The sequence below is a fragment of the Pieris brassicae genome, chromosome 11 (assembly GCF_905147105.1).
Source record: "Pieris brassicae chromosome 11, ilPieBrab1.1, whole genome shotgun sequence".
Classification (NCBI taxonomy): Eukaryota; Metazoa; Arthropoda; class Insecta; order Lepidoptera; family Pieridae; genus Pieris; species Pieris brassicae.
In genome coordinates this window covers 1,663,827-1,901,654 of record NC_059675.1, presented here as the reverse complement: position 1 = coordinate 1,901,654, position 237,828 = coordinate 1,663,827, and the positions used below count along the sequence as shown (strand labels likewise).

The 237,828-nt window shown below is 33.1% G+C and overlaps 11 protein-coding genes across 15 annotated transcripts; 6 read left to right on the top strand and 5 right to left on the bottom strand.

The window, feature by feature from the left end:
• Positions 1-45,354: 45,354 nt before the first annotated feature.
• Positions 45,355-46,735, bottom strand: LOC123716323 (forkhead box protein D3-like). The gene has a single exon (XM_045672010.1). It carries the CDS (start codon positions 46,707-46,709, stop codon positions 45,816-45,818), a length of 894 nt encoding a protein of 297 aa, XP_045527966.1. The 5' UTR covers positions 46,710-46,735; the 3' UTR covers positions 45,355-45,815.
• Positions 46,736-51,338: 4,603 nt separating this feature from the next.
• Positions 51,339-131,443, top strand: LOC123716319 (putative phosphatidate phosphatase). The gene is made up of 6 exons (XM_045672004.1): positions 51,339-51,650; positions 82,865-83,016; positions 99,675-99,872; positions 128,940-129,101; positions 129,626-129,802; positions 129,960-131,443. Exons 1-6 carry the CDS (start codon positions 51,539-51,541, stop codon positions 130,068-130,070), a joined length of 912 nt encoding a protein of 303 aa, XP_045527960.1. The 5' UTR covers positions 51,339-51,538; the 3' UTR covers positions 130,071-131,443.
• Positions 131,444-132,195: 752 nt separating this feature from the next.
• LOC123716194 (putative phosphatidate phosphatase) lies at positions 132,196-138,601 on the bottom strand. Of its 2 annotated transcripts, none has more exons than XM_045671805.1 (6): positions 138,338-138,601; positions 137,188-137,339; positions 136,037-136,234; positions 134,721-134,882; positions 133,721-133,897; positions 132,196-132,320 (listed from the first exon to the last, which is right to left on the bottom strand). In XM_045671805.1, exons 1-6 carry the CDS (start codon positions 138,408-138,410, stop codon positions 132,234-132,236), a joined length of 849 nt encoding a protein of 282 aa, XP_045527761.1. In that variant the 5' UTR covers positions 138,411-138,601; the 3' UTR covers positions 132,196-132,233. The 2 variants fall into 2 exon arrangements, with proteins under 2 accessions (XP_045527761.1, XP_045527762.1); XM_045671806.1 differs by lacking the exon at positions 132,196-132,320 and adding an exon at positions 133,036-133,062.
• A 283-nt stretch (positions 138,602-138,884) lies between these two features.
• LOC123716612 (putative phosphatidate phosphatase) lies at positions 138,885-145,258 on the top strand. The gene is made up of 6 exons (XM_045672444.1): positions 138,885-139,110; positions 140,475-140,626; positions 141,000-141,197; positions 143,620-143,775; positions 144,102-144,278; positions 145,114-145,258. Exons 1-6 carry the CDS (start codon positions 139,053-139,055, stop codon positions 145,225-145,227), a joined length of 855 nt encoding a protein of 284 aa, XP_045528400.1. The 5' UTR covers positions 138,885-139,052; the 3' UTR covers positions 145,228-145,258.
• Positions 145,259-152,533: 7,275 nt separating this feature from the next.
• Positions 152,534-159,804, top strand: LOC123716550 (putative phosphatidate phosphatase). Its single transcript, XM_045672348.1, has 6 exons — positions 152,534-152,664; positions 156,117-156,268; positions 156,878-157,066; positions 157,632-157,802; positions 158,267-158,443; positions 159,102-159,804. The coding sequence occupies exons 1-6, from the start codon at positions 152,562-152,564 to the stop codon at positions 159,198-159,200; spliced, it is 891 nt and encodes a 296-aa protein (XP_045528304.1). The 5' UTR covers positions 152,534-152,561; the 3' UTR covers positions 159,201-159,804.
• A 1,360-nt stretch (positions 159,805-161,164) lies between these two features.
• Positions 161,165-202,694, top strand: LOC123715924 (hillarin). 4 transcript variants are annotated; one of them, XM_045671297.1, is made up of 15 exons: positions 161,165-161,222; positions 168,806-169,024; positions 172,881-173,070; positions 178,394-178,584; positions 195,409-195,525; positions 195,639-195,838; positions 196,194-196,416; positions 196,647-196,873; positions 197,549-197,767; positions 198,587-198,795; positions 199,370-199,500; positions 199,927-200,070; positions 200,583-200,696; positions 201,100-201,277; positions 201,927-202,694. In XM_045671297.1, the coding sequence occupies exons 2-15, from the start codon at positions 168,875-168,877 to the stop codon at positions 202,061-202,063; spliced, it is 2,430 nt and encodes an 809-aa protein (XP_045527253.1). In that variant the 5' UTR covers positions 161,165-161,222; positions 168,806-168,874; the 3' UTR covers positions 202,064-202,694. The 4 variants fall into 4 exon arrangements, with proteins under 4 accessions (XP_045527253.1, XP_045527252.1, XP_045527254.1 ...); XM_045671296.1 differs by having other exon boundaries at positions 161,165-161,268; XM_045671298.1 differs by having other exon boundaries at positions 161,171-161,268; positions 168,722-169,024.
• On the bottom strand, positions 190,964-193,127 carry LOC123715926 (probable methylcrotonoyl-CoA carboxylase beta chain, mitochondrial). The gene has a single exon (XM_045671301.1). It carries the CDS (start codon positions 193,054-193,056, stop codon positions 191,383-191,385), a length of 1,674 nt encoding a protein of 557 aa, XP_045527257.1. The 5' UTR covers positions 193,057-193,127; the 3' UTR covers positions 190,964-191,382.
• On the bottom strand, positions 202,392-210,159 carry LOC123715925 (dystrophin-like). Its single transcript, XM_045671300.1, has 11 exons — positions 210,009-210,159; positions 209,796-209,932; positions 209,517-209,718; positions 209,062-209,293; positions 208,627-208,788; positions 208,307-208,438; positions 207,709-207,950; positions 207,024-207,150; positions 206,303-206,570; positions 205,392-205,586; positions 202,392-204,171 (listed from the first exon to the last, which is right to left on the bottom strand). Exons 1-11 carry the CDS (start codon positions 210,065-210,067, stop codon positions 204,053-204,055), a joined length of 1,875 nt encoding a protein of 624 aa, XP_045527256.1. The 5' UTR covers positions 210,068-210,159; the 3' UTR covers positions 202,392-204,052.
• Positions 210,160-210,611: 452 nt separating this feature from the next.
• Positions 210,612-212,235, top strand: LOC123716335 (inactive selenide, water dikinase-like protein). The gene has a single exon (XM_045672024.1). It carries the CDS (start codon positions 210,704-210,706, stop codon positions 211,907-211,909), a length of 1,206 nt encoding a protein of 401 aa, XP_045527980.1. The 5' UTR covers positions 210,612-210,703; the 3' UTR covers positions 211,910-212,235.
• A 627-nt stretch (positions 212,236-212,862) lies between these two features.
• On the bottom strand, positions 212,863-213,983 carry LOC123716336 (DET1- and DDB1-associated protein 1). The gene is made up of 4 exons (XM_045672025.1): positions 213,819-213,983; positions 213,587-213,725; positions 213,418-213,479; positions 212,863-213,104 (listed from the first exon to the last, which is right to left on the bottom strand). The coding sequence occupies exons 1-4, from the start codon at positions 213,819-213,821 to the stop codon at positions 213,000-213,002; spliced, it is 309 nt and encodes a 102-aa protein (XP_045527981.1). The 5' UTR covers positions 213,822-213,983; the 3' UTR covers positions 212,863-212,999.
• A 734-nt stretch (positions 213,984-214,717) lies between these two features.
• On the top strand, positions 214,718-226,502 carry LOC123716452. Its single transcript, XM_045672216.1, has 14 exons — positions 214,718-214,977; positions 215,088-215,255; positions 215,621-215,956; positions 216,621-216,774; positions 217,320-217,477; positions 217,965-218,088; positions 219,563-219,684; positions 220,000-220,114; positions 220,972-221,154; positions 222,832-223,081; positions 223,755-223,973; positions 224,449-224,588; positions 225,061-225,276; positions 226,140-226,502. Exons 1-14 carry the CDS (start codon positions 214,718-214,720, stop codon positions 226,500-226,502), a joined length of 2,808 nt encoding a protein of 935 aa, XP_045528172.1.
• Positions 226,503-237,828: the final 11,326 nt, after the last annotated feature.

Sequence of the window (237,828 nt, the reverse complement as noted above, 5' to 3'; positions counted from 1 at the left end):
ATCACAGATGGTCAAGAGGAGAGCGCAGTCTGATTCTTACAAGCCTTTTGTTTATTTCAAGTGGAGCGAACTTAATACGTTTATTCGTTTATTGCTGTTTTATTAGATTTTAAACATTTAAAATTCTGATATGAAAATCATTGTGCAGCAATCTGGTTCATGATACAACGATGATTGTTAATATATTACATGTAATTTATATCCTCGCCTTTTTTTCCGAAAGGGTATGCAGATATCAAGGTCACGAAACCTTCACCATGCATGCTCGTCGACATGCCGCTTCTCATTATCCGTTCTGGCCAAACCATCTAAGCTTTCCCTGTCGTCACTACGTATTCTTTTAACACACTGCTTACATATCTAACAATTACGTCTTGTAAAATCTATGAATCTAATAAAATAATGATTTTTTTCTAACCTAATTATTCAACTGTATTTCTCGATCAAATTGCCTTTACAGCGTGACAACTGTTTTTATTTTATTCGTGTATAAAATACATTCAACAGTTCCCAATTTTTTTTTTGTATATATCAGTTATATATCTACATTAGTCTGTTGAAATAAATTATTATTATATATAATAAATTAAACTAATACAAAATAATAACAAATTAACTAATAGGACATTCAGAAGCGGTGTTGGCATTCTTAAAGAAAAAAGTATTTTTATTACTATAGTGGTAATATAAAATATATATAACTCCACGATGGTTTAATTAATAGACGACTAGACAAGATTTTTTTATTTATGGCCTGTGTACTAGACTAGTGTTATAATGGAATAAATAACAAAAAATATTAAAATAATTAACGCAGGCTTTTGTTTTTAGTTTAATAAAAGGGTCTTTAAAAAAAAATCACAATAAATGTATAGGTAAAAGACAAAACGCACTAGCCCCACACTAAGAGTTCCTGTATCGGGGACTGAAACTCTTCCATTTAACGTATTAATATTTTAGATACTTTACTCAAAAAGTTCTGCATACAATACAGAACACTTAAAATCTTATACTTAAACAACTGTTGCACAAGAAGAATACTTTCCAACAGGTTAAGAAGGTATTTGAGATTGTTAGTGAATGTATAAAGTTGTGAATTATTGATTCAATTTTTTTAACAAAGGGGATAAAGATGAAAGGAGCATTAGGGTGAAAGGATTTCTTTCCGTGCGTTTCAGGATAGTTCATAATATGTAGGTTTGCCATTAAGTACCTACAGTTGTCTAACCGTTAGAAGTTTCGTTTCACATTACAAGTTAAATTAATAATGTTGTGAAAAAAATATGAATACAAATATTAAAAATTTCTAAATCAACTGCATCATAAGCACATCCCACATACACCATCTCGTACATACCCTCACTTTAACACCATCACATAGCACATCCGAATTGGTAATTACGTGTTGAATATTTTTTATTGATAATTTCCTTTCGTAAATTCACCTTTTCGTATATATTATGTAATCCATCTTTGGTTATATGGATAGTATGTTTGATTTTGTTTTGTATCTAATATATTTTATAAATAAATGAAGTTCATAATATGATGTGTTTGCAGTGCCTACATTACTCAACTTTAAACAATACTGCAATAAATCTATTTTATAATTTCTCTATGTCTTTATATTTTTTTCTTTACCGGTAGGTGTGCAGCCATCTGTGCCTGACACATGCTGTCGACTTTCTCTGGTATAAGGGATGACGATTTACTCACAATATTTGTTCACCATAACATTACCAAGAAGTCTATAAATGCCGTGACTTGGACGGACTAAACTAATACTGCAAAACTATTCCACTTAGGGTATTCCAGAAAGACCGTACTAATTATTAAAAGCCCGGCAACGTACTTGCGAGCCCTCTAGCAATTAGAGTGTCTATGGGCGGCGGTAGATCACTAAACTTCAGATTAGCCTCCTGCCCGTTTGCAAATAAAATATATATTATACACCTTATTATATGACTTGTGAACAAACTTGGCCTAGAGGTTTGAGGACGATGGAGGAGGATGAGGACACTCATCCCTGGATTCGTCAGATTTAACCTGACTTTTCTGTCTATATGCACATTAAACACTCGCTCATACAAAGGAAACCGGCATGCCAAAAGGGCATCAAGAAGTCGGCAGCATGCGTCTGGCTCAGTAAGCTCATCATCTACTTGCCAAGTGATCACGTTACACGCAGAAAGCTAAAACCCATACGGATGGTTGCAATGTCACTGTTTCAAAATTCTGTATTAAAAACACAATGTAATGCTTCGAATTATACATTTACTGCCAGTTCTCAAATCAAGGGCGTAGAACAGAAGAGAAGAACTGTCAATAAACTCTCCGCCACTCTTTTTAATCGCCATTTTTTTTATTTTACACAAAGTTTGTGTTGTTGCAACCATTACACCAAATTCAACATGACATGAAGTAATTAATAATAATAAAATAAATTAAAAAACAAAGATTTGTCCCCTATCAGCAGGAGGCATGGTGAAATAGGAGCAAGCACTTACATTCTCATTTATTTATTAAAGTATTATCTTTAATAAGAGTAGACCTGCAAATATTTCATTTCGATTTTAAATCCCATGGATTATGTGAATATGGAAGAATTAAATAAATTGTCTGTCCACATGCCCACTATTGTAATAATGGAAACCAATAACTAGCAAATATCGCCTAATACCATAATTTATTGTTTGTGGTGACATCGAAATATGCAAACGTTTAACGCCACACAGAATACACAACACAGTGGGGTTTTTAACATTTAATTTAAAAAGAAAATTTGTTTAAAGTTTGATGGCTGAGTTAAATCATTTATATCAATTAGGACTATTAAAAAGGCAAATGTGCCTTTTTAAAATCAAAATTACAAGTTAAAAATATTATAAAAATGAGTAGTTGCCCCTTTTAAAAGGAAAAAAAAACTCCATATGTACTCTTTTAAAATAGTTTTTATAATACAGTTCACATTAGTTTTGTAATTATATTTAAAGAAAATTTAGACATAGAATAAAAAAGCAACTCTTAGTGCCTCAAATGTCTACTTATAATATGTTTAAATTGTTTTATGATGTAATTTAAAAAAAATCTTATGTAGATATGCACTTCTCCCTGTCAGTTTATTTAATTTTATTTGTCCTTACAGTGGTTGCCTAGAAGAGATTGCTCGATAAGGCCGCCCGTTACTTTCGTTATCATTGAATTATTCTAATTCTACTGATTTTTTGCAGCGAAGTTTTTAATAAATAAAGTACTTAAATCTAGGAGTCGCATATATTTTCTACTAGCACTTCTAACTCTGAGCAAAATGTTGATAAGAACTGTTGCTATAATGGAATGTAATTCATATCAACATTGTAATACAAAAACTTTTTAATTGACATCCCTTACTTAAGGGCAAAAAACGTAATTCTTACTTAGAAAAGATACGCTTAGTCCTACTGTTATAAATTGTTCTGTAGTTAAACCACCCTAAACGTAAGGGCGTGATGCTGAATGATAAGAGATTATTAACTATAGCTGATGATTCATACAAATTAAATGTGAGTTTATATGGGGTTTTAAAATTTAAGGCAATTCCTTTCATTTGAACTTATTTTATGAACACAACTTTAAGTTACACACGAGATAAACGAATGTCAAAAACGATGAGGATTTTGCCATGTGTGGGTTAAGGAATTCAAAGTCTTTTAATCTTTCTAAACTGATTTGTTGTCTATGTAAATAAACGCAGAAAAGAAATCGCAAATTACACGCAGATCTGTGGCCCATTTTTATCTTTAAATAACTTCTTTATTAAACATTTAATTGTTTGTCAGGTTCATTTAAATACGGTGAAAAAAGTATACGATCTAAGGTTGAAAAATCAACTCTCTACTTGCTCATAATACAATAGGTATAGTAAAAATATTTATATAAAAACGTAAGCGATACGGAGGCGTACTTAGAACTAATTTGCATCTCAAACATGAGTTAAGTTGATTGACATGTTTATAAAGTTGGCATAAATTTCGTGCTTCGTTTTAACACGTTTAGTAAAAAGCAACATCAAACATTTTTTATCTACATTTGCAATTTTCCGTCTATTCTTTATCCTACCCACCACGTCACAGTTGGGATAATTTGAGGTTAAGTTAGCATTCTACAAAGAGAACCCGCTACACCTCCAGCAACCGTTTTATAAAAAATTAATAACGCCTTAGTATTCTGTCTTAGCAATAAGTGTAACAATCATATTCAATGAGTAATTGGTGGTTATATCTCGTCACAAAGTCACGAACAACAGTGTGGATGTAAAGTTAACCTATAAACTAAGACCTAGTAGAGCACATAATCTCGCCAGCGTGACATCAGTATCCTAATCCTATTACGAACACTTGTCCTATGCAAGTGTTTAATGAATCAGATTAGAAAGGATTCGATTCCTGTGATAGTATTTAAGGGGCACTAAAATTGTGCTTTGGGAGACATTTATACATTATTCTTTGAGATTTTTTCTATAGTATGCAATACACCAGTTCCGTGCCATGCTAGTTCTAATATAATTTTCTCCCATCAATTTATGTATAAGCTGGATTTTTATTGAACACAATTTTTTTTGTCTTTTTTTAGAGTTGCCAAAAATATCTTTTCCCTTTTTAACCCATAAAGTATGTTTTATCTTAATATGTCTTAATAATGCTGTATATAAAAATGTCTTTTTACTTTCTCATCTTTAATGTATCGTTAATATTTTATTCCTGTTTAGTTTTTGTTTTAATAACTGTGTATTACATGTATTTTGCACTACTTGCCTGTCTTATTTAATACATTTCTTTTTTCTTTACTCACAGTGGTTGCCTGGAAGAGATCGCTCGTAAGCGATAAGGCCGCCAGTTGCCCTACTTTTGATCTAATTATGTTAATTTTTATTTTTATTTTGTAGTGTAACGAAGAGAGTGTAAATTAATAAATAAATAAAAACTTATGAAATCGTTTTTATCAAAAATATATTCATATTAATTACTTTGAATTAAATTAAGCACAATTTTAGTGCCCGGTGTCATACCAGTTGGAAATGCCCACCCGCAAGTTCATACTTACTACTACTAAATTATACACCATTTAAAATCCAACCTTATTCCCGCTGCACAGAGTCTCAAACCAATTAAACGATTCCAAACTGCCGACAGATGGCGCGTTAGAGGATAATACTAGTCATAACGTCTGATCGAGGATGCTTTATGAGCAATAAAATATTTGTTTGTTTTACAGTCGATGACTTACGCCATCAAATTGTTTAATATATTAATTTAATCTATTTATATTGAAGATATAAATAGGATAAAATAATTACTACAAATCTTTGCTGCTCTTTAATAATCTCGGCATCTCCTCGCTCTATAAGTACAATTAGCTAATTAACTGATTATCAATCGATTGACTTGACTTAATCAATTGATTAAACGATGAGGTGCTCTAGTTCCCGTCTAGTTGCCTAGAAAGAAAATATAATTTCTTCAACATTTGAAGAATAATGTATTAGACGAAAAAATATATTATTGTAGTGAAACTTCTTAATCGGTTTTAGAAAAAAAAGTAACCGTCATATTTATCGGTTACGCGTCACATTCTTCCGTTACGCACCATCTTTTTCTTGTCCCTATCACGTTTGATTCGAAGAGATTCGAAGCCATTCATAACAAAAATATATAATAACGATAACAATGATAGTAATAATTCTATTACAATTAATGACATTCTGCAATAATTGTAGTACTAATAAGGTAAAATGAAATAATTGTATTATTTGTATTCATGTCTATGATAATAAAAGCCTTTTGTTAAACTTTATTTAACCAATTTCTGTAAAGTTGCATATAGTAGATCATTTTTCGAAAAATAAGGTCATAAAGAAGTTTCACTTCTTACGTGTTAGTACACGCACACATTTTTATTATTTTATATTAAGTGATACCGCCACGGACACTCTATGACAGGGGCCTCGCGAGTGCGTTGCTGTCCTTTTCAGAATTTGTACAGCGTAGAGATGCCCTTTTTGTCAGATGATCGGCACATATTTTAAATCTATGTCATATCGATGTTCTTAAAATATAAATTAATCTATATTTTTGATGAATGTAGATTACCAACCCATTCATATTACACAAGCATTTATATTTATACGGGTCGAAATTGGCAACACTATGTAAATGTCAAATCGAAATATAATAAAATTCTACGTAGGAATGTGGCTTCAAAAATCTAGTAAAGTAGTTTAATACCATTTGATCAAACACATGTTGTATAAATATTTACGTTGAGGGTTAAGCGAGCGATTATGAGATTTTTATTGTGAGAAAATTCATCGTAATAACCTTTTAAGAGTCTACAACTGTTCGCGTTTAAACAAAGGATATTGTTTTTAATTATTTGAGATTATCTATCTATAGTGATTCCATATTTAAAAGGTTCAGGTCTATACATAGACAATAAGCTTTGTTGTAATTTATAGAACTAATAATGAATATTACCCACTTATGCATTTATTTAATTCGTAGTTCCACAGCTTATACATTTTATATATATCAAAAAACGATTATTCTAAAGATATAGCCAAAGATGGAATACATAATACAAAAAGGCAGACGGACAGACATAACATTAATTACACACAAAATAATAATCAAAAACGATTAATAAAAAAACAATTACGGAGAGAAAAAAGGTACATTTTAAGTGTGTAATGTGTGTGCGCTGTGGTGATAACTGGCCGTTTTTTTAACGTCAGGAAATGCTTTTACGCTTATCACTGCCGTATTTTACTCCAGCAGAGATTATGTGGGACTCAGACTTAATAAACACAAGCGACTCAAACCTGACGGATGCCTTCATCTCACCAAAGGGCGGAGACAGGTAACAGCTGAGCCCTATCCTTACCCACGCAAAACGCGATATGCCTTACCGTATCATCTATACAGTCACAATGATGACGAGCGGGTATCGCCTCTCTTCCAACGTTTCGATGTAGGTAACTTTCGAAGCATCTATGGCCAGAGAGAACCTGAACGACCCGATAGGAAAGCTATCCCCACCGTCGGTCCACCCAGTGTTTCAAAAAGGGACGAATAAGATCAACGGTTTATAAACCAAACCGACATTCATTTAACTCATCCCTCCATTCTTTCAAAATTAAGCAGCAATACTCCTTCTTCCAGACCTTGACTACCTCCAGAGGTGGGTCAAAACCACCACTCCTGGCTTCAGCTCTTCTCCAAAAAATGTTTCCCAAAGCCAAAGCTTCCAAGTGCCAAGGCATAACAGGATATTGTACAGTATGCCCTCGCAATTCTAATGGCAACTTGTGCCTGCCTGTGACTGCCTCAACTATAGCTTTGTTGTAAAATGTCAACTTATCGGACACCCATAAAGAGCCTTCGCACGTACTACACCAGCATAAAGGAGCCTACAGCCCCCGCCTGGCCGATATTTGGCATTATATGACCCAAAGCCATTGCAGTTGAATCAAGCTTGCCAGCTGCAAAATGAGCTTTGAAAGTCCAACGGGCGTCAGGAACTAACCCGAGGTATTAAAAAGTCAACTTTACTGCCATATGAACATCATCCACAATTATTTCAACGCCTCTATGTGGTGACCTCCAAAGCCACTCGAAGACCAAGTCGTCGTATACGAGTCATTACTTGTTGCACTCCTGCAGTAGCTGACAAACTCGCCTCCTGATAATTACTTCCCTTGGCCGTCACAAGTGTATCGTCAGCATAACATATTAAGCTTTCTCCTGGAATCAGTCTACCTCGAAGGACTGCATCAAATCCAATGTCCCTGGCTCAGCATTTTGCTGTGGAACAAACGTGAATGACAGGGCTGGCCTTTCTGCCCACAATAGTTTGCGCGTCAGACGCATACAAAATAGTATAAAAAATAAAGGTTCAAACATTATAATTAAGTCTGTCTAATTGAACAAAGATACAAATTAATCTCAGCGGAATAAAGAGACTAAAGTATATTTTAGCTAATACGATGTTGACTAGTAGTTTAGTACTTAAGAGAACTTATTTCAATTGGTTGCATGTACCAACTGTATTATGATGTAATTAACTTTTATTAAATGTTATTTTATCCTTTGACCTATATATAGTTAATAAGTGTGTTTGTATTTTTTCTAAAGCTAATTTTTTTTAAATCCTCATCGTCTATATTTATTGACCATGAGATGTTCCTTTAATCACGGAAATAGGTAGAAACCACGTGGTCGTCAATTCGAAGCCAGCTTCTTGAATGGCAGCCATCACAATTCGGGACTTGTGCGCCTTATCCTGTTAAAACAACTCAAATTTAGCAAGTTTGCCAAGCCGTGCGTATGTATAACCCCACCTACATACAAATTCCAGTAATGGTGGATCAATGATTAAGGTATTCAATCATTACCAACCCTTGTCTGTTCTAGAAAAAAAGCCCAAGATTCTGTCGGATAAAAGCCAGCTTTAAATTTCTTGGAAAATTGGAAATGACGGACTTATTATTGACCAGGTCAATAATTATTGTTCGGTTTTCGAGTCATAATGGTGAATTCATAATTCAATTAAAATAAGGAAGGAAACACAAATAAATCAAGATCTTGCAACAAACCCAAACAGCTTTGTGTAATATCCAGTCTCGTCTGTTTATGTGCGACCGAAACCATTCTGGGCACACAGCGCACTGACACTTTTTCTATACACACAACCAGAGTATAATATTATTGTTAACACTAATAAACACTATATAATTATTCATTTCTTCTGCTATAAAATAAACAGTTACACGGCGATCCGCCAAGACAATGTTTTTACATTTATAATCATTTGTTCAGGCGCTACCAACTACTATTTAAGGTGTCTCGTGCAAGCGTCGTTGTTAGTGGAAGTTCTTCCTCACTTGAACTCAGCATATTAACGCGTAACCGTAGAATGTTTAAACCGCTAATTAGAGCATTGTTGACCTGGTTTGGGCTTCAGCGTGTGGCTCTCATCCCTGTGGTCGTAGGTTTGATCCCCGGCTGTGCACCAAGAGTCTTTATTTCTAAGCAAATGTTGAAATGAGCACGAATGGTGAAGGGTGAACATCGTGTTCGTAAAACTTGCTGAGTGTCTTGCCCGTTCTCCTCAGAACAAGGCCTCCTAGTAGTTTTGCGAACGGATGGCGAAGTCTTGCTCTTTCGCAAATTTTCTAAACGTTTTTGCCATTCAAAGGCATGCGCTAAGACGAATCTAAACTGAATAAACATGTTTTGTTTTGATTGAAAGCGGCTTGCCTTAGACCCAAAAAGTCAACGGCGTGTGTCAGGCATAGTAGGCCGATCTCCTACTTGCCTATTAGATTGCCAAATGATCAAGAAACAGATTCAGACATCTGTGGCACAGACCTAATTAGGGTTGTAGCGCCACTGTTTTGTTTTTATTAACACAAAAAGGTACCGTGACAAACGACTAACACGAGTCTGGCTTAGTCAATTAATTAATTTTCCTTTTTGTAAGATGGAATTGTTTTCAAAACAAGTAATGTTACACATGTAGAATCGTGTATGAATAAATATAATTTATTGTCATTTCAACTCTAAAGGGGTATTTTTTTCATACGTAGGTGATGTGGTGTGTGAGGTGAGTAGGTTGGGTTTAAACTACATCAACATTGTATATAAATACGTAATATATCGCTGTTGGAAGTTACAAAGTTCGGAAAGTTGATAACAAACTTCGACGTCAAGGCAGAATACAAAATACCATCTGTACCACCTCATCGTCTGTCGTTTCACATCTGAGCGTTTCTTAAGGAAGCTTTTTCCGCGCACCACCACTATGTGGAACCAGCTGCGCACTGAAGTATCTCCGCACCAATTGGACATAGGGTCCTTTAAGAATAGAGCGTACCAATTCCTAAAATACCGGCACCGCGCTTGGGAGCCTTCTGGCAGTCTGTGACATAACTACCATCAGGTAAGCCTCCTTCCCGTTTGCCTCCTGTAACATATAACAACAAGTATTTTGTGGCTATAGAATTAAGTTCTTTCACAAGCTTCAAATATGTCACTTAGTATTTTAACTTGCCGACGGAAGGACACATCTTAAGTATAGATTTAATGAATAGTAATAATTACTGAGACGCTCATTCACACGTAAATAAATGTTGGAATATTTTTTTTTATATTTTATAAATACATATTTATTATATTAAGTTTTATTGAACTTTAACAACTTTTTTTGGACATATAAACTATATATGTGTGTTTTGTTTAAGTTTGTAAATAGAAAGGCAATTTATTAAATATTTGTGCGCCTTGAATAAATATATATTGAATTATATATTTTTTGGTTGGGATTTATATTCATTCTATAAAATATTTCGATTGTTAAGGGCTTCAATTATATAATTATAATAATTTACCTAATCAGTTTGAGGTGGAAATATAACTTTGATTTTTCTAAATTTACTGTCGTCAATGTTTTTTTAATATTATTTTTTCTATGTGATTATAGTCTATTATGAATCATAAAAATAAAATTTGACACTCCACCACCTGTAGTATTTTTTCTAAAGTTATTGTGATGTATATAACCAGGTAAAATGAGTATTTTTGCTTGTTCTTCACTTTTGACTCAAGTTTCTGCAGTAACAATAATCTGAATCACATTTCTAAATGAGTTCAGGATACAGTTAAATTCATCAAACTTTCCTTGTCCAACAATTTAAGAGTAAGAATTATACTGAACTTTTTGTGGAACATATTTCTTTATATGTGTTTGTAAGTTGTCAATTGTACTTGGTAGTCAATTGTATTACATTTTCTACTATAATACATATTATCTGTATCTCTATGAACTTGGCCCTTCTTGCTAGATCTCTCCCGCGGTGATAGGCTGTATTGGGAGATGTGGAAGGACCAACGGGTCTATTATTGGTTGCTAATCGAAGCTGTATGGATCCTGGTATTGAGAGGAAGTTTAGAGTTTAATTAACTTTAGTTGGTAATAACGTTCTTGGATGGCTGTCTTTTTACGTGTTCCTCTTTCTGGCTACTAGCATGCGTTAACTCTGATAAGATTCTTTTATTTACGTGGTTTCCAGAAAATTGGGGATCATGAGGACTGGCGCTGGTTAACTTTCAATGCTATAAGTTTGTCGTATCTTATAAAAGCAGTATAGCCTGCCACCTTTTCTTTCTGTAACTGGGCTTGGAGTTCCTTCCGCGTGTTAAGGACTTCAATCCGATAATCCTCCTGAATGTAGAACTGAATATTTTCTAGACAAAACTTGTTTTATGTAATATAAAATTTTGTCATAAAAAATCCTATTTTCCCCTATTTAAACGTGCATTTATTGTAATTAAATAGAAATGTTTCGCATACAGGAAGCAACTAAGGCCTAAACTAAATCTTTTAAGAAAAGAGGGTACGAATTCTTAAAAACCCGACAAGGCACTCCCAAGCCCTCTGGCATTAAGACTATCTATAGCGGCGGTAAACGTCAGGTTAGAAGGTTAGGTATTTATTTCAATTACAGGCATTAAAGATACATATCAGAATGAGCCTAGTGGACTGAAGTTGGGAGGGCTGATGGCAACGTGTATCTCGTTCGTATATACATATTTAGTTTCTCATGTAAATATTTTTTTTTGTAATGAGAAAAAAGTTGTTTAAACAATAGAACCTCCTGCATGTTTCCATCTCTCCTACAAAAAAAAGAAGTATATAATACAAAAAGTTAGTTGTGACATTATAGTTAAACAACTATTAGTAAGTGCATTTTAATTCAATAAACAGAAATGTAATAATATTACTTTGGTATTCCACATTATTTTAACTATTTTTGACATTTTTATAAGTAGGCAGAGAGAAGTTATACATATAAATAAACATTTGAATATATTTTATTGCGTATTTGGAAGACACGGATTTTTTACATGATAATCATCACAATTTTTTTTAACAGCTACAGTGATTGCTTTATTCTTTGTATTTTTTCATACACTGTTCCTGTATCCACCATCAGCAAAATAAATATATCCTGACAGACCAAACAAAAGGTATATATTTAAAAAAAAGTAAAGACAAACTAGTACAAAGTACCTCCTCGCATGACACCTATAAAACATCTCAAATTAAGCATAAAATAGAAAAAGGACGTAAACCTCTCAAGGCGGCCTCAAGTTCCAAGTCCCTCGCGTCAAAGTTCACCGAGCACCTACTTTCATTTGCAAATGGGAGCGCAATTCCGAGCTAGCCCTTTGACTCAGCCGTGTATCAAATTCATAATAATTTGAGGAACAATTAACATCCCCTTTCATCTCTACACCTTTGTGGTTCAAGCCCATTGCGTCCTATTTGGCTTTGAGCGTTTAATAGAGAGTAACCTCAAAGAAAAATGTACTTACCAACAATTACACCTACGTATGTAACTATAAGGCACTTGCTTGAGCTGAGTCAGACGGCTGTGATGGGAGTTGTCGATAAACGTGCTACGGCGTAGCAGTACTACGTAGCATTGTGGTACCGTACTAAATGTTCGTCCTTTTCTATTTTATAAGAAGAAAAGTTTGTTTATTTCAGAATCTTTATTTGGGAAGAACTAAACCAGCTGTAAATTCTTTTCCCGAGAGCATTCTTTTCTCTTCAATTTGCATGCACTTTATCATTTACATAAGTTAAATCTTATTTATATTTCTTAAATATTTATACCCCTTTATACTTCTAAAAATCGTGAACCAGTTATTTTAATAGCATAGAGGGATAAACAAGCCTACGAGACGCCAAAAAGGGCAAGCATAGCTCATAGACACTCATTTTAGTGGGTACTTACGGTTAAATAATTGGACCAAGTATCTTCCAGGGGGTCTACCATAGTGAGTCCAGAGATAAGTGCTAACAGAGATAAAGCATACAATTTTAGTTGCAAAAGAATAATATAATGTAGAATGTACTTTGTTGTCAAAGTCAAAGTCAAAAATATAGGTAACACAATGTACACTTATGAACGTCAAAAAAAATAAACATACATTATATGCTTCTAATTTTTCATTTACTGCCAGTTCTCAAATCAAGGGAACTCTCCGCCACTCTTTTTAATCGCCAAGTTTTTTTGTATTACACAACGTTTGTAAGGAACTGCAACCATTACACCATGTTCCACATGACATCAGCAGGAGAGGAGGCATGGTGAAATGCCTTCACGAGTATCACGTATGGCCAGCCATCGGCCACGTCGCCATATTTTAGGGAGAGAGACAACCCGACGCATGGACGACGCATATCACACTATAAATTACTATTATCGATAAGGAAAGTGCAAGACGCGGCCCAACACTATTCGTCTCAGGCGGGTGGCTTTTGTGGAGCCTCTCCAATATTCGCTTTGTTACTCGGAAAAATGTTCTCTTGGCCGCATCGCTCATAATACTTCGTCGACTTAAATGTTTTCCTTTATAATAAAAACATCATCATAATATTTATATAAAAGTTTATTTAAATACTAATTATATAGAACTGTATATTTATTTTGATGTAATAATTTTGTCTTTACTTTGGTAGTAATGCATTTGTATCTAATAAAGCATAATATTATGCTCAACTCAGTGTTATCACCATATGTATGTGTATTCCTAATGATTCGAAAATAACGTAAAAATGTTTGCAAGATTACTGCTGGAATTAAAAAAGTGCTAGTTCTATTTAACATTTTTGTTATTAGTACAATAATAATAAGTAGGTTAAGAATATTGTGACAACAAAATTTTCATTTTTAATAACGTTATTGCCCGAATTAATTGTGAATCCCGCTTGTTAAAATCGATTGCTAATTTTCGTTTCTGAAACTTATCCTGAGCCTGTAAATCGTGGTTTTGTGCGAAAAGTGGTATGTCAAAATTCAAAACGTAATAATAATTTCGTCCCTACCTTAAATCTTAACCCTAGAACTTCAAGAAATCAGCAGTATTATCCGTCAGAACAACAATATTATCCGTTGAAAAGCTTTTCGTTTGTTGTTAGAAGTGGCCATAGCCGATGTATAGATAGATAGAACAAAGGGCCAACAAGGTGGCTCCCCCCTCAACATTTGCGCGTGTTCTCAAGATTGTCGGCAATATCGCGATGGCCGGCGGCTCATTTAATCACGCGACGGAATGTACTAGTATACTGGACTCCGAAGGCTCGCAAGATATGGAGATGGAACATTATGACTTTTTTATTTTATGCATAAGGGACAGCCCTAACTAATATATATGGGAATATATGGGAATACCCAGAATACGGCGAAGACGGCGGTATTGACCTTCCTCATTTCACACTAGCAGCGCAGATAGACGTTTAATCCGAATATTGAAAGCTTGATTCGACGCGTCAACATCCGTGACTTACCAAACAGGCCGAAGTTGTGCGTAGATTGCTTGGGCCTTGGCAATGCGTGAAGAATTAAGATTATCTATATTTACACTAGGCAAAACAATAATTTAACTAAGCATTTATTGTCATTCAAAACCAATGAGAAAGAAAATTATAATTCTCATGTATTTTAGAATAAATTTAACATATATACTGTAGAAAATACATTATATATGTAGTGATGTACTTTAATAAATAGTATGGACGTAGGCATTGACTTTTTGATTTTTTAAGCCTAGGAACTTGTAATTTATCAACGGATAGCCGGTCATGGGTAAAGGACCATTCTTAGAGTCGACACGGAACAGTGCAAGCGCGTAGTTGTTCTTTTTAAAAATCTCTCTCCATAATATGCTCGCAGAAGCTGACAAAAGGCGTTGTAGCGTCCACGTTTATTGGAGGAGTCAATAATGTAAGGTCCGGGCTGGGACATGCCGACAGCATACTTGTGTAGCAATAAGCGTTGTCAACGATAATATTGGCGTGTACAAATGCCAAATTGATTCGTATTAGGTTTTCGAATATGAATGAATATTTACTGAGGTATTACCGTTGAAAATGTAAATGACTTAATCTGTGGAGTAAATTTTCACAATAGGTATATAATGTTACATACGAATGCGTACTGATTTTTTTTAATCCTGCGTTAACCTATAATTGTTTTTTTTATCTAGAGACGATTTTTATAATAAAATAATTTAAACACTTAAAAATAACACTACTTTTATTACAACACTATTAAAACGAGTTGATATATCATAGTAATAGTGTATTATGTTTCCGAATTAGAATTGAAAAAAAAAATAGTTCCGGAGTTTCGCGTGTATATAACAGTAAAAACTAAACTATGTTAAAATTTATGTTTTATTCACACCTATATATATAATGAACTTAATACCACAGTATTAAGTATAGGTACGATTAACCAGTAGATAAACGACTCGGGATTGAATGTAAAGATTTTTAAAACTATTGCATGGCTGAATTGTATCCATTGTCCAATATATTTTTACACAAAAGAAATCTTCGGTCACATAAAAAAGTCCTCAAAGCGTTTCATTGACTGTCTTCACGCTTTTAAGAGGCTAATCCGCTGAAAATCGTCACCATTCTCCGGCGAGACAGGACATTAATCCTGCCTTTGGAAGACAAGAGATATCCATCAATTGTCAACATTGGACTGGCGGGGTGCATCCCTACTTGGCTCCCCTAACTCCCCACACCCCACGCACACAGGGGAAGAACATAGATTAAACTAAACTCGAAAGATGCGGTACAATAAATTTTATTTAACATTACAATTCATAAAAATAAATCTACATTTACTTTAGACTTTGTTTTTTAGTTTACACAGTCTCTCCAGGCCTCCCAATTGTCTTGATCTAATGTGGAATTGAAGAAGTTAATCAGTGCTACAGCAGATTCTTTGGCAGAAGACAGTGCCGGAATAACACACAGAAGGTGACAGTAACAAGCTTAGCACGTCAGAAATAAAGCTTCGCTTGTCCATCGTATATGACTTATCTCTTCATTATTAAGAAAATGTTATTAGGGCGAAAACTTCTTACCTATTTTTGTCTTTTAAACGAGCATAATTTGTTCTATTTCGGCATAAACAAGCTAGCTTAAAGTCAATTGTCACTTGTCAAAGTTCGGCAACGGCATGGTTTATACATGCATCTGTCTATTTTATACATCCTGGATTACTTACTATTCTTAATTTTTAATTGTAAGTCACTTATCTATAGCCTATAGTAAAGGTACGAACTAATTGTCTGTAATAAGTTATTTAATATAATTAGTAAACGAATTGTCTACACTACATATTTCATAGATAATTTAGATCACAGTGTAGAAATTCTGCAATGGAAGCATCATCTTTCTTAACAACCAAATTAAAATAATATTTAATGTGGACTTAGGAACTAACTAGTTGGTTATTGTTACCTTGTTTGCTTCGTTACCATGGTAACGCTAATATATCTGGTCTGTGTTGTATAATTTTGTATACAAATATTGGAGGTCAAATCCAAAAGCATTAATTTAGGTAACACAATTACAGTACAGTACTTATAAATATGAAATGCTTCTAATTTTACATTTGCTACAAGTTCACAAATCAAGAGCGTAGAATGGACGAGAAGAAGAAGTGTTTTACACAATGTTTGTACGGTACCATTACACTATGTTCAATTAATAGTTAATTAATAATAAAAAACAAAGATTTTTCCTCTATCAGCAGTAGACATAGTGCAATAGGTGCTTTTACATTATCGTGGGAACAACACGCGGTGAAAGATTTATATCGAAAAACTATTGCTTATCGAAAATACAAATGCATTGTACTTATGTCTATTATTATCACGTTTAACGATAAAAAAATATATGCTCAGAGTTGCTTTTAACATCCGTGAGTAATATTTAAAAAATAAAAATGATCTTTGACCTCCTCACAACATAGGTAGAAGAGAGCTAGTGATTGTCAAAATTTGGCTTCGTAGAACAAAGCGTTATTTACCAAACGGGGTGGGCCTTCCTTTGTACGGCATTACACCACTCTACATAATATTGTGAAAGTTCTAACAATACACTGTTTGCTACGGACCTATTATGAGGCTTTTTGTTTGAAAACGCGACTTGTTTCAATCTTTCAGGCGCCTGTGATTAGTTTTCAAGCCTTTGCTGAGTTTGCGTTTCCGTGCTCCTTAATTACTGAAATTCGTAGTGAAAATTTGTTTTTGTTTAAATTGTGAGTCTTTCTTCACAAATTGTTGGATTTATTTAGAATGCGATGAACCAATAAGGTTATTTTTTTGGTTAATATTGTCGAAATTTTGAATGTGTTTTATTTGTATGGTTCGATACTAGTTCTGAATAATTGTATTAGGTACCACGTGTGAGGGTACCGATCTCATAGTCACCCCAACCTGTTATAATCAATTAAATAACAATAAAGCCGAATAGATTCGGTGTGGTTTAAACCAAATTATGCCGAAATTAATTGGCCGAAAACCCGTTTCGAAATTCAAACACACGTTCGAAAAGCTCGGCTTCGAAATTCAAATGAGGCGGCACGCCCCACCCCCAGCTCCGCCCCGGCGCCATCTTGAAACCTAGCGGGGGTCTGGGGGGCTATTAAATTATTTCATTCCACATCGGGCTGTACTAGCTATCGGATTAAAATAATTGCCAGCGAAAGCGTAAACGGATAATGATTTTTGAGAACAAAATAATATGAAATTCAATTTTAATGTTTCACGTCTTGGAAAATGAAATCACTGAAAACTTTAGCCGTTAGTTAAAGGGGTTTTAATTTTTGTGAGCATTTGCGTGTAGTACGTACAGGATTTTAATCTTTTAACATTTCACTGGCTTATTTAAGACGCATAGATTTTTATTTTTAATGTTACTTTTACTTTAATAAGCCACTATCTATAAATGCAATCTCATTAACTAAACAAAAAACAAAACTAAATAAACGCTTAAACGATATATTTCTGTCATAAAAAGGTCTTTAAAATATATGATACATAAATATGACTTTGAAAACAAGATACGTTCCTCGCAACTCGAAGAAGCGACCTAAAATTTCAAAAACTGGGAACAACTCCGACTTCAGTTGCTAAACTTGCGGCGACGGCTGCGCCGAGGTGACGAAACAGTTTATAGTGGCGAACATTTGCGGTACTTGAGGCATTAATGTAATGTTGCTCTACTAAAATGTTATTTAGAGCTTTAAATAGCATTAATAAAGGCCAATATTGTTTATTTTTTGACTTATTCCATCTATTACTATTTCCAAGTGTGAAAAAGACACTAAATGTAACAAATCTTATGTAAGACCCCTCCCCCCCCCTTTTAAAATTAAAGTGTTAATTGTAAATGTATTGTTGTCCACCCTATAACCTGGACCGCGTTGTAGGAGTATTCTCGCTAAACCGTTTTTTTAACAATTCAAAAACTAAGCACATGAATTAAATAAGTTATGTAGTTAAGTTTTACAATACAATTGCAACAGGTGCAAAGGTACGCTGACCTAATTATGGACTTGACAAATCATCATAAATTTCATACTACAGAAATATAATTTAAGAAATCTACGGTTATCAAGAATTATGACATATAACATTAGATTCAGATACATAAACTAAAAATAAGGGGTTGCTATGACAAACAAGATCATATAATATAGATAGACTTAACTCTCAAATAGCACAGTACACAAAGTAACACTCACTGAGCTATATTTCATTAAAACCGTTAAGGTAAAATTTTCGTTAAAATCCATAAAACAGGCTGTACTTGAATAACTAAACCAGAGACAATGTATACACTAATAAGCTCTATAAAGTGAATTAAATACATAGAGCAACATTCACCTCATAACGCTAGTCAGGTGCGAATTGAACACGATTTAGCCATCAGCGCGACGTCGTCAGTCGCGTGTACCCCCTCCCCTTGTCTCGTCAAATTCAATCGAGCTGCAGCGCCTCCTGGCTCGGGTGCACTGGGGCAGATCGCTGATATTAAGTTCGAGTGACTTCATATCAAATAATAACTTTGTTAAGTTTAATATTACGTATACAAATTGTTCACAGATCATTTATATATATGAAAATAATTACTTTAATTATATGTTATGACTTGTTAATTGCACATACTGGAAGAGATCGCTGAAAGCGATAAGGCCGCCAGTTGCTGTACAATAGAAAATACATATTAAAATATTGTAAAGGATTTAAAAGTTATACAGAGTTAAAGAAAAATATATTTTTATATGAATTTTAATGTATAGAAGACTCATAAAATATATTAAATATTACTTAATACTGTTTACGAACAATGGTAAGTAAGCCTTTCCGTAAATAAAATACGCTTTCATTTATAAAAATTAACTGTTGTGTTGGAGCTTTACAGCAATAACTGGTTGACTATATAGAGGAAATGTATTTTTGTTAACGCGTAATCAGGTAATAAAATGTATTTCGTTCAGTGTATTACTAAAATAGTTAATTGTATTTTCCACACGATCGTTATAATTATTGACATATTCTGTGATATTCTTCTATATATTAATAAAAGACATTCCCATTTATAAAAGTCTATAAAATATGTATAAGTTTAAAATCCTTAACACATATATATATATATGTATTTTAAATGTTTAGATTTACGTCTGGGTTGAGTAACAACGAACTAACTACGAAATGAACTACGAAACCTTTTATCGGTGTTAAGCAATTGACATCGTTTTTTTTTAAAACTTTTTTCGTGATGTTAATAAAGTTTTATAATATTAATTAAACTAGATATACTAAAGATATAACCTATAGTTATGGTTCATGGAGATATAGAACGCTAAAACCTCATGTATAATGCAGACAAGCGGACAAATCACTTAGTGAAACCGATTGGGGGTTATGCGACCATTGTATCTAAACGTATATCTATGTACAAATCATTACATAGGACCACTGTTTGTTTATTATTGAGATTATATGATACATGTATACCAAAACTACTGAATCGATGTGCATGATACTCCCAGTTATTACCTATCATCCAATAAATATAAGATGAAATCATATGCATTAATTTTAACGTAGCTGATACGATCTATAAGTACTGGGAAGACCTCAAATTACGTTGGGTAAGTGTCAAGTATTCCCCGATAAAGAAAAATATCGAAAAGCAGACAAATAGAACCGTTATGCTATGCTATAAAAAATCTATATTAGAATTTTCTTTAAATATATTTCACTGTATTCAAATGATTTGCAAATATTTATATTGTTACTTAACACAAAATTTATTTTATTAATTAATTTAATTTTTTTTATATTGAAAGTCAACCAAATGTGTTGCCGGTAATCTGATATTAAAGAAAGACTATAACAACATCTTTTTCTTTTGTGGGCATAAGACGCACTGTTAAGAAATTACTAGTATAAACTAAAATTGGAACTGCATTATTTTCTGTAAAGATTATGTTCTCTAAATTAAATTTATTTCAGAATATACTGTAGAACTGCATTGCTGTAATGCATTAAATATGGCCTCACTAAATATAAATAAATAAATCAGCTTCGCAAATATATTTGTTTTTAAATACATTATGTATTGTCTTTTGTTAAAATAGCTTTTACACATTAAGAAAAACACTTCTTGAACGGATTAAAGCTATGTATCATTATTAAAAACTTATAATTATTTACATAATTCACCGTGACCACGCACGCTGAAAAGCACGCGAAAAGTCGGAATTTTTTTAAAATTTAGTATTATGTAAATAACTATAAGTTTTAAAAATAATACATAGCTTTAATCCGTTCAAAAAGTGTTTTTCTTACATTATTTATTGTTTAAACAAAATTTTCCAAACATCTACCAAATTTCCAAACAAAAAACGTTAAAGTTGTCTACGGCATTTATTATTGAAGTTATTCGAACTAACTACGGAATGTATTCAGGAAGAGCGCAATTCACTGAAAACTGAACGATGAAGGCTCTGCATCATTAATTCGATTGAATGGACCTGCCGTGCTCCCCAGCCGAACATAATTATTTATTCTCCGTTCGATTCCATACAACTAGCATATATACTTAGTCTATAGGGACATAAACACAATTTGTTCCACAAATTTTTTTAATAGACCATATTTTGAGTGTGCTGGACTGAAATGGACTGGACCTACTGGAAATAGATGTATAGACGACAAAACAAAAGATGGACAGATGACATTATAGAACTAGCGGGGAAAAACTGCATGAATGTTGCTTGAGACTTGGAAAAATTTGGTGGAAGTTTTAACCCTAAAAGGGGCCATACAAAAACTAGACCACTAAAAGGAAATGGAACATAAATTTATAAAACTTATACTAACACAACTAATACTAATATTAAGGAATACAAACTAACCACTTGTTGTATGGATTAATTAATAAAGCTTTAATAATAGTAATTTTGAGTCTGCAAATCAGTATTTTCATACACTCTGAATCTGAAATTCACCATTCCAATTGTGAAATGTTATATTTACGTTATTCAATTGTTTAATAACTTTTTCGAGACACACTGGTGACCTTCCAACTCCCGACCCAACATTGGGTTTCCCAAGCCTCTTCACAGGATGTGTTCTTCTTTGGATTCTGCCACTAATATGGTCTATATTTTCTATCTTTTATATGGTCTATCTTTTTCGCACTCTTTTGCTGCTTCAGTTAAGAATAACTTAAAACAAGTATTAATGTCCTAAGCCTTGTATCTTTCTTCTTTATTATAACAACTAGTATGTTTGTCGTTGTCCTGATTTATACATTATGGGCTGTCATGTTTTGGTTTGATTTGATACGTAGATCTTATTTTTTTATCAGTGAAACTTTTTGTGGATATATCTAATGTGTTTATTATATTTTATACTTTATTATTATTGTATATATGTGTCTGTTTTGTTTCCTAAATAAATAAATATAATTACGCTCGGTATCCGAGATTAGAGATTAGTAAGAACGAAAATCGAATTTTAGTTGTTACTAATCAATTCGTACTTTAAACAATAAGTGATATACTTCTAAGTCTGTGCCTTTCGATTCCCAACGATGTTATTTACAAAATGAATAAACTTATAAATTAGCTATTGTATTTAAGACTTAGAGAAATTTATTGAAGACAGTTATCCTGTTATCAATTCGTTCCCTGAGGAAGTACAACGGGGGAGAAAGACAAAACGCTTTTAGGGTCCGTCAAGAAGAGAGCGGACCGATTGCTAAAAGGCCGGCAACACACCCGCGCACTGACACTGAGAGTATCCATGGGAGGCAGTAAAAATTAACATCCGATAAGCCTACTGCTTGTTTAACATTACATAACATTTATTACTAACGAAAAATAAACACAGACACACAAAATAATAATAATAAAAAAAGAAAAATTACAAAAAAAATCTTGAAATAATAGTAAAAGGAATAAGGTACATCTCAAGTGTGTAAAAACAACATAACCCCCCCCCCCCCCCCCCTCTCTACAGACCAGCATTCACAAATATACAATAATCTAGCTCAAATGAATGGTTACTAAAACTATTGGAATCAGTGTTAGTGCATGTTCGCCTTAAGTTCTAAAGAGTGGTTAGTAAACACAACACACAGAGTCTCAATAGAAACTGTAAGTAAGGACACTTTCTTATGTTAAATGTACTTATTAGTAAATTAGAATTAACTTAAATTATTTATTAAACTTATGTTAGGTTAGATCTTAATTTTTCATGTTGTCTCTGTGAAGACTCGTGTATAAAAAACCAAAACTCCTTTTTAGGAATCTCGTACAGATACATTTCAGATTAAGGTTGGTGATTCAATAATTTTTTTAATAAGATTTGATTATGCACTTATTGCATCGTATTTTTTTCCCTTACTAGCTCGCCCGTTGCGTTTCTGATAATTTTTTATGTATTATGCTGTTTATTTTTGTATTAATTTAATGAAGTGTAATTAATAAAACAAAGATTCACTCTTTAGATAATTTAAGTCTCTAAGAGTATGTTTTGTGTGATGACGTTGAAGACGAGTATTTTAAGTTCTGTAAGTACTATATATATATATATAATAATATAATATAATATAAGAGAATTATACGAACGCACTCAATAAAAATTCTTAAAACAATAGCGTTGAAAAAAGCCGTCGTACTTTTTAAAATGGACATTCTTCATTAGAAAAGTGGAGGCGTCCAAGAATGTGAGACCTTTTCTTTCAAACGGATAAAGTCTTAATGAAATACCTTTTTGATGAAGTTCGCAGACGTTTTTTAGCGAGCTTCCTTGTAATATTGATTTTATCAAGATGTCTGTTCATTAAAAAATATTTAAGAATTAATAATGTTAGTGCGAGGCAAATTAAATATTGAAAAATGGATAATAAAACGCGCCAGGTCTAGTCGTTTTTTACCGACATACGGAGAAGCTTCAGAATTAGACAATTTTTTTAACGTTTGTATGCAAATATTACATCCAATACTGTCCCTTATTAAAAACGTAAAAATTGTGCAAGCAATTTATTATAATCAAAAGGCAAGGCAAGGCGCTGAAGCACGCCGGCCTGTAATACCAATTAGTTACGTAAAATATTAAATTATTGTAATTTTATCTATTTTTTTCTGAAATGGACTACTTGGCTTGAAATAAAATAAATAGTGTAAATTTTAAAACCATGTTTCATATACATTTTCGTCCTAAAATGAATTCAAAGTATCAAAAATGGGTATGTTTGGATTTTTTTCTACCGAACGAAGTTATTTAAATCGTGTATCGATCTTTCAAAATGTATACATAAACTACTCAACACCATCATATATTTTACCATTTCCATACTTCAAGAAACGATGACAAAAAATGGAAACAATGTACTTTTTTGGAGTTGTGCGACGGTATATGCCCTTAACATCAGATGAGCTGACTCCCGGTTTTGCATTCCATCGCAATATAGCGTGGAAATGCTGCAAGCGATACTCTACTACAGGGATGAAACTTTTAAATTATTTCAGTGTTTTATTTATTTGACTTTAAGATTAATAGTGTATTAAATATAATTAATTTGTACTTGTTTTAATATAAATTAACGCAAATACGATTATCGTTAAGACCAACAAAATCATAATACCATTTCCATGAGAATTGGCATCCAGTACTCAAAGAATATTCTCAAATAGTGCGCCACTCTACAGAACAGCAATATCCTATGTGCAAACTACAAAACAAAATTGCCTTTACAACTATATTACACACCTTTGTTAAATGAACTCTATCTCAATACGATAGGGCTCAAATTCATTTGTTAATCAAATTTGATTCTTTGTAAAATTGTTTTATATTGATACAATGTTGACAACTTTTGAAAGGGCGTTTAGGCAAATAAAAAACTAATATTGCGAGCCCAGCCACGTGCCTTGGACAATATTCAATATTGAGATGGTGTCATGATAATTGCCATTTAATTTCACGTTAGTGAATGTTGTCGTTTGATCGAAAATCGGAAAGGGATTGTTATTAACTTAGAATATTTTGTCTATTGCAAAGCGAAAATATTATTTATAGTTCAATAATTCACAGGGCCTATAAAGTGGCGTTACTACCTTTTAGGTCTGGGCCTCAGATGTCTGTATCTGTTTCGTGATAGTTTCTTTCTTCTTAGGTCGACTTTTTGGGTTTGCCAGTTTCCTCACGACCTTTTCTCACCGTGCGAGTTACATCCACGGACATAGAGAGAAAGACATTGGCCCCTAGGCCACAAGGCTATGTTAAGAAATATTATTAATCGTATGTATTACAGCGCGTGTTTCAAAATTTCACGTTTCGCTGGTTGAGGTACATTTCAAGGAAATCAAACATAGATTTTTTTAATTGTTTACGAGGGCACATAACTGAGTTCATGGGTTCAATAAAAATAGCGATCTGCCCATGACTACACATTTTTGTAATTCAGTTGAATACAATTAAATATTAAGAAAACACTTTGACGGACTGAAGTTATATATTATTATTATAAACTTATAATAATTTACGTAACGCACGCGAAATACATAGCTTCAATCCGTTTAAAAAGTGTTTTCTTAATGTGTAAAAGCTATGTTAACAAAAGGCAATACAATTAAATATGTTAATTATAGTAAAAGTATTTCAATAACTGCAATGTATACAAATAACTTAATGAACAGTGTAGTTTTTTGACGGTAATTGATTTAAATCATATCACATTAGAAATAAAATATTCCAGCCAGCAACAAATTCATATTATTTTATTAACTTCATGTTATTCTAGATTCGTTACGAAAAGATAATGGTCGTGAGGTTTGAGTTATCTGCTGTGCTAAATTTATGCTAACAGACAACACGTTTTTACATCATTATAGTTTGATAGTAACCAAAGTGATACTTAATATGAAGTGAAACGTATAATTAGTGAATAAATAAAAAATGTGTGCGTGTATGTGTAGTGTACACACGTAAGAAGTAAAACTACTTTATGACCTTAATTTTCGAAAAATTATCTACTATATGCAACTCTATAGCAATTGGTTAAATAAAGTTAAATTAGATAAAGTTTAACAAAAGGCTTTTACTATCATAGACATGAATACCATATAAATACAATTATTTTATTTTACCTTATGACTACTAAGATTATTACGGAGCGCCCAGCAAACCAGGTGCCCACTAAAGTATTTCCGAACTAATTCGACTTCTTAAAAGGGCGACAACGGACTTGCGAGCCTTTTGGCATTGAGAGTGTCCAAGGGCTAGGTAGGGTATCACTTTGCATCAGGTAAGGCTTGAGACGAAGCCAAAGTATAGTGTGTAAGTACTAACGTGCTGTTTATAAATTCAACGCATATAATTCACGCAAGAAAAGAGCGTACCAATTCTTAAAAGGCCGTCAACGCACTTGCGAGCCTTCAGGTAATGTGAGTGTCCATGGGTGGCGATAACAATTACAATCAGGTGAGCCGCCTTCCCCTTTGCCTCCTATTACATAAAAAAATAAAAACGCGCAGCAAAGAATTATATCAGTAACTTTGATTCTCTTTTCGAACAGAGTCTCTTCTCATTTCAAGGTTACTTAATTTGAGACATTCCATCAAAATATTAACGAAACAAATACCTTTAAATGAAACCTTCTAAAGGCCTCCCTGTATTTTCATTTTTCATTCACGCAATATCATTCAGCGGAGGGACAATTATAAATATTTCAATTATAAACCAGACGGATTCCCGTTTTTCATCGTCGTTCACACTATAACACAATGAATTAAACAGGATTTTTATATTGGAAGTTTGTTCGTTGGAAGCCGGGCAATATACAATTTGTTGGGTCAAAATAAAGGCTTATTCGCCTTAGACCCAAAACAGAATTAATTAACCCAAAAATTATCAGGGAAAGATGCAAAACTGTTTGGCAAATATCTACTAAAAAGTTTACACACTTTCAAGGAGTATTTATGGCAATATTTCCGGAGGCGGTAGAAACAGGAGCAATGGCAAAGGCTGAATGTGGTTAGTTTGCCAATGTGTATTACAGTTGAGTCTGTAGGAAAATAACAAAACATTAAGAATGAATATTTTGTTATTTTGTTTATCATACATAAAGGCATTATGATAATACGAATAAAAAATAGGATGTTCCTTATAATAAAACAATATGTATATCGTCATAGATAGATCGCCATACATATATAGAAAATAACAAACGGCTCAAATATCAGTCTTTCCACGAAATCAATTTTGTTCCCTTTGGAGTAGAGACTCTTGAGCCGTGGGTTCACTGGGTGGTCGGGCACGTGATAGATACTACTGGTGACCCCAGAGCTGGTGCTTTCCCTCGCTCAACGAAAAAGTATCTCGATACAGCGAGGAATTGCTTCTTTGTTAAAGGTATGCCGCAGGGACCAAACTTTTTACCAAATTTGTTTTAATTTTACTATTTATTGTATATGTTTCTATATATTATGATTTTCAATTATTGTTACTATCCATGTTAAGAAAATACTGAATATTTGTGTGCTGGAAATTAAGACCTTAAAACCATTATTATAGATAGATTTATTTTTATTATATTAGAATAATGTATGGTTTTTGTAGGGTATGATTAGCTATAAACATTTAAAAGCCAAGCTGTCAGATACAGTTAAAAGTTCAGTACCTATTTTTACTAACAGTTTACATACAAGTGTAGAGTAAAAACTTTAAAATAAAACAACTCGACGTTAGAGTTGTGAACTTTATAAGACGAGAAGTTGCTACACAAAGCTTTTACTGGTCTCTATAAATACACATTTTCATGTACGAATTGAATATAATTCTTATATATAAATATAAACAATGATTTTTATTTAAGGAACTATGAAGTTTAATGCCTGATTAGTTAAAGACAGATTTAAGAAAATACAATAGTCCGAAATTCCACAACCACAACTAAAATATTTTTATCATTATTGCACGAATCATCGATAATTATTAATTATCCTTTATACGTCAATTAGTTTCCGCAACTGTTATTGTGAGCTAATTAAAGTTTTTTTCCAATTATAATCGTTTAATTTATTAATTAATTATTGAAATTTTCTTTAATCTTAGTAAAAATTGCTTCAAAATAAATGAAGACGCGATTTGTGCAAAATATAGGTATCGCAGTATGAACAAGGAACGAAGAAAGGGAATGAATAATTTTCATTATCCAGGAGTTAACTTTCGCTCCATTACGCGGACAACTTAATTCATTTCGACTTTATTCATATTTAATGCTTTGTAAATAAAATTAAAACAATTACATTAAGTGACAAAATGTTATTAATATAAAATTATTATTAATAATTTAAATCGTGCTATTTCTGTCCTTTAAGCAAAGAGGCAAGGAGCATTGCGTCTGAGTGATACATTGATTTTGGTTAGCAGTTATTTGTTAACTGGATACACAAGACCACCCAGTTATATGCCTTAGGAACTAGGCGAAGAAGGCGAAATTTCATTTTTAAGCAACTTGTTGTATATTAAAATTAATTTTAATAAAATGTTCCTAATCATATTTTTAATTTGAGATTCTCTTTATTACGTTCCACTTTTCAAAAAAGCTTCGTGATTCGATATATTACATTTATTACATTATTTATATAATTCAACATCTCGATTTGATTCGATACCCCAACTAGAAGTTCTCTTTTACATTTACATTTTATTCAAGACTTTTTCATTCAATAGCTTTTTTAATTAGTAAAAGCAATATCTAGTGCACTTCAATATCCCGCCTTGAGCTATAGCAGTGTTTGCCTAGTTGTGGTAGTGATTGTAGATTCGATCCTCGACTGGACCAATGGACTTTCTTTCTATGTGCACATTTGACGTTCGCTCGAACGGTAAAGGACATCGTGAGGAAACCGGCTTGCCTTAAACCCAAAAAGTCTGCCTATTTGATTGATCATCATGAAACAGGATCATAAACCCAAAGCCCAGATGTAAAAAGGTGTAGCGCCACTGATTTTTTTGCTTTTGTAAATTCTTCCTTCTTCTATTATTAAGACTTAGAGGGTGTAGTAAGGTCAAATTATGGCGTTACTACAAACAAACTCGAACAAAACCCCTATCTCCATGTAATATCGAGAAGTGCATTGTTTGTTTCAATAAAGGCGTGAATTGATTACGTCAGTCACGTGTCGAGCGAGTGACGATTACACGTATCAATGATCACACGAAATTGATCGCTTATCAAACACTTCGTGTGTTATTGTAATTATTTTATTAGATTCTTGTTATTGGCATGGCTCGGCTTTTTATTTCCTTCAATGGTTTATTAGGAGAATGTATCTGATTTTTGTTATAATGTATAATGAAAATAATAAAAGCGTTAATTTTAATTAAGCACACCCACACATATCTATGTAAAGCATTAGATTTATAATTATTTATTATTGTTTCATATAATTTGTTCGTTAGTCTATGCAAAGACGCTAGTTTTGGCTTGTAATTTAGAAATTCGAAATCAGATTAAGTAAGGACAAAAGTGTTTATTTTTAATTAAAATGACAAACTTTAAATGTATTTTCTTAAAATACATATCGCAAATTGATATAAAACACTTTCAAACCTATTCGTTTCGTTATTTTGTGCTAATTTTCCTATTAAACCAGGCCGTTGACCTGCCTTCTCTGCCTGTCGTGTAGTCGTTTTTTCGTTATATTTTCCTTCGCTGAGCGATTAATCAATTACGTTAAAGGACTACTCAGCTACGAGCTACGGCGTAGCTATATCATTCATTTAAAACTTACACTCACTAATAGTAAAATCACGCTTTGTCTATCCCTATGAGTAGGTATACAGAGAACAAAACTAAAGCGTCACTAATCTCTCTTATCTCGCTAAGTCGCGTCTAAAACGTGTCATCTACTGAAAAGCACTATTTTCATACGTATCTAGGCAACACAGTACGCCCACTTTAAATAGGCGTGTTATATTTTTTTCAATTTTATCACTATCAAACCCACCAAATTTTATATACCACCGACTATGCTAAAGCTCGCCTTGGTGATCTTTTCATAAAGGATCCTAAGCCACACTCGTATCGGAAGACCTCAAGACGATCGAAGACCTAAGATTAGTTCCACATAATGATGCGCGGCCAGAAGTACTCTACACCTAGTAGTTAGCATTTTTTGTGGAATCACGCTGTTGGCCTTAAGAGCCTTTACAGCTCAGCTTGGGCTGTTTTGGCGAGCGTCGAGGGCGTCTCCTGTGAGACTCGGACTTCGGCTTGGGTCGTCGCTTGGTCGATGGCCGAAATACGAAGTAAAGGTCTTTGCCTTCCCCGGTGAAGGCGGTTATATACCTAATCTGATTATGGCTAATCAGCCTTGATGTCATAATTGTATTTATAGTTATGATTTATATAGGCGCTGTAGTTTATTAAAAAGCCTCACACTCTAAGAAAAACACTTTTTGAACGGATTAAAGCTATGTATTATTATAAAAAGTTATAGTTATTTACATAATTCTAAATTTTAATCGACTAAAAGATGACGATACCAACTTCGGGGCAATAAATACAGATAAAACAACTTTCTCTGCAGCTGTGATACTTTTGACATTTAACACCTTTTGTCTTCAGTCACCGTGACCACGCACGCTGAAAAGCACGAGAAATGTCGAAAAAAAAGTAGAATTATGTAAATAATTATAAGTTTTTAATAATAATACATAGCTTAATCCGTTCAAAAAGTGTTTTTCTTAATGTGTAAAAGCTATTTTAACAAAAGACAATACTAAGCCTCACACTTTTTATTCTACTACTTACACGTATACCTACCTATACAATCCCTTTATCCCAGACTAGCTTCTCCAAATGTATAATATTTCGTTCTGCCTTGCGTCATTGCATGTTGGCTGAAGTATAAGCTGTCAGCGTTGGATCCGGTTTATTTGCGCTTATATTGTGTTCCCGATACTTGTGGAGATCATGTCGCCGGTGAGATCTTCACTTCACATCCCTTTGTATACGCAATCTGTATATATATACATAGTAACGAACAGACGCTATCTAAAGCCGAAACTCATAGTTATAGAGTTTCGTTACGTACATACGTTATAAGTACACTTTATACTTTTTATTATATTAGTATAACAGTAGAATGAAAAGTTCGTAACATAGGAAAAATATTTGTTTTAATTTTTATCAATATATTTATAGCGTTTGAGAGCGATACAACGATTATAGCGGTCATAATATTTTTCGATACCATTTTTATAGTTCGACTTGTCTTTAGCCACAAAATAAGCTTCAGTTTCAGTGATTACCTCTTCAAAAAAAGCGGAAAAAGCTCCGCTAATGAAGTTGGATGCGGAAGCAACTTGAAGCATAATTCGAATTGGAATTTGGATGGAATTTGGCATCGTTTTCATTGATTCGTGACACGGTGAATTATCTTAATGAAAGAACACTTTTTCTTTTCAAATATGATCGTTTTAGATTATGACAGCAGTAGAGCCTGTTTGACGACCAAGCTCTTTAGGAGAAGAGGAATCCTCTGGTCGTGCCTACTTAGTGACCAAGCCAAAGACCAAAGTAACCAGTGGCGTTACAACCTTTAAGGTCTGGGCCTTAGATTTATGATCATTTCGGTAAAAACTTTTTCAAATTGTTTTTAACTATTAAAAAAAACTTTAAAAAGATTTAGATTTAAAATGGAACGATTAAAAAATATTTAAAACGAATTAAAAACTAAATCTCGCCCACCTAAAACATTTGTCACTATTTGACGAAGTGATTTGAACCCACTACACTCCTGGGAATGCACAACTGTAAGCCGTTTCGCAAACACATCTCCCTTTATATTTTATTCGTCAAATTTTAGCGAATCGCACCGTAATAAACCCTAAGTGAGCCTAATTATCTTTTGAATACATTCTTTTGTTTGCGTTCTGTATGAATAGAGAAAATAAAAAGGTTGTTTAAGAAACAAGTGTTTAATGCGTCGTATTTTTTAGAAATATACGTCTGCTCTATTCTTGTTTGTTAATTTGAACGTTTTTTTTAAATACCCATACAAAACTTCCAACACATATTTTACGACGCCCATGATAGCGATGCCTGCCATCCGTGCCTGTGATTGTAGGAATATCAACCTCTTAGTGTCCTTCAAAAAAGACCTAACAATTCTTAGGAGATCGGTAACACACTCGCGACCTCTTTAGCATTGAAGGTGTACGACATCACTTAACTAACTATAAAAAAAATAATGTATGCCTTATTGGCATTGTTAAAATAAATATCAATATGAGACTATGGCCAATAGTATCAATTGAATTAGGTAAATCTTCTTACAGTTCGCTCCATTATATACACAAATACGCTAAGATTTACGCTCTAAGAGATCTTATTCTTCGTCCAGAAAATAACTAAGGCAATCTGTTGGTAAACACTTCTAACCGATAGCCTTTTTCATTGTGCCCTTTCGATAAGACGTCAAGGTAGACTCTAGTAGGTGTCACTTTGTTTCCGTCTTAAAACACATTTAAACAAATAAATCAGTGGCGTTAAAAACTTTTTAGGTCTCGACCTCAGATTTTTGTGTGTATTTTATGATCATTTGTGAATCCAATGCGCAAGTAGGTAATCAGCATCGTTTGCCTGACACACGCCGTCGACTGTCTGTCGTGTCTAAGGCAAGCTTTGGTTTCCAGTGACCAGGTGTTCACACAGACAGAATGTCTATGTACACACCTGGGGATCGTACCTACGACCTCAGAGATGAGAGTCACACGCTGAAGCCACTAAACACTGCTCTTTTTCTCTTCAACTCAATTTAGTTATAGTTTGGGTAATAATTCATTTCCTTGACAAATCAGAGACCTCATTCAGTACTTCACGCAAACCTACGATTGAATGTATTTCCCCCGAGCAAACAGAATGACAAATGGCAGCCGGCGGCCACTCATTACAATCTTATTTGTAGTTTTAAGTTTGCAAAGTCAACAGATATGTTTGAACTGCTTTAGGGGCGTTCGAGCTTCAAATTAAAACTTGTGGGAAGATTGACATCGGTTGACAAACACTTTGTTAATCGACAATGTTTGCTACACTTTCACGCTTAACGTGGAGGGATTTTCATTAATTTCTCTTTATATATATATATGTATATATAACAGCTATATAGCTTATAGTTCAGCTAGAGTAGTGAATAACCACTGTTTCCGTCTTCTATATCTCTTTCTAAGACAAGGTTATGAGTTGGAAAGTACAAAAGTTTGTGCCTGCAAGGAACACACATACATGAACCAGCTGCACACATGTAAACAGTACGATTCAAAACATACAAACACAGAATGATCACACCCCGTTTTACACATTTAATATTCAAACGTACCCGCAGTAAAATTAATACAACCGACTTATATTAATAGGAGCTGGCTCAATTTAAGCGCTGCATTTCTTACGAAATTAAGAGACCCAGTGACAATGAACGAATTACTATTCTCACCCCTTAAGCTGTGCATTTAGGCGCAATTTTGAACCTTAACACGTTCGGTTACGGTAGCTTTATTCGCAGCTATAGTTGACAATGAAACTGTTTGATCGCGACATTATCTCGACAATAGTGCCTCGTATTGAATCTCATGGCCTATTTTTGTATGAAGTTTTGAACTCTATGCTGTAAGTGATAAAGGTTAGTTTTCAATGTGACATATGATAATAACACGACGGGAGCTCAAAAATCCGGCCCTCGACTGTGACGCCCCATGAAGTGAGCTATGATCTGTTTCTACACCATGTTACAGATAAACAATGTAAACAACTTGAAAACAGTTTAGCAATTGGCTAAATACGTTTATTTTTCTCGATTGTTATAATTTTTTCATCTGTTAATAGAAAAAAATAAAACAGACTGGTTAGCTAATTTAAATAATTCTAAAGTCAATTAAATTAAAGAAATGTTATTGTTACGCGATAATTCTACATGTCAAAAGAAACGTAAGCGAAAATGACGTAATAATAAAAAATTAAGATTAAAATTTACATTAATTTTAAGTTTAGTTAGAAACTCTATTGAACGCCCAAAACTTCTATTTAAACTACAACACAGATTAGAGTCCATGAATAGGAGTAATGAAATAAATATTTTGCCGGTGGGGCAAATTCGATAACGCCCGGCTGAGCTAACCCCCAATTTGTGCTCGGCTATTTCATAAAACGTCTGAATTGTTTGCGGTAAAGAAGCGTGAATATTTTCCAATGCATGTGATTGGGCGGAAATTTTGCGGTTTTTTAAGTGACACTGGCTTTTATTGCTGTTTTGTAAATTGTCAAAAACGATGACAGATGCAAAAAATAACGAAAGGAACTTCTCACTCCCTTGAGCCTAATCATCAACCAAATGTTGATATTATTACATAACGCTTTTGACTGACTTTTCACTAGTGATCTGCTTGATTGCTTTTTGATACCATAACTTCGATACTTCGCTATATTGTGTACCTCCATCAAAATGACAGTAGACTCTTCCAGGTTCCCTCTTCATGAGCCATGAGATAGTTTACCTTTCATGTGCGGAAAACCTTGCGTGCAATTTCACCTTAAGGCAGTAGAAATACATATATTTAATATAAGAAAACTAACTAAACTTTTATTATTCGGTCGAAAATTAAGATTGAAAATCAGGGTCACATTGTCCGCGTTAAAAAAACTTGGAATGGGCATGAAAAAAGAGAGGACGCACACCAGAAACCTGGGAAGAGATAAAGGAGATGGCGACAAAAGATTGGAAAATAGTAGTGAAGACGAGAAACAAATAGAAAAGTTTGGAGAAGGCCTTCACTCGCTCGGAGGTGGTGTGCTAATATTGAATCCAATAATAACATAAACTTAATGTAATCCTTATTATACGTACTAAAATATAGGCATTAATATGTTTTTTAATGTAATAAAAGAGGAATGGGGAATGTAAAACAATTTTTTTTAATTGAACATGGGAAAAACGGTCAGGAGGCTTATCTGTACACTGACACTGTAAATGTGCGAGTGCGTTGCCGGCCTATTTAGAGTTTAATCGCCCTAAATAGAATTGGAAAAAATTGACTCAAAAAACGCTCAGTTGTGGAACAACGGATGTTGAGGCGATAGAGGCGTTTGATGAAACTCAGCTGCCGGTATTAATCCGAACAAATCCTCTGAACATTCTCCATGGTAAATGTAGAAGACGCACAGTGACCCCACAACATTTGACAAAAACAGTAGTTAGTCAATAACATCTTGTTACGTATATTTTTAGACCAAGTAGACAAAGGGTTATCCCTCTATAAAGTGATATCCTGTAATATTCTAGAATTTTATTTGTACGCTATTTGAAGTATTTATAACAATTTCGTGTTTATAATACGCGAAACATACAAGTCGTATTTTCCTTAAACAAATACATTCCCAAGATCCAATATAACACACAAACGTTTCTGACATATAATTCAAATTGTTTCTAAGTTCCAGAGTTTATTAGATTTGGGTCCTTTTGTTCGGTTTATATTATGTAATTTACATTGCAAAATCGTTAAGGGATGGGGCTGGATTCTAAATAGTTTTATTGCTCGCTGATGTAAGGCGATTTGGATGTTGGAAATTTAAATAGAATTGTTGAAAATGTATTTAAACGTTTTCTGGTTCCTAGTCAATGCTTGGGGGGAAAACTAATAAATTTCCATAGACAGTTTTCTCTTCATGATGATTAAAAAGAATGAGTTCTATCATAAAAGTAGGTACGTTTTCTGTGGCTAATTTTTAAATTATTAATTAGATGACTGTAGCTCACGAACATAGGCTTCACCATCACGTGAATGTCGAGGCTATTCCACTCTTTGACACCACGGGCCCAGTGAGAAGACTGGAGGACAAAACTATTTGAACTAGTGAATTAATGTTAGTGTTAAGTGCTAAACAGTGAGTGAAAATATAGAACATAAGTAACATATAGTCTCTATTAAAGGGGAGACCCCTTTAATAGAGACTGTAGGTAGTGTTATTGTACACTTCCTTATGTTAAATATCCTTTTTAGGTTAAACTTAAATTATTAGTTAAGACTAATTATTTACTAGTATTTAGTTACGCTAGATCGTAATGTTACAAAATGTCTTAATAAAGACACACGTAAAAAAATTGATTAAATTTTCATTTTATATTGATTGTATTATGTTTCTTTAACGAAATGTTAATAAATAAATAATTTATTACGACGGTTTCCAATTGCATCAAAAAAAAATATTACAGCATTATAACTACAATGGCATTCAAAACACAAATTAAACCAAATACGCCTCTCAAACATTAAATACAATTACTCACTTAACAGCGGGGACACTCGAAAACACGACAAAAACATCTCCAACGAATTCAATAAGAATCGTATCGGCTACCCATGTGGTTGAGGGCCATTGTCAACCACTCCACTTCAATACACCCGTCATAATATAGAGATGTTACATTTGTACTTGCATAATTGATATGTAAAAATTATAGGGGCACAGCGGGTGACATCTACGGCAAAGATTAAATTTCTATTATTATAAAATGCCAGTGAGAAGGCATTCATCGTGAGGTACACATTCAATTAAAATCTTAAACAACATCTTCTTAAGCTGTTCTATGCTGTAATAGAAAGTATTATTCTTGTACAACAATAGTTTCATTATAAAATCTTAGTGTTATGTAGAATTTATTACCTAAAGTAGCTTAAAAGTAAGTCAAATGGATGAGACTAGCTGCCCACGACACAGGGAATCCTAGTGTGAGGCCTAGTGCAAAGCACTTTTTTGACTAAATATACTTTTTTTCTTGAAAGAAAACACTTTTTAACCGAATTGAAGCTATGTATTATTATAAACTTATAATTATTTTACATAATTTTAAATTTAAAATTTTCCGACGTTTCGCGTGCTTTACAGCGTACGTAGGTGTGTATTATTACACAGCTATATTAACAAAAGACAATACTTTTATTTCTTTCTTAATTAAGTAATAAATAATTCAGTTCTTAAGTATTAGGTGTAAGCTATTATTCTTCAATTGTATGAAGTAAATTATAAAGTATGACGGAATTCTTTTGATAACAAAGCACCTAAGGAAATTTACGTTCTAAAGTCTTATAAATCGGGTACACAACCAAACAAAAATGTTCGCTAATAAAGTCTATGAGATAGAATTTAAAATGTTAATTTTAACCACGCTCTTTGGAGTGAGAGTCGTAAAACAATATGTATTTTTATACCGAAACGAATAATAATCAAAACACAGAATTGCTAAATCGAAAATATAACAGAATCAGCGTTCATGGTATCAGAATAATAATAATCAGTTCTGCAAAATACATATTCTTTATTGGTATTGTAAAAATTAACCAAAGCGTACAGTGCTTCGCGGTCAATAACGCGTGTGATCGTAAGCAGAGCTTTGTGCTTCTTCAACTTTTACTTAAGCTTATCGAAATGTAACGATCAATGTGAATAATATTTATTTGAATACTTACGTTTGCTTTATAAATAGCAAAGAAAAAAATAGAAATGTTGATCTAGTAATGATCTAAATTACTCATGTTATCAAATCAGCAAGTAGTGTAGTGTGAGTTTCTGTACTTAGACGCCCATTTGGTGCGTTGTGCGTTAAGTACTGACTTATAAAGGCAGCCAAGCTCCTTCCAGAACTTCAGACGTAGCAGAACTTCGCAGGCTTCACGGAGTGACCTCACTGTTGCGAGGATCCCGCATTCAAGGACTACGTGAAACCGCGAGTAGAAAAGTCGAGAACAGGCTGCATACTCTCTGCCACTCCTTTTAATCGTCAAGGATTTTGATTCGCAAGATGATTCCTCCGCCATTACACCTTTAAAATTAATATAATTTATTTATTCATGCTTCGTTACCATATACAAAAACATACATATAAAAAAGCAGGTTACATAAGTAGTTTGGCAATGGGCGGCCTTATCGCTATATATATATATATATATATATATATATAGCGATATATATATAACAGACGATTTCTTCGGCAACTCTACTGGAACAATAAAAAAACGAAACATCTACAGAGGGCAAAGTACAAGAAGTGCATAACAATAACAAAAAAGAACACATAATAACATGTAATACTAACTATAACTAAAATAAAGTAAAATCTAAACAAAAATGATATGAGATTTTTTTTAAATAAAATTAGAGACTGACCTCGTCTGATATCCATTGATAGGGTAATGGAAGCAGGTACTGCACACAGTAAAGGAGGAGTGATAGAATTCAGTTTTATGAGTAGAATTTTCAAGAATTATATTGCCTAAGGAACGCAAATCAAAACTACCGCCAGAGAGGAACTTATAATTTTGCTTTAAGGAACTATCAGTTTTAGGATAAAAAAGAAGATATATAGAGAAGTTGTAAAATGTGAACTCCGAAATATGGTCAAATTTACGAAGTCCATAATATGTTCTCTATGGGCGCATTTTTTAAACTCGCATGTCAAAGGAAAACGTTAAGACGAAATCGGCATTCCTTAAACCAAAAAATCTAATGTCATAAATGCTCTACCTACTTATCTAATAAATATTAAAATTTAGACAAAACGGAAATCAAGGCCAAACCAAGTGTTGTATGGGGTTTGGATTTTCATAGCTCATATCTCACAGGATTTAATTGCATAGTACAAAATATATACGAATATATGTGCGTTCAGCTCATACCACAGCTTTTACCACACTTATAAATTCTATATAATTGTCATTCATATTTATGAACTCTTCGAGAAATCAAGTTAGTTTTTGTTAGCGTCGTAACCCCTCTACCCCTAATTTAGTGTTAGTTATAAGCTCTTATATTAAACCTTTAAAGTCAGTTGTTACCTAGCTTCATAGAAAGAGTTTTAGTTTAACATCTCCATACAAAAACCGCCGCCGAACTTAATTCCGGTTTATGTGATTCTATAATACAATTGAATCACATTTTATTATAGTTCAACTACGACCGCATCACTCCATCTATTGTTAAAAATAAGAATCACAAACGAAAAAGACTATGTTTTATATTGTTCAAAAGTTGTCATTATGTCCATGTAAAAATAAAAACCTTAGTTTTATATCGCGGAGTCCGGACCTACAACGATCATTATTTAAGCCTTGACTTGTTTAAGCTATCACGGGATATGGGAAATATGAGTAATAAGATTATCCATAACATAAAATCACCTGCATCATGAGCATACCCCACATACACACCTTCACATACATACCATCACTTTTAAACCATCACACAACACAGCCAAAATTGGTATTACTTAGTTAAATGATGCTTTATGTAAATATGTATTCAATCTTTGGCTTTTAGTGCAATTGTTTGTTTATATATATATTCTTAGCTGTAGGCTTACGATATAAATAAATATATAAATTGCTAAGAAATATTGTTATTGAAATTTCGTAGAAAATATTTAAAATTTTAAGACCACCCAATTGGACCTTACGTGACGTAATGAAAGTCTTATCGTAAGCCAGGGCTCATCGTTTTTGTACTCGTCAGTTTGTCTGTTTGTTTAATATTACCTCACACGTCGTCGTTTTCTAGATATTTGGAAAACTGATGTAGAAAGGTCTAGATTGAAAATGTCCATTTTGTTTAAAAACTATAAAGTCTAGATTAGAACACTGATGGTTTGATATAACATTTTAGACAGAAATAAAATTACAGAGATAATTCCAGAAATGTGAACACTTTTATTAGAGTATAAATAAGTAAAATAATTTAAATTTCAGTTACCATCTTCTTTTAGGTATCTGTGTGCCCCTTTTTTGGCAAAGGCCTCCTCCAAATCCGGCCATTCCTGCAATTTTTTAAATTTGGTCTATACACCTACTAATTTATCACCCTAGGCAGGGGCACTATCCCTCTTTTTCGTTTGCTGTACCTTGGGCACCAGTTTAGTACATTTTTGATCCAGTTTTCTGTTCCTCTTGCCAATAATAGCAATTAATAAATATAATAATAGCATATTTTCTTTCTTAAACTTTAATTTTATATAATAAATGTGCGAATTATCTCACTTTTTAAGCTTTACTCGCCAAGTTTATCCTAATATAATTGTTTCATACACTGAATACAATAAAGTGTTAATAAATAAATACAATAACACGAAATGGTTTTTTTTTTAAATTCATGAATACATGTACGTGTTTATGATTAACTAATATACGCTATAAGGGTAAATATATTAGGTATAACAATTATATATTTATAATAACAAAAGTTATGTTTTAGATGTTTACATAATAATTGATAAAATTACAAAATTAAATTGTGTCCATAACTCATATCAAAAAATTATAATTTTATCACGTCAAATCAGTTTGTAATTCTAGGAATATTTTTATAATATATTTGTAGCACACCTTTTTACATACGGGTCATACTCAAAGCTCAAAGCTGGCGTTTCAACCTCCTAAGGGTTGTCATTGATAGCTTACCTTTATAGGATTGATAATTCTAAGTATGACTCCCGTATGTTTATTTTGACTAGTAATCATAACAATCAAATATACAGTATTTATAATTTTCTTAACCTACATATTAATAATAAAAATAATGAAGAATTAATAAAAAGAAAATTGAAACAAATTTAAAAAGTTTGGTCCCTATGGCAGTCTTTAACGCTGGCAGCATTTTCTCGCTGTATTGCGATACTTATTCGTAGCGAGGAAACCACCACTTCTGGGGTCACCAGTACCATCTACCAGGCCCTAACTTAAATTTTTAATAAGCGCCAGTGCACTTGAACCCCACGGCCCGAAGGTCTCTACTCCAAAGAGAACAAAATCGAAGTTTGTGGAAAAACTGCGGCCACCCCAGATTTTTTGCTTGTGCACCTCGGGAAGGTGAGACGGGGCAAACGTTCACACAAATAGTATGCCATACCAAAGCCCGTCCAATCTTCCAACCAAACCAAGTGACCAACAAAATCCCATCCGGACGCTTGCCACCGTCTCTAGCGAAGCCAAACATACAATATATTATGTACAGAAGCTTCTTTTAGAGCTAAGTCTGGAATCTTACTGTTAAATATAACACAACCAGCATTTCTCGCGATGTTCTCCGTCACTCTCAGACTTAGTAGGCACTTATAAAGAATCTTTATTGCAGACACCGGATTCGAACAAGCGATTTCAGGGTTTAGCATCCCCTTGTTTAGCCTGGCGGTACAATATTTTAGCTCTAGACTTCAGATCTGTTTACTGTTCATTTGTTTTTTCGAATAGGTAAGCCGGCCTTCTGTAAATTTATATACTTATATTTTCTGATTTCCTAAGATATATAGGGATTTATTCCAATATTAAAATTTGCGTTTTTATTTTAAACAAATATTGCCGCTTCTGAGTTTTCGTAATTACTCAAATGATAATTTGTCTAACATTTAAGATAAAACGGATGTCCCATTTTTCTAAGCTCAAGAATGTTATCAGATATCATAGTTTATTTGAATTTGTTTAGACAACGCTGTGGAGTAATTTATTACTTGGTTTTAGGATTAAGTGTCATTTGGGAATTCTAAATTGGGCACGCGACACCGATAATTCATTCCATTTTATAAATAATTAACTATGAAATTACGTAACTACGAGCAAAGTACCCATAGTGTAGTAATTAATAAATTAAACTACAGCCGTAAAACAATTGAATAACAAATAAACAAAGACACATAGTTACTCTAATATTATTTCTTCTCGTTTACTATATTTCTTAAATAATTATATAGAATCCTTCTTATTTACTGTCAAGATTATATTAGCTCCTTATATTGTCTTTATATTGGCCGAAGAATTTTCTGAATCGTTACATCTTGGCTTTTGTAATATCATGCCAAACACTACAATTATTTTGTGTGGGATTATAGTTATTGACATCTAAGGTCTGGTTACTGATCACCGTTATGAGGTGTAATGTCATATGTTACACGGCGAGCATTCGTGCAGTCAGTACGTTGTACTTACGCACTGATTGCTTTTCTATATTTGTATTTCTTATGTACTTTTGGTTCAATTAAGTTCATGTTCTTCAAAAGCTATCAATGACATCCCACGCGCGAATGGAGCGCAGAGTTCAAGGACAGTTCTTTAGAACACAGCTTAACATGCTCGATGCAAATGCTACATTACACCTCGTAACGTTGATAAAAACCCAGCTTTAGATATTTATTGAAATTACTCACTACAAAGCACAAAATTTGGTTTGAAATATTTTTTTGAATTCTTTTTACTATACAATTCCTTCAGACAAGCTCTTGGTTACGCTGAAATTAATAACATTACTATAGATTATTGCACCTCAATCTGTCTTTTGCTGTCTGCGTCCAAACTCCGTAACTTCCAAAAATGTTCTGAACCCGCCGTTTTCGTATGCAAGTTCTTTCAATATCCGTAGCGCTGATGTTGCAACCTTCTTACTCATTATGGAGAAATTGGTGTTGATATCGCTATTGGTAGTTACAGAGGAAGAATCCTGGTTTTCATTATGATTTATCATATGGCTCGTCTTAGGGCCAGTAAGTATTTAAATTACTTTTTAAATATTCTATGTATCTAATATACTTTGTCTAGGACCGCTATTAACCGACGCCTCATCACCGCCATTTGGTGATGATGGTGCTATAGCTTAGCACAACTTTTTGTACTTTTTGTCCTACAGTTAAAATAATTTATACATTATAATTATACTAAAGATATCGCCAAAGATGGTGGATGGTTTTTAGGTCTGGGCCTCAGATTTCTGCATCTGTTCCATGATCATTTTTCAATCTAAGAGACAAGTAGGTGATCAGCCTTCTGTGCCTGACACAAGCCGTTAACTTTGTAACGACTTTTAACTTTATAAGTCTAAGGCGGCTTGCCTCACGATGTTTTTTCTTCACCGTTCGAGCGAATGTTAAAATGCGCACATAGAAAGATAGTCCATTGGTGCAGGGCTGGGATTTAAAAGAAAAACAGATTTCAATACCTTTATAGAGCATATTGTGTTGACTTTTAAATATATTTTCATTATATAGAGTGCTATTCTACCCGTGCATATAGGTGATCGTTATGATTTATCCTGCACCACGTGAGACAAGTTGTCCCATCGGAGACAGGTATTAAGAGAGTGAACATATACCGGCACAAACATATTTTTTAAAGTAATTCTTAATGTGTGCTTTGGTTGAGTGGGTCTTCTGTCTTTACCAACACGAAACAATCGACTTATAAGCCTTGGCTATTCAACATTGCGATTACAATTTATATAATGAACGCATCATTTCAAATCACATTACAGAACGTTAAACGGAAGTTGATTAAATTTACGAAATGTCTTGGCATTTCGCGTGAGAACGTAAAAAAAACGATGAAACGCGCTACATTTGAGTCTGGTTAGTCTTATCTCTGGTCCAATCATAAAAAGGCGAAATGGCTCTTTCCCTTTGACCAATCCCTGTCAAACAAAACACGACCTTTTTCGACCCTTTCCTTTGTTATCACATCACCTCGACGTCCAGTGTTCCACAACTGAGTGTTTCTTAAAGCAGTTTTTGTCGCGCACCACCACTACGTGGAACCAATTTTGAAAAGGCCGGCCACTCCCTCTGGCATTGAGGGTGGCGGTATATGACGTTGCGGATATGTTCTCTCATAGTATCTATTGAATCTCCTGAAACCTTAAAACAATGTTTCAGTATAATTAATGTCAAATAAAACAAAGAATAAACATTTATCTCGACAATTTGCAGAGGCGATGATTTGTTTGAGTTAGCTAATTTTGTTATTGCACATCGTACAATGTTGCTGAAACTAGGGTTATGTCGTGACATATGTAATAATTCAATAAATCACACATTTACAACAAAGATTTAAGGAGTAGAAAAATATTTTGCAGAGCAACCGCGAAATGAAACGGCTTACAAAGTTAAAGATGGAACAATTTTTTTTACGCAAAGCAAATTTTAGAAAACGATGATATTTTCCTTTGTTAATGAAAAATTTAATATCGACGTATGAAAAAATATGTAACGAAGCTTCACTTCACTTTATTTTACTAATGAAAATCACAATTCCGCTTCTGTGTAAATCATAATTCCGCCAATGTCGCGTTCTAAGTCTAAGACGGTGAGGATAATTTTGATAAATTGAATTTAATCTAAGCAGAGTTACCTAAAACAAAGATGACGATTGTTCTTGGCCTAAGTCTCGCTGACACAACATATGAAACGTCACTTTTAACGTGTTTGAAATTCTAGCATTGATGAACTGTAAACTCCGAGTAATACTTTTTTGTCACGTAATAATTAAGCAAATTTACGATTTAAATGTTTCAATATTATCAATAAAATTATTTCACTATACATCTAAGTATGACAAATTATAGCCCTGACTCGGCGCAAACGCACAAAATAAATGTTTGCTATGTAATCTGTCGAGAAATTACAGTTTATTTTGATTTATCAAAGCCTCGAATCTTGTCATATTACATTGAGTGACGTACCATTTGCCTGTTTGCTTATCTGTTTCTAACGATTATGATAAGTTATGTTTAACTTAACTTCATGATGCATTCATAAAATTATTTACACAGGCATTAGATATAACAAATATATATATAGGATTTTCGTACTCATTATTATATTTCACAACATTTTTTTTGTTTTAGGAATTGCACAATAATAAGTCTGTTAAAATAGGAAATGCAGACCCAATACTTGGGACATAATAGTTCTACTTTAAACATAATAACATATAACATTCAAATTCAGCCGAATTAATTTTGGTGGCGGTTTTTGTAAGGAGATGTTTAAATTAAACTATTTCTATGAAACTGGGTAACAACTGATTTTAATGGTTTAAAATATGACTACCACAAGTTTAGAGGGTAGGGGAGGAATAAAAACTAACTTGCCTAAGAGATAATAAATCTAAATTACTGAGAATCTCAACTCAGATCAAATCAACCAGCCTTGTTCGAACAACATTACTTTATAATCACAAAGCATAAAGAAAACAAAATAAAATGGTCTTCTAACTGTGGTAATGGTAGCTATGGGCTCGCAGAATGATGGTTATTTTGACAACTAAAGTAAAACATATTGTTTCAATACGTCAAGTGAAGCATGGCGAATTATTTGCAGTTCCTTGTAAACCAAAAACTTGGATATTAAGTGCTTGGTCGTCGACCTTGATATGGGAACGGGTAGTAAATGTTGGATCTTTTTTTAATACATCATTATTTATATTATTCATATGTGTATAGTTAAATGAATAAATAAGTTTGGAATTGATTTGATTCCGGCGAAATAGGCCTACTTTCTTAAAGCACCAAGTTAATGCTATTATTTTTAAAATTAATTTCTTTTTCCAGTCCTATCAATATTTTTGAATAAAAACAAACAAATTATAAAGAATTGTTTATTTTATTATGATGAACTTGCACGTTGCATATTTGCAAAACAATGTGTTAATTTAAATCAATACTACTTTTTCAAAATATCACAAAGTTAAATTTAAATTTTATAATAATATATCCTAAGCCTGATTGATAGATATTGGAACAATAGCCTAAAAAATCATCCTCCTTATAGGCTTATAAGTTATTAATTGACAATAATAAAAATGATATTAAAAACGTTAAATTTCCCGTACACTGTTTAAAATCCATTTTGTATTTTGGATGTATTCATAAATAAAAACAATAAAATATTGAAGATTGTATTTATAGTTTATATTTTTTACACCTTAACACTAAGATACATAAGTTACTACAGATAATATACAAGAATTATTTGGCAAAATATGAAATAACTCTATTCACTACTCTAATAAATTTTACAATTATTTACAAGATTTTTACATCTACTTTGTACATAGTGACTAGACATTGTATCGCATCATATAACGTAAAAATATAACAAAATATTCTAAATTAGATTTGTAATAGAATATGTAAATACTTTATTTTAAAACGACTGTAATGACGCATTCCAAATATATTTAAAAAATATAAATTGAATGAAAACGAAATAAATAATTACGAATTAATATTGTTTCAAGTTACTGCGCTACTGAATCGGACGAACTTTAAATTTTTGACATTATGCTACATATATTCTATTTTATTAACATTATTAGTACTTACACCACTTAAAACCGATGCAAAAAATACGTAAATAGATTAAAATACTGGTAACTGCTTTGGTCAATTGCCAATTGTCGGCTGGACATCTTTATAATTGTATATATGACCTTTAACACACAATATTATTTAGTCCAAGTCTTATACTATCGGGACGTTTAAAAGTAATTATTAACGCACCCGTTTTCATACATTCATCTAGCCCAATCGTCCGGCGGGCTAGACCCTAAATGGAGCGGCGAAAATGCACTACGTCGCGGTTCAACGGCCTCGCTGTCTTGCGACCCGATTATTGACTCTATCGAGAAACCATTTCTTGATCTCTTACATCGAGTGTCAGTCATTTCTGGAACCCTCGGTGGCAGCGGGACAGGGCGTAAAGTCGCCGGCGGCGGGCGCGGCAGCGACAGCAACGGCGTCGGCGGCAAATAACATGGCAAGGGCAAAAGCGGAGCGTAAGCCTCCCTTGCCAACATCGCTACGACGGCGTGAGCGTGTTGAAGCGACGGCGCCGGTCTTTTGTACCTCTTTCTACGCCGCAAAAAGCTCCCATTATCGAACATATCCTCAGCCATGGGATCCAACGTCCAGTAGTTCCCTTTCCCCGGATTCCCCGGCTCCCGCGGTATCTTTATGAAACAATCGTTGAGACTTAAGTTGTGCCGAATGGAGTTCTGCCACGCTGGAAATTTTTCCCGGTAATATGGAAACCGCGTCATGATGAATTCACATATACCACTTAATGTTAATTTCTTATGCGGCGATTGGAGTATCGCCATGGTGATCAGCGCTATGTATGAGTAAGGGGGTTTGATTAACTGGGACGAGGACTTCTGTTTTGGTTTCTTTGGTGAGCTCGGTTTGGTATCGATGGGGCTGGACGCGTCGTATCTTTCGGAGTCACTGGACGGTGGCGGGAGTTCTGGCGTGTCCTCGTCGACGGATACGTAGGTGTCATCCTGCTGGTAGTCCTCTCTGTCGTCGCGGAGATAGTGAGGTAGATAGAGTCTAGGTGGTGGACGCAAGTCTAGCGGCAAATCTCCCTCGATTATCATATCGCGGTAGCGGTTGAGATCACAATCTTCCATGCTGTCGTCACATGTCAGAGGTGCGTTGCAGCGCGCGGCGCGTCTGGGACTGCACTGGCGCGAGGTCGTCAGCGGAGGCCGGGCCGAAACTCCGCCCCCCGGGGGGACCCACTCCACGCGTTTACGTTTCAGTAAACACAACAATTGTCGTTATTATTACTGCGGGTCGGAGCTTTGTGCATGAATTTCAGGCCGTTGACTAATAATTATTAGACTTCGTATCGATTCAACTTTGTTGTGGTATTTATTTTCTGTTTGCGGGGGCTTAATGCCAATTTGTTACTGTTGGTGTGAATTTTTAGGGTTAACTCATATACCTCTATTATTTAAACGTTTAAAGGTATAAGGTAAATATATATAAGGTACTTGAATCGTAAAATATTATACATTTAAATGTATGTATTTATGAAATTATATTCGGTACATATACATACGTACAATCATCTTTTACAGAAAAAATAAATCTTAAATGACTTTAGGCAGTCGAATTTATTCAATAAATGTGTATGAAATTATTATTTCAGTACCTTAACCGTGTTCTCTAGTCTACACTACTCTGAACGCTCAATCTCAATTACGCTAACATTAAAAGTAAAAAATAAAAATCTTCATAGAATAAACGTTGAAAACGTTGAATAGAATCGTGAAAACAGTGTAAAGGAAACGTTTACAAAGATATAGCGATCCTTTAATCCAGAGCTAAAGGACTGTCTATTGAAAAAATCTCATAAAGAGAAATTCTTACACACCATTCAGGTATCTTCAAATAAAACGAGCTTAAAAAATATTCTCTGAGCGAATCGTTTCAACAATACGCAGCTCTAGAAACCTTCGTATGTGTTTCCTACCAAAACATTTACCCCTCGGGCGTTGAAGGAAAAGCTATACGTGCGAGAGGGACGCGGCATAGCGAGGATAGAGACGGAATCCGCCCGCAGCCAATAGAGAAGTGTGCATCTTTGGGCGGGGCGCAGCAAAGCTAAAATGTCAGGGCGGGGCATTAGATCCTATTATTGTCTGGCAAGGCAAATAATATTTTGCACAATGTACACATTGGGTACGAGGGGGTGCAGGGTGGTTGCTAATTTATTCTCAACTTCGGTTACGGGTTGTTTTTCAGCTTTGCGAGGTTGTTATTTAAATTGGACGTTGCCTGTTATTTGTATGCGTCTGTAGGCATTGTACTGTAATGAAGGAATTTTGCGTTTGTTTGCCATTGAATTTCACGATCTTTCGCGGCTCGCGGTTTTTTGTCTTATTTTTGGTTACTTTGTATGCTGTTAGCTGTTGAGTTGATATGTAAGTACCTACAAGTGTAGTCTTAGCTAATTACCAAGCTTTCCTTTAATTGTCTAACAACTATCAATGGAATATAATAACAATAAGTGGTAAAATGAAACTTCTTTATGACCTTATTTTTTAATAAATGATCTACTATATGCAACTTTACAGAATTGGTTAAATAAAATTAGATAAAGTTTAACAAAAGGCTTTTATAATCAAAGACATGAATACAAATAATACAATAATTTAATTTTACCTTATTACTTAGTAGTAATAAGGTCTTAGTAGATTATTACAGAATTTTAATTAATTTTAATAGATTTATTACTATCACTGTTATAGTTATTAAATATTTTTGTTATTAATGGCCTCGAATCTCTTCGACAAGAAAAAGATGGTACGTAACGGAAAAATGTGACGCTAATTTTTTTTCCAACGCCAATAAAGGAGTTTTACTTCAATATTTTTGTAACGGTGTCGTAAACTATTTTATTGTATTGAATTTTTAATAAATCAATATAAAAAAAACAATGGCCCTACAACCGTTTAGGTCTGGGCCTCAGTTTTATGTGCCCTTTTGATGCTAATTTGTTTATCTAATAGGCAAGCAGGTGATCAGCCTTTTGCACTTGACGCACTCTGTCGAGTTTTTGGGTCTAAGGCAAGCTGGTTTCCCCACGATGTTTTCCTCATTTCGAGGGAATGTTAAATGCGCACATAGAAAGAAAGTCCATGGGTGCACAGCCGGGGATCAAACCGAGACCTACGACCTAAACAACTAATAATTTTACTCAGATTTAAGATCTGATTGATCCCTGCCAAATTTATTTCGTGTACTGTGAAGAGTTAATTTTACTTACGTTAAAACAAGTCCCATTTGAAAATCCTAAGTTCTCAAAACCATTTAAAAGAACATCTAAGTATGGTTTACAATTTCTTTGAAATCTATATAATAGCAAAACTGTATTTGCGATAATGTTACATCAATATAAAAGGTTACAGTTATCAAATCTAATTTATTATCTAAGTGTTTTTTCATGTCACTCTTTTTTCTTTTAAATAATTATGACGTTTCAAATTATAATTAGAAATAAACGAAGATAATGTTAGTGGAATATTAATTCTAGCTACAGTGTACTAGACTACCTGCCTTCTTGTGGTGCCTCTTTATATATAGCTATATATATAGAGGCACCTGGAGCTTAGCAGTCAGTCTCATGAGCGTCTTGTAAAGCAAATCTTGCGCAGTCATTCACCGTCTTTCCTTATATAATAAATTAATTCTATTTTCGTTACGTAAGTCGTACATAATGTAGACATAATCTTAACACACAGCCATAATTTCAGCCTGCAAATGTTACATTTAAAAACAATACAAATTTATATTCTGTGTGTATGTACAAACTTATAATCAAAGCTCTCCCTCGTCTTTAAAAATCGTTGTTCCTATAAAGTATTGTAAGTAAGTGTATCTCTACCATCCGTATCACCTCCGTTGTTCCACAAATACGTGTTAAGTTAGGTTAGGTTTGCCGCGCACCACCACTATGTGGCCAGCTTCCCACTGAAGTATTTCCGAAACAATTCGACTTAGGGTCCTTCAAGAAAAGAGCGTGCTAATTCTTAAAAGGCTGGCAACGCACTTGCGAGCCTTCTGGCAATGTGAATTGTTGAGCCTCCTGCCCGTTTGTCTCCTATTACATTTAAAAAAACCTCTGGGATGGTTACATACTTTTGAGTGTTAGGGCGTTTTTTTTTCATACAGCCTGGCGCTTACTGCCTTGTTAAATCCTTCGAACAGGCTTTAATAGTTTAGAATAATTTTGGACTTATAACAAATAAAGACCAAAATATAACAAAATATCAAAAACATTCAGTAAACTCTTTTTCCCAACAAAACTAGAGCCCAAACTTCAACTACTTAAGCTTACAAAGGACGGGCTAATCTGAACAAGCTAGCTTATCTACCGTACAGAAATGTTTGCTGCGAGATCCAAGCATCTTTGACGGATTATGAAGCCCACCGTCTTGTTAGCTATTAGATTATGCTTGGAAATATGCAAAACATGTTTGTGTTTATCTCCAATATATGACCTTGTATAGGTTACTTGTATAAATTAATACAAAAGGCGATATGCGATTTAGTATTTTTTTAAGGCCACCACCACTAGATATAAGAAAAATATTAAATTGCTTAACATAGCGTATGGGTTGTTTACATGACTGCTTTGACACACTCCTTGATTAATAACATCTCATAATCATATAAAGCAATCGAATCGTTTTACTGCATAAACAAAGAAAGATAGCGGAAACAATAGCAATGCCGACTTTCTTTGTTTACCATTTACGATGTAGTTTTAATATACGTAGCGCTAATGTGGCGACCATGAGATCGAGCGATACAAAAACTTGTATGGCTTTTGGAAGTTACAGAGTAGATAAAACTCAATGATGTAGATAGTTACTTGGAAAAAACCAGAGACATATATCATATATTATACATTGATTATTTTCTTTATCGGAAATAATAAAACTCATTAAAATTAATTAATAACAATTACTTATCACCTACCCTGAACCTTTTCTGATTAATATACCTTAAATAATATTTACGAATTCAATAAGTTCCATTTAAAGTAAAATAATATCAAAAAGTCTACCGAAATAATATTTAAAATGATTGTTTGATTTGTGTGACGGCAACATCAATTAAATTGTAAAAAATGCCCTCTATCGATGCGTCTTAACACTAACATCTCCTATTAGTAGTTGTAGGTTTAAAATCTCTATCTGTTATAGCGCCCTCTAGTGAAAAATTTTGAATGTACTATAGCTAACCAACTTTTTACTGCTTAACAACTACTAAGAGCTATATTATTTTTAAAACTTACCCCAGATGGCAGTATATAGCTACCGATTTCAAAAAGAAACCATGTTATTATGAAAATTGAATTCAGTTACAATTATATAAATCTTAGGCTACTACTTACCACACATAAAAATTACTTGAAAATTGGTTAGCAGACATAATTTTGAAAAATGTGAACCTGAATATGTATTTTTATAAATTTATATAGTTTTGTTCGACATTCGTCGAATACAATAATTATTTCATTATTATTCATAGACTAATTACTTCCACACATTTAATTTATAAACTCATACGCGCAATAGTTAATAATCTGTATGGTATATATTTAATTAAGTAATGTTTCTGTAATTAATTAGTTCTCAAAGGGCTGATAGCGTAATAGCGAACGAACACTGCGGCTATTAGTTATGCTGCTCGTTTATGACGCTGGTCTCTTGGCTTTTACAGTGTAGCTTCTCGGCTCTCGCTACTCGTTATTAGGCGCTATCGTAGTGCACTGGGCAGTCGATACACGCATGCGCGTGTAATTTGACGTGTTCAAGTTGACGTTTTGATTTCGCGCTTTGAAAACCAGTTTCATTGACGTTTCGTGTGGTTGTGGTGCATCTTAAAGTAAAAGTGTAACTAAATTATAATTATTACGCGTTGTTTAAATAATTTATAAATAAAAATGGAGAGAAATGAACGTAAAACTAATTCGCGTACACATTCAATCACCTTGGATCGTGATTCTAAGTTTTTATTGCGAAAAGTTCTCATGGATTTCGCTGTACTTTTTATCGGTAAGTTTGTTTATATTTTTTTGCTTTAATGAATGCAGCGTCGTATAAGTTAATACGTTTTGAGTTTATCAGAATACGCAAGATGTGTACTTATTTATCAAAATAGTAAAATACTTGCAATTTGAGATAGCCCGTGAATAATGCAGCCCCTATTTTACGTAACATTTTAGTTTTAAATGTCGCGCTATTTTATATAATTTACATTTTCATATGTAATGAGTGCTTATAAGGGTAACTGGAACGGATACTAGTTACAACTTTTGCGATTCATATCATTAACAACGACCTTCAATAGCGTATCAATACATATTTTTATAATTTTTAATACTTCATACTTATCAATGAGTTCTTAAATTTAAACTATAATGAGTAAAACTACAGTGTTATAATTCACATGAAATTAATAATTATTTATTTTTTAAAATTAGTTTTATTCTTTGACCTGCAACTGAATAAAACTAATTATATTTAATACAAGTTAAGTGTATAGTTTGTTGCACTTAAAAGATGTTCAAGTTGTATCACAGCTTATCTGGTTTTATTTAGATATTTATTTAAAATGTAAATGTATTAATTAAACTATAAATATTAGTGAGCTTACTGAATTACAAAATATTTATTATATTATATGTTAAATATGTTTTACTATTATATATAATTTTGGTGTAAAATAAGTTTTTAAAACATATTTTTACATACTGTATTTGCTTTTTATAATATCATGGATACATACACTAAAATTTATCTCTTGAAATAATTTTTGATGCATTAAACTGGTATTGATCTTGAATATGTAGAATGTATCATTATAGTAGCAAAATGTTTACTTTGGTTAAAATTGCTGCAATGAGACATTATTGCATAACCTACATAAACAGAAGTTGTTAAAATTTGTAATTCAGTCTATTAGTATATATTTAGTATAGTTAGTAGATAGTTTATATTCAAGTATTTAAACGGATTGAAGCTATGTATTATTATTATAAACTTATAATAATAATACATAGCTTTGTAAATGTGTAAAAGCTATGTTAACAAAAGACATTACTATTCAAGTATTTTTTATAAAGTTACCTATAGAGGTAGGTACACAGATGAGTAATTGTAAGCTAGTGATTTTTTGGTGTAGGACCTATTCTCTGGTGCTTTTAATCAATCTAGAAAAATGTTTTATCGCTAGAAAGCTACATGATTATGGCACATATCTGATTGAGTACATTTATTGACGTCTTGTATTAGACATTTTAGTTATATTTCTTTATCACTATTCCATATAATAATGAATTATTTATTATTGACTAGACTACTGCAACATGAAAAATAATTTACTTGAGTTAACAAATGAAATGAAATATTAAGTAGTGATTTTTTGTGACCATTTCACCATTCTGGTAAAACAGTCTGAATAGAATTTATTGTTGACTAAGAAAATATAATTAATCTAATAGTATTAAATGTAAATATAAATTTAAAAAAAACATCCAATACAAATATCATTTAAAATCCTAAACCTACATTTATTTTGCCCAGTTCATATTCGTTGTAACATAATGTACTTGAACCAATCAATGCTCTCATTGTACGATGGGAACTTCGACACCGTGTGTGCAACATGCATTAATGCGTCAGTGTAAACTCGGTTAATGCACGATTCGGTTAATTCGATGTTCTGTTGAATTGTAATTAGTGGCCAGCATGAATTAAAAAGCCTCGTCGTGCGTTCGCCGTAGGTCTATGAGGTTCGAGTCAATGGTTCAAAATTAGTTTTTTAAAATCGAATCGTCGTCTTGGCGTCTCCTTGATCGTCTTAAGCCTCCGCACATAACACTGTATTCTCGAGCTGGTACTTGTAATGTGAAGAACTTTACTATAGTAAATGTGGTATGCAAATATTTATGAGTTTTCTGATAAAAACGTGTCTCTAATATGATGATATGACTTAGTGCGTTTTCTTAACTTTCTTATGGTGAGATTCAGGATGAAGATTTCATGCTAAGTCTGTTTACGTACATCAAAAAAGTATTGGATTTTGATATACAAGTAATTCGGCGTTAACTCTCGTTTCTTAATGTCAAAGAGGCAATATTATGCACTAAATATGACTCCCATATGAATAAGAAACACAAATTTGATATCGATACGTCTTTGATAAAGAATTTTTTTGTTTTTTTCAAAATCTTCCAGCCTGCCAAGCATTCAGCTCTCTCAATGCCTTAGGGTGATGTTCACCTGTCAAGGACCCTGAGAGGTCATTCCTTTTCCTTACCCTAACATACACAAAACATAAATTGTCTAACACCTAATTTCTATATGCCAAAATGCTAGTCGTAAATTTCAATGCAACTCATACAGTATGCACATACCTATACGTCTTAAGGAACGCATCTTAAAGCCGACGAAAATTATACAAAACAGAAAAATTACCAAAAGTATATACAATAGAATTCTAAGACTTTCGAATCGTGATACGAAATATATCAGTATATTTACATATTTAAGTATATAGGTTGAATATATTTGAATAATATGAAAGTTAATCAATCTATAAGCTTGCCTATTAGATTGACAAATGATCATAAAACAGATACAGAAAGCTGAGGCGCAGGCCTAAAAAGTTTCGAGATCCAAAAACCCTTAGTATTAAAGTATTCTTAATTGTGCTTCAAAGTTATCACTGCCATCTTTCTGCTTCATTCTACAGACAGCTGATCTGAGACCTACTTGCCTATTAGATTGACTTATGATCATGAAACTGATACAGAAATCTGAAGCCCAGACCTAAAAAGGTTGTAGCGCCACTGATTTATTTCATCTATCGATAATTCTTATATACTATAACAACCGATTCATTCCAAATTGGTTTTGGTTTCTGACTTTTAATTTATCATAATACTGTTATTGTTTTGTTTATTGTTCATAACAGGATTACGCCCGATAAAGGTTCGTTATAGTGAATTAAATTGAAAATTATACCCGATAAGCAATCTAAAGCGTCAGGGCTGAACTGGCGATTGCTATAAATGATTATTCGTTTATTTTCGCAACTACGAACTTCTTCCATTAAAATCTGTTAAATTACCTTTCAGCATTGCCGGATTCGAAGCAGTTATTAAAAGTAAAAAAAAATATTTATCGCTTTTGTAAGTCACCTATGCCCAGGTTTTAGACCTTACACATATTATTTTAGGTTTAATAGTAGACTTAAGATGTATAGAAGGATTGCAGACAGTAAATATACAAACATATTTAGTGGTAACACTAATAATAGTGTTACTACTGAACATTTTCAGCTGAGCTATGTTGAAGTAGCTTCAGCGTGCAACTCTCAACCTGGAGGTCGTAGGTTTGTTCCCGGCTGTGCACCAATAGAATGTACGCATTTAACATTTGCTTGGACAATGCAGGAAAACATCGCGAAGACACCGGCATGCCGTAGACACAAAAAGTCGAGGGCGTGTGTGAGGCACAGGAGGCTGGTCATCTACTTGCCTATTAGATTGACAAATGATCATAAAATAGATACAAAAAGCTGAGGCCCAGGCCTAAAATGTTTCAAGATCCAAAAAACCTCAGTAGTAAAGTATTTTTAATTGTGCTTCGAAGTCATCGCTGCCATCTTTCTGCTTCATTCTACTCTAAGCCGACTTTGCTAATATGAAAATGTGATTTACCGTGAATATATGCCACTATGATTTCGCGTCAAAACATGCTCGTTATCATTTTAATCCCAGGTTGTGGCAGGAGCCCGCAGGATGTGAACGTGAGTGGCAGGTAATTGCCCCACTGTCAAAACATCCGACGAGATTCGCCTGTCAGATTAACCGTATCCGCTAAAGAGTCCTGCTGGGACTTAAAAATGGTAACCCAGAAATAATGACGTTTGATTGACACTGTAGTCTTTTAAATAACCAGCAGCAAATAAATTGAAAAAGTTAAATCAATCTGTATGTTTAGTCTTTAACCTTTCTTGAATATAAAATATTCACAAACAATCTTAAACAACATGTCAACATGTCCTATGCTAAAACGGAACATATACTAGACATAATAGTTTGTATCATGTAGAAATTATTATGTCTAGTATCGTTAATGTCAAATGGTAGAGGGAATCCTAGTGTAAAGTATATTTATAACTAAACATCCTATTTTATGTAATAAACAATATATGTGTTTGTGTCTATCGTTTGTTTCGCTACACAGTTTAAAAGGCCTCGTAAGGGATTGTCTATAAATGATAGTAGCAGTGTGACTGGTTTTATTGATAACATATGTCTGTTATTCTACGCTAGGTTTCACCTCGACGTCCGACGTTCCACGACTGAGCGTTTTTTCAAGGCAATTTTTGCCGCGCACCACCGCTATGTGGAACCAGCTGCCCACTGAAGTATTTCCGAACCAATTCGACTTAGGGTCCTTCAAGAAAAGAGCGTACAAATTCTTAAAAGGCCGGCAACGCACTCGCGAGCCCTCTGGCATTGAGAGTGTCCATGGGCAGCGGTATCACTTAACATCAGGTGAGCCTCCTGCCCGTTTGCCCCCTATTTTATAAAAAAAAAGGTTAGTAGGTAATGCAGGTCCGTTCCACGGCACATTATTATAGTTGCGTTATGGTTTTGTATGCTGAAACGATTCAAATTCAGGAAGGACCATTGACAGTTAGACAGAATTTGCCGTCATTTGTTTATAAAATAAATAAAAACCGTGGCGCTACAACCTCTTCAGGTCCAGATTGAGTAATCTGCCCCTGACCTCTGGATTTCTGAATCATGTTTCGTGACCATTTTTCAATCTTAGGCAAGAAAGTGTTCAACCTGACACACGCCGTGGACTTTTTGGGTCTAAGACATGTCGATTTCCTCACGACTTCACTGTTGGAGACAATGTTAAATGCGCATACAGAAAGATAGTCCATTGGTGCACAGCCGGGGAACCTCAGGGATGAGAGTCGCACGCTGATACCACTAGGCTAACACCGCTTCTACCGCGTCATTTGTTCATACTCGCAGAATAAACGCTCAATTAGATTATAAGTGGCATCTCAATCGCATGACGCCTTATCTTTATTGTAGGAACATGTTGCTTCAACCAATTAGCGGTAAAACTTTTTTAAACATGAATCTTTAACACACTTAAATTACTATTTACGATAAGACTATTATCAGAGTACCAATATGGTTTTAAAATGACGTGATTTTTTTAATTTTCGTCCTACCTAGTATCTGTTATTGCATTGCATTAGGTTTTATTCAATGATATTGAAGCGAAGAAGAAGTTGTTCTGGAAAAATTGAAGAATATTTTTTTTAATTATACGCATATTAATTGTGTGTAAATAGTTCCAATTAGCGAATAAAAGAATGATAAAAAAATAATGTTCGCCTATTAGTGACAATTACAAGGATAATGTTTGCTAAGAATAATTACGTGAATTAATTTGATGTGTAATTAATTAATTAAATAATTTATAATTGTTGCAATATTTGATGGGCTATTCTGTTAATATTATATTATATACTGCCGTATTTCGGTTATAGAATCTGTGCGTTCAACCTGGTTGATTGAACTTGGAAGGTATTTTGTACTGGCCTAATTGCGGCCAAAGTTCTCACGTATCTCACACTTTGTCAATATATGGCTCCTATATCCGTACCACTTAACATCTGGTCCCTTTGATGTGTGCAAATACTTAATGGCGAGATAACTAATCCTTGAGTACAAGTGTTTAATTTGTAGGGCAGTTGTCGCTTGGAGAGTGTTATTGACAATATCGATTTTAAACGTATGTACTTACATATAGACTATTAAATTAAATTATATACATGGTTTCGAAGGTACGTTTAAGTGTCAATAATTTTGTGGTAAAAATAAATTGGCGCTCATTTCATGCCGGCATGGCATGGCATTTCTGCTTGTGTTCTTATGGATGGATATGCAACATAAGTTTTGTTAGTCAATTGTGGTAGACGGTATTTAAATTCTTACACACACCCTTACACACCCACAAACATACTATTTTTGTTTTGTTTTAGTCATAGTCTATCTCTTAGTCTTCGTTCTATCTGAGATGGAAGGCTGGTGACTTGTTACCACTGGACTTCTATATATCTACTAGCTGCCCCCGCGAGCTTCGTTTCACTTTAATGTGGTTTTACTGGGCATACCTTTGAAGTACATACCAACATGGAACATTTTGCTATGCCACCCCAGAGACTGTTCGGTTTTCCGGAGTGAAAACTTTTTAGGTTTTTCTGTGATTTTTTCTCTATATAAACCTCGGAGTTCGAGTCATAAGTTTTTAATTAACAAATAAAAAATTGTGGTTATCAACCACACGAGGTTATTACGAGTTGTATGTTTCATCAAAAAAATTAAAAACAAACAATTTTAACTAAAAAAATAATTTAGGCGTGGACCACACTTTACATTGATGAGAAATAGATGTTGTCCTATCCGCAGACCTAACTGTGGTGCACACAAAAACGGTCGAACCATTTCGGAGGAGTTTAAAATTACAAATAACACCGTGACTCGAGAATTTATATATTAGATTATAGTCTCACAAAGATGGTTAATATCTGCTGCATTTAACCTGCAAAATGCAATATTGTGATGAGAACAATTAAGTTTTTTATTATTATTGTTCTCCTAGAAAACAAACGCAGGAGTGTATTGACTAAAGCACTGTTGAAATATTTAACATACGAGTCCTAATTACTACTGTTAGCGGTAGTTGATTTAGTTCTTAGGGTAGGAAATTAAACACTTCAATGATGACTTAATTCACTATAATTTACTTCACTGATTTTACGTGAACTGTATAACTTTAAACTTGTGCAAAGAAAAGGCCCGTGTGCATGTGTCACAACCTCTTTTATAATCACAACTCCCTCCTCCGACTCGACCATCCCACTTCGGGAAGATGGTCGAGTCAATTCGTAACAACTCGTAAACAACCGAACGAGTCAAATGAATACCAATTGCACATGCGCACTTGTAGCAAGATTCTTAAGAATATGTTTCATAACAATGTTTAGAATTTAATTAAATAAATATTAGAAGCTAACACTACAAATCGTTAATAAGCTATAGCGTGCGTTTACAGTTATTTTCTATATTAAAACTGCGACTCTACGATTACGACTTATCCACTGTCTAGGAGTAACATTTCGTCGTATGAATTTGCAATATTCAGTATTTCGAGATATACCTAAATCACATCGGACAAAGACCATAAATAATGATCGTAAAGAATGAGAAATTACAAATTCTTAAAAAGCCGGCAACGCACTCGCGAGCCCTCTGGCATTGTGAGTGTCCATGGGCGGCGGTATCACTTAACATCAGGTGAGCCTCCTGCCCGTTTGCCCCCTATTTTATAAAAAAAAAAAAATAGAGTCACTGTAATGATAAATGACAAACGTCATGCTCGATTCGATAATACATTCACTTAGATTTGTGTGAGATTGTCCTGTCTTGACAACTTTCAGCTATGGACAGAATATATTTTATTAAAGCAAATTTTTAATTAAGTGGCATTTGACGATGTATATTGATTATGTTTCAGTAAAATCGTGCGTCAGACTTGCAACAGAATTGTTTTTGTTATTTAATTTGAAATGAGAGAGCCATCTCAAATCATATTACTAGATACTGTTCTGTAACTTGTCTATATATAGAGCTCAGTAGTGCGGTTAATAAACGGCTGTGTATGGTAAGGGGAGTGACGACTGTAAGGTCGAAGTATGATCGGATTCGTTTTAAGTAAAAATTAAACTATCGAGTAACAGCGTCTTAAGTACACTTGGTAAACAGACACATCAATTGCCTCATTATGTCGAGAAGAGAAGGAAATACAGAACTTCATCTTTACGTCGTACGTTCGTTTCTGGTGTTTTCGGGTGCACGAATTGCTGTCAGTGTCTCGGAGTGGATTGCGGTACGTAATAGAGAGCTGAAGCGCTGAGGCGCGCCGGTCCGTAATAACAATTCGTTATGTAAAACATTAAATTAATGTAATTTTATAATTTCTTTTTAAATAGATTACTTGGCTTGTGATACAAAATAACGTGTAAATTTTAAAATCATGTTCTATATACATTTTCGTCATAAAATTCAAAGTGTCAAAAATTGGCTATATTTGCGTTTTTTTTTTCTATCGAGTGAAGTTATTTGAATCGTGTATCGACCTTTCAAAATGGATACATTAACAACTCAACTACACCATATATTTTTTCCATTTGCCATACTTCAAGAAACGATGACAAAAAATGGCAAGAAACAATGTACTTTTTTGGAGTTGTGCGACCGCGTAGGCCGTTAATAGCTGTGGTCAGACTATAATAAAAATTATAGAATTTTCCTAGATCTATGCATGTGATTTGAATAAGTAAATTTATATCGCCTTGGGTGTTTCATAATTCGTACATTATCATTCTCTACAATCCTTACAACGAACCAACTCATTACTCGTTCGTGTCTTGAATGACCTGACGAAATTCAACGTGTGACCCTGCCCTTTAAAAACATTTGTGTGTTTTTTCGTGACTGATAAATAAAACACTATACAAGTAATTATGCAATTAACCAATATCCCTAGAACTAATAACACTGATGACAAGTGTTACAGAGTAGGAGGCGAGTGTAATTTCTATAGTTTCTTGTCTTAATGAGCTTTTCGAATATTATGCCTCTGTCTGCCCTTATAATTAAAGCACAACATTATTTTGACAAGTCGCCATTTCAAGAGCTTTTGTGGCGATCAATAGACAATAACTGTAGTGTCTTTGATTATACGTTCAACAATATTAACTTTCGAGATTCTAGCAATAAATAAAATTATCATTACGACAATTTATTATTGAGAGTGGGATAACTTTACTAAAAACTGTTACTAATAGTTTAAAAAAGATACAATAATTATATTATTAAACTAATTAACTTATCCCGACCCGAAAATACAGGTTTCTTTACCACAAATATATATAGAATAAACAAAACGTCTACAAACTAAATAACGCAGTGTTATGTTAGGTCGTAATTTGATACCTAACTTGACGGTAACTTTCAAATCACATCAATGTTTACAACTTGGCTTAACAGGTAGACAGGTAGCCAAAAGCTACTAGCTTTTATTAAAAAATCGCTTAACGAAATGGGCTGACAGTGTTTGGTATTAAATTAATCTGTTCAGTGAATTATATCATAGATCGTATGACATTGATGTTAAGTATTGTAACAGTTTTCAGTAGTTGATAGTTTCACTGCACTTTGAGGGTTTTATTTAACACGAAACTCTAACTCAAATTAACTTTCTTCATATAGCTAAACAAGTATACTTATGGTCGTCAACAGAAAAGGTGTTAAATTGATTCTAAATTTACATTTACTACCAGTTCGCAAGTCAATGGCGCAGAGAGGACAAGAATAACTGGCAAGAAACTCTCCGCCACTCTTGTTAATCTCTAAGTTTTGAGTCATACAAATTGTTTGACTGGAGAAAATCAATCCCAAGGATTAGGATCATTTAAATAATCGTCAAATTTATAAAAAGCTTTAACTTCACACGTGATAAAATAAGGACAATCACATGAAAATATAAGTCCAAGCTAGGTCCATGCAACTTCTTCAGAATCGTGTAGCCGATAACCTCACAATATTGCAGCATTCAAATCCCGAGGGGACTTTTTATATCAAAGAAATCGCTTGGGTCCACCAAGCGTCCGCGAATGCACAATGTAAATACGTAAATAACAATTAGGTAGGAAATTAACAAAGCATAAGAAAATTATAATAATGGTGAGTAATTTTGTTTTTGCTCCCAAAGATTTTAATAGTCTTAAGAGCTTGACGTATATAAAACTTTAAATATCTGCACCATAGGTACAATAATAATTTGGATATAAAGAACAATATTAAAAAAGAACGTATTAATTTTTCTATCGAGTCTGAAAAACCGCTTTTGTATTCGCTGCGTAATTTTAAGAATTTTAAGAGTAAAAGTTTAGATTATCTATATGTCTTTCGTACGTCCAAAACGAATAGGATTTGACATACTTCGACCTAAGTTTATGGCAGTCCTCTTTAGTGTGCTTCAGTTGAGAAACTTCTCGGTCGTTCTCTGTTCATAATCATAGTAATAGAACAAGTGTGACGACAGTAAGAACAGGTTTGTCGTGGTGACTCCAGTTTTTTACTTTAGTAGTTGAAAAGTTAGTTAACAACTACGGTAGAAACAAGTTTTTATAGATTTGTATTAAGTTAATCAATAGCCTTCGAAGAGCGATACAACAATTACAATTTTTCGATACCATTGTTATAGTAGGATTTGTCTTTAACAACGCAAAGTTTCCGTTCAACGAGCATTCTCTTTAGGTCTGAGAACAGGAAAACATCCCTGGGGGCAAAAGCTGGAGAATACTGTGCATTTGTATTCATGAAATTGCAGTCTTCTTCAAATGGGGCCGTTTTTTGAGTCGATTAAAAATGTTTTGAGTGTGATGTGTGAATGAAACAGCCTTTTCTGCCATTTTTTCGCGATGTTGTCTAATAACGTTACGTAATAGTCGCTGTTGATGGTTTTGTCCTTATCTAAGATGAATATTGTACCCACTGATTTTGCTTGTGAACTACTTCATTAAAAATTCTACGAGTATAAAGTACATCATGTTATATTTAGTAGTTACTTTGCAGTGCATTAATAGCAACAAACAGCTTCCGTACAAGTCTCGTATTGTGTTTCGCATATTCCTAGCTAATTTTGTCTAGAGTCTAGTTTCATATTCCCGCATTTACTAAACGCAGGATGGTACAGTTTAATTTTATGCGAAACGTGTTAAAGCCATTTCCTTATGTTCCATTAAATGGAAGCTCGGATTCTTTTACACTTATAATTTTATCGCGTTTATATGGGTTGTTGATGAAATTCGGGTAATTTTAGGGAGCTGTTAAACCTGCTATAAAAGCTACTACGAAATTATTTATGGCATTACATTTTTTAACCAATAATATGGTTATGATGTAAATATATATATATATGGTATGAAATAAACAATTCAGTGGCGCGACAACCTTTTTGGTTTGGGCCTCAGATTTGTAAATCTGTTTCTTGATCATTTCTCACTCTAATAGGCAAGTGGGTGATCAGCTTTCTGTGTCTGACACGCAGTCGACTTTTTAAGGTCTAAGGCAAGCCGGTTTGCTTACGATGTTTTCTTCACTGTTCAAGCGCATGTTAAATGCGCACACAGAAAGGAAGTCCATTATTGCACAGCCGGGGTTCGAACCTACGGCTTCAGGGATGTCAGTCGTACGCTAAAGCCAACACTGCTCTTAAAATACGTATACTTACATATCAAAATAATAAAAAAACAATGGCGTTACCGTATGTAGATCTGGGCCTCAGATTTCTATATGTTTCATGATCATTATTCAATCTAATAGGCAAGTAGGTGACCAGCCTACTATTATACTATATGTATATGTAAGTGAGGCTGAGATAATTTGACGACTGATGCTACATTAAAAGCTTAGCTATTATGATTTACTGTAATTTCCACAATATTTGATTACAAATAAATGAGAAACATTACGCATACGTTTGTTTTCTTACACTTGTTAGCATTGTCATTAGTCCCTAGTTATACTTATCAGTCCTCAGATCCCTAAATTGTATCGTAGTTGCTGTCTAATCAGTCCCAAACCATTCTCATCAGTCCCTAGACGCCCAAATTTGTTCTCGTAAAATTCTATTAAGTGACTGACCCGTTTATTATGGTCTGATGATTAAAATATCTATCATAAATAGCAATAAGCGATCTAATTGGAATTTTAAAAAAAATATTATGACAAATTCAGTATTTTTATGGAATTACCCATACACGCAAACTTTTTATGGTCAAATTAAATGTATCTTTAAATATAGCATGTATTTTTAGCCATTACCTATATAAGACGTAGCTCATATGTAATTCGTGCTTTATTAATATACTATAACGTAATTATTCAATTAAAATACCTGCCATAAAAGGTGAACAAACCAGTGTCAAGGTAACCAATATTTTACATAATGTTCTATTTAACTGAGACCACCAACGAGTCGGATTCGATTTTCAAATGAGTTCCAATTAGGACCGATTGCTATAGAATCGATACATGTTACAAACAGCCATAAATATATATTGGATGGAAAAATGTTATTGTATAGGTTTGATGTATAGTCGTTAAAAAGATTTTTTATTGTAATATTATCGAAATATTGATATTTGTATACTATGTTAATGGATACATTTTGAAGAGATGTGGAGTCTCTCTTCTCCACCCGCTTTTACCTGAGTGTTCAAAGGAGTAGTTCGAATTAATACCTGCATAAATGAAACATCAGGTGAGCCTCCTGTCTCTTTGCATCCTGAAGAAAGGTGAAGCCCAGTGTAGAAAAATATTAAGGTAACCCGTATGCCATAGATCGAGTATTGACGGCGTGTGTCCGGCACAACAGGCTTATTAAGAAAAAAAAGAAACATATCTGAGGGCTCAGAGGTTGTCAAGATAAGGCTTTGCTGTTACCGCATCACGCCTTGGGAATTCGGTATGCACAATCGTGAGTTATGCATAACCCTCCCGCACTATGCGCTGTGCATTTTTTTACATAACAGTGCTAAGTAAAAAATAATAGAAAGACCGTTCGAAAGATTCTGTATGTTTTGCGAAAGAACATAAAATTCGCATTTCTTTAACTCCAGCATTGGCTTAAGAGATTTATTGATTAACAACTTTAATTGTCGGGATGTTTTTCTTAAGACCCTGTGTTCAAAAAAAACTACGTAAAGGTTACGTTGAAAAAAAAAGGTAGGAAAAACTGTATGCCGGTTTATCGTAAAATAAAATTTAACAAAAATACCTATTCTAATATGATTATATCGTTTTGTGTCCATATTCTATAGAATGTTATACCTAGTAAATAAGGTACCGTGGTAATTAATACCTAGGTACCTCAATTTAGTACATTTCTCATATACACTAGATTGCCCCTAATGTGTGGGAAGTGAAGAAATTAGCACATCCGCGGAGAATAATTGCATAGGCCAATTCGTTCAGCATCGTTGCTTTTACGATGTAAGCGCTTGCAATTGTTTCTAATCGCCTTTTGATTGTATACTTTATTTAAATTGATCCAAAGGATATATTTAATGTATGGACCATTAAACGAGACTTATACATTTATCGATTTGAATCGATTAAAACAAAAGAGTAGCGGAACATAGAGAATTTCGTCATATCTATCTTTCTTGAGTGTCATGATTTTTTTATTGCTATTTTATATATTATGTTATTTGATTTGATGTTAATGTATGCATTAGTAGACACAATATCAGCGTAGTGATTTAAAGAGTTTAGTACTAAATATATAGAAAGTGTTATAAATATAACTCACACTCAAAATAATTTTGTTTTATACACTAAGAGTTATTGGTTTGGGGTAAACTTGTGAGAACCTGTATGGGCCAACGCTCACTCAGGTTTTCTTAGTTTTATAAGCGTGGCGATTTCCTAATTCGTTGAAGTTACGCTCCGAGAGTATTGCGAGACATAGGTACTCTCATCAACTGTTTTGTTCTGTTAAAATTAACATTTAATTATTTGGCTCATATTATTGTACGCTAGTGGTTAATATAGAATAAAACTAAAATTCTCTATTATTTAAAGCGTCCAGGAACTATTTAAGGAATTAAGTCTAAGTTCTAAAGAACGTTATATTTGTTATACATGCTATATTTATATTACGGAATAAATTCACAAATATTCAATGATGTTAATTAATTGCTAAACTTTAATTAGTTATACAAAACGCATTTAATTTTGTCAAGCTTTGTTGTATTTTCAATAACAATATCTATTGGACATAATGATAGGTCTAAATTCAGAAATATCATCCAAATTCCTCCTACAAAAACCAACTTAGGAGTCCAAGCAGCTCTCTTTCGAATTCTTCGCGATTTTAACGGATTGAACAGTGCTTATTCGGAGCTGGAGATATTCGGTAGTGGCCTGATGAGTGTTAGGGAATTTGTTGGATGCCTATCTCGAACCTAATTCGCTGTTTTGCTGATGATATTTTTCTACTATACCAAAAATTTTAACTAATTTTTTTGTGTGCTTATATTATCTAATATGGTTTGGTTGTATTTTTTATTTTTAATTTCTTTTTTTGAAACACTTATGTTTACTTCCATTGTCATACATTTCAGATGGAAGATTTTGTCAAATATGCAGTAGATTTAGTATTATGTATGATGTAGTAAACTTTAATAAAAAAATAAGCGCCCTGAGATTTGTGTAATGGCACAATTTAAACCGTTAAATGCTGTGATTTCCTCGAATGTTTTATCGTAAAATATGCCTCGGTGTTATCTATTATCAGTACAATTTAAATAATAAACACGACAGATCAAGGTAACGTCGAAAAAGGTTAATTTGTTGCGCACATCAAAAGATCTATTTTTGTATGTTTCATTAATTTTGTAGGCTACGTATCGGCTGTCAGTTTTGTATATTTAAACGACTCGCAGAAATAACGACTCGTAATTTGGAAAGAAATAGTAGAATTCCCGTTTCCGTTAGGCGTAGAAACGTCAATTTATTTATTATATACATAATCCAAAAAAAGTAGTTTATAATACTGTGTTGAAAATATAAACTGGTCACAGTTTTTTTTCTGTACACCAGAACGACGTCGAACATATTTAAAACGTATATACTGCCATAAATATCTATAAATAATAATTATTATATTTGGCTTTGGCTTGGCATGTGTTACATACATACAGTATGTGTAAGTAAATGTAAGAACCAATTCAACTTAGGATACTGCAATAGAGTATTATTCATAATTCTTAAAATGCCGGCAACGCACTCGCGAGCCCTCTGGCATTGAGGGCGGCGGTATGAGTTAACATCAGGTGATCCTCCTGCCCGTTTATCTCCAGTTCTATAAAAAAATAACGATATCCACGTCAATTTTTTACCCTTCGTCGTAATTTTGACGAGCGCCCATACTTTATAACCCCCAATAGAGATTCAATCCAATTTCGATGTGGCCTCAAAATCCTTAGAGCTATCGCAATGTTGGAATACAATATTGAAGTCGGAATTGCATTCGCCATTGAGAGTTGTAACTCTCTACAGATTTGGTCCAGAAGTAAGAACAAAAGTCTATTAACACGGCTATTAATATATCAATCAAAACTAGGTGTTATCGTGAATCACCCAACGAGGGTGAAGGCCAGAAATTGCATTTGATTATCGCATTATTACAAATCTAAATCAAATGACTTACCGTTAGCAAGATACAGATTGAGAATAATGAAACAACCGCGGTGTCCCTTGAATAATTATGGCTTGGTCAGGATTTATGGCTTCTTAATGCTTCGCACCCACGTAAGTGGAAATATTAGTAAAGTTTTATGGGTTTGTGTGTATGAAGAATTTTAATCATTTATCAAAAGGTTATACAATAATGTATGAATGAGTTGTCGTGTATATAGAATATTCTGTAAATATATATTATAATTAATGGTAACATGATCGAAAGTTATGTATGTATGAATGGGAGTATTTAAAAACGACTTTTCTTTATGCGTAATAAATTTTAATCTAATCTATCTATAAAATGTTACTACTAGCATTTTTAAAGGCAAGGTGTATATAGCGTAGGCGAGTATTTGGACCATAGATTTGACATCAATTGTAAAAATTCATATGACATTTGCATGCCTATCTATATATGGCTAATTATGCGGATATTTGTAGTTGATCAATGTAATTGTACCACTATTTATATATTTATTTATATATTTGCCAATAATAAACGATTAATTATTATTATTATTACAATCCAATGTGTTTAAGCGGGTTTCAAATCATTATTCAGCTTTATTGTTTTTCTATAACAATCTCCTGTAGGATGTTAATATATTTATAATAAGAAAATTCTATATATTTAATAATTATTTTTATTTTTATGAGCTGTTCATTGTACCTCGCTTTGTAATTTTTCCCCTCGTAAGCTGTTGGCTACGTATGTTGTAGGTTAATTCGACTGCACACAGCAGGATTTTTTAAATTTATGGCAAAGATAATGATTGCCTATGCTAAAGTGTGAGGTCTGATATATGAAAGCAATAAATGAAAAACATTACAATTAATTTTAATACGCACTCCTTTACAATTACCCTCGCCTTAATCGTCGATCGTAAATACTGCAGTGGATTTATTTAATAAACGAAAATAATCGCGTAAAGCAATGTTTTTTTTTTTGGATTATGAGTCTTCGTCCTGTATTGTTACGGTTTCAATTCAGTTCTCTTTTCCCAGATGCATTGATGCATGTTGAATTGGACCTTAAGTCAAAAACAGCACGGTTTAATTTTGCGAAACGCGTAACGTTTTGATCGCACTGACGCGAATATAAATGGCAACTTGAAAATAGTGAATATTCCTAATTGAATTATTTAATACTCATTTCAACTATTTTGTTTAGTTTGGAATTACGAATAAACATATGTTATTCTCTAGGAAAGGAAGTATGAGACGTATGTAGCGACTAGCAACACCTGTCATTTGAATAGATTAAAAAAAACCATTTGAAAAGCCGTCACCTGTCAACGCACACCTATGACACCAATGGTAATCGTTTATTGTTAGCGTCTCAATTGTGCAAATTCTTCAAAGGATTTTTTTCCGATTTATCAAAGCGTCTTGCCTTTTGTATTATTTCTTTAGTATTTATTTCAAGTCATGTATCGGTTTATAATAAAAATATATTCAGATCTTAACTATTATTTATCTAGTAGTTTAAATAAAATTACACAAAAAGGCAAATTACAGGATGAATTTCTAATATAATCATCATAATTTTGTTTAATATTGACGAAAGATATCGTTTTATTATTTCGATACTTTTACTGAGCGTACATTGCAAGTAATAACGTCTAATAAGGAAAAAAAACGATAGTCGAACAAAATCAAACTTTCTAACTCGATACGATTAGTAATTACAGTAATCACTACTATAATAAGCTGACCGCAGGAAGTAAAAGTCGATACTCAATGGGTTGTGGTTGAAATCGATACTTGACAGTGTTATTCGGGAAACGTGAACGACAACGATACATAGACGATTTTATTTATTCATAAGTAATCTTACAGCTACAAGTACACATTGTAGATGAAAACTTTTAACAAAGTACAAAGCCAAAACAGATTACATTGCTAAACAGAAAACATAAACAATTAAGTACAATTATAGATATTCAAAAGAAATTGTTATTACTGCTTAATAAGGTCAAAAAATTGCTCACACCCTCCTTGGTAATGTGGAAAATGTGAACGTCTTCATTAATTGTATTGTAGTTAGTTAGAACTCGAAACATTAGAAAATTACGCAGATATATGTTCGTACAAGTCACATGGAACAATTGTGAATATCTTGTCGCATACGGGGGAAGGTTTCTTAATGACATTAATGACAGCAAATCTATACACATATTAATAATACGGAAAAAGCTCAAGTTACCATACCTATTATCATTCCTACCTATATTGAAAATGCATACAAATCGTTCGAAGCGTTTCTGAGGAGAGCCATCACCAAAACGTTACACGTTACTCCACAAAACTTAAAAGTTATATTCTGTGATATTCAGCATTTTTCGAGAATTTTATACATTTACAGATAACCTCTTTTTATAGATAACTCATACAAAAGAAACGCCTAACTGTGCCTTGTTTTGTCAATGCACGCTAAGCGCCTTCATTTGACTTATTTTATATTTTCACTCACACTTATTATGTCTTACTAAATGTTTTGTAAGTACTATAGACTCAGATAAATTTGCTCATGTTCATTGTATTGCATGCCTTTTTGTGTAGCAGTTATTAATGTTAGGGCCGGATTGAACACGCCTCGCCGCCTCCGCAGACATAAATACACGTAAGACACCTTACAGCAATAGTGTTTATTGCATTAATAATATTTTGATCGTGTATTGTTATGGTTCTATATGAATAAGTCTTTACTGGTATAAAATTAGTGTCAAATTCAAAGTCAAAGTCAAGAATCATTTAATCATATAAGTAACACAATGTACACTTATGAACGTCAATAAAAAATAAGTATACATTAAATGCTTCTAATTGTACATTTACTGCCAGTTCTCAAATCAAGGGCGTAGAACGGAAGAGAGGAACTGGCAATAAACTCTCCGCCACTCTTTAATCGCCAAGTTTTTTTTTTGTATTACACAACGTTTGTAAGGAGCTGCAACCATCACACCATGTTCCACATGACATCAGCAGGAGGCATGGTGAAATAGGCGCACGCACTTACATTATTGTGGGAACAATACGAAAAAAGGGTATTAAACAATTACGACAAAGCTAGTCGTTTAGTGTAATTTTAACCATCCATATATGTATGACGTCCGTCGTTCCACAACTGAGCGTTACGGCGGTAGTTTGTGGTACCGGTACAGTACCACCACTATGTGGAACAACTAATTCTACTTGGAGTCCCTCAAGAAACATCGTACCAGTTGTTAAAACGCCGGCATCATATTTGCGAGCCGTCTGGCAATGTAAGTGTCCATGAGTATTATATAACTTCAGGTGAGCCTCCTGCCCGATTTCCCAAAAAAAAAAATTTCTGAGCGTAATGTATGTTTGTCATGAAGGTCGAGGATGGATAATGTGGCTGACCAAGGCACAAAAGAAAGTAAAGATCAACAAATATGTAAAATCATGCCGTGATTTCGTGATTTTCAGACTTCGTCGAAACGAATTACAGTGAGAATTGTATAGCCTTGTTGAGATTCAATTGCGCATAATCAGTACTAGAGTAACCTCTAACTACATAATTGCATCTAGTATGGGAAATGATTCTAGATTTGTGTATACGGAGCGATGCCTCTTGAGTGCACCTGCCACTATTTTTGTTTGTTCGATGTTTTTTTTTTTTTAGAAAACGTAAAGAAACGTGGTGTTTTCTACTGAATTTTTCCAAAATAATTTAAAAAAATCTACGTAAAAGACAGGAAAATCATAAGTTCTTTGTTTTGGGTGAATTGTTTAGGTGCTAGTAGATAAATGTCTAGATTATAATCTGGTTAATTTCTCAACTTTATTGTAGAGTTTGGTATGAGAATTGGTATCTGAGAGTTTAGTTGTTGATTTGATATGGAACTCGACGGATCGCTGAGTTTTTAAAGCTCATGCCACTCAGAGATAGTTAAGAATTGAAAGGTTATTTTTTTAGTTATCTGGCATACAAATTTAACCTCTTTATCATTTTAAAGCAGTTGGTAATACTTAGGAAAACCTTTGTAAATCTTTTAATTAGAGCTTTATACAAAAACATATAAAAAAGAATTGTGTGTATTAAAGTGGATCAGATCAGTTTAGATTTAGAATTAGATTTTTTTTTTTTATTAAGATTTTAATAGGTGTCTAAAGGACCCGCTAGTCCGCTAGTCCAACATAAATTAATGCGTATACAATGGTTGGGAAGCCTGATAATAGCCACTTACAACCACGAATTTCGCCCCAGCCAAGTCGCCATCAATGTATATTTTTCTATTCACATTTCAGTTTTCCCTTATGAATTATAAAGCTTTCACTGGCTCTGACGTTTTTGGCTTTGTCAGTAAATCATTCGTCAAACGAGGCGTTAATAATGTATGCTAACTAAAACCACACCGTTTTATCATCTGAATTAATCCGCCATTCACGACAGTAATGACGAAAATATTTGCGTTTTCTTTTGTTATAAAGCGTAAATGCTATTTTCAACGAGAAAAGAGCATAATTTGAACATTAATCAGTTTAATGTCTTAATTAAGCATTTCTCTTTACAAGATCGTATCAATGTTTTTTTTTTTTGTTTTTTTTTCCCTTTCTTGGCCTGCACGGTTTGTGCGTCGGCCATGCAAAAAAGTTAGGAAGTGTGTTATTATATTTATTTTATTGGTTTGGAAATTGGATCGGAATTTTGAAAAGGATCAGATAAATTAGGTAATCAATGTTTTCCGAGTAAATATGCTGATTTAATAAGTATGTTATTATGGTATGTATGATGTAGGCTATTACATACTCGAGCTTTTTCTTTACCTTTTCCGAACTCGTACGTTATCTTTCCCAACTGTCAAAATAATGTCTAGAGAAAAGAAAAAAATCGACCACGAAGTTTTTACTTTAAAAAAAATCATAGAAGTTTTTATGATTCATGCAATATTTCTGATTTCATGCAAAGATTTAATGATCCAATGAGTTGGGTTAAGTTTCATTTTTATATGAATAAAAAAAATCTACTAAAGACTTTGCCTGCACAGACGAAAACAAAAAAAAATCTCTGCTTATATTGAAAAAAATGTTCTTGCGAGTTTAGTTGTTTGTTGCACAAAATGAGTGATTTTGACGACATTTTATTTGAATTAACACCACCGGAACTCAGTATAATTGCACAAAATGCTTCGGAGATCATTTTACCGGAAAAGTAAAAATGTCGCTACATATCTACTTACGATGAATTTATTGCGAAGAGAAAAGAGAAAAAAACAATTATTAAATTGCTTCATTTTTTCGCAACTGTAATAAAAAAACAGTTGTTCAGTACACGTGTGGGACCGTCATTGCAACTTGTTCCGAGTGTCAACCCTTACCTTCGGGTCACCCCAGCCGCGCCTCGGCTCGTGTAGACATTTGTCGAAACTCTTTGCAATGACAGGCTTTCCGCACTCGTGATGAAATATACTATATAACTATTGTATTGTATGTGTGGACCCTGTTTCCGCACTTAGACGCTTAATAGGTCCATTGTGCGTAAAGTCCTGGCTAACTAAGCCAGCCTAACTCCTTCCAAAAGCACAGAAGCCTCCTGGGCACTTCGCAGGCTTCACGGAGCGACCTCACTGTTCCGAGGATTTCTACACGTTGTTTAGTCACAGCCTCGCATTCCAGGACTATGTGGGTGACTGATTCCTCTGCGCTGAAACAGCCTCTGCACAGGGGGCGCTGTCGCGCCTAGGACATAAAGATGTTTATTAAGGAGACAATGGCCCGTAATTGTCCCTATCATTGTTTTTAGATTTATTCAATTCAAGTTTAGAAGTTGTTTGGTAAGTTGTCGGTTGACTGCTGGCAGGGCCATTTTGGACTTTGCCCGCACCTTGTGACCAACGTTGATGTTGGAGTTCTGTCGCACCTGCGAGAAGGATAAGGGAAGGAGCGGATACGGACCAGCAGGCCTCATCTCCGAACCTCTCCTCGCAAGCTCATCGGCAGCATACTATATGACTATTACACCTAAAGCAGATGCGTTACTAAGTTTTATATTTTGCAAAGGCATGATTTTCCCCAGCCCGTAAAATCTTGCCAGCATACGCCCGGGAGATTAGTAATTAAACGTGCTAATTTGAATATGGAATCTCGGACGTATTGGGCATCTATAATTCATTTTTCTTATCATATACTGTTGACACACATGACGTCGACTTTTGCCTACAGGACACGTGAACTCCTTCATTTCGCTTTATAATTTAAGGTGGTCTTTTAAATTCTTTTGTAATATATATCTTTGTCCGTATCTATCGTGTTGATATATTGGTGATAATTTGTATAAATTGTTTCTTAACACTATTGTTTTTTTCTTGGCAGATACAAATAAATATTTTTTTTATCGAGTAGTAATAGCATATAAATCATTGTCTGTCTGCACGACCTCTTCGTTCAGTAACCACATATCTACTACTCATAGCTCATAAGATGAATACAATTTCACTCTTGTATCTACGTACAAAGTTCCTTATATATTTAGACAAAAAAACTACTCTACCATATTTTTCTCATAATCGCTTCTAAAAATATCTCATATAAATATCCCAGTATCCCAGTAAATACCAGTTTCCCTATTTAGTTTGCTTCCTACATTTAATAGCATATTTTAACAACCAACTTATTCTTAAGAGGATTTATTTACGACGCAACGTTACGATCGCTGATTTCCCAATGGAGTTAAGATAACTATAGAATATCTTAATCACTTTAACTGTCTTATTAGGATTTAGCATAGGCAGTTATTTATTAATATTATGGAAACGAAAGATTTCTATTAATGTGTGTTTGTAACAACGGTGTTTTATAACTATTTTTATTATGTAACATCTAAAGATCATTGGGTCCTGTCGAACAATAATATCTAATGGGTTATATTTGTAACTCCAAGTTTGTGGTTTATATAGCTAATGATTTTTAATTTAATTTATTATCTACAAGCTATATAGCTAGCTAGTTTGATGACATTTAAAATATTATTGATTGTTTGTGTACCACGAAATAATTGTTATCATGTCACTCACAACATGGGCTTTTGATGTGGGGACTAGCGTTGGATCAATTTTGTCACAATCATAAACTCAAACTCAAATTAACTTTATTCATATATGAATTACCTATAGGTAACCGAGTGAACTTATGAACGTCAACGGAAAAAATATTTAATTGATTCTTAATTTAAATGTAAGGGCGTAGAGCCGGCAAGAAGAACTGGCAAGAAACTCTCCGCCACTCTTCTTAATCAACTTTTTAATTTAAAGAAAATCTGTCGTGAATAAAGTTTTATTATTATCGTTATTAAAAATTGTGACCTTGCCTTCGAAGATCCCGTTCGATACACTTTCTACATTCTAGTTCAGCACGTATAAAAGAAAAATATCTATACTAATGTACAACTTAATGAAATGAATAGCTGGAATCTTAAGGTTTCTTACGAGTTACGGAGAACGTAAATATAAAATGTTTTTTATTTGTGTCTTAGCACTGATGTATAGGGCACGTTAAGTTTGATAAATAGCATAAATTTTACAGATCCTTTAAATCGATAATATAATAAAGATAGTTTTATTATTTCTAGGCACGAAGCAGACACTTGCGTTTGTTTTACTAATTATTTTGTTTAACGTTTCTCGTCTCTCGTCTGAAAGAATTAAAATCATTTAATAAAGCCACTTATAAGAGTTATGCAATCAATTGCAATTAATTTTATTGAAGAACCCATACAAAGAAAAAGACAATGTTAATATGTTAGTGATTAAGTAATTACTCTCAACAATTGATATAAGAAATGTTCAATCGCGCCGACTTCTCGACAAGCGTTAATCAATGTTCTCTCATTAATTACATGTGTTGGAATTGTTAAAGAACATATGTTTGTTTAAATTGATGATTTTTTTTTTGATTTTCTTCAAGAATACCTTAACAATGTAAATCAATTATTATAATACTATTGTAATTAATGTCTACGCTTCGGTGGACAGAGAATTTGTGACCATTTAATGTTCTACCGTCTCATAAATGTTTGTATTTTTATTTAAATAAATAATAAAAATTATTTCAGCATTACCTTATGAGTATGAATGTATTTGGTAAACGGGCTCGGGATTGAGAAATAACGGTATTTAATTTTTATATAATCGGTTTCAATCCCCTTTGAATGTCGTATTTATGTGTCCTAATAATCTACAAGTGGGAACACCGTTGAATTAACGAACTTGATAAAATGTAATAATACGGGTAGACACAATCTAGAGGAAATTAGGAATCTACGCTTGCCTTTTTAAAAGAAATTTAAGTAACATAGGCCAAAATATGCTCCATTATAGACACATTATTGAATTCATCCTTTTTTATGCGTAATGTGTACTAGAGTTGTGTTAGCCTGGGGGCTTAACCTTACATTGCTCATCCCTGCACCAATGGAATTTTCTTCTACGGTGAAGGAAAACTTTGTAAGGAAACGAGCAGATGTGCATCTATAAAATAAAAATAATTAAAGATATCTAAGAGTTGTAGCGCCATTGGATGCTTATTAATGCGTATAGTACGCATAGCAATTTGTTGTAAGGAGAAATTCCAATGCTTTCTTTGAAATTCTATGTTGATCACTCGTTAAGGTCAAACTCATGGTTTTGAACTTTAGCTCAAATATAAAACAGTTAAGCTTTTAAAAAATCATAAAGGCTTGTAGTTGCAAATGAGGCTTTCGAAGCAGCTGTACTTAACATACATTATAACAATGACTCGTTTGAAACAATGCCTGTTTTGGCTAACAAAGCAATAAATTATTACTGACTAGTGACTACCCTCCTTTAAACCGCTTTGTCATTTTTAGGACCGCTTTTAGCGCTTTAACCGCTTATGAATTATTTAATTTCAAATATTTCTATCAAGATAGTGCAGCAAGTTAACAAAGCAAAATATATCTAGTTTAAAATGACTTCTTCAAATGAATAAACTTTAAATTATTTTTTTTTAATTCATAGTTACCCCCCGGTTATAATTCAGTTTCTGTCACATTTCTGTTTGTCAGTAATAAAACTGACTAGCCGATACTAAGCAGTCTGTGAGAATTAATTTGTATTTTGTTTTTGAAGTGAAACTTCTTTAGAATCGTTGTGATTTCAAACCGGATGCAACGGAAAAACGACAGGTAAGAGACACAAATACAAAAATGTGTAGGATGAAGCCAGGGGAAAGAATGAGACAGAAATATACATACAATTTGTATATTATCGGTCTCTCCTCTTTGTGCCATACTTCGTAGCGTCCCCACTCCCGTCTTCTAAGCATAGTCGCCTGTAATTTGTGAGCCAGAGCGAGAGAGCAGATGTCAGTGTGTATGTATAATGCACACTGTTTAATACGTGCTTGTATTTGAGCATTTAACGTGTGTAGTGCATGTGAAAACTACGTGAGCTTACTGTACACTGTATGCGGCTGCGTATTACAGCGTTTTAGTAAGATAGCGTGGTGTGTTATTATTTAACTGTTTGTGAGTATTTTTTTCTAATAGGCAATGATCAGGCTTCTGTACTAATAGACAATTAAAGAAACACATAAAAAAACCTTAGATTCCTTGACTATTGAAAGCGATTGGAAGTGAAACTTATTTATCGGCGTTGGAAAAAAATTACCGTCTCATTTTTGAGTTACGCGTCACATATTTCCGTTACGTACTATCTTTTTCGTGTCCCTACCACGGTTGATTCATTAATAACAAAAATATATAATAACGATAACAACGATAGTAATAATTGTATTACAATTAATGAAATTCTGTAATAATCTTAGTAGTGATAAGGTAAAATGAGATAATTGTATTATTTGTATTCATGTCTATGATAATGAAAGCCTTTTGTTAAACTTTATCTAATTTAACTTTATTTAACCAATGTATATAAAGTTGCATATATTGGATCATTTTTCGAAAAATAAGGTCATAAAGACGTTTCACTTCTTACGTGTGTACACTAGTACACGCACACATTCTTTTTTATTTATCATTTATTTATTCAAGTTTACCACATATACATAATACTAAATCTATGGTATATATGTTACAAGCTCTTTTATCTAAAATATATGACAATTTAGGTAAACATAAATGTTACAAAAAATACAATAGAAAATATATGCAAGATAAAATAAAAGTACAAGGAATTTTTGTTTAGCAAACAAATTACCAGCAAAACAGCGGATTAGTTACGAGATAGGCACTTAACAATGTTTTCTTTAAATTGTTCAGTCCAATAATCCAGAAATCCGTTATAATCCAGAAAAAAACGAAAGATGGTGCACTCCTAGGTTGGTTGTTGTAGGTGGAATTTGGAAAATTTTAATGATTCTACACCATTGCAATGGATGGATGACAATATTAATTTCCTGTAAGATGTTACTGCTCTGTATTTGATTATTTAGCATTATATACAAGAGCGTAACACCGGCTAAAGATATCTGATCGTACAGTCATATTATATTAAATTTCTTAAGTCGCTGTTGGTACGGGTGACTTTGAGTTAATCCTGTATTAATGAAAGTTGTTGAGTAAATTATTTTTGAATGCTCTCAATGCTTTGCGAATGGATCGTTTTAAATGAATTCATAAGGTTTCATGGCTTAAGTAATTTATATATCGATTTTTACATAATAAAGCAAAAGATGCAACTTTTAAATCCTATCGCATAACTTCTCCTGTCTTGGCGAGTGCCTTCTAGTGAGGCTATGGAAAATCACTTCCTGTCTCTGTTCACTTAGCTCCTCTATACTATTATATGTCCATCAAATCTGTTTTAAATGTTTGTTTTGTTCTTTTCTTTCCTTTTTAAGTATGTTTTGTTTTTGCGCTCACTTTATATAATTTTATGATATATTACCATAATTATATTTTATTTTATATTAATGGCTGGAAAAGATCGCGATATGGTCGCCCATTTTTATCCCTACTATTTAATATTTATAATTTGTACTGATTTTTGCAACGATGAGCGTACTAAGAAGGTGTAACTGTTTGCTTAGGACAATTTATTGGGACTATGACATCATTTATTCGTCCGTTGTGTAGGCGTGAGTTTAAGAAGCTTTTAGACTTAAAATACCTGTGCGTCATATTCACGTTTATTGGTTAAAAATATGTTATTTACTGCCATATAAATGTTATATCTGTTTAGTTAGATTTTTTCTGTAATCATTTTTTTATTAATGTAGCTAATTAAAAGCTTATGATGAGGAGCATCACATAATAGTTCCAGCTCTTAAAGGTATTCTTTAAAAAACCTGACAATATAGAAGAGAGAGAATCTTTTCGTCCGTTTTACGACCTTGATTTGACCCTTGACATTCAGAAGTACACTGTTCATAAGTGTACATTGCCTATATTAATATAATTTTAAAGTATTATAAGGTGTGCCTTGTTGGATCGCTTGTAATAATTGGGAGGTTTGGCCTTGACAAAAAGCTGAACACATACTGTAGCCTTAAAAATGTTAATGAATCAGGCGTGGATTCATGCTTGCCTAATGACGGATTATGTTCTACACATAACGTAGTAATTATTACTAACATTTCACTCTTCTTTGGCTTAGTTTTGGCACAGAACGAGAATCAGCATGGAGGAAATGGTCGTGAGACAGTTGCTAGACTAATAACGGCAACATTTAGTCGTAATTTACAATGTTGAGTGTTCATTCATCAGTTCATTACTGCTTTCCGGTGGAATGAGACATGTTACGGTCTGGCAGATATAAATCGATTGTATTTTTTGATTCGATAAATGAATGGTTTACAAATATTCTTTTGCGTTCATATATTTTTGTATGTATCTAGCTTGACGTTTAACGAATCGCAAAATATCGAATTAAATCAATCCGTCGAAATCGGGTTATAAAATAACGTAAAGTTGTACTTTTAGTTTTTAAACCAATATATATTCAGTATCGATTCTCTCTACATTTAGGTATTTTATCTGTATCGTTATTCAATATAATAAGTGCTACGAATTTACTTAACGGTAACTGTTATCAGCGGCTGTAAATTCCTTTAGTATTTATTCAACTGCTAGATATTTGAATAGATTTTTTAACACATCAACGTAAAATTATAGAAAAGTATTTCTTTAAATGACATCAATGTATGACGCTACGTTTAATATAACTTATAAGATGTCAAAATTCGGCTTGAAGATTTATTCACGATGTTTTTCTTCACTGCTATACGCTTGCTGTTTGCGCACGAAGAAAGAAAATGTCGGTCTACATCCGGGATTAGACACGACCTCAGGGTTCAGAGTCGCACGCTCATGTATTATAATATTTTAATTACGTAACCACAATAAAATAAATTTAAAAAAAAACGCGCTTAAATACGCGTCCGCCTATAGTTTCAATATATCAACTTATTGTTTATGAAAAACTAACATTGTGTAATGTCTTATGCAAGAGGTCATACACCTTTGTTCGTGTTGATAGTGACTCATCCTACGTGTGCATGGCTTAAATCTCCATACTGCATTTTGGTTACAGAAAAATATATTTCAGTGTAACAACACAAAATTAATACATTTGTTTGTATTTGTAATGCTTTTTCGTGTCGGTGAATTATGGCGTTTGTAGTTTAGAACATACGAAAATCTTATGTTATATTTCAGAGATGATAAAGTGATCGTAACATAATAAAAAATTCAACACCTTATCGGTCATGTACAGTGATTGCAATATATCGATAAAAAACTAAGTTCTAGGCCAATCCTTTAATCTCTATCTCTGTTTATAATCTCTATCTCTGTTTACTTTTTCTTAAATATAGAGCAGAAAATTCTAATTTTCGATTGGGTAATGGTGACTTTTAAAGTTAAAGTAATTGTGAATAGAAAATGAGTCATTTTACGTTGAAAAAAAAAATATAATATATAGAAAATAAAATAATACAGTAAATTTTAATTAAATTGCTGAATTATGATATATGAATGCAGTGCAATAAAGTCAATTGTCAGACTTGTATAATGACATCATAGACTTCTACCCTTTTTCTGTTTTCTATCAACGTATCCGCAACCACGTACTTTTTAAAAATAATTAAAGTATCATAAGTTTTATTTATAACTAGCGGACCCGACAGACATTGTCCTGCCTTAACTATGAGTATTGATTTCGAATTGGTACGATAAACAAAAAATGCTTTATGATATACAACATTCTTGCGCGCATATATAAATAGTTTTGTTGGTATTATATTAATAAAATACAATAACTCCGATCGAAGTATTACATTTAATGATTGTGGCGATTATTACTTATATGGTGGTTAAGTATACTTAAATTTTCTAATTTTGCCGCGCAATTTTCTTATTTTTTTCTTTGATAAGAACCTTCTCCTAACAATAATAAACACAACAAACAAAAAAATTAACCAAATCGGTCCAGCCGTTCACGCGTGATGGCGTGACCAAGGGATTAATTTTTATGTATATAGATTACTATATTTTTGATTATGAAGAAGATACATTCGATAACACATAGGCTATAATCTAATCTAATCTAGGTTTTGGGCTAAAAACATATACGTACTGTGGCTTAGTTTCTAAAGGGCTGTATTGTTATTAATGTTTTGTTTAACTTATACAAATGTTAATACAATTGAAGAGCTTTTGTTTATTGAAAAACATAATTTACACAATTTTATAGTCTAGTTTTATTGTTTATTAGTCAAAGATTATATATTATATTACATATATAACGGACAGTGGATGCTAAGACTAAAATATAAACTTAAAATGTAACTTACAATAATAATTCTCTTAGCAGAGATCGTAAAAGTTTTAGACAGCAGTGATTTGAACAAAGTGTACGATAATGGAGTGTGTGTTGTTTTAGTACGGAATACGGATCAATAACAAAGGGGAACGCGGTTTCATATAACTACTGGATATGATTTTTAATATAACTACACATTGTACGTTGCTATAGAAAGAAATGTGAGACAAGTGTGTTACATTTAGAATATTCTCTCTATAAAATAGATTTATTTTCAACACACAACTTATACTGTATTTACAATATTCTTAATGAACATAGTCATAATAATTGAAAATGGATAAATAGATTAAAATATATTGGAAATGTGTGCGTGTACTAGTGTACACACGTAAGTTGTGAAACTTCTTTATGACCCTATTTTTCGAAAAATGATCTACTATGTGCAACTTTACAGAAATTGGTTAAATAAAGGTAAATTAGATAAAGTTTAACAAAAGGCTTTTATTATCATAGACATGAATACAAATAATACAATTATTTCATTTCACCTTATTACTACTAAGATTATTACAGAATTTCATTAATTGTAATAATTATAGAATTATTATTATCGTTATTATATATTTTTATTATTAATGACTTCGAATCTTTTCGAATCAACCGTAGTACGGACAACAAAAAGATGGCTCGTAACCGAAAAATGTGACACGTAACCGAAAAGTGTGACGCGTAACCAAAAAATGTGACGGTAATTTTTCTTCCAACGCCGATAAAGAAGTTTCACTTCAATAATTTGTCTTTATTAATAAGTTTTGTTAGATTACGTTTGATACTTTTTCAAAATGTGAGTTAAGAAATTTTGGGAAATCAGATATGGAGTTGACTTTAATTTTAGCTAAAATAAAAACTAGATATTCTATTTAACAAAATCCAGCGCCGCGTATTTCTGTTAGCGATTAAGTTTTTGCTAAGTGTGGTTGATGTATATATTTTGTGACGGTAGCCGCTGTGGCTTTAACGACAGATCGTGTGATGCGGGCTTGTCTACGCTGTTTTAGTGGGTTAGACAGTAGCGAATCCCACATTACTCCCCACCCCATGTTTCCAAAAAATACCATACTTTATTGACTTTATTCAAGTTTTTAAATATTGAATTAGCATGTAGGTATTAAGTTTAACAACTTATTCACTTCACAAAGATATTTATTTATATTTCGTCACCTTTTACAAAAACATACATATAAGAAAGCAGGTTACATAAGTTATTAAGCTATGGGCCTTATCGCTAAGAAGGGATTTCTTCCAGACAACCCTAGTGTGGAACAATAAAAAATAATAGTAATAATAATAATATAAAGAAAAATGTAAAAGCTTATCCAAGGGTTAATGAGTCACAATTAATATTTATATAAGTTGCTAAAGAGGCAGAAGAAAAATAATCAACACGAAGGTTTTAAAGTAAACTTAGTGCACGATGAAAGAAAAAATAAATAATCTTGTGCTCACCTCAAATATCAATTAATTTGTCCCAAACCCTTCAATTATCTATATATCATACCTGCTGTTTTTTGTCCGTCCCTCGAATGTTTGGAGACGAAACAATCCGTAAAACAATAGTTAATTCAAATGGGATCACTCTTCACCAATTTAAATTTTTTATTGACTTTTTAGGGGTTTTTAGATTTATAACCGATGCGCTGTTAATATCCTTGTTGGTGTTACAACTTTGTGGATGTTCTAAAAAATGTGTTAACTGTGGTCGATGGTACGGAGAACATGATAATAATAGATTTTAAAATTGGAACAATGTTGGCGGATTATATTCTATGAAGTATATATTGAATTGTTCCATAGTTAATTTATTTTTAAACTCATACCAATATTTTAGCAGAAATCTTAATAAAAATAAATTACATAGAGAGACATTAGAGAAAGAGAAATTAAAGAGATTTAGTACCTTTAAATTGAATAATATCAAAGTGTTAGTTTATATTCATGATAGTTTCGATTATCACTCAGGAATAATTTTATAGTCTGCAGAGAGTTATTTAACTGTGTGTCAATCATTAAATTTTTGTTACAGTCGGCTTCCTAATCCTCGCCTTCTACTTGTGGGGAGCTCCGTATGAGCGAGGCTTCTTCTGCGATGACGAGACCCTTAAGCACCCGTACAAAGAATCTACAGTCACCAACGTTATGCTATACATCATTGGTCTTGGTTTACCCGTATTTACGGTAAGTTCAAATTAATCTATGACAAAAATATAGCTTTAAATGTATCAAACACAGAATATGGATTTAAATAGCTCTTTAACTGACATTAAAACGAATTTTATAATTTACTCGCATTATCAGCTATCAGCTGATACTAATTACTGTTGTTGTTCATAAAATGTGAGCCTTCGGGTCAGACAAAGGCCATTCGTAGCCCATATACACCCCTTTTTAGTGGTCCTTTGAAACGCTCTTAATTAAAAAAGAAAAGAAAACACTTTATTATGTTATAAAGATGTGATAAGCCCTTAACACTAGGAGTTCCTATGTCGTGGGCAGCTAGTCTCTTCCCTTTAACATATTATCGATTCTTGACATAATAATACTTACAATTTTATAATTAAAGTACTGTAAAATACAGAATAAAATATTTTATTTCAATTTAAACTTCTGTAAACATACTACGCTAAGGCTTCGTCGTGTTTATTGGTACTTTGACACTTTGACATTACCTTTCTCAGTAACCGAAGTGTGACTTCTTGGAGCCGATCATCGGCGGTCAATATTGACCAATTGAAATGTTTGAGTAACCATTAGTTATTGTCACCTTATGCTTATGTTACATATTACTAAGGTCTTGTAAACACTGTGGGCACACTTATGGTTAGTTTACAAATATTCATTTATTATGGTAAATTTTGACTTAATCCATAATTCATGTCGACCGGATTGTCGACCGCAAAGGTATAAATAAATTATTAAATAACAACATTTATTTGATTAAACGATAATTTGATTACAAAACCCTTTTTATTCCTATTCGCTATTGTCCTTGCAGGCTTATTTTCGACATCCATCCTCAAATCTCCCATTTTATGGAGTATTTTTCAGGTCCTAATTGTAATCCGTTTCTAGACTACAATTCTAACAACATAGATTTTAGTATTATTAAAGCGTATCGTTTATTACAAGCGAGAGAACTGCCTTCGTGTTTCTTAACTTAATTACACTATAATATAATATAACTTAATATCTAAGTTACAATAACTATTTTGGTTTTATTATGTAAAATATTTAATTGATAAATTATACTAAATAAATTAAATGATTCGTTTTGTTATAGAAACTTGAAAGATTACAAACAAATGTTTAAAATATGTCTGAAGTTAGTAGAACTAGGGTAGGTACGTATATCTCTCCTTGGGTAGAATGCCGGCGAACCCCGAGGGCCCATCTTAGGGCGTGTGAAGGGCTGAGGTGTTTTTAGTGGGTCGGGTCTCGCTACCCCTCTGAATAGCAGAGGGATTTGAGTGTAGACCCAGCCCCACAGTCCCCGCGTCAAGCTCGATATCCTTGGCGAGGGCCTGCGCAAGCGCATTTTCACCTCATACAACAAAAAAAAAAGATACGTATATCTCTAACATTATTTTCTATAGAATATAAAGATTTAAAACTCTAAATTAATTTAATCTTATGAATTAAATCCTATATGGTATTAAAACATCAGACTAACAATGTTTTATCGCACACGTTGATTGACACATCTGTTACAGTATGTTCAGTTATTTGCACCTGGCTTAACGCAAGGCTGAGCAACGGAATTACGTTGAGAAATAAAACATTTTTTAGTTTGCGTCACTAAGACCGCAGTCAAAACTATTAACTAATTACCGAAATAGCTCAAAATATAATATTATATTATTTTAAATGTCGTAATAGAACGGTTAGCTTTAAATAACTTTGAGTCCAGCTGCCAGCCTTAATTCTTTACTTTGGGTTTTCTATTAAACGACTTCTTTGTAAAAAAACAATCGTTACAATAACGACTCGTATTTTGGAATTTACATGATTGGTTATGAACTAATACCAGGTATTTACTATTCTACCTTCGCAACAATAACCATAGCGAACGGGAGCAATGTTAGCGCTGGTGACCTATTCACGTAGTCACGCCGCCCACTTCCGTGTCTGACAAAGTGTAAATGTGGCAACGCAACTTTAGTACGGCATCAGAACCATCCAAGTAATCGAAAAAAAATCGTGATCAAAATTTTAGTAGTCAGTGGTCACACGCCGTCGAAAGTTGGGTCTAAGCCTCACGATTTTTTTCCTTAACCAGGAGCACATAAAAAGGAAAAGCTCTCATTACAAGAATAGAGTTTGATTTCTTTCCACTATCAATTCATTTTAACACATACACATTCTCTAAAAGAAACTTTCCTTTAACTTTAGTAAAGCTTAGTTGTTAATATTTGACACTGGCTCCATTAATGAATCGTGTTATCAGATGATATTGACTTGATAACGGTTATCTATGATCGGACCCGTCCCTGAACCCTAATGTGATTAAAGATTAACAGCTACTGTGTTATTTTAACAATAAATGCTAATGTTGGGTTTTGTACAATTATTGTGGGAAAATGCATTAAAATGTCCCGGGTACGGTGTTATTGAAAGTCAAAAGAAAGGTAAATCCAAAATACGGCCTTATAAAATGCCAAAAAGAATTAAAAAATCCTTAGTATTTGGTTACCTTGTTTACGACATTATTTCCATAGGAAATGTTAGTAACTGTTGTACTAGTGCATATTAAGGTATATTTTTATATAGAAGTAAAATAAACCTTAAAATATTTGGTCTGGCTTCATCATTTTAGGAGTGAAAAATATTTTATTTTGTATAAAGTTTAAAAATCCTTTTCTGTCAATTTCGTTTTACGTTTAACAACAGTTCATTTGACTGAACCCAAAAATGTGAGATTACTATCACTACTGGTTTATTTTATTACAAGAACTTGGTAATAGATTTCTTGATTTAAATGTTTATGCCTTTTTTATTGGTGTGAGAATGGTTTGTTACGCTCTTAGCCACGGTGTTACCTAATAAAAAAAAATTTTTTTCCTTTTCTGTGCAACTGTTGTTCATTTTTCTGTTACTATGCATGGCCTAATTGTTAATACAATATGCGTATATATTTTAGTAAACTTACATACGTGGTTGGTCCCAAAGCTCTGACACTGGCACATTATGTTTAAATTTCGAACATGCTTTTAAAAAAAATAGTGCATTCTATTTTTGAGTGTTTCAAAAGAAAAAACAATAGATTTTCGTAATTTTTCACGATGGAGTGGACATAGAAAGAAAACCGAATAGCTGTTATTGCGTTGTTGTGGACACTCGCCGAGTACCATTCTCAAGTTCTTCAAAAATTTGAATGTAACGCTTAGGTTTGTGTACCGTACTATTGATAGGTACAATAAAGTCTCCAGTGTTGATTATTGTGTGTTGTGTATTGAGTGTTTATATTGAAGTACAATAAACATAATGATAGACGTGAGGAGTTCTGAAGAAGCTGGAAATAAATTTCCGAGGGTGTAATATGGATCATCCATCATCAGTAATGGTCTGGTTGGGAGTGTCCTATTACGGGTCAACTGAGGTTCATTTTTGCGAAATGGGGGTCAAACGCCGTTAAAAACTGATTAGTACTTTTGTTTTTATCATTATTTCCATTTATGACAGAACATTGGGACCGACTACGCAAAACGGAATACAAGCAATCACGCTATCTATTGATAAATTTAGGTGTACGGTTCCTGGGTCAACGGGATGCTTCAAATAATAGAGATTTATTGATTTACTCTATATTTACCACTCGCGTGTTAGAATATGAGCGAAATAATGACGTGCTAATTGCTATGAACCGAATGAATACAATTTAACAGTCAAAGAGAGTGCCTACATCTGGCTATGCTCTCGGGGTGTAACTCCGACGATGTGGGAAATCGTCACGCTTTTAAGTGATCGATGTGTACAGCCATGGCACGTACAAACATAGGAATTTGTCAAGCTTGTAAATGAGCAAAAATGTACGAACCTTGGCACGTACATAGGGATCATCACGCTTATAAACTAAGAAAGCCAGAGTGAGCAAAATGTACAGCCTTGGCTCGTACATAGGGATCATCACGCTTATAAACTAAGAAAGCCAGAGTGAGCAAAATGTACAGCCTTGGCTCGTACATAGGGATCATCACGCTTATAAACTAAGAAAGCCTGAGTGAGCAAAATGTACAGCCTTGGCTCGTACATAGGGATCATCACGCTTATAAACTAAGAAAGCCTGAGTGAGCAAAATGTACAGCCTTGGCTCGTACATAGGGATCATCACGCTTATAAACTAAGAAAGCCTGAGTGAGCAAAATGTACAGCCTTGGCTCGTACATAGGGATCATCACGCTTATAAACTAAGAAAGCCTGAGTGAGCAAAATGTACAGCCTTGGCTCGTACATAGGGATCATCACGCTTATAAACTAAGAAAGCCAGAGTGAGCAAAATGTACAGCCTTGGCTCATACATTAGGGTTTTAACGTATTATTATTTTAGGTAAGAAAATAAATATAAAACAGGAAAATAAATCCAGAGGCCAAGTTAATAATAACGACACCACATACACACCCTCACTTACAGAACACACTCCAATATGGTATACTTAGTTAATATATATTAAATCTACATTTATTGATTTTTACCTTCTTAAGTTTTGTAAATATTGAACATTTTTGTGTATATTATGTATTCCATATTTGGCTATATTTTTAGTATATTTTTTTTGTTATGTATAATTTTAGTAGAGCAGTGTTGGCCTAATGGCTACAGCGTGCGACTCTCATCCCTGAGGTCGTAGGTTCGATCCCCGGCTGTGCACCAATGGATTTTTATTCTATGTGCGCATTTAACATTAGCTCGAACGGTGAAGGAAAACATCGTGAGGGAACCGCCTTGCCTTGGACCCAAAATTCACCTACATGCCTATTCAATTTACAAATGATCATGAAACAGATACAGAAATCTGAGGCCCAGACCTAAAAAGGTTTTAGCGCCATTGATCTTTTGTGTATAATTTAAGTAAGCTGTTGGAGTAGAAGAAGACAAGGTTGGGTTGCCTGAAAACTAGATACACATAAATACAAAAAAACAAGTGAAGAAAAGTAGTAAAAATAATTTATAGGCTGCTGACAATTCGATAACATCTTTAACACACAATATCTTACAATCTCACAGAACAGGTAGTGGTTAGACCGGGTACACCACTTTTTTCCATATTTGTCGAGTTTCATTCATGAATTCCTTTTACGACCATTTGACATTAATTGAATTGGAACCCGTGTAATTACTCCATGTATTAACCCATAGGCACTAAAAATATATTTATGGCCTTTCGATTAATAAACGATTCAATCAAAGTGAAATTATCATGTATATTGAAAAACAAATGATTCTAAATTTAAATCTACAACCGGTTCTTAAAAAGGGCGTAGACCACGAGAAGTTCTACAAAATTGTAGATCACATGATAACAATCAATTCAAGGGAATAGCAATTCGTTAATAAAGTTTAAGGTTAAAATTAATATAGTTCTATTATTGCCAAATAAAAAATTGAGCGCAGTAGTTAAACTTTGTTAATAAAATAGATAAATAAATATGTGTTTATAAGTAGATCTGCATTACAATGTATAAGATTTGGGAACTCTTTCGAGTAAAAAATACCAGTGTCCAAAGTTAAGATATATATTTTTATATTACTATTTTGAATTTTTTTAATGAAAGTAGAATTAAAATTTCAATTAATTAAAGTACTTATTGGGTGACGGACGCACAACAGAAACGAACTCAATTTTCCATTAATTAAATTAATGGTTTTCTTAAAGTAAACAAGGTAAATGAAAAGGAAAATTTTCCCTTACATTGACGGTTCAATTTCCTTAAGCCCTGATCGGAACTGGCTAATTCATCTAATGACGTTTGATTAATGAATTCACGCTCGCTATATCTTACGTTAATCAAGTATTCGATTAAAAATTGAGTAATATCCCTAAATAAATGTTAATTGTTTAGTAATTGAAGGTAAACAATCTCTAAGTTAATGATTTGTGTGATAATTTGTTCCAAAAATCTATTTACGATATGAATAATCTTTAAATCCTAAACTGTTTTCTATGGAATCATTTGATGAAATTTTATATGTTTAAGTGGATTCGTGAATGATTAGTTTGTGTATTTAAGACGTGTACACGGCAACGTCTGTCAGCTTCTCTAGTACGTATAGATTTCAAAAGAGTAAATAAAAGTGTCTTCCCTCCAACTTTGATGTTGTATTTGTATGAGTAGAGACTCTTGGGCCATGGGGTTCAAGTGTTCCGACGCTAATTTAAAAATTTAAGTTGGCATCTGGTAGATCACTCCACGGATACAGCAAGGAAATGCTGCCAGCGTTAAAGGTACACACTGCCACAGAAACCATACTTTTTTAAATTTGATTCAATTTTGTTTTTATTAACCGTTGTCGTTATTTCTAATTACGTTGAGAAAATTATAAATACATACTGTATATTTGATTATGTTTAGGTTTTATAAACGTTCACTACAATTTGTATAAATTTGTGTATGACATAAGGTCGTCTGTCATGATAAGAGCGTTTCAATGACGAAGGTGTCTCGGAATTCGTAACTGTAAACGGAAAACATTACATATAGAACTCTTAAATCATTAAAGTGTTACCTGTCCCTAAGTTAACTTGTAATTAAGTTACTCTTTCTTCCATTTTTGGCAATATGAGCCGACGAATTTTATCGGTAAATGCTTAAAGCTCTATTCTTAGGTGTAAATAATTATCAGTAAATTTTTCATATATCACAGGCAGGTAGGCACTCTAAAAATTTTACGGGATAAAAAGCGGGTTATGTGATCTTAACAGGCCGACCTAATAATACACCCCTACCAATGGTTATTCAAACTGATAGTATTTAAGCACGTTGGTGTCTTTATAGGAATCAGTACGCAAAGAGCGTAGGGAAATAGGAGAACTACGAGTTGTATTGGTTCGGAACAGCAAGTTCTGCTTAGTGGTAGGACGCGGCAGAGAGTTTTGGAAATGCTTAATTTTTTTATAATTTTACTATGGTGTAGGATATCTATTACATTATTTATTTGTCTTGACTACAAATCTCTTTTAGTGTCCGATATCCATATTTCACCTTGACTACTGCATTGGCATACTGCCAGACATTATGTTTACGCGAACTCTGATTTTTTGATATTTTTATTTTATTACGGCAAGTTTATTTTGTAAGCTCTTTTCATATTAAATATCAGTTTATTTGTCTATGTCTAATTCATTTAAGTGCCTGTTATCTGATGGCTCTGCAAACGATTACTATATTGTAATAATGAAGTATAGTTAGTTTAGTAGGTTGTTGTAGTAGTTACGATGTGCTGAAGAAAATATTTGGGAATTATCACTGTCTAGGAAGACATTAAACGATCAACCCAACAATACGAAGAGAAACTTCAGCAGCACGTCAACCCCCTAGCTTCGGGCCTCTTGAAAACAGCAAACTTCGTGTTTCGGCTGAGAAGGGCGAGAATTGCCGCAGTGTGATAGTTTGTATTGGGAAAACAATTTATTGGATTTGCATTACATAATTTATTTACGTCCGAGTTGAGTAAATAATGTAATGGTAATGTAAATGATAGGTATATATTATAGGTTTTAGTAGTTTTTAACAAACCTGACTGTTTATTTACGTTCGAGTTGCGTAAATATTGTAATGGTTATGTAAATTATAAGTGTATATATATATATTTATAGGTTTTAGTAGTTTTAATTAACCTGACAACCAAATAAATACTATTAACATTATTAAATAATCCATCAGATGAATAAACTTAAATACGAAAACGAATCCAACCGTTTCACGTTCTAACACCTTTGGTTCACATTTGGACTTGTATATCAACAACATCCTGTTATTTTAAGCCAAGAAATCCTTGTATAAGTAGAGATTTGTACTAAAGTCATTCCTTAAAATCTACTCACTCTTAGGAGTGACACATGCCTTATGCTAACACACGATGTACAAAATTTGTCATACGGAATCCTCGTCTCTGCATGTTTGGGTAACACTTGCTAACATTGCTCTATATAGCATAGCTAACATAGCGTATATATATTTTTTAAGCCTAAACATATTTATGTAGGAAGTGTTCATAAATTTGACTGTTCACACAGAAATCTTATCAGCCTTATCGTAGACACTTTACTCAACCGTTAATGACCTTAAAGACACGTGCGAATCGACTCGTGGATGTGGTAATAAGTTATATACATAGCATTATATATAACACGGTTGAATAACAACAAAACTTAATCCCTTAGTAATGGCTCTGACTCTTTCAACCTTACTTATTCTTAAAAGGGCAACGCACTCGCCAGCCTTATAACATTGAGCCTCCTACCCTCAGTTTTATATAAAATTCCTTGAGTATGTTTTGTAGACTTTTATTGGTAAACAAGTATTAGTGATCAGGCCGTCAGGCTTGCAGGATCATTCAAACTGCGTAAACAATTTAAAAAATTCCATTTTACATATCAAATCACCCCAATAGCGGCGCTATATCTCTTGCTTCCTTTTGGAAGCGTTTAAATATAACAAAGAAGCAGAGGGACAGATGATGATGAGGTTGACTTCTATGAAAAGTGATAAAAAATTCTAAATCTGCGTTGTCGACTTCAGAAACCCTTGTACAACTTAACAGGAGAATCCCGTTATATTTGATCAATATGTACACGGTATATAATTGCATTTACAAATAAACAACAATTAATAATTCTCTTATGAAATATTGCAAAGTGATAAATGAACAATGTCAACGAGAATGAACCTAGTCATCAATGTCGTCATTTGTCATTCTAGATAAAGCCCATCTAATTTAACATATTTTAAGTATTTTATTTTTTTAATTGATAGATAAAATTAATTCTTTCCGATTTAACAGTAAAACACCCAAACCTAGTCAAATACTAAATTTAATTTTTCTAGGTTCAGCCTAAGGAATGTTGAATTTTATCGTAGCTTGCATCTCTTTTTAACATATAAATTAATACACAACAACGAGGGTGTGTGTCAGTCACTTTACATTAGTTGTCTCATTTATGTCATCTATTTTAATACTCAAAACGGACCACCAAGAGAGAGAGGCTTTGACGTGTAAATCTTGATTTAAGTATGTTATCTGCAACAAGTGTTGCCTCAACCGTCAAAAAACCTTGTATCAATTTAAACAAATGTTATCTGCGACAGAATCCATTAGCACCTTAAGGTTTTGTCTGAATTATCTGGTTTAGAAGTCCGTGTACGGTTTGTTGTTCTTTATTCCTATGTCTTTTGATTGTTTTTTAACCACGTTAACCCAACTAATCTAACAATTGTTATGTAGGTGTTATTGAAATCGTTTTTAATTTAAATTCTTCAAATGACACGTTAAAACTCTGACAGCCATCGTTATGCCATGACTTACGATAGTCTTTTGTGTTTGGTCAATTATATTGACAATTGGCCAAATGGATAATACACATTATACTTTGAAAACTTTATATTTACATATATATATCCCATGATATATTTAAACATCCAATTGCAGTCACACTGGTTTAGTTTATGATATGGAGATTTATGAAGGAGCATTATAAACTTTTTAGGGTAAAAAGCTACTCATCTATCAGGGATAAAGTTATTTTTATAACTATGTAAAAATTTACCACCTGAAAGCACCTTTAAGAATGTGTAGACGGCCCATTATGTTTGTTTTCCATTAACGTGTTTGTCATACCCGTGGTAAGTTTGATAGCGTCCAAAAAACTACGTTTGTTCATATTATCGGCTATTAGTCTAGTTTCGGTATTGTATTTGTTTATTTTATCGTTAGCGTTGCTTCTTGGGGGTTTTGAACTGTGCTATCATACTGCATTATACCAATATATGAAGTCGCATTCTTCATATTTTACAAATGACTCTTGTTCAAATTTAATCTTAAAAAAGCATTAGATATTTAATATTGTATGTGTAATTTCGTTAAAACTTTTCTAATTCAGATAGCCATACGTTATGATGAATGTATATAATTAATATTAAAAAGATGAAGTCAAATATATATTTGCATATGCCAATTACAGATTTTTTTACGTGGATAATCGAATTGAAACTAGCTTGAAAATCCATCGAATCGTAACACTTATATAACGAATTGTCGAAATTTTGTGAAGGACGCGATTAAAGTCGGGAACTCGTTAATGGTGTCATTGCCGGTGTTCCGATGTCTAAATTTAGCTGACATGCGGGTTGTACCTCAGCAACGCGGCTATCGCTATAAATAAACGTTATCAATGTGATTTCTAAATTACATCAGCTGTCACGTATGGGTCAACTTGATCATTGTACTTATCTGTTCTTTATTAGCTCGTTACAAGATCGTACAACTATTTTCAAGTTTACCATTCGATCGGTAATAGTTTTATCTGCAGTAACTTTAGTCTCGTCTTCAGTTTTAGAATACATTTTTCTTTCATTTGTTTTGTTTTTATTTATTTATTTTTTGTTTATCTAATCAACATCGCCTAATCGGTCAAAATCTTCGTACGTCGATTTATAAAAGATTACTTCCGGTTAATATATTCTACACTAGCTTGAATTCCTATTGTAATAGTTCGGATTGATGTCGACATCTTCCTTAAAGATACCGAAGATGACCATTAATCACAAGGTTTTTACGAAATAGCATTTCTTTCTATCTTTTAAGTTGGACAGAAATAGTACACTATATCCAAATTTATGTTAGTTTTAGGAATGATAATCCTTTTTGTACGTTTTGGGGACAGCAATAAAATGTGGCCATAAAGATAGTGTTGCGGTAATGCGTTCAAATGGGCCGGGCACGGGAGAATGCCTATAGCTAAAGCTTGACAAATAAACTTTTATAATATATCAACTTTTGCGACCACACTGAACCAAATAAGGATGTTTGAATACCTAAGAAATTACCTTAAGGCTCTGGTGTACTACTGGGCTAAACATTGGATGTTAATAGTAGGGTTTCGTTACTCGCGAAACCTCTCTTAGAGTCATATGACTACAGTAGGGTCACCACTGGCAAATATCACACCGTATGTATTTGTAAGGATAAGTTTACTTTTAAATATTTTTTCTTTTCGGCTTTAAGACGTCATGATTGCATTATATCTTATAGATGTGCCGTTATTGACACGGTCTAAAGATTTCAATCCCCTTATTCATAAAACACTTCGCGCTGTATTAAAGTACTTCAGTTAAAACGGCCCTAGACTTAATTGTTGTTAATTCTTTTTTTTATAATTTAATGGTATTAATTTACATTAAAATTGAAATACTTGGTAGCTTGGTCAAATACAACGTGTTTTGAAATGCAAAACACCTAAATGTAATAATATTTTCGTCAAATTGTGTTCGTGGGAATTCATATGAATGAACACTTTGCTATAATGTGTAAATATATTTAGCAATTTAAATAAACAATGCGCCATAAACAGCTCTTAAACGATGATGATTGAGATTAAATAACCTTCAATATTATTAGCATATTGTTTATGTTATCTTATTTTGTCATAATTTACATATAACTTTTTTTTATTCGCTTTGACTGCATGGAAGTTGCTGAGAGATGGCGACTTAGCATTAAGAACTTTATTTCTAAAATAAATTCCTTAAATATAACATTATAAAGTTAAATCACAATATTTCTTATATGTTTTGAATTAAATATTAAGTGTTAATTAGTCTACGAAGTTAAAAGATCTAATTAGCGATATTTTTGCCAGACGTTTAAGAACTATGCTTATTAATCTAAACCTTAATCCGTGACCAAACTTTTTAAATTTGTTTGATTTTTTCTTTACTACTTTTAATTGTTTTTGTTACTACTATGTAGGTTAATTTTTAAGGTTTTTAATTAAAGGTGTTTTGAAATCGGTTTAAACAACCAAATGTAGTAAGTAACACTAAGTTAACTAAAATCCTTTATATTTTTAATATATATTAAAGTATATATATATTTATATAATATATATGAATATTGTCTTATTAATAACATAGTATAGTAGAAAACAATACGAAATACATATGCAAATATGATTCAGCTGTTTTGATCTACATAAAAAGGTAACATTTTTACATACGTCTCATAATTGTCGATAACTACTAATTTTCATTAACTCTAAACGGAAATGAGTCATTGTATTTTCCAGCTATAATTTTTCATGGAAAATCTAGAACCGTAATTAAGGAATAATTAGTCTTGTTCTTTGGTAGTGTATTTATTTATGAAAGAGGAAGCAAGTTAAGAGTATGTTCAAGGAGTTTTCAGGCTATAGGAATGTGGCTTACGAATGATGCAGAAAAAATACATCATTGTTATGTAGTCGTCATGTAAACGACTTACCAACGTTGAAACATATTTTCAGTTCCTATAGTTCAAGAAATTGGTATTTTGTAAATATTTTAATCTTTTACTGTAATTTTTAGTCTTTTTATATATGTAGGCGTGTGTATTGGTTTGTATATACTTATAAGTGAAATTATTGCCGTATCCCGATTTAGTGACTTCTCAGTCAAATGAATATTTTAAAACACTTGAAAATCTGTGTCATATTACGATTTTCTTCGGGAATCGAACTCTGCTAATTAAGTCATAACCATGCTTTGACGGGAGTACCATCAAGATATGGTTATAGCTCGTAGCAGCGAAAAATAAAATATTGATAAGCTTATAACGTAGCGGGCAGTGTCCAGTTAAAATATCCCAATCTTGCTTTATTTTTGACGCCGAGTTGTTTCTCAACTGACTTTCTCCCGCTTACAGTTGTTTATTATCTGATTGCGTGTCAATTGTATGCAATGTTTGATTCATGATCAATATCAGCACACATGTCAATGGGGGCGTGGCGATGTTTTTGCATAGCGTATGTAAATTAGTTGATTGACTTGGTTAAGTAGGTGGAACAAGTGGCATTTATGCTGACTCAGCTGTTATTGAATCAATATAACAAAGAATATTTTATACGAATATATAGGTAACAAGCGGATTGTTTACTCTTATATTTCTGTACGCGGCCGAAGCGTGGACCTTGCGAGATGTGGAAAGACAGAAAATAGACGCTCTGGAAATGTGGTGCTGGAGGAGAATGCTTGGGGTTTCGTGGACCGAGTTTCGTACAAATGTCTCGATACTTCAAGAACTCGGTATTAAGCAGCGTTTATTTTCAATAGTACAATCTCGCATCCTTACATTCTTCGGACACGTATCTCGTCGTGGTATTCAGTCCATAGAACGCCTTGTCGTCCAGGGGAAGATAGAAGGCACTAGACCGCGCGGAAGGTCACCAACGCGTTGGACTGACCAGATCAAGTCTGCCGTAGGAGGGTACACTCAATGAGTGTAGCAGGCTGACCACTAATGGGCAACGATGGCGAAACGTCGTGAAGCGCGTCACATCTGCTCCTTTGATTACCACTACTAAATAGCGATCACGACCGCTCTGTCAAGAGTGTACCGGATGAGAAGAAGAAGAAAGCGGATTGTTTATGGTAAAGCTGTTTATTTAAGGTAAAATATAAAAATTACATTCCACTGGGATTTTAGAGATGACAAAATACGCTTTGACATCGCTCCACCAATGCCATGACGATACAACTATTAATTAAGCAGTATCGTAAAAACAAAATTATCACTAACGTTTCAAAAATCTCATTATATACATTCACTAAAAAATCTTAAACGACATCTTGTCTGTTCTATACAGAAGAATATTCCTATAGTGCAAAAATTGTTTAATTTTAAATTATGTTATGTAGAAATTATTGTCAAGTACCATTGTCAAGCGAGATTGGCTGCCAACAACAGAGGGAGACCTAGTGACCAGACACTTTATTTTACTACATTTACATTAGAAGCAGAAGTTAATGTATATGTAGCGTCAGGCCCCGACATTGTTAAGATAACAAACACAAAGTTTTCTCCCAATCATTTGATTTATTCCAATTCTAATTTCAGTCTCTTAATTCAATACGATTTCAATAAACAAATTCAATAGCTAAATATTTCGAAGGCTACTCGGTAATTACGTAACGTGTGCACCAGGCAATGGTCGATGAACGACTGCCTGAGTTGTTTTTTTTTTTTGAATGGAATCTCGCTGTCGGGCCTTTACAGCTCAGCTCGGGCTGTTTTGGCGAGCGTAGCTCGGCCAGAATGACTTGTTTTCCCGCGGCTAGCGCAAGGGCGTCTCCTGTGAGACTCGAACCTCGGCTTGGGCCGTCGCGGGGTGGTCAATCGCCTGAAGGGCTGGAAGGAAGCTCACTGTAGTGAGCGAAGTGCGAAGTAAAGGTCCTCGCCTTCCCCGGTGAAGGCGGTTTTTTACCCTAGTCTGTGAATTTCTATTTTTATTATTGGTCGCGCGGGCGGCATTTAATTTATTGTTTGCTACAGTAATTGGATCGTCCGGATCCGTTAGTATGTGTCGGGGCCTCCTACGAGCCCTTTTTGTCGGGAAGGGGTTGCCTGAGTTGTGCGCGCGCGCTGCTTTATATTGGTTCTGTAGTGGGGATCGAGTGACACATCGTACGATCGTTCGACTAATCGCCCGTTGCACGTTGTTTTACAAAACATTGATAGTGGCGCCGTCATATACATTTAAATATCTGTTTACATACATTATATCATATATGTGATAACTATCCTTTCGTTATTAAGAAGAACTAAAGAATACCTACAAAATACCATCTGTATCACCTTGACGTCCGTCGTTCCACTACTGAGCGAAGACAATTTCTGTCGGGCACCAACACTAAGTAAAACCAGCTGCCCACTGAAGTACTTCCGAACCACTTCGACTTAGGGTCCTTCTAGGAAAGAGCGTACCAATTCTTAAAATATAAGCAGCGCGCTTTCGAGCCTTCTGGCAGTGCGAGCACATCAGTTGAGCCTCCTACCCGTTTATTCCGGTAGCAAAAAAAATTAACAAAGAGAAAATATTTCAAAAAGTGACGTAGGTAAAAAATATATTTTATAATTCGAAATTCTGACATGTGAAACCTCAATCTTTTTTGTAAAATCATTCTCAATAGCTTATAAGTGATACGTCAAGTCGTGCGTTCACCACTCATCATCTAATTAACACATTTTATTGACACTTGTCTGAACCTCACCTCGACCTGTCCAAGATTATATGAATTGTATCATACTGTGAGTTTTACGCCTTCACACCTATATTTTGTATAATGACCTCCGAAACGAAGGAATATACCATTAATATAGATAAGAAACCAATGACTAAACTACTTTTACATATTAAAATAATATAACGCTGGATTTTTACTACATTTTTTCAATGTGAATACAGAGTATGGCTATGTCACGTCATAGATTTGCGTATGTGTATTTTACCTGTGGTTAAAACAGGTTCAAAACCTTACGTCAACGTGACGACAGTACAAGTAATAGGACTTTAGAAAAGTGAGAAGAATATAACTATAACAATAATTCTCACACTTGCATAACCGCAGAATATCCTAGAGTGTAGAATGTTTTATTGTCTCAATAAAGATGGTCTTTAGTTTTAATTTCCCATGAGACGGAAAAGTTTCCATAATATACCAAATTTATGCAATGAATTGGAAATTTATTTATTTCTGTTTTATTATTATACTAGCCGACAGACGTTGTCCTGTCTTAACTATGAGTATTGATTTCGAATTGGTATAATTAACTAAAAATGCTTTATGATATACAACATTCTTTGTTTGTTATTCTGGCGCGTATATAAATAGTTTTGTTTGTATACCGACATGGGATCAAGCGACATATGTAAAACATGCATTTTCAAGATAAATGCAACAAATAATAAGCGACTCTAATCATTTCATATGTATTGTATCGAAGCATTTGTTTTAAACGATATTCATTTTGACATGTCAATGTTATGTCAAAGGTCATAAGGTTACAAGTAAAAAGTTTGAATTGAAAAGCTGCTATCGTAACAGAAGTATTCTTAAATTTGCAATTTTCTGATTTTTTTCTTCCATAAGAAGAAGACCTTCTCCTGACTATAAAACCCCAACAAAAAAAGAATTAGCGAAATCGGTCCAGCCGTTCACGCGTGAAGCCGTGACCAAGGGAAATTGGGATTCAATTATATATATATATAGATAATGACAATAACATCTTTAATAATTTATTTATTCCAGCCGTAAAGTTTACACGGCTTCTGCAATGACTCATTCTTTTGACATGGTCAATGTTTTAAGACATTGACATTTCAATACCCACTCTCACAAGCCTCGATTTAAAATGTTCAATGTCGAGGCTGAGACCTTTTATGTGTATAATTTCCTGCAATATTATGTTTTTTATTGCTTTCTAAAAAAGGTAAATAAGTAGTTTTTAATTTATATTTTTTTAGTACTAGACATTTTAATAACTTATGCAATATAACTGCGAATATATAACATTATATACCTATAGTATTGTACCTACATTAGTTAACGCTTCTAATTACGGACCAGTTTTCAATTTAGATTTTCGGAATAGTTTTATACAAAGCACATCTTGTAGACGTTCTTTTGTATGAAAAATTTATGTACCTAATACTAATTTCATTACAAAATTGTTTCCTTTGGAGTAAAAATAATATTAAAGGCTTATATATATTAAATATATCTATTGGCGTTGCAGGTGTCAACACTTCAAAAGAAGCTGCCTCTTCGTTTCAACCTGTTCTATATTCAAAAATTTAAATTATCAACAGATGTGTCTGGCGGAGTGGATCCGCCTACGTGACTACAAGGGCGGCCGGTCTCGCGTAATCCTGGGCACGGAAATCCCGGCGTGGGTCTGGGAAGCTTACCGCGTGATCGGCGTGTTCCTCTTCGGCTGCGCCTGTCAGCAGCTCACCACAGACGTCGCCAAGTACACTATAGGCAGGCTACGACCGCACTTCTTTGAGGTAAGTGCTTATGTCCCAATTAGAATTATGTATACCGTTTCTCTAAGGAAGCAATAGAGATCTATTTGGTATGTTTTGTTTTAAACAATTTCTTCTTAGCCTGTATGTAAGCTTTTGTTTTAAATAGGCATTATTAAAATGACATAATCTTGGTAAAGAAAAAAGCAGTGATGGCCTGGCTTAATATTATCACTCTCCTTCGAATTAAGGCTTCTCACCAGTCGTTAGATTCTTTCTAAGTAAAAGCTTTAACATGAACGACATGCTGATCACCTTGTCTACTTGTTTATTAAATATTATCAAAACAATGCAATCCACCACATCTAATATTGTGTTTCCGTATTAAAAAATATAACCTTAATATTATATGTACAAGAACATATTATCACAGTAGACATTGCATCATACGTAACCTACTTTAAGTATTCTAGTTGACAATTGTTCAAATGTTTACATTCATAATTTGTGCAAAGTGCACATTACTGCATAGACCGAGTTACGAAATTGTTCACCTGCTTTTGTATGGATGGAAATAGAAAATCTTATTTCATTTGTAGTAGACTTGGTGATTAATTTTCTTAATAAAAGCCGACGACAGATGCAATTATTAAGAGCAAAAATATCTAGTTAAATAATAATATAATTAAAATAACTAACATTATTTATGGTACCTATTAAAACATGTCTGCGTGGGTAGGCATACCTCAAAAACAAATGATTCATTATGAAATTTGGACGGTTTTTGGGATATGATTTTAATAAAATCAATTACTTTTGTTCTTCTCCCGTTATAAATCCCGTTTATTTCCAATATTTATAATTGTCTTTCGATCTTTTTTTTGTTCTTATTCTAACTTTCTTTAGTACCATTGATCGGAAAATATTCACGGGTAAAGGCTTACTCCAGCTATTTCCATATATCTCCATTCGATTCCTACTATCGGGTCATATACACGAACTTTAATTTTATTATCTAACTCCAACAATACTGGTCAAACTGACTTTGTTTAAAGGTTAAAAACCAACGAGTAATATCTTTGAAAAAGGTTATATTTCGAAGCAGTAATTAGAATTTCGTGTTTTTATGTATTAAGAAAAAGAAGTACATCGCAAATACAAGACAATAAAAATACAACTTTAATAGAAATCTAAAATTATAATGAAACAAAATTTATTCAAACTATTGCGAAAGGCCTTCCAGTTTGCGTGCCATGATAATATCCATCTTGGCATTGCGCTGCATAATTCTATTGAGCAAAGCAATTATCTAATTGGTGTCACTTATTGTGAACTAGATGTGGAATTGTAGTAGCTGTATACGTATGTATCAGAACCAGGTGGATTACTATGCAAATGATAGGTATTGCTCTTAAGATTATATAAATGTAACTTTAAAAGCGACTAAATGACGAGTCCTGCTATAACCTTCCCCAGTGTGGAAAGACCCAAACCACTGCTCAAAAAATAAATCTAGATTCGAATGGTCTAGAGTTGATAAAAAATTACCAAGTGTTACATGAGGTACAATCAAGGCTGGTTTTCAGCCGGTTTACCTTATTATTTGTAAGTACATTAAATGTACTAATTATAGACAGGGCCATTTTCTTTATAATTTCCTTATATTACTTATTATCTATTAAAGAATGATTATAAAAAGTTTCCACTTAAGAATTTTATATTGTTTACAGTTATTACTTTAATTTAAAACATTAAAATATTTTTCTCTTAAAATCTATTAAACGAATGCAGAATTATATCTGCCCCGAGGCCTGTGGGGCCACGTTATACTATATGCTATGTTAGCGGTTCAATATTGATTTAAAGTCTGTGTTTAAAGTAAACAACCCGAAGGCAATTTATAAGATAAGCGTCGTTATTCTGTACATCCTATAATTTCCCAACAATTTCCAATAAACCTGTGGGTTATCGCTTGCTGACGGGTCCTTTGAATATTAATAACCAATTTACGGCTTCCTACATACACTAATTTACACTTTTATCTTAAATACATTACGGAAATTATTAACCCAAGATACATTGAAGATAATTTTATACAAGACTTAGCACCAACTTTACGATAGTTTCATTTAAATTATTTGTAAGTTTACTATGCATAGGATATTGTGTCCTTGAAGTCCTTATATCGTTTAAAGTTTCCATTCGAAACGTCACAACGATAGCAATTCGTTTTGACGTATTCGTTTATCTATTTATTCACACATCGTTAAATTTATACAAATACAAAAAACATATATGAAAATTATAAGGCATGCAACGGGCAGCCTTATCGCTAATAAGCGATCTCTCCCAGGCAACCCTAGTAAGAGAAAAAAATAAAAATTAAATATGATGTTAAACTGCGTAACCAGTTATAATAAAAAAACTATAGAACCTTAATCTAACATAATACAAAACAAATTAAAAACAAAACAATCTAAAAACTAAACTATCACACACCTCTCATCCAGTTTGCATGGTCGTTACAAGATTACAAAAGTCACAATTGAGCAGGATAGGATATGGTTAAGAAATCTTTATGCACAATAGTTTAAAAACATGTTATTTGAGTGTCGTATTTTTTTTACTATAGTAAAATTCACAAAAGAGTGCTAATTTACATGAATTACAATCTTACCTATACAATAATTATGGCTAATAAGTAATAATATGTTAACTTCATTTTCTTCTTTGCACATTACCTGCATAGGTTTAAAATTAGGACAAGCCCAACATGTGCCTGCAGTAATGAAGAACAAATAGTGGAACATGTGCTTCTACACTGCCCTATATTCGCATCGTCCAGGCACGACCTGGAGCAACAAATGCAGATGACTGCAGACCGTGACGGCCTACAGGACATGTTAATAAAGCACAGACCGTGCCTTGAACGGTTCTGCGGATTTTTTTTTTAAATATTTAAAGGAGGCAAGCAAAACCGAATGAGCGGGTCTCGCGAGGAAATGCGCCCCGGCTCGCCCATTAATATTGTAAATAAAAATTTACCGATACAGCCGGGGCGTATTTCGCGACGCGTAGCCTGCCATTCGCGAACTAGTTGAATTAATTAAATGTATATTGTTTATATTTTTGGAAAAAAATGTGGTATAAAACGTCCCTGGACAATATGGCAGGGTTATAAATTAATTTAAAAAAAAACATTTTCAACAATACGGTTTAAGGTAATGTTCATTAACAGTCTTAGTTGTTCTATAATGTTTTCACACTATGTTCGTGATCCTGCACTTGCACTTATATTCACTACACTAGGTTTTTTCAAAAACAAAGAACCCCTAGATACTAGCCTATCGGGCACGCAGTCAGTCAGGCATATGTGACCGAGTTGCTAGGTAGCGGGGGAGTGTCGAAGTCTCCCCTTAAAAAGGGACATTATTAACTTAAAGCACTGGCGTCTCCATCATGAGAAATATCGTCATGATATTTATGGGCGAGTTGGAGCCCGCTGACCGGCGCCACCCGCGTTACCTCTCGTGCTATTAATGTCAGCGACATGTTTGACAATCTTGCTGCAGAATTATTCCAACTGCGATCTGTGCTTAAGCAACATGTCGGATACCCTGAAGCTCCAGATCGCACTTGGCCCTTTCAAATGTTGCACAGTCAACAAGTAAATGAACGACCGTTTGGTCGGTTCTGCCGTCACAGTCACACACGGAGCTCGTCTTCTATTTGAGTCTTACACTAGGTTTAGTAACTCAAAAGGTTTCGTTCTCTTTAGGCGTCTTACTGTTGTGTCAAGAAGTTTGATTGTCTCATCATTCACATGGCTATGTAGCCTGTTGAAGTGAGCTAAGGCAATCCGTTAAGCCGTATTTAGGATTATGTGTAAATGTAAATCCACATTAAGATGCTTGTGTGTATAAGCAAATTATTTTCGATTGTGATGTTAAGCTAAACTGTTAACTTAAACAAATATGTATACATGTTTGTAACTCAAATCAACAGTTTAAACCAACAAATCCACTGAAGTGGAACCCATTTATTTTAATCTCACTCTATATTTACACGTGCATGGTTTTATTAAACGTTTTATAGTCTGGGTGGTTCGTCACACCCTCACATAAACATACGGGATGCGATTTTGTACGAAAACGAATATTACATATGATAATTTTGTTTACTATCTAAAGGGCGGCATTTGTGTTTAATATTAGAAGACATTGATTAAACTTATTAATTCAATAACATCTGTGATATTTTTTTTATATGTAGGATCAGTCTTTTGTGTATGATTTTTTATCTCTTCTTGTTCTCTGTCTCTTTCTAAACAGTGCGCACGTAGAGAGACAATCCATTCATTCATAGTCGATGATGGAACGCACGGTTACAGCGTAAGAGTTTCACGTTTCTACATTAACTTCGCTATGAACTTGTTAGTATTGATTAATGATTATTATTATCTTTCTTTTGCACTTTACAATGCTTTTATATTATTGGGGTTGTCTGGCAGCCTTTACACTTACTTACATCGCCGCCCCTTGCTCGCGGTCTTATTATAAGTGTATTGAGCTCATCAAACCAACCTATTTCGCAAGACCGTTAGTGCTGTTTGAAGTTAAATTAAAGAGGAATTTATTACTGTTGATTAAATTAACAGCCATGTTAAAATCATTACCTACTTTCCATACGTTATCGTTTAATTATGTGTTAGTGACGATAATTTATAGCTATTAAATTTAACTGCTAAATCGCATAACGGGTTTTATACCGTCCAATTAATCTAAGTATCGCGTGTAGGTTTCAAAGATTTCGTTGTGTAATGTTAGTTTTCATGATTAAACACCTTACTATAAGTTCGTCGAAGTAAACGCACTTGAGTGAATATGTATGAAAAATATTTCAGTGTGAAACTAATCGAGACCTAGCGGTAGGTCGACTCCTTTATGTCAAAAACTAAGGAGATTTTTAAAAGATGTCAATTGGAATTTGGTGTAATGGTTGCAGCGATACAAACATTGTGTAAAAACTTGGCGCTTAAAAAGAGTGGCGGAGAGTTTATTACCAGTTCTTCTCTTCCGTTCTACTGCCTTGATTTGAGCACTGGCACTAAATGTAAAATTAGAACCATTTAATATATATTTCTTTTTTACAATGTACAGTGTACATAGTGTTACCTTTATGAATAAATGATTTTGAATTTATACTCTCTAACTTTGAACAGTTGGTGATCGTATCTCTCGCTCGGAGTTCGCTAAATCGCAAAAGAAACTGACTGTGAAACACTCCCAGCCATCATGATGATGTTGATGAAATTTTGAATTGATACGGCTCGTACGGTGTTGAAACGAGGCAGGAGGGATCAACCCAAACAATTCTCCAGAACACCACGATACACTTGTAGAAAAACGCATAGAGATGCAATGTCTGCGTAAAGAGAGAGAATCAAGCCGATCGTTGGATATTGACAATTCGACAACTTCGCTGAATTTGGACAAATTATTATTTGTACGTAGTTTACCAGGTCATAAATGTGTTTGCAAGCGTCTATATCCCGGAATAGACGCCGTATAATACACTTCGTATCATCAGTTAAGCCACGCTCCGACGCAATGTAATTTTGACGTGTTTGTCTTAAGTTTAAATTGCAAATCCACGGTCATTATTAACGGTACACTTAATTGCACGGCCGCGTCACTTATGTTTGATAAATAGGGATTATTTCTAGCCATAATGGTCGTGCCGGTTTCAGGTATTAAGAGAAATATTAATAAAATATACATTGAATGTGAAGGACCGAAGTCCTTAAAATCAATTTCAGTCTACCTTAGTTACCATAAAACGAACTCTCAAACGCGATATGTCACCAATATAACACAATGTGGTTATTGAAGAAGCTTTAGACCGTGTATAATTTACTATGGTTTTATTTGAATAGGTCGTAAAGATCTTGCCAAAATACACATAGCCATTTTAAAATTTATAGTCTACGTTAGTTATTGTCATTTCTGTTCCTTTAGCTTCTGCAGTATCGACTTCTTTCGGGTCTACGTGAACTTTCCAGTTGGATATGTTGTTCGCATCCTCAATCCAAACCCTACCCTACATCATCAGCCTATCAATTTTGTGATGTTCCCCTATTTCTTTTTGCTGGAGGAAAATCAATCCGAGTTATTGTTCTTCCGTGAATAAAACATATTTATTATTTATTAAAAAATGCTATCAAATTGTTTTCATTCAGTTGGTGGGTGGGCGGCACTAATTCACAATTGAAAATCGCACACTATTATACAACCCACTCTAATTGAAGAACTGGGTCTTGTCCTATAATTTCTGCAATACGTTGCAATTGTACACGATGAATTATTGTTCATAGAAAGCCTTTGACAGATCCATTTAGAGAAATTGTTGCAATCTAACTTTGTGATATTGTTTGCTGTATATAGCCATTTTTATATATAAAAGTACAACCAAGAATCGATCATTTAAAACATAAGACGTAACTAAAGTGTCAAATACTTTGCTTGGCCGGCCGCTGAAATTGGTACTACCGTCGCCATTTTGAAATGTCAGACTGACATTGTCAATTTCTTGGTGGCTACAATAATTTTACTATCTGCTAAAATCTAATAAAAATCCTACTGAAATGTATTTATATTTATTATTAATTACAATGACAAAGTTTTAACGTTTTACGTTTCTGATTGCTAGGTATCTTAAAATATATTATATTTATAGTCCAGGTAACAAAACCTATCATATCAGTTGTTCCTAAGGTTGTGTCACATTTATTTAAGCCTAGAACTGTATGTTCTAGATACACAAAACAATTCTATATACATTGTTTTGTTAAGACATTTCAATAAATTATTAGGTTAGTCAGGACGACTTTAAATTATTGCCCTTATAAATTGTTATTTTTTCTTTACTGACAATACAAATATCCATTACAGCGATGCTCTTACCGGCCAAGAAAATGTGGCATTGTACTTGTTATGATTTCGATTCGTTTTATTATGATTGGTCGTTCGGAAAGACGGATCGTCGCTTGTCTGTGATTGGACTAGATAGCTAGATAGCGCTACAGCTTCTTGGCTTCAGCTGTGTATCTTTCTTGAACATTTTTATCGGGCAAGGCATGTCGAGTTCCTCACCATGTTATTCTTGATACTATTAATTAAGTTAAGTGACTATTAATGTCCATATACAAGAAAGAGGGTCAAAAAACCAACACTGTTCAGTGTTTTGATAGATTATGAAATATTGTATAGTAATCTATAGAAATAAAAACAGTAAGACAAACATAATAATAACATCGTAGGCGAAACCGATGTCATGGACCAAATACGACGTGCTTCATTAATCTTAACTCATTGATTGATCATCAAAGCAACCTTATCACTATGCATTAGCCTTATTAATGATCTACTTAGTGTGATAAGCGTACATCGATTTCCATTTTACGACGGAAAACTGGCGTATCTCCAAGTGTACGTGGTCAATGACTTATATGGTAATAAAGGTAATCACATGTTATGTATGGGACTTCATGGGTTATGTATAATTGAGTAAAATTTGTTTTGTTCAAAAGTAATTTATATAGATGTATGAAGGTTGAGTGATTACAAAAGATAATAAATAAGAAATACAATAGAATAATGATTTTATTTCCAATGTACAGTATTTACAATTCTTAACCTATATAAATATTAAACAAAATAATAATAATAAATTTAAAAAAAAATGATTGCTAATTATTAATAATTAAATTATCATTTTTACGCCAAAACTAGATTTCTACACGCTTTTGGTGCTCGCGTAAATATTTTATAGAAAAATAAATATTTCTTTAAATAAGACAGATTCGGAAGAATCGTTTTAACTCGATGCAATTTTTACAAAAATAACATTTAAAAATTGCGTGACAAGACAAACATCTAAGGACAAACGGATAAAAAAAATATTGCGTGACTGATGGGATGAGATGCGCCGACGCAAAAAAAACAAACTTGGCACTTGCGATTTATAGTTTAGTTTTATTTCTTTTGTACACCTGTACCGCCATTTATAGATGGGAAATTGATTATTATTAGTAATTAGTAAGTCATTCAAAGTCTCTAATAATATGCGCTATCACCATTCGCACACATTAACTCATGCATGTGTGCGTAATAGCGTTACTACCAGAAAGAGAAAGATTTTCTACGTAAAACAAAAATATGCAATAAATAGCTGTTTACAAAAGGTAATGTGGACAAACAGCAATGGTAATATAATAATACAAAACTTGTCACATAATGGATTACATATGTAATTTTGCAATTCTATTATTATGTATAAAACATATTATTGCACTTTTATTATTATGTCCTTACATATGAAATTGGCGTATTTCGTACTGGCCACTTTAATCACGATGTTCTCCTCTTTGGTTAGGAATTCCAAATTCAAATTTGTACAGCAATTTACTCATGTATTTGTGCTTCGATGACCGTCATTCATTTGTTTTTTTCTCTTTGCATCACTCATTTTACAAAATGGAAAACTTAAAGTATCGCATTATTTACTAGTACGAGTTCCGCCGTGGCTCTAGTGCTGCGGAAACGACTCGAAGGGTGAATGATGTGTATGGCGGTCATGTTGCAAAAGAAAACACAGTTCGTTTTTGGTTCCAACGTTTTCGTTCTGGAAATTTCGTTATATCGTCTTCATTAGACCTAGATAAAATGTTTATTGGTACGTTTTAAAATTGTTTTACGAAGGCTTACTTGTACTGTCTACAAGTTGCAATCGAAGCTATTTTTAATTTAATAAAATCTAAGATAGAATTATTTGATTAACAACGTTGAATAATCGTTGCTTATTAAAAATTAACATTTTATCTTTAACTACTGTATAAAAGTTAATAAGCGTAAATATTTATAAAGAGATGCAATAAAAATCTAAACGCTCAGCAGATACCGGATGCGAGCAAAAAGCTTGCTTCTTCGAATCGTTTATTGAACACATGACAAGTCTCATTTGTGTGCTTTCGCGAGCTTAAAATAGAACGAACCTATTTTAAGACTTGAGTTACGATATATTGATATACGCTTATTAATACTCGCCTATAATAAGGAAGTCGCTTAGAGTCAACGAAGATTTAACAAATGAATAATCATTTCAATGTTGCCACCATAACAAGCCAAAATTCTCGAAATTTTTATTTGACGCAGACATTTGTTATTATTATTATTAGATATTAATGCAGTCTTTTGTTTTCATAGCTTGTTTTCTACTTTTTGGATATAATCTCCGAGCTATGCTTTTTTTTCTATTTCCACTGTCTTCAACCGACGTCTAAAATACCCGAAATATCTTTACGACATAATTTTCTATAAACAAAAGACTACAAAATCCAACCATAGTTGGACATATTTCAAATACCATAGTATGTTTGCTACCATATTGTATATGCGTGCTCGCACTTCCAGGCACTTTTTCGATAATGTCTGATAAAACACTGAGAACCTTATCCACCAAGCCTTGTGTCCCAGTTTTGTGTTTATTGCAGTGAAATGGAGACGTATATCGAATTCTTTTTGATCTGAACATTGTTATGTTAACAAGCTTAATGGAGTAATGTTTTAATACGTTTTTATGCCGGAAGTCCCACTTGGTAACGAGATTATGTATGGCCCGTTACATTCAGATGTAGAGCAAGTGAATCGCTCACTATATTTTAAACATTTTGCAGTGAAATATTGGTAGGTTTCTTTGGGTGTGTCGTCATCTAAGTAAATTATCTGCCAGAGAATGGTCCTTTTGATTATTACGACAAAAAGAGATTTTAATAATATTATTTAAATTTGAAATCCAAATTATTTAAGCGTGAATACCTTTTTAACGATAAGAAAACTCACTCGCCTTCTGGCATTGGAAGTGTCCATGGGCGGCGATATCACTCAACATCACAAGGGCCTCCTTGTGGGCTACATATATTCTATAAAAAAAACCGTTAAATCCTCTTAACAGACACCGGAGATGGTATGATAAGAATAAGAATAATTTATTGAAATTGATTAATGTCAACAAGTAGCCAATCTTACTATTACAATAACAATGACTTATTACGTGCTAAGGTCCTTCACTGGTTTTAAAATTCGTTTTAGTGGTTATATAGAATGCTGCAAGAGTAAAATGCGGCAGTGATATTTGTAACAGGATATATTTGTACGTGTATCCAACGTACCATCAAAATCTTCCAAACTTACCAACATAGCCTATGGTATTCGTCAGGTTATAGTTGGTTCGCACCCATAACCAAATATATGAACAAACTCAAGCATTCTTTTAGTTTTGATTAACGATCTGATAAGTATTCAAACCACTTCGTATAAAATATTAAGTGGTTGATTAAGTTCTCAAGTTATTTACGATGTGGATATTTTGTATTGCGAACGTGAGATTAATAATAATTTATTGGTTGTAAAGATTTTTAAATTTTAGGATGCAATTTAAAACTATGTATACCTGATCCAGCGTTATTGGGAATCAGTAAGTGTTGGTCAAGCCAGCCTCGATAATGCACAAAAAATAATATTTCAATATATTATTGGTTTCTTCATTAAAATCGCTTTTTAGGGGCGTGTTCGGGCTGAGATGTTTTTAGAGTGTGGGTCGGTATCCCTGCGACTACCAAAGGGCAGGGTCCTTCGAGCCAAAATGTGTCTTGCTCTTCAAAACGAGAAACTTCCAGCCATTCATGTCCTGTTCGTCGCCAATTGCTGGCTTTCAGCAGGTCCTCTTCTTTCTGTCTAGGTACCTGGGCCGGCCTACTGACCTATCTTAAAGTATAAATAAAATTATCCTAATACAACAAGACACCATATCGCTTATAATTTAAACATAATACAATATGAAGTATGTCATACTGACAGATTTATAACCAAAAGCAGTCAATATATGTTCATTTAATAAGTTACATGACAAGCCATAAATCACTTGTCACTTAATACTCTTGTGAGATCAAAGATAGCATTTTGAATACATAGCCACCGAGATCATGGGTTATTGAACTATATATTTATTGCGCCCGCGCATCAGCGGTGCTTCAAACAGCCAATTAGAACGATCTGTTTGGTGACGATTGAAATCCCATCTGTTTGAGGCTTAGGGATTGAGATTTTATTTTTTTATTTGAATGCAGGGCTACACTGTTAAACATAGAATCAATTCATTAGTCGGCTAGAGTTCCTACTACCTAATAGTGACCAATATCGATGTATTTAAATTTTTTATGTGGTCGCAAACATGGAAACAATATTCAACTCTACATTGAAATCGATATAAGAAGCAGTTTTAGAATTATCAAATATAATTTGTGTTTACTGTTACAGTTATGTGTTAGCACCCTCTTACTATAAGCAAATCATAATGGATCTAACTTATGACTTGCTTATAGTCGTAGTATTATATATAGACTTTATAAATAACTAGATACATCGTTTATTTGCAAAAAAAGTGTTACATATAAATCGATTAATTATTAAAAATCCGCACAATCAGCCCATATGGCTGCAGCATATTTATTTACATGAAGTCATTTAATAAGAAAATTAACATAATGTCATTAATCATAATAATAAGTTTTTTATATTTTTTGTCAAACTTTTAGTATAAATATTCTTCCATGCTATGCATTTAATAAATCAAATTTAGACATTTATTATTTATTTTAAACAATAGTTTTGTATGGATAAATCGCATTCGCTTTTAAATTAGAACGACTACTTTGCCTGTAATTTATAGGTGAATGGTGTAATGTATAATTAAATTTGATAGGGCTAATGTAACAGAAACTTAATTTAAATAAAGGCATAATATTGTTATCAGTTTAAACCATATAAATGAGGCTTTATCATTTAAAACCAAACGGAACCTACGCCATGCCAATTAAGATTGTTTTTTATTACTCTAAATAGTGGTCGTAGATGTTTCGTAAAGAGTGCTTTATTTTCTCTATATTATATACTATATGCATAAAAAGTTTAAAGTTTATTATATATGTATTTCCCAGTTATGCTACCCTTAACCAAGTGATATCAAATTGGCTGACGTTTGGACCATTCAAAAAGTGTGACTATGCCAAGTTGAACGGTTCTTCAAGCTGCAGGATGTTGAAAACTTAGTGATTAAAACACGGAGTTTCTTTCCGTCCGTTCTACTACTTTGATTTAAAAACTGTTATGTTACATGAATGATGAGCAAGAATCCAGTCGGTTCTATACTGTTTCATGCTGTGGGGTTTCGGTTTTCGACCATGCATATCATAAGACACGAACTTATACGAATATAAATACTGTCGAACTTGAAACAGCATATAATGAACGGTTCTCTGATATTCGAATATATCACACTGATGTGGACGAGATTAATCTAATTTCTCAGTGCAATTGCCCATTTAGGTCGACATAACGACCATTTTCTAATCTCGATAGAGCTCTTATAGGAACTGGTTCTCCAAGGCATTAGTTACATTTATTTACGATGCGATTCTATAATTTGAATTGATGTAATTGATTCAAATTATAAAGAATACCACTGTTGTTACATTAGATTTTTTATCATAAACCAAGCTATGCATAAAACCTGCTGCACACTGAAGTATTTCCGAACCAAATCGACTTGGGGTCATTCAAGAAAAGAGCGTACCAATTCCTAAACGCACCCAGGCGCCCTTTGTGATTGAGAGTGTCCATCCTCAGGAGAGGCTACAATCCGTTTGTCTGCTGTTTCTGTTTAAAGAACGCCTGGAACAGGAACAGTAGGAATTTCACAGTAAAATACTTAAATATGAAAACACGAAGAAATTTGTCTATCTTCCTAATGTTTTTGAACTAAAATAGAACTACAAAACGATTAAGATTTATGTGAATAAAAATTAACGAGGCAAGCTTAATACAATTTTATAATAATTGCAAGAATCGAAAATACCGTTTCCTTTGTACCTCATTCAAAACTGTCACATCTGTAACAGATTTAATTAGCAAAAGCTTAACAAACAAACGACATTTGCATCTGTCATCTGCTTTCATTTATTGTCTGTCAACACGTCAACAATAATGTCAAGAATTCATCATTTCTTTGTTTTCCCAAATCTTTTATATTCTTGCTACCGTAAACAAAGCGCAAATAAAATATGTATTTTGGTGATGCATTATTTATTTGGTACACGGCAGTTTAGTATTATTACGTATTTAAATCAAAAAAATATATAGAGTTATATTATATAGGTATATTTAGATAAGTTATTTACAGAAATATATCAATACTTTTGTAGGTTTTTCTAAACTAAGTAGTTGTAAAGGCCAAAAACGTTTTTTAAATGCATTTATTTAGTAAATTCTTACGATGCGCGTGCACACCGTCACAAACAAAACCGACACCTTGTAATTAGCTATAGTCAACATAGTATTGTCTTTGGTTAACATAGTTTTTACACATTGAAAGAAAACAATTTTTTAATAATTGACCACGCAAGCTGTAAAGCACGCGAAACGTCGGAAAAAAATAAATTTAAAATTTTGTAAAATAATTATAAGTTTATAATAATACAAATAGCTTTAATCCGGTTAAAAATTATTTTCTTTCAATATACTCAACATATTAGTTTTTGCTATTGTTAGTGTCGATTTTCTACAAACGTAGAATAAAATTTTGAAAACATTTTTGTCTTGTTACGCTAAAGAAGTATAAACGCGTGTACTGCTTAAGTACACACACGTTTTTTAGTTTCCTTTTTATAGCCTATGAATTATTAAAATTAATGTACAATTTTATTTGGTAAAAATATCTTTTGACAATTTTTTATTGTTTATAAATAGCCTTTCAGACCAAGTATGTGCCTATTATTTGTTTATTTGTACGGAGGGCTCTGTCGTAAACATTTTACTGTCATTTATCTTCAGTTACGTCTTGGGTAAGATGCCGCTTCCACAGATTTACGATTAATTTAATGACTATTAAATTGAATGTGTTTGTTTTAAATTTAATTGTATCTTTGATCATTTTTATTTTGTGGATTTGATTACTTAGTGTATGAAGTTCTTGTATGTAATATTAAAATTATTTATTATCTGTATTAAGTTAAATTGGTGATAAATGAATAAACGTTCATAAATTTACTTAATTTAAACGTAGAAAAGATACATTTAAAGGGAAATACAGTTAACATTATTATTTTGGATCGCTTTTTTTATGTAATAGGAGGGTCATTTGATGTTAAGTGATACTGCAGTCCATGGACACTCACATTTCCAGAAGGCTCGCAAGTGCGTTACCGGCCTTTCAAGAATTGGTACGCTCGTACATACTTGTTTTACGGTGATTTCTCAGAATAATAATTGTTATTATTGTATTATTTTAAAGTAATTGCTAAAACAAATATATTTACATATCCGAATTCTTTACCCGTCGTTATATAAAATAATTATTTTAATTTTACCATAATTTTTACGTTGGAAAACTATGCCTGTGATTAGAATTATTTTTATATTTATTTCAACATACAACATTATTATTAGTTTTATTATTAATTTGATATTGTTCATATATCTTAAGATTAACAAACCGATCGACTTTGAAATCAAGTTCTATATCTTAACAATTTTGGTAAATATATTGTACTAAATTTATAATATTCTTACGCGTGTGAATAATTCCCAGCCCTTCGTGTTATCGAAATTTATGATTATAACCATAACCATTTACTGGAATCAATTACACGGATAATATTTATTATAACGCCTCCATGCCCTTTATTATTGACACCCCAATAAGCCCTGTTATCGACAAGAATAATAGTTAGTTCCCTGGTACTTTAGAGGACTAAATTGGTAAGCAAAAATCGACGGATAAAAATGTAGTAGGAAAACTTATAATATAATTTTCGTACACCTGAAAGAAGCTGAGTTTGGTTCGATGGAACAATGGCTTCGGCGTAGGACTCTCATCCCTAAGGACATGGGTTCGATCCCCGGCTGTGCACCAATGGACTTTCCTTCTATGTTATTTAACATTCGCTCGAACTTTGAAATAAAACCGGCTTGCCTTAGACCCCAAAAAAAATTGACGTATGTTACGCACATAAGGCAGTTCACCTACATGTCTATGAGATTGACAAATGATCATGAAACAATACGGAAATTTCAGCCTAAGACCTAAAAGGCCAGGCAAATAAGAATTACATTACGACACATAATATATTGACTATTCGGTATCAAGAATGAACTATAAAAACGTTCGGTTTAAAAACATTCATTCTCAGGCGTTTCAGTGATGACAATATAATAAAAAGGTATTAAGGCGTTGCACTGCTCAAATCCCACGAAGCTCCGCACACACTGATGTCAGGATCGCCTAACCAAAGGCTCTGGGTTCGGTTCGTCTAAATTATCTACCACCCATATCTCTTTAGATGTTCTCGATTTTATTTATCGTTATATACGTCCCACGAAGATAAGTACTAACATTTAATATAGAAACATGACTTGATATTTTCCTTATGTGTACTCGTAGTGTTTGTTCCTTAGTGTTGAATGAATCTATAATGACATTGTCTTTTAAATTCAATTGAGATGGTATGCGGCGATAAGTGGCTGACTGAGATAATATTGTTGAGTGTGAAGTACGTTGCAACATAGAGGAAGTTATTGAGAAATGCAAATACATTAATTCTATTTTTGAAAATCTACTGTGAACTCTGCATATTTTGAAAATGGAACGTTAGCAATCAGTTCTTAGAATTATTCTCTCTGTGTGAGCATGAATTACATTACTTTTCATAATTTATTTCACTTAAGTCGGTGGTAGCGTATAGACGTACATGTTACCATAGACGTAATGTTGCCCCCTTTGAGTTGCGGTGTATAGTATTTTCCGTACGAGTTGTTGTATGACAATTCTAACTTTATGTTACCGTTCGGTTTACCTATGTATTTTTTTAGTGTGAATGCTGTATGTACCCGGGAGTTTTAGTATGTATAACGTTTGTTATAAACATATTAGATTATGAATACCGATGGAAAAGCCATTGATGAATCACCGACGTATGTTGTGTCTAAAATGTGTCGTTTTAAGTACTTATCTCAAGAGGCTTAAGAAAGACACAGCCCGTACTGGTGAAGCATACTTGCTTTAAATAGCCATTGTCTCGTATATATTCTAATGTAAATTATTAAATCAAGATTTATTTGGAATTAAAATTTGTTGTATTAGTTATTTAGCTTTCGTTACATTTTGTAACTTTACGGCTTCACCGAAGAGTGAAATCGCGATGGCCGGCCGCAATTTTTCAACATAAATTTAAGTACTCTGCAAATGATTTTTCAAGAAAGTAGTATAAGCCACGTGGTCTGTCACTGATAGAATCATAAATGTATCTTTGAGACATAGTTTTGTATTTTATGAGAACATGTTCGATAAATTATATCAATAAAAATTAATTACATCACGTTCGTGGCTAAACAACAAATAAATAACTCACAATCCATTCGAGTCGACAATCAAAAGCAATTGTTATCAATAAACGATGCACTCGTACGTACAAATCACTTAACACTATCACTAAGTTAATCACATCAGTGCTCTTTTAGACTGCCTTTGATCAGACGAAGATAATATATTAACTTCTATTTTCTACGAGTGTCTTAACTGCTGATTTAATGGAGTTTATGTTCAAAAGATCAGTTGCTTAGTGCTTCTAGCTTCAGCGTTCGCCTCTTATCCCTGAGGTCGTTTGATTCGCGACTGTACACCAATAGACTTTCCTTCTATGTGCGCATTTAACATTCCCTTGAACGGTGATGGAAAACATTGTGAGGAAACCGGCTTGCCTTAGACCCAAAAGTCGACCTGCTTGTCTATTAAAAAAATGATCATGATTACGATGAGGTCTGAACCTAAAAAGGTTGTAGACTCACTGGTTTTGTTATGTTTAAATCCTTATACCAGGTTATGTCCAGTCGATAAATTCATTTTTGTTTGTATGTCGATAGGTGACGCTGTAGAAATGTTTTTTATTGATGAATGATTTATGGTTTAACATTTCCTATTTCTAAATTAAAACACCGACTTACAGCGATTTAATTAATCAGCGTACCGAGCCAACCATTTGTTACGGACAGCGGAAGTAAATAATATCACACTACGCACTTTTCATTACAATTGGTATTTATCTTTATTCTTATTCATGACGCTAAGGCGCGTACCACTTATTCTGTCAAAAAAAAAGTTTTTAATAACAATTCCCGCAGTAGCCCTTATATTTTTGTAATTATTTGAGATTCACAAAAAATTACATATTGTTGCAGGTGCATTCGTTTACAAAAAAAATCAATATGAGGCGAGAGTTTTTTACCCAGTCATGCGTAAATTAAACGCTACGTTACCACTAATCCCCTATCAGGCAATGACACCAGGGAATTAAAGAAAAAAGACATGTCGGCTTCCATTCATAAACCATATTGTTAGGATTAAAAATGTCCAGTATTAAAGACCTCCGAATCGTAAACATCACAATTGTATTATGAAACAACGCGAGGTCATGATAAATTTGCCGTGATAGGGTAGGGGAACACCAACAAATCAACGTATTAAAATGTGAGGTCATAATAGAAGTATGCGTCACAGGTTTTAATTAAAATGCTTAAGTAGGATCAGCTGTCATATTTATTGAGTAGAAATTGATAGGAATGAGGGGCTGTTCAAACATTTTGAAATGGGTTACATGACATGCGTTTGTAATTCAGAACCAAAAAATTGTGGAGCTGGACTTAACAATTCGTTTACTAGTATTGTCTTTGGTTAACATAGCTTTAACACATTAAAAGAAAACAAATTTTAAACCGGATTAAAGCTATTTATATTATTAAAAAAATCAATTTAAAATGATGTAAATAATTATACATATATATACAAATAGCTTTAATATGGTTAGAAAATTGTTTTTTTTTTCAATTCGTTTACTTTCACACAGTTTTGATTAATTGAAAATTTAATAAAGTTAGTGAACATCTCAGCGTTTTCTTTGCACTGTATTGTTCGTACGAAGCTAGAAACACTAACTGTACTTTGTGTCCATTTTGTTATATAATTATACAAAAATTAATATTTATAATCCAGTTGTGCTATAACCGTAAATGGATCTAGGTCTTAGATTGCAATCTGTGTAAGTTTATAGGTTCGACGTAGGTTTTTGTGTTTAAGACGTGATTTCCGTATGATGTTTGCCTTCATCGTACTAGCAAGCATTCCTCCAAACATTACTACATCTTTATACAATAATCATATGAATGCCTTCTCGCCTTGCATCGGCTTCTGATAATATAAACTTATGAATAACATCACATAGCGTATGTGATGTTATTCGTTACTTAACGTCAAAATTTGTACACATGTAATAATTTAATAGTGTGACAAATATACAACGAGGAAATGCTGCCAGCGTTAAAGGTACACCGCCACAGAGACCGAACTTTTTAAATTTGTTTGAATATTTATTAATATTATTACTATGTAATTTAAGAATATTGTAATAACTATATAAAGTGTCATTTATAGACAATTTAAAAAATAGACTATTGTTATTATGTTTCTTATGTTTTGCATAAAATATATAATGTAAATGTTTTAGATGTTTACTACTGAATGACTAAGCACGTATAGAATAAATATTAGATCTCTTGAAACGTTCTACCGTTATCTAGTCTTTGTCGATATAAATATTGACTTAAGTCATTGAAATATGTTGACGTCCATACATACGTCTCGCAAATTACTATCACTGTGTATATATGTCACTTGTATTTGTTAGATGCCATAGTACATATTATATAGGCTTCTGTATGACTTTTTTTTATATCCGAGGTGGAAATGTATTTGCGTATCATCTCGAAAGTAATTAAGGTATGTGGGACCCACAGCAGACTGACTGGATCTCTTCTAGTCCACGAATGTGTAAGAAATACCCACAAAATCCACCTCAGATGTCTCAAGGCTGCGTTAGAGGCTCCGAGACTAGCACTCTCCCTGGGGAACTTAAAAAACCATCTAGATAATCGCATCTACATAAACGCATTCTGAAAAATGTAATCATTTCTTTTTAAATAATATAATGATAAGATATGAGCAGAGTTAGCCCAGTGGCATCAGCGTGCGACTCTCATGCCTGAAGTTGTAGGTTCGATCCCCTATGCACCAAAGGATTTTTAACTGCGCATTTTAACATTCACTCGAATGGTGAAGGAAAAAATCGTTAGGTAACCGGCTTGTATCAGACTCAAAAAGTTGACGGCGTGTGTCAGACACAGGAGGCTAACCACATCCGTGATTGACAAACGATCATGAAACAGATTCAGAAATCAAACTTAAAAAAGATTGTAGAGCACTTTGTTTTTTTTAATAAGTTATTATATAAGATATTTATTTATTACATTCACTACAAAAACAAACCTCAACGAACGAGACTACTGTCACGTTCCTATACATATACTCAATGGTCTCACTGAAATTCAGTGCCGTGGTCACAAGTGTGTATATACGGGCAATACACAGCGAATTGAGGACAAATTAACACAAATTAATTTAATTAACAGTATATATGTGTCTTAATATGTGTGCCTGTTAGTAATTACTTATTTACAACAAATAAAAGATGTAACTAAATTATATATAAATTAAATATTTTAAGGAATCTATAATTAAGTTTGTTATGAAAGAGCTGGAAACCCTGACACATGTATATTTTATTAAAAAAGGTTCCCAAATCTTACACATTGTGACGCAATTGTACTTAAAATGAATAAACACATATAGATTGAACAATATAGATTGCATATAACTGTCATACCGCGCACTGTTCTGTCGTTATAACTAAGTAATTAATTAAACTAATATATATACTCTATTAATATACTTATAACACTAATAAATTGCTAATATTCAATGTCACATGGAATCGATTTGAGGCACGTTTCAATTGTTTAAAAAGCAATCGTTTGAAAACTGATCGCTATCAATTTCATTAAAACATTGTTTTGGATTCGTTCACGTTTAATAACGCTTGTAAATGGAATATCTGAAATAATTAATTGACATTCTCTATGTATAATACATATAGTATAGTAAAAATAACTCTATTCTTAATTACTGCATCATTCTAGTTATCTTTTAATTAAAGTTCTCTTTCGTTTGTTCGATTAAAGAAAATATATGGACTGATTTAAAAATGTTAGCACAAACTCAAAAGACAGTTTAATAGTTATTATAAAAAATATTTCTGATATTAGTGTCTAAGGGTGGGCCTACGTAGTTTGTAGCATTTGGGTTCAAATTATCTTTTTAAAAGTATAATTATAGTTGACACAATGAATCAGCTGTTGAAATTCATTTGTTCTATTGGATCCTGATGATCAACACTGGACGTTTAAATCTAATAGGAGGCAAACGGGCAGGAGGCTCACCTGATGTTAAGTGATACTGCCGCCCATGGACCATGCCCATTGCCAGAAGGCTCGCAAGTGCGTTGCCGGCCTTTCAAGAATTGGTACGGCCACATTTGTAGTACGACGTATGATGCTTGTACTAATAGGCAAGTGGATTATAAGCATGTCGGTTTCCTCAATTTTACCTTAGGAGCTAGGGTTAAACACAGAAAGTAGTCTTGTTACATCCGAAGCACAAACGACCCTAGGCGGGAATTGCTCGAGTCACTGTGCCAACATTGCTCATTCAAATGCGTAATATATAACGAGGTATTGCCACTAATCCGCCATAATGTTTTATCGTTCATTCATTCGATCAATCATTCGCCCATTGTCTATCACTGCTTTGAAACCATTGAGATATCACTCTTTGATTGATGATTTGAATACGTAATGCCATTGTATCAAAGCTAAGTACTAGAGGATATTTTAAATAGGATAATTTTATCATTCTATATTCAAAATCTAACAACTATTATAGACACATGTAATCTGAGCGTTGCTTAAGGCAGTTTTTGAACCAGCTGCCCACAGTATAGTAATTCTGGACCCTTCAAGCAACGAGCGTACTTTAAATGCACCCAATCCACTTGTGAACTTTAGTTGCTTAAAAATTAACAAGTCTATACGTTTTTGATCACAAAGGCTTTCTTATTATTAAGCTATTGCGTTCGCGACATCGCCCGCCCGGGATATCGTGACAAGACTTCTAGATGATAGATATTCTGCTAAGTATTTTATGCTATTTAATTACACCTGATGCAAAAGTGTAGAATGGAACTACTGAAATGGATACAAAATCGTTTTCTTTATACAATTATATAACTAAACCGAAAAAAAACTATTTTTGAAACCGCGCGGTTTAGATAGGAAAGTCTTCAACCCAAAGCTATTTAAGCCCATTCCGGACGAGCTGAGTCAAGGCCCTTCAGGCCAACAGCGAGATTTCATGCAAAAGAATTTGTTTTTATTGGTCTATGAACGTGTGAGCGTTTGGTTATAATCCATGTAAACAGTATCAATTAAAATGATGGTAAAATTTTGATGGATAAGTTTATCAATCAATTAACTCTATCGAACCGAATTAAAATATAAATTATTCACAAATTAAACCATATATCTAAATGAGCTGTAAATTTATTGCTCTCCGTTCCGCTATTATCGTTGAATAAATTTTGCAATCATAGATTTAATTCCTTGCGAAAACCAGTTGGACCAAAGGTGCCGCTCCTTGCATTTCATAATGTTGATATAAAATTATGTTAGTGTAATTATGTATGAAAAGTTTTATTTACTATGGAGTATAATAAAAGACCGACCGGTTTCTCACTCGTCTCAGAAGCTGGGAACAATTTCTACTGGACTGGGACTTATGCGAAGACAGGCTTATGTTGTTTATTCTATAGTAAATAACTTCTTACCTACTATATATAATTTAATACATTTTTTCTCTCCTCACAGTGGTTGCCTGGAAGAGATCGCTCGAAAGCGATAAGGCCGCCAGTTGCCCTCTTAATTTACGTATGTTAACTTGTTAATAAGTAAATAAATGTTATGAGTGTGATTCAATGCAATCTCAAATGAACTCTGAATCAATTAAAATTTAGTAACTTATTAATTGATATAAAAAGTATTTCTCTATAAAAAATCTCCATATAAAAAGTATTTTGGAGCGTATGATTATATACAATTGTTTTTAAATTCATACACTAGGTATAGGTGACCAAGTACACTTATGAACGTCAACAGAAAAGATGTTAAATTGATTCTAAATTTACATTTACACAGTCAAGGGCGTAGAGCGGGCAAGAAGAGCTGGCAAGAAATTCTCCGCCACTCTTTTTAATCGCCAAGTTTTGAGTCATACTAATTGTTTGTAAGCAGACCAGCCATAAATATCTTATCTAAATATATATAAATCTCCTGTCACGATGTTTGTCCGCGATGGACTCCTAAACTACTTAACCGATTTTAAATTAAATTGGCATACCGTGAGCAGCCTGGTCCAACTTAAGAGATAGGATAGCTTAGATCTTTAATTATAGTCGCGATTTTATTTTATTGGAAATTATTTGTCTATAATTAATTGACAGTCACAATTATCTGTTAACTCCAAAAGATTCTAACAGATGTCGATACTTTTCGACTGGATTGAGTAAGTAATCAATGGCACTGCTATGGTAAACCGACAAACGTGTCATATAAGCTACAATTCAATATCATGATTACCACGTGTTATTGAGGCTAAAGTATAAATTTAATTTATTTTGTAGTAAACGAAATACCGTGAAATTCAATTATTTCTACTTTTTTAATTTTTGGTGTTAGCATAGCCAACCACTTGTTACTTAGACCGAAGTGTAAATCAAATTCAAATTATAGTGACGATAATACAGTGAAATTATTCTTTCGTGTCACGGTATTAAGGCTAACTAAAACCAGATTAAGGAGAAACGAAGTTCGCGGGGGCAGCTAGTTACATTGTGTATAAGATGTCCTGTATCACTATACTTCGGTTGAAAGTTCAGTTCTTTTATTAAAACCCTGGTTTTTAATACAATTAATATATTTATAAGTCCTAAAACAACTTGTTTATAGAGAAAATATGACGTCACAAATTTGACACACATACACTTCAATAATATAAGAACATAAATTAGATACTAGCAAAGAAAAAAACCGCAGGCAAACATTAACAACTAAATAGAAACGTAAACCTCATTAAGAGCGTAATAAAAATTACGATAAGTTGGCAGATTATTTTAGTTTTAAATTGTAGCGCAGCCTTTTCACAGTAGCAATTTATTTATTAAAATTAAAATATAAAAACAATTATAATAAAAAAATAGCCAAACATGGAAAAAAAATATCAAATACAATTAACTAAGTAAAACCTAATTCGGCTGTGTTGTGTGCTGAAGTGATGTACGTGAGGTGTGTATGTGGGTTGTGTTGGCAGGTTATTAATGGCTTTGGATATTATTAATACTCCTTTCAAGCATATTCCGCGATAACTTAAACAAGTTATGGCATAAATAGTTATCGCTGTACGTTCAATATACAAAACTATTATAAAACCCTAATGAACTAATCGCCTCTGACTTTGGTATGTGCAATAAAGGCCAAGGGAAACAATGAAAATTGCTAAAACTTCCTGTCTTTCGTCCATAGAAAACCGGACCGCAATCTCACAAATCCATAAAATGGCTGAAGTCATGCGGAAGTCATTTGAGCTGTGTCCCTTAACATATTTTATGTCCTTGCATGTATACAATTTATATTTTTACTACAACGTTCTTATTTTGTATATAGTTTACATTTTTAGTGTAGATACTTCGTTTTGGACATTTGACAAATGACATTTTTTATGTGTAAATTATTTTCTTACGTAAAACTGTTTATTTTGATAAGTTTGTGTAAAATGAATGATACAAAAGTAAAATTCCATTTTTTGTACAAAAAATTTTGTCTGCTCCATTATACCTATCCCTATAAAGTCATAGTTTATTAAGGAACTGTTTTAAAAATTAATGTTCTTTATATTTTAGTACAAACTTCTTATGTTATACGAACTAAATACTTCATTTTTGAAATATGACAAATGACTTGACATTTTTTCGAAATAAACACTACTCATCCAAAGCTTGACATATTTGGTAGTGGGTTGATCAATATTAAAAAAAACATTGTTAAAAGCCTACCCAATCCGCTATTTTGCTCATTTCTATTGTATTTTTATTTAACTGTTAAAGATATGGCCTTATATATGATTTGTTGATCTATGAACGCTATCCCGATAAATAGGTACTCTATAAAGTGATAGTATAGAAAAAAACTATATATCTATTGCTAATTAAAGTATGATTCTTACAATTAAAACGATTTAAGAACTTTGCATCAATTACTCACCCAATTCGTAATTTACATACAATTGTGAACATTCATTAGCATTTTATTAGTACGTGTTGTTGCTACGATAATGTATCGGACAATTTGTTTCGGTCACGTTCTTGTAATACAGGCCTTTTACGCTTAGATACGGTTAGGCCTTCCGCAAAATATTCGTTCATAAACTAGCGAACTGTGGAATTGCTTTCCCAGTGTAGGCTGTCCCTGAGAGCTATAACCTACGATTATTTAAAATGAGAGCTGTCTCTTCCCTCAAAGGCCGGCAACGCACCCACTATGACCATGGGCCTATTGCCTTTTGACTGTCCCTTAGGCTCCTAGTGGCCCCTTTACCATATTAAATAAAATAACATTTTTACTACGTAATTTTTTTCTCTAAAGAATACTCTGCATAAACTCTGTTTTAAAATCCAAACGTTCCAAATTCTATTTTTTTTATTTGACAACAATAAACTGTCTTAAACACATAACGATTATTTAGCCAATTATGATTATGAGTAGCAACTATGGCCATACATATATAACATACGACCATGGCCAGCACCTGTTTGGCCCTATATAATAAGTCAAGAAATTCAGTCAAATTTCGAAAAAAAATCTTTTACAAATCATACATTTTAAGTGTGACATTTCTAGAATCGTGAAAAGTAGGTTTATACTTGTTAACCGTCGCTGATTGGATGATTGGTGTCCATAAAAAATGTCGTAATAATACGTTGGAACGAACCCCTTATTAATATTAACCAGTTCGTAACCACTATGTATTCAAGTCAGTTTTTTTGTAATTTTCCAGTATACAATGTTAAAATTGTATGTTATTTCACAACTTGTTAAATAAAATCATATAGCATAAAATCTAGTGTGATTGAGCTGTTATTTATTTACAATATAAATCTTTTGATGTATATGCTATAAATTTTAAGTATAGGTCATTTGCGTGGTTAAAATAGTAATAAAGTGCAAATAATTGTTATCTGTGTACGACATTTTGTCTGTGGAAAGCGCCTGTCGTTACAAAAACAAATGCAAGCGTAGAATCGCATTAAAAAAAACATGTCAACATTAATTAAAAATCTATGTTCAATCAAGTCGCTAAAGTTCCGTCAGGCAAGTGAGTGAACGAGACGTTTAACGAGTTTCCTAAACGTTCCTAGGCAACAAGACTAACCTAACCTAACCATTTACAATAAAGCAAAACACGGAATTTCCAAGCTCTCAATTCTTCACGATTACACCGAAATAACAATAACAAATGAAATAATCATGGCGGAGTCTTGTTTTACATTGTTAATCAACACGCTGGCTTTCGGTCAGACAGATAGTTAAACGTTTTAGACGCTGCTTTAATTAAATCAAAATCGACTTGATTGAATATAGACATTTAATTAACTGTCTAGAGATTCAATTAACTCTCTGATTTAACAACTTTACATGCGACATGTACGTTAGAAGTGCGTTCATTGGCGTAACAAGATATAAATCTTTTTAAAAATAGAAATAACGACACTACCAATAGTAAAAAGGCATTTATTATAACGCATTATCTAGTTAAATAAAGTTTATTTATAATGTTTTAAATTTAAAATGTTGAGTATGCTAACTTCAGGGTGTCGGTGTGCGCGCGCATCGTAAAAATTTACTCTGATCATATTTCCGCGCCAAAAGAAGTATAACTTCATTAATATTCCTTGTTAGTTTTTAATCACGATTATGTGCGCAATAGATTACCAAGTAATGTATTAATATACTTCTTAAGGTAATTATAACAGAACAATACTTAATGGTCCAGATATTCCATATTCCATACATAATTATGCATTGTGTGGGTTCTAAGAATATCTTTACTGTTTATATGCATATTATTAATTATACTAAATTTCTTAGAACTTAAAAAAGCAATGAAATTTTCGTTTCCTCATAAGAGGCGTATTACGTCACGCATTTTTTGGAGATTCTTGGAACCAACCCCCCCCCCCCCCTCCATGAGACGCGCCGTAACGTTTCTGTTTCCAATAGTAAAACGTTTCGTAACCAACCCCAGTGAGTCTTTAAAACTAAAACTTACCAATATGTGGTGTAAAGTACTGGAAAGTACAAAATTAACAACAACGCGCAATTCAATCCCCGTCGCATATTGTAACGTTTTACAAAAGGACAAAAAAATTCGTTACGTTATACCTGAACGCTCCCTAACAATATAAATTTTCATTGGAAAAACTTGAGAATTATTTTGATCGGTTGAGCCTTTTTTTTTTGTCGGCTGTTCAGCCTTTTAGGCTTAACTTTTAAGTCGCCAACTAACCCACGATGGATGGTAAATAGCTTATTTAAAATAAGAATTTCTGCAGTATTTAGAAACGTGATCATTACAATAACATAAATTAAAACTTCTTAGCTTCAGCCATTAAAAATATTACAGACAGATTACTAAACATTTATACATTAAATTGTTTTAAAGAGTTTGCTTATCTTGCCGAAGCCGCGTACAAATTATTTGAAGAAGTCTATTATCTATGAGAGTGTGAAATTATTTAATCAATTACCGTCTAACATTCGTAGTATTGGCGCGTTTAACCAATTCAAAAGAGCCTTAAAGAAACATATAACTATGAGCCTAGTGGACTGAAGTTGGGAGGGCTGATGGCGAAATGTATCTCGTTCGTATAATATCTGTGCACCAATAGATTTTCTTTCTATGTGCGCATTAAACATTAGCTCAGACGGTTAAGGAAAACATCGTGATCGGCGAGCCTTAGACCCAAAAACTCGTCGGCGTGCGTCAGGCGCGGAAGGCTGATCACCTACTTGCCTATTCGATTAACATGAAACATACAGAAATCTGAGGCCCAGACTTTAAAAAAAGGTTGTAGCGCCATTGATTTATTTTTTTAAACATTTATAAACTCGCCTTTATTCGTATGCATCAAAGCCGGATCAAGTTTGACGTGCATTCAAGTATTCCTTTGAATAATCGTTTTAAAACAAAAGGTACCTCACGTTCCAAAGATAGCATTGTTAAACAAATTGCACCTTAAACCGGCTGCAACAATAGGGCTGCATTGTATGGTTAAATTCGTTTTGATTTGCGCGTTATTAGTTGAGCCATTAAAATGCTACATACGTATACGGAATTATGAGATTCATATTGCGGAGGCCAAGATACAAGGGTATTTGAAAATCAAATGTCATCAAACATAACTTGTAAAAAAAAACATCTCGCAATGCAGTTCTACCGTAAAAAGTTGTCCATGAACACATGGTAGTTCGGTTAATTACGTACGGTACGGTTAATTTATTCAGATCGCTTCTGTCTTAAGTTATTATGTAATTAATTAGCTTACCTAATATTATTTCTCGAAGGGCCTTAGAGTTCACGAGTTTTGATGATTGGTGATGGCTGACAAAATTAAGACATTTAAAATATACCGTGTTTATACATTCCCTGCATGGCTGAAGAATTTAGGTTTCTAATTGTATCCACAACGAAGTAACGTCGTCCATACGCTTTTAATATACGCGAGTCATACCGCAAAGTCTCAATTCCAAGTCACCTTACAATAAGCGGTGGCGACCGATCAATGATTAAAAACATAAATGAATCAGTCGTAGGAATGTGACTGATTTAATAAGGTTTGAGAGTCTAGATTCAAAAAACTCTTTTATATAAATTCAACCGCTGCCAGCCCTATAGCCCCGAGCAATGCAAGTACTCAGCCATCAGTCAAACGCTCCTCAAACTGGGTTTAAAATATTAATTGACTGACAATTTACGACCGGTTAAAAGTAAATGGATAATTGGAACTCTTTATGTTGAAAATGCAAAATTCTTGTTTATAGGACAATATTAATGAGCAAATAAAAATACAAGCCGTTGAATTTATAAACAGCGTGTAGGTACTGACACACTGTATTTTGGTTTTGGCCCAAAGATACATTCGTTTTTTATGAATCAATTTTTTTAAACTAGCGGCAGAAAGCTCACCGGATGCTAAGTGATACGCCCATGGACAGTCAACGACATAAGGCGCACAAGTGCGTTGCAGGCCCGTTATGAAATGACTGAATTAATATTATTATACAAGTTACAATAGTACATAATTAACTACATATTTAAAAATTTCATAAATACTTTTAAGATTATATAAAATATATGTTGTTAGAAATTTCCGCCAAGTGGTTTTATAATATACTGAAATTAGCCCTTGCTTATTTCCCGAAACTCAGTATTATAAATATACTGTCCCCAAATATCTTCTTAATATAAAAAACTAAGTCGTGTTTGTTCGAACATTTATAACTCGAGAACGGCTGGACAATTTACGAAAAAATAAAAGAAAAAAATTCCAATACAAAATGGTAATTCGTAACTGTCAAACATTTAATGTACATCTCGTCAATACGATAAAGTCTACCCTCAAATTAAAGATATTTAAATAAGCGCTTCGAATCAAATCAAATCAAATCGAAACATATGTTAATTGTCAAATATTTATACGTGCGTTCAAAAATTTATTTTGTGAAAGGACTATCAAGCTACTAAAATATAGAACAATTTTTATTTCTCCTTTTGTTATTTTCTATAAGAAATTTTATTATTTTCATAAAATCATATATTAATTTCGTCGGGTCAGCTATTATTATATCTAAAAGCTTGTTTAATAATATTAAATTCCTTTGTCAGGTGTGTAATCCGGACATCGACTGCACTCTCCCGGAGAATAGATGGCGTTACATTGAGAAATTCACGTGTCTCGCAGAAAATAAGAAACTCCTCAAAGAAATGAGGCTCTCCTTCCCTAGTGGACACTCCTCTTTCTCGGCCTACACCATGATTTATTTTGCTGTAAGTATCTCTATACCTTAGCCGGGATTCTTGTAACTTCCAACAACATCAATTTTAATATTAAGACTTTGTACATTATTTTTTTATGAACAATATTATGTTCGTCATTGATTTTCACTGTCTTATATAACCTTGGCGTGTTGAATCGTATGTGTTTTGTTAAGATTATTCTTAGAAAACTGTCTGTACTACTTTGTCAATAGAAAAGTTTTCTAGCAACTTGTAATATCTCTTAAATATATATAATTAAAAGAATATTAAAAAAAAACTTTGCGAATACATAAATTTAATTTATTAAATTTGAAATTATTTGTTTTCCTTAACGGTACTCATACGCTGAGACTCTAAAGTCCACCTCTTGAGACACAATGTCGTCTTGAGCCCTGTCAAACTACATACCAAAAATGATTTGACAGCTTTTGAAACTAGTAAAAGTTTGATTGACGTTCTGAAAATCGGGCCTAATTGTTATCGCTAGGGCAAAATAACCATAAATTTTGTCACATTTACCAATTTCCTTTCAGTTATATCTTCAAAAACGCTTCGTATGGCGCGGGTCCAAACTCCTACGCCACTTCATCCAATTCGTGCTGATTATGATGGCCTGGTACACAGTGATGACACGAGTGTCAGATTACAAACACCATTGGAGTGATGTACTGGCTGGTTTCAGTATTGGACTACTTGCTGCTATTGTTGTGGTGAGACTTCTTTCAGTTATGACAGCCATAGATACTATGATTTCATTTATATACGAAAAAAATGACTACAGCAGTCGGTAATAATTTGTAATAGGTACACAGAATATGTTTATTTTATTTTACAACTTTGTCCATAAATCAAATTTCTTGTCCACAGTACGCATTTATCTCAGACTTACGCAAATCATCACGCCGTCAAAACGGTTGCCATGACAACGAGTTGACCACCAACGGCACCACTCGCACGGCTCCCAGTTGGCAGGTTTGACCTTCAGCCACTAAACCAGATAGCGTGGTTGACGGTGGACGTCCCGCAACCACCGTCTCCCAGATTTACACAGACTTTTGAAACCGAGGGATTTATAAAGCCTAAAAGGCTAACAAATTTAAATTTGAAAGTTTGATTTAGAATGGCAATACACAAACCATAGAGAACCGTTTCAATTACTGTGGTAATAAAAAGTTGTTTAATTGGCTTGTGACAATTGACATGATTTTATACTAAATTAGAATTTGGAATTATGTAAATATTAAATGGCGGGACAAGTAAGATTTTTAATATTTAAACAAATTATTTATTTATAAGTTAAGTTTGGTACAATGTAGTTGTAATCTCAACAGAAAAGGAATATTTTCACGTAAAATTTTTCAAAGTTGACGCCCCAAGATCAATAAAAAATTCGGTAAGCTAAGACCAAATTATTGTTTACATATTAATGTTTATGTGTCTTCCATTATATAAACCCTGTCGAACTATTTTATCGAAAAGACGACCTTATCATTTAGGATTATTGTGGATTAGAAATTATTAAACAAGGTGGGTATCAACGTCCATGAAGTAAGCAATATATTTGCTAATTTTCATTCGCCGTGAAGTCAGGCGATATTTTATACCTAATTACATTTTTATCAACCAGTATTGTAGCAGTTTAGCACATACTACTTAATTTGCACTATTTTTAAGCAATTGTCAATTTTAATGCAATTATAAGACGATATTTAAGAATTCTAACGCATAATAAAAAAAACACCCTTATGAGAGCCTTGTACAGTCAAGACATGTATGGAAAACAATTTTTTAAGAAAACATGAATTATCGCTGTCGAATCATTTGAGATTAGGTTGATAGGCATTTTGAAAGATCGTATTTTTATTTATTTTTAGATATAGGATTTCCAGTTTTTAAGACTGGGAATGTATTTTACTCTGTGATATAGAAGTGTAAATATTGCAGTATGAACTAGGTGCTTGCCTACATAAAGTTCTGATAATATTCCTCTCTCTTTCACTACCTTTGTAAAAAAAGAGACAGGAATATCAAAAAGACCTCACGATTTTCTGTATGTAACCAACTATAGTTCGGTGCTACGTTTACTAATTTAATGTTGCCATTTAAAAAAAATGCAATTTTTCCTGCACTTATTCGTACTAAAAGCTTTGAGTTGTCGAATGTTTTGTTCGTATTTGAGGCTTTTATGTCTAGTATACAATATTTATATAATTTATTGTTGCAATGCATAATAAATGTACACATTACAGCACCATTTTAGGGGGATCACTGCCTTTAGTTTTACGGCAGCTATTTATTTAAGTTAAGGCAATATAAAGCATAATAAAAATGATTCTTATTTAATTTTGTTTTAATTATATTTGAACTTATTTTCTCATATTGATGCTATAATGAAAATAGATCACTGCCCAAGACGGTGTAATTAGATGAAATTCGTATTTAATCAAATTAATACTCACTGTATGAGGTAGTACATTTGTACTTGAAGTCTTCGAATAAAGCATCCCGGTCCCAACTCTAGGGCAAATTAAAAAAAAATCTACTGAACTGCGTTCAAACTTTGACCTCTGTATAAAGAAGCGTTCAAGTATTGGTTGGCGATTATTGACCCTCCCGTGACGCGTCGTAACGTTTTTCTGTACCCAATAGTAAATCGTTTCGTGACCATCCAGTGATTCTTTATATTAAAAATTACCATTAAATGATCTAGAAATCGGAAAGTCGAAAATAATATTAAGTATAACGCGTAATTCAATCCCCGCCCCGAATCGAAACGTTTCACAAGAGTCACAAAAATTCGTTACATAATACTTGAATGCTCTGTAAAGCACCTTCCATAGTTTTGATAAGACTGTTTCATTAATCATTTTGGTATTCTAATGTCGAGCTATGATGGTTTTAGGATTCTAAGACATGCAAACAGTGTTCGACATCGACAACTGGGGTTCCTATAATCCCAGAATCATCTTATTTTAAGGCGCTTACTAAATTCTATTCAGGTCCTAAAGTTTCTAAAGCTGGTGTAATTTTTTATAAGCTTCTACAGTGAGCAGTGTCCTATATGAACACTTTCTTGTACTTATCATTAAAGGCTGTTTAAGAATATTTTGCAGTTGTATATTTCATGTATTTGTATGCATATCAGTTTATAGGCCGCGGCAGTGCTTGCGACTCCATTAACGCCGAGTAGCGGGTGCCGAGGCTCAGCGGCTTGTAGAGGTATGCAAACTGAAAAGAAAAAGTTCATTTTCACAACATTGTGTTACCTAGAACCTCTTTAAAACTTGAATGTTTAGACAGAAGTGGGCAGACGAGAACTTAAGTACCTTTTGGAAGGGGCTAGAGTCATAATGATGAAATATTTTATTTTATTGAAATAAATGATTTGACACTGATTTAATTACTATTTGCCATGCGCCGTTGATTGATAGTATTATATACTTTTAATTTTTTCATATTAATTATCTCCTGTTAATATATAAAACTAAAATATGTTGTCAAACCAAAAGAAAACTCTTTTTAAAAATCTCCGTACGGACTCAACACATTTATATAAAACTTTAGGCGATATAAGTTAATATAAAAAGATGGGTAAGGCTGAAACAATACAATGGCCATTTTGTATGAATCCAGAGGATGTTACATCCAATAATATTATATCTAGATCTCTCAAACTGGCCGATACAAATAACATTATACCAGACGCAAATATTCTCTTCAAACAATGGAAAATTAAATGCATAACCTAAAAAAGTTTTACAGAGAGTAAGTACAATTTGCCGATATTTTCGGTGATTGTCTCAATATATTTTTTGCCAATAGAAATCTTGTATATGGCTAGTACAAATTTACATTAAACACTTTAATCTATCAATACTTGATGCTTATTATTTTTGAACATAAAGTCGGTTTGAAAAGATACTCACCAATACATAAGACAATTATATTTAACCATTTTTCATCAATCAATCTATCAACAATTGAAGCTTATTATTTTTTAAACATAAAGTCGGTTAGAAAGTTATACTATATGGCGTTTGCTGGCCACGATTGCCACATTCAAAACATCTAGCCTAGGACGCCTAGGAGGAGCCCAGGGCGGCAAATTTGGGGAGCAAATTTTTTTTGCTACCTTATAGAATACCAAAGATTTCTGCAAGAATGTTTTCTAATGTTTTACAGATATAAGTCTGCAACAAATTTTGCCCAAACCCACAACCAGTAACTGGCCTCTAAACACACTTGAGCGAAATTGTAGAATGTGTATTTTCCACCTCCCCCTATCAACCTTTACGTCAGTCCTACTACTGGTTGGATGCTGCGAACTGAACGATTTGTGTATAATTTTATGCTGAAAAATATAACTTAATAAATATTTTACGTGCTAATAATCTAGGTCATGACAATTATAGAGGCAAGGGCGGCAAAAACTTCACAGCATCACCTTGAAAATTCGTAAATCCACTGCATCTAGCTATGTAAATTATACTAAATTCGCGTTAAAATTCACTAAGTATTATTAAAGAAGTCCAAACTATCTTCGTTATATTGTATGTTTTTTTCCATATTACGCAGATATTGGAGAAATTAAAATAACGAATCAAATACTTGGAATTTTGGTTACTTACTATGGTGATTGCGTAAAAGAATCCAATGACGAAACCTCCCAGGACGTCACCCCAGTGGTGTTTATTATCGGAGACTCGTGAGAGGCAGGTGTACCAGGCCATCACAATGACCATGAGCTGCATGATGTGGCGTAGGAGTTTAGATCCTTTCCATGTAAAGCGCGTTTGTAGGTAAAGCTGGAATTCAGATTTGAAAATTGTTATCAGAGCGTGGTGAGCAACTAAATGTTCTCCATGAACTCGGGTTTTTTGTGCCTAGTGATACAAATATACCTATATGTGCGACGGCGAAGGCCAAGATTGTTTGCGATGCCATGGGCTAGAACAAAACATTGCGCCTACTGAATGCTATCTCTGACACTAACGAAATCTTTATGAGATCGCAGAGTCAGTTCTCAGTAGCAATGTTGTGTGATATGTATTTTTTTCAACATTATCGTATTGGTTTAGTACTCTTATAGTGTATTTATTAATGTGATTAAATAAATAATCTCTTGGTTATAAAACGGAATAAATAGTTTCATCTTTTATTCGCTCTCTAAAACAGTCGATGTGTGAGGGCTTAGTCAACAGATACATATGTAAAAATTGACGCCTGAAGAATTTAGCAAAGCAATAGCGTCAAACTGAAACTAATAATATAAAATATATAATTAGACGTACTACAATTACAGTCAAGAATATGTTCTTCCGTGTGCGAAACATTTCAAGAACGGTAAAGGAAAACATTGTGAGGAATCCGGTATGGCTGCCTTCTTCTTCTTCTTGCCTATTAAAACTATATCAAGAAACAGAAACAAATATCTAAGACCGAGTCTTATTGCCATCACATTCCGGTAATATTACTTGATACACTAACTCACTGACAGCTGTACACAGTCTTTCATTAAGAGTTAATTGATACTAAAGCCGTTAGTAAAAAACTTTACCTTAGATCAGAAACTTCTTGCAGGACAGCTACGAAATTTACATTGTCCAAAGAAATCATAACTGTACTTACCGCCAAAAATACCATTGTGAAAACTGAGAAGGAAGAGTGTCCACTAGGAAAAGACAGCCGCATCTGCTTAAGCAAATTCTTATTTGTTCCTAAGCACGTGAAGGTCTCGATGTATCGATTTTGGTTTTCTGGCAGAGAGCAGTCTATTGACGGGTTGCAAACCTGTAAAAATACATTCAGTATTGTCTTTTGTTAAAATAGCTTTTACACATTAAGAAAAACACTTTTTTATCTGGGATCCAGTAATATCCAAATTAAAACCCGAAGACAATAAATACAGATAAAACAACTTTCTCTGCAGCTGTGATACTTTTGACATTTAACACCTTTTGTCTTCAGTCACCGTGACCACGCACGCTGAAAAGCACGCGAAACGTCGCATTTTTTTTTTAAATCTACAATTATGTAAATAATTATAAGTTTTTAATAATAGCTTAATCCGTTCAAAAAGTGTTTTTCTTAAAAATACATTCGTTTAACAGGTGGTAATTCACCTGATGATAAGTGATACACCACCGCCCATGGACACAATGCCAGAAGGCTCGCAATTAAATGGCCGGCTTTTTAAATTTCATACGCTCTTCTCTTGACTCTAAGCCGTTGTTATATGTATAGTCATTATTTATTAACATTATATGTACACATAGAAACATGTCGAAAATTATTATTATTAGTCATTTTCCTCTAATATGACCTGTTATATGTGGTTAGGTAAGAAGTATTCAGGGATTAGTAATGGGTCTGAGTAGAAGAAAGCCTGAAGCTATTCGGGAACCACTACCTACTGTCATCAGGCGGTACGGTAAAAGCATATCCAGCTCAAGACATATAAAAGGCATCATCCAGCAGTGTTCACCCGTAACTGCCTTCTTCCGAAATCATTGAAAAAAACTACCTCTCTGAGTCTCAATTGTTATTAGACATTTATTATCTTGATCTATGCTAAAGGTACTAAATAATTATCGTAAAGGATTTGATTACAAGTATATAAACAGTGTACCTTGTATTATAACGATCGTTCATCATCACTCACATCTGCGATACATACATACAGGTGAGCTAAGGATGACAAAAAGCTTATTACACACGCTCACTTTCACACCCTCACTTTCACACCATCACACAACACACCGAAATTAGGTATTGCTTAGTTAATGTGTAATCCCTTTTGTAAATATGTGAAACTTTTTGTAAATTATGTATTCAATCGTTGGCTATATTTTTAGTGTAATTGTTTGTTATTATATATAATATTTGTTAGCCGTAGTATTATAAATAAATAAACATTATCAATTACAAAAATAATTTAAACTCACTTCAAAGAAGTGGGGCCGTAGTCTACCAATGGTATACTTGGCGATATCCGTGGTGAGCTGCTGGCAGGCGCAGCCGAAGAGGAACACTCCGACACATCGGTATGACTCCCAGACCCACGCGGGAATGTCCAGGCCCAGAATGACACGTTGCTCTCCGCCCTTGTAGTCGCGGAGACGGATGAATTCCGTCAAACACATCTGCATAACGAAATAAATACTTAAATTTAACTCTTTTCCAGAATTTTATCGTAAAATATTGAGTTAATATTACAAAAAAATGTATAAGTTTAGATTTAGTAGTAGATTTTCACATGTTCATAACATCTTCTGAGCTGCAGCTATGTTTCATCATCGAACGTCGAGGCAGAATACGAAGTTTCACCCGTACCACTTCAACGTCCGTCGTTCCACTGAGCGTTTTTAAGGCAACGTTTGCCACGCACCACCACCATGTGGAACCAACTGCCCACTGAAGTATTTCCGAACCAATTCGACTTCAAGAAAAGAGCGTACCAATTCTTGAAAGGCCGGCAACGCCTCGAGTGCGTTGCTCTTTGGCATTGAGACTACCCATGGGCTAAGGTATCACTTAACATCATGTGAGCCCGTTTGCATAGAACAGGGGTCTATAAAAAAAAGTGTTGAAAAATAAATATCCTTTCGTATTATTTACGTCTTTAATTTTTCAACGTGATCGGGTCAATGACCTTTATAGTCATGTAAATCGGAATTATATATAATGACCCTTCGGTCGGTTTCGGTTTTTCATCTTCACCGAGATGTTTATTTGATAAAACGCATTTTATATTTAATTTAATACGTCAATAAACATATTGCATATGGGTTGTCTAACAAATTTCAGTTCATGATATGATTAATTAATCATTTTTAAAAAAATTAAACATTTCACCGGCTTGATTATTAGACAAATTCTATACCAAACGAAAGTATGAAGCCCATAGAATATGCAAACGTTAGGTTGACTATTTTTTTCCGGTCACAACTCTCGGGAAGGTATAAACAGGCAAGACTATTAAACAGAAACATAATTTGTTCTTTTCACGATTAGAATCAATAGTTCCTGAGGTTACAGTAACTTTAAAGAAACAAACTCTTCAGATATAAAATTAGTATAGATTTGTTTTTCCTACTATGAAAATTGGTAGACTATATCCGACGCCGTAAAGCACACCACTTGTGATAGTAGAATTCTTAAAGCTGTACTTCAGAGATTCATCATCACAGAAGAATCCTCGTTCATTTGCCGATCCAATATAGAAGAAAAGTAATATCGGGATGCCAACTGCAACAATAAGAAAATATCGTGAATTCAAATAATTTAATAATAGCTTACCGTAAACCGTAATTTGAGATAACAGTTATTGAAAAACCTATGATATAAAAAAAACTTGCTGCCTTGGAAGGGAAATTTACCGCATTCGCGTGGAACTATTATTTTAAGCCATACAATCTTCCGATTAGTTTCCTATTCCTATTAAAAAAAATCGTCTAAATGTATTTATGTATTCATGTATTTATTTGCATTCCATAACGTTACAATAGATGTTTAAGAGGCTTAAAGCTAGGTACAATATTATGGACCCTGTTAGGGCACAGCAAAAGAAGGCACATAATTATTATATTACATAATTAATAGCAACAAAATAGCACATAAAACTTCACACTCCAGGCTAGTACCAATTACATAGAATAACATTTTTTTTATTTATTTAATTTTGAATATTTAGGGATTAATAATTATGAAATTATGATATATTTTTATCTTCTAGATACTCATTAACGCTATAATAACATTTACGTATAAGAAGTTTTTTTAGTTTGTTTGTAAATATATGTATCTTTTTTTCATTTCTTAGTGTCTCAGGTAGTTTATTATAAATTTTATACTATAAATCGATTTAATTTTTTTGTGTACCTAACAAATAATAATACAAATCGAAATCTTTCTCAGAATCAGAATCTTTCTGTCTTATTAGTTAAAGTAAATAATAATAGATGGCGCATATTCAAATAACGTTATACCAACCGCTTATGTCCTCCCCAAACAATGAAAAAATCAAATACATAACCTCAAATAGTTTTATAAAGCGTATCATTTCCCAGGATTCGATGATTATCTGAATATAAATTTTGCCAATAAAAAATGAAATATTATTATTATCTTGTATAGGCTAGTACACTTTTACATTAAAAACTTTAAGTTTTCATCAATTGATGCTTATTATTTTCAAACAAAAAGTCGGTTAGAAAGTATACATGTAAATTAAAAAAGATACTCACCAAAACATAAGACAGTTATATCGATAACCACTTTTCTTAACAGAAACCAATTTTTGTTTTGTTGCACATCCATTTTTATTACTTATTCTGTTAAACTCCTGCCCAAAAATACAATCGGCCAACTAGATTGATTACCTTCCTTTGAAATTCATGTGAACGCATCAGTAACCAGATAAGAGTTTTATCTTTTCCAATCGATGTACATGATTCATTATTTGAACTGTAAATTCCAAAAAAAGCAAATAATTATACTAATATAACACAAGCTTTACTAAGAGGTTTCCCAAATCCCATATATAATAGTATTATTATCCTCGTTATTTCACTCATTTTATTAAACCGCCATCTTGTGAAGAATTCAGGCTTTAAAAATTTCGACACTAGATGGCGCTAAATCAAAACCAATTTCTCTGCAATGTATACATTTTTTCCAGGAAATTTTCGCGCACCTTAAAAATATTACTCATCGTTTTGACTACCTACATTTTGCTTTATACTTTATCATGACAGATGACATATCATTTAAATGAATCACAACTACCGTCACCTGTTTTATGCTCGCATTATCTCACTTTATCAGTACATATTTGTTTCGCAGCACGCCTTGATAAATTTGCTGAATTTTAATCAATGTTGGGCGATTTCTGTCAAATGGAAGATAATTATTATGCCTCGTGATTGTGTTAATTAATTGTGTCTTTTGGAAATCTTCAAAATGACGGAACAGAATTTGTTAATAAAAATTTGTTTAGACGTCGTAGCTCTTTTGATTGGTGAGTTTTCAATTTGGTTTGTATTCGTTATCGGAATTATTAAAATTGTAATACTAGTTGTAATTTTTATCGTCACATGTATGAGAGGAATTTTTATGCATAATTTAGTTAAATCATTAAATAGCATCTTTAACCATATTTAAAGAAAACAATGTTATTTTTTTACAAATTTAGCTTAGATTATATTTCTCTCGATTAAAATAAGTTTAGAGTACGTAGTTACGTAGAGCTGTAACCAGCTATGGCAAGTATATATATAAAAAATCAATATAATAAATTAAATATAGTTATTTGAAACCAAGTATATAAAATTGCAGTATTTAGGCCAGGTACTTAGGGTATGAACATCTATAAAGAAAACTATGCCACTTGTCTTACCTACCAACTTAGTATGAATTTGCTTTATTATTATTAAATAAAAACGATGTTTTAGAAAACAAGTAAATTTCTTTATTTTTAATCATATTTAAAAAAATATATATTATATAGTATACCGTTAGTATGTTATATTATATAGTTAGTATAGTATATTATAGGGTATATGTAAATAATAATTACTAGAGTCTGTATTTTTATATGCGAATCACAAAGCATATTCTATAATATGGTTTTCGCAATATTCATTTTAATTTCTTTACTATAAAAGCTTGTTATTTATAATTTATTATTACAATCGTTTTACGAAAACTTATTTTTACGGTTCATAAACATTTCCTAGATTTCTTTTTAATCCAAGGCTGTTACACTTAGATGCATTCTGTGTCACGCTTACTACTTAATGATAAGTTGAGGAAACAGATCTGTACACTAGAATAGTTAGATATAAAAGATTTAGCAAGCGTACCACGTAACTTTATTTCAATATTTATGCGATACGTATTGTTCTATGTTAGGGACATCGCGTTACGGACTACGGAGCTATACTAATATTGGGTTTCGTCGTCATTAGAGTTATTACAGATTGCCAGTCATCGAAATTGTGGTGGTAATCTAGCAGTTAAAATTTAGGAGGTATTCTTGACTACTTAGCAAATAATATTTAAAATATATTTCTCTATATTAATATATTTCATGAACCGCTAACTAACTTGCGCTGTCATTCATTTTACAAAGTTCTTTACAGAAGGTTGCTGTTTAATTTGTTTTTGGCGCGTTTGCCTTCATCTCTTAATAGATTATTTTGGTAGTATTGACGAACATTTGCTCGGTAGATGAAAGTATCATAGCGAAACCAGTATATATAAAAATAAATTAAAGCAGAAGCCGTAATCATTCAATCAAATTATTTAATTAAAAGTAGAAGTCTGTCTGCTCTTCGCTGTTATTGATAAGGAGGAAATCGGAAATATATTGTTTTATTTCAGTTGGATTCGCTTGGCTTGCTCTTCTTCTATGGGCCAAACCATATGAGCGAGGTTATTTCCAAAATGACCAGTCACTTAGTCTTCCGTTTAAAGAAGAAGCTATCTCCGAAACACTGCTTGCAGGACTTGGATTTGCTTTGTTAATCATCACGGTAAGTTGCCTAGCCATAATATAAACTTCTTTAGAATACTATTTGGCAAAATATTCATACAAATATTCCACAAATAAGGATCCTTTAGCAGGGTCTGCCTAAGAATCCTAGAAGTAGTTTATCACAGGTAGGAGTACCAAATACATTGCTATCCCTTGATAAACTCAATTTAATTTGAGAGGAAAATTTGAATTTGTATTAAAGTCAGTAGTAGTATAACGTTACTTTACAGATCAGGCCAAAACATCAGAACAGGTTCTCCTAATATGGAACAAATAACCTTTCTTACTCCTGGCACTGGCATAGTTTAAAATTGAGAGTTTCAAAAAAAGATTTATAAAAATTAACTTGAAATTTACATTAAATTTTTCAGATCCTTATTGTCGAAATAATACGAAATATCAAGGGTAAGTCAGTCTCGGATAAGACTCTTTGCGGCACTGAGATTCCTGGATGGGTGTGGGAGTCATATGTGGCCATTGGGTTGTTCACATTTGGTGCCGCTTGTCAACAACTATTGGTCACTATGACCAAATACGTCATTGGACGATTGAGACCACACTTCTTTGATGTAAGTACAAATCCGGATATAACCATTAGTCTAGGCGTCTGTGCCGTGTACTGCACCCAAATATTTATTGAGTACACTATTGCACTGTATTTCAGTCCGGTAAATCAACTATTTTGAGGATTCCCAAGGGTAATTACACGTAATTTTTACAGAGAGACTTCGATAAAGAAGGTAGAAGTTCGTTGACTTCTACCAATGCAAATAGATGCTAAGCGTTAAATAGGATCCCCTACAAACATATTGGCTATACACTGCCGTAATTAGGGCAATGCCAACTAATGGAGCCCTAGTTTGAGGCCGCGATCAAAACTCTGAACGGCAATCTCAAAACTAGGCCGCTTTCAAAGGCTCGCCTTGTTGCCAGTGGTTGCATGAAAGCAACCCCAACGGCAACGATGGAGTTAGCCCTGCAAATTGTACCCCTAATCCTTGAGCAGAGATCGCTCCGTGAAGCCTGTGAAGTGAAGGAACTTGTGAGCTTCTGGAAGGAGCTAGACTGGGTAAATTAGCCAGGTCTTACCGCCGTTGCGTGTAACCAAATGTGTGTCTTAGTGGGAAACTCTTCACTATCACGAGTGTGAAACTTTGGGTTACATCGAGAAATCGTAAGGGACACAGATGGCGCCACTCTATTTGCCTATATATACGGGGATATAAACGTACAATAAGACAGCCGTAGAATAAATAATAAGATATGAGCAGTGGTGGCTTCAGCGTGCGAATCTCATACCTGAGGCCGTAGGTTCGATCCCCAACTGTATCAATGCACTACCATTTCTTATTTCTTTCTATGAGCGCATTTAACATTCGCTCGAACGGTGAAGAAAAACATCCTGAGGAAACCGGCTTGCCTTAGACACCAAAAATTAGACGGCGTGCGTCAGGCACGGATGGCTGGTCACCTACTTGCCTATCAGATTAACAAATGATCATGAAACACACACAGAAACCTGAGTGTGATCTGCCCCTGATATATTTTTTTTATTATTGTATGTATGTATAACAACAATATGAGTTACGGAAATTAACGCAAAGTCTCGTCTTATCAATCCCAAATTCGATATGTGTGTAATACTTAAAAGCATTTGACCGATATTATGTAGGTATTGTTAATTGAAGATATACAGAAATTAATAGATTTAATCTCGTAATGGCCAATTACAAAATACTATAATTTTAATTAAGTAATTTCATACGTCAAATGATTTTGATAAAGACGCAGATAAGTGTATTTATTACCTGTCATAACTATTATACACATTTTATCAAATTGTGTGATAATAAAATATTAATCATTGTAATCGATTTTCTTCCTGCTATAATTCACAACTCTAGACAAAATGTAGGTTCTTCCATTTTTGTTGAACTCCTGCCTAAATTGTAAGTCGCACAGATTACATTCCTTGGTAAAATGGCACAGATTACATTCGTTGGTAAAATCGCACAGATTACATCCCTTGGTAAAATCACATTTAATTTATTATTAAAATTATAATTTACTATTAATTAAAATTTAACTATTTGCTAGAATTATGCGGTAACGCTTCAACTAGTAAACTTAAACAACATTATACATCTACCTGAAATCAGAACCGAATACGGTCGCAGTAATATAAACTATTTCGGGGCTAGTCTTTACAATTTGCTAGAATTATGCGGTAACGCTTCAACTAGTAAACTTAAACAACATTATACATCTACCTGAAATCAGAACCGAATACGGTCGCAGTAATATAAACTATTTCGGGGCTAGTCTTTACAATAGCGTGCCTCCTCGGATAAGGCACATAGTTGCATCGATGTTTTGTTAATATTTTGGTATTTAGACCCTAATACCGTAACAGAGTATGACGTTGGTGTTATTTCACTTTTTTATGTTTTTAATTTATTTTCTCATGTTATTGTTTATCATAATAAATTTATTTAAACTGAATTTTGAAGCATGTCATATATTACGTAATATGTGTGCCGTAAATTTGAACTTTATTAAACAATCAACAAACTACATATTCGTATGTGTGTGTTTAACATTGCCGTTTTTAAATGTTCGCATTAAAACCTGCCGCGTCGAGGCAAAATACGTTTTTTCCGTATCACCTCGACGTCCATAGTTCTACAAGTAAAAGTTTTTTAGGACAGTATTTGCAGCTCACCACCACTATATGCAACCAGCTTCCCACTGAGGTATTTGAGAACCAATTCCACTTAGGGTCCTTCAAGAAAAGAGCGTACCGATTCATAAAAGGATGGCACCGCACTCGCGAAACCATTGTCATTGAGGTTGTTCATGGGCGTCAGTATCACTTAACATCAGATGAGCCTCCTGTGCGTTTGCCCTCTGTTATGTACAAAAACTATAATAGGTATTATTTTTTTATATCAATTACAATAATTTTGATAATGTTATAATTATTTCTTACAGTTATGTCTGCCTTCGATCACGACTACTACGAGACAAGGTTACGTGTCAGAGTTTACCTGCGCCGGCGCAGGGGGTGCAGCAAAATTGAAAGATATGCGTCTTTCCTTCCCCAGTGCGCACGCCAGCTTTTCCATGTACTGTGCCGTTTTCTTCATTGTATGTAACAATACATTTATTACTTTAAGACATAATTTCGTCTAGATACTATTAATATAGTTTAATAGCTCATGAACTTTAAATAAGATCTAGATTTTGGACCTAATTATTTGACTGTACCTTACTAACCTACGAAAAAAAATGTTTATTATGGAACATAAAAAATGAGAAAAAGCCGGCTTAAAAAAACTCCCGGTACTTTTAAAACGTATATATTTTAAAGACATAGAATACACTTATCTGTTTCCAATTTAATAACAAAGTATTCTTTGAGTCAAACATAACATGGTGCTTGTATTCTTCTTAGGCACATATTTTGTTTTCAGTTGTACATACAAGTAAGCGCTAGATGGCGCGGATCGAAATTGTTGCGGCACGTGGCACAGTTCGTGGTTCTACTCGCTGCGTGGTACGTGGGTCTATCCCGTGTGGTAGACAACATGCACCATCCTAGTGACGTGGCTGTCGGGTTCGCTGTTGGAGCGATTGCAGCGCTAATCACTGTAAGCTTTTTGTTTATGGACTGATCGTGTTTTGTTTCACTTTCGCGTAAAAGAAGAGTTAAACGATTGCGTATAGATATTTTAACAGAGTCAGAGAGAGCCATTGTAGGTACATTCATAATAAATAAAATAGGCTGATTAATATCTACCCACTCACCGTCGACACGTCCAAATAAACGGTTAAAGTACTGGCTTATGAACACACCTTACGCAGAGTTTAAGATTCTCCTGAGACGTAACATGAGACACACATCACACTCACAAACTCACTCATCCATTCACGCCACCTCACGTAATGCTTTTCGTTTTATAATTAGGTGATGTAAACAGTTAAAAATAAATTAAATTATACTTCATATACCATAATTAACTATAAGGTTATGAAAGAGATAGGAACCCTAACACAAGGTATTTTACTTAAAATTCCGAATCTTTATATAATAATAATAATAATGCATATTTACAATGAATAAACGCGTTTTTTAAATACCTAAGAATCTATATTTTTAATATTGTCTGCTTTAATAAATGAATTATTATTATTATAATTTTCTTAACCTACTAAATAATAATATCATTATTTATTTTTTACTGGACGCACTCAGAAACTATTGCTTTCAATAGAACACGTTAATAAGGAAGTTTGAAACGCTGCATTAACATTACAACTATCTATTAGTAAAATTATAGATTCGTTTTGTAGCCTGTGAGTATATCGCATTCAAGCAAACAGCGGTTTGGGATTTTGATAGTATGTATCATATCAAAATACCAAATGTCACATGACGCTACTAAAATAAAATAAGTTTCAAATATAGGTTAATTTTTTTTTCAGTTTGTATACTTGTACAAGCCGAAGATCGCCGAGCCTCGTACGTCGTGGCTCACCGAGCCTTCGACCCAACCGGAATTCCTGCCACGACCCGTATTAATGACACATAATCATTAAGACTGATATCAATAAACAATTATACTGAAAATACCTTTTTTTATTCTACATAAACAATATATATTACCGTTAGTTATACTCCTTTTGGCGTGTTAGGAAACAATTATGAGAGTAATTTTTTACGATACGCGCGCACACCGTCACCGAAGGGAGCATAGTGAACATTTTTAAATAAAAAATGTTTATTTCTTTAATAATACTAGTACTGTGTTTTTTTCTAGAATAAGGCGAAAGGTAAAAAATTTAATTTTTTTTTTATCTTTTTACGCCAAAGAAGTATAACTTTCAAATCGTGTACAAAGTCAAAAATAATTTATTCATATAGGTAACACAATGTACCCTTATGAACGTAAAAAAAGAAATATACATTAAATGCTTAATTATACATTTACTGCCAGTTCTTAAATCAAGGGTGTAGAACGGAAGAGAAGAACTGGCAATAAACTCTTCGGCACTCTTTTTAATCGCCAAGTTTTTTTGATTTAAACAACGCAAGGAGCTGCAACCATTACACCATGTTCCACATGACATCTTAAGTAAAAAAACAAAGATTTGTCTCAGATTGTCAAATATTCTTTATCAGCAGGAAGCATGGTCAAATAGGAGCACACACTTACATTCTCGTGGGAATAACACGCAAATACATAGTCGAAATAACTAATATCGCGGCATACACGAATTGACTAAGAAATATAATAAACAGGCCAAAGCAGAACAAGCCGGCCAGCTTCTCGAAGCCACGGGACTAGCGCATCAACTGAGCACTAAACTTTTCGGATTAGTGTAGTTTTACAATAAGTGTACACAAATAAAACTGAAAAACCTAAGAGCTAGCTTAAAGACCGCTTGTTGAAGATACTATAGTGAGTAATATTGTATGTGTGACATAAACTGTTTTTAACTTATATTATATTTTACAATTAAATAGTTACCCGGGAAAAGTAAAATTGGCCCTGTATTTTCTTTGAAGTCCCGGTAAATAATGGGCAATTGTCCTGTTTTATAAAATTACATCAATCATGGCCATTGACCTCCTCAATAAACATATATAATAAATTACCGGAAAATAAAAAATGCAACAAATCCCTGGAGGTTTAACAAATTGTTCATGGAATTATTATATAAGAAATGTTATTACACCGTTACATAGTATAAATAGTTATAAAAAGTTAGGTTTATGAATAATGTTAAGTACATACTCCTATAAGATTAAAAATGTATAAGAAAATAGTTACTACTACTATATGAATTAATTATAGTTAAATATATTGCCGTGCCTAACCTAGGTCCTTATTGTAACAAAACCATAACATGTAACTATGTAATTTCGAACATAAGGAATGCAATAAAGATTTGACTTTCACTTTAAATAAATAAATTAATATATTGAAAAAATCTAAGCATATAATAATAATAATCTTTATTTCTTCTCTCACATATACATACATAGAAGGTTATTATGATTAAACTAAGATGATAACATTTGGAAGTGTATGTGTGTGAGACTGGTCTCTGTAACAGGAGACCTGAGTGACAGATAGCCAGCCTCTCCACCACCGGACCGGAACACGTACAATCAGGTCATTGTCATAAGATACAATAGAAGAAAATAAGCAAGTGCTAAAGGAAAAAAAATGGAAACGGAGTCGTAAAAATAAATTTGGTGTGTTTGTGTCTGTGTGAGTGCGCGTGTGTGTGTGCGCGTGCGCGTGCGTGTATGTGTGGGGGGAGTGGGTGTGTTACAGAGTAACAGTTATTAAATCTTCTGTTTCATCATAACTCAACGTCTTCAGCCAATTAGTAACCATTTTTTTACATTCATATTTCGATAGTGGGTAAATGTTAATTTTTTCATTTAATTTATTATACAGGTAACAGCCTAGGAAACCAAAGAATCTTTGCGAGAACGAAGTTGTCCATCGTGTAATACGACAGCAAACTTTATGTTTAATCCGCTTGTATATATTTAATTCGGGGTCGTAACTAGTTTTATAATGTTGTTTTAAAACTGTGTTGAGAATAAATAATTGACGAATTGTTAACACATCGGCTAGGGCATTAAGCTCTTTAGTGGGAAAAAGAAACGGTAAGGAATGACACATATGCAATACACACAAATAATTAGAGCGCTATAAAGTATACTATTAATAATTATAATAGGAATTAAATGCACGGCTAGGTTTTCCGCTCAGATAACATTAGGGGATGAACTTGCGACCTTTGTACTTTCATTATTTACTATCAGTATATTGCCGGATAACATTTGTGCTTTATTGTTGTGATTTGTATTTGTGCGTAAATATTGCTTCCTTATGAAAATTTGTACACGCTCGTGTGATATTATTTGTAACACATTGTCTCTCCAACAGTTCCCTCATCAAATATTTATATTTAAAATTTTAGTTTTGCAAGCAACCTCTGGAGAAATTGGAAGATATTTCATACACTGAACGCCATCACAAATAACTTTGCCAAACTCAATATGAACCTGCAAGAGCCACTTGATCGTCTGTGCGAGCGTTGATTGTAGCGGTTTACTCGGAGTTGACATCTTCCGATGATGACTTACGGCCAGCATTTACGTTGCTTTAATTTAAATCCGTATAAATATTTAGCAATACGTAAAAATCAAAATCTGTCTAAGCGCTTCTACATTCCTTGGCCTTTTCCTTGGCTTTTGGAGTCCAGATTGACATAATAGGATCAATTGTTTTTAGCGTGTACTAAAAGAGTTAAATGTCGTTAATGATTAGTTTTTCTTTGCTTTGAAATACATTCAAATACTATTTATTGAGTAAATTTCACAATATCGTGAGTTGTACGAATAACCTAGTCATCTGGTTATCTGCTAAAATCGCTAAACATCTTTCAGGCCGCTAGTTAAACGGCGCTAGTTAAAAGGCTAGGCTGTTGATTGAACGGCTTTTTAAGCTAGTTGGCTGCGACATATATATAATAATAAAGCTAATCTTTACAGTTTAGATTGGTTACATACATTTTATTTTTATTTATTGATTAACACTTCGTTACACTACAAAAAAAAATTGAGCATAATTAAATCAAAAGGAGGGCAACTGGCGGTCTTATGGCTTTCGAGCGATCTTGTCCAGGCAACCACGGTGAGTAAGGAAAAATAAATTAAAATGTATTAAATTACATAAGATAGGCAAGTAGTGCAAAAATACATGTTATACACAGTTATTAAGACAAAACTAAACAGGAACAAAAAAAAAACAAACTAAACTAAAAAGATGATACATTAAAAATAGAAAGTAAAAAGACACATAAATCACGATAATTTAAGATAAGTCTGACGTCAGTTAGAGTTACGATGTGGACAGGTAATGTTTGTACAGAAGAAATTTAAAGGAAGATAGAGAAGGAGCTAAGCGAATAGGGACGGGAAGTGAATTCCATAGTGTAACTGCAGAGACCTTAAAGGAATCGCTAAGAAAGGAGGAGTTATGAGATGGAATTTCAAGGGTATAGTTTTCGGAAGAGCGTAAGCTATAGTTATGGGCTCCCAAAATTTTTAAATCATTTTTGAGATAGGAAGGAGTTTTAGGGTTGAACAAGATGGAATATAGGAGATGGAGAACATGAGCATCACGTCGCTGTCAAATTTTCTTGTAATTCTGACTTAATTCAGTACCATTGATCGGAACCCCTTCCCCTGAAGAGGTTCAAAAGTATCCTCCAACTTCCATAGCTTTCCTTCTTCATTCGCTATCTGCAAACGCTTCTATATCTTCTATCCACCCTTTTTTAGAGTGCCATCAGCTCCTTCTTCTCTTTGGTACTTTCCTTTGTCTTCAAAGACCATAGTATCTCTTCATTTTATCCCTTACCAATTCTGTTTTAGGGCATAATTTAAGATTTGACAATTTTTCATACAGATTGCTATTATTATATATGACTTATAAAGTATATATGGAATAAGAAAAACACTTTTTGAACGGATTGAAGCTATGTAATATTATTAAAAACTTATAATTATTCACATAATTCTAAATCATAAATTTTTTCCGACGTTTCGCGTGCTTTTCAGCGTGTGAGCACGGTGAGCACGCAATACATAGCTTCAATCCGTTCAAAAAGTGTTTTTCTTAATTTGTATCAGCTATGTCAACAAAAGACAATATATGGAATAGATAAAAATAATACTTTATCATCATTCCTATAGAGAACTAAATATATAGTATTATCTATTAAGAGTTTCCTTAAACAAAACCAATGTTACATCAGTTACTTATCTATTATTGACGTCATTTATAATTTATTGGACTCTTAATATACGTAAACATTTCAACCTCCGTGGCTCAGTGGTGATTTATGGAATTACCACGTAAAATACTATTATGGGGCTCCATTTCAAGTAAATCAAACCGTTCCGTCAAATTGCTATCAGGTTAAATCAAGAGGTAGATATGAATTAGTTAAATCATGACTGATTTAAAACGTAGTTAATTTTGTTGTAATAATAACAGCTGTATTAACTAACGATCGTATTATAGGTCGGTGACACATTTTTAATGATTTCTTTTACCTTTTCAGCTGTTGTGTTTACCCCATGTCAGTTATAAATGTTTTTCTATACTTCAGTTCATTCGTAATAAATTTTAATTTCCTTTAGATTATTTTTAAGAGATATAAAGTTATCGCTGTCTTTGTTTATGGCGATATAAGTGAAAGGAACAGCTATATAGAATGCTTTTACACTCCAACACCAGTGGTTGAGGTGATAAAGGCCAATAAATATGTTAAGAAATAAACAATTTATTGAACTTATAAAAACGTATTAATCTTCCATAGTACTATATTCAGACCTGTTTAAAAATTTATGGCTAAAATTACAGGAGCTGTTCGAAATAATACCTGCAGCTGAGTTTTATTATCAGACGTCGAGGCAAAAGACGAAATTCCGTTTCACCTCGACGACCATCGTTTCACAACTGAGCCTTTTTTAAGGCAATTTTAGGCAAAGGCCGCGCACCACCACCATGACGAACCAGCTGCCTACTGATGTATTGCCGAACAAATTCGATTTAGCGTCCTTCACGAAAAGAGCGTACCAACAGTTAAAAAGCGGGCAACGCACTAGCGAGGTATTGAGAATGTCCATGGACGGTAACACTTAACGACAGGCGAGGGACCTGCCCGTTTGCCCCTATTCTATAAGGAATTAAAAAAAACACTACAATTACGCTACTTTCAATGATAAGATCGCTTTTAAAAACTGGAGGCCTTAATTTAATTTAGTGACAAGCTATATAATATATATATAAAAAGCAAAATTCGACAGACATATATACTATATAATATATTATATGGTTATATATACGATTATCTTACGAACACGCCTCCACGACTCACGAATCACACTATATCGGCAATTTTCTCGCATGTAATAGTGGACTTTTGTGATAAAAAAATTGTTGCCATGGATTAGTTATCTGTTTCAGGTGTGCCCTGAATGTTTTATCATTTAGTTATTGACCATAGTTTTGCTATAAATTTAATTATCAAATAGTAATCCTCTCGCCTTTGAGCAGCGTTGGCCTTGTGGCTTCAGCGTGCGACTCCCCTCATCCCCGAGGTCGTAGGTTCGATCCCCGGCTGTGCACCAATGGACTTTCTCTCTATGTTGTGCACGCTCAAACGGTGATAGGAAATATCGTGAGAAAATCGGATTGCCTTAGACCTAAAACATCGACGGCGTGCGTCAGCCACATGAGGCTGATCACCTACTTGCATATTAAATGATCATGAAACAGAAATCTGAGGCACAGACCTAAAAAGGTTGTATCGCCACTGATTTTTTTAATGTCAAGTATAAGCCCGAATCAAAGCTTTGACGGGGCTCCCGATAGGTGGACAGATTGGTATGGGTGTATGGAAGGCGATCGTACTGGAAATTTATGGGACAGGTCCAGCATGTAGTTCAGCATTGCTGAAGAAAACAGTAATTACCCAGAATTTATCACAATAGATTAACGATCAGTAATAATTTTATTTTTACCAATTTTTTCCAAGGATTTTTTCTAAGTTCGAAACTAGGAGAAAAAAAATTGTTCTCATAGCATTAACGGGCGGACACATAAAAAATTAATATTCGGGTTTTTTAAGTTCATTAATGAGGCATTCTAATCATAACTTATTCATCCGAGAATTCTTAAACTGGTTTCTCTCAGATAACTTGCGACAATTTAAAACTAAATTTTAATCTATACAAAACTAATCAATAATTGTAACCTACATATATGTATTATCAATAAGATCGGCGTAAATATGCTATTTTTGTGGGACGGACGTCATATGACATGATATTATTAAAATAATACATATTATTAAGATAGTACATATATGTAGTTAACTACATCAATTGTGAATAGGTTAATAAACTCGGTTCAAATTTAAATGATAAGAGTATATTAAAAATAACCACAGTAATTTTTCTGTTTATTCTTTTCTGACTTTTAAGACGATAATAACGTAAACAAATTATTTTGAACGTGGACATTTCTTTATACAAATGTACGAGTTACACATTTAAAAATGTGACATGAACAAAACAAAATACCAAAACCAGTCATTCATAATATGTGGTGTTAATATCTGTAATCACCACCATCACCAAAATGATGAGGGTTTAATAGTTTGGAAAATTACCACTGCAATGATTACCAGTAAGCTCCAAATTCAGACATAAAACTCATACACAAAGACACACTTATATCAAGAAACCTTAAAAAATGGAATCAACTCATAACACTACTTTTTGAGTTCAAAAATACTTTCACCACTAGAATTCTATATTATGTTCGAGTAACATTGAGTAAATTAATATCGAAAAATATAATTTCCAGCCGTACAACCAAATTAACGTATAACTTATGGTCATAGACAGAAAAAAGCACTATTTAAAGATACTACATATTAACTTAACGACTGTATTTTTTTATTTATTTTTTAAGTGATACCGCCCGCCTATGAACTCTCAATGCCAGAAGGCTCGCGAGTGCGTTGCCAACTTTTTTTAAATTCAAATATATACACCTGTACTTCCTGTCTGTGGCTCTTCTTAATTAAGTAATTTTCCCGAATAAAATTGTTTTCCGTCGTCGTTAAATTAAAAAATTCAATTGTTCAGTGTCACTTACTGATAAAAATTAATTTAAAATTAGAATAAAATAATTGAAAATAGGTGATAAAGTTAAACGAAAAATATCTTACGTCAGTTAAATTGTGTTAGCAAAACAGGACGAATATTAAACCATCTTCCTAATAAAGATAGTAATCTTGCACCAGCTACATAAATACGGTACGAGGAGTGAATGGCTCAGTCTATCTGCTCTGTGGACGTGAAGATGTCGCGAGAAGAGAGATCCCTGCATTTCCTGAGAAAATTTGTTATCGACTGCTTTTTTATATGCGCACGTGAGTTAAAAAATTATTTCTAACCCAGAAATAAATTCTTCTTTAAAGCTTCAATTTTAAATATGTTTAATTAAGTATATTCTTAGAACATATCTGTTATTTTGCCTATGAAAATCGTTCAGTTGGTTTTTCATATTTTTAGTTACAATTTATTATAATTAATTTTTACTTTTAATATATATAAGTAAAATCCTGATTTGAAAAATAAAAATAATATTTAAAAATTTAAATATGGAAAAAAAATATCGCTCAACATATTTTATCGAATAGTTGTAACAAATATATTGCATATATCTGTGATATAATTCGTTCTTCAATGTGTTATTAAAAAAAAAATCATAAAAGGTGACTAGATAATGATCCAGACCACCGACCATCGAACCACGTATGAACAAACTCCAAGAACTGAATTAATATTGAAAATTACAATTTGTTTTTTTATCGTATTTTTACATAAAATTCACCAATTTGAAGCGTCATAATGATTTTGCAATCATGTTATTTTACGCTACTTAACTCTTTTTTTGTGGTTAAAATTCGACTTTTTAGTTAAATCTTAAAATATTCTAAACGATTACGATATTATCTCCCTTCGTAACACGGTAATGATGACCAGTAGCACTACAGCATTTGGATCACAGATTTCTATATTTCGTTTCCTTGTTAAACATTCTTTATATTCTTTATAAGCCCTTGATTTTTTAGCATTCAGGCATGATCAATTGCATAAGTTGAGGGGTTCTAGTCAATGTTGGCTCAGTGCTTATCCCACTTAGCTCGTAGATCTAACCAACGCTTCAATTACTGTTACGGATTGGTTAGTCCTGTAACCTACTTGCTTTCTTGAACGACTACAAACATTATTTACGTACAAATTGAATTACGTATGTGTGCGTGATAATTTTCACTTTATATGAAAATTTTATTCATGATTTTTTTTTATAATCTCTGAAAGCGAAATGAATTCTCTAACTAAATTATCACAAATCGTCTGGTTAAAAGTAATTTTCTTTGCGTTTCTCTTTAGTTAGAAAAAAATACTTTTATTTTCTTGACTTAAAAGGAAAATTATATACGAATGATGTTTACTCTACGGTAACGCGATTACGTATACATTGAGGGTGTTAGAAACATATACACTTATTTTTTTTAATTTCTATTAATCCCTTATTATTAAAAAAAACATTTCGTTAATAGAATGTTTAGATTAATTGGATTTTTTACTTAAAGGGTTACACACTCCTACACATGATATAATAAAAAATGAACACATTTATTTTTATTCGTAATCTGACAAAATATAAACGAATTATTATTTAGACATCACTGGCAACATTTATTTAAGATTTCCAATGGGTTATATATAACCTTTATTACCGCGCTCAAACCAAAATAAATAAAAACAGATTAGTAAATTGTCAAAAAAGTCCAATACAGAATGTTCATGGGTTTCGTAAGTCAAGTGTTTAATGTTTTTAGCCGTCGATAAAGGATGTAAATAATGTCAGTAATGGCTTGACATATATTCAAATATGCATGTGTCCGGACGCTTATTTCTTTAAAAAGTAGTGAATCTAATATGTGTTTTTTATTCATTACATAACGTTTCAATTTATTTGTATTACGACATTCATTGACTGTTAGGCGGTACAATTATATTTGATTTTAATAGTACCAGAATACCAAAAATGCAAACAACTAAACATAATGGCAGCACAACTGCAATTATATTGGTCAATGGACATGTGCGCAATAGTATTTATATATATTTATTTATTAATAAGTTCTATAACAACGTGTATGCATAAAAGTATACAAGAAACTTTAACATCACTAATTTGACACACATACACATCAATTATATTTGAACATAAGCAAGCTAGGAAGGGAAAAAATATGATATGATTTGATTTGATGATAAACAAAGTTTACGGTATGTTGGAAGATTGTTGTAAAATATATCAAATTTTAAATTTTAATTCATAATTATAAAAATCGTCCCAAAAAATTACACTTGATAATATATCATTGTATAATACTCGTAGAATTTGAAGACATTCAAACCATTATATTATCTCTAAAAACATATTTTAGATATTTAGGAATAGAATACAAATATCATTGTTTGGGGGTCAATACTGTCATGGACGAGTTACGTGTTAGATAAATGATAGGATATCTTAGCAAGAGTCATGCATCGATTCCTCGTTTGATATTAATACGTTAGACGATAAGAATGTTTTAATATAGAATTGTTGTGTTATCGGTTTATACCACTTCCTCTGGTTTTTGTACCTTATGATGAAAAAGTTGAATGTTCTTCCGGTGAAATTCAAAACTTCTTTTGAGACATGCCATACAAAATCTGAAGGGTCTGATAAGACTCTTTCTTCCAACATCGATTTGTTCCATTTGATATAGAGACTCTTCGCACGTGGGATTGAAGTGTACAGGCGCGAATTGAAGATTTAAGTTGGCGCCTCGTAGATAGTACCGGTGTCCCCAGTTGTTTTAACGTGACAACGTAATTTTAAAACATTAATGCTTGCATACTTTTATGAATAAAATTTAATGATTTAGATTTAATGATCGCTGTTTTGTATGGATACAAAGAAGGAGTGAATCCTCGGACGCATAGGCTAATTGAGTGGAGGAGAGACAGATGCGGCGCAAGCGTACAATGAGCGTAACGGGACAAGAGTCATGTGTTTCGTGCGTGCAGCCAGCATTCATCGATTTATTGGACGTTGTCACGTTAAAATTCTGCAATTTCTCTCTAGGACTATCATATATCTCTTATCGTTAAGGCAGCATTCCGATTAAAACTTTTCGCTCCACCTTTTTGTAGTGAAACTTCTTTATCGGCGTTGGAAAAAAATTACCGTCACATTTTTCGCTAACGCGTCACATGTTTCGGTTACGAGCCATCTTTTTCTTGTCCCTACCACACTTGATTCGAAGAGATTCGAAGCCATTAATTAATGACAAAAATATATAATAGCGATAACAATGCTTGGTAATAATTCTATTACAATTAATGAAATTCTGTAATAATCTTAGTAGTAATAAGGTAAAATGAAATAATTGTATTATTTGTATTCATGTCTATGATAGTAAAAGCCTTTTGTTAAACTTTATCTAATGTAACTTTATTTAACCAATTTCTGTAAAGTTGCATATAATATATAATTTTTCGAAAAATAAGGTCGTAAAGAAGTTTCATTTCTTACGTGCATAGTACACACATTTTTTCTCCGTCTTACTTTGCGAATATGGCTGGCAGTACTTGAGTTTAAAGCTTATGACATTTACAAATAACGTGGCTATCTCTGGGTAAAATAATTTTCATAATCGGTTCAGTAGATCCAGAGATACAACCTCGAAACATACAAACTTAAAATATATGTGTTGATTATTTTGTAGCACAATACATGAAATGTTTATATTTCCAGTAATTGCGCTGGTAATTGTAACGAGAGATGTATGGCAAGGATTTGAACGTGGTTTTTTCTGCGGGGATGAGAGCCTCATGTACCCCTACAAATCTGACACGGTATCAACGGAAATGCTGAGGCTGTATGGTATAGGCCTACCCGCTATAGTGGTAAGAGATGAACTGAAAACTTTTTACAGCTATGTGCGCTTTATTTAGTACACGATTATACTGGTATTGTTTTCTATGGAAACATCATATCTGTATCAATCAAATTTGGTTAGGCGTAGGTAAAAAGTTAATATACTATTGTTCTTGTTAGTTATTGTTGCTTTCACTACATATTCATTACATATGTTTCAATTGCTTTGCTTCGGTCCGTTAGTTTTGTCTATGTCTTATCTATTTTTGGTTTCTAATAGGGCCTGGAAGAGATCGTTTAAAAGCGTTAAGGCCAGTTGATCACCTTTTTATTTAATTACATATTTTATTTGTATCTCTGTAAACTTGCAACGAAGTTTTGATAAACAAAATATATGTAAACAATGCCGTAATTTCGTTCTGATATTGTTTATATTTGTTAATTTCATGTTTGATTTTTTCAAGTAATAGGAATAAAGTAACAGTTTGGATAAAACAATTTTTTCTTAATTTATTCGTGCGCCACATTCATTATTTACTAAAATAAGGTAAGCTTGTTCATCGATCATGAGGTATCGGGTTCACATCCCAGGTATTGCCAATAGCTGTAACGATCCTTTGCCATTCTTATTCTTCCAGATTCTATTTTGCGAATGGATGTTACTTCGTAAAGAAGATGACGAGCCATGCTTCAAGTTTCCTCTGCCTTTGTGGATGAGAGGATTCTATTGCGTGTTTGCCTGCTTCTCGTATGGTATGTGTTTTGTTGAACTGACAACAAATGTCGCGAAGAACGTTATCGGCAGACCTCGACCGCATTTCTTTGATGTAAGTAATTGAAATTCAACCATCTTGAATTTTATTGACATGGTTACAAGGACCAAATATAGTAAATATTTTATATTTTAAATTATTATTTCTCAAAGTTAAATGTATTAGTTAGATATATAAAGTGTTTTTTTACGTTGTATATCATAAACATCATATTTATAGCAATAAAAACGCATCTTTGCTAAAAATTAAGCCTTCTAATATGTAAATATGTTAAGAACTTTTTAAACGGATATTAAAATTAATTAAAAATGAATAACCATCAGTGGCGCTACAATCACTTTAGTGATCAGCCTCCTGTGCCTGACACCGTCGACTTTTTGGTTCTAAGGATTATGATTATATTGTGATGGGTTTCCTCACGATATGTTTTTCTTCACCACGCACATAGATAGGAAGTCCATTATCTGATTGATCCATGATACCGCCCATGGAGTGTCCATCAATTAACATCAGGTGTATCTTCTACCTTCTTCTATCTGTTTAACCCATACTTAACATTTAGTTTGATAAATGTCCCGACATAATAAAAACTCAAAACATTTTACATATTATCTTTCAGCTTTGCCGTCCAAATGTTAATTGCAGCTTGTCACAGTGGCAACATCGTTATATAGAGAGCCATGAGTTCGAATGCACTGGCAATAATTACACTGAAAAGTTCAATGACATGCACATGTCCTTCCTAAGTGGTCACTCGTCAGCGTCAGCGTATACTATGATATATTTAGCTGTGAGTATATTGGTTAATTGTTAACTATTTATATAACTAGAGTGGTTTAAATACTGATTAATCACTAGATGAATTGATTGATGATTAATTGATGAAAGATTGGTGAGCTTCGTTATCCTAATCATATGTCAAATCTTAATACACAATTATACCTATGTAACACAAATCTCTAAAGTCATATATTACTATATGACAACCAAGTTACAATCTTCTAAAGATATAAAAGATATTTCCCAGTTAAAACTGTTCCAGTTTTAGTGGAAAATTCAATTGGCGTTTATTTTATAATTATTCATGTTTCCGTTTAAACCTTCCCTGAAATTCCAGAAATATTTCAAGATCATAATTAGGCAAATCAGTCCAGCCATACTCGAGTTTTGGCGACACCAATTTATTCTTATATATACATTAATATATGTAGGTATATTTAATTTGTATTTTATCGTTATTTAATTAATGCTCAGCTCTACCTGGAAAAACGTATGGTCTGGCGTAGCACTAGGATCTTCCGTCATGTCCTCCAGTTCTCAGCTGTCATGCTAAGCTGGTTCACGGCCCTATCACGTGTAACCGACTACAAACACCACTGGAGTGATGTTCTCGCTGGATACTTCACTGGTCTCACGTTCGCTGTTCTCGTTGTAAGTTCATTATACTCTTCGTTCATATAATCTGTATCTCTCTCACTTCAGTATAGTTTTGAGTGCTCTGCATAAGTGCTATGTACCTAACCAAAATAATTCCCACTTATTGGATATACTAACCCACGATTTCCAGCTTATAAGCAAAATTAAAGCTGTGGAGAAAATTTGTGTTTAAAAAATCTGACATTGTTTGTTATATAGACCTTTCCGTTTTAGAGTTATATGCCCATAAACAAAAGATGTAATTCATTAAATCTTCAAGTAATATATATAATAAAACATTATTACTCAGTGTATTCACATTATAAAATTTTAACGCTATAATAAAAACATCTGCACTCGTAGTGTGATTTCTGATGGAAGTTATATAATAATAATGTATTTATTAAAGCAGACAAGTCCATACGGTTTTTATTGTAGTAGTAACAGTATTGTCCTAATATTATTTTCGTGGGTTAGCTTTAAAGTATATTAAATGATAAAATTAAAAAGGTCACAAGCAATCCAACCTTTCGTCTATTTCCATGCCTTTTTGTGTATTTACAAAAATATTACGAATATTGTTGAGGAGATCGCAATAATTTATGCCACACGAATCTCAATCGGACGGGGTGTTATATTGTATAAGTATTAATTGTATTCATTTTATTTACAGTGGACCTGGGGTACAGACCTCTTGCAGCCGAAGTGTAAGCACCAACTAGTTTCACAGCACGAGGTCTGTTCACAACAACAAAAAGCGGAATCAGCATAAAGTTCTAAAATATCGAACTCATTTTCTGTTATAAATCCATAAGATGTCCGAACAGTTTACGTAAAAGAAGAAAAAAGAAAGAAAAATCTTTATTACACATATTTAGATACCAAAAAATTTGAAAATGCATTAACCACTACACAAAGATTCAACAGTAGTCAACAACCTTCTCAGCCGTCTCTTCCATTTGACTTATTAATGTTTTAGGTTCTTCACATAATACATTCTATCTAAGACCTACAAATTATAATTAAACTACTGTTGCACAAGAAGAATACTTTCGGTTTCGGACAGCAAGGGTTATAAGTTTAAAAACAGTTTTAAAAAATTCTAGCTTGATCTTTAAGATTCTTGTTTTTTTCTAAATACATGGAAGATTTTATATAAAATTTTCACCAATATCGGATTTAAGCGGGCTTTATTGACAGCATTAAAGTATTCAAAAACCAATTAACCCTTCTTAAAAGAGCGTGTCAAATCTTATACGATGGGCAACGCACTTGTGACATAGCAATGTATACATGGGTGGTATCCCTGAACATCATGTGAGCCTATTAACCGTCCTATAAAAAAGTTTAAAAAATCGCTCCTGACGTTATTACTGTAGCAATTATGTAACAAGAAAAATGATTTTATATGACGCACACAAAAATCTAAATTGTCTATTTATGAATTGCCTGATGAAAATAAATATCCAACTAGTTTAATATAACAAAATGTAATACGACAACATTAAAATAATACGTTGTATAAATAGTTCTTAATAATTCAATCACATAGTATTTATTTTACTAACTTAGTTTTAAGAATAAATGAGGATCTCAATTAACGCCTGCTGAAAAATATCGGCAAATATATGTTAATGCTTTGAATAAATAGTTTGTTATAAATAATAGAAATTGTATGAATTTTAACAATTTTGTTATCGATACTATGTATGGTGTACACTTCTGGAGTTATTGGTTTTTGATAGAATCTATCAAAATTAAATACTCTAATATAAAATGTATCAATAATATATTAATTTTATGTTTATTTCTAGCAATAAATAAATTTGAAGCAAATTTCTGTTTAATTGCGTTCTAGCTGTATTTATTTAAAAAAATTCATTAAGCGCGTTGATATCTTTTATAAGAACTGAAAAACGAACTTCGGCAAAACAAGCCTTTCCGAAATACTTGTATCGTTTAAAATTTAACTTTACAATAATATAAAATAATAGAAGTCTTAATTATTAAATGTAAATAATGTATACATAATAAATAATGTTAATTTAATCTTTAATCACGCATATTTCTAACATACTCATATAGAACCTGCTTATATTTAAATTTAGATTCTAAATTCAAATTCCATTAACAGCTTGCAGGTATTACTTCACCTGTAGTGCCATGACTTCGTGTTTTGGATTTCAAGTCATTTAAGACTTTGTTTACATCATAATAAGGTATAGTTTTCAATGCATAAGTATAAGGCTGTTATAATCGTAGTTTACTTTCTCCAGCGGGCGATTTAGTTCGGAATGCCCCGTTGTGGCCCGCGCCGCTTCTTGTGAATCTCTCCTCAAAGATAAATTTATAACCTGTGCTATTTTACATTAATCATGTACTTAAACAAATCGGCCAATAACTTAAGTTAGATGTTAAGATATTAGTCGCATTATAGTTCTATAAAGTTCTTTATATTTACAATTTTTTACATAAGTAAATTTATCTATATTTTTGGTTTTGTTACTCAGAGTAAAACTTGAACCTTGGTCAGTTATCCAGTTAAACGAATGTCTTTCCTAAAATAACAAAACATATATGCGACAAAATGCTCGCTTCGATACCTTTAGACTGTACAAAATCAGCCTCACAGAGTAACATTGCAAAGTACGCAAAGCCTTCTGCGGCTTGCCTGTTGATTCTTTGACATTTCGACGCAACACTGGCCGTAAACAATTGCGGGCGGCCAGTGTTCGACCGGCCCCCGCAAGTGGCGCGCGTCCCGCGTATAATCTGACAGCTGTCAAATTAAAAAGTATGTGAAACGCCATAGCCTTTCTTCGTTCGTTCTTTTTTCAAAAGTGAGCACGTATTCTAATCATTTATTGCCTGTGTCAGTGTTTTTTTTATTGTGAAATTGGTTGCCAGTGCCACAGCGTTATATTAAATGAGGTTTTGTTAAAAAAAGGTTTTTAGATTGCGATCTTATTAGATTCTTACGTAGGATAATTTTGCCGCCACTGCCATTAACTGTGTCTAATCTAAACCCAAAATCTTAATATATATTACTTTTAAAATATGCCGGTTTTATCATTTAAACAAAACGTTAATTAAAACTGTCTTATAGATTTAAAAACCCGCATCCAAACATCCAAAAACGTATTGTATTAGTCATTGTTTGCGATAATGTGTTAATTTGACTTAGGTTCAACGCAAATACCAATCGTAATCGCAACGAGGCGTAGGATTTCTTCATCCGTACTAGTGGTTTTATATATAAGACCATTTTTGCCTTACACAAGTCTACTATGGTAAATATCATGCCCCGATGACGTCACTATGAAATTTTTAACCAAAATTCTGCATATGTTCATTACTTATAAAAGGCCTACAAAATTTATAAGTCAAATGTTCTTTCTTAGTTCTTATGGACAGGCAAATCATGCCTGGTTTTTAGCGGCGCAATTAGCACTAATAGTGCTGAAAACCCCAAAAGAAAACCCGGCATATCATAGAGACAAATAGCAATCAATGTCAAAAGAAAAATTGTCGATAAAACAGGACGAAATATCTGCCACACGAGCCTTTTAGTACTATAAGTTTGAATTAAAGCAGCTATATGTTGTCAGAGGTTTTTATGACCGAAATTGGTCATTTATAAGTTGGGCCGCCCTCGCGTATTTGGACTTAGCAAATAACCATTTTAGTAATCTAATCCTTTAGCCGTATATAGATTCGTCACAGTTTTGTGAATTAAAACAATACAGTATCCTATAACACGGTAGATTGATTTGGCGTTTTAGGAAACGCGTTGTTGGAGTTATACTTGCTTAACGCGTGCGCCCATATAACGCGTTAGTTACTAATGATTCACGTTTAACTTTTCTAGTTAAAGGGGATTTAAATATTCGATTTAATTGTAAGAAAACACTATATTACGAAAACATTATAAATGTCACAGTATATATAACGTGTGCAATCCCTGCGTTATATGGGAGAAATCCCGTGTTATACGAGGGACTGAAATCGCGTAATATGAATATATATTTGCTGTACTTCGGCTTCTCACACATCTTTTTTTATATTGAATTAAAATTATAATCGGTTCAGCAGTATTTTCGTTATAGAAATACAAATCTTTTAATCTGTATAGATTCCGTATACAAAAATGCTTTAATAATTAGGAGTCCAATTTCTTGCAAAATTTAAAAAAAAATAAGCACATAAAAACAAGGTCATAGATAATGTCAAGGTTAGGGTAGCGTCGTTGATGCATAAATATATTCTATATCTATAAATTAAATGTAAATCTTTCGATTAGTAAGGGTCGGTTATAGCATTTTAAAAGGGTGATTTTCAGTTTGACATACATGTATATCATTTAGGCTTAGGTTTTTAAATATATTTACTAGCTAATTCCATGTTGTCGTCGGAGGTTTTAAATAACTTACGCATATGTACAACAGAAGTAAATGGTAACCCGGATGATTAACCACTACTACATATTGCTTTGAACAACTCTGTTTAACATTTACAGAAATTTCCAGAAAGATGCCTCTTAACCTATTGTTGAACATTATTTCTTTTAAGTTCGTATCTGTTTGTTCCCATAGTTTGTCCAGTGTAAAACCTGTCGTATCCATTAGACATTCAGCGAGGACATGTAACACCGTCGTCAGCTGTATTGCTGGCAACATTTTGTCTAACCCTGAACCTGTAATGATACGATAAGAATCCACCGTGACACCGTGACGTCAACATCTGGGTAATGAATCCCGTTGGTTTATTTAATTATCGAAAAGGTCAAAAGGCTTAGTTTCGGCATTAGTTTGTATGTGTGAAACAAATTTTTCGATCGTCGTCTCAGAAGTTCTGAAGCTTTTATGGTGATTCATTGAATGGTATTTGATTTAATAATGCAGTGCTGTGGAACAACTCTGCTCCTCAGCATATAGCTGAGCCAGTCCCAATTACAACCACAGCACACACGCATTACACAATTAAACCTTTTTCTTTAAAAAAATTGTTATCTCTCATTCTCATTTTATATGTTTCTGTGTTAGTAATAAATGTTATGTCTATTAGTTAAATCCAATTTGTGCGTGCAAACGATAATGCAACAAGTAGTTTTCATGAATGGTCCATTGATGTAGTAAAAGTACTTCGTCCCACGTCAAGCCTACATGCGGTGACCAAAGCCAAAATCACCTCCCACTTGAATTTGAAGGAAGCAATAAAAATTGAAATCGACTTATGTAACTTGATTCAGAAACGTAACGATTTTTCTGAAGGTCAAATTTAAAATACTAATTTAAACAAGTCTTGTATATTCCAATTTTTGTTGTTGTAATTTTCAATAACATTTGTTTTAATGTAACATGGTGCAGGAGGGTCACCTAATGTTGAGTGATACCACCATTAGAAAGGACTCGCAAGTGTTGCCGGCCGTTTAGAATTGGTACGCTCTTTTCTTTACCCCAAGTCGAATTGGTTCAGAGACACTACAGTAAGTAGCTACTGCATTATGGTGGTGCGCAAAAACTGCCTTAAGAAACACCCTGTTGTGTCTTGATACATGTTAATTTGTATAGTAATTTGCTAAGTATGTTGCTTATGTGACCAGTTATTTGGTCCTTCCTATTTTCCTTTTATTTATTTGGAAACCGTAGAACGGGTTTTCAATAGCCGTTCACTGAGACACTGCTATACTAGCACAGATTAAAAATATAATAACTTATTTATTTACTATTGTATAAACTTGCCAACGCTTGGTACACTGATTCTAAAAAAAACACAAGATTAGTCTTTTGTTAAAATAGCTTTTACACATTAAGAAAAACACTTTTTGAACGGATTAAAGCTACTTTTCACTAGCATTTTTCAGTGTGCGTGGTCACGGTGACGAAATTTTGTGTGTGATGAAAGACTGAAAAGCACGCGAAACGTCGGTAAAATTTAAATTTAGAATTATGTAAATAATTCTAACTTTTAATAATAATACATAGCTTTAATCCGTTCAAAAAGTGTTTTTCTTAACACAAGATTTAATGAGACAAGGACTTATAGGCAAACTTATACACGAAGAAATAGAAAAAAATCAAAGTAATAAGAATGTCCCTAACAATCCGAATAACCTAGCTCGATTATCAGAATGGTCAATCTGGATATCGGTGACTGTGAGCCAAAACGCATTCTCCGGAAAGGAGGGTCAAATTTAAATTGAGTTAAATACGATAATTAAATCATTATATAAGTTTAACAAATTAAAGCAGTTGAGTGATTTAGACCCTTGCAATTTATTCATACATTATAGCAGACACACACAGCAGAAGAAAAAAACGATGTTCAGTTTGTTCAAATATTATCACTTTCTACGGTTGGAAACTGGCCTGATTATACACACGTATAGTTCAATAGAATTGGGTAACAAGAAAAATTACGAAACTGCTCCCAATCAACAGAGAGTAGTAACCAAAACTCGGTTTGTGTAATGTTTTAATTTTTTTACGTAATAGAAGGCAAATGGGCAGACGGCTTGATGTTAAGTGATAACGCCGCCCATGGACACACACCGCCAGAAAGCTCGCAAATTTATTGCCGTACTTTCAAGACTTGGTGTGCTCTTTTCTTGAAGGACTCTAAGTCGAATTGGTTTGGAAATACTTCAGTGGGCAGCTGATTTCACATAGGGTGGTGGTGCGCGGTAAATACTGCCTTAAAAAACCCCCATTTGTGGAACGACGGATGTCGAGGAGATATAGATGGTATTTTGTGTTCTGCCTTGACGTACGATAACGAAACTCAGCTACATATTTTAGACCGAACAACTCCTCTAAACATACTCCATGGTAAATGCGGTAGAAGATGCAGAGAGACGCCACATCTCTATGCTACGCCAAGGGATCAAGCCGCATGGAAACGGACTGGTCGTTGGCGATTCGATTAAATTTTCAAGCGGAACGAGCTGGTACTAGGGAGCTCCCGGTCAGAAGTGAGAACAGTACTCCATGTGAGGCTGAATTTGTGCTTTATTGAGTTGCTAGCGGTGGCCCGGAGTGAAGTACCGTCTCGCCTGCTGTACACACCAAGCTAATAATAATACATAGCTTTAATCCGTTCAAAAAGTGTTTTTCTTAATATGTAAAAGCTATTTTAACAAATACACACCAAGCTTTTTGGAGGCTAATCTAGCCTTCCCTTCCGAATCATCGAAAAACTGAACGTCATTCGATATAAACTTGCCAGTATCTTATATATTAGAATGTTAAAAAATATGCTTTAATTCGATATTCAATTCTATTATGTTGTAGGTGGTATCTATAATTTTTATGAAAGGCGACACATTGCGACCGGTTTTCAAACATTTATGGTTTTATTTGTAGTGATGTCATCTTTGGAAACAATATGTGCAAATTTTAAGAATAATAAGATTTATTTAAAATTTTATTTAATACTAGTACATAAGCAAGAGAGAGGGTTCAGAGGAGTTGTTAGGATTAATACTTGCAGCTGAGTTTCATCATCGGACGTCGAGGCAGAATACGAAATCCACTCATATCACATCAACGTCCGTCTTTCTACAATTGAGCGTTTTTTAAGGCAGTTTTTGCCGAGTGACTAGTACTATGTGGCACCAGCTGCCCACGGTTGTATATCCGTAATAATTCGACTTAGGGCCCTTAAAGAAAAGAGCGAACCAATTTTTAAAAGACCGGCAACAAACGAGCCTTCTGGCAATATGAGTGTCCATGGGCGGCGAGGCGGTATCATTTAACATCAGATAAGACTCCTGCCCGTTTGCCCCCTGTTCCATAAAAAAATATAAACTATATAATGTAATAGCATATAGTTTTTATATTTTATTTTAATATAAAATCATCTTTAATATAAACCTGATTATTACATTAGCATTTGAAGGTAAAATATTTAAAAAAAACTTTATTAAAGTCATACAAAAAGTAGTATTTTAACCGTGTTTCACAACGTGGGGCCCACGCCCCACAGGGGGGCAATTCTATTGTTCTTTTGTTTAAAAAACATATTTGGAATTTGAATTTCACTTCTTCATTATATACTTTGAATATTTACTTACTGTTTTTCTATAACAATTTCCTAGTAATTTCTACCTAAAACTTATCATTTAAGTTTCTTTAGCGAACAATTCAATTATATTGATATTATGTCTGGTGAATAGGGGGGGAGGGGTCCATAAGGATTTTTAAAAGGCTAAGGTTGGAAATCACTAGTAAAGACATTGCCATGACCCATGGAAGCAACTCTTCCCACGATTCCCGCCAGCATGGTGTTAGGGCTCCCCCGCACGCTCCTCACCAGGCATACAGTTCGCTTGTGATAAAAACAATCCACCAAACCGAACATTTTAGACGTAGTGACAACAACTTTAAAAAAAAGGCATGAAATTTTTTATTCATCGGACTAATTGAAAAAGAACAAAACAAACAAACGCAAACTATATGTGCTTGATTAACGGAAATATCATAAAATAAACTTAAGGACAAAGAACTTTTTTTGATAGAACTTATTTGTTACCAAACGCATTTATTTCATTTAAAACACACAGTACAATTAACAATCGTTTGTAGCCGAGTGTGGAATGCAGTTACATACAAGGAATACAACGCACAGATGAACGCTGTGGTCTATCATTATATCGGCACGCTCCAATAGTTATGCCTTCAACGTATGGAGTAAGTTATATGATATCCGCCGTATAGGGAATACAATTGTTTTATAAAAAATTCAGAATCTTACTAAAACGACGGCATTTACGTAGATAAGTCTTCATTGTCAGCTGTTAACAATATATACTGTATACCCAATGTGACCTAAACCATTAATAATGGACTAATAGAAACAAATATTTATAGATCGAAATGATAAGACAACGTCTAATAATTTGATAAATACCGGCTACAAGCATGTGCTTCACATTACTCATTGTCCCGTTACGCTCATTGTACGCTTGCGCCGCATCTATCTCTCTTCCACTCAATTGGCCTATGCGTCTGGGGACTCACTCGTTCTTCGTATACAAACAGTGATAATTCAATTATATTCATAAACGTTTGCTAACATTTCATCAATGTCTTGTTATAACGTTAAACTATCGTCCGTACTCTGACTTTACAGACAACAATTTCTTTAAATTTAAATCTAAACAACATTTAAGAACAGCTACCGTTTCATCAGCTAAAGCTTCTAACTACGATATAAGAATCCATGTGTTTTTTGAGAATACCTAAAATAGTTGGTATTTGAAATCTTGTATATATATAGCTTTTTCGGTATTATATAGGTGATATTAATAATAATCACTCGTTCCCTTCATCTTATGACTTAGACTACTCTAAGCCTTATAGCAAGCACTGATTTGCTAATAAACACCAGTTATTTCTGAAGAGAAACGGAAAACAATTGCTGAGCACTTAACTGCTCAATGTTATACTTGAAAAATTATCTAGAACATTTACAAGTATTAAACCGATTTGAAAATGTATACTTACCAAATACAATTTATACCTTTTGTATACATAAATGTTATAAAATTCGTCGTCATACAAATAAAAAGGAATATTGACTAAGAAGTTAAGAGATTCATTCGACACATGCTAAGTTAATTTTGTTACAAAGGATTGTAACAAAATTAATTAAAAATTACAACACTAATTTCAACACAAAATTTGTCTTTGACTTTAAAATATAACATTTTCATATTGTATGTTGTATTTAAACTTTAACATATATATAATATGTATGATATTGCTACGACGGTTACTCAAAAAATACAAGACGTAGATTTTCGACATATACAAAAACAAGGGAAATCTAATTATATAAAAATATTCTAAACCTACATAAGTCGGTATATCCTAAAGTGCGTAGCGTGATATACATATGGTAGCGTACCGAGGGGTCTTTTAATCAATACAAACGCTATTATTAAGGCAAGGAAATGTTTGTTCAAATTTTCCTCCTTTAGTGTGTTAAACTACTGACATCGTATATAATATCAGTTTTCTTAATTTATGATATTTATAAAAATTGCCGAAATATCCACATGCAACCCTCATTTAGTGAGTTTAAAAGCATATTTTCTAGTGTTTTTTAGCTAAGCTGCTTACGGTAAAATAATATACAATTACCGTATATCAATAAGATATAGGACAACAATTAGACGCAACGTTTTGATCGACAATTTTAAAGTGTAACTTTTACCGACATGTAAAAATGTTGACTAGAAAACTCTATTTTAGTGTACTCAGCGTTTGCTTTATATTATGTTTGTTGTTAAAGCTAGAAAAAATAATAAGTTTATTAATTCTGGTAGAAATATAGGAAATACAATATCTTATTATAATATACGATCGCAAATTTCAGGGGGTAAAATACGACTTCCCATATTGCAGTGAAGTGTAAGTGAAGTGAAATTATGTCGTAAGTGTCACAATGTATCGGCCAAACTTTTACGAAAGCACCTGCTTCCGGTGCAACGAGATTGTGTATCAAGTGGACAGAGTTGGACCGCTTAAGGACTTCACATTCTTCCACAGTGGGTGCTTTAAGTGCGCTGTTTGTGGCACAAAATTGACTTTGAAGGTTAGTAAATACATAGTTTAATTTATTTTTACCTTAGTAATATATAAATAATAGAACACTTGAATACATTTAATACATAAGTTACTTGTTACCTTTAATATGCCATATTTCCTCGCTGTATTACGACAAATATTTTTTCATTAATTTCCCCATAATAAAGTAGTTACGTTCACTTTAGTGACTTAACGTAATGATTAAATATATTTTTTTAGTTCTATGATCTGGAACACTCTATAATATAACTAAATGATGGATCACGGCTTTCCTTCTCTGTTCCATTATCCTAAAAAATACCTGTAATCTTAAAAAGCTCCTGTTTGGATCTATAAGAAAAATATCTTTATTTGCAGGCTTTAGTAAAAGCTCTTAATAAAAGTAAGATAAGGTCGATTACGTTTGCTATGTTACCTTCAGTGTCTTTCTAATATTACAACATATAAGTTAGGTCTTCCGGAAGAAACTGCTGTAACTGTAAGATCGCCCATTCACATCCTTTGTCTTAATTTATTTTTCTTCTGCTTTGTGTTATTGTGATCTAAATAAAGTGTCATTATTATTTTATCAAAATAATAAATGTTTTCTCTTTCCGTGATAATATTATATCATCACGAATTCACGATTTGTGGCATTTAGATGACCTTGTACGGATATTGTCTTGCAATTTTCGTTTCCTACAATTGGCCTACTATATAACAAAACCTGTTTTTGTCGCACAAACAACTTTATGTTGATTTTTGATAAAAGGATATTCTTTTCGTATTTTTGAAGGTGAACAGTTTCTCCAGTGTAAAAAAAATCCTGCTTCATCTGAGTTTCATCATCGGACGTCGAGGCAGAACTCGAAATACCAACCGTATCGACTCGACGTCCGTCGTTACAAAACTGAACGTTTTTAAGGCAGTTTTTGGCACGCAACACCACTATGTGGAACCTCCAAAAATATTTCCGAATCAATTTTATTTAGGTTCAAAAAGAGAGAATACCAATTCTTAAAAGGCCGGCAACGCACTCGCGGGGCTTCTAGAATTGAAAGTGTCCATGGGTATCACTTAGCATCATGTGAGCTAACTACCTGTATGAACACAGTACTATAAAAATAATTTAGCTTACAATATTTTGTGTGTATCACATAAAATTTAAGATCTGGTTTGAGACATACTACTACTATATGTATACTATATGTTGCGTGATCTTTAAAACTGACACATTACTACTCTGTCACTTATATAAAGACAGATCGACAGTATTGTATGGAACTTTGATATTTTAATTTCTCTGAAGTCCCGACCAACAACTGAAGATTAGTTACTACCGGTGCTGAAATGTATTAAATACAATTATTGTACAATAATTCAGTGTCATTGAATTTCAAAGTAAATAAATATGAGTAATTCAGATCAGATGTTCTTGTGACTCACCAGTTATTAACCTGAATTATTACTCATGTGTTATGTAATTCATATTTATTTACTGTTACAAAATTATAAGCTTTGGTACTATTGTGAAAATTTTAACGACTTCCATGTTTTTTAAACAATTTTACCTATGTTACATACCATTGGCATTTTTCATATATCATATAAAAAATAATAAACGGCTCAGATATAAGTCATTCCGCCAATTTGGTTCCCTGGTGAGTAGACTTGGGCCATGGGGTTCAAGAGCACAGGCGCTTATTAAAGACTTATGTCGGGATTTGGAGGAGGCCTTGGCCAAAAAAAGGCACACTGATACCTAAAAAGAATAAGATATAAATATTAATCTGTTAAATGTAGAAGTGCAGTGTTGGCCTAGTGGCTTCTCATCCCGGTCGTAGGTTCGATCCCCGGGTGTACACCAATGGATTTTCTTTCTATGTGCGCACATATAACATAAGCTCGAACGGTAAAGGAAAAACATCGTGAGGAAACCGGGCTTGCCTTAGACCCAAAAAGTTGACGGCATGGGTCAGGCACAGAAGGCTGATCACCTTCTTGCCTATTCGATTAAAAAAATGATTATGTAACAGATACAGAAATCTGAGGCTCAGACCTAAAAGAAGGTTGTAGAGCCATTGATTTATTTTTATTTTAAATGTAGAAGTATCTGAATTAAAAGGCAATTGTTATTATGAATCAATAAAATTCAAAACTTTGCATCCTAATTCAATACATACAACTTAATTTTCGAAGGAATGGAAGCGTAATGAATGAAAACGGTAATATAACACGGTCACTGGCACAGCGTTAAAGGTTTCGAATTAAATTTTATTGTCCACGATAACTAAGCGTATCACAAACATTATTGCATTAGCTTACAACCAGTATAGTCTGACCTCTCGTGACCTCTACGACTATGTCACTTTTATTAGTACCTGTTTGTACATTGTCTTGTCTAAATATGAGAAATGTATAACTTGATTTTTCTAGACGTATAAAACACAATCGATTAACATTCATATAAATAGAACTGGCGGCGACAAAACATGTTATGAGGAGTCCTAATCCAAAGGGCTGAAACTTATATTTTCAGTAAGGGTAGAAACGTTAAAAATAAATTAAATACTCAATATATTTTATAGATAAAAACTGCTGTTTCTAGCACAAAATTATAATTAAGAACGTAGGTAAAGGTTTTCTAAAAAATAATTTTAAAAATTAAATTAATATTGGGAATAAACATAATTAATTAAAAATCGCTTCAATTAAAATGTAAAGAATGTATTTATTTTTGTAACTTGAATCACAAATAATGCAAGGGGTCATATTACATTGGCCGATTACTTATTATGTCCGTGAATGAGCTTCAAACGACTGTAACGTGGCCTTTGTAATCGAGCCTCAATGCAAAACAATATCTATTGAATATTGATTTAGATACGTTTAAAAATTATGACATACCCACTTTATAACAAGTGTTCAAGCATAGATTTCGCGTCTATGGGTTCGCTAAGCTATTTAACTATTATCACACACACATACAACAAGCCTCCTTTCAGAAGAACGCGTTTTAGCCAAAACCGACCGATATCCAGGTTGAGGATTCTGAACGAGCCAATTCTGGATATTCATAGTTGCTCTCTATCACTTTGAAATCAAAAATGGCAAAAAAATGCTTGTCACATTAAATATTTTATTTTATTTTTCTTGCATAAGTGTGCCAAGAGGTGGCAAGCTTTTTATTTAAATGAGTGTGCCGCTAGGATCATGTATATACATAAATTAATACTATCGTATACATGTTCTATATATAACTTTTAATTTTTAGGATTCAACCAATTCAACTTTAACCAAGCATAAAAAATTAGTTAGATTCGTGGTTTATTTACTTTGAGTAAATTTCGTATTATACTTTAATTAATTTTTTAAGTCATGTAATTAAACCTTCAATTACCTTTCACTGAACAATAATGACGCTTCCGTTTTCCCACGCCCAGTCACATTTTCATTTTCTCTCCGGATTCCAAATTCGAATATTTATTTCCAATTCTACTTTCAAATTTTTAATCACTCTAGCAGTCAATTTTACTCTAACAGTCAGCTATAGTGTGCATGTAATTCCAAAATGTAAGTGCGTGCTCCTATTTCACCATGCCTCCTGCTGATAGAGGACAAATATTTGTTTTTAATTTATTTTATTATTAAATTAGTAATGATGTAATGTGGAACATGGTGTAATGGTTGCAGCTCCTTACAAACTTGGCGATTAACTATTTTTAATAAGTTTTACGCCCTTGATTTGAGAACTGGGAGTAAATGTAAAATTAGAAGCATTTCATATATACTTTATTTTTTGACGTTCATAAGTGCACATTGTGTTACCTATATGAATACATTTTGAATTTTGGTTTTGATGTGACACATTTTCTTCTTTCCAGACATACTACAACAACCAACACTGGACAGAGGATAAGGAAGTATACTGTTCGAGCCATGTTCCTAAAATCGGTCCTGGCCATCTTGACAACTCATCCGTGGGCATCCGAAGTGCACTGAATGTTCCAAAAAGTAACAACTATGTGAATGAACAGATCAGAGGACACGCTAGGAACAGTCATGAAACAGAACGTAAGTATATATATCCTTTAGGAAAATATTTATGTATCATATCGTGAGTTGTAGTACCTGGTGCTGATCTTTCTACGTGCCCATATCACATTCGCTCGAACGATGTAGGAGAACATCTTGAGGAAACCGGCTTCCCGGAGAACCAAAAAGTTGATGGCATGTGTCAGGCATAGGATCACCTACTTGCTGATTGAATTGAAAAATGATTATTGAACAGATACAGAAATCTGAGTCCCAGAGCTGATAAGGTTGTAGCGCCACTATTTTGTTTGTAATGTTTCCTCAAATTTAATAAAATATATAAATTTATATAGTATACTTTAGGTAAAACTTGATGAGACATTTGTTTTCGATTTACAGACTAAATTACAGACATATTTTTCTCTATAACCGTTTGACAGATGGCAATTTACTTGTCTATGAATCCTTCCGAAATTACCGATTTCTATTCGTTATACGCTATTAGACCTTTTTACCGACAATTATACAGCTTTGTTGTCATACTATCGATACCAATGTTCTTAGGCCATAAACATTGAAACAATACAACTGACCTTGTACTTCAAGGCTCGTCACGGTTCACTGACCACACACTAAGGCTAAACTTAAAATAAACAAGATATCAAAAAGAACAAGTCATCTAGCTCTAATTGATGTTATAACACACATAATAGGTATTTTAATGCATGAACGTGTGCCTGATTGGTTTATTCTAAATTTGAATTTGATTTTGGAACAATAATTTTATTTGGATGTCACGGATGTATACACCACTTGTATTCTGTGTATCTCAACACATATTTGAGATTGGTGATAGAAAATTAAAAGGAGACATTTATAAAGTGAATGTGGATTAAATTCAATGAAATATTTACTATTAATCAAAGGCAACATATCCAATAAAATGCGTGTCCATGGGCATCGATTACTGCCCTTTAGGGCCCAATATACTCGTTTGCTCTATATAACGAGACTCCAGGGACTGTGCATATTTTGACGTTACAAAGAATTGTCGTTAAATGGAAGAATAATCTATATATATAGATCAAATTATAACATGAAACAGCAGATATTTTAAGAGTTTAGACAATATTATGTTTTTTTTTTTGCTTTATTGTATCCATAGATGAGACATCAACAGCTACATATACATAGTGTGTATTTCGTTAATTGTATGGACTAAAACATAACTGAAACAAAATTGTACATAGGATGTATACAAGCACATCGCCTAAACTTCTGAATACATTTTCAAATACTTTAGTAGCGTGCAAACACTTTTAGAACGTAAACGCCACAATAAATCTCTAACTATCTCAAATCAGTGAAGCAAGAATCCAGTCGTACTTCCGAAGAAGGCACCAGCGGTAAGCACTCGGAACTCGTCAAGTCTCGCTTGTCTTCGGCATTACGAGAGACATGACCCATACGAGCGAAAGAGATAGAACTTACAAGAAGGCCGCATTCCTCAATACAGCCCAGTAACCTAAAGCTAGATTGTGGACCTGTGTTTTGACCTATGCTAAAACGTAGCGTGAGAAACAGTCATTTCACGCCCAATTTTATTTACAGCTGCTGTTAATTGTATTAAGAAATTGTAAGTCAGGAACTTGGGCAACTCGATCTATATACGTTGTATTCCTTAAGATATTTATTGCACGCGTCTATAAGAATGTTGTGTGTGCTTCATTGACTACTCAAGGGCATTTTACTGCGTACATTGAGATCACTTGTGGAACATCCTTACGGAAATGGGAGATCTAATTTTAGAACGGTACATCGGTTGTAAGGATCAACGTAGTTATTTCCAGTCTATTTAAGCTCGACCGGGGAGTGCTGCAAGGCTGCATATTATCTCCATTATTGTTTAATATATATGTGGAATATATAATAGATGCTCTAGATGGATGAGAGAATAGAGTATCCATTGGTGGTAAAAATCAGAAAACAAATTGTTATTTTCAACGTAGTTGCCAACGATGTTAAACTTGTTATATATAAAAGCTTCATCCTAGGCACAACATTCATTCGTTCTTATTCAATCGCGCTCCTAATTTCTAAAGATCTTCTCTCCCCCGTCTCGCATCTGCCCCGTTATCGGCAAACCTCTGCGTCTGATGATGGTAACACCTGTTGAGGCCTTCACTTGATCGGGAATAACAAGCATATCTCAGTAGTTTATGATGAAAATTTCGTTAAACATGATAAAAGAAGAAAGGCGATACAAATAAAAAATTAAAGACGCACTCCAGAAATTACATAGAAGCTAGAGAATAATAATAATAATATTATTAGATTAGTTATATAGATAGTTTACTAAGTATACCTAATCTAACCGTAAAAAAATCAGAAATAATTTTATTTATCACATCAGCAGACGGAGGCATTCACTTACGTACTCGAATATAAAAGCATATATGTCTCACTCTAGTATGCTAGTACACAATTACCATAAAATTCACGTTACCACCACTTTTTAGGTTAAAAAACCAATTGCATAGTTTCACAAGAAAGTCATGATATAAAAAGTAAGACGAATGCTTGCATACATCATTGTAATGGCCACTTACACACACGCACTTTGATTCTAAAAGATGTTTAACAATCATGTTAATTTAAATATGCCCGGCTTTGTGAGCGTCCATTCTCAACAGCACAATCTCGCATCCTTACATTATTCGGACACGTATCTTGGCGTGGTGATCACTCTATGGAACGCCTTGTCGTCGTGTCGGTGGAAGGCACTGGACCACGCGGAAGGACACCTACGCGTAGGACTGACCAGATCAGATCTGCCGTAGGAGTTTCACTCATCGAGTGCAGCAAGATGACCTGTAATAGGCAACGGTGGTGAAACGTCGTAAAGCGTATTACATCTGCTCATTCTAATCACGACCACTCTGTCAACAGTGTACCAGATAAGAAGAAGAGCATTGTCAGCCTTCGCTAGTGGCTGCATTGCCATTTGTGGGACGTGTGCCGTGAGCTGAGTTGTTCGTTATTGAATAAGGGCACGCTACCTGACTAACACGGGGCTCTAAGTTTAGTGGAGATCGACTTCAATAGCGCAGGGCAACGTCAAACCAATTCCTCATTAAAAAAGTGGTGTTGTGTTGGTACTCTGGTTAGGAACATAATCGTAAGGTGATGAGATACTATCGTGAGGAGACATGCTTTAGACCCAAAAAACTACAGTCAAAACTGTTTACGACGACATCGTTTAGAACGACATAGCGGTTATATAGACGAAAACCAAAGGTCCCGGCTGAATTCTATTAAATTAGTTGCTTAATTACAATGTCATCCGCTGTAACGACTATCGGTTTTAACGACCAAATTATGAGTAGTCCCAGTTATAACAGATTTTGACTGAACTTCATAACGTGATTAATGTAACAAATATATTACGTTCGTAGCAAGTAAGAACTTACTATTAGTATTCATTACATTTATAATAAAAAATATTGTTTAATATGTAGTCGATATTAATCTCGCCTTAATGTAAAAAAAGGCAGGATATATCAATTTATTGCTTGTCCGTTTTAAATTTAAATTTTAACATCCTCTTTCGTAAGATCACCCACTAAGGGCCGCATTCATTTATCCTAAAATGTGTATTTTGTAAAATACTCTAAATACATTTACACAACTTGACCGGCTTAAAAACCTAACACGGTATTATGCCTTCCTAGAACGTGAGCTTATGGTCTATGGATATATTAACCACAGTGCATAGACATTATAGATATATATACTCTAGGAATACGAAGATATTTGATTTTATCACTGGGCAATAGGAATTTGTAATTTCTCTTTCAACTCAATAAAGCATTTTTTCCAAACGATCAAGGAGCGAAGTCTACAAAAGAATGACTTCTATATTATTTTAGCACTATGATCATGTGTCACAGATATCCTACTGACACTTATATTTACGATGCTACACTAGTTTCAATAACTGAAAAGGTTAAGTTCTCTTTAAGTGTCCCCCCCCCCCCCCCCCCATCGTATCAAGAAGTTGGATTGTGGAAGAATAACATTATATGATAATAGAAAAATATTATGTTTTCTGTATTCTTAAATTTAGGTTTTAATGAACTATATATTTTTTTTACGTTAAAAATTTTAGGGCTTTTTCAGTAATTTTGGTTACGTAGAAGATAATTTAATTGCTTTGTCTATATTTTCATATCTTGGTACGAATAAATAATTATATTAGCTGTGTTACATAATAAACGACAACTTGTATTCAAATTAGTTTATCTATGAAAATACATAGTACACTCTATCTTAAACAAAGTAATTAAATAACATTTGGTTCCGTGTTTTACTGTACCTGTGTTTATTTTATTATATTTGTCTAAAATATATTCTCTCTTAATACAATGTCACAAATGAAACCTTTTGTACAACTAGAAATCAGTAAACTATATCCAAACGGTCGTTGGCACGATTCAAACCGCTAAACGAAACTGATACTTCAATCGATTGATCAAGACTCATATTTCGTTAAATAAATGGAAATGTTTACGTAACGTAAAGTATGCTAGTAGTACCTTAGTTGTGAATGGAAGTTCTGGTTAACTCTGATTTCTGTTATGAAACACAGAATGGAGAAATGCTCGTTTTAATTTTTAAAATATATTAATTTATATTTAGAGACGATGGCAAACTGATGATGACAACCTAGGCACGAAAGCTGGCGTGGCTGCAGAGTAGGCAGAAAATAAATAAATGGCTCAAACATTAAAGTCTTTCCTCCAACTTTGGCTTTTGTTCCATTTGGATACAGATACCGGCAAACATCTTGAACAAATGACCTTGCCTGCGCAGAAGCGATTTTCAGGTATCACTGGGAGGGGGGAGGCACAAGAGTGACGAGTCGATCGCGTGGTTGGTAAATCAGTTGACGTTTGTGTCCCGCGCTGTGTACGAGGCGCAAACTTTCCCCCACTCCCTTGTTTTATACTCAAGAAGTTTGCCGGTATCTGTACTCCCGCGGGGTTCAAATAACAAAATTTAGTTAAAATTAAAAATGTCGCAAACCTCGTCGTGAAGATTAGTCCGTACAAACAATCGTTAAACCTTAATGCTGTAAACACTATATACTCTTTTTTAATTAAAATATAGTGACGTTAAACAACCATTCATATTGCAAACTATTTTTGTTACATATCTCTTTTTTATTTTTGTACCCATCTGTAATCAGCCTCTTGGTTCTGATTAAATTTGAAACTAACCCTTTTTACGAAGTGTATATCCGAAACCAAATTTAAGTTTAAACAGAAATAGGTACTATTAAATAACAAAAAACCATTTTCAGTGTCACCAATCAGAGCCACAAATGGCAACAGCGTGCAAGCCTCTCCGGCGCGTGAGTTGTCAAGAGATACTCCAGACTACCAATATGGAAGGTTCGACGCAAGCGCACTACACATCGCACACGCTCTCAAACAGACAGAGCTACAGAAGGCGTACCACAGACCGAGAGAGAAACCCATTGATTGCTATTTGGTAAGTAACTTAACCAATCATACTTTTATTTGTACTTATAATTCGTACTGGCTCCCCCTTTTTTGTCACTTGCCAATTGCAGTGTTCTTTTAATACGGTCGGATATTATTAATAATTTCGAGTATAAACATATTTTAGGCTTGGCTTAACCGTGATTATAGGACATTCGCGTATACGATAAAGCTCCATGTTCTATAAAAAAATACGCATAGGATATACGTAGTTTTTGTGAACATTTTATGAAATCTCTCAGTGAAATTAATACAATAATCTAATTGTATGTATGTAATATTAATGAGGAAATTATTTCGCAGTCATAGCTTAATTATAATCCTAGACACGTTTCGCGTTGTATTAACATAAGGTGAAATAAATTTTGCTTAAAATTGGCCTAGATTGGTCAATTCGAGAAATCGTGATGTAAAGCTCAATTGGTAATAGTACTTTAGCATAAGCAAAACACCTTATAGCCGTCTCTATCTATAATAATATTTATAAAAAACAATTGAATCTTAATTCGTCGAATATTTTTTTAATAAAGCTACATTTATATACTACTTGTGGTGACTGGTCGGACTCGAATTCGTGTATGCGGTGATGTTAGTTATTTTTGACTATGTATTTGCGTGTCGTTTCCACGAGAATGTAAGTGCGTGCTCCTATTTCACCATGCCTCCTGCTGATGTCATGTGGAACGTGGTGTAATACAAAAACAAACTTGTAGATTAAAAAGAGTGGAGGAGAGTTTATTGCCAGTTCTTCTCTTCCGTTCTACGCCCTTAATTTGAGAACTGGCAGTAAATGTATAATTCGAAGCATTTAATGTATATTTCTTTTCTATTGACGTTCATAAGTGTACATTGTGTTACCTATATGAATAAATTTGATTTTGACTATATAAATTACACAAATGAAAGCACTTTTTACAGTAATTAAATATTAACCAACCAAACAACAACTTCAAATATTAATATAATCCATAATATTACCCAAACGAAAAGTTCCACGAAGGGAAAAGTTTCAAATAAATTCTTAAGTTTTAAGGTTATTCATTAAAAAGTGTTATTGCGAAAAATCGCGTTTTAAGGCAACTTAAAAGACCAAAGACAACGATTTTTATATTTTTTTATATCTATCTATTGTCTGTGGACTGATCTGATTTTTGATTCTACTACTAATATCGATCTTTTTTCGCACTCCTCTACTGCTTCATTTAAGAATAGGTTAAAACAACTTTTCGAGTAGTAAACCTTGTATCTTTCTTCTTATTTTGGCTACTAGTATATCTGTCGTTCTACCGATCTATAAACTTTATATTGTCTACTTAAATATTTTGTTCTTTGTCATGTCACGTTTTGTTTTGCTTTATATCCTTTTTTTATCAGTGAAACTTTTTGTGGATATATCCAATGCTTTAATTCTTAATTCTTATGTTTATATTTCTTTCTGACTTCTACTTTTAGAGATGTATCTGTTTGTTTCCCAATGAATAAAATAAAATAAAAATAAATCTCAATGTTTGAGGTGTTGTATCTGTCTATCAGTGTATATATTATCGTTTATTGTTTTATTACCATAGTAACGGACTGTGTTATTTATATCTTAGGTCCTTATTTTTTTCAAATAAAATATATTTAATTAATGAAAGTATGTACCATTGCTATGCAGTTTTGCCATCCTATAAGTTGATCCTTTAACAAAAGAACCATTCAGACGGGAGTCAATAAAATCTTTTCTAAAAAATCTAATCTGTAATCTGTTGAGGAAAGGTCCGGGGAGTAAAGTCAGTAGTAATTAAAATTATTTCTCAATATAAAACATTATAACGTTTGTCTAATATTACTCTTAAGGTATTACGATTACCCCTTATTGGAGGTTAAAGGCTGCTCCAGGTGTTTCCATCCCTATCTGTTATCCACATTTATTATCTTCTACGTCTACGAATATAAGAAATTAAAAAAAAAAACTACTTTTTGGCGCTTCTTCTACTTTCTTTTTTGGCGCTGGTAAATAAAACATGCAAAACTCTTGCGGTGAAAACCGGACAAAGATATTTTCTATTTGATAAAGTTAATACCTTGTGAATGAATCATTCAGTGTCGTCGAAGTAATGAAGATTCCAGTGAGGTTCTTTGAAATCGCAGTTCCGTTAACAAGTAGATCTTGTACTACTCTCATGTTACCACAACATAAAATTGTTGAAATAATTACCATAGAGTAATAAAATGTCCACTTATTTAGCACGAGTATCTAGTTATACGTATAGTTATAGTTACGTATAGTATGATCAAAAGCGAATTTTGTTTTTAATTACAGGCATACTTTTACCAACGAAAAACAAACACAAATAATACTTATCCAAAAAAGAAAAATAACAAATAATTATGAAAAAAGGAATGAGGTACATTTTAATACACATTTAAAATCTGTGTGTTTTGTGGTAGTAACTGGCATTGGCTCAGCGTTATCCTGTGGAGCCGACGTGTTCCACAGCGCTGGTCATTCTACCGAAGACCACAAAATTTAGTTTGCGTCTCCAACCCAAAAATAATGTAATAATAATAATAGTAGAAGAAATAATTATAGTAAAAATTAACAGAGTAAGTAATGGAAGATTTGTGTGTAAAAGTATATACTTTTCTAACTATATAGTTATAAATAAAAAAATAAGAATTATTACTAAAACTAAATATATATAAATAAATTATGGCATATAATTATGTCTTTACAAGTATAACTATTGAAAGAAAACAATTTTTTAACAGGATTCCAATAATGGGCAATATAAGTATAACTATTTTAATTAAATGTGGTATGCAGTTTTAAGCAAAAGATGTTAAATACGGCGTCCGCTAGGTAAACGGTATTTGATTAACCTAAGTTAACCTAACCTCAAATTTGGTTTAATCGCATAAATGCGTTAGTGTTATGTACGAAATAAGACTTCGAGTAGAGTCACAATGTAACAGTTTATATATATTGTAAATTATAATTAGAGTTGTAGATTATATTGGTACATAACTTCAGGTGTGTTTGAAAAAGACCTAAAAAGTACAGTTCTGCTTATTTGCGAAATAAACATGTTCCCCATCTTAATTTCGTCGTAGCGTTTTATACAGCGTATAACCCTCTCGTTAAAAGACATACCGTCTAAAAATTAAGTAGTTTAGTGCGTGACCTTTAAAATATAGATTCCTTCCGTAAGCTATCATTTATATTGTTTTTTGTGCTACCTTTATAATTTGCAATCACAGTCTGTATTAGTAGAAAATATTACATATAATGAAAGTTGTATAAAGAAAGTGTCACCCATGTGACATCTGGGCAGCTCAGTCAAGGTTGATTTGCGTTAGTTTCACTGTCGCTAAAGTGGTAATCGGTTTTAATGATACGTCTGTGTAATAATACCCGCAGATCTTAGCGCGATAAGTTCGAAGAAGTAATATAGGAATGCTTTAATAGGCGTACATCAGGCAAATAATGTAATGGATATATAGCGACAACAATTTCCTCAGCCCAGTATTAATATTTTATAGAAATTATTATATGTATATGTTGACTAGACGTAGAAGAGAAGGTTATGTGTTCTTGGGACGCGATCACCGCCTTGATACTAGGTATTAATATGACTTATGGAGGCTGTTATTTGGTAGAAGACGAAGACGTAAAATATTAACTTTTTACCGAAACAAGGAACTTACAGTATTTTTTAAATGTTACTTATTTCAATTACGTTATAATTACAATTATAAATATAACGAAATGTTATTATTTTTGTCGTTATGGCAACCACAGTCAACAGATACAAATACAATGTTGCCTGCAACTGCAAAGTCGCCCACATATTCGAAACTAGATCAAATGTCACCCGGTGCAGCCTGTGTTTGAGTGGGTGCACGGCCTTGCGCCTACGCACAATTCAATTCATGCTTATTTATATAAAAATGAAGCAAAATAATATTTTAATTAGAATGGATTGTAAAAGTTAAAAATATTTTAAGTAAAAGGAAAAGTTATGTTTTTAACTGAAGTCAAAACAATTCAAAATCAAAACGAATATTCTGAACTTAAAAACAATACCAGCATTGTTTTTTTTTTAAATAAAATAATAATAATAATCTTTATTTCTATATACTTTATCATATCCATAAGTAGTTACTAACAATTCGGGTTTGGTTGCATTTTAATATTAGTTTGTTATTAAAACAAACATTGAGCAAAAAGCTCAAACATATTTATTTACCAACGAATTAAGATATGCTAGTTTTTTATTATCAACACATTAAGAATATCTCTGGTGTTATCCTAATTAAGACGCGTCAGGTTATTATTCTTTGATAATTATAAGCTTCAAAGGCACGAAGCAAGACAATGAAAAGTACTTTTACTTATAAATATTATACATGTCTATTTTTTATAGAAAAGGGGGCAAACGGGCAGAAGGCTCACTTAATGTTACGCAATATCACCGACCATGGACACTCTTAATGTTCTCTCAATTCTCTGGGAATTCCCAAGTGCGTTGCCTGTTAAGAATAAGTACACTCTGTTCTTGAAGGACCCTAAGTCGAATTGGAATGCTTCTAATATATATATATATATATATATATAAATACTGTGGGCAGCCGTTATATTATTATTATCCCACTTTATTACACCAATAATTCCAAGTATTTTTCTTACAAAGACTTTCAATCAAAGTCGTTCAATAAGGTGTTATATAAGGTCAGATCTATGCGAGGTTCATTACGTGGTGTAATACAATCCATTGTTATGATACCGTTAGCGTAGTAGCGGAGCGTATAGCGGCATATCATATCTGACCTCATTCGTAAATACTTTTTGGTTGTTTTGTTGAGTTTAACTTTTAGAAAAAGAAGATTTTTATTATACGTATAAATTATCAAATTTTTTACCAACTTTCAATTGATATATGTACCGATTTTACCATTATACGCAACCTGTGTGTTTCGTGGAGAATTTATTTACAGACAAGTTAGCGTTGCGTGTTTTCAAAATACTTATAAGTTAATACAATTATATTAATCCAGTGGCGCTACTACCCTACATGGGTCTAGGCCTCAGAGCAAATCAAATTGTTTAATCAAAATATTATATAGACAAGTAGGTGATCAGCCTTGTGTGACACATGTCATGGATTTTTGGATTTGAGACACGATGTTTAACTGTACTTAAAAATATAAAAAAATGCTTATCTGTACAGTTACGGACAATAGTTTTATGTGACAACGACATAACAAAACATTGATGAAATTATTGCATACCTTGAAACCAAAATTAAATCATTTTTCTTGAGTTCTCACTATTTTGTCCAATGAGGTAGAAGAGAAATAGATGCGACGCAAGCGTACAATTAGCGTAACCTCAAAAACCCTTCAAAGCAATTCAATATGAATAATTGAAACATTAGAATACTAACGTTTATTGACATTCAAATTAACAAGTAGGTTTTAGTTTATTATTTGCTGCTTGAGTCTGTAATATTCGATCGATAGACAAATCATTAGTAGGAAACCATCGGCATTTTCTGATATGATTTAAAGTATATCGCAGCCAACTATCTTAATAAGCCGTTCCATTAACAACATAGCCTCTTAATTAAACAACGCCGTTTAACTAGCGGCCTGAAAGATATTCAGTTGATCGAACAGCTGAGCATCTTACATGGATCTATGACGTTTCATTACTTGCCTAGTCTGTTGACTGTTAATTTAAACATAGTTCCACTTTCTGCCACTCTCAAACTCGAAATAAAACTCTTCAAACTATCAATATGACGTCGCAAACCACTACTTTAATCATGTTTTCCAAACTTGAATGAAAAGGAACAAGTATAATAGAAGAGTGTAGTCTCAAGCAATGTCATTTCTTAAGAAATATTTTTTATGTCAAATGTTTCATCTCTTTTATTTCTGCCACATCACTCTATTGTAAGGCCTAAGCATTAGCCAATTAGTTTATTAAATGCTACGGCGGTTTAAATAGCGGCCTGAATAATATATAATATATATTAAGTAAGGCTAAACTGCACGCGAGTAGAAGGAGATATCTGGAGTCTTATTAAACTAAAGAGAACTTAGAAGTTTTTTTTTTAATTGCCATGTCAAAATTTATGTAATAAGTTAATTAAATAAAATAAAACTCACTCTAGACAGTGTATCGATTTATACAAACTGCATAAATCAGAACCTAAAGAAGATGTCTCGCAAACAATATATACACTTTTTTATACAGACTCATTCGAAGCCAATCAATCATTTATCGTTTAATAATTCATCTTTAACTTGTATTACTAATAATTCATATCTGTTAATATTATACACGAACACCCGGCGTGCCGTGAGAACTGTGTACCGTTATACAAACGTATAATTCATATGGCTGAGCTTTTACAAAAGCAGGAAACTGTTGGAATGTCAGTAAAAAAAATATATTGTGATAATGTCCAGCATATTCGCACGTTTTTGTAAAAGTGTCGGGAGCTACAGTCGGGAGGAAAATGAAATAAGGCGAGGTATATATTTTACTAACCGTGCAATTCAAACCTTACCGCGTTATACGCTACGTTGACAAGGTCCGTAAAGCACTTGCGAACCTCCTGGCACTGCGTCCATGGTCGTTGAAGGCGTTGAATATGTGTTTGACAGTTTAAACTAAAACACTCAATCGGCTCTTTCTAATTCACGCTGCGATGAAGATGGGTGAATTAATCCAAGACCACAAAAAGCAAACATGTTTTATAACAAAGTTTTTTATATAAAATATAATAGATATACTGGGCTCAAACGACACAATGTATGTCAGGCACAGTAGGTGTTTTAGCAGTCTTTTAGAAGAAATGTAATTGAGATAATGGGGCAGAGGGCGCCGCCCAGGGTGAGTCTCCATCGCATTCGGGCTTGAGCTCCGTATTTCAGCTCGCTTGAAGTCTTTTCGGGCTCTGTAAGCCTCATCTGCAACTGTATGACACCAGGGTTAGGACGACCACACTTTCGCTTTCCTTGCGGGTTCCAATCGAGCGCCTAATTGGAGATATGTTCAAAAATCTCTTAGGAGTGTATGGCCTACCGATTTCGTTCGATTTCAACATTAAGATTAGATGTTTTTAAGGGGATATGACTCAATTTATATTCCTTAGGTTTTTAAAGCACATTTTTGTTAGCGATGTTTTTTTTACCTAGTTTACCTGCCTACTTAAATACGATTAGCTTGGAGGCGGTATGAAAGATATGAATTACAATATAACATAATTCAAGTTGAAACATGTAGATTTGATAATCGCAACTATAAAGCGCCGATAAGACTGTGGGTGCAATTTAATTGGCAAATGAATATAATTTAAATACATATAATATGTAGGCATTGGGAATATATTCCTTGTTTATTTTGAAGCCTTTTATTTACTAATGATATGAACGAACCGGAATTTAATCTTATAAGGACTGACGACGCTCTCGTACTGTACATGAGGCGGGATCTTCTGCCCGATTGCCCATTACACGTACATTATATTAACCAGGCTTTAATAGCTCTAGCATAACTTTTATTATTATTATTTAGTAAACATTTTACTGCTAGTAAAATACTGATGCGTGACGAAAGTCATAATAAATCATTGACCAAAAATTTTCTCGCGTTAGGTTCATTTTCACGTGAAACAAGAGTTTTAGATTTGCCGCCAATTCACAAAATAAATGACAAATGAATGCAAAATACTACATATACCAAAGAGTTCTAAAATTGAAATTCAAAAAAGTTTTCATTAGCAATGTTTCTAACTGGCCAGTTCTAAACATTTTAGTGTTACCTGGGTATTAGGGAAGTAAAGTGGTCAGGACAACAGGAGATAGTTCTCAGGGAGTTCATTTAACCACCCTGTTTGGGAAGAAGTACAATTAAGGTATTGCCATTACTTTGTTCGGTGTTTAGTTGAGTGCAAGACCTCACTTATTTCGTTCAAAGTTTTGGTTTTTTTATAGAACAGGGGGCAAACGGGAAAGAAGCTCACCTGATGTTAAGTGATACCACCGCCCATGGACAATATACTCTCAATGCAGATGGTCTCGCGAGTCCGTTGCAGGCCTTTTAAGAAATGGTACGCTTTTTTTCTTGAAGGACCTTAAGTCGAATTAGTTAAAATACTTCAGTGGGAAGCTGGTGGCACATAGCGGTGATGCGCGGCAAAAATTGCCAAATAAATATATTCTGAATGTGTTGCATATTTTAGAAATTAATTAACCAGAAAGAAATTTGTTTCTATTAGATTTCCTCTTGTCCCATCTGTCGTTACAGGTAATGTTAAATTTTTGTGAATGTGTGGGTGCATATGAGGGAATGAGTGAATGTAAGGTAAATCTAAGAATATTATGTGATCAAAGATTCGAGCTTTATATATTTAATGAAGATAATTAATTATTACTAACCTTGGCAAGAACAAGAAATCACGGAATGATTTCAATAGATGCACTGTTTTGCTATTTAAATTAGCATTCGTAGGTCATTTCTAGTCTTGGAACACATCTGCTCTTTGTATGCAAATACGTGATGTGGTAGTCATTATTAATTTTATAGTGTTCGAGTCTTTCCTTGACTATTAAGCTATAAAGATAGAAAATTTATAAATTTTCTTCATCAAAAAACAAAAGAATCGCTAGAACCCTTGTTCTTTGCCTCAGATTTCTGTTTCGTGATCATTTTGTTTCTTCTGATAGGCAAGAGCCTGATGTGCCTGAGACACGCCGTTTATTAAGTCTAAGGCATGCTGGTTTCCTCACAATGTATTCCTATATCTTCAGAGATTTCTATGCGCACATAGACAAAGTTCATTGTTCAGAGTTGTATAAAAGTGTAATCACAATAAGACGAAAAGAGATGGTTTTATTACGGCTTATAGATGTCTCTATCTCGTATCTCTCTATCTAGACGTAATGTTATACAACCTTCTTTGATAAATGAACTATCTAATACAACAACAACCATCAAGCCGGAAGTTCGTAGTAAAAAAAAACACTAATATAAGATCTGAATTAGTTTATGCGCTTAAAAAAAATACGCGATTTTTGCATTTTTATTTCAGCATAACACTTTACTAAATAACTAAAATGCTAAACTCTAAATTTTAGATTTTATTCGTTTTAATTTTATACTTGGATAAATTTTTACGTAAGCCACTGGCCCAAATAACTAAAATCCTCAAAACATCTTAGTCTCAAGTATTTTTCCATGTTACAATTTTTAAAACGGATTTACGATATCTCGGCTAATTTTTCAACCGATTAAATAAATTGCATCTTAATTGAGATATAAATTAAAAGATTGAATTGAGGATTTGTGTTAATGACAGTCATCAGGTTCTAATTATTTATTTACCATTTTATATATCTTATATAGAATACATTTTATGTACTAAGCATACAGATTATTTTTTTAAATATTTTAAAGAAAATCAGTTTTACTGTTTAGGGCCGTTCAAGGATTACGCACTATAGGGGGGCGTCTGTGGTTTTCTTATTTGGTGATTACGTCAAGAGTAATAATATACTTTATTACACATATTACCCACACATTGTCTATGATGTCAAAACGAAATGCATTTTCGTGTATTCCTACAAAAAGTTAATATGTTTAAGTACTATTAGTTTTAAGAGCTTCGCCTACTTTTGCTAACAAGAGAAGGGGGGGGGGACAAATTGCTGTAAATCTGCTTACGGCCCCTTGATAATCCAATCAGCAAGTAGGTGATCAGCCTTCAGTGCCTGACGCATGCCGTAGACTTAAATTCTTAGGATTACAAATTTTCAGTATGAGCCATTGCCATCATCTATCGTTTTGTAAAAATTGACACAGTATGAAGTTCTGCCAACATTAATTAATAATAATAATATATTTGCACGAATATGGTACAAAAATGTTATGGTGGTACAATCGAAGGTTGGCTTATTCTGCCACACACAATGGCGTGCACATTTGTCTTAAAAGGAATTTTACATATTTGTTATATACATTATGAGTCATATCAATTAGTTAATTCTTATATTATGTGTAGTGATAAAATATCATATTAATAAAATATTTTATTTCGTTATCAAATTAATATTAATTATTATGTTACATAATCATTTATAGAATAATAAATGTTTTCCTAAATTAAGTAAAGGAAGATCTTTTAATGTTTTTCGTAAATGATTATAAACCTTGATTGCCATACAAAAGTTGTTTTTCCTATACAATTCCAGATAAATTTTTAACATAACCAATTTCTTCCCATGTCTACTTTGACGCATGTCTATTCTCGATGACTTAAAAATATTTATACTTTTGTGAACGAATATTTGGACCACAGTTATACATTATATGTATCGTACACTGCATTATTTTATTCTTTTAAATATACGTGTACATGTATGCGTTCATTTCTTTAAGTTGCCTCCTACATTTTATAACCAGCTAGACGCTCTATGCTAAACCTCCCACCTTTTCTTGTTTAGTTGAGCTAAAGTTGTAGATCAAGAAACCCTTAACTAATAAGTCAAATAATGTATCCTGTACACGCTGTACACGATACGCATTTAGAAATTATATTTTCTCAATGGACATGTTCTGTTATTACGAACAGTTTCATGTCATTATTACGTTCATTAGTTATAACATAGATAATTACTTTCCCGCCAAAAGCGCGCGTTATTTATTAACTGTCATATTTTATCTGTTACATTCGGTTGCACAATCGGACGCCAATCACTACGTTAATTAACTTTCTCGAAGTCGTTGATCCCCGGGGTAATAAACGATTCCTAAACACGTAAACAAAAGAAAAATATACAAAATGATTCCCTCCACACTTTCTGAACTTTGAAAATTTGGTTTAAAATTTAAATATAGATATTTTCTCTTTATTGCGAAAAATATAATAATGCAAACTCACTCATTTTATTACTAATTTTGATACTGTATACTTCATGTACCAACCATGACATTTATAAAACAATCGTTTGATAATTTCATTTTAAATAAATAAAAACTGGCTGATACACGATCAAATTAAGTAAACAAAAACATTAAACCCATAAGTTTTACAGTGTAAAGAATGGCACAGCTAATAGACAACTTAAGTTTTTACGATTATCACTTGTAGGTACTGGCCATGTAAACTATAATTGTCTTTGGTAATATAGACAGATGACAGTTTCAATTGGGAATTCAATAATAACGTTATCTGTAATTGATCACAGCTATTACAGCACAAAATGGAAGAATTAGAAGCAGGGCATGTCCATTCAGCATATAAATCGGTAATTATCTAGTTAGTGTGCGCATCATGGATGGTTTCTTATAAAGAATTCCGAGTAAAAAACATACCACCGTGCTTGGAAAGCGTAAAGATGTAACATGCGGTATTTATGATGTATAGTAGATCATTTATGACTGTCTATGGTATTTTAAATATCGTACGATTTTATTGGAACACTCTGTTGTCAATGGATATTTATCTGTACAAATTGCAACTTATTTTATATTATATTGGTTGAAAACAGATATAATGCTTAGAATAAGCCTGGGTTCCGGTTGTCTCAATTATTTTAAGTTAATGATTTATTTACAGAAATACATACATTATTCCAATACGATAATGTCGAGTAAAAAAATACAATAAACTATACATAACACGTGTTACACACACCCAATATCGCAACTTTGAATTCACTCATATAACATATAAAGATGTCAATAGTGTTGGAGGCAGCATTCAGTAGGCTCAACATCTTTGTTTAGCGGGGATCTGTTCAACAGGCTGGTTCAGGCCCTTGTTCCCACATATCCCCTTGGTACAAAGACCGAGTTCTTGGACTACATTTGGGTTGCACACTACCCCCCAAGTTTGTAACCACACACACATAAAAATCCCATATGCTGTGATAATAATAAATCCCAAAAATCAATAACAGCATTGTGTTTTGAGTTCTCTTTGCTGAATTAAAAACCCATGACCCAATTACAATCAGTCTGCGTTGCGGTAAAACAAAAACACTTGACTTCACAACAGAACAACCGTTGTATCTAACATGTGAATCGTAGCGTAGTCGGTGCGTACATTTGCATATAAATGTGGTCGCGGATATTGTTTTTGTAGCGCCATTGTTCTTGTTATGATTACGGTGAACATTCTCTTTCGATTGTCATTAAACTTTAGAACCCTATTTGTCAATTGTCAACGTCAACGACATTGTCTTAGTGTCAAAGAATGCGTAGTTCTAATAGGTTAGTATTTTCCTAATTTTATTTTTGTTTCATAGGATATTTATATACATATATATAAAGCGACAATTAATAAAAAAGACAAGGCAGTTTGGTTAAATTTTTAATAAATATAATAAATCGTCTAAATACAAAAATATCTTTTTATTCATCTAAACCATTCTAAAATCCACTTGAAAACACATTCATAAAAACGGTTCAGCACTGTAGGAGGAGATTAGTTAAAACACATGCGCAGAAGAATTATATATATAAAGATAGTATTTTAAGGTTCACGGTTCAATATTCTAAAAAGAACGAAACTACTAGTGTGATACTCTTTGATAACAAAAATAATTTTATTGAACTTGCATTACATATCTACATTATTTAGTAACATTATATTGTAAGATCTTATATTTAGAGATTGTGTAACAGATACGTTTAAGCATTATACTTAAAATATTACATGTAATTTTAGTATATCAGTCTTGAATTCGTACATACCACTGATAAGAGATTACATTAATTAACAAACTTATCTTACATTCTGAACACACCAAATTTACTCTCTTTAAATGGCGCGTTTAATGCCGCTGACAAACTAAGTCCTATTACTTTTCTTGTATCCCTTGGGGCGAGGATTCCATCGTCCCATATTCTGGCTGTACTAAAGTATGGCTTTCCTTCCATTTCGAATTGATTTTCTAAAGGTGCTCTTACTTTCCTGTCATCTTCTTCAGTCCATACCTTGCCCGACCTCTCAGCTTTATCTTTCGATACTAAGGACAACACAGTCGCCGCCTGAGGACCACCCATTACCGAAATTCTCGCATTTGGCCACATATATAAGAAACTCGGCGAATAAGCCCGACCGCACATACCATAATTCCCTGCCCCGAAACTGCCTCCAACAAGAACAGTTATTTTAGGGCCCTTGAAACAACTCACGGCGGTCACCATTTTCGCACCATTTTTAGCAATGCCACCAGCCTCCGCTTCCCTTCCCACCATAAAACCTGTTATATTCTGAAGGAATAGCAACGGTATTTTACGTGCCGCGCAGAGCTGAATGAAATGTGAGCCTTTTAAAGCAGCTTCCGATTGCAATACACCATTATTTCCTATTACACCAATTGGATGCCCATAAATAGAAGCGAAGCCACATACCAAAGTCTCACCATAGAGTTGTTTGAATTCGTGGAATCTACTGCCGTCAACAACACGAGCTATAACTTCTCGGATGTCAAAAGGTCGTTGTATATTTGCTCCAACAATGCCATGAAGATCGTCGATATCGTGAATGGGTTCATCGACATTAGTAGGGTATATCCTTGCTTTTTGATCATTGTTCCAGTTTAAATTTGCGACTACATTCCTTGCTAAATATAAAGAATGTTCATCATCCAAAGCGTAGTGATCTGTGACTCCCGACTGCCGACAGTGCAGGTCAGCGCCACCTAAGTCTTCAGATGACACGGTTTCTCCTGTGGCTGCTTTGACTAACGGGGGGCCAGCTAAGAAAATAGTTCCCTGTTCTTTAATTATTATACTCTCATCGGACATACTCGGTATGTACGCTCCTCCTGCTGTGCACGATCCCATCACAACGGAAATTTGGGGTATTCCATCCGCTGACATATTGGCTTGGTTATAAAAAATTCTGCCAAAGTGTTCCCTATCTGGAAACACATCAGCCTGGTCCGGTAAATGAGCGCCGCCCGAATCGACAAGATAAATACACGGAAGTCGACATTCCTGTGCAATTGCTTGCGCTCGTAGATGCTTCTTCACGGTAATTGGAAAGTATGTTCCGGCTTTAACAGTCGCGTCATTCGCGACGATCAGACAATCGCGGCCCTGAACTTTGCCTATAGCTGTGACTATTCCCGCGCTCGGAACCTGGCCTTTGTATAAGCCGTCAGCGGCCAACGTGCTTAGTTCTAAGACATCACTCCCTTCGTCCACTAACCGGTTAATCCTGTCGCGTACAAGCAATTTTCCTCTCGCCGTGTGCCTTTTTATCGCCTCATCGGGTCCGCCTTTGACAGCAACGTTTGTTTTTTGACGAAGTTCCTCGACAAGTTCGTCCATTCTAGCCTTATTTTCTTGGTAGTAGGGGTCATTTTTATTTGGCTCGCTACCTATAACTGTAGCGCCGTGATATTGCCGATTTTGGTTCCTTAATCGCCGTATCCCTCTGAGCAGTTTGAGCATTTTCTCGTTGTGAATTGTAATTATAATACACGACCGGTTGACGAGTTGTTGGTCCGCTACTGACGATAATAAGTACCGTTATCAGACTGATTAAATCGTACAAAAACAAATTCGTCGCTCGGGTCGCGGACTTGATAAAAACGCGCATAATGAATGATAATGCCTGCTATTGTTAATAAAATTTATGTAATATTTACGGTCACGACTTGGTCTCCGTTAGGTAATTTAATGGCGTTAAAGAGTTACAATTAGTAGCAATGAGTCGAATGTAAAGTCTAAATATGTATTTATCATGCGTGTTTATGGTTATAATAGTCCTTTTTGTATTCATAACAAATATGTTCATTCACAATAACCCGCAATGACCTACATATGCCCCCAATGATGTAATGACTATTTTGACCAACGTAAAGAATAAATAAAACCTTGAATGGTATATAACTCGAGAATATGTAACCGATGAGTTACGTCACTGTACTTAGCGTCATAACCTCGCGTATTTAATTGATTAAATTCATTGAACAATTGCATTAACAAATATATATGAAACACACAGCTGATAATATTAAATTGTTACTATTCTGTTCTTGATTTAAAGCATCATATGGGCCGTGGCTCCACGACAATACCGAACAAAGTATACATATGGGAAAGATGTCATAATTATTATGTAAACAAGTTATTTAATTACTTCATGTGACCTCTTGAATCGATGACCGCCTGATGATGCCAATTGAATATCTTAAAGTATGATATAATATGTATAGAGCACAATTGGAAACATTAACAATAAGCATTAGTAAAACCGAATTACAAGGAAACAGATGTTATTTTTGATTTTATTATTTCCCATTAATGTGTTTAAAGCTTCTGAAGGATATGAAAATGGTGGCAAAGACTTTCTAGTCAGTAAATGTAAATTTAGTTATATCATTTTTATTGACAATAAGTGTAATTTGTATAAGGTACATTTATAAATTATATTTTATTTATTAGACTCCATTGCTTCTATGATATTCATAGACTGACAATTTGCGTAAATTGTTGCAATGTAGTAAACTTTCACGTCTTTTCATGGTCAATTTGCTACAAAGGAAATTATGCTTAAGTAGATATAGAGAGTGGATTTTTTATTACCACCTGAAGGCGGACTGTAGTGTCATACGGTAAATAGCTGCGCAGTTAAAATAAAGATTTCATCAGAAATGTCAGATTTGGTGTTCTTAAAGTTCTACTTTCGCGCCAAGTTCGCGCGATTTAGCGCTTTGAATGTGCTAATTTAAAAAAAAAACTATCTTACAATTTACTGTCATGTTGATGGCAAATTGAGTTACCTTTAAAACTATTTAAATTTATAATAATACATATCTTCCAACCGTTAAAAAAGTGTTTTAAAAAAGTTACTTAACATAATTATAAATTTTGTATAAATATATATGTGTAAATACAAATTATGTATACATACAATTGGTAAAATCTGATAAATCAGTTATTCGTTCAGATCGAATTTTAAAAAGTATTTTTTTTTTTAATTTACTAAATTCAGGAAATTCGAAACATATTTTAATTTCATAGAAAAACGTAATGTTAAATTTTAAAACATAATTTAAAAGAGTTGTTAAATGCATTTTTACCAGTAAATAATGTATAATGTATTATAAAATTTAAATGGCAAGCTTTTGGCATCTAAACAAAATACAAAAATGATGAATAAGAATACATTCTCATGTGATGATCACAATTTCTGTATCATTAAAAATAATATGCCTCATTTAACATATATAATTCCAGTCACATGTTCATGCCCAAAAACGGCACTAAAAGGTCTCATTAAATTTCACTTTTATCATTCAAGGAAATCAAAGTTAAAATCAGTGCAGATTATACACATTTCACATGGTTTAGGAAGTACAATTGCTTGGGAGTTAGGACAAAATACTGCGCCCATTATTGTTGCGGCTTTTCACACGCAATCTCTTTCTTGTGTCATCAATCAAGACACGCATTTCGTAAACATAGAAAGTTAAATTAAAAAGTGTATAAGTTATGGCTCTAAGTATTAACACGAGTCCTAGCGATAAATTAAACACGCTTAACGTGACAAAACTGTCTCGTGCTGACAACGACCGCTAAGTGCTGACCGTCGAAACGAGTAATGGGAATAAAGGTCTAAATATTATGGCTATAGTAATTGACTTCTAGCCTCCCTTATAATTATAGAGAACTTAGACATTAGACATGTCAAACGATGTTTCTCTTACTGTCTGAGTAAGATAGAAAGGAAAATCTATTTGTCTACAACGGGACTTAGATTAAAAATTAATAGAATTAACTTTAATTATAAATTTACAGGATCGAGATGAACAGACAAAGCTTGAAATGAAACACAGACAGGAAGAAGACGACCTATATAGAAAATTCTCAAAACACAGAGAAGAAGAGAATAGAAGAATACGGGAGGAGATACAGGTAAAGAATGGCTTTCAATCATATATTTTGTCTAATGATTTGAAACCGGAATCTTGTCCGATTTCAAGTGAATTTCTCTAGAATTTTCTTCTAAAAAATTAAAATTCTTCCAGGATGAGTGGGAAAGAGAGCTAGAACGATTGACGAACAGATTTCAGCAAGAGATGCAGATAAAGAAAAGAAGACCTGATTCAGAATTGGGTGCTTTAACGTTACGGCATCAACAGGAAAGAGCAGATCTAGAGAAGAATATGACTTTAAGAAGAGATAAGAAAAAAGAAAGTCTGACTAGGAAGATGCTGGAGCATGAAAGGTAAAATATATATAGATAATAAATCTTTTTTATAAACAACGCCCATAGGTACATACTGTACTGTACACTAACTGTTTGTGAAATACTTTTAATATCTGTACAGAAATGAAATATAAAATCTCCTTGTAAGCAAAGCATGGTTTTTTTTTATTTATAGCTAAAAGCTTGGTTTAAAATAGCGTTCGGGAAAATAATCAAAATTTCCATTTAATTATCGTTCGTTCACTTCGTTGTATTAATGGTACAATTACCATTTCCACTTAAATGATTATGAAGCCAATGGATGGACAAGCGTTCTCCAAACAGTCAAATAAAGTAATAATGATCATGGTCATAATGAAATTTGAAATTTCAGAGCTGCGACGGCTGCGTTAGTAGAAAAGCAGAGTCACGAAATGATGGAGCTGATACAGGAGCGAAGGTCTGAATACATGGCGGAATCCTCTCTATACCTCGACGGAGAAGAAGCACCGCCCTACCCTGCCAGGGCTCCTGCACCTCAACCACCTTTAGTCTCTAAGTTCCACATATACACAGACCCTATGGAGTTTTCAGATGTCGATAAAATTGCAATTTCTGTAAGGATAAATCATATATATATATAATTATGTATCTATAAAAATGTATAATAATAAGTAAATAAAAGGTTGGTTCTCATTAAGTGGAAATGCCTTTCGATAGCAAACATCAGTAGATATTAATATATTCAATCAAACATATAACCTAAAATTTCCCAACATTACATTCTTTTTTTTTAAATTTCAGTAGAAATACTTCTCAAGTAATACCGTTTATGCTTAATTTTCAGGTGGCTCAAGAGGATCAAAAGACATTCACGGATCTAGTCCGGCAGTTGGTTGGAAGGTGTGCGACGGATGTAGAAAAGGCTCGAACAATCTTCCGTTGGATAACTGTCAAAAATCTCAACAACATACAGTTTGATGACAACCTCCGTGGAGATTCGCCATTGGGCCTGCTACGAGGCATCAAACACGGCACAGAGAGTTACCATGTCCTATTCAAGAGGCTTTGCAGGTAATACCGCTAGATCCACAGACATTGAAACATTTTAAATCTGTTAAACTATATTTCTCTATGAGTATTTATAGGTTACATAGATAACGTATTACGTAAACTAGAGAATAGTTACGAGATATTTCACTTATAACAATGTGGGCGCTTCATATTTAATCATCTTCCTAGAAGTTATCGATCACTGTCATGTAATGCCTTCAAGGGGAGGGTAAATTTTTTAGCCTTTTTGTATCGGAGAGTATTTAGATTATAAGTTTTGACAACAATTATAATTAACTGTTCTTATTATTATGACATTTTTATAGGGATGATTGTGCGGTATTTTATTACTTTATTTATTACTGATCAATCTGAATGAACTACTTTTATTTCAAATAATCGATTTGTTTAAGACTTATAAATCTTTACAAATTCAATTGCTATAATTCCTTTCATATTACGTAAAGATAAAATAAATAATATTTAATTAACTACAATCAAAACTGTTTACGAAGACATCGTTTAGAACAACATGCCGGTTATATTGACCAACATCAAAGGTCCCGGCTGAATTTGTGACGCTGCTATCAAGTACCTAATAGAACTCAGCCGCTGTTACGACTATCGGTTTTTACGACCAAAAATGAGTAGTTTCTTCTTGATTGTACCAACGAATAACGAACTTTTTATCTTCAGCTACGCCGGTCTCCATTGTGTAGTTATAAAAGGCTACAGCAAGTCAGCCGGGTACCAGCCAGGCGTGCGCTTTGAAGACAACCGCTTCAGAAATTCCTGGAACGCGGTGTATGTGGCAGGAGCCTGGAGATTCGTGCAGTGCAACTGGGGTGCGAGACATCTCGTCAATGCTAAGGATGCACCTAAACCTGGCAATAGAGGAAAAAGTGATAGTTTGAGGTGAGTTTGTCTTTTTAATTCAAAAAATTTAACATATTTGTAAATACTTTCTGGGTTACTTACTGTAAAATCAATGCCAGTGATATGTTAACTTACTGGCTGTAATTCCAAGTCGTCTAACCTCGTCGTTATGTTCATTCAATATCGAATTACGTGGTACGAAAACTTGGATTCGGATATATTTGCGTGTTGTTTCCATGAGAATGTAAGTGTGTGCCCCTATTTCACCATGCCTCGTGCTGATAGAGGACAAATCTTTGTTTTTAATTTAGTTTATTATTATTAATTACTTAAAGATGTCACGTGGAACAGGTGTAATGGTTGCAGGTCTTTACAAACATTTTGTAAAACAATAAACTTGGCGATTAAAAAGAGTGGCGGAGAGTTTATTGCCAGTTCTTCTCTTCAGTTCTACGCCCTTGATTTGAGAACTGGCAGTAAATGTAAAATGAGAAGCATTTATTATCTATTTTTTTTTACGTTCATAAGTGTACATTGTGTCACTTTTATGAATAAATGATTTTGACTTTGACTATTAAAGGTGCGACTGAGCTTTTTAATTGCACACTGGCTGAATTCATAAGGATCGAATTAATAATCGAATCGAATTAATAATTTGTTAAAAAAGCGTTTAGATTTTGTTTTTTTTTTATTTTTAATACGTATGTTCTAAGTTCAAATTTTGTATTAAAAACTTTTCTATTTTGAAACTCGAGAATATAAAGTTCTCGGTCAAATATCTACAGAGAATATAACAACTTAGCAATATCACCAATTTTAGGTAGAAAATGTGAAATTTTTACAAAAACTGTTTTATAGGTACGAATATGATGATCACTACTTCCTAACGGACCCACGAGAGTTCATCTACGAGTTCTACCCGCTGCAGCCAGACTGGCAGCTGTTGAAGACACCCATCACTCTTCACGACTTTGAGGAGCTGCCCTTTGTCAGGTCTTTGTTCTTCAGATATGGACTCTACTTTAGCGATCCTAACACTAAAGCTGTTATGTTTACAGACTCCACTGGTAAGTTAAAAAGGGTAAACGTCGGATTTAAATGCATAAAATTATTTATGAAATAATCAGTGAGTAGAAACGACTCGAAAATTTGTATTATCGAATTGTAATTCTCTTGTTTAAAATCTGTTCATCACAGGGATTTTGTTCGTCTTTTTCAGAAGATAAAATATAATAAATTAAATTAATAAAACAGATAATAAATTTTATTTTTATAACTTGACTCTGCATAAACACACAATTTAACATTACGATCTAGCCTAACTTAAGACTAATAAGTAATTGAAAACTAAGCTAATTTACTTAAAAGGATATTTACCATAAGTGTGTAATAACACTACTTACAGTCTTTATAAAAGGAAAGAGGCTCTGTTCTTGTGTACTGAAACTAAAAATTCAGTACACTGAGATAATTCTGGATTAACAAAATACATATTAAATAAGATATAACAATGGCGGATTTTGCTTAATTACGAGCCTATATGTATTCCAATCAGAGGCGCATCACGATCTTTTATCGCTATTAACACATATTTTGGTATTTATAACTATTAGTTACTTACACTTTATATACTATATACAGGTGCGGCGACTATGCGCATAGCCATGCCGGCACACATGCAGAGCTCACTCATCTTCCACTACAACCTCAAGTTCTACGACACTGAGGGAGACGGCTTCGATGGAGTTAGTCTTAAGAGATTTGTCATGCAGGTACATATCAATAAAGAAATTCAATCACTTTTAATATTCCTTCCGTGGCTCCCAATGAGTTGTACTAAGGCATAACGGCAAATAACTCGTTCGTGATGTTGTATTATGTGTTTAATTTTTTGTGCGCTGTTTTAGTTATTTTTTATATTCTTTGCGTAGAAAGATATTTTTAAATTCCATATTTCCTTTAATATTTGTATTTCTTATTCTGGTTTATTGTGTATTTTTATTGTATTATTTATTTTCTCATTGTAATGTTTGCCTTTAAATGGACACATGTCATTGTTACATGCTTTTTATTGTGTTGTTTGTATATCGTGTGTTCTCTGTGCCTGTATGTGATTCGTAAGTGTGCCTTTTTATAACAAATAAAAAATACGTAAAGAAAATTACGTAATAAATTCAACTAACAGTTAGTATTTTTAGTCCGTAGTGGGTAACATCGTGTCGTTCCGTGTACACGCACCCTGCAGCGGCGCTTTCTTGCTGGACATCTTCGCGAACGCTGTCACGCCTCGGGAATACCTTACAGGGGAACCTATGAAGTTTAAGAGTGTCTGCAAATTTAAGGTAATTGTACCATGGGCGAAATAAATGTATTTACAGAAATTGTAGCCTTCTATTTGTGTTAACCAATTATAACTATTTTACAGTGAACCTCCACTGTTTCGATCTAAAAGGCTGAGTGAATGAATCTGTCTAATTAAAAATAGGCTTTGTTTAATTCTATTTACTAATTATTTAAAAATGTATTTTAACGTTACAAATCAATGAAACCTGTAGAAATGTGTGGAAATCACTTTAATTGTGTTTTTTATGCAGAAGACTTATCTGACGGTAAGTCATATGCTATGGACACTCAATGCCAAAGGCCTCGCGAGTAGGTACGTTGCCTTTTAATCCAGTCACGGTTAAGTCTCAAATTAATAATTTTCATTAATTGCGACGATAACTCAATAAACGCAAGATCGTTTATGTTTTAATAAAAATGTTGATTAAAAAAATGCGTTAGTACATTGTTATTATGCAATAATGTAATAAATAACTTAAAATATAGTTATAACATAAAATGTTCAACGCAGATATGCTGTGCAGAGCTACAGACAGTTATGGTACCGTTACCAGATTGCGCAAGCGGTGAATGGGGCCCTACAAAGGCTACAAGGCTATTTGGACTCGTCCCAATTACGCACCAGGTAATTGGTATTTAGTACTTTTAAATTGCAGACTTGTCAAAAATTGGTTTGTTATATTATTAGTTTAATTAGAGTTAGGTTTTTTTCAATAAAAAACAATTAAATTTTTTTTAGTAATTTTATGTCAATCCAATAGACATGTTGGTCCACTTTCACATATGACTCATCTCTGAAATACAAACATGACCAATGGTATTTTTCTACCACACACACACACGGTCATATATAGTTCAGAAAAACGAGTCTCAAGGAAACCGTGCGTGCTTTGCACAGAAGTTTGATCACCTACTTGCCTATTAGAAAAATACAAGCAGATTTATAAATCTGAATATTTTAGTGTCTGGTTCCTTTATCATTATATAAGCTAATAGCATATATAGCTAAGTGTTTTGGCTATCAACAGGAAGCACTAGTATTTGCGGGGCGAGAGCTAGAGATACAATTCCGCATGTCGCGCCCTCTAGCGGACTTCATGGCGACCTTACACAAGAACGGAGTTGATGAAAAGCGCCTCTCAAAGTATGTCCATCAGAACGTGTCTGATGACATCGTGTCCTTCTATATCACTTTCCCAGAAGAAGGTGAGCAATTAACATGCAACAAGTCTCTCGCAAGTAATGCGTCCGAATTCCAGGCATGACTTTCTATAGATTAACGCTTACTGTATAAGGAAAAACATCGTAAGGAAACCAGCATGTCTACCATAGAACAATGGCGCGTGATGCACAGACGACATTACTATACAGAACATATTACTCTTAAGACAAATTATCAAAAAAACTGAGCGATCTTTTGGGTTCATGACATCAACTATGAACCGCATCAAGCATAATTTTAGTCGCATAAGGTAGACAAAAAATATGGGCATTCAAACTTGAATCTTCTTTCAAGATTTGTCAAACTATTTGTTCTGGAGTCTGGGAGTTTTAGATGTTTGACAGAATCTTTGTATGGACGAAAAGTAATTTTTCTAGCCGCCGTGAGATTGACGTTGCTGTAATGCCAAATATGTTTTACTATACTGACTTATAGTGTCGATAGTTACGATAGTCGTATCGTAATTATAGTTCGACACTAATCTTGATTAAATATGGGAAAGTTGAAAATATATTTTTGTGAATAAATTAGGTGACGCGTAGCAAATAAGTAATATATTATTTGACATAAGCGCCGATTCTCATTCACCACAGACTATGACAAGGCCAAAATTTATTAAACTTTTATTCACAGGTCAATATGGCTTGGATATCTACACCCGCGAGCGTAACGGTCCATCAGCGATACATCAGAATGGTTCAACAGAAAAAGAGAAACACTTGCTGACACATTGTTGCAAATACCTCATTAATAGCAGCAAACGAAATTAGTATAACTTCTTGTATCTTGTAGAAGCTGGCTCTCATATTTACTACACCATTGTAGGCCTTAAGTATATTGTGTTATGGTTCATAATCAAATAAAATTAGCCGACCACATATTGGTGTGATAGTTATCATTATAAAAGGCTTGATTTTAAAACATATTACAGCGCCACCTATTGAGGATTTTAAAAACTAAAACCTTATGTTAATCAATAGTATCAATGCATTAAACACTGGTTAACAGTGAGCTAACATTGCAATAATATTATAATTATAAGTTATTAATAGGAGTTATTAAGAAATATATCCAAATGTAGATAAATAAAACAACCCGTCCTTAAGAGATTCCATTTATTTACATAAATTGTAAATTTAATCTAGGTTGTGCTTAGGCAATTGAATTGCTAAATTAGGCTTAAATAACCAATTTCCAATAATAACTTACGGATACAAAATCTGTAAGTTATTAGTTGAAACCGGTATACGTCCGTAGTTTAAGTACTATAAAATATCAATTTTATGTTAAAATCTAAAAATTTAATCTAAAAGAATGTTTGGCAAAATTAAGTTTATATTGAGTGTTTTTGACACCACCGGTTGAGAAAGTTTCCAAATAACGCATTTTTTTCTCATAAAATTAAAAAAAAATAAGAAATGATTTGTAAAATATTACGATTGTTATTTTTCATTAAAACAATATCAGATTTCAAGTGTTTTCAATTCAATTTACATAATTTACAGAATTGTAGAAGAGATCGCTGTTTCCGAAAAGCTAAAATCACGGGGATTTACTTCCGCTTCCGGTGGTGTTGAAATTTTTTTACTCTGTAAATATTTTTTTTTATTTAAAAGACACGCACATTTTATACTTATAGGTTGACCAAACGCTTAACCTAAATAATATATTTTAATATAACTTATATGTGAATGTAAATTTTTACAAATTATATGGCATGTTACTTTTATAAATGTGTTTTTTTTTCTAATTAAAGCTTATATTATTGAGCACCAATGGACGGCGAATGTCACACAACTATTCATAAGTATACAGAAAATTATAAGGTGGGTATGCACAACAAAAAAAATTGTCGGGTATTTACAAAAACTATCCACTTCGAGGGTAGATACAGAATTTGAGTAACCGATACAGGTAAGTATCTATGTTATAATTAAGAATCGTAAGCGATTCGTCTAACGTCATTTAGCTGTTACTTATAAAAACTTAAGGAATCTCAAATTGTTGTTGAGATCAAAGAAATCAGATCTATGTTCATCTAATTCATTGATAATTTAAACTTACATTTTAAACAATAAAATATATAAAGAATAAATTGACAATTTACAAACTATGTTTCAGCAGGTCCAGCCATTAAAATAAGAAAAGTCTTTAAATTAATGTCAATGTAATTCATCTTAAAATTATAAGTTCATTTAATTAATGAAATTTAATTGATATAATGCGTATAAAACACGCTAGTAAACAAACACTCACAATCTATTTTGGAATGTCAAAATATCACAAAACTGTTGTCATACATAAATAATATTTCAGTCACATGTACAAAGAAACATTCAGAAACAGACTTAGCGCGAACTGTAACTTCCGTGTGTCAACATCCAATACGATTTTGTCACTCAGCTAAGTCCCGTTTCTGAATATCACCTTAAGTTGTCATAATCTCAACACAAAGTCTTTACTTCACTCTGAAAAGTCAAAGTAAATTTAATTTTAATATTAAGTCATTCTAGAACTGTCAAAAACAAGACTCAACTCCTACAGCTCTTATGGCCCGAAAATGGACGTCTAAACGTCGTCCTATAGAGTACATTCGGATCTAATATTACGACCATAGAGCATACGAATTATTAGATTACACTTATTTTTTTATATTAAATGAGGTTTTAATTACACAATTACTTACGAAATTTTCGAATTTTTTGAATTTTTGTCATAATTTTAGAAATTTTAACATATTTTCAAACATTTTCATAGATTTACACCATCCCTTTAGAATTGAACGTTGCTCTTTGTTCAACTCCCCGAATCAAAGTGCCGAGCAATCCTTCCATTTCAGTTGCCGTCTCCCTTAACTGACTGTTGTCAAAGCAAGATTCTGAAAACAATATTAATTTATTTTATTTATATATTCGGGCCTTTCTCCCGAAGGGGTAGGCAGAGACCATGGATTTGGGGAATGGTCCTGACGTACGCTTCATCCACTTTCAAGACATTCACCGTGCATGCTCGTCGGTTATGGGTACTTTTAACTTCTCTAGTACCGGGAGATACATACGTAGACCAAATCCGTACCCAAACTTTGCCTTGTATATTCTACTTGTAAGCTTCTCATTCATCCGTTATACACGGTCAAAACACGTAGGCATTCAGTTCTGTATTCTTGTCATTATGGAAAAAAGAGGACTTTTACCACACGCTCACTTATCCTATGGTACACCTTACAATTCTAATTAAAATTAAAGTTTAAACGTCGGTCTGATCTTCGGATTACATAATTCCCTAACAGTATATTCCTCCACCATCGTGAAAAAAATGTGTGCTGTCAAAAGTCTCTGCCAGCTAAAGCAAAGACAAATTTCAATAAACACAATGTGATAATCCTTAATTTATGTCATGTTCTTAATAATTTTCAAGTTAAAAACCCTTTAGAGTATTATCGTTTTTACAAAACAACTCTGTTAACTATTACAAAAACATAAATATTCCGTTGCTAGATTGATAGCTAGGTAACTAACTCGAAAGGTTCGATTCCAGAAGCAAATTGTTCACACGTAGTAAGCGCGTATAGGCAATGCTGTGTGTCATAATTGTCAGCGCACAGTGTTGCACGCTTGTTCACAAACACATGACATAGTGCGCGAACAATTCAATGTTTTCGCTTACCAAAGCAACTGAGCTCGCCAACAACGAGTGTGTGCACGTCGACACACTCGTACCGTGTACGTGCACACGAGTGCACAGTTGTACGCAAACTTTACTGACATGTTCGCTCGAGTCGACCAAAACAAACATTTGTGCCCTACGCTGTGCAACACTGTGCCGCACAGTTCAGCACACTGTTGTTTATTAAAAAGTCCATATTAAATAAATAAATCATATTCAAGCTTAAACTTAAATCCATATTCAAGAACTGTTAAACCATATTTCAGTTTGACGTTTGACTTTTGACAGCGCTCGAAACCAGATTGTGATACAAATTAGAATATGGATCTTAAATAAATTTAAAAAATGGTGGCAATCAGAGATAAGATAAGACGAACAGACAGACATACACTATAACGTTATATTACTTATATATCTTTAGACATAACTTACCATCTACAGTAAAATTATGTGTCAAAATCTGTTGTAATCTATCCAGCACCGTGTCAAGGTCTGCGTTCAACTCCTTCATCTTGTCATTGCTCTGTTCGACTGAGCGCATGTCGGCCGAAAACCGCTGTTCGTTTATTGATAAGTTTTGACACGTTTGATTGAGACCTTTCGTAGGGCGCTTTGATACAACTGTGTCTGGAAAATATAAGTAAAAAAATTATTAATATAGTAGGTATTTATTAAGTTTTATCTCCTCCTGTAATAAAGACCGAACCTAATAAATAAATCCAAGAATGACGCCTTTATTAAAATATGCCACAGAGCATTGCCATAGCTCGTGGGTTATGTACCACCAGTCCACGGCAACGCGTCAAGGCAAAATACAAAATACCATCCGTATCACCTCGACGTCCGTCGTTCCACAACTGAGCGTTATCTAAGGCAGTTTTTGCCGTGTACCACCACTATGTGGAACCAGCTGCCCATTGAGATATTTCCGAACCAATTCGACTTAGGGTCCTTCAAGAAAAGAGCGTACCAATTCTTGAAAGGCCGGCAACGCACTTGCGAGCCTTCTGGCAATGTGAGTGTCCATGGGCGGCGGTATCGCTTCACATCAGGTGAGCCTCTTACCCGTTTGCCTGCTATTACATTAAAAAAAAAATTTAAAGAGGAATTTGTTTATTAAAATAAGAACAATAGAAAAAATATTGCCCAAGCTCATTACTGACAGTAATTAGATAGTATATCTGTTTGTTTCAAATTGTAAATAGCCATTTGATATATATACTTTAAAATACGTAAGAATATAAAAATGTTTGGTCATTGCAATTCCATACAATATCTATTCAATCTGCAAATTTTTCGATAAAATTACAAAAAAAATTATATGTTATCAATACTTTACTAACCATTATACCAATTACTCATGTCATTCATAGAAACCGCTGATATACTGTCCGATGTGACCTGGACCACGGGTTTCAATGCATCTCCGGACATTGTAACTTGATCATGCTTCGAAGCCACTGAGAAGTTTCCGGAGTCCATACTTAAAACTCGGGGCTGGTTAAGGTTGGTTAACTTGGCCTGCTTTTCATCAATTGGTATAGGGCTGAAGAGGTCAAATGCTTGCGGTCGTTCCAATTTGTCAGTTTTCTCTTCCAAAGTTAGGTTGTCCTGGAATGGTAGGTTTTTTTTAAGCAAATTAAAAAAAAGGAAGTCAAAACAGTGTACAATTTTTTGATCTTTTAACAATAACAATTTTTTAATAAAAAATTAATAATCCTATTTCTCGTCCTCTGTATTTCTAAACAAAGAATCCAGATTCAGTTAGAGTTAAAATTATTGTTTATGTTATAAATTAAGAAATTAAAAAAAAATTGTCATGTGTTTTTTCCATTCATTATTTGTAACTGGAAATAATCCCTTTGTTCCAAATACTCATAAACATTGTAATATAGTTGTTATTGTTAAGAAAAATTCAGTTTTAAATATGTTACCAATTCTTGAAAGGCCGGCAACGCACTTGCGAGCCTTCTGGCAATGTGAGTGTCCATGGGCGGCGGTATCGCTTCACATCAGGTGAGCCTCTTGCCCGTTTGTCTGCTATTACATAAAATAAAATGTTACCTTTAACTCCTTAAGCCTACTAATCTGTGCTGATATTTGATTATAATGCGTGTCCACTCTTGATTTAAATTCGTCATCACAGTCCTTGGCAACTTCTTTTAATTGACAGGAGATGTCTTTGAGTGCTCTGAAATCGTAAACAATTGTAATGGTCAATCTTTATGAAATCCAACATATTTACAGACACTAAGCACTGTTAGATGTTTTTGACATATGGTAGATAAACAGTAGAAAAAAAATCTTAGTATTTTTTGTTATATTTACATACAATTAATGTTATGGAAATTATAAAGATGTTTAGTTTGATACAAATGTATGGTTTCTCTGTAATATGATGTTCTTTTTACAAAGTTTTAAAGAGAATCTGCTAGCCAAGTTTCATAATGTTTTTTAAGGCATGGAAAATATATAGAAATAATATCGTATTTTGACTCTGATTTACAAATTTCGACCGATAATTCTTGTTGTAATGTTGATAAATAACATGTGTTTAATTGTTATTATAAATCATTATAAAAAAGATTATAGTTTCCTAAAATGATGCAATTGCATTTTATACTGATATTGAAAAAAAAACTAAAACATATAATTAAAAAAATGGTTCACTTTTGCATTATGTATATGGGGGTTTAAATGATTTCAAATTGAATTACCAATAATCCTGTACATTAAGTTGTATTCCTACCTAGTCTGATTTTCCAACTGTGAAATAATGTCTTGCAATGTATTAGCTGGATTATTTGCAGTATTGCCCGAAGCTTTACCAACTGTTGATGTAAATATGGCCGGTTTGCTCTTCCTCCGAACTGAGGCTTGTTTTACTTTTTCAGTCTTTTTTGTACCTTTTGCCTTCTTCTTACCAGTCTTTGTACAGAAGAAGAATCGTTTTATGCCCTTTATAAAACTAAGGCATTCTGTAGGTTTAATCTAAAAGATGTATTTTATGATTAAGATGTAGTATAAATATAAGTTAAATGTACATTACAAGTAAGCATAAGTAACAATAACAAAGTGTTGTTAATTACTTCACTTAAATCATGGTAATAAAATTCCTATTTAAATTTAAATGTGTTGCAATAAAATTTCTTTAACTTAAAATGATTTAAAACATTCACACAAGTGGAAACCACACTATATTAAATGTGAGTGCAATGTGCAATGCAAATTTTTCATAGATTTTATGAAGCCTTCAAACTCATAGCAAACACATAATATTAAAAATCTAATCATTTTTCCCTTTAGTATTGACATAAATAAATTCATCTTTTTAAGTTCAAACTCACTTCTCCATCATTTACTTCATACACTATATGTGTCTTCTTGTGACCTGTTATATTATTTAAATCTTTGTCATGCAAATAGCACTTCTCGCAGAAATATAAATCTGTGCACTTTGAGCATTTAAATTTCAGAACCTGAAAATTTAGAAGATATGTTAAATTGATTGATGTAATGTAAATTAAGTCTTAAGTTATAAGTCAATTTGAGAACCTCAAAAGAGTGGTACTTTCTACATCAGTTTCATATATATGTGATATAACTTTGACTGATTCTATGCTTAAACACTGTAGTGTGTGGTCATACATTTGTGATATAATTTTACCTGTATAAGTGGTTGAACACAAACAACACATGTAGCATTAGCTGTAGCACAATTCCGGCTTGACACTACTCGTTGTACAACAATTAGCCAACGAGTACTAGCACAACTGGTGGCTCCCCATTCTGCTACTAAACGGCAGCTTATTCCTAGCATTCCAGCACTCTGTAAAAATGTATTAACAATAAAATATATTTTGCTTACCATGATTTAGTACATTCCTATCACCAAACAGTATTTTCATAATGCTGAATTTGAAAGATATGTTTAAAAGTTATAAATATTACTTATCCTCTGGCTAATAAATACATTTCCTAGAGTCAGACCACCAATGATATTGAATAAATAACTATGTGTGAACTCTTAATACACAATAGAGATAGGGATGAGAAACCCCAACTTACACCTGATTTAAACTCAGTATTGAATCAAACTCACCTTACTGAAACAAGCATCAATATCAGACTGAACTTGGTCACATTTACCACCCAAATACTTAGTCAAAGCAACAACATGATGTAATAAGGCAGATAATCTTTTTGGAGACACACAACCATTGTGGTCTGCACAACAGTTCGCTAAAGCCAGCCATTTGTCCTTAACTGACTCTTCGCTCAACAAAATTAATAATGTTTTAGCTGCAAGAACTCTTATTGGAGTATTTCTTTTCCTAAAACAAAAATAATTATCTAACAAAATTACATAATATAATGTTATATTAGAAATAAATTTAAAATTTTCTTATTTGAAAAGTTACTAAATTAAGATGTAGATGGAGAAAGTTCAAAGTAGCATCATAACACTATTATTATGTCAAGTAATTTAATCACATTCAAAGTTTTGAAAACTTTTAAAAATTTAGTTGCCTCCACCATATATACCAAAAAACTTACTCATCATAAACATTTAAGAGAAGATTAATCACAAGATCTACAGTCAAGTCAACATCACCAACAAACAATCCTTCCTTCTCTGCTGCGAAATAAATATCAGCAAGAACAGCCTCCAATTCTGCTGTGTCTAGTGATAAACTACTCTCTGAAAGACTTAGTTGATGTCTGGCAAAGACACCAGAACTTATGCGAAGTGGCGGTACTAAAAAGAACATTCACGTCAGAATATAACCGCCTGTCTTAAAGATTAAAGCGGTAGTGAAACACTATTCGAAATACCTTTTAGGTTTCTTTGCAAGGTAAATATTTTGAATGCGACTTTATACGCACTATACTTTATATCTTCATATTCATCAAGTAAACAAACTATTTTTTTAAACCTTGGGTGATTTAAATCCTTTTCACCACTGATTTCCCTAAAAGTAGAAAGTTCAATATTATTTACCGAAAAAAAACTTTAGAACTGATCAATAGGGAAAGCTGCTTGCGTACTCAATGTAGCACGGATATCCATCTTCATTTTCTACCTTGCGCCAGTTTTTGGAACCCATTATAATACTTTTACACTAATTGCATTTCCTGGTTTGATTTAAATTTGAATCAACACAAAAAATAGATTTAAAACTGAAAACTCCTGTAACCGTCTTTAATTATTCAAAAAAGTTTAAGGAAAAGTTGCTGTCCTTGGATTTGACAATGGACAACATTTATAACGGAATATATTACAATACCTAGATCAAACGTTAAACTTTTTAAAACAATAAACTTATAACTTTTTAAAGGCCATGTTAAGCAAGTAAAAAAACGAGTGTTGAAAACAAATATATTATAATACTTATATATTTTTTTAACTGTTATAATAATTTAATGTTTATGCATTGAATTTACTTTCTTTATGTCTGCTTCTAACATCAACTTTTCGTAGAATGGAATGAACCAAAAAATAAGTCTGTCTCGTCTACGAGCTTGTGTATCGCAAATGAAAACTACCAATCATAAAGCGGCTATCGTTGTTTACATCATATTTCGTCCAATCAGAACTTAAATTGATAGTCTGTTTCTCGCATCATTTTACCTGTGTAAGAGAGACGCCATTTTGCAAGCGTCATTTGGCGGCGTGTTGGGTTTGGTGTTTAACGCTAATTTTATTAAAACTAAATAAAAATAGTGCATTCTTATCTATTAAAATGTCATATCAGTCGAGTGTAGCGCAAGACTCGCTGGCTGCAGCACAGTTAGAGATGGCCGGTAACCCTAATACTTTGGCGCTTCGTCGACCATTCGACCCTGTAGCTCACGACTTAGAAGCAAGTTTTCGACTTACAAGATTCGCCGATCTCAAGGGAAGAAGTTGTAAAGTACCGCAAGATGTATTGTCTAAACTTGTCGAGTCCCTGCAGCAAGATTATTCCCAACAAGATGACCAATTTATGCATGTGGCGATTCCACGCATTGGAATTGGTTTGGATTGCTCAGTTACTCCGCTCCGCCACGGAGGATTGTGTTTGGTTCAAACTACAGACTTCTTTTATCCATTGGTTGACGACCCCTACATGATGGGGAAAATAGCTTGTGCCAATGTCCTTAGTGATTTGTATGCTATGGGTGTAACTGAATGTGACAATATGTTAATGCTATTGGGTGTATCAACTAAAATGACTGAAAAGGAGCGCGATGTTGTTATCCCTCTTATCATGCGTGGCTTCAAAGATTCTGCTCTGGAAGCAGGAACATCTGTTACTGGCGGTCAAACCGTTATCAACCCATGGTGTACTATTGGAGGGGTAGCAACCACTATCTGCCAGCCCAATGAATATATAGTACCAGACAATGCAGTCATGGGAGATGTACTTGTTCTTACTAAACCTCTTGGAACTCAAGTTGCAGTAAATGCTCACCAATGGTTAGACCAACCTGAACGTTGGAATAGAATTAAACTGGTAGTATCTGAAGAAGATGTTCGAAAAGCATATCATCGTGCAATGGATTCTATGAGCAGGCTCAATAGAATTGCTGCTCGCCTTATGCATAAGTATAATGCTCATGGATCTACTGATGTGACTGGATTTGGCTTGCTTGGTCATGCTCAAAACCTTGCTTCACACCAGAAAAATGAAGTTTCGTTTGTTATCCATAACCTTCCTGTGATTGCGAAAATGGCAGCAGTTGCCAAAGCTTGTGGCAATATGTTTCAGTTGTTACAAGGCCATGCACCAGAAACTTCTGGTGGACTTCTTATCTGCTTACCAAGAGAACAGGCTGCAGCATACTGTAAAGATATTGAGAAACAGGAAGGATACCAAGCTTGGATTATTGGCATTGTAGAAAAGGGTAACCGCACAGCTAGAATTATTGACAAACCACGAGTGATTGAGGTTCCAGCTAAAGATTAAATTTAAGTTTTGAGACATTGAATATCATTGGAAAAAAAATAAGTACTGATTTTATGAAAAGCATTTTAAACTACTGTTACAACCAGAAATTTTGTTTATTAGTAAAAAGTATCAAGTATACATAATATCTGTCTTAAGTTTTATTCATAATAATGCTTTTATGTACTAGTAACTTGGTGTTTAGATTTGTAAGTAAAAAATATTATAATTAGAATATTAAGATTATTAAAATTTCCACTAGATACAGAGTTTTGAAGTGTTTGCAGTATCATTTTCTGCAATTTGTGGAGTAAGTATAATTTTAAAATAAAGTTATTTTCATTCTACATGTTGTTTTATTTAATACCATGCAATTGAAATTTGCCAGTGATGAATTTGTAATTATTTTTAGGTTTTTACTACATCCACTTTAAGGTAAAGTATTAAAAAGCATTGTTTTTCTAAAACACATATATTTTAAGAAATTAAAGAATGAAAATAAAATTAATCTTGAGCTCTTTGTTTAGAATCAAGCCTAAATGTGCAGGAAGCACATAAAATATAATTCAAAAATCTATAAAAAACATTCCTAAATGAAAGAAAATACTACATAATCAAACATCTTAAGATTGGTATTCTAATGTTTAAATCGGAGTCAAATCTACCAAAACATTTTTTACTATTATGCAGTTTGAAAGCACTTGAGACAAGATTGTCGCTTGGGTTAGTTGCAGATTTATTTAGATATAGACAAGTAATGCATCCTTGGTGCCTGCTATACCCTGTTGATTACAAGGAAAACCAAAAATCCTTTTAAAATAAAAGTGTCATTATACATAGGTAATTATGTTATTGCTTAATAATACATTACTGATACAGTATAAGATAATTTCTCAGGGGTTAGAAGTTTTTATCATTCACTTTATATCCTATTATTATCTACTACTATGTCATCTTGAAATTAACAATACATGTAATAATGTAAAGTTTAATTTAAATGTAATTATAAAATAATTGGTTCAAAGTATAACTGTAACTAGCATACTCATAAAATTTTGCATTGTGTGTCAATGATGCTTAATTAATGAGAAATTAAGATTGTAAACATTAGTTAGTTTAGTGGAGAATTCAGCCGCGGTCTTTTACGAGCATTCCTCTCGTCTCCATTTTGTTCAACACTACTCAGATCCCGTTTCTTAGGAGAAGTGTTATTATTCTGAAAAAAAAAACCTATGTAAGGAATAATCATAATGTATTGCCATAAGTAGATAATATAATAACAAGCAATAATTCCTCATAAGCTATTAGAGTTAAGAATTAAAGAGAAAGAAAATCAGAAATGATCAGTAGGTAATCAGCTGACACATACATGTATGTGGTTTTGGATTTTGAGACATACCAGTTTCTATTACTTTTCTTTATCATATGAGCAAGTGTTAAATGTGCACATAGAAAGTACATTAGTGCATGGCCTGGTTGGAATAAATTATGAATAAATAAATAAATTAACAGAGATTATAAAATATTACCTTTTTTTCCCATTGCTGGTGTAAGTATCTTAACAATATGTTTGTTTTTTCTGTGACAATTACTGAAATAAAATTATTAAATTAAACAATTTTATCTAGTCATTACAAGTTGTTGAATGAATGATATTACGTATTATAACACCATTCTGGAAAAACAGAATTACTCAACTTTGTTCAGAAGGAATGTCTTTTGTAGGTAGGTATATTGAAGGCCTCTTGGAACTATTTCTAATACCATTGTCAGTATTAAACAACGTAAAATTTTGTTCGTTGTAAGATGGGAGGTCCTTTAAAAATTCCAACACCGACTGAAATAGAGATGGTAACAATAAGTGTGTCAATTTCTACACATTGGTATGGAACATAATTATAAGCGCCTCATTTATTATAACAATACTTACCATTTTATGTGCTATTTGTGTTGTCTTGGCTAAGCTAATACAGTTTTTCGTACAAAACGTTGAATGATGGAAATAATGTGTTCAATTTACGCTTTAATTTATTTAATATTTTCAGCGACACAGTTTTAGTTGACAGATCACAGAAGTATGTAATAGTACGTAGTAAAACTATACGAGTAAAAGTTAAAAGTGACAGTGACAGCTATATAATTAATCAAAAAATTTACATCTGACACTAACTTAAATTTGAGTTATAGTAACATCATTTATTTTTACTTGAAACTGGCATAAAGTCAAAACTATTTCCATAATATTAAAAAAAATATCATTTATTTTATTATAACTTAACAACAAGATTTTCCTAACTGAAATATAATTTTTTTTCACTCTTCATACTTGGCGTTTTTGCCACTTTATATATTATTTATGATGTAAACTTTTTGCTTGAAACTATCAGCCATAATTTGATGACATTGTCAATCTGTTTTGCTAGTGTCTGTGTCAATGTATCAAATGTAACCAAAACATATTTTAATTTTAGCTTATTAAAACCTTATATTCATGAAAAGTTTTCTCTTATTTCAATTTACTTTATTCGTTTGTCACTCATTCTCCCGGTTCGATTTCGATTTTATTAAACTTACGGAAATAATAAATTAGATCAAATTTACCTATGCTTATTGTTTATGTTAATACATAGTATGTATTTATAACCACAGTATATACAAACCATTATTTAATACCCTAATCTTAAACCTTTAATATTCTTGTTTACTTTATCTGCGTTTTGAAAAAAGAAAATTATTAGAAAGGGCGGCATATATCACTGGGAAATTACACAAAATAAAGTTGTAAAATTATTTCAATTACGTATCAATATTGTATATGTCTAAATTACTATGTATAGTTTAGTAAACTCAAACTATAACCGCACTTACAATCCAAACGGCAAACAAAATGCTTTGTCTGACTTAAAAAGACTGCTCACATCCAGAGACATAAACGCTCAAAGTAAAGCTTGTAGTTATTTGATAGAAGTTCTAAGCCGATATGAGAAAAATTCCGAGGACAGAATTCATTTAGTGCAATATTTGCTCGATAATGACATAACAGTTTTCTTGTCTGAAGTAACTTGTAATTTGGATATTAATTTATTAAGGTAGGTGAAAGTACATTCAAATAATATATTTTTTATTTTATCACAAATCACTAATAAAATATGCAATATAATTGCTACTTTTTAATATAGCTGTAAATGTTTCTACGTAGGTCTGTCTTGCAATGCTTACGACTCGTCTCGTCTATGCCAAGTTTCTTTAGCGAGGACCATGCACCTCACGCTATGTCTGCTGTCTTGCGTGCTATGAACCACTTTCTTGCAACCAATCTAAACGCAGTGGAATCTTGCTTACATTTCCTTTGTGATTTATTAAACGGGTAATTTTTTTAATTACACTGATCACCTTACCTAAATATTGAACCATCTTGAAATATTTTACTAAATTTATTCACCTTGGAATAGTTATGTGTAAGTTAAAGAACCCATGTCTCAAAAACTCCTGAACCTATTCTTATAAAACTTGTACTGTTCAAAAGTTGAAATATATTTTTACAATTACATTATCTCGAACTGATATAGTTTATGAGCGAGCAATTTGTGAACTAATACATACGAAACTTAACAATTGCTCGTTGTCTATATAGATTTTAGACCTATATAAGTAATAATATCGCATATACAGTTCAAACTGATAACCCTTTTGACTTAATGTTTATCGTAACAACAATACCTTTCCGTTTAGGATTAGAGCAAACAAAACAACATCACCCCTTACCCACCAAAGCGCTTACAGCACTGATCAGTTGCTCGCTACATTCAGCACTTTAGCTACTCGTATTAACGTTATAGCTGATGGCAAAAGTATTTTATCTTGCGCTTTAGTGCTTCAAGAGCTGATTTCCTATCAGCCCGACGATCTAACTATACCGAGTAGTATAGCCAAGTATTTAGTAGATGTGGTAAAGAAATGGTTGGAGTTATTATTGGCTGGGTTGAATCATATTGCGTTAGATGGTAAGGCGGACGAACTTGGAATGCTCTTCGTCGTTACATGCCAAATAGGGATGGATTGTTTAGGGTAAGTAAAATGTATAGAAATATCTAAATTTATTTTAAATAAGGCACTTTTGATTATTACAGATATATTTTTTCAAAACATACATATACTACCTTTATGTGATGCATTTTTAATTCGAGGTTTACAAAACGCGTATTTCTTTAAGCTCACATTAAGGTTTAGATTTTTACCGCCTCTCTCATTTTCTTTATTGTTTACGCAAAGTATTACTAAATATATCAAGAGACACTAATCTTCCCAATTAATATTTGTCCTTAAACAATTGAATTTGATTTAGTAAATTCATAGAGATCGTTTAGATGATTACAATACATATAACTACCATTTTCTTCATTCATCATCATTCACGGCTAAGGGAGAGCATACTAGATACCCCCTGTTAATTATTATCCAGTACAAAAGGTTTATTTTCGTCAAAAGGGAGGAAAACTTCACATACTATTTCTCCATATCAAAATATCGTTAAGTGTTCCACGACAAAATTCTTGGATTTGAAAATATTTCAAGAATTCTTGAATACGTCAATTTAGAAATAGGTAGGAAAAAAGCTTACTTCTTTCATAAAGACTGACAAATCGAAGCGACGACTTACACGAGTCGTAGTACATGTACTACGGTTGCCATTTGTCTCATAAATTCACATTTATTATGATATAACTTTTAGACTAGTAAATATTTTCGAGCAAGCGAAACCTCCAACGGCATTCGTTACCAAAATCCTTGCGGATAATCAAGAGATTGATAATTTAAAAGATTGCTCAAAATTTATGAAACTTCACATACATCGAACGCTCAATGAGATGGTGATATTTGTTAAGGTAAGATTTAAGGTTAAATAAATTTAGATTAAGTTAACTCCGGCAATGACACATATGCTGTACGAGCCAAGGCTGTACATTACGCCCCGAGAGTATAGCCAGACGTAGGTACACTCTTCAACTTACATTTGTTACATAGCAATTAACATTGATGTACGCGAGTGGTTAATATAGAGTAAAAATAAAATTCTCAATTACTTAAAGCGCCCCGATAACCCAGGAACCGTTCGTCTGATCTGTTTTGTATATAATATTATTTTCTAAAATAATATTAACGTAATTAACATTAATATTATCAAAATCTTTATTAAATTCATGCTTATTAAAAATTCTCTGTAGTCTTAGTTGTATTTGTATTATATTATAATACATTAAATATACTACTACTATACTATTACATAGACGATCCTACGAATTATTTGTCTACTTCCGTGGATTAAAGTGTCAACTCTCAGCTTAACATTGCATGCTTGACACAAATAAGTTTGAAAAGCGTACACCTGTTTGTATAGCAGTGTATATCAATTATTCAATGATACTTTTAGGATAACATACAAGATTTAGCAACTGAGGTATACAGTACATTCATCAAATTGGTTTTAAAATTTTACCAAAAAATAGACTCCGAAACGTTGTTCGATTTTAGCGAACTTTTGCTATCCAAGGGGTACTTGGCCATACTACCTCAAGTACAAATACTAAGGTATATATTTTGAATAATCGTTAATTATATATCTTAAGGCAAAGACACGAAAAAACAACTATATGTTCATGTAGTTCGCAATGTACATGATATGGACAATAATTATAAGTTATTGATTAACCATGTTATGTTATGTCTTTTTACTTTATAATGGAGTCATGGAAACATTGAATTTGCCTGTCCACCAGGACATGGAACACGTTTACAATACTTTAAAGGAACGTAGGTTGTTTCACTTTTCTGACTGCATTCAATTTCAGTCGTAATTCCTAACTCCAGCAATCCATAGAAACCTTATAGAGTTTATCACCTCAGTAAATATCTCGGTTTATTCACAACAAGCATTCACTTGCTATCCAGGCTCCTTATGTAGTTAGAGAACTGTATATCAGGAGTCTTCCAAGCATAAGCGATTTAAAAATTCTTCAATTGTTTATGCTGGGAAGTCCCAGTCATATTACGATGGCTTACAAAATCCATTTCTCAGAAACGATATAACAGTGCGAAAAGTAAGCACATTGGTACTTGGTGAATTACTTAAAGTTCTCGCTGAGAAATATTTATACGTGCAAGAAACAAACTGTAAGGAAATATGTTCTAAGGAAATTCATGTAAGTGAATATTTTACATACAATAGTTAAATGACGGAATAATGACTGTGCACTGATAATGACAGTTGACAAGTAACGTCATTGCTCCGACATATATAACGACGTACTTTAATCATAGATAATAAAAAATAAACGGCAACTTTGTACCAAAGAGTTTTAACTAGAAAGAGCTCGATGTATGTTATATATGACATTACATTGACCCTTTTAATTAAATTAAATCTAAATAGTTTAGGTTACTCCTAGTGGATGCATATTTATATACCAAACTTAAAACATGAATTTTTCGCAAGATAATGTTGAAGAAAATAGTTGAAGAATAAGGCCGTTAATTCAGCCGCTTGGCGAATAGTAACATTATATTTCTCATGTGATTCCGATTTTGCAAATATACGTTCAATGTGTTTATAATTGGAAAGTACTTCGATATAGAAAGTTCATAAAGTAAAAAGAGGAAGCACAGTATTTAATTTGGGAGAGGAAGCCAAGTTATATGAAACAAGACGTATCTGGGTCACATTGATCTTAACCGTGTGAATATCCGTTAATCACAAACTTACCACGTGTAATATTCATTGTTAGATATTAATAAAAATAATCCAGAGGCATTACTACCTAAAATGGATCCATTTTCGGTATAAATAATAATTATAGATTTTCGATTGAACATCCCCATTGACGCTTCCCTCAAGATGTTTCATTGCGCGCGAACAAAGACTAATGTCACATTTTTATGTTTAGTAGACATAAACTAACAGTAATTGAATTCGATACCGCTATCGCTATTGGAAGTTACAGAGTATAGGCAGGCACTCAGCATATAACATCTGGCAACAATAGCTGGAATCAAACCTAAACATATCAATCAAATATACATTTTTTTTATCCTACATAGTAATAATAAAAATAATTAAAAATCGAAAATTAAAACAAATTTGAAAAGTTTGAAGTTTGACCTTGAATTTCCTCGCTGTATTGCGATACTTATTCGTTGAGCGAAGAAAGCACCAGCTCAGAGCTTTCACCGGTACTATCTACCAGGCGCTTAAATGTTTCATTAGAGTTTAAATTCTTTGATCAGTTTTATTTAAATAATCAACCTTCTGTTTGACACATGTCGATATATAGATTGGAGTATTAAATGCACACATAATATAACGGCTGGCAACGCACTTGCTAGCCTTCTGGCGATGTGAGTGTCCATGGGCGGCGATATCACTTCATCAGGTGAGCCTCCTGCCCGTTTGCCTCCTGTTCTATAAAAATATATATATAACATAAAAAGTGTATTAATGTAATAAATAAATATGTCCATTGATGCACAGCTGGACCCAACAGGGTTCAGGGATGAGAGTCGCATCTTAAGTCAATCAAATATATGTTACTGATTAAAATTAATATACATTAATGAATGTTTAGATTTGTATAAGGTGGAAATTTGTTGTCTGACCTGCATATGCAACTTGAATTTTAGATGGGTCTGATTGAACTTCAAAATGGATTAGAAAAACCGCAAAGTATCGGACTACAGCTGCAAAAGAATCACCCTTATACATTATTGATTTACATTTACTTTTACTGCCAGTCCACGGAGAAGTAATATTTTATAAATATATTAATACTATTTTTAATATAAAATCCCATCAAGGCAATTCAATTGGTGACCTTTTTAACAGACTAAAACATTATTTTTGTATAATAAAATTAGAATTTCATTTTTACGACCAATTTTTTTTATAATTCAACTTAATAATTTGAGGACTTGTTTTTTTTATATTTAGCCCAGGCCAAAAGACGATGTCTGTGTACCTTCTAATTGGTCTCTATTTTCTCTGGTTTTTATTTTTAGTCATACATTTTTATTATTATATATAGATTAGAAATAATTCATAGAAATTAATTATGTTCCAGCCCAGAATCAGCTACCGCTCCTTTACTCCCGAATCTAGTGCAATATATTTTACGTTTACCGAATACGTTCAAGCCTCCGTCCTACATAATAAAGGCTCTTTGGCTAGTTTTTGCCGTATGTACCGTGATTTGCTTAAATTTCCCCTTTTTTGGTCAATTTTATTGTATGGATAATAATAATAAATTGGCGCTTTTATCGTAAGAAAAATAATCACTTAAAGCAACACAAATACAACACAAGAATGGTAGCTCCATTTATAAAAACACTAATGAATCTCAATTCAAAATATACTGAACAATTGCGTCAGCAAACTCCTCCCAAACCTTTAGACAGAGTTTGAGGATTTTTTTGATAATTTCGACGTGTGTCAACCGCTAGTATTTTATAATACAAGAAACTGCAAATAAGACACACACCAATACATACTTTGTATTGCGCAACAAAAAATCATTTTAATTCACACACAAAATTGTCAATAATGTTTTTATTCCATTGCAACAGCGCTATATTGAGATAAGTATATCAAAATTACATACAAAATGCATACATACTTGCTATAGTACCATCGCTATTCTAATATCCTTAACGACACATTAAATAGATATACATATATTTAGCAAATAGATATATGTTAAAGCTTGAAGACACATAGATTATAATATTGTATTATGCACACGCTTTTGCTAAAATAAAATAGGTTTAAAGACTTTATTTCTCAAAAAAGACAACAATGTCACTTTCATGAGAATAATACTTGAGATTACATTGTAGTCGTTCCTAAAATAATGCAATAAACTTAAAAGTAAAAGTAACCAAAGATATGAATAAAAATAAAAAATAAGAAATGAATTTAAAAGTAATTTTGTCTAACATATTCACTTAGCTTCGATTTGGATGAATTAAAAGAAGTAATATTTTTTTTATATTTGTGGGTAGTTTATTCTACAGCTGTAAAATAAAATCCTTAACAGATGTCGACTATATCGAACGGTTCTTTAGAGTCGTTAGACCAAAGAGTCTACTTGGAGAAGGCATCAGATCGTCTAGTGTCCATGTTACAGCCGGAGCCAGCTGCGTTTTATACCCATAACCCAGCTATTTTATTCTGGGCTTTCACGTCGTTACGGAGTCCGCAGAATATAAGATTTGTTGTGGTACGTATAATATTTAGGGGTTTTGTTCATTACATTTGACAATTGGTGATTCTCCTATGACCATGTACAAATACTTTTTCGTCACGAACCGAACCCATATAACTGATATCAAAGTTCGTTTGTTATAAAAAAAATGGGACTTTTGGAATTTTTTTTGGGAATGTCCCATACATTCCAAACACTTTATCCAAAGTGATAACGAGGGGGACTGCGGGTGTGTTGCCGATCTTTCAGGAAATGGTACGCTCTTTTCTCGAAGGCTCCTAAGTCGTATCGGTTTAGAAATACCAACTGGCAGCTGGTTCCACAAAGAGGTGGAAAAAATGCCTCAAAATGCTCAGTGTTGTGGAATGCCAGGCATCCAGGTGGAATTTTGGATTCTCCTTCGACTTCCAATGATGAAATGGAACTTATATATTTTAATTGTGTATTTATTTTTTATTTTTATCCAAATTTTAACACAGAAATATAGTGAATATAAAACAGAGCTCTTAACATCCAATCCATCCATTATGAAGATAAATGTAACATAGTTCTAAAAATATAAATTTTTTTTAAATTCGACAAAACCGTTTTTTATCATAAAAAGGTTCTACTTACTATTTAACCACATCCGTGCCTTAATGGTTAACAGTGGCGCATAAGTCAATTGTCATTGTAACGAAGATATGTCGGCCCCTTTGGAGTGCGGGATTTCAAAGAGTACAAATTGAAATTCTGGCGATCGCAAGTAATAGCTTTGAGTCTCTAAACTGGTTTTGCTTAACACTAGAAAGTAAAACAATTACCTAGCGGTTATTAACTTGAACATAGGTAATTATTACATAAATGTAATGTTATATTCATATTGATCGATGTATTTTCAAACAGAATATTTATATTGACTTCAAAAACACCGAACTTGTTAGCCTCTCAGCGTTGCGTGGCCATCTGCGGTGGTTAGCAGTCCTCTAAATGGCTCCGTCCGTTTTTTAAATATCTTGCTTAAAGACTCGTCTAATTGCACTGTGATGAGAAGAGAAAGAGGAGTATTATAGTTGAAATGATGCAATTAGTTTTGTCGTAATTAAACCAAACATTATGTTTATTAGTTTCATAAAATATAAGCCGTCGTTATTTCGACAGCCTTCAGACATGAAGACGTGGACGTCGAGGCAGAATACGAAATTCCACAATTAACCGTTTTTTTAAGGCAGTTTTGGCCGCGTACCACTATAAGTCCAACCAGCTGCCCACTGAAGTATCTCCGAATCAATTTCAATTTTGGGTCGTACAATAAAACTCTTGAAAGGCTGGGAACGCACTGGATTTGAGAGTGTCCATGTCACTTAACATTAGATGAGCCTCCTGCCAGTTTGCCCCTGTTATATTAAAAAAAAACCAGCTGCCCACTGAAGTTTTTCCGAACCGATTCGTCATGAGGTCCTTCAAGGAAAAAGAAAGATTTCTAAGAAGGTCGGCAACTCGACTCCTCTGGCATTGAGAGTAATAACTTAACATCAGGTGAGCCTCCTGTCCGTTTGTTCTATAAAAAAACGCTGCTCGTAAGCCATTACACGCTATTTTAAAATACGTTTCCCAATTAATAGTTTTGAGATCGAATTAAGTTGAATCTCTCGAATATGAGCAAAATATATTAATTACTTTACCAGCGACTTGTAATGAAGAATATTTTAGTTTTGCCAATGGCTTAAAACTGAAACAACATTACCTGAAGAGATAGCTAAGGAACCGTTAGTATGGGAATTACTCTTAGATGTAATTTTACAATCGAAGGATGCCAATATCGTAGCGAATTGTATGAAAGCCCTCTCCAATTGTATGGAGAACGGTGATAATGAGTTAAAAGAGGAATTTGGTGGAATAATATGGGCTATGTTACCGAAAGTATTGTCTAAAACTTTAATTGACTGTGAAAATGAAATTGGTGCGTATTTGTAGCTAAGTCAGAATCATTATCTTATCTTTCTCTTTATATGTATAATTCTACTGTATGTCAATGAACTCGTCTTAAACGGCTGCACCGATTTAAATGATTTTTTTTGTATGCGTTCACAAATCACCGAGGCCGATGGCGCTCCAGGCGCTCCAGGCATCTAGGTGTGCTTCTGTACATGCACAGAGCATCTCAGAACTCCTTAAACAGTTTTTGATTCTAACTCACTGATTTTGATGAATTTTTTTGTGTGTTCAAGTGGAGTCGAGGTTGATTTACATTATTAGTTATTTTTTTCGTAGAGGACAACTTCTGTCGGATCTGGTAGTGTTTTATATCACTTTTATTTGTCCAGATTAATACCGGTAGCTAGAGTATCCGACATCTTAGGAAAAGACTAAATACCACCAATAACCATAAACAAAAAACAGCATACCGATTCTTAAAAAGCAGGCAACACTCAACGGGAACATCCATGGGCGGTTTAACTTAACATCAAGTGAGCCTCCAGCCCGTTGCCTCCAGTTACGTAAAAAAAAAATACTTTTCGAGCGAGGTCTTGCCTCGTTCTTTTCAGCAGTTTTCACAAATGAAAGTTTTAAGATGTTTCATATTCTATGTAGTCTGTACACAAAAAGTCTGTAACATAATAGGCATGTTTCAGACACAAACATATGTCACATACTGGACGTAGCAATAAGTGTACCTCCAGCCGAGTTAGACCAAAGTATATGTTACAAAACAGCTGTACTAATCACCTCGCTATATTCTAAAACAATATCTGAAGCGATTGAATATGAAACAAAATGTCAATACAACTACGTTTGCTTGAACGTAAGTTTACTGCTTTTGAAGTTTTCCTGTGACAAGAGTGAATCAAAAGGTTTGTATATTATCTTTTGCAGTAGTTTAGTTTTTAACATTACTAGCTGGATTTCCTCTGAATGAATTCCACATAGCATTCCTTCGTCGATATTTTAACAATAACTCTGGTTCATACAAATTAACACTTGTTTTATAATCTAAAAAATAATGTTGTTTTAGTGTTTTTAATTTACGGTAATTCGTCTGGGCTCTACTTTCTATTAATTGATAACACTACAAGAAAACATAAAAACCTTTTTGTATAAAGTTGGCTTTTGCGATAGTTATCAATAGTTATAATATTTATTATTATAACCAAAGGTTTCGAAAAATCTCCTTCAATCAGACCGACCGAAATACAAGAGCATTTATTTTCAAACTTTTTCATGTAAATTTTTTGTAATTACGACCCATAGTAATGCATTAAAGCCAAACTCAAATTTCGTGTTGACCAGTCTAATCAGCCAATCAGTGTTCCTGCAATACATTTACAGTGATCCTCACATTCACAAATAAGCCAGTGTTTTTGACAAATGTAATAGCATCAACAAGTAGTGCGGACGAAGAAGTCGCCTGCGCAGCTTTACGACTACTTTCATACCTGGTCCATTACTACCACAAGAATAACTACCAAGTGAGTTTTAGAGTAAAAAAAACCCTGAGATTGTTGAAATTTCCTTGATCATTCCTTTTTCTAGGCTTCTGTGTCACATGCCGCCTCTATTGTTTGGTGGACGTGCTAATTTCCTAGTTTTTTTTAATTTCAATGTGCAAGTATTAATAACAGATATAGACGAAAACTTGATATGGGTTCAAAGGCGCGACTTTATGGTTTACGTCGAGCCTTTGTGGTGACATTGGTAACATTTTTCACCTTCGTGTTAAAATAACAATATTTGATTTAGAAAACGATATTTAATCAAAATGTATGGAATAGCACACTGCATTCGTTCTATTTGAAAAGTTCGCGACAAAGATTATTGTAAATTGAAAAAAGGAAGTTTATAAATATTACCAATACGAATCTATGAGAAACGAATTTGTTAGGTTAGAGTTCTCTTCTAGGCAAATAAACGTAAAAATATTTTTGAAATTTTTTCTTTCAGCCAAAATCCTATCTTCAAATAAAAACAGATTTCATTGTAAGATCTCTCCGCTTGGACAACTCTAATGAGCATACAATCACCCTACACCAATTTATACATACAGTACTGGCTTCCGGTTTTAACACCCCTATTATACTCACTACTCCTGCACAGGACCAACAATACGATGCGTTTAGGGCTTTGATGTTTAGAGTTCAAATTACTTTATGTAATACGGTAAGTATTACTGACATATTTTACTCTTTAAAACTAGCGACTTGTCGTCAAGTGTAAAGAAATCTAATTCTGTATTAATACATGCAAAAGCTTAAAATATAATGAAACGGGTAGTAGGATGGAATTTCGCTTCCTTCGATCTTAGAGGAGGATCCTCGAATAGTCGAACCACTGCTCCAATATCTGATGTAGATGTGAGATGCGGTCGGAAACAGTTTGTTAGCGGGATTTAGGATATGACGTAATCACGCTGATGACACAGAAGTGTGCTAAAGTACGTAGCTATAGGCTATAATATAATTGAAAGTGTAATTTTATTATAAATTTGTTAGTTTTTCAATAAGGCCTTTTGCATTTTTGGGCGAGTTACCTCCTAAAAATCAAAAACGATTCCGCATGACGGTTTTCTGATTATTTACTAAAATAAGTATGTACTGTAGCTGCAAGTTTTGCCGATAACTTTCCCCTCGTACTTGAATATTTGGGGTGGCAAACTTCCATATTAAAGAGTAAAGCACCAACTAAGAACTCTGCACATAATATCATTGAAACCAGCGAAATTGCAGGAAATGTATTTCCCTAAAGCTCGTACATGTTCGTCCTACTACTGGTTGGAGGCTGTGTATTCCGTACTGTGTTTATAAAAATAATCTAAAATCAAAGGCCTGCAACCCACTCGCAAGACCTCTGGCATTGAGAGTGTCCATGTGCATAACATCAGGTGAGCTTCCTGCCCATTTGCCCCCTGTTCTATAAAAAAAATCTTGGAATTGTAGAGGCAAAATCTTCACACCCAAAAAATATATCTAGAAAATTTACAAAAGCATCACTGAGTACATTTCTAACTCCGATATATGTTTTAGGATTCCAAGAATAGCACATCAACTGGATGGACAACACTTAGCACTATATTCCGTCACGCTATAGTTTACAAAAATGATCCCGACTTAGTTGCTATACTAACTTCCCAACCATGGATATTTACGCTTATAAGATTTCAAGTTGCCCAAGAAATTACATTGGAGTTTATTAATTTTCTTAAAAACTGGTTGAACCTATTTCAAATTGCAATTAAAAAGGGTAAAGAAGAAAGAAAGTGTCGTTTATCGAATTATGGTCTAGTTCCTCGTACTATGGCGTTGTTGAAAAAGTCGTTAGGCGAAGATTACTCCGAAACATCGAAGGTAGTTGAAGATATTTTGGAAGAATGTTTTAATAGAAAGTAATTGTTTTAATTTTTTTTAATAATTATCGGACTTACCAGTCTTTTAAATACCGCGTTGCTAATGTTATTTCATTTAATTTTACGTTAATTATATAAGAATTTTATTAATAAATTATTTCCTAACTGTTTTATTTTTTCTTATAGTATCTAACATGGATATCCTATTTATTATAATTCTATATATTGTGTGGTGTTTGATTCAGGATATCAGAAGGATACAAAAAAGTTAAGGAGTCAACAACCTATAGCGGTAGAAGGTATCAAATAGTCGATTCTTCCTTGTATCTTTATCCTTCTGTGTAACATTATTGTGTATCTAATAAGCTTGCCCAAAATACACGCAACTTAGAATAAATACCATCATAGATCACGTCTGCAAATAAGTATGACACAAGGTATTAGCCTAAGCAATACTCCAATTTTACGTAAAGGTTCATAGGTTAAAATTCAAGCTAGATTCATTCATTATTTTGATCCATTAGGTTTAACTTCCAAAAAAAAATTATCGGAGAATATACAAATTGTCAAAGTCTAAAGTTTGTAGTTTAGGATTTACTTTGATAAACATGGCAAATTATTTATGTAAAGTAAACGGGTATGTATAAGAAAGGAAATATATAAATTCTTCCTGCATTCAAATATTACCCTCCATCCTTATGTATATAGTCTGTGGAACTAAAGTCGTGATACAATAGAGTTATCTATTATTACTTTAGAATCCGGAATTAAGTAACGAATGTCCGGTATTGATTAGATAATATCGGTAATGTGAGGAACATTACTTTAAATATTTCCTTATGTTATGAATAATCTTGCATCATCAACACTTACACGTTGTTTTTCAGCTGTAATTCAGCTACATACATATGTGCTGCAATACGTTTTATTTATAATGTTGCCATAGTCGTTAACAAGCTAGCTATAAAAACATTAGAAATATAACACCGACTTTAATAAGAAAAAAACTATTATATTATATATAACATTTTTTTGTGTATTTGTTTCACCATTCGTCACGCACGATAAAATAATAATTTCTGGAGACATATTACTAAGTTAAAACTGCGCAAGGTCTTTTTTGATTCTATAAGGGAATTAGTTTTTCATTAAATATTATGCTTAGGTGAAATAAATGGTTTCCTTTTTGATCTGTGTTCAATTAGGAACACAATAAATATAAATAACACGTCATAGTTATATAAATTCTGAACAAGGACAACAATAAGCATACGTAATAATTTAATTACAACTTTCTATTTTATCGGCTGCCCAAATATACTGGAATCACTTTCCATACATTTTATATTCAGCCGGGAGAAATTATAGAATCACATGTTAACCGCCATGAATTGAAATCATTATGAAAGTAAGTTCCATAGATTATAATTTATTGAAACGAGCCATAGACTATTCTATTCTAAGGGCCGATAAGTTTCGTAATTTTATTGCCATATGCATTGCAAGCTCTTTTTTACATTTCGTTTGCGCTGTGCGTTCTAAATAAAATTTACTTTTAATAAAAAAATATTTTATACAAGTAGCCCAGTCAGTCGTTAGCCGTAGAGCTGAAATTATGATTATTAGAATTATGAAGGTTTTCGTTTAGAATTATTTAATTTCAAAGAAAATTTCTTAAAGCCTTTATATGCATTTTAGTCACCATTTATTATAAGAACTTCATTGCTGCTTTATTTTTGTCTGTCATACCAAAAGTTACCATTTTTTTAATATAGTAGGAGGCAAACGGAAGTTAAGTGATACCTCCGCTCATGGACACTCTGATGGACACATCAGATGTGCCCTGGCAAAAATGACACATAGCATTGCCGGTGGGCATAGAAGCCAAATGCTATATTACACTTACATTGCGAGAAGGCTCGCAAGTGCGTTGCCAGCCTTTCAAGAAATGGTACGCTCTTTTCTTGAAGGACCCTAGGTCGAATTAGTTCGGAAATACTTCAGTGGGCAGCTGGTTCCACCACTACATGGACTGCTGTGTGCTGCTGCTGCTAAATTATTTCGTACTTAACATAAACTCAACAATGTCAACTAAATTTAGCTGCTGATTTAGTTATTTATAAAAAGTATTTATTACCGCGTGAAATCATAGGGCGGAGAGAAATTTATTCAGCTGTAAGCAAAAATAAACCAAAATTTAACAACATTCACTACAAGAAACATTTATCGCCAATACCCATATACTTAAGTCAAAGCGTATATATTAGGTGTTTCGTATCTAAAAAGCTTGCAAGTACGGCAAATACCTTACTGCTGACTCATCACAAGCCAATTTTAGTTACATTTCAACGCCATGAAAACGAACTCTATAGTTACTTTTCCCACCCCAGTGGTTTTGCTACCATCGTCTTAAGCATTCTAAGTCAGTTAGCAACGCGACCTGCGCGCGCTGTGATAGTGTTGTGATAGTGATGCGAGCGTGTACATCAAGCCTAATTTTGTGATCATGTGTCGAAGCCGTAGGAAAATTAACGGTAAGTTTACAATACAAAGACAATTTAAAAAAAATATATACACAGTAATTAAAATATTTCTTTGCTAATTATCAAATCCTGATTAAATGCGCGCAGAAGTACGATTCACTGATTTTTATCAATTACATTATATTTATTTAATTGTTATTAAATAAAGCAAAAGATAAAGGTACCAAAAAAAAGTTACTTTCATCTCGTGAATATTCAGTATGGGAGAAATTATACCTTTATGTAAATATATCCGTTATCAATAAATAGAGCGTACATTTTAAGTCAACGCAAACACTTGTTAACGTATTAAACTACGTAATTATATTCAATCATAAATTCATTATTGGACATATGTATGATATATAACATATATATGGTATTCAGTTAAAATATAATAAAAAAATTAAGTGTCTAACTACTGGCGTCAATAAAATTGATTACATTTTAAATTTAAATTGCGGAATAGGCAGCTCGACTCCATACGATTGGCTACTTCTCAATCATCTTTTAAAACTCTTCTGTATAAATACTTCTTAACCTTATCCTATACTGGTCAATCGTGACTTGTGTAATTATTGTCTTTCCTTTTCTTTTGTTTTGCATTTGCATCGCTATTCGCTGTTCATGAATATGTAAGATTAGCTTTTTAATTTTTGGTTTGTTATTAATATTTTTTTGTATTACTTTAATTAAGGATTTAGCAAGATTTTATATAACATTTTTCCTTTTTTAGTTTTACTCTTACTAGGGTTGCCTGGAAGAGATCGCTTATTAGCGATAAGGCCGCCCGTTGCATCCCTTGTAATTTTTATGTATTGTATTATTTGTGTTTCTTTTATTTAAGCAACGAAATGTGAATAAATAAATTTGGTACGGAGAACACTCCTATATTTATGACTTAAGAAAATGTTATAAAATACTAGCTGACCCGGCAAACGTCGTTTTGCCATAAATATTATTTCTAGGAAACATTTTTTAGTTCAATAAAAATAACCTATCTGCTATAATAAAAATAGATGTTGATCGAGCCGTTTCGGAGGAGTATGGGAACGAACATTGTGACACGAGAATTTTATATATATAGAGATTAATCATGAACAAGAAACGCATCTTTTCTTTGTTATTAATAAATAGAATACAAATATAAAATCTAAACATCAATATTTAGATGAAAAGCTTTCGAGAGTCATAAACATAGTACGATAAAATTTACGAAAACTTTTTTTTTTGTTATAACAGAATCTTGAATGCAGAAAACTTTTATTATCGATATAAATATCGAATTATTTAAAATACACTTAAATAAAGACTTATGACTAATTATATATAACCGGTACGCTGGTCACATCGATGATAAAAAGTTATTCTTTATCATTTCTACCGGAAATCAGAATCACTATGCATTTCCTGGCAAGTGGGTGAACGTCTTTCTAACGATGGAAAATAATCGTAAATTACTTATTAATACACATTATAGTAATTATTGGGGTAGAGGCACAAGAACGTGAACGACCGGCTTAAATCAGAGTTATGATTCCACTTTTTATGTGCTTAACGGTGAATCTGAACTTAACTAGTGACTGTATGTTTAACATTTCTTTATGATGTCAAAATTGCTTCATTTTAGAGTTACCTATGGTGTCGAGATTGTTTTTTACAGAAGCCTCAGGAAGAATTGTTGCAAGTCGAATACAGAAAACATTAGTTTAATCCAGGAACATGCATCATTTATTTTTCTATTTGTAAGTTGTATCGAATGTAGGCCCTGGAGCGCAACTCGGAGACTGTATGTAGAACGTTAGAGACTTTTCATTACCTCAAGAAATATAAATACACATATGTATATGTATATGTTTGTGGATGGATGGACATTGAGGCAAAAACTAAAGGTTTTAATATTTTTTTAAAGCTGAACTGTCAGAGCCTATAATAAAACAATATTGTCACCAGAAAAATGTAAAAATAGAAAGCAAAACGTGATCAATTATTCAGTTTCACTTCTTTGTCACTTAAACTATTTGCGGTAATTTAAATCAATAGTGTTTTATTTATTGTGGCAAAAACGTGATGATAACATTCATTTTCTTACACTTATTGTCTTGAAGGCATTGTATTTGGTGATTCTTACTTTAGAAAGAGATTCTCCAATGAATAATTCCAGAGCCGTACAGTGAAATGGTCACAATTTTCCTTAATTAGATTTTTATATTGTTCATCGATGTTTATGTAGAGAGTACGACCGTGTCTCTCGTTGAAGGTGAGGTATCCTTATAGGTGGGCGTCACTAAAACCTTTTTTAACGGGTTAATACGCAAGTCTACAATTACAAAAACTATTAAACTAGTCATACAAAATTATGAGTCATTTAATATTGTACGTGGATGTTAATTGTCTACAAACAATATTCAAGTAATTAATGTTATATTATAGTTAAAAGCCGAAGATTATTATTGTACTATCTATCTATATTGAAATAATAGAGGAAGGAAAGGAAATGGAGTGAAACATACCGTGCAGCATGACACCAAATTATAATATAGGTTACGCCCGGAAGTGACTAATAACTAATGACTGTTTTTAGGAAATGGTTTGAACTAACTACTTTTGATACATATCTTGAATGCTCTTACGATTAATTATATCAGTTCCATTTCCAGTGAAATAATTGTTTCAGCTTAGAATATATTGTAAGGGTTAACACAAGGTCTTCAAGGGGTACACGGTGACCTAAAATAAACCAGCAAATCGGAGTTGTATTGGATTGTTGATTATCTGTTTGGATGAACGCAATAGACTAAAAAAAACGATACTGATTATTATTGTATAGGTCCCGAACAGTTTCGCTAAATACGGCAAAAGTACACTGGCGAAGGTGGTTCGGAAACTAATAAATAAAGAATACTTTACTTTGAGTAATGCGTCTCTAAATACCCATATAAAATGTCACATATTATGATTGCTAGAGTAACTTGCATTATAGCCGTGACCACGAATCTCGCGACAATTTTGAGAATTATATGAAAGAATCATTGCCCAAAAATAAAGAAATAATTTATTGACATTCTAGTGGCTATAATCAGGCGTTTCTCTCGCATATCCCAAGGTAATTCTATTCTAAGGAAAAATGTGAATGAGTGTGTAATAGTAGTAGGTTCAAATTTCGCAACAATATTTCCCACACACACCATACGCTTCTAAAAGTCTGACACAGTAATTTGCTCCATTTTCGGCTTATTATCATTAACTTTCGCTAAAGAAAAGCGTTTGTTTAAAATTGGTAGTGTTTTGTAACCACGCATGCGTATCGCACTTTTTTATGGGACCTTAAGTGTCTGTTACGTCATTTACGAACCTTATTGTTACAACTTAGGACGATTTAACTATTATATGTAACGTGATATTGCATTATTACATAATTTTTGGACTGTAATATCAAGACAATTCATTTTCTTCAAGAATTATTATTTAGTATATACAGAGTTCTACACATTTCATATTGTATTGTCTTCTGTTAACATAGCTTTTACACATTTAAAGAAAACAGTTTTTTACCGGATTGAAGCTATGTATTATTATAAACTTATAATACGTCGGGAGAAATTTAAAATTATGTAAAATAATTATAAGTTTATTACATATCATATTTTTATGTTACTGAAACCCAATTTCCTACCTTAGATGGGGTTATCTTCCGCTGGGTTCAATTTCAATATAGAAACGTCAAAGTGCACAGAATACTATGCATGCATTGGGAACATACGGTACTTCAAACACATTCAAATTGTATAGTAAGTCATATTTTCAAATTACATTAATGTGTGTCATAAGTCACAGGTCAGTTTGATTTGATGATGCATTATTCTATACAATTTGTGCCTGTAATAAAATTTCACTTGTGCGATCAGCTACTTATTTAAATGCCGAATGTGTCAGGTTATTATATTGCAAAATGTATGAGAAAGTAAGACATGGTTTGAATAAATTCATTTTTGCAACGTGTATAATGTATTACAGGAATTAGCACTAGAAAAAGATTCATAAAACTTAAATGGTAATAAGTCCTTTACATACAATACAATATTACAATGATATCATACCAATATTTAAAACTAATTTCAACCTAAAGAATACTACACTAATACATACATATAGACGGTTTATGAGAGCGATATTCAATATAGAATGCCGATTACATACAAAACTGTAGTACAATCATTAGTGAGCCTCTTTATAAACAGTTTGTGACAACAAGAAATAAATATGTATACAAAACGTTATAACATTCATCCGAAAACCTCAAATTAAGGATACAAGGTGCAACAAGCTTAGTTCAATCGCAATATTTGGAAGAAAGTGGTTTGGCGTATCTGTAGTCGGGTCACGTTGTTATGGAAAGTGACCAGCGAAGGTCACGGGCGGTGAATCGTAATGAGGCCTTGCTCGTTCCGGTACTCTTCGTCATAACATGCTCATTAGCTGTGGCATCAGACGCATTATTGTTTTTGGATTATTCGCTAGTGACAAACGAGTCAAATTTCATTGCTTTAGCTAAAACAATATTTTCTTATATCACTGAAATTGCTAGTTAAATTGATTTTATTAGTAGCATGTTATTTGTGTCAAGGGTTTCTCCTACTATATAGGAGTTGCAACTATTTCTTTGATAATTGTTTAAGGCAACAATACCGTACCGATTCAAAACAATTTTTATTTCGTTTGAAATTCCATTCTGAATTTCCGAATAATATGGTAATAGATTTTGTGGTTGAGATAGCATTATGTAAGAAAATATTTTTTTTCATATTTTAATATAAATTAATTATGTTTATTATCTGTATTTATTGCAATAAAGCAAAGACATGCTGCCAGCGTTAAAGGTACATTGCCACAACTATTAAAATTTAATTATTTAAAAAAAAATTGTTTATATATGTATATTCTTCACTAGAATTTCAAAGGCTACCTCTAATTATTTTAAAGAATATAGTACAATTAAATAATAATTACAATTTTCTTAACCTACAAAGTAATAATAAAAATTATTAATAATAAAATCAAAACAAATTCGAAAAGTTTGGTCCCTGTGGTAGTGTGACCTTTAACGCATCCAGCATTTCCTCGTTGCTGTTGAGTGAGAAAAACACCAGCTCTGAGGTACATATTGATTTACGTCTCAATATAAAAATAAATGAGACCACAAAACATAAAACTAACACGAAAATTTTCTTTATTATTTTTCTATTAAAAATTCTACGTCAATAATTGTACTCGTATAATTTTTACATAGGAAACACTAAACAACTAGTTCTACGCGGATAATTGCATATTACTTAATACATTGAATAAACTTTTACAACAACAAAACACTGTATTCCCACAAACTGAAGAATGGTCTTCGAAAGTGACAGTGACAATGACATCTATCAATTTGTGTGTGAAATTGAAAACTATGGCTACAAAAATCAAGGAAGTATCTGTGGGATAGCATTTGCATGTTATAGTAGCTTATTTTTAATCAAATATACATTTATTATGGGAAAATGCAGAGGATTGATTAGGCATCTTACTAGTGTAGAGCTATGGAAACAATTAAGAGTCTTGACCTCAGTTTTGCTCTGTTTCTTCATTTTTTGTTTATAGACTTCTATACAAAGATTTATGTCGAAGACACTCTGGTTTATTCGACAATTTTCTTTATTATAAGCAAGGTTTGGATGAAGCCAGGGATCGAACATGCAACCTTTTAAAACTGAATTAGGCAGTATATATCATATAACAAAACAAACATACATATAAAATAAACAAGCATGATTTGAGTGTTAAATACTTTAAAGATGGTACTGCCAATAAAAAACTGAGAAACTCTTTGAAAAAATACCAAAAAAATAAAATGTTATTGTAAAAATTTCGTAATTTAAAAAAATTAAGTAAGTAGGTAACCTAGATATTTTATTGTATCAATTAATACCATATAAATACGTAACAAATAAATGTGGTGTGAAAATCAATTAATCGGTATAAAATCACTACGTAGCAACGCGTTGGTAGCACGGACTGGCCATACAGTAGAGTTCAACGCGCTCTATTCGATACGTTGTCTTTTTTATGCTCAACATTCTTAACAATTATACTATATACTTTTTGGCATATTGCATAGGCCATATGGCCATCTGAAAAGTTGGTTGTAAACATACGTAATTACAGTTTCGAAGTCCATTAAGGGCCTACTTTAAATCGGCGCTGAAATTGTTAGTATTTCTATACAGCAATTCCAAGATTCCAAACCTGACGTGTTAGTTAAAAGTTGACTGTAACTGTCCTCTATAGTAAATTATCCTTAGATGTACGATATAAGTTTTGCCACGTACCACGACTATATGGAACTAGCTGCCCACTTGCGAGTGAGTTTGTGAACGTCTAGCAACATGAGTGTACATGGGCGGTATTAGTCAATTAACATCAGGTGAGCCTCCTGCCCGTTTGCCTCCTGTAACATTCAAAAAGAATGTAACGTGTTCTTTCTGATTAAAAATTGTTTTAGGTTATCACATTTTACCAATATTGAGATTTCGAAAGAGATAAATTTTTCTTGAGCGACGACTTTTCTCTTCCGAGCAAGATAATGGACATCACTAAGAATTCTAATACTTTTACATACATAGATACATCATAAATACATCTGGTAACGTATTATATTTTCAACTGAGTTTCTCTTGCATACATATTTGAACAATGAATTAAAAATGTTTCCTTTTTATTCTAGCATAGTTTTATGACGCACTTATATATTTAACGACGTTAATAATAATAGTACATGCGTACTATAGAGTTAATATAGCTTAACAATCTTTGACACTTTGAAAAATGTTGTTAATATGCGAGAATATTTTTTTTGAATTCATTTCTATATCATGTATATTATAAACTACGTCTCATAATAACACACATCAAGATAATGATGGCAGTGATTAGCTCCGAACGCATGCATAGTATCATTACATGAAAATCACTTTTAATTTCAGCCTTTTAAAGTGCACTTTTATTTGTGAACGCTCTCTCGTGTGGCTGAGGCATAAAAATGTATTTTCTCGTAGCAAATAGCTGGAGTGAAACGTGCTACGGTCCGAAGAGCATTGCGAGCAAACGGGATGTCATATAGTACATTGCTAAATTAATAATAAACAAGGATAAATTAATAGCATTTTAATTTAATTTTTATAGAACAAATGGGGAGCAGGCTCATCTGATGTTATGTGATACCGCCGCCCATTGACACCCTCAATGCCAGAAGGGACGCGAATGCGTTGCCGGCCTTTTAAGAATTGGTACGCTAATATATAAATAAAATAATTAGCATACCTTCTAAAAAAATATTGTCCAATTAACTCTGTATAATATATTATCAGTACATTTGCGAAATTCAAACGATTTTATTTAACATTTACCATGAAATTAGTAATTACTTTGATATATAAAAAATTCAATTAATAATAAATTCCTTTACTTGACGACATGGCTAAAGTTGATTGAAATAAACGTTGATGATATAACAATATGTCCCTTGTAAATATGTGATTGTATAATGTAACAAATTCTACAATCGGTCCACCGAACGTGTAAGCTAATCTGAGGTGATAATTGTTTTCACCGGTAACTCATTGGAACAGCCTGTGGTCCTACATCATTAAGAAAGATGCCTCGAAGTGCCAGCAGCATCAGCTTTATGGAGCTATATTTTATAATGCACTCTGTGGCACTATGTGCATTAATTATAATTTGTTAATGCACATTAGCAATGCGGTATTTCAATGCATGAATAACTGTCAAGGAGACGTTACCGCAAACAAAATCGTGTTATTATATTTTCTATTTTCCAATGTTACGTGATTAAATTGACACACGTTGCAAAAGAAATCGTTATCCTTAATATGCAACATAACGCAGCACCTATAATAAGAATAACAAAATATCTGTATGCCTAGAATAACATTGCCATATAAAAAATAGCTTTCAGTTAGATCAGGAGGATTGATTAGGCTGTCATGCTGCGTGCCCAACGCGAACGCACACCCAAACGATTCAACATTCTACAGAGTTCTTGATAAATTCTTAACGCTTAAATATGAATATTTTTATGTAAAATTTACGGAATGTATAATGTGATAATGAAACATCTCTCGTGATTATGAATCTTTCAGGATAGTGTCTACCCACTATAATAAATTATATGAATTCCAATTATAAATTACATTTAATTCAGTGAAATAGTTTTTCAAAAAAAAAATGTTTTTAGTTAATATTTATATTATAATTAGTATACGTTAAAGTCTTTAATAAAATTTTGACAATTAACACTACTTTCAAAATGGCAAAATCTAATCTAATACAACAAAAAATAATTAAGAAACAAGTTATACATATTATAACCAATTTGTTGGCCTTATATAATATATAACATAATGCCTATAATTAATAAGTTTATAAATGTTTAAAAGTGTACAAATATGTATATACATACACTTTTTACATAGTGACAACTAAAACATATGTGAAATACGTTATATACTTGTAAATTTACCACGTACATTTTACATATGAGACATACGACAACACATGGTCTTCATGAGTACCATGCACACACGTCAGAGAACTTTCGGTGTCATTGCCCATTCAAAACAGCTCCCATAGTTATGGCGTAATATACCCCATGCAACATTAACAATGTATGGCACATAAATGCTATATAGAAAGCCACTGTTTACTATCCACATTTCCTTTATATGTCAGTAAATGTGTATGTTCATGGATAGTAATCGTAATAAAAATATGAATAATAATAAATCA

Bases quoted from the DNA above. Each gene is read 5' to 3' on its own strand.
- LOC123716194 (XM_045671805.1), bottom strand. From the start codon at position 138,410: ATGGATGTGCAACAAAACAAAAATTGGTTTCTGTTAAGAAAAGTGGTT. The intron at 136,235-137,187 runs GTAGGAAAAACA...TTCGTTATGCAG, and splicing joins ATAGTCTACCAATTTTCATA to ATGTGTTTGACGGAATTCAT. The intron at 132,321-133,720 runs GTAAGTAACCAA...TTTTCTTTTCAG, and splicing joins TCTTTTACGCAATCACCATA to TTTGCATACCTCTACAAGCC.
- LOC123716612 (XM_045672444.1), top strand. From the start codon at position 139,053: ATGACGGAACAGAATTTGTTAATAAAAATTTGTTTAGACGTCGTAGCT. The intron at 143,776-144,101 runs GTATGTAACAAT...TTTTGTTTTCAG, and splicing joins ACTGTGCCGTTTTCTTCATT to TTGTACATACAAGTAAGCGC. The intron at 144,279-145,113 runs GTAAGCTTTTTG...TTTTTTTTTCAG, and splicing joins CGATTGCAGCGCTAATCACT to TTTGTATACTTGTACAAGCC.
- LOC123716335 (XM_045672024.1), top strand. From the start codon at position 210,704: ATGTCATATCAGTCGAGTGTAGCGCAAGACTCGCTGGCTGCAGCACAG.
- LOC123716550 (XM_045672348.1), top strand. From the start codon at position 152,562: ATGGCTCAGTCTATCTGCTCTGTGGACGTGAAGATGTCGCGAGAAGAG. The intron at 157,803-158,266 runs GTGAGTATATTG...ATTAATGCTCAG, and splicing joins ATACTATGATATATTTAGCT to CTCTACCTGGAAAAACGTAT. The intron at 158,444-159,101 runs GTAAGTTCATTA...TTTTATTTACAG, and splicing joins TCACGTTCGCTGTTCTCGTT to TGGACCTGGGGTACAGACCT.
- LOC123715926 (XM_045671301.1), bottom strand. From the start codon at position 193,056: ATGCTCAAACTGCTCAGAGGGATACGGCGATTAAGGAACCAAAATCGG.
- LOC123716336 (XM_045672025.1), bottom strand. The intron at 213,480-213,586 runs GTTGAGTAATTC...ATTTTATTTCAG, and splicing joins AGACATTCCTTCTGAACAAA to TAATTGTCACAGAAAAAACA. The intron at 213,105-213,417 runs GTAATATTTTAT...TTTTTTTTTCAG, and splicing joins ACCAGCAATGGGAAAAAAAG to AATAATAACACTTCTCCTAA.
- LOC123715924 (XM_045671297.1), top strand. From the start codon at position 168,875: ATGTATCGGCCAAACTTTTACGAAAGCACCTGCTTCCGGTGCAACGAG. The intron at 196,874-197,548 runs GTAATACCGCTA...TTTTATCTTCAG, and splicing joins CTATTCAAGAGGCTTTGCAG to CTACGCCGGTCTCCATTGTG. The intron at 201,278-201,926 runs GTGAGCAATTAA...TTTTATTCACAG, and splicing joins TATCACTTTCCCAGAAGAAG to GTCAATATGGCTTGGATATC.
- LOC123715925 (XM_045671300.1), bottom strand. From the start codon at position 210,067: ATGGGTTCCAAAAACTGGCGCAAGGTAGAAAATGAAGATGGATATCCG. The intron at 208,439-208,626 runs GTAAAATTATAT...CTAAATTTTCAG, and splicing joins GTGTTCAACCACTTATACAG to GTTCTGAAATTTAAATGCTC. The intron at 205,587-206,302 runs GTTAGTAAAGTA...TATATTTTCCAG, and splicing joins CATGAGTAATTGGTATAATG to ACACAGTTGTATCAAAGCGC.
- LOC123716452 (XM_045672216.1), top strand. From the start codon at position 214,718: ATGTATAGTTTAGTAAACTCAAACTATAACCGCACTTACAATCCAAAC. The intron at 216,775-217,319 runs GTAAGATTTAAG...TGATACTTTTAG, and splicing joins AGATGGTGATATTTGTTAAG to GATAACATACAAGATTTAGC. The intron at 220,115-220,971 runs GTATGTACCGTG...AATCCTTAACAG, and splicing joins CTCTTTGGCTAGTTTTTGCC to ATGTCGACTATATCGAACGG.
- LOC123716323 (XM_045672010.1), bottom strand. From the start codon at position 46,709: ATGGAAGATTGTGATCTCAACCGCTACCGCGATATGATAATCGAGGGA.
- LOC123716319 (XM_045672004.1), top strand. From the start codon at position 51,539: ATGGAGAGAAATGAACGTAAAACTAATTCGCGTACACATTCAATCACC. The intron at 51,651-82,864 runs GTAAGTTTGTTT...TTTTTGTTACAG, and splicing joins TTTCGCTGTACTTTTTATCG to TCGGCTTCCTAATCCTCGCC. The intron at 99,873-128,939 runs GTAAGTGCTTAT...TTCCTTTGTCAG, and splicing joins TACGACCGCACTTCTTTGAG to GTGTGTAATCCGGACATCGA.